The 278,242-nt window shown below is 43.0% G+C and overlaps 4 protein-coding genes, 1 long non-coding RNA gene and 1 pseudogene across 9 annotated transcripts; 4 read left to right on the forward strand and 2 right to left on the reverse strand.

Moving 5' to 3' along the window:
• The first annotated feature begins 51,510 nt into the window (after window positions 1-51,510).
• Slc10a1 (solute carrier family 10 member 1) lies at window positions 51,511-66,281 on the forward strand. The gene is made up of 5 exons (XM_027929418.3): window positions 51,511-51,866; window positions 60,743-60,953; window positions 62,717-62,895; window positions 64,201-64,397; window positions 66,178-66,281. The coding sequence occupies exons 1-5, from the start codon at window positions 51,511-51,513 to the stop codon at window positions 66,279-66,281; spliced, it is 1,047 nt and encodes a 348-aa protein (XP_027785219.1).
• Window positions 66,282-68,690: 2,409 nt separating this feature from the next.
• Srsf5 (serine and arginine rich splicing factor 5) lies at window positions 68,691-73,708 on the reverse strand. Of its 4 annotated transcripts, none has more exons than XM_027929421.3 (8): window positions 73,602-73,708; window positions 72,543-72,687; window positions 72,144-72,214; window positions 71,924-72,022; window positions 71,570-71,639; window positions 70,274-70,347; window positions 69,621-69,731; window positions 68,691-69,513 (listed from the first exon to the last, which is right to left on the reverse strand). In XM_027929421.3, exons 2-8 carry the CDS (start codon window positions 72,666-72,668, stop codon window positions 69,252-69,254), a joined length of 813 nt encoding a protein of 270 aa, XP_027785222.1. In that variant the 5' UTR covers window positions 72,669-72,687; window positions 73,602-73,708; the 3' UTR covers window positions 68,691-69,251. The 4 variants fall into 4 exon arrangements, with proteins under 4 accessions (XP_027785222.1, XP_027785223.1, XP_027785220.1 ...); XM_027929422.3 differs by having other exon boundaries at window positions 68,691-69,510; window positions 73,598-73,708; XM_027929419.3 differs by having other exon boundaries at window positions 73,598-73,707.
• A 116-nt stretch (window positions 73,709-73,824) lies between these two features.
• Window positions 73,825-157,968, forward strand: LOC139704696 (uncharacterized). Its single transcript, XR_011706618.1, has 3 exons — window positions 73,825-76,557; window positions 157,352-157,474; window positions 157,912-157,968. It is a non-coding gene; the product is annotated as an uncharacterized lncRNA (long non-coding RNA).
• Susd6 (sushi domain containing 6) lies at window positions 116,461-221,753 on the reverse strand. 2 transcript variants are annotated; one of them, XM_071607926.1, is made up of 7 exons: window positions 221,521-221,753; window positions 182,927-182,996; window positions 171,256-171,457; window positions 127,461-127,658; window positions 126,287-126,425; window positions 122,478-122,905; window positions 116,461-120,556 (listed from the first exon to the last, which is right to left on the reverse strand). In XM_071607926.1, the coding sequence occupies exons 3-7, from the start codon at window positions 171,374-171,376 to the stop codon at window positions 120,531-120,533; spliced, it is 912 nt and encodes a 303-aa protein (XP_071464027.1). In that variant the 5' UTR covers window positions 171,377-171,457; window positions 182,927-182,996; window positions 221,521-221,753; the 3' UTR covers window positions 116,461-120,530. The 2 variants fall into 2 exon arrangements, with proteins under 2 accessions (XP_071464027.1, XP_027785253.1); XM_027929452.3 differs by lacking the exon at window positions 182,927-182,996.
• LOC114088093 (cyclic GMP-AMP synthase-like) lies at window positions 173,626-221,882 on the forward strand (annotated as a pseudogene).
• Window positions 221,883-260,061: 38,179 nt separating this feature from the next.
• On the forward strand, window positions 260,062-262,179 carry Ccdc177 (coiled-coil domain containing 177). The gene has a single exon (XM_027929455.3). The coding sequence runs from the start codon at window positions 260,062-260,064 to the stop codon at window positions 262,177-262,179; it is 2,118 nt and encodes a 705-aa protein (XP_027785256.2).
• Window positions 262,180-278,242: the final 16,063 nt, after the last annotated feature.

A 278,242-nucleotide genomic window follows, 5' to 3' on the forward strand; every position in this document is an offset into this window, starting at 1 on the left:
ATCGGATTAATAGAAGCAGGGAGTGGAGGGAGCCCAGAGCCTTTCCTCCCAGGACCCCCTCCCCGCCAACTCCCACCCACCCCCTCTCCTCCAGCTCCTTTTCCATGGCCAGCTCTCTCCCCAGACTCCCGCGCTTGGCCGCTCTCCTCTCTCTCTTCAAGCTGTTCTTCCATCCAGTCTCCCCTTTACCGTCCTTCCGTCTCATGCCCAGCCGCCTCCTCTTCTCTGTTCCCAGCACATCCTAAGCTCCAGTAAAATTTTCTTTTTTCCCTAATTGAAGGAAAATCACCCTGATTACTTAAAACCCCAATGAATGGAATATTTCTAAAGAAATTGTTTTACTTTGTTCTAGAATATAAAATACCTACTAAGAGAGGCACAGGATAACAGCACGGAAAGTCTTTAATTGATGCAAATTAGGTAGAATTCATCTATTGGTTATTAGCAAGCAAGTGTTGCCATTCAAAACTCATATTTTTGGCAGGGGGGGAGGAGGAGTACTGTGGATTTAACCCAGAGGCAATTTACCAGTGAGTTACATCTCCACCCCTTTTTATTTTTTCTTTTGAGACAGGGTCTCATTTAAGTTGCGGAGGACCTCTCTAAATTGCTGAGACTGGTCTTGAACTTGCCATTCTCCCGTCTCAGCCTCCCAAGTCACTAGGATTAAAGGTGTGTGCAAAGGGTCACATTCTTTTATTGGGGGGGAGGCTACCGGTTGAACTCGGGGACACTCGACCACTGAGCCACATCTCCAGCCCTATTTTGTATTTTATTTAGAGACAGGGTTTCACTGAGTTGCTTAGCTTCTCGCTGTTGCTGAGGCTGGCTTTGAACTCCCAATCCTCCTGCCTCTGCCTCCTGAGCCGCTAGGATTACAAGCACGTGCCACCACTGCCCAGCTAAGTGCCGCATTCTTAACATGTCTAACATTTCCCAGATGTGATCTGGGTACACCTAGCACCCCCTGCCCATTTTTTCCTAACAGATACAGATAAAATATAGAGGAAAAAAAGACAACTATGACAACAAGAAAATTCTAAACTGTTTCCATGATCCACATTAAATGCTCTGGAGTCGGGAGGTGCTGTATCTTCAATAACAACAAAATCCCAGACCACTGAAAGTTCCAGACGTAGTATATACAGAACGAATAGAAAATTTTAAAAGCGGGCTGCAGATGTGACTCCAGGGTAGACTATTTGCCTAGCATGCACGAGCTCCTGTGTTTGATTCCCAGAACTACAAAAGAAAGAAAAGGAAGGGAGGGAAAAGAAAAAAATTAAACGAACGTGAAAAATTATATGTTATTAATCGTGATGGCTTCAATCACTCAATGATATATCAAGGCAAAATATTTGCTTAGGGAAAGACTCAGTGAATGATGGGTGCTGTAAGTTTGTATTTCAAGTAGACTTCGTGATCATTTCCATTTGTTTTAGTCACTGGGTCTCGCCAGATCATTGTTTTGTCCTTACACTGTCTGATGTTTGGACCAGTTGGGGCAATAAGAGATACTCTGTGATAAATCGCTAATAGTCACCTTTTGTTTTGTTTTTAGGTAAACTTCAGATAGAAACTGAAGCTCTCCTATTCTTTTCCCACCATCTAAGGACTGAGGCTACCCTTCAGAGACCACTGCTTACTGTCAATGAAGCTCTCTCAATGTATCCATGGATAAGACTCTTTCATGGCTCTCATTCCACTTGCTCCTGGTCCACACTCCCCACCTATGCACTGAGACAAAGCCAAAGAAAGGCCTTGTATCCAGGTCTACAAACTGAATGTCCGTGCATCTGGGTGAGCAGCACTTGCTCTGGGGTACAGCTGGGCCCCTGAGCACAGTTTCACACAGTGAGCCAGGGTGTATGGGGATCTTGCTCCAAAGGCTCATTCTCCTCTGCTCACTTGTCTGCACAACCCCACTCTTAATAGGTCCTTCCCTTTTCTCTAATGTGACCCCTTCCTTTTCTTTCCCTACCCAGGAACCTTGTCTAACCCTGTTCTCCTGCTGGGAGAAATGAGGAGGAAAGTGCCTTTTGATGTGCATAAGAGAGTTCATGCAGGTGGAACCATACTATATTCTCCATCTAGGACCTTTTTACCAATTATGATTCTAGGGAGAGCAAGTCACAAAACTACTCCATGGCAAAGCCAGAATTTGAAGTTGAAGTCTAGATCATTCCAAAGCCTACCCTCCAAAAATTTCCAACTCTCCAAAAGCAGGGAATGACTGTGTTTGTGTGTGTGTTGTGTTTCCATGCCCGCACATAAACATCCACACATACAATACCATGTAAATGAACACAGGGCACCTGGGCGGATAAATAGCTGCAACATAAGGCTAACTTGTCCCAGAAAAGTGAAAGGTCCACACATGGACTGCCAAGTCGAAAGCCAGGAGCAGCTTGTCCCCTTTGCCCACACCTACGACCAGCTCTTGGTGGTGGTGAGAGACTGAGGGAGTGTCCGCTCACCACATCCAAGTAAAACTCAGAAATGAGACTCAGGTTTGTCTGCTCCTGACTCATCTATTTGGCCTCTGAAGGTATGGCATTGACTCTGGCCTTGGACAGTAACCTGTTCTGGTTTGAAGAGGAATTCGATTCCATGTCAAGGTGATAATGACCCACATACCATTCGAGGATCTTCTGTCCAAGCTCAAGAGAATAAAGTCAGTGGGGAATCTGTGGTCCTTCTGTGTCTACACAATGTTGTGAGTGGCAACCAAGTGCAAGTTTCAAAAAGAAGAGAGCAGGGGCTGGGGTTATAGCTCAGCAGTAGAGCGCTTGCCTAGTGTGGGTGAGGCACGGGGTTCAATTCTCAGCACCACATATAAATAAACAAAACAAAGGTCCATAAACAACTTGTGCTAAGAACTGTCAAAAAAACACTTTTCAAACATTATTTCAATTCACCTAATAGGCCTAGAATGCCATAATTATTACCTTCAGATGAGGAAACTGAGACTCAGAGCATTTGGTAATTACCACAAGTTCACACTGCTATCGAAGAGTGGAGCCATGATTGAAATCCAGATCTATATGACTCCAAAGGCTATGACCTTGACCACTAGTCTCAGGACCCCAGGTTAGGAACCAAGTAGAGAAGGGCCACCCTTGTACAATGCATTTTTCATGGAGTCAGTTGACATATTTAGGGCCAGGTGTGCTCTTCCTCTTGGTGACTGTAAAGTACAGCCACTCCTTCCTCCATCCACTCATTCAATAAATATTGAACATCCTCTATGTGTCAGGTGCTGCTCTATGTGCTATGGATACAGCAGTGAACAAAACAAACAAGTTCCTGTCCTCATAAAACTCAGAACGTCATAAGGGAAGACAGCAAACAAACCAATTTATATGTATGTCAGGGGTGAAAACAATAAAGGAAGTGAGTGATGGAAAGGGGAGGTTACTCTTTTGGATGTAGTGCTCAAGGAGTCCACTCTGATAAGGTGACATTTGAGCAGGACTGGGCTGTCGGGAGTCACTCCAAATGCACACACCTTTAAGTCCTGATGCCCCACAGGGATCTGAAAGATCACTGTAGTCTGGCGCAGTAGTGCCAAGACTCATGACTGGGGCTTTTCCCTCACTCGGATGACAAGATGTGGCCCTTGGAGTAGGCAGCACCCAGAGGGGTTGAGCTACACTCACCTGTTTCTTTGTAATCCTACCCCTTTGCCCTTTTGGGGATGGAATGTTCCATGGAACCTCCCCTTGTGTGTGTTCCCTATATAAGAAAAGAATTCTGGTGGCTCTCTTTCTTTCCAAGGACCCTTAAGGTCACAGAGCCGTCTCCAGATTATTGAAAAGTAATTCTGTGTGGTTGCGTGTTTTCTTTGTCATTTTCTTGAGTTACTGGAATAGTCAGATCTTGTGAACCCAGCATTAGATCCCCAGCAAGGAGAGCTGGTGATACTGGGCCATGCAGAAACCTGGGAGAAGAGCATTCCAGGCCAAGGGAAGAGCAAATACCTAGCCCTAAGGGCGAAAGCATACCTGGAGACCAGTTTTGCCCAGGCTTTCGGGTTTTCAAGGCTGCTTCCCCCTTTGCTAATTTGCAGGACTACATTCTTATTTTGTAGCGAGGAAACTGAAGTCCTGGATTCAGATTCCTGTTATTCTCCCCACTGGTTTCACAGAGAAAACCAATGCAAGTAACTTTGTGTTGACTTCCATAGGCGTATGAAAGCTGTGGTCTGGGGCTGGGACGTAGCTCAGTGGCAGAGGACTTGCCTAGCATGCCTACAGCCCTGGGTTCAATCCCCAGTGCCACAAAAAGAGAAAGAAAGAAGAAGAAAAAAAAAGTTTTCATCCAATGCCTAAATCTGAACAGCATACCATGCAGAAATACTAGAGACTGGATGGATGTCACATCTTCCTCCTTAAAAGCCCAGAGCACCTGGAAGCCACAATTTCAGGTTTTCAACCTACCTATCCACCCATCTGATATTACCTGGGCACCCCCATGTGCAAAGTCCACGAGGTGCATGCTGGGCATTTGAGGATACAGTGATGAGTAAAATGAGCATGGCCCCTCCTCCCAGGATACCACTCAGCAGGCACAGTTGTGGGTGGGGGTAGCTTCCAAGGCATCCTGGGCACATCACATGCTCTCTCATGCTCCATCCAGGACCCTGGGGAATTCCTCCAGTTCCAGCTCTGACAGAGGAGAAATTAAGTCCTGAGTCTCTAGTCCTCAGCCAACTTTGAGCTGCCAACTGGGGCTCAGTCTCTGTTACCTCATTCACCCTCCACCCTGCTTCGTGAAGTTCTCCTGGTGGACAGGACCCTGGATTTCAAGCTGAGCTCTCCAGTTCTTGCCCGCTGACTGCGGTAGAATGAACAAGGTAACTAACATCCAGTTGCTTCAGAAGGAATGAAACTCACGAGACTCCACAGGGTAGGCCAAGCCTTTAGAAGAATCCAAGACGTGTTCGGTGATCCAGGCAAAGGTCTACCCAGTTACCATTTGATCCAAACAATATGTCTGACACTAAGCCCACCCCCGACCCTGCCTTCAGAGGAAATTAAACTCCATCAAGTGTTGCCAGAAACCCTTCTTTCGAGTTCTCCTATAGTGGGATATTACATCAAAACCCAGGGGATCCAGGGATCCAGGGACAACCAACAGAGGAGACATGAGTCTGGTTAGGGGTGGGCAGAGCTTATTCAGAAGGGAGCCCATCAGCCTAGCACATGCCCCATTCAGGAAAACTAAGCAGGGTGGTTGGAAATCAGACATGGAGGGATGGCAGAGGGGAAGAGTGTTAGATTGCAGCTGAAATCCACCTCTCCTAACCTTAAGGGCTTCTCCTTCAGTGTCAACAAATATGCAACCAATTAATGTAATTGCAGAGTTATTTATGGTGCCCAGAACAGTGCAGCAGCTGGATCCTAAAAGATAAGGTTGAAGCAGAGGGGGGAAAAAAAAAAACCCTTTCTCAGTTTTTGCTGTGTGGTTTTGATGGCTGAGTTTTTGGAGTCCCCCCACCCCTCCCTTCTTTCAGATGTTGCAGTCGACTTGTGGTGTCCATGTGTCTGGTGGTCATGGCCCCTTCCAATCAGCTTGCAGGTGTTCCTGCCTGGGGGGTGGGGAAGGAGGGGGAAGCTAAGGGGAAAAGCTAAAGGTCTTCCGATTTCAAACTGTGACCTGACAATCGAAGACTTTTTCAAGGCTCCCCCTCTGACTGCACCCCGGTCTTAATCCTCCTCCATTGACCCCTCCATAACACCCACCACCAAAAACTGCCCAGAGACCCTTTTCCTCCTAGCTCTGCTATGTGATTGTTTGGAGTGGCAGCTGTGTTGCCGTTCGGCGCCCCGTACGAGACAGGTTTTAATTAGAGTTATTGAGGGGTTTGAATTGGCACAATTAGGGCCATCATTAATGGGGTCTCCATGTGTTCCTTTGAACAGTTTGGCCCTATTTTTTGTCCCAGGGCAGGAGGGGGTTGCAGCTAATGAAGTTGGAGAGTGAAAATTATCTCAGCAAAAGGAGAGCAAATGGAAACCACCCAGGGGAGGGGGAGACACTCAGTGGAAAGAAAAGAAAGCGGTTACATATGGTGGAGACACACACACATCCTCACATGCCTTATTTTCATGTCTCCCTTTTATAAAATGGGAAGTCATAGCCACCAAATATGTATTATTGACTTAATAGGAAAACAGGAAAGTTATGTACATTATACCAAACTAAGTTAAGGGTGTTTCTGGTGGTGTACTATGCACATGTTTTTCTGCTTACCCCAAAAGCTTATAGGCATATTAGAAGAAGAGATACAGAGATAAACTTCAATTATCAGAAGACCTACCCTAGTGCTTGGTGACCTTTCCTAGTCAGCTATGGGGCTGTGGTCTGGCCTATGCCATTGCTCCTGCACCAAGATGCTTCAAAGTCTTATTAAAAATGTTTGAATGAGGCTGGGGTTGTAGCTCAATGGTAGAGTGCTTGCCTAACAAGTGTGGGGCACTGGGCTGGATCCTTACTGCCACATAAAAACAAATAAGCAAAATAAGGGTATTGTGTCCATCTACAGTTAAAAAAATAAAAAAAAGTTTTGGATCCTGAAAGGCATGGTGGTCCATGCCTATAATCCCAGTGACTCGGGAGGCTGAGGCAGGAAGATCGCAAGTTCGAAATCAGCTTGAGCAAATGAGAAAGACCCGGTCTCAAAATAAAAAAATAAAAAGTCTGGGGATGTAGCTCAGTGGTAGAGCACCCCTGGGTTCAATCCCTAAGACCAAGATCCCTGCAAAGCCCTATCACACCCAAGTTTAGCAGGAGATTTGGGTGAAAATGGAGTTGATGAGCTTTGTCATTTTTAAAACTAAGAAGTGTTGATAAAAGAAGCTTTGAAAGGTTCATATCCTATACTTGCTTACAGTTCTCATTAATCAGTTTTACTTGAGTACACATGAGATTCAATGTGGGCCTTCCTATAAATGTAAGCAGGTTGTTAGACGGGAACATGGAATATCCCCACACACTTGTATAAAGACTACTGACTTTGTGCACCAAAAAATATATCGGAGAGACAAAAACAAAAAGTCCTAACCCATCATTATCAGAAATGTTGATGGGCCTTTACTATCCCAATTTCCCACTTCTTTCTGTCCTCTTTTGAACTTTAGCCCGTATCCTGTATATTCTCTCGAGAGGGCTCGATCCCCAAGTCTCTGAGTTGCCCACATAGGCGCATGTTTAATGAAGCCCAGCCAGGAGGGTGCCGGAGACAAGTCTGCAGTCTGGGAGGCCCTGGTGCTGCCAACATGCCCATGGATCTGACCCTCTTCCAGAGATGCCTTTAGTTGATGACATTTCCAGTAACAAGTCAATTCAGCCAAATGGGTTGTAGGAAAGCCAGAACTGGAAGACAGATACAAGGGAGTCCACTTCTAAATCAACTCTAAGTGAGAAAGAGGCAATTGAATTGAAACAGGTCTTAGTTCACTGTGGACCCAGAGCCTGGGGCTGGCTTTTGGGTGGCCTGGGTAAGCTTTGGGAAGTGGGAAATGGAACTCTTTGGTAGGCTAAAGCCACAGCAGGCCACAGAAGGATGAGGAGCTGGATGGAGGTGGGGTCACACACAAGTTGCAGCCAAAAATGAAAACTGAGTTAACTCCTCTTCCCATCATGGAGGGCCAGCAGGGGACAGGCTGTGTACAACAAAGTCCTCTTCCTACTTACTTCAGTGTCAGGCTTTCTTCACACTACCATCACCCATGCTTTCAACCCAATGGAACCCAAAAATGTAGATAGATACCCAATTCAAAATGCCTCAACACAACTCTGGATTTTGGTATTCAGACAGTTTGGTCTTGTCCCATTCAGCCAACTGCTCTCCTACTATAGCCCCACAAATCACAGGACTGAACTTTAAGAATCCCACATGGATAGACAACTGTTTTCCCCAAAAGACAACAGCAGAACCCAAAATAATGGGCATACCGGCACACGCAGCATGCCTGGGCGGTTTTCAAACAATGGTTTTCAACAGGGGACATATTTCCTCCAAGAGGACATCTGACAATGTCAGGGACACATGTCTGGTGATTACACATGCAGGACAGAGGCAGGTCAGGGGTGCTCTCAAACTTCCTTCCTGGCTCAGGACTGTCCCCCACCACCAGGAATGATCAGGGCTAAAATGTCAGTTGTCCAAGGTCAAGACATCCTGATTTAAAGTCACACATACCTGGGTTCAAATTCCAGCTCTCTACCACTTCCTAGCTATGCAATCAATATCACCAAGCCAGTAACTTCTCCAAGCCTCGTTTTCCACATCTGTGAAACCGAGGGTGGGGGGTGGGGACCTTACTTAAAGCTGCCTCAATACAAGGGCTTATGAAATATTCTTTGCTTTTCTTTTTTGTTTAACTTGAAGAATGTTCCAGCCACCTTTATTAGAATCACTAAAAGAATATGGCATTTGGGTCATCAGGAATGAAGTGTCCCAGTCCTGAAATTGCCTTTTACACAGCGGATGTCGCTTGCCTCCTTCACTGGTGCATTTCTTACTCAGAAATTAGAGGGCTGGGGCTCTTTGGGAGAAGCCTCTGGAACACCTTATCTCCTATCCCGAGCCAAAGCAACTGAGGACAGCCTTCTGCAGGGCCCTGCGGCCAGCTGCACTGCGGTCGCCGGCTGCCTTCCCGCTCCCGCCCCCGCCGACCGGGGCGGCCTCATTTCCGGTGGCAGTGGACTTGGGGAGTCCGACTTTCCTTTGGAACCGCGCAGCGCCGCGGCCCAACGTCAATTAGCTGAGCCCTGGAAAGCGAGTGTGCTCTGCGCTCTCCGGGGGAAGGCAGGGCGCCCCCGGCCCGGCCTGGGGTGGCTGCCCCGTTCCCCCTATTGTGCCTCCAACAAGAGCGTTTTATTGAAAAGAGCTGAGTGCATCTAATGCAGTTATCCGTGTCCGCCCCATCGGGCCGTGGGCTGGGGGCGAGGCGCGCAGCTGCCGCCGCCTCACACGCTCGCAACAAAGGAGCGCGCCGTGGAGAATTTGCTCCCCTTTGAACGGCTCATCTGGTTTCCATTTTTGAAAGGTTCCCCAATCTTCGCTTCCACCCAGCCCCCACCGCACCTTGGCTCCTTCCCTTCCCCCCACCCTCGCTTTGGTCCAGCTGTGCCCTGGGGGGAGGGCGCTCACGGACCTCGCCTCCGCGGTCACCCGCTCTCACCCCCTCGTGTGTGTGCAGGGCCAGGCATCCGGCCACCCCCGACCCTGAGCAGGGCCACACGTCGTAGCCAGGGCCCGGGATCAGCTGGATAACACATCTGGCTTCCCAGCCATCCCCATCCACCTTCCTAGACCTCAGCCTCAGTTTCCCCATGTTTAAAACGCCACCGTGGGATGCCACTTTGATGCCTTAACTGGTCTGTGAGTTCAAGAATTGATTTGTAAAACATGTGGCAAGTGCATAACAGAATAATTAAGAAAACTTAAAATTGTCTTTAATGTCCCCGAGTATTTTCTCCTAATCTCTTCTTATGTATAAAAAGTCATACACAACATTATCATTGTTTATTGGGATCACATTGTGTTTATAGTTCTATCTCCTGCTTTTATTTATATCTGGAGGCATTTTCTTATGCTAATAGTCTTTGAAAATGTGGTATTTTTAAACAGCTGCAAAATACACCATCTTGGGCTTATACCATAATTGATTTAACTTGTTCCCCCATTTTTGGACTTTGAGGTTGTTTTCCTGTTTGCTTGGGTGGTGGTGGTTGTTTTCCCTCCACTATTATAAGTACAAGGCAATTTTTTAAATAGAATCCTCAAGTGGCTTCCAAGTTGACAGCTGGGTCTGAACCCCTGCCCCCCTTATAAATCAAAGGCATAAAGCAGGCGCTTCTACTTCTTCCTAGGGCTGCCACGGAGGTGAAAGGTCATCTTTGGCCTCCCCCTCCCCTGCCTGACACCTCCAGGCACCTGCAAGCTGGAAATTCACAAGTGAATCAAGGCCCCTGTGAATTATGGCCTTGGGCAAATTGTATAAACCTCAGAGTCCTCAGCTACACAAAGAAGATACAATCACACTGGCCTCAGAGGATTGTTGAGAAAACTAAATGAAATAGTTTGAAGTCCTGAGGGTGTGACTAGGACACTAATGTCTGGCTATCCCATTTGTTAACTGTAGATGGTGGACAAATTTCCTAGTCCCTCTGTGCCTCAGTTTCTCTGCCTATAACCTGGGGATTTGTGAGGATTAAATGAAGTAAAATGTAAAAAAAGTACATAAAACTGCCCAGTACATACTAAGGGCTCAGTAAATGTAGCTGTCATTTTGTGTGCCTGTCTGACCAGCTTGTAAAGAATAAGGTGAAGCAGGCGGTGGCACTAACCTATAATCTCAGCGACTTGGGAGGCTGAGGCAGGAGGATCAAAAGTTCAAAACTAGCCTCAGCAACTTGGGAGACATTGATTCAAAATTTAAAAAAAGGGCTGAGGATGTCACTCAGTAGTAGAGTGTCCTGGGTTAAATCCCCAATACCAAAAAAAAAAAAAAAAGTCTGGGCATGTGGCTCCCTGTTACCAAAAATTTTTAAAAAGGATTAAAAACTTGTTTTCTTTTTCATCTTCCAGGACTAACCCCTTCCAAGCCATTATCAGCACAGGGTCCTCCCTTCAACCTCAGCCCCTCAGAAAATAGACACTGGCTGAGATGCTGAGCTCCAATAAAGAGCCCAGGCCCCAGAGAGATCCTCATAGATTGCTTCACACCCCGTATACTCTCCAGCCTCTGCTTCTGGAATTTGGCATTCCCACCTACTCAAGAAGGGGACAGGGTTGGGGGTGAGGAAGCCTTGCTGTGATCCCCTTTCTCTTGCCTTCTCGGGACTTCCTGTACATCTGTCCAGATAAGAGTGCCGTCAGTAGCAGCCACCATTGACGGAGTATGCCACTAGCTGTCAGACCCTGCAAAGTGTAATAATGGCATCTGTGAATTATCAACTCATTGCACAACCAAGTACAAAAACTGAGTCAAATGGTTAAGCAACTTGCCGGAATTGGTAGAGCAGAGAATTGACCTCATGAGAGTTTGACCACAAAGTCCTGCTCTTCCTGGACAGCATGGGACTCAGGTTCCCCTATTCATGAAGCTGAAGTTGCAGAGTCATTTTCCCTGGAGTGTATGCCCTAAGAAACCTAAAAAGGGGAGGGTATTTGAGTTAGGATTTCTAGATTTAGTAAATAAAAATATAAATTCCTCTGAATTTCAGATAAACAATTAATAATGTTCAGTATAAGTATACTCCCATGCAGTATTTGAGACATACTAAAAATTCTTCATTACTTATATGAAATTCTAGGTTAACTGAGTGTAATATATTTTATCTGGCAACCCTAATTTGGGAGCTCTGTTACACTCTCCAGAAGTCAGTTCAACAGATCAGGGCATAGACTAGGCCTCCAGATCACAACACAATAATGTGATATCTCCTAATCTCCTTCAATCCCAGCACCTCTTCTATAGCCCAGAAATTAAGTGACCTGCTAAGATCAGAAGGTTTGAAGTTGAACCACACACACCTATAATGTCCCCAGCCTCCTGCTACTTATTGTAGAGCGCAACAAAGTGGTCACCACAGCCTGGGGGAGGATGTGTGCTTTCCAGTGTAAAATTGTCATTTAGCTGTATTGACATAAGAAAAATGTGGACAACTTGAAATTTGCAACAAATAATGCCATCTAAAGACTTTTCTTCCTTTAAGGATCTTTTGGTTACAAGTAACAACCTTGATCTAAACTGACTTAGACTAGAAAGGATTCGATAGCTCATGTCAACTGGAAAATCCAGATGATCACTAGAAGGGGGTATGTCAAAAGGACATAGGAGCCAACTGAAAGACCTCCTGGTGCTCAAAACTGGAACAATTTGAGCAACAAAATAAAGTAGTATTGGAAAATAACCCCAAGTATTAAAAAAAAAAAATCCAGGAGTTTATACTTACATAAACAACTGAATGAATCAGTATAGAAAAAAAAAACAACCTATCACTCAGAAGCATAGCAAATAATTTAAGGGAAAAAAATATGATTCCCACTGACTAAGAACAGGATGTACATGCTGATTTTCTTCCAAAAAGTACAGTAAGGAAGGGGCCATAAAGGAGTCACATTACATAGGAGAAACTTCATGAACCTTACCTTAGCCGGGTGCTCAAGGTCAATGTCAACAGGGATAGGTCATTCTGATAGCATTTTCCCTAGACAGTATGGTGTGATATTATGAGATGAGAGTAACACCTTATTTCGTGGTCTTCCTCCATATAGACCATCTAATTATGAGGGGAAAAAATATAAATCCCAATTGAAGGGTATTCTACAAAATCCCAGTACTCATTAAAACTGCCAATGTTGCCAAAAACAAGGAAAGTTTGAGAAACTGTCACAACCAAAAGGAACCCAAAGAAACATGATGACTAAATGTAATGTGTGTCCTGGATGGGATCTTGGAACAGAAAAAGGGCATTAGGGGAAAAACTAAGAAAAATCATGAATAAAATATGGACTTTGTTTAATAATAGTATACTAATATCACTTCATTAATTGACAAATTCATTAATTGACTTCATTAAGTCACAAATGTATCATACTAATGTAAGATGTTAATAAGAGAAACTGGATGTAGAATATATGAGAACACTCTGTTAACATTTTCAGCGTTTCTGTAAACCTAAAACTATTCTAAAATAAAAAGGGTATTTTTATGGGCTGGGTTTGTGACTCAGTGGTAGAGCGCTTGCCTAGCACATGTGAAACACTAGGTTCGATCCTCAGCATCACATAAAGGTAAATAAATAAAATGAAGGTATTGTGTCTACAACTAAAAAAATTTTTAAGGGTATTTTAAAATAAAAAACAGGAACTTCAGGTGTGGTTGGACTTAGAGCTCAAATACTGTCTTCATCTTTATTTTTCATTTATTTATTTATTTATTTATTTTTGTACTAGAGACTGAACCCAGAGGCGCTTAATCACTGAGCCACATCCCAGCCATTTTTATTTTTTTATTTAGAGACAGGGTCTCACTAAATTGCTTAGGGCCTTGCTAAGTTGCTAAGCTGGCTTTGAACTTGTGGTCCTCCTGCCTCAGCCTCCCGAGCCTCTGGGATTACAGGCATGCGCCACCGCACCCAGCTATCTTCATCTTTTAACTCTGCCTTTCTCCATGAGGTCTTGGGCTCCATATAATAAGAATAGAGGGAAGAAACAACCACTTCTCTCTCAGAACCCCAGAAATGCTCTTTGTGCCTCGTTGCTTCTGGTTGAGCCACATGCCCAATTTCTGGGGACAGAGGAACAAGCAGCCATGATTGACTTACACCTGTCACTTGCTTTAGCTCTGAATCAGGGGATGACTTGGGGAGAGAGAAGGACACGTCAAAAAATTGGGGGCAATTACTTGAAGCAGGTGAATGATATTTTAGTGGTCAAAATAATCAATGTCCTGTACCCCTTCAACATTTTTGGTGCTTATGTGTCTATGAGATATAAGGATGGTTCTTTATTATTTCTACTAGCCAAAATAATTAGCTACTCTATATCTGTCCATCAGTTTTTTGTTAACTGATTTAAGAAATGCCAATGTTGAGGACACATGGTCCAAGTACAAGCATCTCAGATGGAAGAGTAGGAACAATGAGTTGTCAGAATGTGTTAGTCAGCTTTCCATGACTATAACAAAACACTTGAGAAAACATGGAGAGGAAAGATTTATTTTAGCTCATAGCTTCGGAGGTTTCAGTCCATGGTTTGTTTGTCCCTGTTCATTGCTTTTGGGCCTGTGGTGAGGCAGTTCATTGCATTGGAAGCAAGAGTAGAGGAAGCTGCTTACCTCGTGATGGATGGGAAGTAAACAGTGGAAAGGGCAGAATCCCAAAATGCCCTTCCTTTGAGGGTATGCCCCATGGATCTAAGGCCTCCTGCTGGGCTTTACCTGAGTTTTTTTGTTTTGTTTTGTTTTGTTTTTCGTGGTGCTAGGGATTGAACCCAGGGCTTTCCTTTTGCATGTGAGGCAAGCACTCTACCAACTGAGCCCTTTTATTTTTTAATACTGTTTTAGTTGTAGATGGACACAACACCTCTATTTTATTTGTTTATTTTTATGTGGTGCCAGGGAACAAACCCAGTGCCTTACCCGTCCTAGGCAAGCACTCTATCCCAGAGTTACAGGCCAAGGACCAAGCCTTTAACACATGGGCCTTTCCTTTGGGGGGATATTCAAGATCCAAATCATAGCATAGACCATCCTTATCTCTTTGAAGGATTTCATCCTTAAGGATCAGGAAACGGATCCAACATCCTGTACAGGACTAACAGAACAGAAAACCCAGAGGGCTTCCCAAGAAGAACCCTAAGACTGAAGCAGGGAAGATTGGGAAACCCCCAGTTGTCCTGTAATATGGACCTGTGCTAGCTACTAAGCAAGTACATGCCTGAACTCATCTGATCTTCACATAGTGCCGTGCTCTTCATGTTATTGGCCCCATTCTGCAGGTGATAAACTGAGGCCTAGAAAGCTTAAGGACATCTGCCCAACGGCACACACTGGCAAGTGGTTGAGTTGGGATCTGACCCCAGGCTCTGGACCCAGAATCACTATACTAGAAAGTATAATTAAAAAATAAAATAGGGGGGCTGGGGTTGTGGCTCAGAGGCTTGCATAGCATGTGTGAGGCACTGGGTTCGATCCGCAACACCACATAAAAATAAAATAAAGATGTTGTGTCCATCTATAACTAAAAAGTAAATATTAAAAAATAAAAATTTTTAAAAATAGGAAAATGACCCCAAAAAACAGAGTATTCAATATCCAGTTACCATTGACCGTCCTTTGATAGGAAAGTTATTTAAGTTTTTAACCTCACGTTAAGTGCCAGGACCTTGTGGGGGGTGGGGGGATATATTAATCACTCTTTAAAAATTTAAGATAAAAGACCAGGGGAGGGACTGATAGGCTACCTGAAGAAAACACAAATTCAAGGTAGTGAGTCCAGTTGACATCTGAGTGTTTTGCATGAGATATTTTAGAGCCAACTTGAGCTTTTCCTCTTCTGAGTCTGTTGCCATTTGTACTACCAGGTAGTCCTGCCTTCTCCCTAGCCCAGGGCTGGGCCCTGGCGGGTGTTCAGAATGAGCGTGGCCTCACCTAGCAGGAGCACACCCTGCCCTTGGCTGAAAGTAGACATGGGGACCCGGCATTGCAACCCTTTTAGGAAATCCTATCTGTCTCTTCTTGGCCCTCAGTTTACCATAACGACCTTGAGTTCTTAGTAATCTTCAGAAAGAAAATCATTCCAAATTCCACTTGCTATCTTCTCCCGGGGGGCTGCTCCTCATTCTGACTTTCCTGTCAGGAACAGGAACAGGAACAGCTGCCACTATCTAGTCCTTGGAACTTGAGGCTTCCATGCCCCATGGCCATCCGGCCCTGAGACCTGAGAACTCATCTCCCCAGCACAAGCCAGCCCGGGTCAGACTCCCCTCACTCCTCATCTCATTTGTTACATCTCCTCAAGTTCCTCCACCCCGGAGCCATTGTACAGTGGCCAGAGTTGTCTTTCTGAAATCCAATGACAATCAGCTGCCCAAAGCGGACACACACACACACAGTGCACCATAAAGCCTGGACCCTGGGATTCCTGAGGGCCAATTTGTTCTAGAGTCATGGGAAGAAGAAGAGAAATGAAGGCATTGCCTTTGCCCCCAGAGAGTTACAACAAAACTTCTAGAAGACAAGAGAAGCATAGGGAGCTGCACATGAGGTAGACCCAGGGCTTTTCATAAATGCCCTGTTGACCAGAGCTCAGTTAACAGCATCCACAGTAATAATAATGATCTATGTCACATCATATCATTTCATATTATACTACATTATATTCCAGAGTCTAGTGGGGCTTGTTTTAAGTGGATTATTCCAGGAGCCAGCTGTGGCCAGGCTGGGAACTCACCCAATCCTACACATCCTGGACCTCTGTCTCTACATTTGCTAATCAGAAACTGCTTTGGAAAGGAGCTTTGAGATGTTCAGGTGGAACGTTCCAATATCCAGATATTTCTGAATTTGTCTCTCAACGTCCCTCCAATTCTACCACTATCCTGCCCTGACATCTCATCCACCCCAATTAGGCCTCTGTGCCGGTTCAGGAGAGCATGCTGGCCCAGGGGCCTCCCTGGGCCTAGCCTTCCCCAAGCACATCTGGGAGAAGAGGAGAAGACAAGGCTTCTGGGAGCTGCCTGCAGTTTCCCTGACAGCTGGCCTGCTTTGCCTATGTGGATGGAAGGCCCACACTCTGCCCTGTGCTGCAAGGGCCCTGACAACCCAGTGTCATTAAAAATCCAGCCTTGTGTTTTAGAGAGCCATTGGCTTGGCAGGGGGTTAAGCCAGATGTGGGCAGCTCACCACACACACACACACACACACACACACACACCAGTTCACTCCCCAACCTGCTACCCTGCCAGTCCCTCCTCCTCTCCCAGGCTGCCCTCCTGGTCACTTGCTCTAGCCAAGCTCCGACACCCTTGACAGTTCCCCAACTGCTGCCTCTAATCCTGTTCTGGAGTGGAGGAGCCCTCCCTGGCTCACTTGTGTGAAAACAGCCCCGGGGTTGGCCCCAGCGGCTCACACCTGCACACTCCATTCTTCCCCACTGTTTACACATTGTCATCCGCAATTAATGCTTTCCCAGGAACTGCAGCGGGCTGATTGCCCCACCGCCACACAGGGACCCCATTCTGAGCCCTTGTGTCTGTTAAATTGAGCATGGGGCCCTGTGATTAAATTAAGGTTTGTGGCTCTGGCCCTCTGCTCGCCCTCCATCCCACTGAGCCTGGCTTCTGCCCCCTCCTCCCCCACCCTCGCCCTCCATCCCACTGAGCCTGGCTTCTGCCCCCTCCTCCCCCACCCTCCCCTCCCTCCCCTCCCGCTCCTTCCTTCCGCTTTCCCGTCCCATTCATCACTAGGCCCCTTTGCAGCCCTGGTGGGAGGAGGTGGGCAAGGGGGAAATGGCCTGGCCTCTGGACAGGGAGGAAAAGTAGGCATCCTCCATTTGAAGTGGAGGATGAAAGGGGATGTGTGACCCCGTGGTGAGAGGGCTCCAGAGGGAGGGGCCAGTGCTGGCCCGAGAAATAAGAGGCTGTACAGGGCCTTGCTAACTGGATCACCAGTCCCTCAAGGCACTAGGGCACAGCAGTTAGGAGTACAGACCCCAAGGAAAGACAGACCTGGGCCTGATTCTAACTCTGCCCCCAAACCCTGACTTTTTTTTTTTGGGGGGGGGGCACTAGGGGCACCTCACCACTGAGCCACACCCCAGCCCTCTTTCTTTTTTTGAGGCAGGGTCTTGCTTCCTTGCTGAGGGCCTTGCTAAGTTGCTGAGGCTGACCTCGAGCTTGTGATGCTCCTGCTTCAGCCTCCCGAACTGCTGGAATCACAGGTGTGTGACCTAGGAACATGCATTTTAACAGGCATCGCGGGTGGTTCCAGTAACAGGCCTGAAGAACCCATTTGAGAAGCACAGCCAGGAAGGTGTTGGATGGCCACCCTAGGATTTTCACAAGGGAAGAAGTTACAAGATTTACATTCTAGAAAGAAAATCAAAGAAGCTTGGATGAAAGGAGTGGGAGAAGCTGGAAAGCACCAGAACAATTAGGAACCCAATGGTGCTGTTCAGATGCCACAGGGTGAGAAGCAGAACTAAAGAAGTGGTAGGGATGGGGAGGAGGAGAAGCGTTTGAGACAGCAGCTGGACTCACCAAACCCATATGCAAGTGGGAAAAAATGGGGAGTTGAAGCTGAGGGTGAGTGTTCTGTCTCCCTGAGAGGCAGCCGGTGATTCCATTTCTGACCTGTTGATCTGAGCTTCCTGTGCAGCTTCTGGTGAGTAGATGGAAATGTTCATTTGGGGCTCAGAAGAGAGGCCTGAGTGGAGAGGTCCCCTGGGGAATCCTTAATATAGAGGTCAGCGTCTTCACCTCTGCTTCCCAGAGCTTCCTCGGAGCTTTGATAAACAGAGATACCTGGATAGCATATATGGAGGGTATGATCTAGGAATGGACCTGGGTCCAGCCTGTTCTTAAAGCCCCACAGGTGATTCCAGTGCCCAGCCAGGGATGGGACCACCCCTTGGTTTAAACCTGGAAGCCCTGATGGAAATGAGCCAAGACAAAACAGTGGGAGAGGGAAAAGCAGAGTCCAGAGAGGAACCTTCATCCCTGAAGCCCAGGGAGGGAGGAAAATGCCAAGAGGGGAGGAGAGAACATAAGGGGAAATGGTGTCCTGAGAGAGATCAAATAGGACAATGGTGACAAAGAGACCATGGGATTTGGTGATTTTTTGAGGGAAGAATTTTGGTATAAAGTGACAGAAACACGATTATGGGCAAAAAAGGAAAGGAGGCATTGCCAAATGTGTGAGAAAAGAAGGGAAAATCTAACAACCTGGTCACGTCAAAGGTTTGGACTTGTGCTTGTGTTTAGGATGAGAAACTTACGTGGTTCATCGGTGGAGAAAAAGCAGCAGTGATGAAGAGGAATTTGAGGACATGCAAAACCAGACAACTGATGGAACAGAGTTCTAGAGAAGATCAGAGGAGAGAGAAACCTTTCCCAGGGTGATTGGAGCTCATGAGGAGATTGGCCTGAAGGAAAGGCAGGAAAAAAGAAGCTCTCAGAGATGAGAGAGAAAGACAGGAAGGGAGAAAACGAGGAAAGGGAGGTGGGTACAAGTGCTAAGTGTGGAATTGGAGGGAGAGAAATTTAGGGACTGAGTTCCTCCTAGTCTCTAATTTCTTGGTGAAGTGGGAGGCCTTGGCTCTTGCTGAGAGCATGGGAAGTCAGTGAGCATAAGGCGGTGGCGCAGATCAGCTGTCCAGAGAAGGATGTTTGCCAAGCCATACTGAGAGCTCAACAGGCCTCTCAGTACCTGGCAACCTCTGGGCAGGAAAAAAGTCAAGGTGATCCAAGATTGTGAACTGGTGGGCAAGTGCACGGCGTGGTCAAGGATGGCAGAGTGGAGGGCGCTGGCGAGAAGGAAACGAAAATGCTTGGCTACGGGATCCAGGCAGGAAGAGAAACAGGAAATGGTACCCTGAGAGAGTGGGGAGACCCAGAAAACTAGGTCATCATCTGGGTAAAAAGAGAGGGAGAGTCCACCTAGCATCCAGCTCTTGGTTTCTAATACCATTCTCCAGCAGAAGGAACCAGGGATCTTTGGGAAATGGCTGATTCTAAGACTCAGGCAGGAAATAGAAATGATGAGGCTGAAGCATCTTATGGTGCTACAAGGTTAAGGAGAGCTGTTCACACAGACACAGACACACAATGGTGCAGTATATCAAAGGAACACAGGAACCAACTAAATGAGCTCCCAATGTCCCAACCTGGAACAATTTGATCAACAAAATAAAGTAGTACTGGATTAACCCAGAAGAAAATAAATATCCAGGACTCTATCTTGATAAGTGATGAGATAAATAAGAAAGAAGAGACAGATCTCCCATGCAAGAGAATATCAAATAATTTATATAAATATTCTGTCCTCAGGAAAGTGGAGCATGTCAAGTGCAGTGGAGCATGTCAGGTGCAATGGCACAGTCTGTAATCCCAGCTGCTCAGGAGGCGGAGGCAGGAGGATCACAAGTTAGAGGCCAGCTTCAGCAACTTAGTAAGGTCCCAAACAACTTAGTGAAACCCTGATTCAAAGTAAAAACTAAAAGAGCTGGGGATGAGACTCCGTGGTTAAGGGCTCCTGGGTTCAAAAAAAAAAAAAAAAAGGTAGAACATAACTTTCACTCCTTAGATGTAGGCTATACAGTGTGACTCCTTCCAAAGAGGACTGTATGGAAAGGAGGAGGCTAAAAAGTTAGTTAAGAAACCTGACAAATGCTACACTTGCCAGGTGATCAATCAACTTCAACATCAACAGTGATAAGTCATGTTAACAATATCTACCCTAGGGCTGGGGCTCTGGTTCAGTAGTGGAGCGCTCGCCTAGCACAAGTGAGGCTCTGGGTTTGATCCTCAGCACTGCATAAGAATAAATAAATAAAACATAGATGTTGTGTGTCCCTCTACAATTAAAAATTATTTAAAAACAAAACCCAATATTTACCCTTGATTAAATGTGATGAGAATGGCCCTTTACATCGTAAACCACAGCCTCTATCAAATGATGAGAAAAAGATCAGACCGGGGCTGGGCTTGTGGCTCAGTGGTGGAGCACTTGCTTAGCACATGTCAGGCACTGGGTTTGATCCTCAGCACCACATAAAAATACATAAATAAAACAAAAGTATTGTGTCCTTTACAACTAAAAATATATTTTTTAAAAAAAAATCAGACAAATCCCAATTGAGGAACATTCTACAAAACACCTGAATAGTACTCCTCTAAACTCAAGGTCATCAAAATCAAGGAAAGTCTGAGGAACTGTCAAAGCCAAGAAGCTTAAGAAGACACAATGACTAACTGGAATATAAAATCTGGCTGGCATCCTGGAACAGAAAAGAGCATTAGGTGACAACTAAGAAACCCCAATAAAGTTAAGTATAATGTATCAATATTGGTTCATTAGTAATTTTAAATTAAGCTAAATTTGGCCTGAGGCTGCCTGAGAACACTTGATCCTACATAACAATCTGCAGCCTGAGTAAGCAAACAGAAAGCCTGACTGAAGAATATATTTTTTGTAACAACTAGCTGGGTGGCAGCCAGTCAGAGCAGCAGAGCTTCAGTCAATCAGGGGCTGCCCAACTAATAAGACCAAGTCTAAATTAGGCAAACGTGGGCTGCAACCAATCAAGCCTCACCTGCATCTTCTGTTGAAAATGAGCCTGCCCACATTTCAGGGCAGAATTCTCTGAACCCTTTCTGGTTCTGAGTGCTGCCATCAAGAATGATTCTTTGTTCAAATAACCTCTGTTGGATTTAATTTCCTCTAAGTTTTTCTTCTAACAATTATACCAAATGTACATACCAATGTATTTTGTGAACAGTAGAGAAACCTGGATACCAAATAGACAGGAACTCGATGCACTATCTTTGCAATTTTCCTATAAATCGGTCTTAACAAGTAAAATTTATTATTAAAAGGTAGGGATGAGAGACTGGATACAGGAAGATGATGGATAGTTTTTGCTCTCCCTAACCTTCCTTAAACATAGATGGAACAACAGAGGTGGCCAAAGCAAGGGCCCAGAGACAATATTACAATAGTAGGTGACAAAGTATCCCCATAAGCCAATAAGTACATGTGCATGGGAACACAGCTTCAGTAGCACAAGACTTACCGGGCACGGGTTTCAGCAGGAACAAAAGGAAGGAGCACTCCAGAATTCACTGGAAAATTCAGCAAGGCAATCGAAGAAGAATAGTTGAAACTGAACAGGGGCTTCTGCAGCCTCCAATTCATGGGTACGATTGAGGGGAGCACCATGCAGTGCTGGAGTAGCCTGGGCTCTATAAACTCTCAGAACTGACAAGCCTAAGCTCCTTCCCAGAAAAAGCCCTGAAGAGAAAATGCTGGAAATTGTATCCAAATAGAGCAAGAGTCGATAACAGGAGCAAAGGATAGAAAAGTGGGGGAATGGAGCAGAGAAAACAAGTCCCAGAAAATACAGACCATACATATTTTTTGTCACTCTGTAAAAAGAACAGAAGAGGGAGCTCTAGAGCTTAGAAGCTCTCCACTCAGCCCCCTCTCCAAAATTCCTCAGTTCACTTGGGGGAGGAATGGGAATATATAGAGAGATATATATAGAGAGAGATATCTATGTTTATATATATATCAACAAAAAGTGATAGTTTGAATATCCAAGCAAAAAGGCCAAATATCACTTTTTTTTTTTTTTTTTGTTAAATACCAGGGATTAAACCCAGGGGCACTTAACCACTGAGCCACATCCCCAGCCCATTTTATGATTTCTTTTGAGACAGGGTCTCATTAAGTGGCTGAGGCTGGCTTTGAATTCATGGATCCTTCTGCTTCAGCCTCCCAAGCTGCTGGAATTAAAGAAGTGAGCCACCACACCTGGCTCCCCGTGTTTCTTTTAAATTGAATCTTGGATGTTATTTGAAGTCAGATTCATTCCACAGATTTTTGTTTCTCCTGGTTGTTTTTGTTTTGCAAAGACTATCTTATACCTGTTTATTTCTTTTGTGTGTGTGATATTGTCAGCCATTAGTGATCATTGCTTAATATATTCATTCATCCATTTCTTTGTTGTTTGCTAGAAAAATGTTATAAAGAAAACTATCTGGAACCAACAAATTAGCCACTGCACCAGGCCCAAATCCCTTTTAAGGGAAAGAAAATGAGATTGTCACCAGACTTTTTGACAGCAATGTTGTTTTATGCCAAAACACAACAGAATAATATATTTAAGATAATCAAGAAAAGAACTATGAGCTATGGATTTTATATCCAGCCAAACTGACCTTCAAGTAGAAAGGCCACCAACAAACCAGACAAGCACTCTACCACTGAAAAACTTTTTTTTTTAAAGAGAGAGAGAGAGAGAATTTTAATATTTATTTTTTAGTTTTCGGCAGACACAACATCTTTGTTTGTATGTGGTGCTGAGGATCGAACCTGGGCCGCAAGCATGCCAGACGAGCGCGCTACCGCTTGAGCCACATCCCCAGCCCAACCACTGAAAAACTTAAATACAAGAATTTAGGATTATGTTTGGTGTAATTGTTTCCAAAAGAATCCACTAGAAAATTAGTTTCAAAATAACTGGAAAGTTACATAAGCACTGGCAGTAGATATTAAAAATATCTGTAAACTTATGACCAAATGATGTTTGTGAGGTAGGATAGCTTTTGATGACCATATGCTCTGGCAATGTAAATAATACAATTATCACACAAGAGGAAAAATGGAGTGTAGATAAAAAGAATAAGCTTGCTGATTGCCTTCTAAGTAGATCTGAGTGTAAGAGAGTATTACTTTTTTTTAATATTTATTTTTTAGTTTTTGGCGTACACAACATCTTTGTTTGTATGTGGTGCTGAGGATCGAATCCGGGCCGCACGCATGCCAGGCGAGCACGCTACCGCTTGAGCCACATCCCCAGCCCAAGAGTATTACTTCTAATGCAGGTGGAAAAGGAAAAGACAAGGAAGAGAAGTTACTACCTAATTTAAATATTAATCATATTATGACACCAAAAATAACCGGCCACTTCCAAAAAGAGAGAGAATCAGGGACTAGGGGAATTATATGAAAGTATGAATATAAAGATAACTTTTAGGACAAAAAAGCTTCCTAAATAAAAAAAAGATGTATATAAGAGAATGAAAAAGTCTACATAGTAAAAGTTATGTAATCATATAATAGAGATAAATTACATATATCATAATAAAGCAGAGCTGAGCCAAACAGACTTACCATGTCAGTAGTATAAATATTCATAACTTACCTATTAAAAGATTTTTAGATTGTCTAACAAAGCAATATAAAAACGTGCAATAGACACAAAAAATAAGAGATTCATATATTTGTTGACCAATTGTATATCTTCTTCTAAAAAGTGTCTGTTCACTTCCTTAGCCCATTTATTATTTTAGTTATTTATTTTTTTGAGTCCTTTATTATATCATGGAGATCAGTGCTCTACCTATGTGCATGTAGTAAAGATGTTATCCCACTCTCTGGGAACTCTCTTCACATTACTGATTGTTTCCTTTGCTAAGAAGAAGCTTTTTATTTTTTTTTTTTAAATATTTATTTATTTATTTATTTTTAGTTTTCGGCAGACACAACATCTTTGTTTGTATGTGGTGCTGAGGATCAAACCCGGGCCACACGCATGCCAGGCAAGCGTGCTACCACTTGAGCCACATCACCAGCCCCAAGAAGAAGCTTTTTAGTTTGAAACCATGCAATTTATTAATTCTTGATTCTATTTCTTGAACTTTAGGAATCTGGTTAAGGAATTCAGGACCTAATCCAACATGATGAAGACCTGGGCCTACTTCTTCTTCTGTTTGGTGCAAGGTCTCTAATCTAATTCCTGGGTCCTTGATCCACTTTGAGTTGAGTTTTGTGCATGGTGAAAAGAGTAATTTAATTTCATTTTGCTGCATATGGATTTCTAGTTTTCTCAGCACCATTTGTTGAAAAGGCTATCTTTTCTCCAATGCATGTTTATGGTGCCTTTGTCTAGTGTGAGACAACTGTATTTATGTGGGTTTGTCTTTGTGTCTCCTATTCTGTACCATTGGTCTACATGTCTATTTGGCTGCTGATCAACAAATATATGAAAAAATGTTAAACTGCAAATCAAAACTACTCTAAGATTTCATCTCCAGTCAGAATGTCAATTATCAAGAATACAAGCAATAACAAGTGTTGGCAATAATGTGGAGAAAAAGGTACACTCATATACTGCTGATGACACTGCAGATTGGTGCAACCACTATGGAAAGCAGTATGGAAATTCCTTAGAAAACTTGGAATGGAACCACCATTTGACCCAGCTATCCCACTCCTTGGTCTATACCCAAAGGACTTAAAATCAGCATACTATAGCAACACAGCCACATCAATGTTCATAGCAGCTCAATTCACAATAGCTAAACTCTGGAACCAACCTAGATACCCTTCAACACATGAATGGATAAAAAAAAAACTGTGGTACATATACACAATGGAATATTATTCAGCATTAAAAAAGAATAAAATTATGGCATTTGTGGGTAAATGAATGGAGCTGGAGAATATCATACTAAGTGAAGGAAGCCAGTCCCCAAAAAACAAAGGCCAAATGTTCTCTCTGATAAGTGGATGCTGATCCATAATGGGTGGGGGGAGAATGGAGAAATTTTGATTGGGCAAAGGGGAGGGAGTGAAGAGGAGAGGGTACAGGGGGAAGGGTAGAAAAGATGGGGGTATGAGATGAGCATCATTACCTTAGGCACATGTATGACTGCACATGTGGTATGACTCTACATCATGTACAACCAGAGAAATGAAAAGTTGTGCTCCATTTGTGTACAATGAATCAAAATGCATTCTGCTGTCATAGATAACTAATTAGAACAAATTTAAAAAAATGAAAAGAAAAAAAACAGATTCAGATCTCTGAATCTTTGTCTTGGATGGTTAAGAATTTTTAAATGAAAAACTATTAATAATACCACTATCACAGAATGGGGAAAATGGAGAATATATATAAAAGAATAAGCAAAGTGAAAAGAAAAATGATAAACTGAGAAAAACATTTCAAATTGATATCATGATGGGTTAAAAAATTTCTAAAATGTAAAGATCTTTTAAAAATAAAAAATGCCAACAGCAAGATAGAAAAATAGGCTAGAAGTATAAACAAAATATAAAAAGAAAAGCAAATGGCTCCTCACCACTTGAAAACATGTACAGCCCTGCTCAAAATGAGAAATGTAAGTTGACAGCACACAGGGATAACACTTCTCACCTGTCATTGTGGGAAGAAGCCAAAGTGTAACATCTACATCCGTTATTTATTTGCTGTGTAACAAATAACCCCTAGATTCAGTGGCTTACAGCAACAATTATTGATTTGTCAGGGTTCTGCAGGCTGATGGCTCTTCTCTACTGTATGTGGCCTCAGGTATGACTGTTCCCCTGGGAGCTAAAGAATCCACTTTTAAGATGGCTCACTCACATGGCTAGCAAGTGATGCTTGCTGAGGAAGCAGGTCAGAGACCTTGATTACGCTCTACGTGGACCTTTCCATGGGTTGCGTGGGTTTCCTCTGAGCATGGTAACCGGGTTCCAAGGACAGCTTCCCAAGAGAACAAGGCAGAAGTTCATGGCATTTTTATGACTCAGTCTCAGAAGTCATGTAGCATCACTTCCACCCTGCTCTCTTGGTCAAGGAAATTAAAAGGCCTACCCAGTTTCAAGAGAAAGAGAGACTTCACATCTTCATGAAAAAGTGGGTTCTAGAAAAGAATTTATAGGATGGGGGATATTGTTTCAGCCACCTTTGAAAATTCTATTCTGCCACACAACCTATTCTGTTGGTGAAGCTGTGGGGAAATGAGCATTGTCATCAAATACTAGTGGAAAATAAAAATGGTGCAGTCCCTATGGAGGGAAAGAGGGCAATATTTAATAAAAAGCCACTTAACCATTTAACTCATCAATAATCCACCCAGAAATTTATCTCAAAGATGGGCTGGCAAAAATATGAAAAGACATGCACAAATCGTTTGTTTGCAACACTGCTTATAATGACAAAAAATGAGAGGAAGGAACATGCATCAATAAGGGACTGCTTGTATAAACCATGTGATATCCACATGGTAAATACTTTACAGCTATAAAAAGGGATCAAAATATCTATATAAGATGTAGTGATCTCTAGAATGTGGTGTAAATGGAGAAAAAAGAGGATTGAGGAATGCTTACTATGCTTTCAGAAAAGAGTAGGATGTAAATATATATATTTACTTTTTTTTTTTTTTTTAGTTTCCGGCGGACACAACATCTTTGTATGTGGTGCTGAGGATCGAACCGGGGCTGCAGGCATGCCAGGCGAGCGCGCTACAGCTTGAGCCACATCCCCAGCCCTATTTACATGTTTTTAATGGAAGGATAAATCATAACACCTTTTAAAATTATTACCCATTTTCAGCAAAGGAAACAATTAAGGAGTAAAAACAAGACTGTGAAAAGACAGTCTAAAGAATAGGAGAAAATCTTACCAGCTACTCTTCTAACAGGGGATTAACATCCGAATATATAAAGAACTCAAAAAACTTAACACCAAAAAAATAATATCTCAATTGATAAATGAGCAAATAAATAAAACAGATATTTCTCAAAAGAAGAATTACAAATGGCCAATAACTATATGAAAAAAATGTTCAGCATCCTTAGCAATCAGGGAACTACAAATCAAAACTATACTGAGATTTTATCTCACTCCAGTTAAAATGGTAATCATAAGAAATAAAAGTAATAAATGCTGGCAAGAATATGAGGGAAAATGTACACTTACACATTGTTGATGGGAGTGCAAATTGGTACAGCCACTATGAAAATCAGCATGGAGTTTCCTCAAAAGACCAGGAATGGAACCACTGTATGACCCAGATATTCCACTCCTTGGTATTTGTTCAAAAAACCTAAAATCATCACACTACAGGGATATATGCATATCAATGTTCATAGCAGGGCAAATCACAATAGCCAAGTTATGAAACCAGTCTGGTTGTCCACCAACATATGAAAGGATAAAGAAAATGTGATAAATATACACAATGGAGTTTTATTCAGCTAGAAAGAACAGCAAAATAGCTGGGTGCGGTGGTGTACGCCTGTAATCCCAGCAGTTTGGGAAGTTGAGGCAGCAGGATCACAAGTTCAAAACCAGCTTCAGCAACGGCGAGGAGCTAAGCAACTCAGTAAGACCCTGTCTCTAAATGAAATACAAGATAGGGTTGGGGATGTGGCTTAGTGGTTGAGTGCCCCTGAGTTCAATCCCTAGTACCAAAAAAAAAAAAAAAAAAAAAGATAATCTTGCAAAACCAAAAATAGCCAGGAGAAACAAAAATCTCTGGAATGGATCTGACTTCAAGCTAACATCCAAGACCCCATTTAAAAGAAACATGGGAATAGAGGAACAAGTTAAACAACAACACATGATGGTGGAATGTGATGGACATCATTATCCAAAGTACATGTATGAAGACATAAATTGTGAACATACTTTATATACAGAGATATGAAAAATTATGTTCCATATGTGTAATAAGAATTGTGATGATGGGGCTGGGGATGTGGCTCAAGTGGTAGTGCGCTCACCTGGCATGCATGTGGCCCAGGTTTGATCCTCAGCACCACATACAAACAAAGATGTTGTGTCTGCCGATAACTGAAAAATAAATATTAAAAAAAAAAAACTATCTCTCTCTCTCCCCCTCTCTCTCTCTCTCTCTCTAAAAAAAAAAAAGAATTGCGATGCATTCCACTGTCATGTATTTAAAAAATAAAAGCAAATTAAAAAAAACACAGATATGAAATCATCGAATAGTAGGAAACTTACAGAGAAAAGAACTAGTTTCTCCAACAACAATATAAGATTATAGAGAAAAATAGAGATGGATATGGTACCTACAGATTAATAGAAAATAAAAACCATATCAACCAATTGCAATGTATGGGCTTCTGTAATCTGTTTCAAACAAACCAGAACATTTTTTTTTAACCAAGGATTGAATCCAGGGCGCTTAACCACCAAGCCACATCCCCAGCCCTTTTTTATATTTTAGTTGAGACATATTTTAGCTGAGTTGCTTAGGGCCTCGTTGAGTTGCTGAGCCTGGCTTTGAACTTTTGATCCTCCTGCCTCATCCTCCTGAGCTGCTGGGATTATTATAGGCATGTACCATCGTGCCTGGCCAAACCTGAAAAAATTATAAGACAATCAGGGAAGTGTGTGCACTGATAATTAAGGTGTAGTTAAGTTATTTAGATGTGAAAGTGGTACTGGGTTATTTTTGTTAGTCCTTAACTTTTAGAGATCCATAAGAGAATATTTATACATGAAATAATATAATGACTTAAGTTTACTTGAAAATAAGGGGAAAGGGAAAGTAGATGAGGTGGAGATGAAACAAAGTTGGTTATCAATGGCTGTTGAAGTTGAGTGGGGGTTCATCAATTTTAATGAACTTTTTTCTGTTTTTGTATATGTCTCAAATTTTTTCACTTTTTGAAATTTAAACAGAAAGAGACAAAGTGAGAGCAGGGGCAGAGTGTTGATCTGCCAACATCTCTGACAAGCACACTCCTACAAAATGGAATAATTATTAACCAGTTTCATTTAAAAATCATGATCAAAGGTATAGGCCAGGCCCTACCTATAACATATGAAAAGTTGCCATATATGCCTGAGATCTGTTTGTATATATCTAATCCTGGGTTCAAGTTCCACATTTTTGTGACTACTTTGCCCATATGGCAGCTTCCTGGTGCTTGATTCAGCTTTAAACCTTGGTGAGATTCTATTTTCTATGACAAAATGTTGCTCTCCATATTCATATTTACTCACGACTTTGGCAAATTGTTGAATACTTAATTTAGTTACCACATTCAGCCTTTCAGAAATTTCAACTTAAATTCACACAGGGCATGCAGCATGGCAACCAAATCAACATCAACACACACACACACACACACACACAAGCACACATGCATGCACGCACACACATGAAACAACCCTGGACCTGGTGACAGACAAATAGAAAATGAGAAAAAAAAAAAAAAAAGCAGATTTACAATAGCAGCAAAAAGACTAGGCAGGGGCCAGGGTTGTGGCTCAGTGGCAGAGCGCTTGCCTAGCACGTTTGAGGCACTGGGTTCGATCCCCAGCACATAAAAATAAACAAATAAAATAGAGGTATTGTGTCCATCTACAACTGGAAAAATATTAAGAAAAAAAAAAAAGACTGGGCAGATTTTCATGCGTTTCTTGTATCATTAAATATAATTTTTTTAAAAGAGAGAGTGGGAGAGAGAGAATTTTTAATATTTATTTTTTAGTTCTCGGCGGACACAACATCTTTGTTTGTACGTGGTGCTGAGGGTCGAACCCGGGCCGCACGCATGCCAGGCGAGCGCACTACCGCTTGAGCCACATCCCCAGCCCTAAATATAATTTTTTAATGTGGGAAATTGAAGAATAAATTTTAGTTTATATGAATAATATGCAGATCTTATGCAAATGTTGGTCCCTGAGTGTTGACCATGGCAAACCAAACGATATTCCAGGCCTGCTTGCCCCCACCACCACGCCTCTGCCTCCTCCAAGCCCCCAGGCTAATCTTGGCCAGCCCTGGCAGCACGTAGCTCTGCTCCAGCCGTCCGGAAGCACCAATTATCCTTGGCAGCAAGACCCAAGCTTGTGACAGGCCAAAGGAGGGCTCAGGGTCATTTTGGTGTGAATTGTTTGAACTGTTTATTCCAAGTAAGCTGAGGGTAGGGTAGTGATGTGTCTAAGATTTGCAGAAACCCTAGAGTCATTTCATTCCCCTGCCTCAGACTAAAACATACATCCAGGGCTTTTTTTTTTTTTTTAAGCCCCCAGGATTATTAGGAGTTCATCCCAAAGGGAAAAGGGGCAAGTATCCCAGGAAGCAGGTGGGGCAAACCCTCAGCTTTCTCTTGGAAATGGGAAGGGCTAATTATAATCTGAGTGAGGCTCCATATTGGAAAATCCCTCATTTATGGGGTTTCCCAGTATTTATTTATTTATTTATTGTGGTACCAGGACTTGAACCCACAGGCACTTAACCACTGAGCCACATCCCTAACCCTTTTTAATTGCTTTTATTTTGAGACAGGTACTTGAGTTGCTTAGGCCTTGCTAAGTTGCTGAGGCTGTCTTTGAACTTCCCATCCTCCTGCCTTAGCCTCCCGAGCTGGGATTACAGGCATGCAAACCTGTTTGCAAAATAAAAAACAATCAGAAGAAACAAAAATCTCTGGAATGGATCTGACTTCAAGCTAACATCCAAGATTCGATTTAAAAGAAACATAGAAATAGAGGAACAGGTTAAATAACAACACATATATGAAATCAGCAAAAAGCAGGAAACTTACAGGGCAAAAAACTTGTTTCTCCAACAACAATACAAGATTATGAGAGAAAAGTAGAGATGGGCATGGGACAATGTAGGAGACAAGGAAATCTATAGCTTGCCGCATCATAGCATCATCACAACCACCTCCAATGCCACATGACACAATGACATGCATGGGTTACATAGCCCCATTTCCAAAGCATCACTTCAGAAAAATACAATGATTTGTGTAGAATAATAGCTTCGTGAGCATGGAGTTTTATTTTAGGGTGATTAAATGTTTTAGAACTAGACAGAGATGGTGGTTGTACAACATTGTGCCTGAACTAAATTCACAATGAACTGTTCATTTTAAAGTGGTTAATTTTGTGCTATAAGAATTTCACCTAAAAAAAAAAAAAAGTGGTTCACTTCAATGCCTGAGTAGAAAATTAATACCTCAAATCAATTACCTTGGCATACCATAGCAATTTCCAATTAGGAGAGGAAATGGGTTAGGGGATCCTTTTTGAAGCAGCAACAAAACTATGAAATATCTACAATTAACTTAACAAGAAATGTGTGCGATCTGTGCATTAAAACAATTTTAAACCATGACAATTTAGGGGCAGGGCAGAATAACTTGAATATATGTGGAAATATCTGCCATATTCCTAGGTTGGAATCATACATATTATGCAGGTGATAATTCTACCCAGAGTATTCTATAAATTAAATGCTGCATAATCAAATTCTCAATTTTTTTGGAACTTGACAAATATACTCTAAATGCATTTAAAAACATGGAAAATACAGAATATAATCTCTGCATCTTGCCATAATTAGTTTTTTTAAATTTATTTATTTTTTTAGTTTTCGGCGGACACAACATCTTTGTTTGTATGTGGTGCTGAGGATCGAACCCGGGCCGCACGCATGCCAGGCGAGCACGCTACCGCTTGAGCCACATCCCCAGCCCCTCTTGCCATAATTCTAAACAGCACAGACAACTTCTTTCAACAGTCTCAATGTACTGTCTTACATGTGGACACATTTTTGGAAAAGCATACTCTGTAATCAGTCAATTCCAACTCTGAAGGTTCAGGTCACGTGCATGACCTTGACTATGTGATTTACCCTCCCTAAGTCTACATTCTCTTTTACAAAATGGGGAGAATATTAATACCTCATAAATGTGAGGATTAAATCCAATCATCATATATGAGTGCTTTTGAATAATATTTGGTGCACAGTGAATCCCAACAACATTTATACAAATATATGATAGCATATGTGTACTTGTAAAATACGCTGTGAGCTTTTTTTTTTAACTTTATATTCCATGATGTAGATCTTTACAAGTCAAAGCATGTGTTTTTATTATCTAATGCTTAACCTGACACCAACACATAACTATGTGCTCAGAATACGGTTATCATATGAATAAATGAAGAAATTAATCTGGCTTGTCTTTTTACATTTGCCACTGGTTGCAATTGTTGCCTTGGTTTCCAGCATATGGGTGTACTATAAGTTAATAACCAGTCCTCCATTGACATACATGTGTTATTGATAATGTTCAAAAAATTGAAAGCAAAATTATACATATCCCTTAATGGAGATGCAGATAGACTTTGAACTTAAAGTAATTCCAAATGAGTTAAACATTTCCACATCTGTATAGCTTGTGAGTAAGTATACCTGAAGGTCATTTCAATGTGAATTCCTTGAGTTTTTCCATTTGGGGGAGGATGAAATTCGTCGTTTTGAGCACTCCTCCACCAGGAGGCTGCTGGGGGGAAGATCCCTCAGCTGGAGAGAGCCTGGCAGAGTGCCACTTCTCAGGAACCTTTACTAGTTTGACTCCTTTCTACTTTTCCAGGAGAAAAATGACAACTGTTCTTTGTGGGAAATGACCCCCAAGTAAGAAATAAATGCAGTGAAATTTTCTATTCAGGAATGTGGTTCAGGAGAAAGCGTGAGACCCAAAGAGCCTTTCTGTGTTGGAAATATGATGATTCTGAGGTCTTCACACTGATGTGTCAAAAACAAATTACCAACCCGAGTGGTGGCATGTGCCTGTAATCCTAATAGATCAGGAAGCTGAGGCAGGAGGATCACAAGTTCAAAGCCAGCCTCAGCAATTCAGTGAGATCCTGTCTCTAAATAAAATACAAAATATGGCTGGGGATAGGGCTCAGTGGTTGAGTCCACCTGAGTTCAATCCCCAGTACTCCCACCCCCCCAAAATAGTATTACCCAACATTGGTGGCATATGCCGGTAATCCCAACAATTTAGGAGGCTGAGACTAGAGGATTGCACATTCAAAGCCAGTCTCAGCAATTTAGCAACACCCTCAGCAACTTAGCAAGACCCTGTCTCAAAAAAGCAAAAGGACTGGGAATGTAGCTCAGTGGTAAAGCCCCTTTGGGTTCAATCTCCAGTACAAAAAAAAAAATTGTCCCCTACAACCCATTTCCCACCAACTACTCCAGCAGCAGGGTTTTAGAGCAGGCCCACCCTAATATTACAGGCTGAGTCAAGATACAAGTGAGGCCCCTAGTCCATATCACATCTCCCTTCTCCTCCCACCTCCGTCAACATCCTCCATCAGAGGGTTCTTCCAGGCATATCTGAATGCAGACAACCAGTTCACCTCTCTGGCTCAATGCCCTCCCACCTCACTCAACAGACTCCCTGGCCACCTCTCCGGGGTAGAAATGCACATACCAGCAGTCAGGAGAACAGGCAACAGGCCTGTGTAGGCCCTAGGAGGTAGAATAGTGAGGTGCTGTAGGTAGGCAAGTCTCCTTGGCTCCATAGACTCTCTGTAAGAACCTGTCTTCCTGCTCCAAGATGACCCCAGTCTACATTAGGCAGAAGTCCAGCCAGAGCTCCTCTACATCAGGAGTTCTTACCTGGTGATGGTTTTGCAGCCCAGAGAACATTTGCCAATGAATGAAGATATTTCTGCTTGTCACAACAGGGGAGGAGAGGATGTTATTGGTATCTAGTGGATGGAGGCCACTACTGAATGTCCTACAGCCCACACCACCCCCTTCATAAAAGAATTTTCCAGTATCAAAGGTTAACAGTGTCTCAGATGAGGCACACTATTACGTGCATGAGCAGGGAGGCCAAGGGTCTGGAGGTTCAGACCCTGACTCTGCCATAACCTTGTTCTGAAACCAATTATTTTATTTCTCACTTGTAAAATGGAGTTAACATTATCATTAATATAGGTCATTGTGAAAAATAAAAGTGGCCTCATGTGTAAATGTCTGACACACAGTAGGTGCTCAAAAAATATAGATGTTCCTTAAGTGGAGAAAAAAAAAAGTTGGTGTTCCTATATGTCTCCTTATGCACCAATTAGAAGTCTTGGTGTTTGAAAGAGAAGATCTGGACCAGGTAAGCTATAGAATCTTGTATTATTTCAGAATTACTGTGGATAAAAGATGAAGAGAAAAATATAAATGCACAGGAATATTGTCCTAGAAAAAAATCAATGAGAAAAATAAGTGATTAAAGAAATTCTTCTGGAAAGTTTTTCCCTATTCCACAAAGGATTCTCCATGTCAAAGCATCATCCCTACCCCTTGTCTTTTATCTACACACCCCACTCAACCCTGCAGGAAAATCCTGCTGTCCTGAGTTTAGGACAATCTATTAGAGGTTACATACTGCCATCTGGTGGCCAAATTGGTAAAGGCATCTTTGTCCATTGGTTGGAGTGTTCACAGAATATGAACAAAGCAATCTTTTTAAGCAGTATTCTTTTTTTTTTTGTCTTTTTTAATTTTTTATTTTTATTTTAATTTATTATGTATGACAGCAGAATGAGTTACAATTCATATTACACATATAGAGCACAAATTTTCATTTCTCTGGTTGTACACAAAGAAGAGTCACCATTCATGTCTTTATACATGTACTTAGGGTAATGATGTCCCTCTCATTCCACTGTCCTTCCTACCCCCATTCCCCCTCCCTTCCCCTCTCTCCACTTTGCTCTATCTAGAGTTGGTTTAATTTAAGCAGTATTCCAGGAACTACAGGGAATATGAAGATGGACTACCCACATTCCTTCCCAGAATAAGACAGAGACATTATAACTTCTGTGAAGCTGACACTAACTCAGGTCCCCTTCAAACCTGTTAAATATATGTTCAGATGGGATAGGGATTCTCTATTTCATAAAATAAAAAAAAAACTAACCCTTCTTGCTCAAACAAGAAACTCATGTAAAGTTCCATGAGTTCCATAGTGGACTCATGTAAAGCTTTAATCATCCACACTCAACCAAGGAGGCTCATTTACAACTCATAGCTATAAAGCAATGTCCAAACGTGCTCAAAAATTCTTTTTCTGACTTTGTCAGCAAAATGTTCCCAACTGTCCTTCACTCTTCTGTTTTCTTTTGCAATTCTCCTACTCAGGCAACTCTTTGGGAGGCAATTCTCTCTTTGTTTTTTGTACCAGAGATTGAACCAAAGGGGCTTAACCACTGAACACATCTCCAGCCCTTTTTATATTTTATTTAGAGCCAGGGTCTTGCTGAGGCGCTGAGGCTGGCTTTGAACTTGCCATCCTCCTGCCTCAGCCTCCCAAGCCACTGGAATTATAGGTATGCACCACCACACTTGGCTGAGAGGCAATTTTAAGGATTTAAAATATAGATAACAAAGCATCCTTTACTGAAAACACCACGCTATGGTTTTTCGGTTTTAGAATTTCTGCTGACTTTCCATGACTGTCAGGACTGTGGTGTAACCTGGTGTCACCCTGAACAAACTGCAACTCCAGATCACTGAAACACCAGATCCAGCTGGGCACTGCCAAGGACTTTTTATTGTTATTATTATTCCTAATCCAAAATGATACATCAGTTTACTTTTTATCGGATATGAACAGAGTTATATATGGAAACCTGAGTTAACCGACACAAGATTTCTGATTCTTTCCTGTGCTTTTAAAATTTTATTATATTCACCGCTAGAGGTATAGCTCAATGATAGAGCTCTTACCTTGCATGTGTGAAGCCCTGAGTTTGATCTCTAGCTCTGCAAAGAAAAATTGTTTATATTGATTACAAAATATTTTCTACATAACGTTTACATATGCATATATAGTTTGAAGAACAGTGAAATACATACCAAAGTATATATAGCATGTATCAAAAAAGAGAAACAGAAATTACTTCTATATTTTTTTAAATTGAACCCAGGGGCACTCAACCACTGAACTACATCCCCAGCCCTATTTTTTTTTTTTTTTTTTTTTTTTGTATTTTATTTAGAGACAGGGTCTCACTGAGTGCTTAGTGCCTCGCTGCTGCTGAGGCTGGCTTTGAACTCACGATCCTCCTGCGTCAGCCTTCCAAACCACTGGGATTACAGGGTGTGGCACCGTGCCAGGCCAGTCATTTTTATTTTGAGACAGGACCTCACTAATTTGCTGAGGCTAGCCTTGAACTTGTGATCCTCCTGCCCAGGCTCCTGAGGGGCTGGGATTATAGGCATGCACCACCTCTACTTGTCCTTAACAAAAAGCACTGGGGGAGGGGGTGTTGAAAGAAGAGGAGATTCCCACAAATTAACAGGAGGCTGGAGGATTCGCCTGGGGCTAGGCAGGAGCCTGAGAGGCTCAGACCCTGGCCCTGAGGGCAGTAACCCATCTTACTTTGCCTGTGCATCCTTCACTCATAATAAAACACTTTTCTAAACCTGGGTCCTGTATCCACACCTGACAGGGGCATGAATGTTCAGAAGCCTAAACACTGAAAGCTGTCACTGCAGCTGGGGGCCGGACTGGTACACCCAGACCCACCTCTGCCCCCACCTTCCAGAAGCTATTCTCCAATAGAGAAGCCAAGACAGGCCACAAAGAACTGAACAGAATATGGAAAATACCCTGATAGGCTTCCAGATGTTTCTTGACCACCTTCACTGTGTACACAAAAATGTGACAAACATTCAAGGAAAGAGAAAATCCTCCTGTCCACAAAGTGTTGAGCTCCTGCAGGCTTCCAAAACAGGTCGAATCATGGAAGGTCTTGCTAAAGAGTTTGGATTTTTAATCCTGTGCGCAAGAAGGGCTGCCAAATGTTTTGTGTGTGTGTGTTCTTTTTTTTTTTTTTTTTTTTTTTTTTTGCTTCTGGGACTAAAAGGACCCAATTGTAGAGGAGGATAAGACTCATGGTTTCAGAGATCTTAGTCCATAGAAGGCTAGCTCCATGATAGAGCTCTTACCTTGCATGTGTGAAGCCCTGGGTTTGATCCCTAGCTCCATTCCTCAGGGCTTGAAGTAAGGTAGAACATCATGGCATAATGGTGTGGCAGAGGGACAAGGCTCACAAGGGGATCAGAAAGCAGAGACTCCACTCTCCAGATACAAAATATATGCCCCATAGCCACACCCTCAATGCCTCGCCTCCTCCAGCCACCCTCCTGGGCTTCTGCCTCTGCTCCTCATTCTTTCCCAGCCTCCTTCTCCCTTTTCCCTAGCTCTAAAAGCTGAAGCGCCACCGAAGAGTGACTCAGACCTCCCCTGGAGCTGTCACCTCCATCCCCCGCAACACGAATAACCTCGAATTGCCCGCTTCTCTCCCTCCGCATTTCTGAACCGTAATCAGGAGTTTCCTTTCTCCAGACTCGCTCCTTCCCCAGCAGCCCTATTTTGTATAAACCAATGAACAACTTGCATAGCTCTGAGCGCTTCTCCCCTGCACTCCTCCGCGACTTTCACAGACAAAGCAGAGTCCCGCCATTTCTGGGCACTCTTGCTGTTAACACTCAGGTCCCGCAGTGTCCAACCGAAACCCAACCAGGGCCACGGTTTTAAGATCAGATCTTCCACCAGATTTGAGACGTAAAATGAAGGTGAGATTAATTTTGGTAATACATTTTAACTTACCTAACATAGTCAGAATAGTATCATTTCAACATGTAATCAATATTTGAATAGGTTTCAACTTGTAATCAATTTTGGGGGGGAGAAGGGGAGTCCTGGGAGTTGAGCCCAGGGTGCTTAACCACCGAGCCACACCCTAGTGTCTCACTAAACTGCATAGGGCCTCGATAAATTGCTGAGGCTGGTCTCTAACTTGTGATCCTCCTGTCTCAGCCTCTCAAGAGGCTGGGATTATAGGCATGAGCCACCATGCCTGGCATGAAATCAATATTTTAAAAACCATCCATGTGATATTTTATTTTCTGAAATCTGTACTAAGTCGTTGACACTTACAGCGTCTCTCAGTTCAGACCAGCCACATTTCAAGTGCTCACAGCCAGCGGGCAGCTTTAGATTGCACAGCTAGAAACAGGCAAACTGCTTCTCAGTCTGGATTATCGTGATCATCTGCAGAATTCCGCTCTTGCTCTCCCGAAGGCATTTTCCCACACAGCAGCTAGAGTGAAGCTGCCAGATCATGTCACTTCCCTTTTCAAAACTTTCAGTGGTTTCCCACCAACTCTGAGAATAAAAATTAGGGTCCTCTCCCTGGACTACACGACTACTATGCCTAGTCGCCAGACCCCTCTCCTTCCTCACCACCTATTACTCTGTCCCTCCCTTGGCTGCTTCACTGCCTGGTCCCACCCCTTGTTGCTGCCAGCCTGCCAAATGAGCCCCCAGCCCAGAACCTCCACCCCAGAGCTATTCCCTCCACCCAGAACATTCTTCCCACAATCTCAGCCTGTGCACCACCCTTCTCCTCATCCTGACCCAGCAGCAGTCCCTTCAGATCCTGGCAGGTGCATGCTGTGAGGGCTGCAGGGAGCTCAGGGAGGACTGGCTATCTTGGGCCCTCTCAGCCCAGATGTGCCATCCTCCCCTCCCTACACAACTGGAGAGGACACTAGGATCTCAGCTAATTTCCTCAGGCTGTGCCTGGGAAGGAGCACAGTCCTTATCAGAGTCCCCAGATGTACTCAAGTATCTGCCCCCAGTCTGAGTGGCATAATGGGGACTGGGTGCAGGAACTTTTCAACTTCTCCTCTGATTTCCCCAGCCCAGATCTGCTGAGATCATAGTCTTGAAAGCCTTCAAGAACCCAGCTGGGGCTGGGGATGTGGCTCAAGCGGTAGCGCACTCGTCTGGCATGCGTGCGGCCCGGGTTCGATCCTCAGCACCACATACCAACAAAGATGTTGTGTCTGCCGATAACTAAAAAAATAAATAAATATTTAAAAAAAATAAAATAAATTTAAAAAAAAAAGAATCCAGCTTGAACATGATGGCACATACCTGTAATCCCAGCCATTCTGGAGGCTGAGGCAGGAGGATTGCAAATTCCATGCCCGCCTCAGCAACTTAATGAGATTCTATCCCAAATTTTTAATTTTTTTTTAAAAAGGGCTGGGGAGATAGCACAATGGTAGAGCACTCCTGGATTCAACTCCCAGTACAAAGAAAAGGAGGGAAGGAAGGAAGGAAGGAAGTTAGTTTTCTGTTTTGCATTTCCATTTAAACACTGAGTATACAGCCAGTCATGGCAGCATGCACCTGTGATCCCAGCAATTTGGATGACTGAGGCAAAAGGATCTCAAGTTCAAGGCCAGCCTTGGCAACTAAGCAAGACCCTGTCTCAAAGTACAAAATACAAAAGGAACGAAGCTCAATCATAAAGCAACCCTGGGTTCAATTCCCAGGACTAGAGGGCAGGGTGGAACTGAGTACCCTCATGCATCTTTCCCTTGGATTTCTGGATCCTTTTTTTTTCTCCTTGTGGTGCTAGGGGTTGAACCCGGGTCCTTGTACATGCAAGGCAAGCACTCTACCAATTAAGCTATGTCCCCAGCCCCCATTCTGGATCCTATTCTAAAGGCATGAGATAGTTTACCAGCCAGGCACAAGAGGAGCCACAGGATGTAGGACACTGTGGCCTTGGGAATGGGAGAGGTAGAATTCAGCATTATTATCCCACCACTTCTTGAAAAGTATTTCTATTTAGAAGTATTTATCATGCCTCATAATAAAATGAAAGAGGAATGCTAAAAATGATCCAGAATACCATGGGACCACACTGCTGTGTGTTACAGAGTCGTTTCTTGTTGCACAGCCTGTGACCTCTCAGTGAGGTAGATGTACAGATGCAGAAGGGCAGGCCCTGAGCCTTCTGGTCCCCTGCAGCTCTACCTGCTCCAGTCTCCTGACTCCTAGATTCAAGCCAATCGGCATCTGCAGATAAACACAGGGACAGCAGGAGGGCCTGCACCGGAGGCTGACCCAGGGACACATGTGTTCATACATCTAGGTGAGATTATCGTTGATCCCCACCTTGCCTGTACATTTGTTTATTGCAGCTTTATATGTTCAAAATCTCTTCTACTTCTTTGATTAAATTCTAATTGCCATTTTGGGGGTCTTGGAAGCACCGCCACAGAATCCTGGGGCTCCTGGCTACCCAGTTAAAAACGACCGGCTGAAAATATCAACAGTACTTATCTCCAGGTGGTGAGATCTTTGTTTTCTTTGTCGCGCTTATCTTTATTTTCTAAATAAAATGAGCCAGTGCAACTTGTCTTACTTTGTTTGAGCGGAAAGAAATCAATGTTGGAAGGACTTTTGACCCTGTGGTCCTATTGCTCTCTGCCCTCTTGTGTACTTTGTTCTCTTGCCACTGAGTGTTTGCCTGATTTTGTAAAGGGGGTCAGAAAGGCTTCAGAGAGTAAAGCTCACACACCGTTTTCCAGGTTGAGTGGTGTGGGAACATAGAGAGTGTGGCAATAATCACAGCTTGAGTGACTCCAAGAGGATAATTGAAAGAACTTCCTCAGTAAATGAAACGCAACACTGATAGTTGTTTTATGGGGACAGAATGAGTTTTAAAAGGGCAAAAGGGGGCTGTTCAGTGGTAGAGCTTATGCATGAGGCCCTGGGTTCCATCCCCAGCACAAACAAATAGTATTAAAAAGGAATGAACAGAGACAACACTCAGGAAGCCCTGTGCACCACAAAGAGGTCACCAACACAGCAAGTAGCATCAACCAGCACTGAAGGGCTGTCTTCCCACTTCCGGTTCCAGCTCATAATCACCAAGTCAGGCATTCCTAAAGCCCTTTAACCACCACCATCCCTCCCCAGCAACCAACTAAGATCTCTGAGCTGGGCCAAGTTCTCTATTATCAGAATCACTGGCCCACCACCTGAACAGGCTGTGGCCCCAGCCATGCAGGCCTAAATTCAGACATTTACAAATGTGTTTTGTGGAACAGAGAATTCAGAAGCATCTTAGGAGTGTCCAGCCATGAATAGTATGAGGACAGGGTAGCTGGTCTCTGAAAGCCCCTCTGCTACCATCTTTCACCACATGGGATCCAACCTCTGAGAGTTATAAAATGTTCCTTGCCTGTTATCTTCACTGATTTAGTAGCTTGTGTACACATTTCCCAACCACATGTGAGAACACTGGACAGGTACCATTTTGCTTTAAAATTTCAACAGACATATAACAGTGAAAGCTTAGGATTGTGACAACCCCTCTTCTCATCCCCACTCTCTCTCTCTTTCAATCTCTCTGGTACTAGGAACTGAACCCATGAACGCTCTACCGCTGAACTACACCCCAGCCTTTTTTTTTTTTTTTGAGACAGGGTCTCCCTAATTTGCCCAGGCTGGCCTTGAACTTGTGATCTTCCTACCTCAGCCTCTCAAATCATTGGGATTACAGGCGTGTACCACTATGCCTGGATCATGCCCTTTCTCTAACCCACCTCTCCCTCAACTAGTGTGACCCTAGAATCTCAGGTTAGAAAAAAAAAAAAAAAAAAACTCGGTAGTAGTCTCCTTGTTTAGCTTCCCACTTGATGCTTGAATCATTTGAAAACTGGTCATCTCCGCTAGGACCTGTCCCACCCACCCCAGCCCCAGTAGCAGGCACTCCCAAGGTACTTCTTTTTTAGACAGTTATATGTTAAAAGTTTTCCTTTATGTAGAACCAAATACATAGCTTCCCAACTCTGCAATTCCTAAATCCAAAACGTCCTAAAATCTGAAAGTTTTTTAAGTCTTTTGATAGTAAATCCAATTCTGAACTGATTGGAGGCTATTTATCATTGTCATTTACCTCATCATGATTTATTGCAGAAATATCAATATGTTTGACTATGGATCCAATTGAAATGTTACATAGTCTATATGTACGATATCATCTTTCCAAACATTGAAAAATTGCAGTGCTTTGGAAAAGAGATTATGGACCTGAACCTGCTTCTCTAAATATGATGTTTAGGTATTCAATTTATTTTTTCCAACTGATCTATCTTTGATTAGAGAGGGAAATTAAATTCTTCTACTCCTTGTTTGCTCACCTGTTTTTTCTGTAATTTTAGATTCATAAATATTGTGCTTTGGAATTTGATATATAGATATCATAACTAGAATCCTTATTGTGATTCCCATTATAAAGTGCTTTTCTTCATCTCCACCATATGTGATATTAAAATTATGACCAGCGCTGGAGGTGGAGGTCAGAGGTAAAGAGCATGCTTTGCATACGCAAGGCCCAAGCTTCAATCTCTAGCACCTCAAAAGAAAAAAGGAACAACAAAAACAACAACAATAAAAACAATATGACCTGCGGCCTCTTTCTTTCTTTCTTTTTTTTCTCAACTTTTCTGAAAACACTTTGTCTTAAGCAGCCACTTGTCTGAGCACAGGATAAAGGTGGGTGCTGCCTAGAGATTCAATCTGATTATCTTTTTTTTTTCTCTTAAGAGGTGAATTAATCTTGCTTCAACATCTAGTGATATGTCAAATATATCAGCCTTAGTTCTGTCATATTAACATTGTTATACTTTCTGTTTTTGCAATTTTAAAAAGCTATCACTAGCCGGGTACAGTGGCAAATATCTATAATCGGTGATTCAGAGGGCTGAGGCAGAAGGATCACAAGTTTGAGGCCAGCCTCAGCAATTTAGCCAAGCCCTAAGCAATTTGAGACCCTGTCTCAAAATAAAAAAATAAGAGCTGAGGATGTAGTTCAGCAGTAAGGTACCCCTGGGTTCAATCTCTAGTACCAAATAAATAAAAAGCTATCACTATATAATCCATTTTCTTTGTTTCTATAAATAATTCTCAACTTTTGGCAAGTTTTTCTTTTTCTTCTAGCTATTACTTTTTATTTTATTTTGGGAGGTACCAGGGATTGAACCCAGGGACACTGTACCACTAATAGCCCCCATCCCCCGCCTGTCCTGGATATACATTCTTTGTGCAACACTTTTTTTCCTTGAAGATCTTTTAAAGTATCACACCATCTTCTGGCATTGAAAGTCACTGTACAAAACTGAGACCAGCCTGATTTTCTTCCCTCTAAATGACTTGATCATTATCTTTGAAGTGTAATGACTTTACTAGAATGTAAGTATCTCTAAGGTGACCCTCCTGATAATTTCCCCTGATATATGGTATAATTAATTTCCCCTGATATATGGTATAATGTCTTTGTTATTCTAGAAAATTATATCTTTATTCCAGCTGTTCATGTTTCTATCAAATTTTGATTTTCTGCTTTGGAGGCTTCAATTTTTTGGTGTGGAAGGGTACTGGGGATTGACCTCAGGAGCACTCAACCACTGAGTCACATCCCCACCCCTGTTTTGTATTGTACTTATGGACAGGGTCTCACTGATTGCTTAGTGCCTCGCTTTTGCTGAGGCCGGGTTTTGAATTCGCCATCCTCCTGCCTCAGCCTCTCAAGCTGCTGGGATTATAGGCTTGTGCCACTGCACCCATCTTGGCGGCTTCAATTTTGTAGGTGCTGAATCTTCTGCTCCTTCGTTAACTTCTCCCATTCTACTTTGCCTTTCTCATTTTCCCCCCAAGTCCATTACTAAATGTTTTTTAAAATTGTTATTTGTACTCCTTCTGTTTCCTCTTTATTTCCCTGATACTTTGTTCTTCCCAATTCTGCAGCCCCTGCTTCATCTCCTCCCATCATCCCAAAAGCTAGTCCGTTTGCTGTTTCTCTTCAACTTTTCTTCTTTTTTTAATATTTTTTTAGTTGTAGGTGGACCCAATATCTTTATTTTATTTTTATGTGGTGCTGAGAACCGAACCCAGTGCCTCACGCATGCTAGGCGAGCGCGCTACCACTTGAGCCATATCCCCAGCCCTCAAATTTTCATTAAAAAAAAAAAATGCAAATCTACAGAATCATTGGAAGAACACTAGAGAATCCACATATCTTTCACACAGGTTCAGCAATTACCATTTTGCCATATCTTTGCTGCCTCAATATACACAAACAATGCACATGTGCATTTTTCCAAACCATTTTAAAATGAGTTGCCAACATCATGACACTTCATGAAAATTTTAGCCTAAAATAAGAACATTCTCCTGTATTACCACCATCTTAGTCCATTTCAGTTGCTATAACAAGTTACCATAGAAGGGGTGGCTTATAAACAACAGAAACTTACTTCTCACAGTTCCAGATAATGGGAAGTCCAAGACCAAGGCACTGGCAGATTTGATGTCTGACAAGGGCCACATTCTGGTTCGTAGATGTCACCTTCTTGTTATATCTTCCATGGTGGGTGGGACAAGGTAGCTCTATGAGGTCTTTGTTATAAGGCCTCAAATTCCATGAGGCCCAGCATGATCCAAGATCCCACCTCCCATTACACTGGTGATTAGGTTTCAACAAATGAATTTTGAGGGAAAACAAAAACATTTAGATCATAGTAAACACAACACTAATTTAATTGTAATTCCATAATATCATCTAATATAAAATACATATTCAGATTTCCCCAATTACCCCAAAAATGTTTTTTATAATTTTTTTCAATTCATCTTCAATTATATATCCATATGGTTGTATCTTTATTCTCTTTTAATCTTGAATAGACCCCCAACATTTATTACATTTAGAGGTTTTTAAAATATTTTTTAGTTGTTGATAGATCTTTATTTTATTTATTTATGCATGGTGCTGAGAATTGAATGCAGGGCCTCACACATGCCAGGCAAGTGCATTACTACTGAGCCTCAGCCCCAGCCCCACATTTAGTTTTTTTTTTTAGTACATGCCAGCTATTGTAAAATGACTTGTCATCTAGATTTATCTGGTTGCTTCTTTATATTTCATTTGTTTTGTTTTCCTACTATTTACATTTCCAATAAATGACCAGCTATTTCTAAAGACTTGGTTAGATTCAGCTTAAGAATTATGACTCTGATGATATTATGTACATCCCATCAGGAGGCAAGTAAAATTCAGCTGTCTTGCTGTTAGTAATTTCAAGTTGAATCACTCAGTTAAGCTGTGTAACTGCTGGTTTCTCTGATGTAAAGGTATATACCTTCCCTCTTTATTTTTTTTTATTTATTTTTTTTTTAAAGAGAGAGTGAATTTTAATATTTGTTTATTTTTTTAGTTATCGGCGGGCACAACATCTTTGTTTGTATGTGGTGCTGAGGATCGAACCCGGGCCGCACGCATGCCAGGCGAGCGCGCTACCGCTTGAGCCACATCCCCAGCCCTACCTTCCCTCTTTAACTACTAATTAAATAATAACCTATGTGGTAATCCTGTGTCACCATATCAACATCCTATTCACCAATTACATTTCACCAGAGGATTTTAGTATCTATTGATGATCCTGACCTTAAATCAATGATCATATTAGGGGTTACAAAATGTGATTTACATTTTACATCTTCCTTCATAAAAACAAGCACTTTTTAAAAATATTTTTTAGTTGTACATGGACACACAATATCTTTATTTATTTTTATATAGTGCTGAGGATCGAACCCAGTGCCTCATACATGCAAGGCAAGCACACTACCACTGAGCCACAGCCCCAGCCTGAAACAAGCACTATTTTAAAAAATATTTTTAGTTGTAGATGGACACAACACCTTTATTATCTTATTTCTTTATTTTTATGTGGTGCTGAGGATCAAACCCAGTGCCTCACATGTTAGGCAAGTGCTCTACCACTGAGCTACAACCCCAGCCCCTGAATTCACTTTTTATTTATTTGGGGTTGGTACCAGGGATTGAACTCAGTTGCACTTGACTACTGAGCCACATCCCCCGACCTACTTTTTTTTTTTTTTTTTTTACTTAGAGACAGGGTCTCACTGAGTTGCTTAGCACCTTGCTTTTGCTGAAGCTAGCTTTTTTTTTAGTTGTAGTTGGACACAATATCTTTTTCTTTCTTTCTTTCTTTCTTTATTTATTTTTATGTGGAGCTGAGGATCAAACCCAGAGCCTGGCACGTGCTAGGCAAGCACTCTACCGCTGAGCCACAGCCCCAGTCCCTGAGGCTGGCTTTGAGCTCGAGATCCTCCTGCCTCAGCCTCCTGGGTTGCTGGGATTACAGGTGTGCACCACCATTCCTAGCTCCCTGCATTCACTTTTTAAAGTTCAATTGCATAATGCTTGGAGAGTTGTCACATAGTCATATAATAAGATTTTTTAGTGAGTTCAGTTGTTGGAAGTCTTTGCCACCCTTTTCTTCTTTCTCCCTTTGAATGGATTCAATTTGATGTTATGCATCACTCATCATTGGATGGGCAAGTAATTTGCAAGCAGCTTTGCCAGATAGCCTTCCCGGGGAAGCAGTGTTTCCCCGATTACCATCCACCACAGACAGACTGCTTTACACAACACTGCTCACCTGGGATACTTTGTGGAGACCCACATGAGGAACTAATGATAGCACAAATTCTTGCCTACTCTTCCCATTCAGAGGTGGAGTCTATTCCTCCTGTCCTTCAAATCTGGGATGCCCTTACTAACTTGGTTGGCAAACAGAATGTGCTGAAAATATGACAACGTGGAGCTTCCACACTAGGTCATAAGATACCTTGCAGTTTCAGCCCAGGCCACTTGAAACAATTGCTCTGGGGGACATCAGCTACCATATAAGAAGTCTGACTACCCTGAAACCACTGAGGAAACCCAAGCTGACCATGTGGAGAGGACACAGAGGGATGCCTGACAACCCAGCCACCAGACTGTAAGTGAAGCAGCTTCAGATGACTCATCCTCAGCCACCATCTAACAGTAACCACATGAGAAACTCCAAAGGCCACCAGCTGAAGCCTGTCACATCCCAGAACTGTGAAAGATAGCAATAAATTGATGTTTCAAGTCACCAAATTTGGCAATGGTTTGCTACACTGTAATGAATAATGGAAATGCCCATTTCTGTTGGTGGCATGACCCTAACTGGGCTCTGCCATCAGCCTTGCTCAGGCCAGCTCCCATAACTGTGGTTACAAAAGAGGGAGATCACTTTTGCATTGGAGGTGACATCCTCCACCTTGTGGAGGTGTATATATTCCTGGAAATTTCCAACATCTGCCCCTGGGATACCTCTCATTCTGTTCCACCCCTCCTCACCCTGCCCCTTTCTCTTTTGCAATCTCTGCCTGGTGACAGGCACTTTGGCAGCTTTTCATATATCCCAGAGTCTGAAAATTATATTTTCCTCTCATTTCACACACAAAAACAATCTTGCCTGGCCCCCACATTTTTCTTGTTGCTTTTGAATCATTTCCAGGAAAAGAAGAAGGAAATGCTAATTCCCACAGCTACTATATTTATTTATTTAGGTACTAGAGATTGAACCCAGGGGTGTTTAACCACAAATCCACATCCCTAGCTTTTTTTTAAAATATATTTTATTTAGACACAGGGTCTTCCTGAGTTGCTTAGGACCTCACTAAGTTGCTGAGGTTGGCTTTGAACCCTCCATCCCCCTGATGCAGCCTTCCAAGTTACTAGGATTACAAGCAAGCAGCACCATGCTCCACCATGCCCAGCTCTACAATTACTTCAGTACCACAAAGTCACTGCCACATGTTTTAGAATGTTTGTAAATGGGCCATCACCAATCACCTTGTGATAGACATTTAGGTTGTTCCCAGTATTTCTCTATTGCAAGCAATGCCAGAGTGAGATCCCTCTGCATAAATCATTCTGAAGCACTCAGATACTTCTGCAGGATGATTTTCTACAAGTAGAATTTGGGGGTCATGGGAAATGGCCAATTAAAGATTTTTTTCAGTGTCCCTGGCTTTAAGTTTATTCAGCACAAAATAATCTCCTCCAACTTTACTGAAGTGGATGACCATGTCTACAACCAAATCCACCTCTGAACAGGAATTCAGCTGCTACCCTAGGCCCAGCTTCAGCTTTCTTTCTTTTTGGAGGGATACCAGGGATTGAATTCAGGGGCACTCATGTTACTGAGTCACATCCCAGACCTATCTGGTATTTTATTTAGAGACAGGGTCTCACTAAGTTGCTTAGTACCTCAATTTTTGCTGTGGCTGGATTTGAACTCACGATCCTCCTGTCTCAACCTCCAGACCCAGTGGGATTACAGGTGTGCACTACCACGCCAGTTGAAGCTTCAGGTTTCTTGTCTGCACCAGAGGACACAGCACTCTGTGGGAATCTCTGCTGAATTCCCCTTTTATGGGTTCTTGCAGGTCACTCACCCTCCAGACATTTGGCTAATCCCTGCCAGGATACAGGTAGGATCTCAGGGGCAGTGGAGATCATCATGGACATACATGATGCCTCTCTGGTAAAGTACCAGTAGAAAGGTCTCCAGCAAACTGTTCCTTAAGTAGCCTTGAGACCGGATAGACTGTGTGGTCTTCATGAATGAAGGCTAGGCACATTCCTGTCTGATAGCTCCAGGTGCATCAGAACATGGACATCCTTTTTGGCTACCATCACCCGCTCCTTAAAAGGGGGTTCAGAAATGGTGGCTCAGTTCTTCTTGGGCATCAACATCATGGTGGCTGCAAGATATGGGGAAGTGTTTCCATTTGGCCAAAGCTGAAGCTCAAGCCACTATAGTAAATTCACTCGGCTACTACTACCCCATGAAATTGTTTGGTGACATGTTGCTTAAAAGAAGCAGTTGAGGCTTAAATGGAACAAATATGTAATCAGAGAGACTTTTCCATTCAAATTCTCAGATCTCAAAAAGCAAGGTAACTGCCTGGCATAGGGGGCATACATTTGTAATCTTAGTGACTTGGGAGGATAAGGCAGGAGGATCACATGTTCAAATCCAGCCTTAGCAACTTAGCAAGGCACTGAGCAACTTAGCGAGACCCTGTCTCAAGATAAAAATAAAAAAAGAACTGGGGGACTGGGGTTGTGGCTCAGTGATAGAGCACTTGCCTAGCATGTGCGAGGCCCTGGGTTTAATCTTCAATACAACATAAAAATAAATAAATAATGTGCCCAACTACAACTAAAAAATATTAAAAGAGAGAGAGAGAGAGAGAGAGAGAGAGAAAGAGAGAGAGAGAAAGTGAGAGAGAGAGAATGAGAACCGGGGATGTGTCTCAGTGGTTAAGTGCCCCTGGGTTCCACCCCTGCTATCAAAAAAAAAAAAAAAACCCTAGGTAACTAGGAAGATAAGATGAGGTGGAAGTGGGGCATGGAGCCAGGGTATGAATACCAGGTCTACCATCCAGTTGTATGAATTGGGGCAATTAAATAATGTCTCTGTACAGGGTGTGGTGGCACATACCTGTAATTGCAGCAGCTCAGGAGGCTGAGGCAGGAGGATTGTGGGTTCAAATCCACCCTCAGCAACTTAGCAAGGCACTCAACAACACAGTGAGAACCTATCTCTAAATAAAATACAAAATAGGGCTGGAGGAGCTAAGGTTGTGGCTCAGTGGTAGAGCGCTTGCCTAGTCTGTGTAAGGCCCTGGGTTTGATCCTCAGCACCACATAAAGATAAATAAATAAAGTAAAGGTATTGTATCTATCTACAACTGCAAAAAAGAAAAAAAAATTTTTTTAAAAAGGCTGGGGTTGTAGCCCAGTGGTTAAGTGCCCCTGAGTTCAATCCCTCATACCAAAAATTAAAAATTAAAACAATTTTTAAAATGTAATATCTCTGAGCCTTTTCCTTCCTCCTCATCTATAAAATAAGACTAGTCGTAGTAACTGTTTCACAACATTTTTCTGAGGACTAAATAAGAAATGAAGTCACAGAGCCTGTGTATGTATAAATAATACACAAGAGATCCCCTTATCCCCTAAATTTTTATGAAATCAGAGTAGGTACAGAAAAGAATGGATGTCATCAGCTCTTTAGAAGAGATTTTTCCGTTCTCTACAAAGGCACATTGCTAGGAACAGAATTGGTAGGAGAGGAATAGAAAGAGGGGTAACCAGGGAAAGATGGTGTTTCCCAAAGGGCAAAGGTCACAGCAAGACATAGGAAAATTTTGTGATTCTGAGAAAAGGCGAAGAGGAACTGTTGGTGGATACTAGATAGCTTAGAATCCAGTTTATGGATATATTATGGGATCCCTGCTCTATTTATATGAACAATATGATCAGTAGACATATCCCAAGGTTGATGGATCATTCCTTGTCCCCTTGGGCATCAGACAGATATGTGAAAATTGTCTTTCTTCGGCCTCAGGGCCCCATGTAGGTTGAACAGAATGTCTGTGTAAATGCTAAGCCCTGCACTGGGCTGTCAAAGCCTGTACAACTGCATATGGCAGCCCCATGTGGCCCCACCCTCATGAATGTCTGCTTTGCATGTGTATCCTCTGTCCCCAGGTGGCTTCATGTGGACCATAAGGTCCCCAAGGGTTTTTATAATGGATTACAAGGTTTTTACCCTCCCACAGTTCCAGCACTCAACTGATATTCTCCCCAGGCAGCTCTGAGGGGACAGGCAGTTCTCCTCTCCAGGAGAAGAAAGCAGGCTACTTTGGGTTCCCCCCACCTGCCTTCCAGGCACCACACATTCCTCTGCCTTCCTTCCCCTTGAGATCAGTTCAACTCTAGCACCAGGAAATCATTAATATGAGCGTCTCTAAGAGGGAAAGGGGCTTCAAGCGCATGACACCCTTGGTCTCAGTATACATTCTGAGCACTGCACAGCTTCAAGCAGCCTCCTCGTGGACGTGATGCAGTAGATATGAAACCTGTCTCACCCCTTCAGCAAGGATGGAAGGAAGATGTGAGGCTCAGGACATTGGTGCCTGCCTCTCTCTGCCGCTGTGTGCTGAGACACACAGACCCAGTGCAAAAGCAAAGCCTCAGGAAATCAGAAAGAAAAGGCTGTGTACTCTTGCTTTTTTTCTCAGCAAGTTTCCCAAGCAATGGGGCTCCTCAGACACAGACTAGTCTCTGAAGCCAGGGAGCTTTCCCTTTGGGGAAAGAGCCTCCAAGCTTCCAAGAGCCAGCACCATCCGAAGCAAGTTCTTTCCTCCAGAAGTAAGCATTGCTTCGCAGGGGATGCCAACGTGCCCCTTGAGACCCACAAGTCCAGGTTTGGGGATAAGACACAGGCAAGAAGGACACAATATTCTTGTCTGCCAAGAGGAGGGTCATGGTTACATCCTGTCCTGGAGGCCAGTAATACCACCACCTGCCCCTACCCTGTCCTACAGCCCCTTAGGCTATACCATCTCCATCCAGGAACCAAAGGCAACACAACAAATGGCAACCTGCTGGGCATGGGGAGGGTACCTTCCTCAACCGATTAAGCTGGAACCAGGAGCACAGGGAAGGCAAAGGGCTAGGCTTGGGTGGGCGCTGGTCCAGGACTGGTCCCCAGGGACAGGATAGTAGCAAGCCATGCTCAGTGGAGGGCAAAGGAGAGGAAAAAAGCCCTCGATCCAGCAGCGGCCAAGTGGTAAGGGAGGTGTGTGAGTGGCACCCAGAAAGCTGCAGAGATCAGAGCACTCGGACAGTAGGGAAAGCCAGGCAGAAAAGGCTGGGCTCTCTTCCCTTTAAGGCCACTACCAGGAATCTGATCCACTAGTTGCATCATCTTTCTATTTGCCCAGAGCTATATTTTGTTCAGAAACTCTGTCCTGAGAGGGGATTAAAGAAGGCATCCAGCAAGGACTGAACAAGGAAGGGAGGCATCAGTGGAACAAGGGTAGTCTTCCGCTGCCTCCCAGAAGGATGGAGGTGTACAACGTGTCTGTTCCCTTCAACTTCTCCCTGCCACCTAACTTCGGCAAGCGCCCCACGGACCTGGCACTGAGCATCATCCTGGTGTTCATGCTGCTCATCATTATGCTCTCTCTGGGCTGCACCATGGAGTTCAGCAAGATCAAGGCTCACTTGTTGAAGCCTAAGGGGCTGGCCATTGCCATGGTGGCCCAGTATGGCATTATGCCCCTTACTGCTTTTGTGCTGGGGAAGGTCTTCCAGTTGAACAACATTGAGGCACTGGCAATCCTGATTTGTGGCTGCTCACCTGGAGGGAACCTGTCCAACATCTTCAGTCTGGCTGTGAAGGGGGACATGAACCTCAGGTAGGACTAGGGCTAAAGTGGGAGCATCATGGAACGGGGCCACTGTAGGAATGTCACAATCAAGGGGAAGAGCTGGGTAAAGCCAGGAAGGGAAGAAGTGGGGGCTGTGGATGTTGGGGGGAGGGTCATGGTATTTATTGCCAAGAGCTTATGCAGGGTTCGGGGAAGGGACTGGGGACCACCTTGGTTTAAGCACCAGGCCAAAGGGGCCAGCTGGTCGAGGATTATTCTGAGACCTCTGCACTCCCAGAGGTATCTCAAGTGGGACACAAGGATTGTCTTAAAGGAGCACTGATTTCTACCAAAGAGCCTCTGTAGAACTGTACCAACCTAACTGGGTGTGAGGGGGTGTTGTCGACTCTGAAACAGAAGATCTGAAAGGAGGTGTGATGGGTTCCAAATATTGCCAGGGATTTCAAGGTGACTTGGAACCAAATAAGCACCTCAAATTCCTGTAGAGCAGACAAGAATTCCAAAGGTGTTTCCAAGTGTCTGAGCATCTGAGATATCTTCTTTTAAAGATCCATCAACCCAGAAGCCAAGCATGGGGAGACACACCTGTAATGTCAGAACTCCAGAGGCTGAGTCAGGAGGATCAAGTTCAAGGCCAGCTTCAGACCCTGTCTCAAATAAAAACAAATAGAAGGACTGGGGATGTAGCTCAGTGGGAGAGCACCTCTGGGTTCAATCCCCAGTACCAACACAAGAAAGAAAGAAAGGAGGGAGGGAGGGAGGGAAGGAAGAGGGGAGGGAGGAAGGAAAGAAGGAAGGAAGGAAAGAATGGAATCCCTCATCTCCCTATCAGATGCATCGACACTTCCAGGCAAAGGCACAACCAGGTATGGTAGAATGTGACTTCCCCAAGCCTGCCCAGGTTATGGCAGGCCCCACCTCAGCCTCACTGGTAGGGGAAGACAAGCAGCATTTGTGGCCCAAAGCAGACTGAACAGAAGTCAGCAGGAGCCCTCTCTTAGAAGGCACAAGGGGGCTGGGAGTACCTGTCCTTCCAAACAGGTGAGACTCTAGCCTTATGCACCTTCCAGAGGAGGCTATCTCAGACCACAAAACTGTGCTGGGTCAACAAAGCTCATCAGCAGAAGCTCTCTCTCTTTTATCTAAGTCTGAGTCTCAAGCCAATTTCCTCTGATTCAGTCTTCAGTGGAGACATTATCCAATGCCAGACAAAGTCCACCTGCTTGTGTCTGTGAGCACCCTCCCCTCAGCTGAACTTTACTAAGAAAACTAACCAAGTTGGACTGGGGTATAGCTCAGTGGTAGAGTTCTTGCTGAGTGTATGCAAAGCCCTGGGTTCAGTCCTCACTACCAAAAACAAAAAAAAACTAACCAAGTAAAAAAATTCCCTCCAGGTAGTGCAAAGTGACACTGTGACAGTTGGATTTTTGAATTTTTATTGTTGCTGCTGTGCTGGAAATCAAACCCAGGGCTGTTCACGTGGTAGGCAAGTACCCTACCAACTGAACTATGTCCCCTCGGTCTATGGGACAGATTTTTAAATTATTATTTATTTAATTTTAGCAGTGCTGGGGCTTTGGGTATGCTAGGCAAGTGCTCTACCACTGATCTACACCCCCAGCCCTCTTTGGGACAGATTTTTAAATGAAAAAGCCTAGAGCAAGAGTTGGGGTTTACCAAGACCTGCACTCTGAGAAGCCCCAGGCTCTCTACCACAAGATTCAACCTTCCCTGAGGTAGTGGATAGGGAGAGAGAGACTAGGAATTCAGCTTGTACAGGATCCCTTGGGAATATATTTTGATGTTCAACAACCTCACTATGAGAAAATTTCTTCCCTCTGCCTAATGCAAACCTTCCTGCAGCAAAACAAGCTGATGGGTCTTTGATCTGGCCTATGAACAAAACTTGCTGCAGCATCTGTGTTCCAAGAAACCCAGACTATTATACCTTAAGTACTTTAAAAAGAATGCAAAAATCAGATGTCAGGGAAAGCTGCTCAGAGGGATTGATGTGTCTGTGGGAGAAGCAAAGCAGAGGTGACAGTGTGAAGGACAATGGACAAGTTTTTAAAAATGTAAGTGACCAGATGTCCCAGCCTCATCAACCATGCTAATGAGGCCTTCCACCAATACCTGCACTTCTGTGGTTTGAGACCTCTACCACGACAAGCCTCTAGTGACTCAAGAACATGACCCCATCTGCTTTCCTGCTCAGCCTCCTTGCCCAGGCACCTGAGACTGTCACTTCTCCCTAGACCCCAGGAGAGATAACACTCCTCTGGGACTGCCACCTTCTGTCATAAAGTCCCTTGTCCATAAACAAACCTCACATGCTCATTAAACCATGCCTTAGACCCCACTGGTGGAGCATGAATATTGCCATCTGCCATTACTTGCTGCCAGACTTCAAATTTCAATTTGAGTTCATCCAGGACATATTGTTACATGTATTATAATGACAATGATATTAAGAATAAAATAAAAATCTGCACTAGACACTGGATAAGTACATGATATGCTCAATGCCTGGGTAGGGCTGCTCTAATAACCACATATAAAGATGAGGAAACTTGAGTCTTAGATCTGGCCTATGGACAAAACATTTATTGAAAGTCTGGGTGGCTCCAAGGCCTGTGTTTTGACTCAAATATCTTCAAGGCCAGCATGTTCATAAACAAGATGGTTCATGGCCTGCCAGCCTCAAAGGCACAGGCCCTCTGCTCAGATGTAAGCCTGTGGGAGCTGAACCTACTGCTGTCACAGCTTCCTGCTTTTCAAGAGAAGGTAGAATCTCCATTTTTATGTGGAATCTTCAAATTTTTAAACATCAGCAACTTATTCAAATTTGTCTGAAACTAAACAATATATGTCTAAGAACCAAATGTAGCTCCAAAGCCCAATTTGAGAGCACTCACTCAGCCCAACATTACTGTGTCCCACTTAGAGTCAGTTTACACATGAGGAATCCGAAGTCTGGAAAACTGCCATAGGTTTCCCCCAAATTGTGAAAAGTTGCATATAGAACCAGTCCAGGTTTCTCTCCTGGTTATTCTGCCTCCAGCTGGGGTGAGTCTGAAGCAGCCTGCTGTCACAAGAGACTTAGGCCATCAGGTGAATTCCTCGATACAGATTCTTCCTGGAGGTCACACAGGCAAGAGAAAATGCCCTCCAAGTTGAAGTGACATTGGTTTGTGCAGAACAGAGAAGAGAATGTCAGCAGGAACAGGTCTCTTTTGTTTGCCCTTGCTGTCCCTCAAGCTCAACTGCTTCCCTCATCCCACAGGGCCCACAGTGGAAACTAGAGCAAATGGCGGTGGGACAGCAGGCTTGGGCACAAGCCAAGGATTCCCACATAATGTAAAAGACTAAACAGGACAAGATGGAAGCCACTGGGGTTCCTGAAAGTTTCCCTCTTCACCATAGGACTGGTGGGTCCCCTCACATCTCCCTCAGCTTCTGCCTCTGAGCTCTCCATAGATAGGTGCTCAAAACCAGATTCTCAAACATGGTGTACAGATATCCAAAGCAGGGACTATGCAGTGCTCTGAGAGCGGAAGGAGAAAGGAAAAAGATAAACCAAATGTACCTTTTCTCCAAGAGGCAGACAGGCCACAGTGTTATCATTGTGGAAACTAGAATCTGGAAGTTCTCTCCCAACCGTGTCCCTCAAGATAAATTGAGGATCACAACAGTTACAGAAATCAGCAGGTTAGGAGATGGATGTCTCTGACTAGCCCCCAGTCACTGTGCACATGGATGAAGTATCCCAGGGTCTGGGAACATGACTCCCACATACCATGAAATAAGAGAAGAGGATGCCATGAGATAAGGTACAGCATGTCCCAGAGCAAACTTCAAAATCTGACACACCAAGCCAAAGTAAGCATGACTTCTCTACTCTAGGACAGCAAAGCAAACACACAAGTTGCAAGTTGTTTTTTTACAAAAATCAAAAGCCAGCACTGAAGTCCCCACATGTCCCTCCCCCATCTCATTCCCTTGTTCTCCAAAGGAAACACCTGCTGGGATTTGGTGTTCTGCATTTCCTGGGATCTTTATCACATGTTAGATATCCATAAATAAAACATACTGCTCTATTTGCATGTTTTAAATTTTATATTAACTGTCATCATTTGACAACTTGTTTTGAGAAACAGGCATGTATGTAAAATAACTACTGCATTTAAATTTGCTTGAGTTGATCCATTCTGTAGTCAGACATGTCTGCAGATTTCATCCACTGCTTTGGTGGACAGTCTTGTGGATGGTCCCTTGCTCCCAGGTGAGAGGATATGTAATAAAAGCTAGACTGCTGCTGGGCTGAGGACTCACAATTCTACAGCAAATGTAATTGCTTCACTTTGTACTTCATTAGGATCCCTGTTTGTTCCTATCTTTATGTTTGGAATTATCAGACGTTTTAAGTATTGCCAACTGAGGAGTATGAAATCGATCACAGTGATTTTAAATTTGATTTCATGGGAGACCTGGCAGCTTTCCATGTATTTACTGGCCGTTTGTGTACCTCTTCTGGAAATGTTATGGGCTTTGCTTGTTTATCTATAGGATTGTTTTAGTGTATTTTTAAACTATCAAAGTCATTTATATATGGTGAAAGTCTATTCACTGTTTGAGGCTTGATGTCTTAAAAAGATTGCTTACTCTAACTTAGTCAAATTTGCCATTTTTATTTTTTCTTGATCATTTAAATTTCTGAGTTTAAGGAACTGCCTATGCTATCTGCAAAGTGACAAAGTTTCTCTAAATTTCTTTGAAAAGTTTTCAATTTTTGCTTTTCATGTAGAGATCTTCAATCAACCTAGAATTTATTTTTATGTGTGATGTGATCTATCTTTTCACATGAATAAATTCCCAGCACCACTGAATTTTTTCCCAGTAATGATATAATGCCACCTCTCTTATTACATATCATAAGTTTGTATTTGGAATCTCTTATTGGTTAATATGGCTAGCCTTGCCTCACTACCACATTTTCCTAATTACAATCAAATTGTCTTGATATCTCAAATGTTTTCCGCCTATTCTTTTTTAAAAAATTTTTTAGATGTAGATGGACACAATACATTTTTACTGTATTTTTATGTGGTGCTGAAGATCAAACCCAGTCCCTCCCAAGTGCTTGCCTAGTATTCTACCACGGAGCTACGACCCCAGCAGCTCCATACATTATTCTTAAAAATGCTTGCTACTCTGAGCTTTTTACCCCCCCAACCCCTTACTGGGGATTGAATCCAGGGACATTTTACCACTGAGCCATATCCCTAACCCTTTTTATTTTTTGAGACAGGGCCTCGTGGCCTTGAACTTGTGAGCCTCAGCCTCCTAAATTGCTGGGATTAGGTGTGTACCACTGCACCCAGCTGCCTTTTATGTTTTCACCTGAATTTTATAATCAGCTTTCAAGTTTACTAAAAAATTTCTTGAGTTGGGCATGGTGGCTCAATCCTGTAATCCCAGCAACTAGCGAGGCTGAGGCAGTAGGATTGAAAGTTTAAGGCCAAACCCAATAACTTATATCCTGTCTGCCTCAAATTAAAAAGTAAACCTAGAAAAAGGACTGGGAATATAGCTCAGTGGTAGAGTGGCTGAGTTCAATCCTCAGTACCAACCCCTCAAAAATAAAATTGGGTGAATTTTGATTTGCATTATCTTTACACAGAAATTTAGAATCCATTTTTATATTGAATCTTTTTTAAAATGTTTTTTTTAGTTATAGATGAACACACAGTATCTTTATTTATTTTTATGTGGTGCTGAGAATTGAACCCAGTGCCTCACACATAGGAGGCAAGCACTTTACCACTGAGTTACAGCCTCAGCCCCTTATATTGAATCTTCCCCAACAACAAATATGGTGTAGCTTTTCTTTGCCTTAGGTCTTTTTCATATCTATGAAGTTTTATTTCTTCTATAAAGATCTTATATCTCAAAAAAATAGATCTTGGGGCTGGGGATGTGGCTCAAGCGGTAGCGCGCTCGCCTGGCATGCGTGCGGCCCAGGTTCGATCCTCAGCACCACATACAAATGGGGATGTTGTGTCCGCCGAAAACTAAAAAATAAATATTAAAAATTCTCTCTCTCTCTCTCCCTCCCTCTCTCACTCTATCTTTAAAAAAAAAAAAGATGTTGTGTCCACTGAAAACTAAAAAATAAATATTAAAATTAAAAAAAAATAGATCTTGCATCTCTTTTAGATCTAAGTATTTCATTTTTGTGAATATAATTAATGGCATTTTTTTTTTTGTACTTGGAGGAATTTTATTAGTAATAGTATTTGTTCACTGAGAAGGTCAGGGATGAAAAAGTCCCCCAAAGCAAGTTTTAGTTCCACACTAAACATGTAAGTAATGTCTTCTTTGGTTTCTTTCAGCTTTAACATTTGGTAGATCTAATTTGAAATAAGTTCCAGAACAGGGAAGAAGCTGAGGCAAGAGAGAGAAAAGAATGGGTGAACAGTTGAAAAGTGTAGTTGAAAAATGGGGAGACTGAGAGAGTATACTATAATGAAGCCCATCTCAGACAAAAAGCAACCAGTAGGATTTTCAGGGTCTCGGCTGGAGCAATGCCCACCTCAGTCATCTCCCAGGTAAATATTCCCCCAGTGTCCAGGACCTGTGGCCCATCTACTCCCACACGCCTGCCTCGCCCTAAAGGCTTTCTGAGGTCTTCAGTCTGTCACTTGGATCAACATAAAACTAACCAAGCCCTGACTTTCATAGTCATTAAACAACAAATATTCCCTGAGGCAGGAATTGTTCTAGGGGATACATCTATAAACAACAGACCAAGGCCCAGCCCTTGTGAGCTTACATAATAGAGGAGAGAGACCAGAAAATAAACAATAAGCATAGTAAACAAGTAAAATAGAAGTCAAAGAGTGCTATGGGGAAAGAACAAATAGAGTTAGGTAAAAGGGATCAGAAGTGTGGGTGTGGGTGGTGGAAATTTTAAAAAGCTTGGTTAGGGGTGGGGGAGCTTCATTGAGAGTGTCTGGGCAAAGCCTTGCCAGGAGTAAGAGAGTTGGCCTTAGGTTGTAGGGGGTGAAAATTTTCAGACAAAGGAAAATAAAGGTTTAATGGTCTTAAACAAGAGGTTGAAGGTCTTGTTTGAGAAGCCCAAAGAGGCCAGGGAGCCTGGAGCAGGAGGAGTGAATAGAAGGTGCCATTGGGAAGTAAGTGGGGTGTGGGGTGCACACCAGGTAGGGCCTTGCTGGCCATTGTAAGCCTTTGGCCTTTAGCTGGGACCTCTTCAGCAGAATACCTGGGGCCATGACCTGGCCATGTGAGGCCACAGCAGAATGAGTGACAGCTAGACTTCTCAGAAATAGACATCTTATAGGGGAAGGGCAGTAATAAAATGAATCTTAGCTCTAGACTATAAAGAAATAGAGGAGAAGATGAATAAGGGCAGCAATGTAAAGAGGACTAAGTGAAAACCATTAGCCTTGATGCTGTTTGTAGATACCAAAGAATAAAGAAAAGGGAGACTTTTCTTCTTAGAAAAGCAATAGTTAATATTTTAGCAGTACTTGACAATTATTACCATTTTTAGTGGATTGTTCAGTGACCACTATTGGTCAGGCTAATGTTGATTATAGCACATAAACATTCAAGTAGGCTGGCTCTTTTGTTGCTCATGTAGGATATCAGTTTTATCTTTAAAAAGTAGCTGGGACATTACAGTGATACTCCTTTTGAGAGGGGTAACCAGCTGAACAATTCCTTCCTAGGATGGGAGTGCGGTCTGTCCTATCACATGGGGAAAAAGCCAGCACATTTTAGAATTTTGATGAGATTAGCTTGGTGATAGGAGAGTACAGGTAATGTGAACTCCATTTGATTAATGGCATTTTTAAAAAATTACCTATTTGTTATTAGTATCTTGGGTCCCATTTTTTAACGTTATGAATGTATTTAGAACCTGTGGATTCTCTTGTTACAATGGAAATTTTTCTCTATGAATAATCCTGTTATTGACAAAATATTAATAAAAGTTTTGTTTCTTCTTTCCCCATCCCTATTTATTCTATTTGTTTTGCTGTGCCAGAGAGGGTCTATATATAGTATAATTTAAAAAATGATAATACTGTTGCTTTTTTCCTTTTTGTGATATTAAGTCCTTATTTCACCATCAAGTTTAATGTTTATATAGAATTGGGAATTTCCCTTGTTGCTAGTATAATAAATTTTTTTAAAACACTGAATTTTGTTGTTAGCTCTGCATCTATGAAATTCTTTTTAATCTGAGTGATGGGGGCCTCTTCTCTTGCTCCACTAGTATAGACCTTCAAATTATTGTTTCTGATTTGCTTCTATTTCTTATAGCCTTCTAATCATATATATATATATACTAAGTGCTTTTTTTTTTTTTGCCTCTACTCCCATGCCACCTATTCCCAAAGACCACTGTCTTACTTTCCCCAACAGGTAAAGTGCACTTGTTGATCCATATTTTCTGTTGGACAAAGCTACTCTTATCCAGCTATTCCCTAGCTCTAAGCCTATAGCAACTGTACCAGATTGCTACTCCATGATCCTATATGCTAGTCAGGGTGATGGAAATCAGCTATATTCAAAATGGGTTGTGCATATGGTGGATGCTCAAAGCAAGAATTCCTATTATAGATAGGATTGGTATGACCCCTTTCTCAGTGAAGCACATAGGACTATGTAGTTTCATGGGTCTGGATTCAAATTCTGTCACTATTTGAGTTGAGGCAAGTCACAATTTTTTTCCTAGTCATCAGGTTCCCTAAAAGCCAAAAAGAGATAGTATGCTTACTGCTTAAGGAAATGAACTGTAAAGCACTTAGCATAGTGCCGAGCACATAGCCAACATTCTACAAGCCTGTTAACAGATTCTTTTCATCTCTTCCACCCAGCATCGTGATGACCACCTGCTCCACCTTCTTTGCCCTGGGAATGATGCCTCTCCTCTTGTATATCTACTCCAAAGGGATCTATGATGGCAGCCTGGAGGATAAGGTGCCCTATAAGGGCATTATGATATCATTGGTCATGGTTCTCATCCCTTGCACCATAGGAATCATCCTCAAATCTAAACGGCCAAAATATGTACCTTACATTATGAAGGTAAGAATGTGGGACAACATGGGAAGGAAACACCACCACACAAAGCTACTTATGGAGTAAAGCAGTTTATTTCGGGTCACAGTTCTATCGGCTCAAGTCCAAGATCAGGTAGCCCCTGTCCTCCAGTGAGGGTGGCTTGTCATGGCATGAGTAATGTTGGAGCAAGTGCTTACATTTTGTGACAGGAAGAATGTGGGTGTGGAAAAGAGAACACACATAAACATGGACCAGGTTTCCAGTCCCCTTCAAGAGTATATTCACAATGACCTAAGGATCTCCCATAATGCCCTACTTCCTATATGTCCACAGCACTTCCCATTTGTACCATCCTAGGGACCGAGCTTTTCACGCATGGACTTGAGAGAGACTCATGCAAACAAGGAGTTTCCTTATAAAAAGCAGGGTAAGGGGGTGGAACCAGGTGTAGTGGCACACACCTGTTATCCCAGTGGCTTGGGAGGCTGAGGCAAGAAGATTGCAAGTTCAAGGCCAGCCTGAGCAACTTAGCAAGACTATCTCAAAAAATTAAAAAGGGTGGGGATGCCGCTCAGTCATTAAGTACCCGTGGGTTCAATCCCTGGTACACAAAAAAGGGGTGGGGAAAAAAAAAAAGCTTGGTACTCTTATTTCATGGGATCGTAAGGTACCCAAGAATACTTTTAAGTTAGAAGACCAAAAAAAAAAAAAAAAAAGTATAACGTATAACCATTATTTTAATAATATTTACATTATGCTCCTCTTACTACTAGATGCTAGTTTATGCTGCATATTCTGAAGACAGTCTTCATAATTTGATATTTGTACAAAGTAACACAAGAGAAATAAGATTCAACAAATGGGGGCTGGGGTTGTGGCTCAGATATAGTGCTTGCCTAGCATGCGTGAGGCACTGGGTTTGATCCTCAACACCACATTAAAAATAAAATATATTGTGTTCACCTACAACTGAAAAAATGTTAAAAAAAAAAATTCAGGCTAAGGTTGTGGCTCGGCGGTAGAGCACTCACCTAGCACGTGTGAGACCCTGGGTTCAATCCTCGGCACCACATAAAAATAAATAAAATAAGGGTATTGTTTCAAACTACAACTAAAAATTAAAATATTAAAAAAAAACTCAACAACTGCATAAGAACAGGTACTGGAAGAATGTAAGGAGATATTATTTTTCAGAGCTGGAGTGCTCATAGGGGCATCTTGGAGAAGAGGGGCTTTAGCCAGACCATAAAGAAGAGTAGGATTTAGCTAAGATTGGGAGAACTCTGAGTAAGAGTTCAGAAGGCACTAAGGCCAACTTGACTGACTTAAGAAGCCAAAGGGAGTCTGGGGAAAGGTGGTGGTGTATGTACTCCCAGCATTTCAGGAATACGATAGATGAAGAGTGAAATGAGTAAAACCTCAGAGAATTTATAGCAGTACTATGGTCACAGATCACATATCACTTGCCCTCAGAGGAATCTTGGAAGTAACAGCTGTGGGCCCTCCACCCACTTTATAGGAGACCTGAAAAGTACTTAAAACTATAGCCATTCATTGAAAACCTGCCATCCAGAGCTGGGTCAAAAAAAGATTTGTAGCTGAGTTTTAGAGTTATTAGTCAAGTCTCTGTTTTCCAAGTATCCAAACTATTGTTAAGTCTAAAAATAAACAGATCTTTCATATTCCCTTTCCACTTCAAATATCAATATTCTAGTAAAAAATGCTTTTTCATTCCTAATCCCCAACCTTATCTCCCACAATGACTTTTTTTCTCGTCCTCTGTCCAGGGAGGGATGATAATCACTCTCTTATTCAGCGTGGCAGTCACAGCCCTCTCCATCATCAACACAGGGAAGAGCATCATGTATGCCATGACACCACACCTGCTGACAGTCTCCTCCCTGATGCCTTTTATTGGCTTCCTGCTAGGCTACATTCTCTCTGCTCTCTTCTGTCTCAAAGCAAGGTAGGTATTAGAGCCCCTGGGTTCAATCCCTGGTACAAAGAAAGGATCTGGGAAAAGAATTTTCCTAGCTGTATGTTCAAAGGCACCAAAGGAACAGAGCCCTGGACTGAGAAACAAGTATCAAACAGGAGAATTACTGAATGGGTTAGAGGCCTAAGTTAAACCCAGACACCAAATGCATCTATCATCCAAACAGCAACACCTAATGGCTGAGTGCCCCTCTCTCCAGAGTCTAGATTCCACCTCTTACTGACTTCCCTAGACAGTAATGGCCTGGGGTAACTGGGAACAAGGACACCCAATTCAACATATTACAGTGACTTTCCCTCATTTTAGCCCTGGGAACAAATGCTTATGAAGGAATGTAATCATTACTAGCGCACATACCCCAACATACACACAAAAAAATTATAAATAGAATTTAAAAAATACCCAGGATCTGGGGTTGTGGCTCATCAGTAGAGCGCTCACCTAGCACATGCAAGGGCCTGGGTTTGATTCTCAGCACCACATAAACAAAATAAAGGTATTGTGTCCAACTACAACTAAAAAGTAAATATTAAAAAATAATTATCCATTTAAAAAGCTGTACTAACAAATCACTATAGATGTAACACAAACCAAAAGGCCATCAATAACCAGTGACATAAATTTTCTCAATGCAGATCACAGTAAATGGCCACATACTAAAATGTCATCACAGTAGCCTCCCTCATTTAAAAAAAAAATGTGCTTTTATTTTATGACTATTTTAAAACACTTGGAATTCAATAAATTTGAATGTGTATTCATTATATGTAAACATCCATTCTCTAACCTGTAAAATGGAAAGCAAAACTGGAAAAATATCTTCCTGAGTTAGAGTATTTGTTTTAAAGATGCTAAGCCACAAACTTGGGAACCAGGCAAAACTCAGGGCATTTCAGACAAACTCTTCCATGACCTGTTGAAAATGTAATTGACCTATAGATTTGACCTAACAAGCCAGTGAATGATACCAACTCAAAACTTCCTCTCATCCCTCACCAGCAAGACGATTTCTCCAAACTTAAATTTGGCAATCCTGCAAAAGCAGACTTCAATGTGTACTTAAAAACTTAAATGAATCTTCTAGGCACCATCCTCCACAGGTTGGGTCACACACATCAATTTGATTTTTCTTAAACCAATATGCACCCTACATATCTGATTTCCATCAGATTGCAAAGGGTCCCAGTTATCTGGGAATGGGGGAGAACAACCGAAGTCATGCCCTCATGTCCCTTATGAGTGTATACAGTTGTTTTGTCGTCTTCTCCTTCATAGGTGCAGACGCACCATCAGCATGGAGACAGGATTCCAAAACATTCAACTCTGTTCCACCATCCTCAACGTTACCTTTCCCCCTGAAGTCATTGGGCCACTTTTCTTCTTTCCTCTCCTCTACATGATTTTCCAGCTTGGTGAAGGGCTTCTCTTCATTATTGTCTTCCGGTGCTACAAAAAATTCAACCCTCCCAAGGGTGAGTATCAACCCCCATCAAGCTCTGCTCCTATATAGGAACAGAGACTTCAACACATTTCTAGCAGCAACTTTTAGGAGCCAACGTAGCTTCCATTAACTGCATGCTCTGCCTGCCTTCTAGCTGGAAAAACCAAACTGGATGTGCAACATGGGCTGCTTTATCTAAGCAGGGAGACCATTTCTCAGTATGAGAAAATAGGACAGAACTGCTTTGGACAGAGATAGTTGTAAGATATAATTTGGTAAAAGGTCTATTTCAAGAATTTAAGAAGTTTCAGTATTTTTTTTGGATTGAGTTTTCAAGGTCCTGGGACCAGAACCCTTTGTACCACTGGTACCCCCATGTGGGAAAAACACATTAAAGCAATGCAGCCCTTATATCCAGAACCCATCAACTCTGGTTACACAGTAAGTGCAAGCCTGTTAAACAGTAACCATCACAATAAACTTAATACGATTTATACTTTAACCTGATCACTACTGGATAACATGGCACCTGTTCAGAGCACTACCTCCAAAAAAATAAAATCCCAGAATCTCTTCCTGGAGTGCATTTTAATCCCAAATGCCACCCCACTCCCATGCTAGGGACTACCCAGGTTCTAATTACAAACTTCTAAAATTGAGCTAGAATCCTGGCCTACAAATATCTTTAAAGCAGAAAACTCAGCCTTGCTTTATAACACATCTCATTTATTTTACCCTAAACATCACTATATTTTTTTCCAATAACTTACCCAATTCATTCTCCTGCCTCATTTCTCTCAAAAATTTTTCTTGCCGTGGGGTTTGGTACCTGAGGAGAGTACTCAACTTTCCCTGGTAAAATTCATATTATATACTAGCAAATGCAGATTCTCTCCCTTTGCAATTAGCTTAAGATATAATCTTTGTTTTCAAACAGCCAAAAAAGGGGGGGGGGGGGCTGACCATACCACAGAACCATTTATCAGCACTGGTTCAAAACTACTGTGGAGTTGTAGAAAAACAATCTTAAGTTTGACAACTCAAGATTTTTGCCCAATAAGATAACCACCTTGCCAAAAAATGTATGGGAGAGCCAGGCGTGGTGGTACACGCCTGTAATCTCAGCAGCTTCAGGCTGAGGCAAGAGGATTGAGTTCAAAGCCAGAGAGGCAAGACACAATTGAGACCCTGTCAAATACAAAATAGGTCTGGGTATGTGGCTCAGCGGTCAAGTGCCCCAGAATTCAATCCCAAGTACCAAAAAAAAAAAAAAAAAAAACAACTATATGAATGAACTTAAGACTTAATATTCAAGAAACTTCCTCACAGTATTCCTTGGAAGATGACCCCAGTGGTACTTTCTCTTTGGAGCTAATGGTCTCAAGCAGCTCTTCTCAGAGTAAATAATCTGTCACAAAAAGGCTTGTTATTGAACCCTATACCCTTAATAGTAATGAGACAAAAGACCTCGTCAGATTTCCCTAAAGCTCTTCTTCCCTGCCCTGTTACCTCCAGAATGCAAACCATTCTTGCTGACATAATAAACCCACCTCCCCTGTTATTTTATGTTCAAAGTTGCTAGAGGTGAAGAAATGAAATCTTGATATTCCATTACTAGAGTAAGTACTTACCACCATTAGGAAGACTGAGGGAAAAGCTAATCTTTCCTCAGAGTTTGAATCATGAGAGGTCATATTAAAGAGATTATAAACATATAAACTCTAGCAGTACTAAGTATTATTTTCCAAAATGAACGTTTATTATTAATATTGTACTCCCAACCATCCCTTAAACCCTTTTTGATTTTACAGAGAAAACAAAAATGATCTATACAGCTGCCACAAAAGATGCAATTTCGAGAGCTCAGGAAAATGGCGTCCACAAAGGGGAAGAGTGCTCCCCTTGCACAGCCTAGCCCTTCCGACAGCAGCCTGGATTCTGGGCAGATGGCAACTGAGAAAGCCAGTGTGCTCAACTACAGGGCAGCAAAAACAAAACAAACACCAGGCTTGTCTTTCTCTACCACTTCCAAACCACCTCAATTCTTACAAAGAGAAGATTCACCTCAGCAGAATCAAGGGTTGGTCTGCAGGACAAAGGAAGACTCGCCTATCCCCTGCTTGTACTGGTTAAAAAAATAAGACTTATTCAGTGACTATAAACTCTATGAAGGCAAAAAATAATCTGCCTTTTGCCCTAGACCTCTGAAGAGTGCCTAATTAGCATATAAAACTCCATTTCTGGGCTAATCAATAATGGCATGTTTTACCCATTAATCAAATACTCAAATCTCCAAGTTCTTTGACCCAAAAGGAAATAAATGCTCAAGAACACTGCAGAATTAGCACATTACAAAAGTTCTAATAAAAGATCATATTTCCTTTCTCTTTGATATTATTTGGATTATATTTCGTGAGAATGGTTGTGACACCAAGCATGGAAAAGTGGACATAAAATGCAAAACAAAGCAAACTCAAAATAGCATTCACACTCACAATGAAATGTGGATATTTGAAGGGTATCTGAAGACCACCAGTAGTGAGAAGCTGTAACAAGGTGAAGTCAAAAAACAGAGAACTTCATTAACAATCTATTCCATCAGCTCATAACACATCAGTGGAATAAAGTAACCCCCTACATTGGAGGTACACTGTGAACTACTGTCAGAATGGTTTCCCAATTGGAAGAAAAATTTGAAATACTCAAAATTTTTTCTAAAGAAACTTAAGCTTTTGGGGTATTAAATGAAAACAAGCATTAAGATTAATAACCAATAGGCTGGAGCTCAGCGGCTCACCTATATCTAGCTGATTACATCTCCTAGGACACACAGCTACCCAGAACAAAGAAATGAAACAAGAAGTTATGTTTAGCTTTTAAGAAAGATTAAGGTTGAACTTAAAATGTATTATCCTCAAATTACTCTTAGAGAATTAGATCAGAAATATAAACACAAAAAACTAAGGTAATATCATGCCTCACATAAAAGCCGATTCTGAAACTGTTTTTAGCATTACATTCACTCTGCTTATGACTTCTCAAGTCATAAATCTTAAAATTCAAATTCCCTTTTTGGAACATAAATAACCCAGTTACCTGCAATTTTAAAATCAGATTTTATTCCCTCTCAAACACTTGTAAAGATTAAAAGTAGCAAGCCTCTACTTTCTAATTCTCTGTGTGGGAGGGGACACATGTAATATCCAATTACATTTAACCATAATGCCTAAGTACATCTGAAGAATCCAAGGGAGGAACTGATATTACTTCAGGCTGCAATTGTATACAGAAATCAAAATTTTAGCTTCCACTCCAGTTCCCTCAAATGTTTTCCCAGACTCAGCCTACTAAAAGAATTAACATTATTTTCATATCTCAATGTTCCAGTCTTAAAACCCAGAAGAGAAGGGTACCAAACTTTTCACACCTATTCCCCAAAGTAGATTCCTACTTCCTGACTTCCAACATCTGGGGATACCAAAGTCTGATTTTTTTCTCTGCTACTTCTAATTCCACCTTCCTGAAAGAAAAGGGCAGGAAATAACAGGAAATTCTGAAGTCCCTGAAACCAGACTTCCTAGATTTTAATTTCACCACCACTTACTTGGATAAGTTGACAAAGTTCCTTAATTTCCTGATAGAGTGGTATTATAATCTTAAGATTCAGTGAATACATTGGTAAGCACTAACTACTGTAGTTAAGTAGATGTTTTTCTGTGTTCCCAAATGTGTCTAGCCTAGCACCCAAAAACCTTAAAACTAAATCTTTGACAATACTAGAATAAAGCTCATTTCCTATACTTAGGAGTCTGAAGGTTCAGGTAAAGTGCCCAACATTTTAAAATAGATGTGATGTTGGCCTTTAAGCAGTTTTCACTATTGATTCCCCCTACACATGTACAGCAATGTTTCAGAACTAAAAATAACAGGATGTTCATGTTGACTGATAAGCTTTCTATCATCTCTGACCATCCCTATGCACTAAAACCTTTAAGGCAGGCATGGGATTTTATAATTTGCTTCCCAAATGCATTATCCTCGTAAAACTGTTAGCATAAGAAACAAATGCAAATAGTCAAGCAACAAAGGAAAAGTATGAAGGAATAGACACAAGATTAACTGTCAAATCACTTTTTAGCCATTATTTAAATAGTTCATTGACTTCGACTTTTTAAACTAGCCTGGAAATGTTTAAAAATATTATTAAAAAACCCCATACTAAACTACTCCAGGATTCTAAATGTGTTATGTCTTAAAACATATTACACATAGAAAAGAGTGGAAAAATCAATATAGGACTTCTTCAGACAAACAAGACAAAAAGTGTTTTATAATATTTTATTATCAATAACAAACAGCTGCTTTAATGTGTCTGTGTCCTGCAGCTGTTAATGGGGTGGATGGGAGGACACCCTTGACCCTAACAAGGAAAACTCAAATTAAGCCTTTATATACAAGCAAATTTAGAGCTCTTTTAAGTGTCCAAAGCTATTAATTAGTTTAATTGAGGCATTAAACTAATTCTGAATTAACATATTTGAATAACCCAAGAACTAAAATGTTCAATTTTTCTAGTACAAAAAAATTAAATTTGCTTTAGTTATAAAAGAGCTCTGTCAATATACACAAACTATATACTTCAGACATTCACAAAAATGTGAGCAGAAGGCTTATCAAAAGACATTTAATACAATTAGTTTTCAACAACCCCTTGGTGGTCCACATCTACAAAGATATCCAGCCCAGCCCAACCCCCCTCCAAATCCCACCCCCACAGAAAAGCACATACTTACCAGAATTTTTAGCAAGTATGGTTTGGGAATTTGTTTTTTTTTTTTGTTTGTTTGTTTTAAAAAAAAGGCCCCCAGGGCAAGTTATTTACAGTTTAATTGCCACTGTCAACTGATCTGGACCTGGACCTGGACCGGGACCTCTGGCGATCCACAGATGCTGGAGACTTAGATCTACTTGAAGAACCACGTTTCTGGCTCTTCTCAGGCACAGGAGACCTACTAACTGAACGGGACTTGCTCCTGCTCCGGCTCCTGCTTCTTGACCGGCTGTAAGACTTGCGACTACGGGAACGAGATCGGCTCCGTGACCTAGAGGAACTCCTGGTCCTTGATCGAGACCTGCTTCTTGACCTACTATGAAAAGTGCGAGAAAGGGGAAAGAAAGTGGGGAATGAGCCTTCATGACACACCCTAACAAACCCATTAAGTAAAACTTTATGACTTAAAAATATTAAAGATACCTGTGCCTTTTGCTGCCTTCAATTAATTTGATTTTTCTCCCATTTATTTCCTTTCCAGAAAGTTTTTCAATAGCATTCTTTAAATCACCATAAGAGGCAAATTCAACCACCCTAAAATGAAGAAAAAAAATCTTAAAAAAGACACATATCCCCCACAGCCGCATGCACTATATATAGCAATCTAGGTAAGTAGTAGTTGCTCTGTTACACTTTGCTCTTCCTATGTTAGGTCTTTTTTTTTTTAAATATTTACTTTTTAGTTGTAGTTGGACACAATATCTTTATTCCAGGGTATTGCATGTGCTTGGCGTGCACTCTACTGCTAAGCCACAATCCCAGCCCCTAGGTCTAATTTCTGACAGACAATAGCGTAGCAAAACTTTGGCATTGCTGACATTCTGAGCCAGAAAATTCTTTGCTATAGCATGTTTCGCAGCATGCCTGGCCTCTACAGTTTAGAGGTCTTTAGCACCCTCAACCAGTTGTGACAACCAAACCTGTCTCCAGAAATTATCCCCTGGGAAGCAAAACTGCCCCAGATGGAGAACCATCAGAATAGAGCATGAACAAATTATATAAGTTCTCAAACATGTTCACAGTAAAAATTTTCAGGATATTTCAAAAGACTTTCAAAATCTCTAGTACATACTCACCCTTCATTTAATTTAGGTCGATGTGCATCCGCAAAGGTTACTTCCCCAGCTTGTCTCATGAAATCTTTGAGATCCTTAACATAAGACAATTGTGTCAAGCAAAGAAAAGGAAAAGTGACACACAAACAACCACATGGTATAAAAACAAGACTACTGAAAGAGAAGTTGTTAGATAAAGTACAAACATGGCATATACCACACTTGTATTCTATCAGAATTCAAAAATTATGTCAGGGCACGAAATAAACAAATAGCATATTGCTTGTAAGCAAAATGCTAGAGGAAATTCAGATTTTTAACATTAAAGTAGTATTAGTCTATATTGAGCTCAGTACAAAAGGAAAAAAAAACAAACAAGAAACAAAAACAAAAACAAAAAAGAAACAGTACATATTTTTAAAGTAAAGACTAAGTAGAAGTTTTATATTTAACAGAACATTTACAAGACACCAGTTATTTTGTGCCCCATATGTCATTAAAAAAGTTTACTTTACCTTTATTAATATTTCCCTAGGCTAGTCAAGCAGCAAACCATTAATCGGTCGGAGAAACCTTCATGACATATGCCCGACTGGCTCTTCGCCACCCACTTGAAGGATACTACCCAATCGATGGAAGCCTTTAATCGCACAGCCCTCCCTATTAGCAGACTACTGGCGATGCAGACATGTTCTACTCTTGTGCAGTTACCAAGGACCACTTTACTGCGATCAGGATTCCAACGACCACCTAATTTCGTATCTTTCAACTCTTTTCGACCAGGACCTCTTATTCGGAAGCGTTACAGGAAGACAGCTCTCAACTTAGGGATCAGATCACGTTATCAACGCTCTGGGATCGCTGCAACCTGGCACTTCAATAAGTGCACCGATTACGTCTAGACCGGCAAACACAGATCTAGAGGTGGCCAACTGATCACTGTAGGAGCTGACTGGCAAAGTCAACCAGGCCCAACCAAGAGTGACCAAGACAACGATTAGGATAACCCACAGGCACTCCTCGTCATAAGGCCAACGACACAGATAGGCTGGCAAATAAAGGGTTTAATATTTGGTTAAAATTGATTTTAAAAAACAAGAAAAAATATCCTCAAAACATTTACATTTGATCACATATTAAAATTTGAAATATCCCCCAGTTACATTTAATTAAAATTTAAAATTACAAATTAAATCCATTAATTTAATTAAAGATAAAACTACTTTTAATAAAACATTAATAAAAATTAACTACCCATTAACTTTATTTTTTAAAAAAAGCCACATTAAAATAACTCAAAACTGTATTTCAACAAACCTGCCAGCTGACTCTTGAGGATAAATTCTCAACTATAAGTCGATTTTCTGTTCTTACAGGTGGAGCATTTCTGAGGAAAAAAAATGAGTATTCACAACAGAAGAAATGCAATGTTGATGTGCAGTGACAAATGCATTTCTTGTGTTCAACTGAGGACAAGTTCAAACAATCAGACATGACAAACTATTCAAATGACTATAAAGTGTTATTCTATGATTCATTACTCATCAATCTGAAGTAGCACTTTAACACAGACTGAAAAGAAGTCCCAGAGCATTTATGGCTAATGTTTCCCCAAAGGTAAATACTGCCCCTATACTAACTGTTCAAAGCAGCCATTCAACCACCACATACCGTCTATCATTTCGAGGTCTGCGACTACTAAAACGGTCAGAGTAGCGTCCTCTACCTCTTCCACCTCGGGATCGTGCCCTAGCATGTTCAATAGTAACCCTAGAGAAAAGAAAGAAAGAAAAAAAACCCCTCCATTTATGTATACTCAAGTTCAAAGAATATTCCAGCTGACCTAGTCTGCTCTATTTTCCAGGGCCAATTATAAAACTAAGATTCTCACCTTTCACTGCAAAGTTCTTTCCCATCAAGTTCATACACAGCATCATCTGCATCCCTGGGATCCTCAAATTCCTAAAATTTAAGCATAAGAGAAACAGGGCTTTAAATGTGCATTCTACAACATATTTAAAGCATCAAAGATACTAAGACAGGATGGGAAGTGTAATCTTAACATAACAATACAAATAAACCTAACCAAGGGGTGACTGGGAGTGGCTTTCAGCCAGACAGCAATTAGGATGTTTTAATTCTTAAAATAAATAAGCAAATCGCTGCCTCATGGCTATATAACATTTCCGAAAACAGGCATTCTACCTGGGTTCATTATGAGTGAAAACAGTACTAATAAAAACCTTCACCTACTATTTAACAGATAATTCACCTAGTTCTAAATACTTACCACAAAACCAAAACCTCTTTTCAGATCAATATCTCTGATCCGTCCATAACCCTTGAAGAATCTTTCTACATCTTTCTCCCTGGCCGCTGGGTTTAGCCTCCCGATGAACACTCGACAGCCACTCATGATGTCCGGCTAGTATTTCCTGTTAAGAAAATAATTCAATCGAAATAATACCAATTAGTGGCTAAGAGATCAAACATATGACTCAAATAAGAATGTTTACCTATGGATGTTATAAACAAGATTGCCAACAGTGCCTCTAATTAGGCCAGGTCCCTCGTAGACAAAAATTAAATCTCGCCTGCCAACACGATTTCCCCCCTCCCTGATCCCAGACCGCAGCAACCGCAACGCCCACTGCCACTTCTTGAACTGCGCAGCCGCACAATCTCCCAGCTCCTGGGCCCCCTCCCATCTGCCGCAGTTAGGAAAGGCCGAGAAGTGCGGGCGGAGCCGACCCCGCCCTCCGCAAGGCCAGCCCAATGGTGACCGGCCGCGCAAGCGTAGCCACCACCCAGAAGCGTCACAGCGGGGGGTGGAAGCCGGAATCTCGCCACGCCACAGCTGAGCCTGCGCAGACGGCAGCAGGCGGGCACTAGGCAGCACAAAATGGCGGCCGCACAGTAAGCGGCAGGGGAGAGGCGCGTGAGCCAAATTCCCTTCTCGCTCCCCCTCGTCTGGTACCGCTGTGCCGGAGTCCCTGGGCCAACTCACGGGAAGGCCTAATGGTACCCAGGGAAAAGGCAGACCCTGCTAGAAGGCCTAACGGCACCCTGACCCACTACAGGAAGGATCGGGGTAATGAAGACATAAACAGTAGCAGGGAGGGGCGCGCAATCCCTCAGTAAAACGGAGTAGAACCATGACCGCCCTTCCACCTTCAGTACCCCTCCAACAATACCAAAAGGAGACGTGCCCCAGCGCCCACCTCAATCAACTGCGCTCATTAGACGCCGTCCTCCGCAAAGAGAGCAGCCCCAGCCACTCGCGACCTGAGCGGCCATGAAGAAGCCTCGATCCGAGAAGCCTTGCCCTCAAAGTGAGCCACTCACCTACCGGACAGGATCTTTGGCAGCTGAGACCCAGAGAGGTCCGTAGTCTGCGACGGAGTCGTCTGCCTCCCCGCAGACCTGGACTTAACTCGTCTACGTCTCTCGACAACTGACGCACTTAGCAGCTCTGGCGTTCCACAAAATGGAAGGCGCGTCCCTGCGTCACTTCCGGGGCCGCCCCTGGGATTTGGAGAGTGCAGCCCGTTGGATCCAGGGACGGAAGTTTCCGCGGGGCAGGAAGTTTCCGCGGGGCGGGAGCTTCCTTACAGTGACCCAGAGAGCGACCCTCAATCCGCGGTGGGTGGGGTTTGGGGCGGGAACTAACTCGGGCGCGGCCGGAGCCGGGAAACGTTCGCTGCTGTGGGGATGTATAGTTCTGTTTGTCGTCCCGAATAAAAAGATCCTGACGAATTGACAGCCCTTTTGAAAAACTTAAAGTTTTTCTTACGTACCCTGAAGGTACCTGGGTAAAAGAAATCTAGGTTTTTGCAAAAACACCTGCACTTCTCAGTCCCTTTGCTGAGCAAGGGTGCACCTGGATGGCATGTAAATGCCGCGGACAGGTGGTTTAGTTGTACTGAGAAGTCTAAAATATTTTTCTAAATGGAATGGAAGGTTTTTCTTGATGAAACATTGAAATTGGAACTGCAGCAAGAATAACGAAAGACAAATTTCTACCTTCCCACCACTCTGGAACTGAGCTGCCTGACCAGAAGAGGTTTCAAACTGCTTTTAAACCCAAGGGCTATTTGGTTAATCCTCCCAGTTCGGGTTTCTGTAATATAACACATCAAAGTCGACAGTTCTTCCGAAACAGAATATTGAGGTTTCTTGGTGTGAAAAAGCCCTCCACATCCTTAACTCCAGCGTTTCCCCAATAAGGTTGGTAGGTAAGCCTAGACACTTGGGCATAAAGAGAACAATGGTGAAAAGGTTACATTTAGGTGGAACTTAATGAATCCCACTTTTGAAAAGTGCCCAGAATCTAGGATTGTATACTTGCAGCTACAGTTACTTTGCCATAAATAAAAGTAGTTCAGGAAAGAGGAGAGCAACTAATCCTTACTCTCACCCAAGGGGCCCTTAGGTACTAGGATAGTTTGTATGGATGAGCTCCATTCACAGTTATATATACAAATAAAAAGAGCCTCAGTGAGTACACAGCAAAGTTGTAGTTACTTATCTATAGTGTAAAGAAGTTAAGGATCTATTTAAAATAAGTGTTTATTAAATTAAAAGAAAAAAATTAACCTTTAGATGTTAGCCTAATAAACATTAACATTTTATAATACACAAATTGTTCTCAAACCAATTTGATTACATTTGTCTGGTTTCTGCATATTTAAAGAAATGAGGAAAACAGTTTTTTATTAATTTCTATATTTTATGTTGACTGTGGAAACAATTACTTATGATTTTACTGACTACCTGTTACTTTTGCTTCAATAAGAGAAGGTAATCTGGAAGAGGTTTTCTGGGGATGAAAACATGAAAGATGGTGCTGTACACTATGAAAAAAAGTTGCTACTTTCAGTTCATGATGGTGTGATTTTCTTTAGGACTTTTTTTCCCCCCAGTGCTGGAGATTGAACCAGTTCCTTAGGCATGCTAGGGAAGTGCTCTACCGCTGAGCTACATCCCCAGCCCTAAGGACTAAATCTTTTTATAAACTCTTTTTCTTGATTTATTAACTCTTAAAAAGTTTGTGAGTTCTACAAAAAGTAATGTTTCCTTAGTGGTATTAATATTATGATCAATATTAACAATAGAATACTGTCTTCTGCAGTGTTTGTTTTTTTCCATGAAGACTTTCAAGTCTTCCTATCAGATTGTTTCTTACCAGTTTCTCCAATAAACACAATCATCTTCCATGAACAGAATTACTTATCTGTTTATATGATCTTAGAGTATTCTGTTTATACCCCTATAATTTTCTTATCACTGACTTATATTAAAATATGTGTTCTTCCTTGTCCCAGAAATGCCTAGTACAGGAACAACTCAATATTTATAGGTCTGTATTTACATGACCATTTTTTCCAGGTTGCCCTGTTCCTCTGTTAACGTTTCAACAAGATGGCTTGGCAGCCTTTTCCAAAAACATCCAACTAAATAGCAAATCTTTAGCTCAGGAAAAAAGATGCAGAGATATTACAGATTAAAATAAACACAAAGTTTATTGTCCATGTCTGTTGGGGACTTTCAGCATTGCTGATAAGTTTCATTCCTCACAATCTTGATTTAATTCATCTAATTCAAGAGTCCACAATTATAGCTTGTGGCCTTCAGCCTCTTAAAAGATCTGAGAATGATTTTTACACCGTTTAATGTGGGCAGGGTGGGGGGGGGGTGTTGAAACAAGAATAATATTGGGCAATACATGAAAGATATATGAAACTTTGAGGATGGCCTTAGGCCTGAGCCTAAGCAACTCCATTTTAAAAACTCCAGACTCATTAGGCCCACCTAACAGAGCCTTCCAGTATGGCCTCAGACAAGGTATTTCTCCTCACCCTGAGTGAAGCCTCTGGCAGGCTGTCCTTGCCTGATAAGAGGGAAAGGTGAGAAGATCAGGGTGGAGACCACCAGACCAGATATTTCTGACACCAGGGTAAATGATGTCATGGAGAAATCCAGTGGTAACTGATAAGGATTGAAAGGGGTGTCAAAAGCCCCCAAATTTAGTATAAATAATAGAGCAAATGAACAGGGGTTCAGCTAGCCGAAACAAGGATGCACTCAAGCTGGAGAGCCTGATGAGGACCTGGACTGATATCCCATCACTTGTCATCGTTTTCCTAATTCTCTGTGTGATCCTCACCACTCTCAAACTCTACCGCTGCCTTGTCTGGACGCTGGTGAGAGCTGCAACTCCTCCCTAAGACCCTCTCCTCAACCGGTTGTCCACTCCACGTCAGAAAAAGCCTGCCTTGGTTCCGGACCTGATCACCGCGGTCTGAGTAAGTGTGCATCTGCTGGACTTAAAGCCTAAGGCTTGAGACTTTTGAACTTATCCTGCAGAGGAAATGTCTGTCACTAGCCTGCGTGATTAAGTGTGTTTGCAGTGCTTAGAGTTAATCTTGAATTGTTTGCTGTGAATGATTATGTCTATTGCAGTGCCTAGCATTAAGAATTGTCGTTATCTTGATTAAGAACCTATGGAGTGAAAATATATTGAGCAATTTGAGTGAATAAAGCATCAAAAGGGGCAAAAAAGCATGGACATCCTTTATTTCTCCCCCTTGACTGCATACGTGACAATTTTGACCCCTCTCGACAGAAACTTAAAAGTCAGTAACTATAAAGTTTGCTCAGAACACAGCCACTTTTGTCCATTTTCTTGTTGTCTACATCTGTTGTTGCATTACAGTGTCAGAGCTGGATAGTTGTGACAGAGACCAAGCCTAAAATATTTACTCTCTGGCCCTTTAACAAAAAAGGATTTGCTGAAGGGGAACATGGCTCAGTGCTTGTCTGGCATGCATAAGCCCTGGTGTTTTATTCCCAACACCACAAAAAAAGAAAAGAAAAAGAAAACCAAAAAAAGCTTATGCCAACCCCCTGAACTGATTCCTAGGCTTTACACTGCTTTATGAGTGCTCCACCCAAATCTCTAGGTCAGATAATAAAATTATAAGCAGGAAAACAGGTTTTGATACTTATTTTTATACCAATTACGAAAAGAAAAATACTCATTATAGGAAGGATAATTAAGAGAGGAAAACACTCCCAAGTCTATCTCACCAAATCAACCTCTGACTATACTTTGCTATATTTTCTTCTCATATTTTTTTCTGAGACTTAATATATGTTTTTTTTCAATATAAAATAACACATCATCAGTTTTTAAAAACATACATGTGCCGCTTTAAAAAGTCATCCCTAGGGGCTGGGGTTGTGGCTCAGCGGTAGAGCGTTTGCCTAGCACATGAGAGGCACTGGGTTCGATCCTCAGCACCACATTAAAAAAATAAATAAAACAAAGGTATTGTGTCCAACTACAACTAAAAATATATACTTTTTTAAAATGTCATCCTTATTCTTAACTCCTAAGCAGTAACTACTTAGCATTTTTAAAATTTTCCTTTAGTGTTTTTCTACAAGCACAATTGTGTTTTTAATATATGAATCGTCCTCCTATATGTAATTTGACATTATGAGGCCTAGTTTATAAAAATTGTGCACATTTTCCATGTCTCTCTGTTTTAATATATTTATGACTATAGGTATTATAGTCAAGGGTCTATTGCTTTTCTACTTAACCTCACAGTACTACATGCCTGGAAAAATATTCATTCTGACCAGCTATTCTGTTTTTCTGAAAATCTAGATATCATCAGATGCTTAAAGTTTTTACTACCCCAAAAACCAACAGTAAGAAAAAGTGTTGTTTTCTTATTCCAGCCATGATTCTAAAGATTTTTCAAGAGAATAAATATCCTGAAATAATTTCTCTTAGAATTTTATGGGTTTTAAAAATGTTCTGTTTTCAACTCAGATTCACCCCTACATATCTGACTTCTTTCTCTTCTTACATACTGGGTTTTTTTTTTCTGTTATTTTAAATATGTGCACGATATTTAAAACATTGGTGAACCCACTATAATCATGCAACACGTGTTTCATTTCAGTTAACTACAGATCACATATATGAGGGTGGTCTCATGAGATTAAAATGGAACTGAAAAATTGCTATTGCCTAGTAAGATAGTAGCCAGTGTAACATTGTACCACCTTGCATTTCTCAGTTTTTGAGGTGATGCTGTTTTATTTATTTATTTTTGCATTTTCTTCTTCTTTTTTTTTAGATATATATGAAAAGTAGAATGTATATTGTACATACATGGAGTATAAATTAATCTAATTAGTATCCCATTCTTGTGGTTTTACCTGATGTGGAGTTTCACTGGTGGTGTATTCATATATGAACACAGGAAAGTTATGTCTGATTCATTCTGCTGCCTTTCCTATTCCCATCTCCTCTCCCTTCCCTTCATTTGGGTGATGCTATTTTAAATGAACTTACTGAAGTGCCAGTCATATAAAAGCATAACACATACACTTAGGCATAGTACAGAATACTTGATAATAAATAACTATGTTACTGATTTAGGGGTTTACTATACTATACGTTTTATCCTTAGAGTGTATTTCTACTTATAAAAAAGAACAAAAATTTGTGGTAAAACTGAATGCCATGTAACTGGCTCGTACATCCAGTACTCCATCTGGATTTGTGTAAGTTCACCCCATGATATTCACACAAAGTCAAAAATCACTAAACAATGCAGTTCTCAAACAACTAGTCCATCATTAAGTGACAAATGACCGTGCTTGTGCTTCGAATGCCTAAGATAGGTGTTTCCCAGCACCAGCTGTACATTAAAATCACCTGTGCCATGTTTATAACATCCTGATTTAAATGGCCTGGGGTGGGCCCCTATTTTTTAGGGGTCTGGGGGAATCTAATACTGAGCTGAGAGTGCAAACTGCCAATCTAGATCCGTGAACGCATTCTCTTGTTCTGCCTAAAGTCCCTACACCATCCTATTCCCAGCTTCCCACCTTCTCACTCCACTTTGGCTGGAGCCCTAATTGGGACCATCATGGGGAACCATGCTGGAATCTAAGTATATCCTCCTCAACATCCCTCCGGATATGGATAGCTGCCATCTACTGAGCCATTTCTAAGTGCCAGGGGCTCCTAAGGACATTAGAAACACTATCTCTGTCCATCTCCCACTGATTTTTCCATGGAGTTGTTCTTATATTTCTGAAAGGAAGAAACTGAGGGGTAGTGAGTCTTTTCTGCCCAAATCATCGTGCTTTCGGACTTACTCTTTAAAGCCCTATTTCACAGTAGTTGCATCTGGGCCTTCACATGATACCCTTCCATGACTAGAGTAGCCCTGGGAATCCCAGAACAGGAACCAAACCCACTGAATTTGCAGAGTCCTGACCACCAAAGACAGAGAAGTTTGGAAGGAAGTAGCAATTAAGACAGGCAGAGCATCTCTGCATAGAAATTGAACTGAATAGGGGGTCGTTACAGAAAAAAAAATGTGTTAAAGAGGCTAACCTTATGGATCCTGAGACTATTTTCTTAGGCAGGAATAGAAAGTAATTTCCATTAATTCAGAAATTGTTGACAAAACTTGGGAGTTCTTTATAGATCCATAGCCTAGTGTCTATTTGATGTCTGTGCTATGAACACCCAATCTTAATTGTAGCTTAATCCCCTCCTTCTCTTCCACTTTCACCCCTACTCAATTATTCTCAAACTCAATGGTTCTTTAAAATAATCACTTGGATACTTACTCCAAATGCAGATTCCCGGTGCCATTTTCCCAAAGGACCTGATTCAGAAATCAATGGCTCACAACTCTGCACGTTTACCTGGTACCTAATGAGATGGTACCCAACAACGGTTTACGAACAGTAATCCAACCTGTGGTGTCTAGTAAGCTCCTCCCTTTCCTTTTATCTCAGAAGCTATTCTGTGCTTTCTTTCCTCTTCTCAGGACTAGGACTGTGACTCAGTGGTATCAGACTTACCTAGTATGCTCAAGGCCATGAGGTCAGTCCTTAAAATCCAGAGAAAAAAGACACCTCTCCTCTTCTCAATCTACCATTCTTCATCATTAGCAGGTATACTGTGTAAAAAGTTACCCCCAAATTTAGCAGATTAAAACAACACACTGCTCTTCCTGCAAGTCAGGCATTCAGGAGTGGCTTGGCAGGGTTAGAGCCAAAAAAATAGATAAATAAATAAAGCTGTAGTCAAACTGTTGGCTCCTGCTGCAATCTGAACAGATGTCTCAATTGGGGGAATCCTAGTTAACATAGGTAGTATTGGCAAAGCCTCAGTTCCTTGCTGGTTGATGATTGGAAATTAGTTTCATTCCATGTGGCCTTCCCCCATAGGCTACCTGAGTGTCCTTGCAATATAGCAATTGGCTGCCCCCAGAGGGAGTGATGGGAGAGAGAGTGTACCCAAGATAGAAGTTACATTCTTACATCCTAATTTCAGAAAATATGCTAATGCACTAATAATTGAGTGTATTCCTTTAGTATAATAGCATACTAGGCCTACCATAACAAAGTACCAAAACCTGGGTAGCTCGAAACAACAGAAGTTTATTATCTCACTGTTCTGGAGGCTGAGAGTCCAAACTCAAGGTGTCGGGAGAGTCATCGTCCCTCTCACATCTCTTTCCTTGCTTCTTCCCTGCTTCTGGCATTTGCTAACAATTCTCAGTGTTCCTGGCTTATAAATTCATCATACCAGTCAACAGACATCTCTTCCTATGTGTTTTCATGTCATCTTTCTTCTTTGCATTTCTGACTATGTGTCCAAAGTTCTCCATTTTTTAAAAAAAAATTGTTTTAGTTGTAAATGAGCATACAGTATCTTTATTTATTTTTATGTGGTGCTGGGATCAAATCCAGTGCCTCACCCATGTGAGGCAAGCGCTTTACCACTGAGCTATAGCCCCAGCCCCCAGAGTTCTCTTTTTTAAGAATACCAGTCAGAGAGCAGATTATGCTAAGTGAAGCTAGCCAATCCCTAAAAAACAAATGCCAAATGTCTTCTTTGATATAAGGAGAGTAACTAAGAACAGAGTAGGGACGAAGAGCATGAGAAGAAGATTAACATTAAACAGAGATGAGAGGTGGGAGGGAAAGGGAGAGAAAAGGGAAATTGCATGGAAATGGAAGGAGACCCTCAGGGTTATACAAAAGAACATACAAGAGGAAATGAGGGGAAAGGGAAAAATAATACAAGGGGGAGAAATGAAGGTCAGTAGAGGGGGTAGAGAGAGAAGAGGGGAGGGGAGGGGAGGGGAGGGGGGATAGTAGAGGATAGGAAAGGTAGCAGAACACGACAGTCACTAGTATGGCAATATGTAAATCAATGGATGTGTAATTGATGTGATTCTGCAATCTGTATATGGGCTAAAAATGGGAGTTCATAACCCACTTGAAGCAAAGTGTGAAAGATGATATATCAAGAACTATGTAATGTTTTGAACAACCAACAATAAAAAAAAATAAAAAAATAAAAGTTGTAAAACATTTGGTAAAAAAAAGAATACCAGTCAGGCAGGCATGGTGACACACACACCCATCATCCCAGCTACTTGGGAGGTTGGGCCAGGAAGACTGCAAATTGGAGGCTACCCAGGCAACTTAGGGAGACCCTATGTTGAATTTTTTGTTGTTGTTGTTGTTGTTCTGGGGATTGAACTCGGGGCACTCGACCACTGAGCCACATCCTCAGTCCTATTTTGTATTTCATTTGGAGACAGAGTCTCACTGAGCTGCTTAGTGCCTCGATGTTGTTGAGGTTGGCTTTGAACTCATGATCCTTCTCTCAGCCTCTCAAGCCACTGGGATTACAGTTGTGCCCCATGGCGCCCAGCTGCTATGTCAAATTTTTAAAATAACTTTAAAATTTTTAAATGGGCTGGAGGTAGCTCATCAGTAGAGCACTTGCCTGGTAGTTTGAGGCCCTGTGTTCAATCCCTAGTACCACAAAGTAAATAAATAGATCTTCCTTCACCCTATGTCACTTTTCAAGTTGCCTCACCTCACCTTTCCTAAGCCAACACATTTCTTAACAGAGTAGTTAGTCTTTATACTTCTAGATGCACTTTCTCAAGCCTCATTCACCTGGAACCAAACTTCCTCCCCACCTCCTGCTGAAACTGCCCTCAAAGTTCACCTTCAACCCAGTTGCAAGATCTAGTAGCATCTTTACAATCCTAATCCTATTTAATAAAAACTTCCATTCATTTTACTATGCATGCCTTCCTATACTCCTGGCACGGTACTCAGAGCTCTGGATTTATTTGCCTATTTAACCTTTATACATCTCACTAACATCAGTTAATAGTCCTCTTTTAAAAAGAAAAAAAAAAAAGTGTTGCAACCAAAGCTCAAAGTTACACAGCTGGAAAGTGGTAGAGCCTCAAATTGAACCTAGGGAGTCTTTTCCAACTCTGGGTTTCTAAAAGAATTTCTTCTCAGAGTTAAAGGAGTTACTAAAAGGGGATATCAAAAACCTCATAGCTTTTTGTAAGTCAGGAGAGAAAATTTCACATCGTGAGTAAATTTAGGTACGGTTTTGTCTTTGGGTTACAGAACTGCGACCCAGAATGTACAAATTCAGTACAAGCCATTTCTAGGAAGGACCAAAGCATCTAGGCTGTGTTACAAATGACATCCACATTCCCCTCATCTCAGCGGGGAAGCACCTGAGCTTGTCAGCTAAGCATGCAGGAGCTGGGCTCAGATGTGTGTTGGAATTTCAGGTCCAACACTAACTATTGAAAGCTCTGACAATGTCTACTAAGGAAGAAATCTATGACTTCAGGCATGTTGCTAGATCTTTCTAAATCTCAGTTTACACATGTAAAAAAAAAAAAAAAAAAGGCCAAAATAGATCAATAATAGTACTCTATTCATGTAGTTGTTGTGAGGGTGAAGCAAGGTGACGAGTGCCTCATGTTTGATCCAGAGCACATGCGACACATTTCAACTCTAATGAATAATACAAGCAGTTCTGTCTAAATCAGAAAGGTCATAAGTCACAGTGGAGGCTAAGCTAGTGTAACAAAGAGACACAGATAGTGGCTTAAAAAAAAAAAAACATGAAAATTTCTTTCTCATGCCTCTGTAGGTAAAATACAAAGGAATGAAACATTCCAAAAACCCAAACCACTCAAGGGATTTATTTCTTAAATGTAGGACTGGGGAGAGAACTGGACAAGAGCCATACCCACCCAAGAACCACCCTCAGTGCCTCCTCCACCCCACAATCTGTCAGGAACTGGGAATTGACTAACTGCTGGGCGGTTTCCATCTTTTATATCAAGAGGGAAGCCTCAAAGGCATAAACTCTGTAATTCACTGAAGAGCCATCATAGAAACCTGATAAATCAGTCTCAATCTCAGAAATAATTCCATCCCTGATACAATCATTAAGGGTTGAGACACATAGAACCAACCCAGTGAAGAACAACGGACATCCTATCTGTTCAATAAATCAGAGTACCCACAAATGGGCCAAATTTAGTCCAGAAGAAATTGGCTTAATCTTAGACAAAGTGTGTAGAAAGAAAGGCAAATTCCTACCATATGTTTTTTTCCTGGTTGCTGTACCTCAAATAATTTCCTGTTTTAAAAATATTAATGCAAATGGCCCTTGTCTTGGGTTAAAGAGAATTGTACTCAGACATCCCACTGGTGAAGCAATTAGCCCACACTAATGAGATCCATGGAGAACTGACTGAATTCACGGTGAGATGTCATTAGGAATACAGAGCCACAGAAGCTGGAAGTCCAAGATCAAGGAGCTGGCACCCAGTAAATGTTGATTTCTATTTCCAAGATGGTGCCTTGAATGCTGTGTCCTCTGGAGGAGAAGAACACTGGATCCTCACACATGACAAAAGACAGAAGGGCAAGAAGGACATGCCCTTCTGTCAAGCCCTTTTATAATCAGCATCAATCCGTTCATGAGGACAGAGCCCTCGTGATCCAAACAGCTCTATAAAGCACCCACCTCTCAACATTGTTGCATCAGCGATTAAATTTCTAGGCTATGAATTCTGAGGGACACAATGAAACCATAGCAGCTAGTGACCAAGACATCATTAACACATAAAACTGATACAGCTTCTGGGTTTATGTATGGGACACTATCAGCCAAGCTGCTCCCAGATTCTGAACATCAGGAACAATGCTGTCTTAAATGGCTAATTTTGGAGTGATTGTTATATAACAAAAGGTAACTAATATAGATGACGAGGCAAAAACAAGAATGGTACATTAAGTCAGCCCTGGTGTGATGGTTAATTTGAAGTATAACTTGCCTGGGTTGGGGGATGCCTAGAGATCTGATAAAGCACTACTCCTGAGTATGTGTGTGGGGGTATTTCCTGAGAAGATTGGTGACTGGATCAGCTCAACATGGGCAGGCACCATCCGATCAGCATGGGCCTGGAAAGAACAGGAAAGTGAAGTAAGGGGGGAAATTCTCTCTCCTCTGGCTCTTCCTTCAAGAGCAAGGTTGATTTTTCCTGCTACTGCCCTTGGACATCAGACTCCAGGTTCTATGGCATTTGGATTCTGGGACTCACACAAGTGCCTTCTATAGGCTCCCTGGCCTTCAGCTCATACTTGGGGATGCACTGTTGGCCTCCCTACCTCTGAGGCTTCTGGCTTTTGGGGCTGAGCCATGCTACTGACTTATCTGACTCTCCAGCTTACAGAAAACCTATCTCTGTGTAGTGTGAGCCAATTTCCTAATGAATTCTCTCTTAATTCTGTTTCTCTGGTGGGCCCTGACCAATACACATGGGATTGATGGGGCAATAATAAAGGACAGGGACAAATTGGAGAAATGTTAAAACAACTTAGTGATCAATTTGCCTTGGTGGGTAATGGAGAAATAAGAATCAAATTTCACTTCCAGGTTATAGTCTGGATGTACAGGTTGGGTGCAATAGAGACTATGGGGAATAGAGAACAGAAAATGAGGGAGGAAATGCCCAGAATCCACTCAGCTTCATTGAGTTGGAAGTATCTGGGACATCCTGAGGGTAGATGTTGCAGGATGCATCAGGCAATGTCCCCGGATGCATAAATCCAAAGCATAGGAGAGAGATAGGAGCTAGAGCAATTTTTTAAATCAAGTTGAGAGAAATTCCCACATGGGTGATGATTGAGACCATAAACAGATGAAATTGCCCAGGCTTTATTGAGACAAAGATGTGGAAGAGTATGCTGTGAACAGATTAAGAATATGTCTGCCTCAGAATGACGCTTTTGATGACCAGTGGAGACAGGGCCTGAGCCCAGAAAGGCCAGAGTGCAGACATTATGTGGGTGAGAGTTCAGGGGAGACTAGCTGACCAGAGGCTCACAATCAGGACTAAGACCAAAGGTTACAGGAGTGCCATTTGCTTTCTTAGAATTCAGCCAGAACCCTGGCTCCATCATTTTGTGTTTTCTTTTTGTATGGTAATTTGCTTATATCAGTGTGGCTCACTCTATGGATTAATCCCCCCAAAACACAGTCTTGCTTCATTGCATTTTACATTTGATCATACACACACACACACACACACACACACACACACACACTTCTACTTACTATTAAGGGCATGTTACATGTATTTTTAATATTTTGTTCAGGAAGCCATTCGCCAACCTTGGCCTGACAATTGAGCTGTGGTCACTACATCTTAAATGTATCTGGCCTTCCTAAATTCCTGAAGCACTTCATGCTTATACAGTTGCCACAGGCTGCTTTGAAATATTACTATTTGTGGGAGGTTATAAATTCTTTAATGTCAGACTCTGTTACACAAGTTTATGCATCTCTCTTAGAAGCACAGTTTCCTGCCCACAGTAAGTTGTAGGCAGTTGCACAAACCAGCTTGTAGGAGACATCATTTGAGTTGACTGAGCAGTACCCACTTCCTGTTCCTAGAGAAGTCCCCAGAGCTGCTCTGGCACTAGCATTGCCTGAAACCAGGTTATTCAAACCTCCCAGATCTCTTGAGATTGCCCCAGCACTTTCTACTAACTTCATCTTTTTGCTTGAGCTAGCTCAAGTTGTCTTCTGTAACTTGAAAGGAAAACTTTAAAGCACAACATGATCCAGTGTCAGCAATAAAAGATGGCTCTATCAGTAAGGACTCAGAAATGTCTCATGAAATCTAAGGGCAAGAATGTGCTCAAGCCTGAGAACGAGTCTGAAACCGGAAGTCAAAACTGTGGAAAACTCAGAAATATACAGTTTCTATCTCTCTGAGTTCTTTCTTTCTTTCTTTTTTAAATCTCATTTTCTTACTCACTGCAGTTTGACTTTCCTTGTCTCTCAATTCATATGAGAAAAGATGGTCACAACACATTACCCAGTTTTTATAACCCCTTCATACAAAAGCAAATCTCAGAACGAGAATGGAAATTTTAGTCCCAAGTTCATATTCCCTGGTGAGGAAAATCTGATTGGTCCTGTTTGGGCCAGGTGTCCACACTGGTGCAATCAGAGGGGATGAGGTCACATGGTACAAACATGGCTGCCAAAAAAGCTCAGCTCTTGGATGAGGATGATGGGTTAAGAGAGTAATGGCCAATTAAGCTGGCATCCTAGATCTTGGATAAACAAGGAGCTTAGCTTCAAAATGGCTTACTTCCAACTAGTCCCTAGAATCCAGCTTCCAACCACCTACCAACCTTCCACCAGAGCAGAGCAACCCAACTTATTCAGCACAGGGTCTGCTTTAGCAAAGACATATGAAACCATCTTATCCTTTTGAATCTTTCCTAATTTTCTTCACTATGTCTAGCACAGGAACATATTCTAATAATTACGTACTGTACCTTGTGACATTCAGGAATAATGAGGTCTGCTGTGTGCCAGGTACTGCACAGAAAATTCTTTGACTCATCTTATTTGAGCCTCTCAACAGCCCTAAGATGGCCATTGTTAACTTTAGTTTATGGAAGAGGAAATTTATTCTGAGAGGTTTATTTCCCAAGTTTGGTAACTATTAGTGATGGTGTGGGATTCAAACCCAGGTCTGTCTAAACTGAAAGTGCATTTGCTCTTTGGAATAACTTTCCAAAGTTCAACAGCAAGTAAGCATTTAATCCTAAGCAGCTTACCTCATAGAGCTCAAATTTTTACTACCATGACAAAAAAAAAAAAAAAAAAAAAATCTTAGCTATGGGAAGAAGAAAAGCTTAGGAAATTTCCAGAGAGATTGAAGAAGAAAAATTTATCACATAAGAGGAAAGATGAAAAAAAAAAAAAAAAAGATGGGGAGGAAATGAGATCAGGTAGAGTGGTAGAGGGTGAGACCCTTTGTAACTTAGTGAGAGCTTGTCTCAAAATAAAAAAGGGCTGGGGTTGTAACTCAGTGGTAGAGAGACCCTGGGTTCAATCCCCAGTACCAGAAAACAACAACAAACCAGCAGATCACTTGGCAGTTCTATGGGTGGTGGGTCTTGAGACACCCTAACCGGGTGGGCAGCCTCCACAGCCCCTCCAGGAGGCCAGGGTTATCTTCATATAGATCTGCAAGCTGCAGCAGCTGCTGTGCTCAGCTGACTAGGTGTGAATGTCTAGGGTACGTGAACCCCTGAGGGATACCTGGAATTCCAGCTTAAGGCACCTGCCTGCCTTCTAGATTCTGCACTGTGAAATGACCTCTTTCTTAGTGAACACTTTCTGATTATGAACACTCTTGTGATCTAGGCATCTTCCTTCCAGCAGCCCTTTTCCCACTAGACAAGGATTTGAAGTGAGTGAGGGGTTGCCTTTCTTTTGTCAAGCAAGAGAGGAAAACTTCTGAGGCTCCAAACAAAGGGAACAACTGGAAATGTTGGGTGGATATGGAGAAAGACAGTGGGCCTCATGATGAGACAGCAAATCCTTCTGGAGAATCAAGTGCTTTCCTGGCTGTCTTGTCCACAGCCCAGTAGGGCCAGAGCAGTGGGGTAGGCAATGGAAAGTCAAAGAAAGTGCCTGGACATAGCACAGGAGACATATGATTTATTGGGAGAAGCTTACAAAGAACCAGTGACTGTTCCAAAAGGAGTTCAGGGTTGACAAGCTGAACAGACATCACCTCTGTCCCTCAATGTGCTTCACCAAGCAGTCTCTCCTCTGCTTCACAGTATATTGTCCAGTGGGGGCCAGGTGGGAGAGCGACACTTAGTCTCTCCACAATGCCTTGAGTTCTGGATCCATCCCCAGTCAGAGAGGCGTTTTATGTGTTAGGTTGTAGAAGCAGTGACATCACCAGCATAGCTTGCTTAGTTAACTTGTATGAGTGACATCCCAAGGAGTAATAGTCCTGGTGTTCATGCAAGAAAGTAGCTTTCTACAGATGACACTATCTTGCCCTAGTTCCAACTGTGCCTAAAAGTAAGCCGGTGTCCTTCAAGATAATATGTATCTGGACGTTCCAGCCCAGGCTGGCTCTCATTGTTCCTTTAAGTTGGCTAGGTTTTGGGAACAGAATGGGGACATTCAGGACATGGTGTTTTTTTTACTATCTCCTGTTTCTTTAGGGATGATACACAAATCTTTAACTACATGGAAGGAGGATATAACCAAGTTGCCAGCTAATACAGCATAAAGTATAATTTTTGATCATTCATAAAAAGATTTTTGACATATAACTCAGAAGGAATTTTAAAATTGAATGGCATTGCTTTAACAAAAGTTCTCAGACTTACATATGTCTACTTGCAATAAATATTAGTCATTTACAGCTATATAAAAAAAAGTTCTGTCTACACCATGAAGAGATGTATTTCTTATAAAAATTACTTTTGAAATGGAAAACCATCAAAATTTATAATAGGCTTCTGTTGATTTGATCATGGACAGTTAAAATTTTCAGTATACATTTGTATGCATAATTTAATGCATATATTTTAAAAGGGTGTTTTAAGATATTTTTGAATATTAAAACATATTAATTGGGATAAAATTCTGGAGGGCTGGGATGTAGCTCAGTGAGTGGTAGAGTGCTTGCTTAGCATGTGTAAAGTCCTGGGTTTGATCCCCAGCATTGTTTTTAAAAAGTGACATGACAGTTTTATTTTGAAATATCAATACTCAAAAGCATTAGAGCTAGGCACAGTGGAGCTGTAATCCTGGCAACTTGGGAGGCTGAGGCAGGAGATCACAAGTTTCAGGAAGGCCTCAGCAATTTAGGGAGGCCCTAAGCAACTTAGTAAGACCCTTTCTCAAAAATCAAAAGGGCTGAGGATGTGGCTCAGTGGTTAAGCAGCCCTGGGTTCAATCCCTGGTATGAAAAAAAAAAAAGAGAGAAAGAGAGAGATTATATCCTCTTATAAGTGTGTGTTTGTTTTTGAGATGAGGGTCTCACTGTGTTACCCCGGCTGGCCTTTAACTCCTGGGATCAAGTGATCCTCCTGCCTCAGTCTCCCAAGTAGCAAGGACTACAGATGTCACTGTGACCAGCTACTCAATTGATGACTAAAAGTTTTAGATGTCAACCTACAATGTGGGAAAAGCTATGTAGCTTTTCAAAGTTATTTTAAAGGGTAGGTAAGCAATAATATTAGACCACAGGCCTGAGCCACAGATCCCAACTCACTAACCCAGGAAAGTGGGTTCAAAAGGGTGAGTGAGTATTACGGGAATTCTCCCACCCCAGGGAGAGTTCAGAGCCCTGGCCTCGTACTAAATCCTGATGATGGTCCCTCAGATGATGTTCAGTAAGCAGATGACTTTTATCACAGGGCTATTCAGAGCCCTATCTAGGTACATTTCTCCCTCCTTCCAATGGGTCACGAACCCTATGCTAGGACCTTCTAAGTCAATAGTTCTCAAACCCAGAGAACCTCCACCGAGGGAAGTGGCTAACAGTGGGACTTCAGAGCCTCCCTTAATAGCCTTGGAAACCATTTCTCTGAGACTTTGAGAAAGACTGTTGCAAAAACCCAAGTCAGAGTGGAACTCCAGTCTGCTATGAACTTTGCCTTCTTTTCTAATAAGTGCATTTGAGCAATTTTCTGATAAACATTAATGAGCTAAATAACCTTTTTTCTTCTTCTTCTTTCAGTACTGGTATTTGGCAAGTGCTCTTCCATCTGATCTAGATCCCCAGCCTTAATAAGAATCCTTTCTGGGGAAGCTTACCCGACTAATTGTGTTCTTGGAAGGAGCCTAAGGACCTTTAATCAGTCCTAGGAGGTTTCTGATAATCTTTAACTAAACATTCTTCTTCTGGTGCTTTTTTTTTTTTTTTTTTTTTTTTTTTGTCCTAACAATGATTATCTAAGCTAGCATTGTCCAATAGAAATAAAAATGCAAGCCAAAAAAAATGTGATCTGCATCTATAATTTTAAATTTTCTAGTGGTCACTTTTTTAAAAGGTAAAATGAACAGGTGAAATTAATTTTTAAAATATGTATTCTTTAATTCAATATATTATCATTTCAACATGCAGTCAATATAAAAGTCATTAAGGTGATATTCTACATTTTTACCAATTAAATCTTCAAAATCCAGTGTGTATTTTACTCTTTCCTTTAAAATGTCCCTGCCCGGGGAGAAGTCTTTGTGTTAGTTTTCTTCTTCATTTTGAGAAAGACTCCAGTCTTGCAGGATGTTTGAAACAAAACTAACATGGCTGGACACAGTGGTGCATGTCTGTAATCCCAGCAACTCCAGAGCTGAAGCAGGAGGATTGCAAGTTCAAGGTCAGCCTCAGCAATTTAGTGAGGCCCTGTCTGAAGATGAAAAAATTTAAAAGGGGGCTGGGAATGTAGCTCAGGGGTAGAGTACCCCTGAGTTCAATCTCCAGCATTGCAAAAACAAAACAAAACAAAACTTTGACATGTATGTGTAATTCATATGTCTGAAAAGTTCCTTTAACTCCTGGTGGGGAAGTTCTAGAAATCTGCATTTTTTAAACAACTGCTCTAGGTGATTCTCATGCATACTTCAGGTTTTGAAACACTCTTCTAACTAGTCCATGTCACACTTAGATCCAAGCTGGCACCCAGTCCTTTCCACCTGTCTAAACAGAAACCTGTCTGTTGCCAAACTCTTTCACACCCAGAAGGCAATGTTAGATAGACATCACAGTTAAATATGTTGCTTTTCCTGGGGTCTTGACCTCAACAAAGCCATATTGTACTCCTGACTCTAGGACCTGCTACATGTTCCAAACATAAAGGCTTTACACATATTTCTTCACATATTCCTTCCGTGTAGAAGAGGCTCAGTCAATGATGGGTGCTATTTTTAGGTATTATTAGGTGCTATTTTTAGGTGCTATTTTTGACTTCAGTCTTCATCTTAAACATGGGGATAACAATGTTGGACTTCATGAAGTTGTAATAAGATTCTTTAGGTAACATAAAGTCCCCTAGAGGTATTTCATCTTTTGTGGGACTCCTATGCATACACATGTAACTAAATACTGTATTTTTTGGGCTGGGGTTGTGGCTCAGTGGTAGAGCACTCACCTAGCATGTGCAAGGCCCTGGGTTTGATCCTCAGCACCACATAAAAATAAATAAATGAAATAAAGGTATTGCATTCAACTACAACTAAAAAAAAAAATATTTAAATACAATGTTTTTTTCTGTAAAAAAAAAGGTCCATTGGAGCATACCCTATGGTTTAAATATGGTTTGTCCCCTTGGAAACTCATTGAAATTTAACCCTCATAATAAGATATTAAGAAGTAAGACCAGATGGAACCTTGAAGAGATGATTAGGGCTCTGCTCTCATGGATATAGTAATATATTCATGCAATTAATAGATTAGGGGGTTATCTCAAGGTTGGGTCTGTCATACGAGCCAATTTGGCTCGGTCTCTCCCGCACTCCCTGTCTCTTGCCACTTTGTGTCCTGTGCCATCTCAAGACTGTCAGCAAGCAAACAAAACATCAGCTGTAGCCCCTTCACCTTGGGCCAGAACCATGAATCAAATAAACTTCTTTTCTTTGTAATTAACTCAATCTCTGGCATTATGTTGTTAGCAACAGAAAATAGATTTGAAAGTTAGTCAAAAAAGTTAGGGCTATGAACTTGGTCATGAGGGAGTAACACATACCATGGCAAACCATGGGCATGTTATCATAAGAGAGAAAGGGGGGATTTTTACTTGGTGTGGGGCTTATGGAAGTGATTCCAGATGAAACAAAGGGAACGGGAGCAGCTCTGGATTGAGGGTCTTCTGGAAGAAAGGAGAGTTTAGCAAGTGGGTTTCTCAGGAATTTCTGCTCTGAAGACAGAAAGTATAGGAGTGTCATTGGTAAGGAGGAAATAATTCAAAAGGAAAGAGGTTGTGCTGTGGCCTTGACTAAGCCTCTAAGAAGCATTGTTTGTGGTTCTGTTAAAAACATCAGGACTGACTGTCAACATGAATTCAGGACCATCTTTTCCTTCCATCTACAAAATTAGGCTCAATGTGGACTGCTGTATCCCAAAGTCCCTTTTCTGAAGCTCTGCAACTCAGTTGGAACTCGAAGTTGCTATGTGTTATAGTGACCTTTATCACTCAGAACCTTCTGGAAAGAATGGGCTGTTCCATTCTCGATGAAAAAATTCAAGTAGCAAAGTTTCTCACAGTCTGATTTTAGAGAACAAGATTTTGCAGCACTGTGTGGTTGATGCAATTAATTATTGTTGTAACAATGATTAAGAGACATATATAAGCTCTTGGTGTCATAACAAGAGGACAATAAACGGCAGCTGCTCTTACTAGTGATATTGTTAGCATGCATTCTATTTATCTGGGTTTCCTGTAAAACTATCTCTTTCCTTCTGCTTCATGGTTTGTGGCTAAAGAGTGGGACAGTTTTTGGTTTCAATCTTGGCCCACGTTGGATTGGTCTCTAAGTAGCATCACAGAAGATACTATTCTGGGACTCTAAGCAAATGTCTCTTTTTTATCAGTGATCATTGCCTAAGAAAGTTTATTTATTTTATTTTAATTTTTTTTGATAACAGGGATTGAACATATCGGTGCTCAACCACAGAGCTCTTTTTTATTTTTAAAAAGGATCTCACTAAGTTGCTGAGGCTGACTTTGAACTTGCGATCCTCCTGTCTTGGCCTCCCAAACTGCTGGGATCACAGGCATGATTTGCCGTCCTTATTTAAGAATTCTTTTCTTACTCTTCTACTTCCGGACTTTGTTTTGTTTTCCATATTCAAGCTGCTTGAAGCATCAATAAAGAAGGGAACCTTGTTTTATCAGGAGCCAAACATTCGTTTCAAACCCACTGTACTGCATTGGGGCCTTTTATCCAAGTGCCTATTTTGCATAAGCCTGCAGCAGACAGATACACGTGTGTGCACACACCCCCATGCCAAAGGACTGCCCAGGTTCTGTTGGGTGTTTTGTTTCTGCCGTGCAGTGCCCACACCTGTATCATCCATATTCACCCTCTTTCACACCTGAGGAAACAAAGGGGTTATCAGCGTCCTCCTCAAATCTGTCTAGAGAAGACAGGTTCTTTGTCAGACAGGTTCTGCAAGCTCAGGGACCTTCCTTCCTTGACTTTAGTGACCCAGTTGCTCTTCATGCTTTCAAATGCAATGATAACTGGGACTGATAAGATAAACATTTAGTGTGAATGCTTAAGTTGCTTTCATTTTTCCACATGCACCTCACTAGAAAAAAAAAAAAAAAGAAAGAAAAGCAGATCATGCAGATAAACAAGAAAATTTTTTTTAAAATTACCATAAGCCGACCCCACTAACATCACTGTTAATGTTTTGGCATCTTTCCAGGCTGTCTTCCTATGCTAATTCTATCAAAATGAAAATTAGGATCACCCAGCTGGCAGTATTGTAAGTTTTTTTTCACTTACAAAGAATATCCCAAGGACACCTAACTTGGTCAAATATGTTTTCCAGCATGACTTATTAAGTGGGCATATTGCATTTATGAATCCAATTTGCAGCATTACTGAAATTCTGGTGGTTTTTTGTCAGTGATATTTCAACACCAGAAACGAGTGGGTGAATGGTGGGTGGCAGAATGTTTTGAAGAAGGTGACAGCTGTGTACCTCCAACTACCACTGAGCTACCTCCCCAGCCCAAGACAAGCTCTTTTTTGAGCCACCATAATAATACATTTCGATTAGCTAGTGGGGAGAATTTTGAATGTTCCTAACACAAAGAAGTGATAAACGTTTGAGCTGATGGATATGCCAATTATCTTGACACGCCATAATGCATTGTATACATGCATTAAAATGTCACACCATTGTCCATAAATATGGACAATTATTGTCTGCCAATTAAATTTTTTAAAATTATCTTATTCCTCTTCTCTCTCCCTCTCCCTGTCTCTCTCCTTCTCCTCCTCCTCCCCCTCCTCCTCCTTCTTCTTTTCTCTCTCTCTCTCTCTTTCTTTCTTTCTCTCTCTCATGCTGAAGATTGAACCCAGGGCCTCTGAGCTACATCCACTGATCCTTGATTTTTATTTATTTATTTATTTATTTTTATTGGGTCATTATACTTATACATAATATTGGGATTCATTCTGCCATGTGCATGTGCATAATTTGATCAATCTTATTTCTCATTACCATCTCTTTCCCTCTCCTTCATTTTCAAACAAAATAACATAAGGCACCAGAACAAGTCACAGATACGAGGTGCACAGCAGAATTTCACTGGACACATTTCTCTTGTGTGTTTAACCTGCTATTCTAATGTCTAAAGCTGCATTTTACCAAGATTGGAATTATGGTACATTAACCACAGATACTTTATAAAAGGTCTTTTTTTTCATAAAACAGGAAGATCTTTTTTGTCACTAAATATAACTTCCCTGTTTTAAAAAAGTTATATAAAACTGATAGAATAGTGGTGACGGGCAGCACAGCAATAAGTACTGAAGGTTCATTAAAGTATTCTCTAATTTATTTATACCTCTGAAATTCCTATCATAATTTTTAAAATAGGATATTTGAAGATATCATCTTTACTGTTCTGAGAGCATACCACAAGGTCACAGAGATTAGAGTTAAATTGCCAGCAGTGGTGGTACACACCTATAATCCCATCCACTGGGGAGGCTGAGAAAGGATTACAGTTTGAGGCCAGCCTCAGCAATTTAGCAAGGCCCTAAGCATCATAACAAGAACCTGACTAAAATAAAAAATAAAAAGGGCTGGGGATGTGGCTCTGTGTTTAAGCACCCATGGGTTCAATCCCAGTACCAAATAAATAAATAAGAGTTGATGGAGGCAGTTGCCAGCCTGGGGTGGACCAATCAATCCCTGAGGTTTGCACAAGCAGCTTGCACAAATGACCTCCAGACCATTGACTAGACCCACTGAGTTCAGCAGATCAACTGGTCCAGAGTTTTCCACACCAATGGGTAGGTCCCAACCCATTGGTGGTCCTTGAGATCAGTTTAGTGGGTCTTGCCTTTATTTTTAATAAAATAGAAGAGAGGAGAGAGGAGAGTGGAGTGGGAGGGGAAGGAAGGGGAAGCTCAGCCCACTTGGCTACCCTCAGGCTCTTGGCTGCCCAGACTTGTCTGTCCAGAAGGGAGAGGTTCACCTGATCTGTCACCTCCCTCAAGCCTCACCAGTTCCCCCACATGTAGGACTCTGAACTCCAAGCTGAATGGAGAAGGGGTTCTCCTTTCATCTCCAGCCCCAGGTGTCAGGGTAACCTGAGATAACTGGTTACCTTGGCTGTGACATCTGGGGGAGGGCCACAGAGAGAAGCCAGGAGGCACCTCCTCCACCACCCACCCCCACCCCAGCACCAACAAAGCCACTCTTGTCCCCCAGAATCCCACATGTGGCCTCAACCCTGCAGTGCTATTCAGAGAAAAGTCTCTGGTTCACATTTCCAAAAGGGGAGACAAGCTCCTTGATCTACTCTGGCTTTCTTCATATAATGTAAGGCATCCATGTTTGAATGAAGGCCAATGGATCATTCCAATGAATGAATGCAAATCATCTAGCTTAGCCTGCAACGGGGATTCCCGGTTGACAGAGGAAAAGGCCAGGCTGCCCAGCACAGCTGACTGCCCTTCAGAGCAGGTGGGTTCTTAACACCATCCTCTACACAACAAAAAATTACTCGCGATAATCATTATGGAAATGAAACAAATAATAAAAATGGCCAGAAAAGAAACATCATGAACTTTTTCTTGCATTGAAATCTGTATCTATATCATAAGCAAAATATTACATTACTGAAAGATATGATGGGCTAAAGACTTTTGGGGGGATTGAATTCGGGGATGCTTAACCACACACACAAGCACATGCACACATACACATACACACAAAAAAACCCTCTTTTGTTGTGTGTTTTATTTAGAGACAGGGTCTCATTGAGTTGCTTAGGATGTTGCTAAGTTGCTGAGGCTGGCTTTGGACTTATGATCCTCCTGCCTCATCCTCCCAAGCCCCTGAAACTCCAAACGTGTGCCACTGCACTAGGCTGGGTTAAATACTTTAAATTTCTTCAAAATTTTACAGAAGGGAAGGTATAGACAAAGAAACATTCCCCCCCCCCAAAAAAAAAAAATACCACCAGGGTCAGGGTGTGATGAGCATACGGAGCAATGGAATTAAAGTGACCCATGTTCTGTGACTTCACCTTTCCCATCCCTGGGCCCTTGTAGCAGATTTGGAAACTCCTTTTAAACATGAATGAATCATTCCAACCCCTATGAAATTGCTCTTGATTTCACCCACATGCAGCTGAGTGTATCTGGGTGTGGTGGGTGGTTAACTTCCTTATCATGAACCACAGCTGTTCAGATGTAAGTAATAAAAACTGGTGGATTTAAAACTTACCTGTATTTTATTAAAACTTCACAAGAAACTGCAGCAACGGTTTAGAACTTAGACCACAGAGCTCTTTCAGAGAGGCATACTTGACCAGTCAGAATTGTCAGCACGTCTTAAGGCTATATGGCAGGGTTGAGTCACTGTTATTGAATTCCTTGCACACAGTGCACTGTCTTATCACCTGTGGAGACCCCCAAGTCACACTGGGTCCTGTTGGGATCAGCAAGGTTTGGGAGCTCTAAGACTGGTAGCTGCTTTGGCTTCGGCAGCCCTGCCTAGGGCTCTGCCCTGACCAGTCCACCTGCGGTCAGTGCCTCCTGCCCAGAACACTGCTGTGGTCCATTTCTCCTGGGACTTCACACCCTGTGCTCTGCCAGCCGCCTCTCCAGCTTCCTCTTCCGTTCTCCACAGCTTTTTCTTCTTACTGTACACTCTGCGGTGGAGAAGCCTGGCCCAGCTCACCACCAGCATGGCGACCTTCCCCCAACCCTTCCTGCTCTCTGTTTCTTCCCCTTTCTGCTCAGCTCCATGAGGAATTTTCAAACCACTCTCAGATTCTTTCTTCCTTACATCTGTTTACGAAACCAGAATCATGAATCCTAGTCCACAGGGTTGTTGAGAGGAATAAAAGGACTACCATGTGTCTGGGTGCTCAACAAGTAGTTGGTTACCACCTGGAAAACAGTTATTGAGTTCTTACTGAATACCAAGCACCTCTCAGCCCTTGGTATTCCCCTGCCTACCTTCCTTGAGCCCCCTAATCCCAAGGGTAGATTGGGGTCATTTGGGATGCATGCTTCTCCCAATTTGGAGGGCTTTCTAGGCATCTACAGGGGTGGAGGGGCAGAGGAAGGTTGCCAGGGTAACTTTGGCAGGTGGCCATGGCTCCTTCCCTGGTGGACAGTTGAATCAGCACCTCAAAGGAGACCACCAGCATAGAAGAGGAGATGCTTAAACAGCAGATACAAGGCCAGTTTTATCATCTAATGGTCAAGGACATCGGTAAATGTTTTTGAATCAATTGCTGATTTTGAGCCAATGCATACTGATTTATCGAGCATCTACCATGTACAAGTCAGATATTTCCCTACATACATTCTGTCACCTCTTCTCTCATCTATCACAGAGCATGATGGGCAGATCCAGACTTTAATGGGTACACTATGTCTCACACCTGTGCACAGAAAAGGACTCGGGGACCACCTCTGACCTTCAGGAAGGTAAAGATGCCTGTAAAGACCCAGCACATGGCTCAATAGAAGCTGTAGGTCCAAATCTCCTGGAGAACTCCATGTCCTCATCCAACTTGGCTTCTTTCTTTCTTTTTCTTTTTCTTTTCTTTTCTCTTCTTCTTCTTCTTCTTTTTTTTTTAGTTGTAGTTTTGGACACAATACCTTTATTTGTTTATATGTGGTGCTGAGGATCAAACCCAGTGCCTCACACATGCTAGGCAAGCACTCTACCACTAAGCCACAACCCCAGCCCTACCCTTATCCAAATTGTAGCCTTGAAAATTTTCAAATACACTGAAGAATCGAAAGAATAGTACAATGAAAACATCTGTGTTCCCTCCACTAACAATTACTAAAACTTTGGTACATTCACTTTATTAAGTGTGTGTATGTGTGTTGTGAGTGTGTGTATTTGGCTAAACAATTTAAAAGTAAGATGTATAGTCATACTTAATCCCTAACATTTAGGCCTATATTTCCCAAATATGAAGACAGTCTCCTACATAACTACAGCACCATTAGCACATGTAAGAACATCAACAACTATTCCTTAATATCACCTCATACCGTATTCATATTAAAATTTTCCAAATTGTTGTTAAATTTCCCTGATTGTCCACAAAATGTCTTCTACAAATGTCCCCCTCCCTCACCAGGAACCAATCAAGTTTCACACATTACATTTGTTTATGTCTCTTTGGGGACCCCTGAAAGCTGCTTTCTTCCCTTGAGGAGATCTAAGGGCTTCCAGTCCCCCTCCCCTACACGCTTCAATGTGCCTTCTGTATTTGTTTTGACTGTTGTGTATTTCTAAAATTCTAAACATATTGATATATAAATGAATGCCAAAATCCTTTTCCAAAAGCAAATAAAAAGAATCTTGGAGCATTCTAAGATTTTGTACTATCTCTCCAGGAGTTCTGGTTGTTAAACTAAGTTCTAGTATTAGCCAATAGGGACCTTGGCAAGTCCTTGGTGATGACACTCATCTAAATACTGGACAGGTGGAGAGACAGAAATAAAGCATTTGCTGTTTCACCACTCTGGATTATCTTTGCAATAGAAGGCAAATCAAATGATTTGCCCAGATTCACATTCTGTTATGAAATTTTGGTCCTAGTACACAGATTTTTTGGACATGGACCCCTCATCTTTATCTGTCATTGAATCCCCCACTCCGCCCTGTTTTCTTCTCCCCTGCGACCCAGAGGTATGTTTACCACTGACTTACATCCCCAACTGTTAATTACCAATGCTGACCATGAAATGGCAACCCTCTTGCTTCAGTCTTCCTAGTAGTATCTGGGATCACAGGCCATGTACCCTTGTGCTCAACCCTATTGTGTTTTGTGTGTGTGTGTGTGTGTGTGCGCGTGTGTGTGTTACTGGGATTGAACCCAGGAGTGCTTTACCAACAAGCTACGTCCTCATTCCTTTTTTTTTAAATAAACAAATTTATTTTTATTTTTGTGGTGCTGGGGATTGAACCCAAGGCCTTGTGCATACAAGGCAAGCACTCTACCAACTGAGCTATATCCCCAGCCCCCCATTCCTTTTTATTTTTCATTTTGAAGCAGGGTCTCGCTAAATTGCTGAGGCTAGCTTCAAACTTGAGATCTACTTACTTGCCATCTTCCTATCTCAGCCTCCTGAGTCGCTGGGATTACAGGTCTGAGCCACCGCCAGCCATTCTGGCTATTTCTTAATGGGAATCTTTTCTTGCCCAGGTAGGGTGGGCTGCACTCCAGATAGTGAGCTCAGTGCGCCACCTGGTGGAATGATAGTGTTATACTCAGTCCTATCTCCTCCATGGGAGGTGGCTGGCATCTGAGGTCCTGAGGTCACAGGTGTAAGAAAGCTCTTCAAAGTTTCTCTTACTTGCTCTTTTACACACACACACACACACACACAGGATTGAACACAGGGTCTTGCACATGTTGGGCAAGTGCTCTATCACTGAGCCATATTCTCATCCCTTTTTACTTTATTTTGAGGCAGGATCTTGCTAAGTTATCAAGGCTGGCCTCGAACTTGTAATCCTCCTGCCTTAGAATCCCAAGTAGCTGTGATCACAGACGTGAGCCATCACTTCCAGCTCCTCAAATGTTCTGAAACAATTGCTATCCTTCATTGCCAGATCCATTTTCCACATCCAACTACTCCTTTATGAACCTCTACCTATTTCTAAGCTTCACCAGTGTTTTTACTTTAATTTGAAAGAGGGCCATGTGCCTGAGCAACACACCACCCAAAGGAAACCAATAAAAATTAAAATAGACTTTCACAGAGCAAGCATCCTAGCATGTGATTATGATAGGGCAGGAGAATATCTTGATATAGGGCAGGAAACAACTGATCAAATTTTCAGGGGAAATAGATAAGTCAACAATTGTGCTGAGGAATATAACCACACTCCTCTATTATCAAGCAGAGACATTAACTGATAAGCTCTATATTCTACAAACCATTTCTGATAACTAAAAAGAGGGAGCTACCTGTTTCATTTTAGAAAGTTAGTATTACTCTGATAGTGCATGAGGACAAGAAAACTACAGTCCATTTTTGCTTATGAACATGAATGCATAAGTAAAATACAGCTGTGTATTTTAGAACATGCATACATGAGTTGTCTTATAGTCAAGCAGGTTTCAGCAAGAATCTAAGAGATGGTTTAATATCAATAAACTCTATCAATATGCAAAATAACATATTAAAGAAAAACATGTCATTTTAATTTTATTTATTTATTTTTGGTACTAGGGATTGAGCCCGGGGCACTTTACAACTGAGCTTCATCCCCAGTCCATTCTATTTTTTGAGACTGGATCTCACTAAGTTGCTTAGGGCCTTGCTAAATTGCTGAGGCTGGCCGCACACTTGTGATCCTCCTGTCTCAGCCTCCTAAGCCTCTGGGATTACAGGTTATGTGCCAGCTAACATGTTGTCTTAATAGATACAGAAAAATCACTTGATAAAATTTAAAGCTGATTCATAATTCATTACAGTTACCAAACTATGTATTAAAAGAAACCTCTTTCACTATGTTGATGACCATGGCCAAAGACAGAAGAGCATGACTACAGGCACACAGATGGGGTTCCTAGGTACTTGTTGCTGGGGAGATTGCACACCTCAGTAAGAGGACGCTACAATAGACTGGTCTTAGAAGTAGGACTGGTGTTATGTGTCTGGGGTTGTTATATCGTCTTATCCTGGACTAGTGGTATCAGCAAGTGGGAATAGTTCTATGAGTGGATGCTTTAATGATTGTCTTTCTACACTATCCAACATTTCTCATAAGTTTATAGGTTTGCTGAGTTGTTCTGCCAGTTTTGACGAAGTCTGGATGGGTCCCCACCTCCTCCCAGCATCTTCAGGCAGCTGGGGCTGAGACCTGGCTCATCTGAGTTGGACTTTGCTGAGCAATTGGGCTTGATTGATTGATTGATTGATATGTAATGTTGAGGATTGAACCCAATGCCTCACACGTGCTAGGCAAGTGCCCTGCCACTGAGCTACAGCCCCAGTCCTGGGCTCTCCCAAGCACACTAATTGGGTGCATTCTCATGACAGTGGCAGGGATTATTGTTTCCTGGTTCATTTTATTTTATTATTTTTTTTAGGTACTGGGTATTTAACTCAGGAGTGCTTAATCACTGAGCCACATCCATAGCACTTTTATTTTTTTTAATTTTGATATGGGGTCTTGCTAAGTTGCTTAAGGCCTCACTAAGTTATCTAGGCTGGCTTTGAACTTGAGATCCTCCTGCCTCAGCCTCCCGAGTCTCTGCGATTGCAGAGTGTGTGCCACCATGCCCAACTTCCTAGTTTATTTTAAAGGGTATTATGGGGGCTGGGGATGTGACTCAGTGGTAGAGTGTTTGCCTGGTATGCTTGAGGCCCTGAGTTCAATCTCCAGTACCATACACACACACACACACACACACACACACACACACACACACACACACCAAAACAAAGGATATTATAAAGGATATAGATGAAGCAATGCATGGGGCAAGACATTTGGGAAGGAGTGCAGAGCTTCCATGCTCTCTCTGGGTGTGCCACTCTCTAGGAATCTCTATGTGTTTAGATATATGAAAGCTCTGGGTATCTAAATAACTTTTACCTAGGAGGTGGGGCCCTGTTCCATAGATCTCAGCCTGTTGCATCATCTCCACCCCTGGTAATTAAGATACTTAGAGCATGCATCAAAACCTCTAGGGTACCCTTAGACCCACATGACATCTTAAGCCATGAAAAGGGTCCTGAAGTACCTCCACCATAGAGCTGTAGGCTCCAGATGCACACTATTTGGCCCTCACTCTTCTTTTCAACCCTACCCTACCTAACTCCCTCGTGTTATCCAACATCACAGCCTCTGCCAGCACTGTTATCCCTTCCAGGGTCCTCTCCCTCTTGCCCATTCTTTCTGCCTGGAAAATCCCCATTGATTTAAGACCCAGCTCAAATCCCACTTGCTCTGGAAAGCTCTTACCAACTGTTCTGCATGCCTTGCCCTGTGTCATCTTCTCCTCATTCCTGTGGACCTCATTCTGCTCTTCCTCCATTTTTTTCTTATTGGGTCAATGACATTCTGAGAGTCTCTGGGGCCCTTACAGGCTCTGAAGAGCCAAGAGTAGAAGAGGAAGCCACGGATCAGTGATGATGCTATTAAAGAACCACATATGTGTACAGAGCAGACCCAGGTGCCCCACCCCCAGCCCAGCCTGGCACTTTGCAGATGCTTAGGGAACATCTGTTGAAACAACTGAATCTGGTGGGTTGAACTGTGTCCCACCAAACATACATTCGAGTACTACCTCATCCCCAGCACCTGTGAAAGTGGCCTTTCTGGAAATAGGGTCTTTGCAGATGTAAACAAGTTGAGAGGAGGTCATGCTGGATTGGGTGGGCCCTAATCAAGTGAGCTGATACCCTTATAGGAAGAAGAAAATTTGAGCTAAGAGACACAGGGAAGAAGTCCATGTGAAGATAAAAGATCTGAGTGGCACAGCTACAAGCCAACCAACTACAAGGATTGCCAGCAGCGACCTGAAGCTAGGAAGAGGCAAGGAAAAGTTCTCCCTGGAGGCTTCAGAAGCATCGTGGTGCTATGGACACCTTGTTTTGGACTTTTTGCTGCCAAAACTGAGAGACAACAGATTTCTGTTGCATTAGACAACTTAGTGGTAATTTGTTACAGAAGTCCTAGAAAACCAATAGAGCCTAAATAGGAGTCTGTTTCTCCTAGACCCCTAGATCACATCCCACCACCTGCAAGCCGCAGCTACCCAAAACTCTGAGGCTGGGTCTCAACTTCCCTCCTGTTCTCTGATATCCCACTAGACCTAAATCTCCTCTGACCAGCAGGGAGCCACCCCCTCGACCGACACTAGATGGCGCCAGAGGGCTGAGCCATGATGGGGCAGCCGGATCCCAAATCCAAGTTGAAGATCAGACATCCGACTTCTTTGTCCAGCCAGAGGGAGGAAACCGGGTCCACGCCACTCCCCGACCCGGATCCGCCTTTGTAGCCTCAGCTTTTGAGCTGCTGTTCAGGGCGTTTTCCTTTGGGCCCTCTGCTGCAGGACCCTGCTCGCTGCCCAGGCTGCGGAGAAGGAGCAGGCATGGCCGGAGGGCGCTGAGCCCGAAACCTATGGAGGCTAAAAAGTTTGCCTCGAGGCTTTGGGCTGATTCCAGACTGGGCTTCCTAAATGGAGGACCATTGCCTCGCAGGAAATGGCAGTGGGGAAGGACAGGGGGAGCATCTACTCCTTTTCCTGGCCTTGGTATTTTCCACTCCCAACTTGACAGCTTCTTTTGGATGTGTCATGGTCACCTCCAACTGCTCATGTCCAGGTCTGAACTCTCAATTCCTCCTCTCATCCCTTTCCCCCATCTCCATATCAGAGAATCCACCCCAGAGCCAGCGAGTTTTTTGTTTTTTTGTTGTTGTTTTTTTTTTTTTTTTTTGGTTCTGAGCATTGAACCCAGGGTTCTTTACCACTAAACCACATCCCCAGCCCTTTTTATTTTTTATTTTGAGACAGGATTTCACCAAATTGCTGAGGCTGACCTGGAACTTGAAGTCCTTCTGCCTCAATTGCTGGGATTACAGCATGCGCCATCATGGGGGCTGCAAGTCATTTTTGATATTTTATTTTCTTTCTTTCCCCTACATCCAAGTTCTGGAACCCTACCTCAAAAAATGTCTGGGCTTAGTCCACTTCTGCCCATCTCCCTGCCATCCTTGGGTACAGGCCATTGCCATTGCTCACCAGGACAAACCCCTTAGTGCCTCCTCCAGTGTGGTCTGCAGACTTACGGCACTGGCAGCACCCGGGAGCTTGTTAGAAATGCTGTCTCCACCCCACCCCAGACCTACTGAATTAGGACCTGCATATTAGGAAATTCCCTGAGTAATTTGTGTGACATGAGTGTCCTCAGGGCGTGGTAACTAAAATTCTCTGCACCTACTCTTGCCTTCCTCCATCCAGGGTCAACATAGTAAAAAGAACCTTTGGAAGACTGGGATGATCTCCCTCCCCTGCAGAGAGTCTTCCATGGCTCCCCACGGCTCTTGGGCGATATCCCATTAGATATCGCCCCACTTAGGCGATATCCCACCAACAGTCTATGGTGACCTACCAGATGCCTCCTGCCTCTCCAGCACCAGCTCACTCCACTCTTCTCCTATTGGCTACAAACCCTTCCTATTTCGGGGTGTCTGAGGCCTGTTTCTATATTTGGAACCCTCTCTGCCTAGTTAATACCTATGCATTTTTCCCCCTTTAGGTCATCCAACCAATTCTTTTTTTTCTTTTTCTTTTTCTTTAGACATGACAATAGAATGTATTTTGGCAAATCATCCATACATAGAGTATAACTTATCCTATTTAGGATCCCACTCTTGTAGTTGTACACTGTACATGATGCAGAGTTAGTTATTCTGGTCTTATATTCAAATACAAGGCTAGGAAAGTTATGTCCTTTTTTTTGGGGGGGGGCGGTGTAGGGGTACTGGGGATTGTCCTATGAATTTTTAAAAAAATATTTATTTATTTTTAATTGTAGTTGGACACAATACCTTTATTTCACTTATTTATTTTTATGTAGTGCTGAGGATCGAATCCAGGGTCTCGCACGTGCGAGGTCAGTGTTCTACCACTGAGCCACAACCCCAGCCCTGTCCTATGCATTTTTAAATCCCAACCATCACATCACAAGGACGTTCATCCCGATTGGGCTGACCAGCCCAGTTTCCTTCTGTGGTCCCCCTTCCTGGCAGAGTTTGGCACATAATATAGGTACTTGATACTCATTTGCTAATCACAATTTGATAATTACCAGGTGTCAGAGCAGAAGTGCGAGGGCGTAAGCACTGTGTTGTGACTTTTGCCATCTCAGAAATGTAAATACCTCCTAGACCTGGGTCAGACCTGGCAGAGACCTTGAGGGGTAGGATGCTGTGCTTTTAAGATCTGGTTGTGGGGAGAGATGGAGATAGAAGGGTTCTATGTCTCTGGTTCTACCTTTACAGCTGGGCCTTACCTGGTCCTTCAAGTATCCTACATCCTCCTGGGCAAGGTCCACCACTTCTTTTTGTGGGGAGGGCAGGGTAGTGCTTTGGGGGATTGAACCCAGGATTCTTTACTACTAAAGCTACATTACCAGCCCTTTTTATTTTTATTACTATTTTTTTTTTTTTTTTTGAGACAGGATCTCACTAAATTGCTGAGGCTGGCCTGGAACTTGGTGATCCTCCTGCCTCAGCCTCCCCAGATGCTGGGATTGTGTGCCTGGGCTGTTTATTGATCTTAAGCACATGCCTCCAGGGAGCTGTGTCTCCTCCCAGAAGACAGATGACTATCTTGTCACAAGAGATCAAATACATTTTCAAAATTCTTTGAGACTGTTTCTTCTGTTTCTAGATAGCCTGTGTTTATAAAACGAATAAAAGCATGCCCAGCAACACGTTCCTTTTCAGTTCCCTTTGTGTAAAAAATGAGAGCATTCTACACACCCTGTTTGGCATCTGATTTTTTTCATACAACAATGTATTTGGCAGATTGGTCCCGAACTATTTTATTATTTTTTTCCCCTGTGTATCCATTTTATGTTTGTATGTATTATATGTATTTTACAAGCCCGTGATGATGATTATTTAGGTTATTTTCAAATTTTTGCTTCATTAAATAATTGCAGTAATGTTTTGAGCAACTAATAAAAAATAAAAAATAATAATTGCAGTGAATAATTTATAACATATGAGCAAAGATATCTGTAGGAAAAAGTCTCACAGGTAGAATGCTAGGATTTGATTATATGTCCCTACAGAATTCTTATGTTGGAACGTAAATCCCAAGGTAATGGTATTAGAAGGGGGGGACCTTTGAGAGGTGATGAGGTCATTAATCCCTCATAAGTGTGATTAGTGCCTTTATAAAAGGTCCCCAGGGAACAAGTTAGGTCCTGTTAGCCCTTGCATCTCTTCTGTCACGTGAGGAAACAGTGTTTAACTCTGTTACAACTTCTACTACATGAGGATGCCACAAGGGAGCAAAGACTAGGACTTCACCAGATACTATTGTGTCAGGGCCTTGATCTTGGACTTCTCAGCTTCCAGATGATAAGAAGTAAATTTCTGTTGTTTATAAATTACCCAGTCTAGCCAGTTGTAGTGGCGCATGCCTGTAATCCCAGCAGTTCAGCAGGCTGAGGCAGGAGGATCTCAAGCTCAAAGCCAGCCTCAGCAACTTAGGGAGGCCCTAAGCAACTTAGTAAGACCCTGTCTCAAAATAAAAAAATAAAAAGGGCTGGGGATGTGGCTCAGTGATTAAGTGCCCCTGGGTTCAATCCCCGATACCAAGGGAGAAAAAAACAAAATTACCCCAGTCTGAGAGATTGTGTTATAGCATCAGGAAAAAACTAAGAATTTTCAGGTCAAGCGTAAGTCATTATATTTTTTAATCAAAGTAACTAATTTTATTTAGAAACAATCACAAACTTGCAGGAAGCTTCCTGAACCATTTGAGTGTGTGGCCTAATCCCCTCCAAATACTTTCATGTGTGTTTCTGACAAACAAGGACATTATCCTACATCATCACAAAATAGCCTATCAAATCAAGAAATTAACAGTGATGATTACTACATCTAATCCTCACAACCGGTTCAAGTTTTGGCCCAATAAGCTACACCTTTTCTGGCAAAGGATCCAATTCAGAATCATGAGTTTCATTTCTCTTTAATTCCTGTCTCTTTAATCTCTTTCTGTCTAGAGCAGTTCCTCAGTCTTCCCTTGGTTTTCATGACCTTGACATTTAAAAGATCACCTACTCTGGATTTCTCTGTTTTTTCTCCCAAGATTAAATTTAGGAATAGCATGAAAGAGGCATTGGGTTCTCTAAGTGTATCCTATCAAGTGGTAGATGATTTTGATATTTCTTCTTGATTAAAGTGATATCTGCTGGGCTTTTCCAATGTGAAGTTTATTAATATGGACGCACGGTCTCCTTTTTTATTCAACAGATTTTACCACTGTTATCATTATTTCAATGATCAACTCCTCTCTTATTTGGCCAGGAGAAGCACCTTGGAGCTGGATTCCTTTGGGTACATGTGCATCATTCTTGAGGCACTTTCTTGCTTCTGATACAAGACCTTCAGGGCTCATAGGGTTTCTGTTTCAGCTCTGGAATTAACGACTTCTCCAAGGTGCTCTGGTTTCTTTCAGTGGAAAATAGTCTTTAATCGCAATGATGTGAATGTTCAGTATACTCACTGCTCTGGCAGGGCATCGCTCCCACCCACCCAAAGAGCTGCTAAGGGCATCTGTGTGTGCATGTGCGTGTGTGGGTGCACGCCTGCCCACGTTACTTCTGTAGCTATTCTATGTCACTTTATGTAATTGAAAACTATCAGTCCATGCCCATACCTCCGATCCCAACCTGGCATCGCAGGGTTCGTTCTGTTTAGTTTGGATGAGTTTGCCTTGGAGATCTTTCTCCCTTTCTGAATTTGAAACTCTGCCTCTGTCCCCTCATAATGTCTTTAAGAATGAATTGAATGTCTTTTTTTTTTAATTTTTTATTGTTGGCTGTTCAAAACATTACATAGTTCTTGATATATCATATTTCACACTTTGATTCAAGTGGGTTATGAGCTCCCATTTTTACCCCATATACAGATTGCAGAATTACATCAGTTACACATCCATTGATTTACATATTGCCATACTAGTGTCTGTTGTGTTCTGCTGCCTTTCCTATCCTCTACTATCCCCCCTCCCCTCCCCTCCCCTCTTCTCTCTCTGCCCCCTCTACTGGCATTCATTTGTCCCCCTTGTATTATTTTTCCCTTTCCCCTCACTTCCTCTTGTATGTACTTTTGTATAACTCTGAGGGTCTCCTTCCATTTCCATGCAATTTCCCTTCTCTCTCCCTTTCCCTCCCACCTCTCATCCCTGTTTAATGTTAATCTTCTTCTCATGCTCTTTGACCCTACTCTGTTCTTAGTTACTCTCCTTATATCAAAGAAGACATTTGGCATTTGTTTTTTAGGGATTGGCTAGCTTCACTTAGCATAATCTGCTCTAATGCCATCCATTTCCCTGTAAATTCTATGATGTTGTCATTTTTTAATGCAGAGTAATACTCCATTGTGTATAAATGCCACATTTTTTTTATCCATTCATCTATTGAAGGGCATCTAGGTTGGTTCCACAGTCTTGCTATTGTGAATTGTGCTGCTATGAACATCGATGTAGCAGTGTCCCTGTAGCATGCTCTGAATTGAATGTCTTTAAGAATTCACGAAGAGAAGAAAAGAGGATGATGAGCTACATTGTAATTTGGAATGATATTGCCAAATTGCTCTCCACAGAGAATGTTCCAATTTAAACTTGTGCTAGATATTTTTTTCTTTTCTTTTTATTTGATACCAGGGATTGAACCCAGGGGTGCTTAACTCCTGAGCCATCTCCCCAACCCATTTTATATTTTATTTAGAGATAGGGACTAGCCAAGTTGCTCAGGGCCTCCCTAAGTTGCTGAGGCTGGCTTTGGACTCCTGCTCCTCCTGCTTCAACCTCCGGAGCCGCTGAGATTATAGGCATGCACCACCATGCCTAGCCTATTAGTCTCCAAAAGCTTTGAGGACCAAGATTGAGTCTTATTGATCACTGTATCCTGAGAACCTAGTATGAGGCTTTGTGTAATGTCAGGTAAATAAATAGTTTGTTGAATGACTCAATAAATGGATGAATGAACAATGAAGCAGAAGTGGGGAGTGGCTATCCTACAGAGAGGCTATAGCACCCCAAGTGCTACAAAATCTTTACAGCTCAGCTGCTCAAAAGCTTCAAGAGACAATCCCCTGAAAGGAGGCAGCCCCAGGACTGGTGTGTTTGTGTTGAGCCAAAGACTTTCCTTCCTACACCCAGATCTTTTCAGATGTTCAGCCCTAGCCAGCAGCCAGCAGACTTTATCTGCAAACAGGCTGACTTTGCTAGAGCCCGTGCTATTGCTTCTCCAGGTCAACTCCTCCATGGGGCTGTCCACCTTGTCAAACCTTCTGTCAGACTGGCCAAGCTGAGATCCAGACTTAGAAAGTCAAAGCTGCCCCAACAGGTTGCCCAGGAGGTCTATGCTGTGAAATTTTCTAGGGACACTGGGGTTTCGGGAAATCTGAAATGTCAGGCAGCTGTTCAAGTCTGCAGTGTGTGATGGGATACTCCCTTGTGCCATTATTGTTCCTATGTCACCGGGCAACCTTAGAGGAGGGACCCAGGTCCAGCTCAGGAATGTGTCATGTCTTGCCCCAAGTCCCCAGTCAGGTGAAATTTCCTGTTTGGCAGAGAAGAGTCTAGCAAGTACCCCCAGTTCTAGATCTTGAGGTGAGGTGGGAAGACCTGGGAAAACAGATCATCCTCCAGGACAACCCCCACCTTTCGCAGTGAGGCCCCGAGAGCAGATAGGAACTGCCAGTATTTCATGGCTCCCCCGACCTTTCCAGGGCCTCAGAGTCCATCTGACTGCTGAGGCAGAGCTGAGCATTCAGACTGAGATGTTGTAAATGAGTTGATGTCCTGGATTTAGGAATCCCTGAGAGGAATTCTTGGACAAGATAATAGGTGGGACAGGGTCAGGTGCTGGAAGATACTTCTAGGGAGCAAGGCTGGCCACAGAAGAGGTGAACTGGTGAGCAATGTGGGTCAAGAGATTAGGGTGGCACACCTGAATTGAAATCCCAGCTCAGTCGATTTTCCACCACATCTCTGGTCTTGAGCCGTTCCTGAACCTGAGTTTTACTTTCTTTACTTGTAAAATAAGGGAAATGGTGGTGGGGGTTTTAACTGGGGATCTTTACCACTGATCTATATCTCCTCCCTCCTTCTTATTTTTTGAAACAGGGTCTCACTGAGTTGCCCAGGCTAACCTGGGACTCCAATCCTCCTGCGTCACTGAGGTTAAAGGCATGCGCAAGCTGATGTCTGTCTTGCAAGAGTGACTGAGTTGATTGACTAAGATCATATCTTTGAGGTACCATACCCAGTCCTGAGACCCTCACAGGTGCTCAGCAAACATCAGGAAAGGGCAGAGAAAGGGAGGTTGTGTGACAGACGCTCTAGGCTGGCTGACACCCCATACCACTCTTCCCCAGACCAGTATCTCTATTGAGGTTCAACTGCATTGGCCCCAGTCATCTCTCTTCCTGAAGACAGACCCTGAGACCCTCTCCATGGAGACTGGGCTTCTTGGCTACATGGGTGGGGTTGAGGGCAGGTTCCTTTCCCTAACTCTGGGTCATTGCTGGGAAGGTAGACCAGCCAGCTCCAGTGTGGGGCCCCCCTGGCACTGCCTCTGGCCAGCAGGAACAGAAAAATCCTCCACTTCCAACACAACACAGGGGATAGAGGCTGCTTGTCACCCAGTGTCGTGTCATCGCGCCCCCCCCCTCCCTTTTCCCTAATCCAGGCTGCATATGAGCCTTAGCCTAAGGTCCAGAGATCTGGCCTTGAGGAGAAGAGTCAGAAATTAAAATGAAAGTGTTGTCACAGATCTTAGAGGCTGGAATGCATTCACTCCCTAGGTGGGGACTCTTCCTTCTTGCCTCCTGCTTTGGGTTCCTGTCTGAAGAAACCTGGAAGGGAGAGAAGAGCTCCCTAGGCCAGAGACAGTTTGATTTTTTGCCAAGAGGGCCTTTTGGAACTTGGCCTGAGGAGGTTCATCCTCTGTGGTCCTCCAGCCACTCTGGCATGGTGTCCCCTGGAGCAATGAGCAGTGGCTGCTCAGGTTGCAGCAGGAAGTTGGGTTAGAGATGACCATGGAGTTGCACTCAAAAGCCAAACAGAAGAGTAGCCTTGCTGAAGGTGGTGGGACACATACTGGATTGGGACATGTACTGGACCTGGACAGGGAGCCTAGAATTTCAGCCCAGCTCTGCTGCCAACTGGCAGCGTGGCCTGGGACAGCATGTAGCCATCCACATCAGTATCCAGTGTTTGTAAAACTGGACATTTTACCAATGACTACTGGGGGCTTGTGATTTCTTTTCTTTCCTGCTTCTAACACTGAAGTGAGACTCATGGAAAGTTTCAGAAGAAGAAAGAGCAATCATTTGAGCGGTTTTGGTACCTCCTGCCTCAGTTGGGTGTTGTGGCTTCAGCCAGTCAGGTGTTCTTGGTTGTTAGACTGTGAGACAATCGTGTTGGCCCCAATTCCCATGGTTTCAGAGCTGTGTGACCTCATGATACAAAGTTTCACTTTAGGATTTCGAGCCTGGTTTCTTCCCTTACAAAGTTAGGGTTAGCCAAGGGATGGGGTGTGGATGTGGTAGAGCACCATCTGTTTGGCATGCGCAAGGCTCCGGGTTTGATCCCCAGCACCATAACAAAAACAAGGTTAGAATTAATTATCCTGCAGCCCAAGAGCCTAGAAGTGTGCCTGGTGCATAGGAATGCTCAGTACAAGCTATGCTGCCAGTTGCCCTTTGGCTTCCCAGATGCGTCCCTACCATCCCCCTGAGTTCCTGCGCTCCTCGGCTCCCTTCCCACTGATGGGCCTGCGGTGCCTACCACTGCCATGGCTTCTCCCAGGCAAGCATAATGCTTCCCTTGACTCAGCCCTGTCTTCTCCCCGAAATCTGTAGGGTTTTGGAAGCCATTACCATTTCCTCTTTCTTGCTCCAAGATATTTGCCCTTTCCAGAAATGTCATCCAAAGTGCCATGTTTGTGAGCCCAGATCAGATGCCCTCCTGATGGCATGGAAGCTTTTATGGCTTCTGCCCAGATTGCATCTCCCTGTTGTCATCCCCTTCCATCCCAAACACCCCCACTCTACTCACACACTTAAGCTTTGGTGCCCATGTCTCCTCATTGTGTAAATCCAAACCCATCTTGGCTAATTTTCCCAAGAAAAATTCTCAAGACAGTATCAGATGCTGTCCGGACACCCCAGTCAAAGATGTGCTTGCCCTTAATCAAGCAGGAATAGAACCCCATTGGGAAAACTTGGTTAGTAATAATTCCATCTCAAGTCCTGGGGTAGCAGCCTGCTTTCTCTTGGCAGCTTGCAGGGTTTTTTTTAGTTATTGATGGACCCTTATTTTAGTTATCTTTATATGGTGCTGAGGATCGAACCCAGGGTTCCACATCTGCTAGGCAAATGCTCCACCACTGAGCTACAATCCTTGCAGTTTTTTTTTTTTTTTTTTTTAACATACAAAGGTACTTAGAATTGAGATCGGAAATCACTGTGAATCATTGTTTTGACTTTTTGTCATCTCAAATTTGGACTTTTTTTTTTTTTTACACTTTCCAAGATGCCTTTATTGCAAAGATTGAGCAAACATACTTTAAATACTCAGTTTCAGGAATAACAAAAAAAAAGGAGTGAGTTAAAACAATACCATTCTCTTTAAACTGTTATTTTTAAAATCTCAATTCCAGTATTCCAATGGTGGTGAGCTTGTAGGAAAAGAAACACTCTGACAATGAGAATATAATTTGGAGTAACTGTTAGGGTGGGCAGTTTGTGGTATATTAAAGGTCATTAAAATGTATATCTCTGGATCCAGCAGTTTCATTTTCAGGACTGTATCCTAAGGAAAAAATAATTTTTGACAACTTTAAAATCCCAATTACAAATATACATAGTCACTAAAATAATACTGATGATTGTTTTGTGAATACAATAGATTGTAACGTTTTAAAAAAATCCACAGAAAATATTACCAAAGAGTTTTGTTGTTGGTGGTGGTACTGGGGATTGAACCCAGGGGCATTCTATCGTTGAGCCACACCCCCGGCTCTTTTTGTTTTGAGACAGGGTCTCACTAAGTTGCTGAGGCTGGTCTGGAACTTATGATCCTCCTGCCTTGGTCTCCTGAGTCACTGGGATTACAGATGTGCACCACCTTACCCAGCTAAAGTGATCTCTCACAAGAGGCAAATATATAATACATTACTAGTACCATAGTGGTACTATGAGTGGTTTTAATATTTTTCCTAGATTATCTGAAATGAATATGTGTTACTTTTGTGTATTTATTTTTCGGTTGTCTAAGACCTATGAGACTGTGCTTTTGTTGTCTGGGGTCTCCACTTTTTCAGGTTCTGCAATAGGGCAGGAGATTCCTCTTTTCTCCACCCAAGCTCTTCACACCTGAGTCAACCACTTCAGACAGCCCTTTGCCCTCGCTGATCTGCAGGTTTTATTACTTTTGCCCCGCCTTATCTGTCATCAAGAAAAAAGGCAAAGACTGACCCTGCGTTGACAATCTCTCTTCCCCAGGCTCTCGGCTCCTTTCTGTATGGGGCCAGCATTCCTTACCTGAAGGGACACCTGTCTGTACTTGTTTCCAGGGACAGAGGAGACACATCCATCATGAAGAGTTTTTCCCTTTTAATTTTTTTTTTTCTTGTGGAGGAAGTTTTCTTATCATTTTATGCATGTCTTAAAGCCTCCTCCCCAACACCACCATTCTTTAAGAGTTAATTTTCTTGGTGAAAAGTGTGCCATTTCCCTGTCCTGAAATTAGTTTTTCCTCTCCCTGAAGCTCACTGGTTGGAGAGACTCTGAAAGGCAGAAGGGAGGTGGTAACACCCAGGAGGCCCTTGAGAGAGGCAGGCAGTGCCTGATGAGGGAGGAATGGTAGCCCGGCAGACCTACCTGGGTTTTCATGGTTGCAGCTTGAAAAAGCCATTTTGCCTCTCCACTCCCGAGTTTCAGTATATTTGACAAGGGGATACAGGCAATAAAGGCACCTGCCTCTGGAGTCACTGTGTGGCCGTCATGAGCTTACACACACAAAGTGCACAGAAGCTTGCCTGGTAGACAGGAAGTTCTTAAGAAGTATCAGCTATTGTCACCATTAGTTTTATTTTTATTTTTTGAAAGCAGGAATTGAACCTAGGGGCGCTTAATCACTGAGCTGCATCCCCAGTCCTTTTTTATATTTTATTTAGAGACAGGGTCTCACTAAGTTCCTGAGGCTGGCTTTGAATTTGCGAAGCTCCTGCCTCAGCCTTCAGAGTTGCTGGGATTATAGGTGTGCACCACTGTACCCAGCCAATTGCCATTAATTTAAAAAAATCTGTTCATTTATTTTTTAATAGTTTTTTAAAAATATTTATTTTTTAGGTGTAGATGGACACAACACAATGCCTTTTTTAATATGGTGCTGAGGATCGAACCTGGGTCCTGCTGGTGCTAGGCAAGTGCTCTACCGCTGAGCCACAATCCCAGCCCCCACCCCCACCCCCGCGAACAATTTTTTTAAAAATTGTACACAGACACAATATCTTTATATATTTATTTATTTTTATGTGGTACTGAGGATCGAACCCAGGGCCTTACATGTGCTAGGCAAACATTCTACCACTGAGCCCCAGCCCCATCACCATTAGTTTTAAGTTGATGAAGTGCTTAGTGAACAGCAGACCTCTCCTCTCCACTCTCCGCAGTGATGTTGTGCTGTTTTTCTTCTACATCCAGTTTGGTCAACAAATTTGTTGATTCTAGGGGCTGGGGTTGTGGCTCAGTGGTAGAGCGCTCGCCTAGCACATGCAAGGCCCTGAGTTCAATCCTTAGCACCCACATAAAAATAAACAAAATAAAGGTATAAAAAATTGTTGATTCTATCTATCTTCTTAATAAATATCTCCTCGATTACCATCTTCTCTCCATGCTTATTCCCCCCAAATCCATTCTTCACCACCAGAGGAAAGCACTTCCCTCTGGTGAAAAGTGTGCCATTTCCCTGTGCTGAAATTAGTTTTTCATCTCCCTGAAGCTCACTGGTTGGAAGAGACTCTGAAAGGCAAGGCTCCCCAAACTGCAGATCTTGCTAAGCTACTTTGTCACTGAAAACTGCTAAGATGCTGCCTCCTATTGCTCTTAGTGCAAACTCCCTCCCTGCCCAGTTGGTAAGGGCCCTCATCCTAGTCCCTGCCTCCCTCCTCAGCTTGTGTGTGTGTGTGTGTGTGTGTGTGTGTGTGAGAGAGAGAGAGAGAGAGAGAGAGAGAGAATGTGTGTGTATGTGTGTAGGTATGGGGGAAGGTACCAGGGATTGAACCCAGGGACACTCCCGTTGACCTTCATCCCCAGCCCTTTTTAATTTTTTTAAATTTTGAACCAGGTTCTCACTAAGTTCCCTAGACCAGCAGCAAACTTGTGATCCTCCTGACTCAGCATATTGAGTTGCTGAGATCACAGATATTCACTACTGTGCTCAGTTCCCACAGCCCTTTCTGAGCCATTGTCTCCCCAGCCTTGCAGTGCAGCTACACAGGGATCCTTCTGGTTTCTTGAACAGAATGTGCTGTCTACTCCATTTGCACCTGTGCACAGGTAGTGTCCTGCTGTTTAACCTCACTTACTGGCCCTTTGCATGTCAGCCTAAATGCCATCCCATCCCAGAGGAGTTCTCTGGCTGCCCATCACGCCCTGGGCATTCCTGATCACATCACTCACTGTGCTTCTGTGGCAGTCTGCCCTCCCAGCACATCTGGCAGTCCACAGAGGCCCAAAACATATAATGTCTAGTCTTCTGCTGAATTCCAGCTTGAACACAGAGGTTGGCATCCTGAGAGCGCTTGAACAAGGAATGAGGCCATGACGCTGGTGGTGCTGCACACCACCTCCCCATTGCATCCGTCTTGCCAGGTACCCTGCCCCAGAGTCAGTGCTTCAGCCCTTCGTGAGCTCTTACTTATATCTGTTCTTTTCACTCTAGGGTTTCTGCAAAAATCCTCTGGAAGGATCACATCTCCCACAACTGCCTCCATAAGAATTTTTTATTATTATTTAGAAATGCAGTTATATACATAGAACAATTAAAATTAAATTAAACTTTGTACAAATATTAAAATACTATCTTCACACCCACTGCAATGTACAGGATACCAAAAAAATATATATATAAAATAAAATAAAGCAAACCCAAACTGATTGAGTGACATCCTGCACAGAGTCGATTATGCATGTGTTGTTTTAAACCATTACAAGAGTACCATTCTGCAAAGGATCCCAGAGTGGCGCAACAATCTTAAGAAGCCAGGGCAGGTGTGGGCACTGCCATACAACCCAAAACCATCTCGCCTCCCTGCTTGGCAATCCAAGTGCTTTGCCCTGCAGCCCCTCTGGCAACTCTGCTGCTTGGCAGAGGGCTCAACACTGGGGTTTTTGTTCAAAATTCTACTAGGGTTCCAAATGGAAGTTAAAGAGTCACTCTCCAGCAAAGCCGGGCCTGCCACCTTTCCCTCTAGCAAACCAGCTACCATACCACTCAGTCCAAACATCTGTTGAGAAAAACATTCTGCAAGCCCCGCAGGAGGCCTAGCAGGCCCCACAGGCTCACAAGAAGGTCTTAGCCTTGCTGTCCTTGGCATGTGAACCTGGAATTCAGCTGTGAAGCCTGTATGTCACTTCCCTTCCAGCCCCTTTTTGCTCTTTGAGAAGGGGGGAGAAAAAAAAAATCTAGAAATGTTTGCAGCATATTCCATTCTCTATGAAAGGATGTTCCCCAGAAATGGAAGCAACATTGTTATGTAGGAAGCAAGTGGTTTGAGCACTCGGTGGGTATTGGGAGGAAAAGGGCAAGTGCCATCTATCCCCATGCCACCACTCATGAAGCAGGAATCATATACCTTTGTCTTTCTTGCCATCTGGTTTCTCCACAGAACTTTAAAGCTGGGGCTGGGAGGAGGAGGGCAAGTTGAATGGGGAAGACAATCTTAGTTTAAGTTCTGTTTGCATACGGAGTGCTTGCAGAATGTACATTGAAATGCGTTATAAAACCAAACTCACAGAGTGGCCAGGACTCGGCCCATTTCACAGTTCACATCCAGTGAAACAGGAACACAGCACACGAAATACAGAAATGGCAAAAGACAGAGCCTACCTGCTAAACTAAGGCATGGAAGGGACGGAAATTTTAAATGATTTTCACCATGTTCTGGCTCTTGAAAGTTGCTAAAATGTGACTGCAAGTCACCAGGATATAAAACCTGCACTGAGTCAGTCAAGTGTGCAAACAAAACAAAACAAAAATAAGTCCTTTGGTGCTGACCATTTCTCCTGCACAAGTCTGCAGGACTCCCCTAGAGATGAGCTCGGGAAAGCAGGGCTGTGGCTGTTTCTTTCTTCCCATCTGCTCCAGGCTCTCGGCAGCCTCTTTCCTAACAGCCTGCCACGTGACACTGGCCCTGTTTCTAGCCAGGCCCCACCTCAAGGCAGCTGTGGAGTCCCCAACCCCCTTAACAAGGGACAAAGCCCAGAAGCCCCAGGAACAGTAGCACATGGCTGATGGTTAAGATTTGCTTTGGGGGAAAGAGAAATCTAACTGTAGAAAGAAACTGATCCAGACATCAGCAGCAAGACAGGCTGAGCCGCAATGCCTGCACAAGCCCAGGAGCCTCAGGAGAGAGACTCCTCAGACCTGAGGAGGGGGTGGGCCCACTTGTTCAGGCTTCTTACTTTCCTACCAGGCAGACAAGCCTGGGCTTGTGATCCCCAGAGCGGTGTCAAAGCATGGCGAGAGGGAAGGCGGCATTAGGAGAAGGAAGGCTGTTCATTTTACTAAGGGCCACGCCAGTCACTTAGGTGGCTGAATAAACCCCAAACAAAAAGTGCAATCTCTCAAGGGGCAAAAACCCAGAGTAACCAGATAGAAAAGGGTAGGATCTTCTATTTAAAAAATATTCTAGAATAGAATCCAGGTTTTGGAAGAGTGGAAAATAAAAGCTAAAGGCTCCACAGTGAGACTTCAGCCCCCTCCTACTCACTTCCCCCTGCTCTGTCCTGGAAGAAGACAAGGACGGCACTGTGGACGCAAGGGAGCCGGGGTCTGTAATGCAGCTGAGGGCCTCAGGACCCCTGGGAAAGGGGGGCATGCCAGCAACTCCTGGGAGGTGTGTCTCATCTCCCTCAGGCTTCAGCCTTCTAGTTCTAGCACCTTCTCCACCTCATTCCCAGCTGACTACACTTGCCTGGACTCTAGGCAGCAGCTGGTGCTCCTGGGTAGGGGACATGTGGGAGTGGCCAGCAGGCACTGCCCTAACCCTGAGAGGAAGGAAGACGAGGGGTGGCAGGAGGCCGGGAGTGACCACGACCAGGGAGTAAAGTGCGTTGTGAAAGTGGAGGCAGAGGGGTGGTGGGCTGGGAGGCAGCTGTGCCTCTGTTCAAGGACACCCACACCTGGAGCTAACCCTGTTAAGTCAGGTACTGAAAATGCACTGGACCTTTTAATATTTTCACTACCCCAGAGGTCAGGGGAGGAGCAGAGGTACAGCACAGGGTCAGCTTGAAAGTTTCCCAGCCCCAGTGCTTCAGAGGGGGGAAAAAAAAAAAAAAAAAAAAAAGCAAAAGCAAACATTCCTTAATGCCACATCTATCTTCTGAAGATGGTAGCAGCCAGTTGGAGCTCATCCGCCCAGCCTTGTTAGCATTCAATATGGGGGGGGAAGGGGGACCCTGGAAGCAGTGGCTGGAACACTCCCCCACCGCCCCATTTTCAAGGGCCTACACCCAGGCTTCAGTCTAAAGGGGCCCTGGGAGCCAAGCAACTGGGCACTTGCTGGCCTACCTTAGCCAGTTAGGCCAGGGGATGCTGCGAACCATTTCTCAGCCCTTCCCTAGGGTATAGAGAAGACAAGGTGTGGCTTGTCAATCAGGATTTGTGTAGGGGTGCAGGAAAGGGCAGAAGTAGGAAAAGCAGTGGTGCAGCAGGAACAGGCCACTTCCTGGGCACAGTTACTAAGGCACGTGACCGTGGTGAGGAGGATCCTCAGGATTGGGCTGGAGCTGCCTGCAGCCACCGGGGACTTGGTCTGTGCCTCCTGGCCTCCCCTCCATCACCACAAACTCATAAAGGGGCAACTTGCCCAGACTGCCAGTGACCAGATGAGCATTTGATGGCATCTCAGCAACTCTCCTGCCCTAGACATGATGTGCCTCAGGCCCCTGTGGGCATCCAGGAAGCCAGAGCTGCCTGAGATAAAGCCCAGGAGGCAGCATGCAACTTCCCCTTATCCAGGGAGGCAGAAAAGCAGTGGCCCAAGCAGTTGATCTGGAAGCAGGAAGTGAGAACTTGCATATTAGGAAGATGATCATTATCAGTCACCTTCCTTCTCTCCCTCAAGATCTTCTGGATGTTTCTGGAAACTCTCAACTTGACAGAGTGAGGAGGCTGCACCTGAGCTGGACAACTGGGTGCCGGGACAGCTTTGGCATAATTTTCCAAATCTTCCATTTTCAGTCAAGGAAATGTGCCACCAGTGTCAGCTCAAGGCAAGCCCAGGCACCCACACTCCTGCCCCAGCGAGAGCCACTCCTACCTTGAGAGCTCACTCTTGGATCTGCTCCTGCAAGGGGCACCAATGCTAGCCCCAGGCCCAGGCCCTGTGTGCAAGGGCAGCAGCCATTAAGGCCTGTAGACAGCAACATGCCTGCATGATAGGAAACTGAAGGGGTGAGGGAAGGCACAAGTAAACACGGTGGCACTCAGGCCCACAAGGACTGTGGGGGCTGCCACCAGAGAGCTGGCTGGAAGGGACCCAAAAGCTTAGGAAAAGGGAGAGTTCGATCCAGCACATTCAAATATGTCCCCGACAGATGGGAAGGCTGAGCCGGGCAAAAAGCCAGCTCCTCCAGCTGTCCAGGCAGATGGCGAGAATCTTCCTTGAGTTTCCAGCGAGGTGGCCTACAGGCCTTCAGAGACACACAGATACACAGGTGGCAGCTCAGGTGTCCAGGTGGGGTGGCTGGAGAGTACAGGGTGCTCAGACCCAGTGGGAGAGGGAAGAAGGGCAGAGAGGACCCTTGCAGAAAAGGAGAAAGGCTGCTGGTAGCCCTCATGCTTCTTTTAACAGTGGGATATCTGCAGGAAGACAAGGAGGGGAAGGACAGTGGTTATCCCAAGGGAGTTTCTCCACAGCACTCGTGACCCCATCTCCATGCTCCCATATAGCCCCTGGTTTAAAGACATGTCCTACTCAGACACTTTAAGATAGTCAAAAATCCCCAGCTTCTTTTATAAGCCTTTCTGGCTCATCCCTCCTACTGCCCAATAAACTGAACATTCAGCCTGGTATTCAAATCCCTTCTGGGTCCAACAATTTGAACCTACTCTCTGCCTTTGCTCTGCTGCTCTAGTCATTTCCATTTCTCTCCTAAACCCTCCCTCCACAAAGCTTTGCTTAATTCTCATCTCCTCCTAAAGCCACCTGCCAACTGTGACCTTGGACAGTCACCCCTCTCTGGGTTTTGGTCTTCTCATATTATCAGTGGGAGGCAGTGTCAGGCCAGTGCCTGAGGTTCCGGACATCCTCTGACACCATCAGTCCTAGACAGCTCAGGCCTGGCCTGCCACAAACTCACTAACCTTCATGTTGTGTTTACTGATCCCCTCATTTCGATGAGAATCCTAAAATTCCTAGTTCCATTATTTTCCTAGTACAGGTCCCCACCATATTTTCCAACTGACTAACACTCCATCAACAGAGTGTGTTTTGTATTTCTTTGTTTTGCTTCAGAAATCTCATCCAGTACCAAGAGTAAGATGGGCTCTCAAAAATGCTTCCTCAATACTAAACAAAGAAAGGCTGCAAAGAAGGGCAGAGAGCAGGGCACCTCTTTGGCTCCTTAGAGTAAGGGATGCAATTTGCTCTTAGACACATCCCCTAAGACATGTGGTTGACTGTCCAGGGAGTCAATGTCCCTCTATCCAAACCTGGGTCAACTATTTGAGTCCCTTGCCATCTCTCTAGCCAACCAAGAAAAAAGAATGCAAGCTATTGATAGTTGGGAAACTGCAAACATGATATCAAAAACTTTTAACTTTTAGACACTCTACCCAGGATACCGAGGAGGTATGAAGTTTCCTCTCAGGCTCTCTGAGGAAGGCTTTATGAGTTCAGAGGGTATTGCCATTGAAAGGGAAACTTCTAGGCTTAGTCTGCATCCTGAACTATATTGGGATTTCCCTCAAAGTTATTTTATAAAGTGAAAGTCTCAAGCCCAAGGTTAAACTCTCTAGGCTCCAGCAAATGCAGAAATGTAAAGAAGCAGTAGTTTCACTTCCTAGATGGTTTGCTACAAAGGAGCTAGAGTTACCCGGGAGTTACCTGGGAGGCCGCATGGCATAGTAGTGTTAGAAACACAAGTTCTGGAGCCAAAGCCATCTGGTTTCAAATCCCAACTGTCATTTACCAATGGGCAAGTGACTTACCCTCCTTGTGCCTATTTACCCATCTGTAAACTTGGGATAATAATAAATATTTACTTCTCAGAATCACTGTAGGTTTAACTGAGATAGAACAAGGAAACTAAGAAGCACAGAACCAGGCATACTCTTTTTTTTTTTTTTTTTGTGGGATTCTTTTGTTTTTGTCTTTTCTTTTGCAAGCACTTTGCTGCTTACATCCCAGCCCAAATACTCAGAATTAAGCTACTGTCTGCAATGGCCAAGTCTCCCTGTCATTCCTGACCTCTTGGGAACTTAAAAATTACAACAATAGGATAGCCCCCCACCCTGAACATCCACCTTTTCATTTAGCCCATCAACAACATCAGAGACTCTAGTCTATCAGCATTCACAGACAACAGTGACATGTCTCCAATCAGAAAGCTCAAAGTCCTCCCTGGTGTTCTGAGGATGAAATCCTATTTTGTAGGCTAAGGCCCTAGGTATTTTCTTTCCTTGCTGAAAATACACCAATGATTAGAGGCCTACAGTCCTTCCTCACTCCTAGCAAGGACTCTAAATAGCTAATAGTTCCCATTTAGCATACACTACCTACCATCTGTGTACTCCTCCGATGTGAGGGATAAAAGGCTTTGTATGTCACTATTCTCGGAATCTGCCGCTTCTTTGTGTGCCAGTCGGCTGCTCCCTGAGCCTGCTGCCCAAGAAGAGGTGGTTGCCTGATGCACCATCACAGTCTCTGAGCCCTGGGAGCCCCAGGCTTCACATAGTCCAGACTGGCCTGGGGTCTCATCCTCTCCACCTGCAGAGGAGCAGGCCCCTTGGCCCAGCGGCTGTGGATCCCTCGGCACATTCCTCCCACTAGGCCCAGACCCTTCTGACAGCACAATTTGCACTCTGGGGTCAGCGGGTGGCATGCAATGACCGGAACTGCCGTACACAGCTTCCTCATATGAAGGTAGTGCGACCTGGACTCCATCCACCATAATGGAGACCTGGTCCCCAGATACTCCCTGGTCACGCCTGGATTGAAGGAGAAAAAAAGAGAGAGAGAGAGAGAGAGAGAGAGAGAGAATCAGAACAAACACCCAGATAAGTAAATAAATACCACAATACCAACAAAAACCTCAAATTTTGAGCATTTACTATGTACCAGACATAGCATTATATGCTTTAGACATTTGGCAGGGGTGAGGTGTGGCTCAGTGGTAGAGCAGTTGCCTAGCATGTGTGAGGCCCTAGGCCCATCTCCACTACTGCCAAAAAACAAAAACACTCAAAAAAACCCCACTTTACCACACTGGATCCTCACTTAAGCTCTTAGGTAGTGGTCCACCAAGAATGCGGAAGAGGGCTGGGGATGTGGCTTAGTCATAAGCGCTTGCTCAGTGAGCACAGAGTGCTGAGTTCAACCCCCAGTACTGGGGGAAGGTGGGGTGGCACAGATGAGGCTCAGAAGTTAAGTATCTTGCCCAACAGTCAGAGAGAGACCTGAGACTTGAATCTAGTTTCACCCACTTTCAGAGATTGTGTTCTTAACCTGTGGGTACACAGGCACCCAGACTTTTGTGCAAAAGCCAAGAGCCTAGAGACCTAGGAATAGAGCCAGCACAGCTAGGGTAAGAAAATAACAGAGTGATGGTAGCACATGTTGTAAAATACTAAAAAAAAAAAAGCTGTCAGAAAGAGGAATGGGAAGGGGGGAAGGATGGGGTGGGGGGAGAAAGGAGGAGAAAAAGAAAGAGAAGCACTATAGTCTTGAAATGAAAAACCAGCCTGGAAATCAGAAGAACAATCTTCTGACTCAATCACTCCCCACTCCTATTCTTTTTTTTTTTTTTTTTTTTAACTTTACAAACTTCACAAAACTTACCGGCTTGCTCCAAAAATGCACATCCCTCCCTTGGTGGGAAGAGAGCTCTGCCATACTCTAGACAAGTCATGCCTGCCCCAGCTGCTCCTGTTCTTCACCACCACAATAACCACTATCCCGACTTGCTTGGAAATCACTCCTTTGTTTTCTATTTTAATAGTTTTATTTGTCTAAATATGAACCTTTTATTATGAATCTTTCAGCACTAGTTATGCACATTTTTGCTCTTATATGAATGGGATACAGGGTGAATTTATGTGTTAGGTATGTCTCTGATTTCTTTAACTCAATTTATTCAGACACTTTTGCCATACACATACACATACGTTGTTTTGGAACCATCTGAAAGTAAGGCACATTATGTAGCATGTACCTCCTCAGCACCATTTCTCCTATGCAACTGCTGCAACAGCATATGCCAGAAATTTAACATCAGTGTAACGCTGTAATAAAGATTCCCCAGACTAGCCAAAAATACATCCATTTCAGCTGCAGTCCCTTTTGTTTTCATTCAGGACCCAATTAAGGATCATGCACTCCATTTAGCAGCCCTGTTCCTTTCATCTCCATTAATTTAGAATAGTCCATTACAGTTTTTCTTTTATGGAATTGATATCTTTTGAAGAATACAGGCCAGCTGTCTTGTGGGATGTCCCATAATCTGGATGTGTCTAACCATTTCTTCAAGATTGGATTCAGGCCAGTTTTTGCCAAGTTTTGCCACACAGGTGAGGCTCTGTCTCCTCAGCTCATCACACTACAATCTGCTGATCGACCAAACTAGTGTTGCTTCACTGTTGTTAGTAGCTCTCAAGTTTCTTACGTGAAATTGCAGATAAAATCCATGCTAATTCAAATAATGCACACCCTTAGGATTGAGAGAAGTGGCATCCTTAACAGTACTCAGAGGTTTTGGAAGGAAGAGAAACTTTGATGGCAAGGTGGATAGAAAACAGCGTGCATACTGGTGTGTGCTTGTCATTTGCTATTCTAAATAAATTTTTGTGGTTTAAAAAGAAATATGTATATAGTAAAAAGTTTAAATGGGGTCCATAATGAAAATCAAATCTCCTTTCTACTCAGGTCAGGAAAAAAAGAAGGGTGGTTATTTTAATAAGCTTAGTAGTTAAATATAGAGAAAAGAAAATTCCTTGACCTAAATGAAATGCATGCTAGATCAGTGTGACTTCAAGTGGAAATAGCTGATTCATTCAAGAAACAGTTCCCTTAAAATCCCCTATTCTATCTGGGTGTGGTGGCACATGCCTGTAATCCAGCAGCTTGGGAGGCTGAGACAGGAGGATCATGAGTTCGAATCGAGGTGCTAAACAACTCAGTGAGACCCTGTCTCTAAATAAAATACAAAATAGGGCTGGGGATGTGGTTCAGTGGTTGAGTGCCCCTGAGTTCAATCCCCAGTACAAAAAACAAACAAACAAAAAAAACAACTTTTAAAAATAACTGCTACCCCTCCCTCCAAAGCAAAATAAAAAGAAGAAAGAAAAAATCACATGCAGGACACAGAAACTAAATTTAACCAGATTGTTATCTGCAAGTTCCAAACCTAGAGTATTTCATAGACTGTGGTTTAGCTTGGCTCTTCTTGTCAGTGAATATGACAGTGACTGATGCAGTACTGAATGAACATAAAAGATGTATTCAAGAGGCAGTGAGGCACCTACAGGGGGTGACGAGCAACCTGGAGAGCTGCGACAGCCCACGGGGGAAAGTCTGCCATCAGGGATACATACATCAGGGCCCCACCACTGGCTGCCCCCAACCCCAACCACCTCCCCCATTCAGTCTGGCACGGATTATAGATAATGTACTATACTAGAAAAAGGAAAATGATGGAGGCAGACAAGAAACCTACTTGCTTGGTCTCTTATATAGTGCAATGCAGTGGTTCTCAAACTACAATAAAACCACTGAGAAGCTTTCTGTACATCAGGGTCCCATGCTAAACCAAATAAATCAGAATGTTTAGCAAGAGAGGTTTAGATACACCCGGGAGTAAAAGCCAAGAGTACAGAAAGTAGTAGCTGGCAAACATGGGTGTGCATCACTATCATCTGGAAGCCTTGGAAACCCCATCCCTGGGCCTTAGCGCCAGAGTGTCTCATTCAGTTAGTCTGGAGTGGGGCCTGGAAATATGCATTCCTAACAACCCCATGATGATACTTCTGGAACCACACTCTGAGAGCTACTGAGGACAGGGAAATAACATGGCTTTGGAGCAGAACAGATTTAGGACCAACATCAGCTTTGCTCTCATCTAAAGGTATGACCTTGAACGAACAACTCAATCTCTCTGAGCCTCAGTTTCTTCCCTCAACTGCAATGTTCCTAGAGGACTGAGATAATATATGCAAAGCATCAAGCACAATGCCAGGCAAACCGGGGCCCTCCCCATCCATTTTCCTAGGACACACAGACCTGGTAAACCACAGCCTCCCAAGGCCAGTTAAGGCTAGCACCCATGGTGATGCTTGCTGCCTGCCCCAAAGCAGCACCAGAGGTGCTGGGCTCACCTGCTGTGATGGAAAGACTTCAGCTTTGGCTGCAGCAGCACAAACAGCACCACGAGGAGGAGAATGAGCGCCACGGAGCTGGCAGTGGAAGCCACTATAGACAGTGTGGGAACCCCGAGTGATGTGTGGGTTTCTTTGTCTATGAAAACAAGCCATTGTCAGAATCATTTTGTAGCCAGACACATAAAACATGAGCCCCAAAGCTGATACAGTCAAATGTCACCTGCAGAAAGTCATACAGAGTCATCCAGTGGCTGCACCTTTTCAAAAGGACAATGTGGATGGCCTATGTACGTATGGTGCTCCTGGAAAGGAAACATTTCCTTCTGTTTCCTGAATAATAAATTTCCCTCACTTCCAGCCTTTTCAATACATCTGATGCTAAGTTCACTTAACCCTGGAGATCTTACTTTTATAAACCACTCTGATCTTGCCTTCAGTAGTAGGTTGATGAACACCAACCATTAAAATGGGCATTATGTTCCAACTTATTGAGTCACCCATGTTCCCCTCCATGGCAGGGTAATTTAGAACTGAGCTGCAACAAGCCTCTACCATGAGGTCCCACAGCTCTGGCTCTAAATATCAGGCTGGTGCCCCCTCTTCTCTGGGTTGTCATGGGCCCCATGTGTTCTGGTCTAGAAGCCCATGTATAAAACACAAAGATGGCCATATGACACTCACTTCTCTTCAGGTGGCTGAATTTTCCTGTCATGCAAGAGAGAAGGAGGCAGGAGAAGAGAGGGGGCATCCATCTAGCTGGACTATAGCTCCATAACAAAAACAGTCCATTTCCATTCAAGGAAAAATGAGAGCCACTGGAGAAGGTGTTAGCATTGCGCTCACTGTGCTAGCAGAACATGGTCAAAGGTCACCAGCACTTGGCTAGGCAAACAAGAGATCCTAAACATCAAAGGAGCTTTACATAGCAGGGTAGATGCCTCGGTAAAGATAGGGAGCCCACTGGTGACTCAGTGGAATCTAATGGACATGCACCAGCAACCCCAATGTTTTCCACAAAGACATGAAATCCCAAAGGAAGGGAAGCTGCAGGGCATCAAGCAGAGCTGTGCTGCAGCACAGCCAAAGGCTCTCTGAAGGCAGAAGGTGCCACTTCCCAGGAGCTGAAAGAAAACAGAGGCCCAGAATACCCCCTTCTCCTCTGCAGACTGACCCTCGTTGAGGTGGCAGCTAATCTCCATGGCCGGCTTCCACTCGCCATTCTTACACGTCAGGTATTTGTAGTCACCCTTCAACATGTAGCCTTCTGCACAGAGGTACTCGATGACACTGCCTGCTGTCAAGGGGTCTCTGCAGGGCCGGGGGTGGCATATGTAGCCACCATTCTCTGGCTCCGGGGGCAGGGGACACACTGCAAAGACAGAGAGAGCAGTGAAGCTTTCAGGGGGTGTCTCCACTTGATGACACAGCTCTGAGGGCCTCAACAGGAACCCTGGAATTTAGGTCGCCACTGACAGGGAAGTCTGTCTGTTCGCAACATTTCCCTCTCCCTCCCCACTGTCTTCAGGGAACTGTATCCATAACTCCACAGGAGATACTGCTTTTTTTTTTTTGTACTAGGTATTTAACCCAGATGGTGCTTTACCACTGAGTTACATCCCCAGTCCTTGTAATTCTTTATTTTGAGACAAGGTCTCAGAAAGTTTCTGTGGCTGACTTCAAACCTACCAGCCTCTTTAGTGGCTGGGATTACAGGTCTGAACCACCTTGTCTGGCTCCAATCCTTTTTTATTTTTTATCTCACTATATTGCCCAGGCTAGCCTTAAAACTGAGGCCCTCCTGCCTCATTCTCCCAAGATGCTGCGATTACAGGCACGTGCCACCACTCTCAGTTTGAAACATGGTTCTGACTCAGAGTGAGAGGAGATTCAATACTGTTAGCCCACGGGGGCAACGTTAGCCTTGTTTCTGACATCAATGTCAGAAAGAACTTGGAGGAATAAGAAGAATGCTTTGGCTTCTGAGGGAATTTCTGATTAATTTCTTGGGAGGCTTCCCAAGCCCTGTGCATCTTCCATGCTCTGGTATCACTTGTCTCTATCCCATAGTTATGTCCCATATTTTTCTGTCCACACAACAATCTAGTTTTAAAAGCTCCTTCACCTCCTGTCTTATTTGTTTAGCCTCACAACTGTAGTAGATATCATTTCTCTGCTTTGAAGATAAGAACAATAAGGCCCACAAAAATGAAGTGACTTTTAGCCAAACTCAAGGCAGGGTGAAGGCAGACTTGGGAGCAGAGTCAGGTCCTCTGATTCTGAACCTGAGTTCTTTCCACCAGCAGATCCTACTCTTGACCCAGGAGCAGAGTAGCGTGTAAGGGGGGTATGTGTCAAGGTCACCTTCCTTTCACCCCTTCAAACTTGTCAGTTAAGGAGATGGCAAGTGGAGCCTACCTGTGGTGGTACCCTGGCCTAGATAAGCTGTAGAAATAACTTAAGAGGACCTAGAAGGTCTGAGTAGCCTGCAGGAAGAAGAGGGTGATCTCTCATTCTCCTGGGGACAGACTGCAAAACTGAAGCTCCACACAGTACATTGGACGCTAGGGCCAACAAAATGAGAGGGGCCCAATGAGGACACTAAGAGATCAATGTTTGGAAGGGTGGGCTGTGGGAAGGCAGGATGGCCAGGCACCCATGAACTTCAACTTTCTAAATATCTTAAAATGCAAGATTGACTGAGCTTCTTCCAAAGGAAATTCAATTTTACTGACCATAACCCACCCCAATCCTGAATATTATAGACATCTATCTGTATGAAAACTGGAATGGTCATTCTCTTTTTTTACTTCCTCTAACAGGCCCAGAGTGGCTGGGAGTCACATGGCAGTGTCTGACTATCCAAGATAAGGTGCAAGCTTGCTCCCATCCCCAAACTCCTTATAGCCTCTCCCAGTACCACCTTTCTCTAGTCCAGAATGTTATTAGCAGGCTGACTGCCAAATGGGTTGGAGGTAGATTCCAGGTACAAAGAGAGGTGACAGTTTTCTGCTTCAAGCTACAAATCATTGGTCTGTACTGCTTTTGTTTTTTGGTACTAGGGATTGAACCCAAGGGCACTTAAACACATCCCCAGCCCTTTTTTATATTTTATTTACAGACAGGGTCTCCCTAAATTTTTGAGACTGGCTTTGAACCTGCAATCTTCCTGCCTCAGCCTCCCAAGCCACTGGACAGGTGTGTGCCACTGCAACTGGCTAAAGCTACACATAATTGAAGATGAGGAGCGAAGGCCATTTTCTCTTTTCTTTCATTTACTCATTCTTGGTAGTGCAGAGGAATTGAACCCAGGACCTTGTACATGTTAGGCATACACTCTACTACTAAATTGTCCACCCAGACCTACTATTTTCAAAAAGCTGTTAACAAACAGAGCTAGCACAGATGCCAAAGGATCCAGAGTCTGGCAGTTTCTCTGAAATTAAGAGATGAGCCCAAATAAGCTACTCAGCTCCCTTAAAAAAAACACACCTCTGATCTCCCCATGGTATACCTGGCCCAGAGTCCTGACAGGAGAGCCAAGTTGTTCAGAGAGCTAGCAGTCATGAACTGCTTTACCCCTTCACTTTCCCTCTTTTGATAAGGGCAGCAAGGCTGTCACAGACCTCCCAGACTTACTCCCTGGCTCTCCTCAGATTGTGTCTAATTAGCTCATTTCCTGAGAGCAGCAAAGACTCAAAGACAGGGCCAGTATGCTGGGAAAGCGCGGTTCTCACCGGGAAGGGCCGCTTCTGTTCTGCTATGTGTTTCTGCCTATAAAACCCACAGAATCTTGAGTAAGACCCTGGAGGTCATCTAGCCCTCATTTTAATAAGTGAAAAAATGTGAGGTCTACAATGAAGCAACTTGCAATTCAATTTAGTTTTAATTCAGCTAATATTTATTGATTATTGTATAGGGATCAGTATGCTGTAGTTCTGAATAAGGATAAAAAGCACTTCTGGCACTAGTAGCCAAATAGGGATATAACAGATATGCACACACATACATTTAAAAAATCATTTTCTTCATGGTTTCCGGGTTTCTCCTTGGTTTAGGGACACTTTCCCTACTCGGAGGTTATAAAACATACCCTCCAATGTTTTCTCGTAATGTTTTACAGATTGAGTTTTTGTTATTTAAATAATACTTTTACCAAAAACAATTCCTGGGGAAAATCCATACACGTATGTAAATATATACTATATTAATATAAAATATTTAATATATCTAAATATATATTTATATATTTCATGGGAAGTATGTATAATATATATGTGTGTATATACATACATAGTATAAAATTCAAAAGAAAGGCTATATAGCCAAAAGCAAGCCCCTCGTCTGTGCCCTAGCTGTTCAGCTCTTCTCCCTAAAAGGCATCACACCGACTTTACTGCATCCTTCCAAAGATATTCTGCATACAGATTTATTCTGACACAAGTCAAAGAATGTGATTCATGTGCCAGAGAGGAAAAGCTGAGAGCAGAAGAGATTGCATCCCATGTGGGGAAACTCACAGTGGCTCTGGGAGGAAGTGGCACCTCAGACAGGCTTTCATTTCATCAGGAAGAGAGGTGGCAGTTTGAAGTGGGAAAATGTGTGTTAAACCCTACATGAGGTGGACCAGAGGCAGCAGAGTCTCTTTACAGTATAGAAACCTTATATACTAAATAAATTCAGTACGCAAACTCTTTTATGTTTATCCATGAAGGTCCCACAAAGAAAATATGCATGTCAGGGCCAGTGTCATAAGATGTTTGCTATCCCAGGTTCAAGGAAGAAGAAAAAAATTAGAAAGGTCAGAAATAAACAAGGACAAGGGCATTTTAAGACACCACAAGCACACATGGTTCTTTTGCCCAAAGAGCAGAGTGGGAGAGTCTAGCTGGAGTGGACCCCTTCAGTGATACCTGGGATTAACAGAAAAGGGAAAAACATCAAGGAAGAGCAAAACCCACACAGCAAATAAATCAGCGGCTTCAAAAGCCACCACTATCCTGGGTCGGAGGCTAACAATCTGTATATTGGGTTCTCTCTGATGCTCAAGTCCACAGAAGGAATTCAAGTTCCTTGACCCCAATAGGACAATGAACTCATCTGATATGGCAATGCCCATAATTTTTAAAAGAGAGGGAGAAAGCCAGGTATTAGAGAAAAGAAAAGGGAAAAGAAAAACAACAACAAAAACTTCTCTTCCTAGCTTCCTCTTTGCATTTCACTGTTCCCACAGGCACTTGGGCCCCCTGGGTGCACAGGGAGAGGGGAGACAATCCCTCAGGGTGCCTGGCACACAACAGACATTCAGGGAGAGTCCATCCAGTCAACTGTGAAGATGCAGATGGGAGAGAAGCAAGATAACCTGGCCAGACTTCCACCTAAGAATCACCTCAGCCTAACACCCTTCTCACAGGCCTCATCTGCCCTTCTGTGTTGTGCTTTTGTTGTTTCAGGGCCCAGTCTTCCAGGAGGAAGAGGCCAAACAAAACAAAGTTTTATAACATTCCATAACAAGCATAGTAAAACAAGCTCCAGGAAAGGCCGTGGGGTCAAAGTGTTAAGTTTAACAAAGGAACAAATACTCCGGTCCCTTCAAAACAAGATGTGGGGAGTATGCACTCCCAGAGCCTCTGAAAAATCTGATGTCTAGTGCACTTTCAGAAGACTCAACAAAAGAGGTTTCTGGCTGCTAGACATCATCAAGAAAACACTAGAGTCCTAAACAGGAACTGAGGACTTCAGAAAATGTATTGGGTCAAGTGTTCACTCACAGGTCTGAGATGCGTAGTTTTAGACAAAAGCATGGGTGTATTAGCATTTAGGACACAGGGGAACACAGAGAAATAGGTGTTTAATGAAGATACTGAAAGAAAGGAGGGCCAGAGAAAAGCTTTCCTAAGAATTCATGGAAGGAGTTCTTCCAAACCCTAACTCCCCAAACTGCAGATTTGTAAATGTCCCTGCTGGGTTTTAAATCCATCAAACAAGAAAGAGTGGGTCTTGGGCTGGGGCTCAGGGGTAGGGCGCCCAGTGTGCATGTGAGGCCCTGGGTCCAATCCTCAGCACCATATAAAAATAAATAAAGATATTGTGTCCATCTTCAATTAAAAAAAAAAGAAAGAAAGAAGAGAAAAGAAAGATGGGTCTTCTCCACCCAAACCCTAGGAAGGCTGTACAGGTTAAGTGTGGCAGAACCACATACCCACCAAGAGCTTAAGATCTAAAGAGGACACACACACACACACACACACACACACACACACACACACTACTGCCAACTCTAAGGTAAATCAATGATTTGACATAAGTGCTTGAGTGTGAGCTTCTCTATTAGCACAGGGTGTCCTTCCAGGCAAACAATCTTACTATCTGGCAACTGGGAGGGATGACAGCCCAGGGTAAAGAAGACAGACAGACAGGGGCTGGGGATGTGGCTCAAGCGGTAGCGCACTCGCCTGGCATGCGTGCGGCCCGGGTTCGATCCTCAGCACCACATACAAAGATGTTGTGACCGCCGATAACTAAAAAATAAATATTAAAAAAAAGAAGAAAAAGACAGACAGATAGGAGCCAAACTAAGGTGGGTGGGGGAGAAAGGAACGGAGGAAAATCACATCCTAGCATAGCACAGTCCATAGAAATATAACGTGGGTCACAGAGGTTGTTTTAAATTTCCCAGTAGCCATATTAAAAAGGTGAAAGGAAATAAGTAAAATCTATTTTAGTAATATATTCTCTTTAAACTAATATAGGGTCATGTTCTGATAAACCCATTGTAAATTGAAAACATCACTCAAAAAAATAAAAAAATAGAACTACCATATGATCCAGCAATCCCCCAATTATGTCCAAATGAAATTAAACCAGTATGTTGAGGAGACATTTCCACTCCCATGTTTGCTATAGCACTATTTACAACTGCCAAGAAAAGGAAACAACCCAAGAGTCCATCAGCTAATCAATGAATAAAAAAAAAAAATGTGGAATATATATACAACCAAATACTCTTTAGCCATAAAAATGATGAAATCCTGTCATTTGGAACAACATGGATGGAACTGGAAGCATTATATTAAATGAAATAAGCCAGGCACAGAAAGAAAAATACCATATGAGCTCACTCATATGTGCAATCTTGAAGAGCTGATCTCATAGAAATTGAAAGCAGGGCAGAACAGTGGCTACCAGGGGCTGGTAAGAGAGGGGGAAAAAGAGGAAAGGCTGGTTATAGCTAATCCTTCGCAAGCTATCCTTTTATAAAATTACTTGCCCTTCGCCCTCTGCTGTTATTTTAGAGAAGCTTCACTTAAATGATTAAGATGTTAACTGCTAAATAACCTTTCTTGAGATTTCTATAAAATAGAACATCTGGTGACCTTCAGATTACATCAGAATAGTATGTAAGTCCCTCCTTACTCTTTAGTTCTATACATCAGCTAACATAGAGAATGCAAATTGCTGTGAAGTTTAACTTGCAGAAAAGTAATGTTTCCCTAAGGAACTACAGGGACTAGACTAGGCTCAGGAGGTCAAGATCCACTGCAATGTTCACAACAGAGAAAGTGGTGGGGAGATATATGCCTGCCCAGTATGCAGCCTTCATGCTCAGCGACACCTGAACCTCCTCTTTTCCTCTCTATAATACCCTTTTCATATACCTGAGGTCCCCAAGGTTTTGTTTTTTGCCTGGGGTCTGGGATAAAGAGAGGTGATTGCTTCTCCCCATCTTCTAGGGTGCTAGTCTTTAAATAAACCTGATTTTTCTTCCCACCAACTCTTGTCTAAGTATTAGATTTCAAAAGGTGAGCCAGACCAGGGTCCAGTAATAAATGAGTACTAACTTACAGTCAGATAGTATGAATAAGTTCTGATGTTCTTTTCTTTAAAGGGATATTTAGGTCCTGGTGCATGCTTGCGTGCGCTTGTGCGCGCTCGCTCTCGCGCTCTCTCTCTCTCTCTCTCTTTCCATTCCAACCACCATAAGGTAAACAGCTATGCTCACCACATGCCATGAAGTTCTTGCAAAGGCCCAAAGCAATAGGGCCAAGTGACCATGGACTGAGTGAGACCTCATGGGTCAGAGTAAGTCTTCTCTTTTTAAGTTGAATTTCTCAGGTATTTTGTCACAGTGACAGAAAGTTGCCTAATACAGGGCTAGTAAGGCCAGTGTAGTGGTCAGCAGAGTTTTAATGAAGGAGTTCCTGGCTAGAACTCAGCAAATGGGTCTGGGGATCTGAAAACAGCAGAAAGAATCTAGAACTACACTATGAGGCATAAAATTTGCAGTTAAAAAGCAGATGTGGAACTATAGTGCATCCATAAAAAAGGGGAAGTGGGGGAAGGCAGATATGGAAAAACGACAGTATCTGGCACTGAGGGCCCCAAGCTTAGGGTTGTTTAGAAAAGCCCTATTTATGTGTTTGCTCTCAGATCCTTTCTTGGTATATTAAGCTCCAATTTCTGTTTCACTCTCAATGGGTTATTAGGAGCAGAGAGCCAGAGAAAAGGCAAGGAGATTAAAGAGAACAAAGGTGCTCAAATGTGCAATTTATGAGACAAGGAAAATGGTGGTTACTGTAAACAGAATGTACCATCCAGGCCAAGCACTCTTAAAAAATTTTTCCCTGCATGAAGCAGGCACTCCAGCCTCTCCATTCTACAGCTGAGGACAAGGAACCTTGGCTGAGTTGAGATGAACATGTAAAAGGTAGTGGTGGATGCAGCAGCCACAATGGCTCTGAGACTGCAATCTTGGCCATGAAGTTAGGCTGGGCCTGCTGAGGAGGACAGGACACCAGGAAAACCTCCTGGGGTTCTTTGGTTCGCCCTCCATGCCTGCCCCCATGCACTCAGCCTGTGCTTTAGCAACACTTAGCTACTTTGCAAGTGAGCTGACTCCGCTGTGAGCTGCCTTGTTCAAATGGGAGGTGATTCTGCTCCTCCAAGTGGGGTGTGGGGGGGTGGCGTCTCCCAGGCAAGTCAGAATTAGAACATTCCAGACAAATACAAAGGGGGAGAAAGAGTGACCATCTGATTTAGTCAAAAGGTTTCTTCTGAGGCCTCCTTTAGAAAGGTCAGTAGTCAGGCTGGGGATGTGGCTCAAGCGGTAGCGCTCTCACCTAGCATGCGTGCGGTCTGGGTTCGATCCTCAGTACCACATACAAAGATGTTGTGTCCGCTGAAAACTAAAAAATAAATATTAAAAAAAAAATTCTCTCTCTCTGTGTGTCTCTCTGTCTAAAAAGAAAAAGAAAGAAAAAGAACCCAAGGACTATTTGTCAAAAAAAAAAAAAGAAAGATCAGTAGTCTCTCCTTATTGACCTGATATGTGCAACTCCTTAAAGCTTTATAAAAGCCCTGTAAGAAACCTGCTCTTACATTGTTATATAGATGAGCAAATGAAGTAAGAGAGGTTAAGATACTTGCTCATGGTTACCCAACAAATAAGTGGCACAGAAAAGATTTGAACCTAAGAAGGCTGGCTTCCCACTCCATGGCACTAGGCACATCAGAGGGTCTTGGAATCTGGCTTTTCCTCAAATATCCAAAACCTGCCAAGGGAAGCTTAGCATGGAGATTTCAGGGACAAGGACAATCTGGGTAATGGCTATGGTCACTTGTCTCCTTGGGCTTCAGTCTCAATATATGAAGTCCATGAACCAGACCACATCTGAGGTCTCTTCTGACGTTTGCATTTCCGTCTGAAGTTGTCTGTGTGGCTGGCCTCACCATCTCTCTGAGGCTTATCTGTAAATGCATTGTAGTCATGTGGTTTCAAACTGAGCACAGGGCATGAGGGGCCAGAGACACCTCTCTTCATGCAGAAGTTCCGTCACTGGGGCAGACTCTTGCCAAAGGCTTGCAGTGGGAGCAGGAAAGCAGGCGGGAGTCCAGGGCTGCTTCTGTCCACAGCTTTCCCAGCCTTCTGCCTTCCTACAGTCCAACAGTCCAAAGTCTAAAACAGGTTGCAGTGAAAAGGAAGTGAGATGACTTCTCATGCCATTTGCAACCTGCCCCTTGTATGAGACAAACCTTCATAGCAATCAGACAGGAAGCCCATTGTCCAGCCAGGATCCCATTTTTCAGAACTTCTCACACACCCCAGGGCGGAGGCAGGAAGTAGGGAAGCATAGCCTATGTATCTCAAAACTTTCTGGGTGTCAATGTTTATAGTAGCACAATTCACAATAGTCAAACTGTGGAACCAACCTAGATGCCCTTCAATAGGTGAATGGATAAAGAAACTGTGATATATATACATAATGGAATATTGCTCAACAATAAGAGAATAAAATTATAGCATTTGCAGGTAAATGGATGAAGTTAGAAAATATTATACTAAGCGAAGTTAGCCAATCCCCAAAAACCAAAGGCCAAATGTTTTCTCTGATAAGTGGATGCTAATCCATAATGGGGGGACATGGGATGAGTGGAGGAACTTTGGATTGGGCAAGAGGTGGGAGGGGAGGGGAGGGGAGGGGAGGGGGCATGGGGATAGGAAAGATGGTAGAATGAGACGGACTTTATTACCCTAGGTATGATTGCACGAATGGTGTGACCCTACTTTGTGTACAACCAGAGAAGTGAAAAATTGTGCTCCACTAGTGTACAATGAATTGAAGAGCATTCTACTGCCATGTATAACTGATTAGAATGAATGAATAAATAAATAAACAAACTAGGAGTGTGAAATAAGGCATTACATTAAGACTTTAGAATGTGGGCATTTTCTTATATATTAAAGTAATATACTGCATTTGAATTCTTTTCCTCTGTTGCTATTAAGCATGCAGGCAAAAAGGATAGTGGGGAACACAGCAAAGAGCACCCACACTATAAATGCCATCTAATAGAAAGCCTTTATGCATCTCTGCATCATTATTTGCCCCAAATGCCTAATTTTTCCTAAATGTTCTAAATACAGGAAGGTAAGGCATTTAACATCTGGCCACTATGAAATTTGTCGGTTGCCACATGAATTAGATACCGCAAACACTACATGTTTGATAGGTTCATTTTTTTCTATAATTGGGAGGCAGCATTCAAGGATGCTCAAGACCTTGGACCCTGGATTCATTTTCTCATCCTTTGAATCTCAGATGCACTCTTTTCTGGCTGTGTAAGTCTAAGGCAATTTAGTGGCTTTATGCCTCAATTTCTTCATTCACAAAATGGAGTTAACAAATCATTGAACTTTGGCAATAAAATGAGATAATATATGCAAAACAATTAAAGCAGTCTAGCATATAGTTAGGATTATATGGTGACTGCAGTTAATATCTTTTCATTGTCTGTTTCAGAAAAAAAAATGTCATTTTACCAATTTGAAATAAAAAAACTACAAAAAATTAAAATCAGTGGCAGAAATTTAATAAAATAAACAAAAAATGCTGTGTGTGGGGGGGACTTTCTGGGTGTGGCATTGGTGCTGGGGTGGAGAACACAGGGAGAAACCGCCAAGGCTTAGGCTATCTAAGTACTTAGCCCTGTATCTCCTCTCAGTCCCCACTGTCATTTTCCTAAGAGAGGCCCAACCTAGATCCTGCTCTAGGACATCAGCAACTGACAGGTAGGTCTGGCCCAAAGCCCAACCATCTTATTTTAGGAGTGGGTTCCCTACTCCCTCTACCTCATGGAGGAGGAACCATTTTCTTTATTGCCCCTAACATAGAGGATTAATGAGCAGCACAGGGTAGAGCCTTCCAGCATGGCCCAAGTATTGGGGTGCCAGGTTGTGTGCTGCTCTCATGGTTATCCACTGTGCAGTCTCAGGAGGTCTTCTATTCCTCAGTTTCCTCATTTGTATGTAAAACGAGGACACAAAAGGTATCTACCTTGTGAGGTTGCTATGCAAATTAACCATAATTTTACAGGTCAAGTACCTAGAAATGGTCTGTCACACACTAAGTGTTCAATAAACAGTAACTTTATTATTCTTCCTCTGTGTTTCCATAACATCTTCATTCCTCTCTATAAACTACCACCATATTAATGTCTCTGCAATTTCTCATGGGTTGCCCTTCTGCCATCTTCCCACTCCCCTACCACCCACCTACCAACCCATCCAAGCTGTATTAGGGGGGCAGGACCTTGTTCTGCTCATTTTTGTATCTCCAGTGCTTGGTACAGAATGTGGAAGATAGTAGATCCTTAATAGAAAAGTGCTGTGACTTGCAAAAATTTGCCTACTTGAAAATTCTGTCTTGTTTTTAACTACAACAGGACACAATAGTTTCTGATTTGAGATGAGTCAATAACAGCCTGTAGCAAAGAGAATCCCTCTCCAGGGTTTTTATCTTGTTTTCTCTAAATTGGTATTTAACCATGAAATTATACTTCCTGTAGTCAGATGCACAGATGCAAGTCTGCAATTTCAGTCATTTGGGAGGCCGAGGCAGGAGGATCCTAAGGTTAAGACTAGCTTCAGCAACTTAGTGAAATCCTGTCTCAAAATGAAAAATAAAAAGGGTGGGAATGTAGCTCAGTGGTAAAATGCCCCTGGGTTCAATCCAAGAAAGAAAGAATGAAAGCAAGAAGAAAGCAAGCAGGGAGGGAAGAGGGGAGGGGAAGAAAATACAGTCCCTAACAGGATCGGGTTGCACAGGGTTAGACAGATGAATCTTGGTTGGCCCCAGGAGCCAGTTCTTCAGCCTATCAACCATCCTGTCTTCTCTGAGCCTTACTCTTCATTTTTTTTTCTCTCTTTTTTTTTTTATTGGTTGTTCAAAACATTACAAAGCTCTTACTCTTCAACAGCAATACCCAGATCCATGGGTACTGCTCTCTAGCATGGAGTTAGAAATTAAAAATAATAAAACTACATCACTGTATCATGCCTAGCATGTACAGGTACTGAGTTTTTTTTTTTTAAGAGAGAGAGGAGAGAGAGGGGGAGAGAGAGAAGAGAGAGAGAGAGAGAGAGAGAGAGAGAGAGAGAGAGAATTTTTTAAAAAATTATTTATTTATTTTTTTTAGTCATACATGACAGTAGAATGCATTTGATATATAATACATACATGGAATGTACATATATCAATCGTATTGTTTATTCTATTCTGCTGCCCTTCCTATCCTCCCTACTCCTCCCCTCCTCTCCCATCCTTTCTCTCTATCCAATCCAATGTGACACACTTTTTTTTCTTTTTCTCATTACATATTTTTAATATTTGTTTTTCAGTTTTTGGTGGACACAACATCTTTATTTTATGTGGTGCTGAGGATTGAACCCAGCGCCCCGCGCATGCCAGGCGAGCGCGTTACTGCTTGAGCCACATCCCCAGCCCAGTACTGATGAGTTTTTACATTTATTTTCACATAGCAAACTATTCTCTTGTCTCTTATTTTTGGAATGGTGTAGGGAAAAGCTTTTGGCAAAACAAAGGAAAAGGACTGTTTCAGAAATAACTGGGTATTTGGAAAGGAAGTAGGCAGAATGCAGAGCAAGATGAGCACTTAGGAAGATCTTTATTTCCTCTCCCCTTACTCAAGCTCATCAGTAAGCAGCCCCTTCCCGTTTCCCTTCTTGGCTGTACAGTCCAGGCTGCTCTTGGCTGACAAATGGCCTCCATATGGCATGTCACCCTTTCACCTCTCCTTGTTTTTGCAGCTCAGGGACCCTAGGGGAACAGGCTGCCAGCTGTGACTGATTCCCCACTCCCCTTCCACTATCATGACTGGCTAAAAGAAGGGGCAGGCAGGAAGATGCCCTCCTTTATCCTGCTGCTCCAGGTCCAGGCCTGGGCCACTCAGTGTTAAAGTCCCAATATTGTGACCTAAAAAACAGAGCCTACAGCTGTCCCCTACCTCTACCCACCAGGAAGGTGGGGTGACCACAGAACTAGGGAGCTAGGCTATTCTATGTGTGTTAACAAATATTATATGCTTCTCTTAAGGGTACAAGAAGGGTGAGGAGAAGGCAGAGGAAGTTCATTTTTTTCTCATCAGAAATGGCTACCTGGTTTCCTCTCCTTCACCCTATCATCTACACCAAGTGCTCGGCTGTGTGCTCTGTTCTTTCTGAATGCCCCACCTGAAGGAAGACCCCAGTCATCTGTTTAGGCACCAACCAACCTCAGAGGGTAACTACAAACTGATGACTATTAACTGAAGGTTCAGAGTTTAAATGAGGATTAGGTTTCTAGGTACAAAGGTCAAAGTTGTGGTTTAATTTCCAATTCTATCATCTAATAGTAATTCCTCGTGCCAAGCATACACAGCAGGTCTTTAAGAAGGGAACCTTTAAATTTTCAAATGGGTGGAAGTGAGGAAGAGAATTAATATTTATCATCAGGTACTATACTGACACCTCAAAATCATTACTCATGAGTTCTCCCACACTACAAAGAAAGTGGTATAAGACTCAATTTGTTCAGATGAGAAAACCAAACTAAGGTTCTGAAAACTTTAGTGATGGTCTAAGGTTTCATGGCTACTTAGTAACAGAGTCTGGATTTGAATTTGGGCTTACCTTTCTCCCTGCCACAGGGGAGCTCCTTGATTAAAGAAGCTACTAGGGCATTTATCCCAAGACCTGCAAATTACGTGGCAGGGTTCACTGACAAAAGCTCCCCCTGTCTGGAGAAGAATATGGACTAAGGAGTTTACCTGTGCACACACACCTTGGTTCATGTCTAAGTGAACTACATTTTCCCAGAGAAGTGGAGGGAAAAGGCCCATTTCTTTTATTAATCTCTGCTCACTATAAAAAAAATGGAGATATTTAAAGATCACAGATACCAAGGATACAATTAGAAGACATGGAATAATTTTCAGCTGAGAACATAATTTTTCTAAGATGAATATGTGAAAAGAAGGCTGACAATACAGAACTGGGATGTGACCTAGAATCAGAGGGTCAGCCATCCAGCCAGACACAGGATCACTGAAACCTTTCTGCCAAAGACCCAAATAAACAGCCCATGCCAGGTATCATCAGTGAGCCAGGCACTGTTTGCTTCACTCAGGTGCTCAAGAGGCCACTGCTACTCACAGAGACCTGGACATCTGCAAAGAATGAAACATTAGCTAGTTATGGCTGGATCACAGATCTGCTGGGGCAGTGACCTAAACCCTGCGAAACACCATGTTTCTGAAAAGCACTCACCAGTAGTTGAGGCATAGAAGTCCAACTGGTCTTTTTTGAAGAAAGAGATGAGACTGGGTTTAGGGCAGAGCATGCAGTGAGCATTGTACATTCTATGGGGTGTATGTTGGGCCTGGCCGTACCATAAGACAGAGACAATGACTAAAAGGGACAATAAAAGATTGTGGGTACTTTGATGGTTTGGAGATGGTGGTTGAAGCTGCCAGGGCTACAGACCTTGTCTTTTTCACTGGGATTACAAGGTGTGCGCCACTACACCTGGCACTGCTTAATTTCTTGTCCTCCAAAAACTGGATATAACTTTTACCCAGAAGACAGTAAAGTAAATTATACAGAGTCTATCCTTGTGGTGACTTCAGTGTCTCTGAGGGTACAGTTAAGGAGCCCCAACCAAGTTACAATGATCTAACTACATAATTACATAACATCTGCTCTGTTAATCTTCTAGATTTCATGTAAGGAGTACATTTATTCATCTATTCTTTTGACAAGATTTTACTAAATACCAAAGCACGTTGGCAGACAATAGAAGGAGGCAGGTGGAATGATGAAAAACGTCCCTGGTTCTATTCTCTAAGAGCCTCCTGTCTAGTAAGTGACCATAACAGGAATCAATATGGGCCACTAGAGGTTCTTGAAGAAAGATTAATATAATGGGGAAGAGACCAGAGAAGAGGGAAGATACGGTATCAGAACTCCAACTTAGGGGAAGTAGGACTATAACCACAGGATGAAGGAGTACGGGAAGAACCAACTAGTAAGAGATAAAGGCAAAAAGAAAGCAGAGAAGCAAGAAGAGATGGTTTGTGGTGGGAAGTAGCACATGTTTCCAGGGTTAGCAGGAAATAGATGGCGATTTAGAAAATCAAGCTGGTGCCAAGAAAGGCCCTGGGCACAAGGCTAAATAATGTGAAATCTTGGGTTTCTTCTCCATGTGTTGGGACTTTAAAAAAAAAAAAAAATCTTTATTTTACTTATTTATTTTTATGTGGTGCTGAGGATTGAACACAGGGCCTCGCATGTGCTCTACCACTGAGCCACAATCCCAGCCCCAATGTGTTGGGATTTTTAAGTCCTAAAATCCAAAGCCATGTTATTCACAATAAAATGAAATTCTGCTCTATAGCACTAATTTACTGGAATCCAGCCATAGAAATCTGCCTGCCTACCTTGGAAACTAGTATTTTTCAATGGAGCCGGATGTGCTGGTGGGGTGGAGTGGGGAAAGGGAAACAGGGAAATCATGTGAGTCTTCAGTACTGATTCATCTTGCTTCTCACGTTCTACTAGGTGAGAGGAGAAGAAGAAAACAGGAGGAGCTGGTGCAAAGTAAAGGAACACAAAGAGGTCTTGTGATCTTTTCTTTCTCAGGATTCTCTCACATGGCAGCAGATGGTCTATCCCTGGAGAACTGGATCCCAGAAACCAGCTGCTCCAAGGTCCTGGTTCTAACAGCTGGGGTCACAGGTCCTCTATGCACAAGTTGAATGCCAGAAATCAATGGGTTGCATTGTGCCTGCATGCAGAGCTCACATCCAGGCTCATGCTCTATGCCTGCCTGAAATAGAGGACTGGGAAAAATTATACTGTACACTTTGAAAGACTACATTTGCAAATTAGTGGAAAGAGTATTATAAAATCCAATCGTTTATAAATTACCTTGACTTTGCTAAGAAAGTACTGAGATGCTAATTATTCGGGAGATAAAGGAGACGCCCATTAGGAGGAGAGCTGGAGACAAGAAGGGCAGGACATAATCAGAGAGAAAGTCACTAACTACCTCTGCAATGCACAGAGGAGTCTGGCTCCAACCAAAAAGCAGGCTAAATGTTTCATGTATTAGAAGAGGGATAAGAATCCATAAAATGATGTGTATGTACACAGAGGAGTATAATTGTATGATTACATAATTAGGCACATTAAAGTATTTATACTGCTGAGACTAAAAGCCCCTACTCAAAGGCATTCCACCAAAGTTGAAAGGGGAAAAAGAAAATAGAAAATAAAGCATCTAATTGCAATCTTCCACAAAGCCAGACATCCCCAGCTGGTGCCACAGCTGAATTCTCTTAATTAACATGTTGTAACAGCAATATGAAAGATTCTGTATGCTTATCAACTCCATGCAGTGGCCAGCCAGGCATGAAAGAGGCCTGCTATAATTACAGATTTTTTTTCTTTTCTATTATAACGGTATCCCGGTGTGGGATGTCAGTTCGTTTTTCCTAAAATCTGTGTTGTTTAAAGCACATACATAATAATTCTGTACCTAAAAGTAAGGGACTACGACTAGAGAATATGAAAAAGTTCATAGTCTTAACAGCTGGTTTACTTTTTGGTGGTGATTTTCTTTTAACTCCCCAAACTTGAGGCTTTACCAGTTAGAGAAGGCTAGCGATGTTTGAGCAGGCAGGCTTTTTATTTCGGGGGTTGGGTATTAGGAATTGAACCCAGGAGCACTTTAACATTGAGCTAGATTGCCAGTCTTTTTTATTTTTTATTTTGAGACAGGGTCTCAATTAAGCTACAGAGCTGGCCCTGAACCTCTGATCTTCTTGCCTCAGCCTGGGATTATAGGCATGTGCCACTGTGCCCATCTCAGGCCAGCCTTTTAAATAAAGTTCATCTCACAGCTTAAAACCACTTAGACATATAAAGGTATCTAGGTGGAATAAAGATAACAGAAGCAATGGAGGGGGACATCAATACATGGAGATCCTAGGTCAACATGTAATGTATTCCAGAGAAGAGACTCAGAGTTATGGAATAGTCTTTTGAATTTATAAAGAGGGTTTATTTTTACACACCTTTTAGCCACAACAGAGCATGTTCCAGGAAGACTCTTCACTACCCTGAAAAGATCCCTCAAAGTCAAACAGTAGATTTATACACTATACGAAGCTTGTATACGAAGAAAAAAACCCAAAACACAAAATGTCTAAAATATCCTGCCCCCCCCCACCCATATGTGTGTGTGTGTGTGTGTTTACTGGGGACTGAAACCAGGGGTACTTTACCACTTAGCCACACCTCCATCCCTTTAAAAATATTGTTTTGAAACAGGGTCTTGCTAAGTTGCTGAGGCTGGCCTTGAACTTGCGACCTTCCTGCTTCGGCCTCCTTAAGTCACTGAGATTACAGGTGTGCGCCACTAGGCCCAGCTTACATCCTGTCACTTAAAACACTGTAATCTAAGCATGTCTGACATTTTTCTTTTTTAAAATATTTATTTTTTAGTTGTAGTTGGACCCAATATCCTTTATCTATCTATCTATCTATTTATTTTTATGTGGTGCTGAGGATCGAACCTAGGGCCTCACCCGTGCAAGGTGGGCGCTCTATGGCTGAGCCACAACCCCAGTCCCTGTCTGACATTTTTCTTTCATTGTGTTTTTCTTCTTCATAGCTGAGTAGGGCTAGTAAACTGGTCAATGAGTATCCTATATACATCCCCATGCTCAACAAATTCCAAAATCTCTCAATTATGTCATCTTTAAAAGACCTACCCTTCTTATAACTACTATCAGAAATTTCATTTTTCTGTTTCAACTCAGCCTTTCAAAATAAAGGTCCCATGATCCAAGTCCCTGATGTGACACAAATGGAGCAGATAGCATTGCTCAGAGTGTACCACTGGCTGGGTGGCAGCCACACCTCACAACCACTTAAGAGTTTTTTTTCCTCAGCTGCCATACAAAAGTCCAAATTCGTTATACAAAGTTGACTGGGTGTCAATTTACAATGCACCACAGTACAGGTTGTTCCTAAGACAAATGTTTAGAAGTAGACTGTTCCATGCTGCCTTAGAATTGCCTCAAGGTTACTAAATTTAGGGTCCTTGGCCCCTCACTTCCCTATACCCAAAGGCCCAGAATCATTTTGGTGACCCTACAGGAAATATATTCTTACAGAGGCCCACATGCAAATGAGGAACATGTCCAAGACAAATTATTGGTGGCATTCATACACACACCCATGTTTCACAGAAGCCAGGCCTGTATCCAAAGCCCAGAAGTTTTCAGCACTGCACTGAGGGAAGTCAAGCTAGTTGGTACCTGCATGAGCCTCTTACTCAGGGTGACAGTTCATCCCTATTTCCTTAGCCCCTATACCCTGTTGATGGAAATGATCTATCAAACCTGCAATCAGGGCCCTAAAAACTCTTTGCAGATGCCTCCAGCCAGATCATGCAGTGGAATAACATCAATAGCAGAACAGTTCCTTCCCAACCAGAATCAACTTGGCCTATAGTAAACAGAATCAAGGTGCCTCCCATACTACTCTAGGGCCAATCCATTTGTACTTGCAGTCAATCTCCTGCAAAGCCAAAGGAAGCCATCTACCAAAGGCACGGATGCTACAGAGCAATGGATTCTGAACTCTGGACCAGAGGCTTTCTCCCTCAACACTTCCCAAGAATCTTCAATCTTCGTGGCTCAGAAAGAGAAAACTAAAAAGTTCCACTGGGAATTCTGCACAATGCAGACAAAGCCACTAAAAGTCAAGCATGTTTTAGGGGGACACCCTGTTACTAGATGGTAACAAATACCTTGGAATGGTCTACCAGCAATCTAAACAGCAACTTTTAAGACAAGGGGAAGAAAGCCCTGGTCTTCATTAAAGGCAGTAATAAGGTGAATGTTAACGCTATTCCTTAGCACCTATCTCTTCTACTATGAGAGCCCCAAACTCCTTAGCAAAGAATATAATAGCTAGCAGCAGAGCCTTGGCCTGTTCTGCACCCCAGCCTGGCAACAAGCTGGGCTGATCCCCAAAGAGGATCCACTCACTTCCCAGGGCTACAGGCCATGCTTGGGTCTGTGCCAGGCACCTGGGGTGGGTCTGTTGGGAGTGGCAACCCTGCCCAGGCACAAGAGCCAGAACTGAAACTGTCATTCACTTTCTGTGGGCAGTGCCTCCGGCTGGCATTATTTACTTTCACCACTTCTATGGGAAATTAATAGATCTTGGGGTAAGAATAATATGTTTATACTTATTTGTTTTCACTGATAAACTCTCTCAATAAAAATTTATTTTCCCAATATCCATTTTTTACCAAGAGCAACTGTGAGATACTCTGTTAAAGAAGGATACTTTTGACTGATTCTCTTTTATTTTACTCACAATGCAAAATTACCCAAATTTCTTATTTAAAATTTCAAGGTGGTACATGGCACAAGGGGAAAGTAATGCCCCTGAACACTGGCAAGGGTTTGAGGAAACAGCACTCTTACTGCTCACTAGATTGGAGGTGACTGATATCACTAGCATGTACGTAGGCAGCAATCCCTGGCAAATCTCATTCTACAATGACATAATTATGCTGGACCCCACTGGACCCACCAGGAGATGTCACTTCCACTTGGAACCAGACCTGGTCACAGCTTTTGTGAGGGTGGTGCCCAACAGCTTATCCTACTCAGCCAGCACAACCTCTGGCCTCAGAGGAAGCTAGGTCCCTGCCAGAGAAGTTGACACAGCCACTGTGAGACCATGCTCACCCAAAACAAAAGACAAAAGCAGCAGCCTTCCACAAGGCTACACCTTTCCAGTGCCTAACTGCATGCCTTCCTTCCAAGATATGGACAGAGCTGGGGCTCCCTCCTGCTGCCCACCCGGAGGCATATTCCAATTTACCTTCCTAGTCTCATCATCCCTGAGAATACATCTTCCTCAAGATGCTTTCTTTTCAGAATCTTGTAAAGGCTGTCAGTTTCCTTATTGATCTCAGTGTTTCTGCTGGATATGTCTCTCTGCACTTTGGCTTTTTCCATTTCTTCAACATCCAGTTCCACAAATCTACCACCACTGGCCTTCGCTCAGTCTTCCGGCTCTTCTCAGCTCTTCTTTTCCTCCTCTCCCTCAATATCCTCCCCTTCTTCTTCCACCAAGTCAAATACAACCCAAATACAAGGATGGACACAGTGCCCTCTTTGATAGGAATTTCCTTTATCTCAGAACTAAAGCAATCTAGTGCAACACTACGCTCACTGTTTCTAAATGTGAGTGGGTCTTACCTCTCCAGAGTGCCACCACAAATTCCTCAAAAAGGCAGAGCACCCACTTTCACCATTCTGGGCACATTTAAGACGCTGGACAAATACCTGATGCAGACTGTATCCAAATGGGCTAAATTTTTCATAGCATGGAGAATCCAAATGCTTAAAAAGACCTTAGCTCTTGTTTCTCAGGAGTCCTTTCTCCGTGCTCTCCACTCATGATCCAGTTCTGGCAAACTCTGAGACTTCTGCCTACAGAGCCCACATTCCAGCTTGCATCAAAGGACTGAACAAAGGATTTCACAACACCCCACCCCTGCTGCAGGCTCTAGAGCTCTTGAAGGACACCCTGTTTAAACAAGAGGTACAGTATATTTTTGGGAAATGATGAAGCAACTTCCCATAAGAGGAAAGAAAAAAATCCCCCAAGTACAAAAAAGTCTTCTTGGAAAACAAACAGAACAGCCCTGCCAGGGTACAGAGAAAGGAATTCCTATCCAGGCCCTTCATCCCTGGCAAAGATTGTTGTGAGGAGAGATGAGGCTGCAGGGGAATGGAGGCGGCTCCATAGGACAGATGTGGAACTCTAGATGTCAGAGTTCCAGCTCCATCAAATGCTGCATTTGATACTGTCCAAGGTGCCCCCGGGAGTTGAGCTCCCTGCTTCATTTTTCATGACAGATGTGATCTAAAAAGTTGGGTGCAAATGCAATCATTTTAGATACACCAGAGCACTTGTTATTTAAAAACAACTGCATAGGGCTGGGGATGTAGCTCAGTGGTAGACTGCTTACCTAGCATGCATGAGGCCCCAGGCTCAACCCCTAGCACCACAAAATAAGTAAGTTGATAAATAAATAAACACAATTGTAGTGACTCCATTGGAAAATGGTAAAATCCTTTTGTAATAACCACTCTCATTAAAAAAGGGGGGAGGGGTAATTATATTTCATATATTGGGTTTGATTATAAGGTTTGTTTTCTCACATATATCTTCCCTGCATGCCCTCCCTACAGGCAAGATACGCTGAGGCAGTTTATTAGGATGTTTACATCCACAAAAAAGAAATTCCCTTTTCTTGTAACTACTAAAGAAATAGGTTGCAAAATGACAGGGGTCAATCCTTTAAATAGAATTTATGGGGAAATAACTTGTACGAGAAGGAGTGGAAATGTACCAGCTTTCTGAGTTTCAGAATAGGAAACAAATGCTAACTAGGGCAGAAGGAGAAAATTCATAGCATTCCACTCAAAATGCAAGGCATATCTATTCCTCATATTTCACTTTTAAAACCACTACTAACTGAATATTATAGCAACACTGGCAGTACTCTTCAAGCAGAAAGCAAGAAAAACACCACCCATAAAGGAGATTTTTTTCTCAGGTCCATGTCCACAGGAAGATCTATGTTTCAATAACAGTCAACACAGAATTTAACCCAGCAACACAGCATTCATAAAGATTCAGACCACACTTCTTAGGCATATACCCTTCTCCATCAAGACTGTTTTGAGCGGACTAAACGGTGGAGTGTAACAGATCAAATCCTTGCCTTTCCCTGATCACAGTGACATTGAGTGGTAACTTTTCCCTCCTTTCATTATCTTATTTTCCCCACCTATATTATGGTTACCATTCTCAAGAACTAAGAAAAGATGCTCAAAAAAGCTAATTCTTTCTTTGAAATGAAGGTTACAGTTTTCCACAAACTCCCCTGAAGGGCCCTCCCCTTCTCTAGCCCACCTTCTTACTGAAGCCACTTAGCCTGTGACCACTCAAACAGGAGCCTTCTTTCTCCATTTTCATGTGAATTTCTGCTATAAAGCTCTTTCAAAAAATTTAAGTTAACTGGCCTAATCTGCATGCTTAACAGATTTCCAGGGCTTATAAAGTTTTGCTTTTTTAGGCTGCTAAAGTGGAGACATGAGGCGGGGTGGGGTAACAGGAGAAAAACGAGCACCATCTAGAGTTCTTTCCCCAAGCAGGATCTTTCTACGGGCAACACTGAAGTCTATACAACTCATCCACCACTTTTTAAATATGCCAGATGCCTTTTTATTATTTTTCTAAATGAGCAATAAGTGAATTGGTGGTGGGGAAGGGAAAAGACTAGGTGTTTTCCTCAGTCTGTTCAGTGCATTCTCTCCCCGCAGGCAAGATGTGCTGGGAGACAATTTATTACCATGTGTATATCAGCTCCTTGACCACTAAAAAAGAAATCCCCTTCTCTTTTAGCCACTAAAGAATTGGGCTGCATATGACAGGGGCCAGTCCTTTAAATAGAATTTATGGGGAAGGAACTTGCGGGAATGGGTAGAGATGTGTCAGCTTTCTTCCTCTAACAAAGCTACAAGTGAAACAAAGACAGAAATTAACTCTGAGGCTTCATTTTAATTGGAAAGGCTGAGTCAGTGAAGAGACTAAGGGAATCGTCCTTTCAGAATTCACACTTGTTGAGTTCAGTGGGATATGAGGGACAAAAAGGAGCTCCCCAGCAGACAACTGGGGAGCAACAATGGAGTTGAAGGGAACAGCACGAGCAAAGCACAGGGGGCACATACCATGGTAGAGGAAGGGAACAATAAGTGCCTGGGTAGAAAACTGAAAGTACAGCTAAGATCATGTTCCTACACAGTACAGACCTTACCACAAGTCTCACAGTAAGAACTGACTATGTTTTCTTTTGTTTGTATCATGACAAGTCTGAGATGTTGAATTGTTCTGGCAGCACCACAGAAGGCAGTTTTGTGGAGAGGGATGGAGAAGATACTGGCGACAAGAAAACCAATGAGAGATGACGAGCTCTTGGATATCAGCAATGTTATTTTTCTTTGGAGGGGGCCATCAATTTATATCTTTGTCTGCAATTAACAGTTGATGTCTGCCTGCCCACCCACACACTTGAGCACAGACACCACCAACAGTAAGAGTACTAATGCCTCTCCAGTAACTAGGGTGTGAAGTGGCAACTGGGGACCTTGGAGAAGGGATTTGATTATGCAATCCCTGTCGATGGTAGGTTCTAGACCTCTGGACAGCAAGTTGCAAAATCAGTGAACCCAAGGACCAAATTGTGGGCATACAACATCTCAAGGAGAGACTGCTATATTCCATAAAATGCTTGGAGACTCTCACAAACAAAGATGGTCTGGAGAACATGGTTAACTCTGTGCCTACCCTACTACCATTCCCCACCAAAAAGAAAATTTATATTATAAGGATAGGCTCTAGAGTGTTTTTTGAGAAAGCATAAAATTTTAAAATTATTCCTGGGCTGGGGGTGTAACTCAGAGGGTAGAGACCTTGCCTAGCTTGCAGGCTCCGGGATCAATCCTCAGTAACACACATACACAAACTATTCCTAGTGGCTGAAGGGCCTGAGAAATGGCAGGTGCCAACCATAAAAAATGCATTCTAACATTTCTCAAGAAAAATATAAAAGCCAGAGGCAGTGGCACACATCTGTAATTCGGGAGGATGAGGCAGTAGGATTTAAGTTCAAAGCCAGCCTCAGCAACTTAGTAAGTCCCTGTCTCAAAATAAAAAAATAAAAAAGGTCTGGGATGTGGTGGTTAAGTGCCTCTGGGTTTAATCCCTGGTACCAAAAAAAAAAAAAAAAGAAGAAGAAGAAGAAGAAAGAAAAGATAAAAACCAGTCTTTATGAATTTGGGATAGGAATGTTTTAAAGGAGACAAAAAAATATTAATAAAATTAACAATGCAAAACAGCAGTGGTGAAAAACACTTTGTTCTCAGGATTTTTTTTTTTTTTTAATCTTTACTTATTTTTATGTGGTACTGAGGATTGAATCCAGTGCCTCACACATGTGAGGCGGTAGACACTGAACTACAGCCCCAGCCTTTCAGGGTTCTTTAAACTATTAAAAATTATAAATTCGCAGCACTGTGAAAAAATATTTATGTGTATCTTTTTTATAGATGCCAACTGGGCACAGTGACACACCCTAGTAATCCCAATGACTCAGAATGCTAAGACAGGAAGATTGCAAGTTCGAGGCCAGTCTGAGCAATTTAGCAACACTGTTGCAAAATAAAAAGTGAAAAAGGCTGGGGATGTACCTCAGTGGTAAAGCACCCCTGGATCAAATCCCTAGTACCAAGAAGAAAAAGAAAAAGAAAAATATCCCAGTTGTGGTAGTATGTGCTATAGTCCCAGCTACTTGGGAGATTGAGGCAGGAGAAATGCTTGAGCCAGGACCTCGAAGTCAGCCTATACAATTCAGCGAGACTGTCTCTTTAAATTCATTAACATTAGAGAGATCATGACATCATACAGCCTCTGTAAATTAAATAAAACAAATCATAAAAGAAAAAGTGAAAAAATGGGCAAACAGTATCTTAATGTCAATAAGAAAATTGTTTGAACCCTGTTAATGCCTTGAAAGGATCTTAGGGACCACTGAGAACCACTGTCATAAAAAAAGTTAGTCTACAAATTGGGAAGAGATAACCAATGAAATACAAAATTAAAGCTCCATGGAGATTTCATTTCCTGTCCATCAGACAGGAAAAAATCCATATCTAATAATACCAGCTGCCAACAAAAAGCATGTGGAGAAATAAGAATTTCTTAAACATCAGTAGTAGTGTAAGTTGGTACAACTACTTTGGGGAGCTATTTGGCATAAATGCAAAAAAGTTGAAATTGTGCATTTCCAACAACCCAGCAACTCTGTTGCTAAGGATATATGCCACAGGAGTTCCGTACACATGATTATGACACATGTACAGGCTGTTCTTTGCAGCATTTCTGGTAACGGTGAAAAACTGGAGTCACCTATATAGCCACCAATGAGAATGATTATATCATAATATATAATTGTAAGTTATAATTTATAACTAGGAACTATAATTAAATATATGTATGTATGTATGTGTGTGTGTGTGTGTGTGTGCGCACATAGGTTTTTTGGGTTTTTTTTGAGGTACCAGGGATTGAACTCAGGAGTGCTTAGCCTTTGAGCCACATCCCAGCCCTTTCTTATATTTAATTTTGAGACAGGTCTTGCTAACATTGCTCAGGTAAGTTACTGAGGCTGGCTTTGAACTTGCAATCCTCCTGCCTCAGCCTCCCATGCTACTAGGATTACAGGTATATGCCACCGCACCTAGCTTAAATATAGTTTCAATATTATAATTATATAATAAATAATCAATGGAATGCTGCACTCTTTGTTAAATAAACATTTAACATGGCCAAATCTCAAAAACAATGTTGAGTGAAAAGGATCTATGGAAGGTCACTACATTTTAAAACATGTATATTTTAAGTATGCAAAAATATAGAAACACAATTGGAAGGATGCATATCAACTTAGGATATTGGTTATTTGTGAAGGAAAAGATCTGAAACAAATATGGCAAAATATTAAATCTGGGTGGCAAATATTCAGGTATGATTATATGGGTCTGTTGACTTTTTGGGGGGGGTACCAGGGATTAAACCCAGGGCACTTAACTACTGAGCTACATTCCCAGCCCTTTTTATATTTTATTTAGAGAGAGGGTCTTGCTGAGTTGCTTAGGGCCTTGCTAAGTTGCTAAGGCTGGCTTTGAACTCGAAATCTTCCTGTCTCAGCCTCCCAAGCCACTGGGAGTACAGGTGTGTGCCACTACATCCAGCTTGTTGTCTTTTTTTTCTTTGAGACAGGGTCTTGGCTCTTTTGCTGCAGCTAGCCCCAATATTCTAGACTCAAATTATCCTCAGCTTCCCTAGTGCTGGGACTACAGGCATTGCCACTGTGCCAAACTCTAATCTGTATATTTTAAAAATGTTTTTCATAAAAAAAAACTGAAATTGAAGTGACATTTAAAGTGATTATTACTTAAACTATGCTACACATTTAAGTGTTCTTTTCATCTATGTTATTTTACAATGCCCCCCAAACTAAGGCAAATCGTTTCTTAACAACGTAATTTGTTACACTGGAGTTGTGGCTCAGTGGTAGAGTGCTTGCCTAGCATGGGCGAGGCCCTGGATTTGATCCTCAGCACCACATAAAAATAAATAAATTAATTAAAGATATTGTGTCCAACTACAACTAAAAAAAAAAAAACATATTTGGTAACTTGGTAATCATTTTCTAATCTTGACAACCACCCTAGATCCTACTTGGTCTCAAAATACAGACAGAAAAACTGAAATTCATCAAGGCTGCTAAATGTTATAGATAGACCTGTTTTTACCCACTCACTTGCCCCCTCTCCAAACACACTCATCTGAAAGCTAAGCCAACAAACAGTATCTGTAAAAAACACTTTTTTAAACTGCTGGAATAACATAAGTAATTTTGAGCAGGCCACAACTTTGTCCAAAGGCACTCAGCTTCAATGGCTTCACCACCAACCTTCAAGTCAAGTTGGCAGTCAGACTGACCTGGCTTGTCAGTCAACTTAACATATATCCTTTATTACCCACTCCTGCTTTCCTCCTTGGTTTCACCATAAACCCAATCAGGACTCAGAAGCAGGACTTCTGTGGTAAACTCGAATCCTAATCCCTAATGCTTCCTGTAACATGAAAGGCACCAGAATGCCCTTGGATTACAGTGTGTCTCAGCATGGACCACCTTCACCATCTGCCACGTAACTATGGGAACAGTTGATTGAACAAACAGTTTCTGCCTTTGAAAGGAACAAATGAAATCTGTACACCTGGTTTCTTCTACTTAGAACTGAGGTGCTAGGAGGCTTTCATAATATTAAAAAACTTTGAAAGAATGCAGATTGCTGGTGTACCCCAGATCTACTGAATGGTTCTTCATGGGCATAAGGTATGAGAATCAGATTTTAAAAGCACAGTAAAGCAAGTGTGGTAGAGCACACCTGTACAATCCCAGCAATGGGAAGGCTGAGGTAGGAGGATCACAAGTTGGAGGCCAGCCTCAACAACTTAGCAAGGCCCTAAATTAGTGAGACACTGTCTCAAAAAAAGTGTGGGGGGTGGGTACGGGCTGGGGATATGGTTCAATAGTTAAGCACCCCTGGGTTCAATTGCCAGTACCTAAAAAAATAAATAAATAAAGGCAAGATGGAGAGGCATCACCCTAAAGAGAATGGTCTTATAAGTGTGATAAAAGAACCAAACCTCAGTACCTTTTCTGTACCCAATTAAATACTAACCAAAACTTTCCTTCCTAGTTCTCCCTTGTTTGTTTTTTTCAGATCAGGCCCAAATTTTAAGTCTCAGCTCTTCTGGAAGCCTTCCCTAGATAGAAGTCATTCAGTACCTACCAACTTACAGGGTACTAAAATGTACAGTCTTTGAACCCCCCATTCTTTAGACTGTAAATCCTTCCTTTTTGGCAAAGGGCCTAGTGCATACATAATGGAGTTCTTAACACTTAAGTGGCTGAAACAATTCTATAGACAATGGCATGGGAAGTCAGTGTTAAAAACAAACCAAACCAACTGAACAACATAGTACCAAAAGTATTTGATTTGCAACAGAAGGACCTAGGTTCCTGTTCTAGTTTTGTCAACTGTCAATGTCAATTACATCCTGTCAATTGTCACTGGTTAGCAATCACAACCATTATTATCTGTTATTTCTCAGGCTTCAAGAGATGGTTCATATTATTTATTCCTTTTTAGAGTCAAGAAAGGAAAAAAACACAAGAAAACAAGAGTTGCAACCATGAATCACAGAAAGACAGCCCAGGGACAACAAGGCCCAGGTCTCTGTGTAGTTACTGCTCTACTGGAAGCTCACCTGCTTAGGCCTTTGCATTCCTACCCAGGCCCAGAGGAGGTACTAGGGGCATACTTAGTACCAGCGTACTAAGTGACAGGGAAACCCTGGATGATCTATAATACTGGGTGAGAAATACAGGGGGTGAAGCTGGCACAATGGCACACATTTGCAATCTCAGCTACTTGGGAAGTTGAGGCAGGAAGATCAAAAGTTCATGCAATTTAGCAAAACCTTGACTCAAAATAAAAAATAATAAAGGGCTGAGTTTGTAACTCAGTGGTAGAGCAACCCTAGTTTCATCCCTAATACCTCCCTCCCCACCAAAAAAGGGTGATGCAAAGCTTGCACATATACTACACGGAACAAGAAAGAGTTTTCACACCCCTGTCACCACTTCTCAAGCATACCAAGAACCAAGCAATAGTACAGGAAGGAGCAAGGCAAGTAAGACTGAGAACCCAGGTGGGCATGAACTTAAGCACAGGAACAGTCTCAGCTACTGGAAATACTGCCGAAGCCAGACATTAAAATCGGCTTCAAACCATTCTGCAGTAAATGAAGCAGCAGAGTGCAATATCCAGCTCTCTCAGATTAAAGCACAGTGGTGGGGGAAGTAAAGAACAGTTAGGATTTCAAATTACTGCTAACAGGAGGGTGTTCATGAGGAAGGAAATTAATGGAATCATCAAAAGGCCCATGCTTTTACTTAAAATGAATTAAAACAATCTCAGTCTTTCCCTGTTTCAACAAAGATCTCAAACTAGTCACTGCTTGAGCTGCCTCAAAGCTGCCCAGGCTGGATCAGAGAGGCTAAGTGACAATTAATGATGACTGGGAGATTTTCCTTTTGCCCCCTCAGACACAGGCAAGAAAGACAAGGCCAGACAATGGTTCTGAGGCAGAGCCTGCTAATTCCCTCCAAGCGAGGAGTCCTTTAGCTTGCCAGTACAAACACTGTCAGGTTCTAGCAGGAAATAAACGCAGAAAATGGGATCAAACTTGACTTGCAGAACAGGAAACTCTCCCAGAACAAAACATTCTGTAACTCACAGCTACCCTGGATGAAGTGGGCAGGAAAGAGAAGGGAAAGAAGACTGAGGGACCCTTTACACCGGTGGCTTACACAGGGGTCTTTGGTTATCAAAGATTGCATGCCTCAATCCCTAACACACTCCACACACTTGGCCAGCTCTGCCAGAATGCTGAAGAATTAAGATGAGTGCAGAGGAAGGAGAAGCGGGTAAGGATGAACAGGAGGAGGCAGCAGAAAACAACTGGACCAAGTTACAAAGGGAGAAAGTAGTGCAGGAAGAAAAGGAGGTACTTGGATACAAGCCCCTATTCTGTCATGGCATACCAAGAGCCAAACTATGCCAGGCAGCAGAGACTGTGAAACAGGTCCTGGGCATCCTGAACAGCCTGTGTAGCCTTGCAGTAAGTGATGATCATCTTGAATAAAGGGGCAGGGATGTGACAGAGGCAGGTATTAGGAAAGCAGCACAAGTAGTTTCACAATTGGCAAGCCAGTCTTTGGATAGAATTCTGATTTGGTACTGCTTACCAACAGTTCTCACAGAAAAAATTAAAAAATTAGAAGCAAGTCACAGGCAACCTGACCCTGTGAGGGGAAAAACCGTCCTAGTATTACAGGGCCCAGAGGATCATCACTCCTGAGCAAAGTGAGGAACTTACTGGAGGTAGTGCTGGGGCTGATGCCTAGGATCCCACCTCAGGCTCTTGCTGTTCTTCATACCACAGAGACAAAGCTGAGAAAAGGCTCCCTAAAATACAGTCTTTTAGAGCTCACTGCTGCCAAAGAGGTAAGTAGAGGGAGGAAATGCCCAAGGTGACCTAGCTAGCCCAGGAGCTGATCATGTCTGGCTCTTTTCTCTAGGATAGTCTGCAAAGACTAAATCACCCTGAAAAGGTAAGAGATTGATCTTCCAGATTCCTGCTTAATCATTTAGCCTTTTTCCAGTTTTAAAATTAGGTTGGTCCACTTGCAGCTTCCTATTCTGAACCACCTCTCTCTTCACTGAGTTTAAGATTCCACCACTCTGTCCCACCTTATCAAAATTTATTCTGAAAAAGGTCAGACAGGTTTGTGTAAATCATGAATTCTGTAAATTGGTGGTTATTAAAGTGTGGTCTCCAGACTGCAACAGCTGTTGCTGCATTTCTATTGACTTCTCTACTGAGTTTTTAGTAGAAGAACACAGTAGAAATGTAAATATTCAAACCTCATTCAGATCTCTAGAATTTTAAGCCTGGGAGCTCGCATAGCTGCCACTGGAGGAAGAAACAGCTTCCTGACTCAGCACATCCTCCGCCTACTTCCAGGCTTCAAGACCTGGTTCAAGAAAGCACTCAAGGTAACAATGGAACTGCTCTTTAAACCTTGACTAGAGGCTAAAAAACATGGGCTTAGGGGAAAGTCCTGACGACCCCAAAGGACCTCACCTGGTTATGTGAGCAAAACAGGACTCTCCACTAACTCTAGGCTAGTTAGACTAACCTCCAGAAGAATCACAGGTAAGCTGATGGGCTTAGGAAGTTTGGCATGAGGTTCCTCTCCCTAAATCCCATCCTGTCAAGCTGGGCTATGTACTTGTTCTACAGCAAAATTAGCTTGGACCAGACCCTCAGGGAGGTTACTGCACACATTCCCATGGGATTTCACCACTGAATCTGCTCCGGGTCCCCTGACATGTCCAGTTTAACAGAGCAGAATTAAGAAATATGCCAGGGCCCTATTTGCTCCTCTATTCTTTTTCCCATAACAACTTTTCTTGGCCTTCTGCTTTTCCAGCCCATGGCAGGTCTCATTCCCAATAGGATCTCTGTAGTTTCTCAGAGGAGAATGAACATCAGTCTTCCAGGTGGGTCACTAAAACCCCTGATTATGACACCCTTGTCTGACATGACCAATTATTCATGAAGAAAATTTTCTTTTTATGATCCCTCCCTTTCTCCTCTTGTCTTCTTTATTCCCAGAAATAAGGAAATCATCACATTTAGAAATCTAAACTCCAGATATAGACTTCATATATTTGGGATGCAAACTCAAGATCTGGGGCTGTGCTGGAAAATTTAGTCTAATCTTGTATACAAAGGGGACAACTGAATGCCAGCATCCCACTCAAGAATGGATGGTGGATTAATCAGTTAATGTTAACTAAGTGCTTTGAGTAACTCAGAAAAGAGATGTTGATATTAAAAAAATTACAATAATCCCTTCCATTGGAATATACTTTCACTGATTGTTCAATCAACACTTTTATATATATTGTCTCACTTAATCCCATTATTCACAATCTTTGCCATTCCTGCAAAGCCAAGGCCTGCCATTACTGACATCCAATTCTCTGAATGCCATAAAGTGGCTAGTCAAACTGCAAAGCCTCTAAACTGCCTAACAACAAGATACAGAGAACAACAGAGCAAAGAATGGATTCCTTTGCGAAAGCCACTCTAAAGAAATCTGAGACCCATCTCTGTTGGAACTCACAACTGTTCTTTGCACCACCACCCCCAAACACATCAAATCACAGACAGTTCTCACTCCAGTTTCTCCAATCACCCCACCTTCTCCAATTACCCCAGCAGATCCATGAACCCTGGAATCTGGCCACACAGCCCCGACACCAGCTGCTCCTCCACTCTTCTCCCTTCCCCAATCAATTAAGAACCTCCCACGCCCTCCAGCCTCCCCATGGAATTCCTGACGCCAACTAATAACCACAGGGGACCCTGCAGAGTGGGTCAGGGAAATAAGAAGCCCTTGTCAAACATGTCTCCCACAGATTGGCTGGGCAAAATATGTGGGCTCTGGCTGCCTGTCCAGCCTCTCCCCTCAAACACACTGGAAGGACCACCTCACCAGCCTGTCATTTCCTGTCCTATGGGCAAATAGGAGGCTGACTGCTATTGGCATCCCCATCTTCTCCCACAACTTGTACTTAAAATTAACATCCTCCCCTAACACCTTTGACTTCCCTGTTTAGATGCATTTAACCCCTTGATTCATTAACTAGTGTTTGTTTTGCTTTCATCTTTTGATCCTTGGATACTCCAGCAGAGCTTGTTCTTCCTCCTCCTCCTCAACTCTGACAATTTAGCTGTGAGGAGGACCTGCCTCCCATTAGCAGAATCCCACCTTTATAGATGCTTCCCCAAACTGTGCCTCTGGTGATGTTCAGCCTAAATCCCTGAGTTCCCAGGCTAAGGCTAGACTTCATTTTTCTTTTTTGGAAACACCAGCTTCTGAACACACTCCCCCAAAGTGGAGGAGACCACACATTCATTCACAGAGCAAGGGGAAATCAGTTAGAGGATACAGTATACTAGATTCCCAAAGTTTCAACGCAAGTGTATGGCAAGTTCCAAGGGAAGGAGAGAGGTCACTAAACTAACTCTCCTCTCTCTGCTCTAAGCCCCACACAAGAATAGTGATGAGTATTGCAACACTTGACCTTCACCACAACCCTGTGTGGTACATATGTTACCATCCCACTGTTACAGATATGAAGATTGAGGACATATAGTTTGGGGGACTAGCTTAAAATTACACAACACACTCATGGCAGAACTAGGACTCAGACCAGGCCATCTGGCCCAAGAGACTGCATTCTTAATCTTCCTGTGCCATCTTGTGGCCCCTGACCACTAACTCCTTCTAACTCCTACCTGCTTTCAAATCTTGGTATAGACTTCTCTCCTTTGAAAAAGCCTTTCATTACCATCCCAATCTGAGTCAAGAGCCCTCTTACCTTTATTCCAGAACAGGAAAATGACTTCCCTGACCATAGCAGGTAGCACATGGAACCGCCATAGTTCTAGCAACAGCACAAATTCAGCACTCAGCAGGAGCTCACCAAGCACTTGTGCTGCACGATGAGCTCTGCCTTCCTTCCAAAGCAGACAAAACATGGCTCCCGCCTGTCACTGCCTTTCTCTCACAGGCCGATGAAGGTGGGATGTGCGGGCAAATATATATGTGATAATTTCTGTCCATAGCCAGTCTAGTACTTTGTCCCCAGAAAGCCCTCCCTGTCATTACATACCTTCTACTGCCCTCTCTACTCACCTTATGTCATCACACACTTGCTGAAAGACTTAATGCTAATTATGAAAACACCAAACCCAATTGTCTCACAGTGACCCTGGCAACTCTGGGTCATTAGAGTTTGCAGTAAGTTTATAAGGTTTGTATTTCATGGTTTGCAGGACAAAGGACTCAGGATTCCCAACACTGCAATTCCCCAAAGTCTTAGCAAGTTGCCCAATCCCCTCAAATCAAAAAGAGTCAAGATTCTAGGCATTAGAATTCTGCCAGGAAAACCTCTAGGACATCCTCCCAAGAGAAAGGATCAGGACTAGGACTTCCTGTTAATTCCATTCAAAAAAGTACAACAGAAGCCTACTCTCCTTTCTTCAATCCTGTTAACCACAGTGTTAAAGACAGGGGTGAATCTCACAGAGGAGTTGATTCAGAAATAGGCTGAAGGATACAAAGAAGTATGAAAGAAGTGGGAGGAAGTAGGGTTCTAGTTATAGGAAGAACATGGTAAGAACAGGCTTGAAGTTGCTAATGTTCAAGGAAAGGGGAATGAGTCCCCTTAGTCTTGACCATTAGGAACACAGGGAGAGGGTACTGTAGTTACAAAAGCAGTGGGTGAGGAAGTGAAGCCAAACCTATTCCAGCTGCTTCCCCAGTCCCTCTCCAACATGAGGATATGGTCAGAGCCAGCACGGCTTTAACCTATCCTCCACCTGACCTTCACTGCACTGGCAATAAAGGCCCTTCTTCTCTCATCACCAAACAGGGCCCATGCTGGGTCCTAAGATCCTCACCCAGGCTCTGTGATAAAGTTATCACGCTCTGTGCTAAATTCTGTCAGCCTGCCTAGGTCCTCTCCTTTTCCCTAGAAAAGCCCCATCTCCTTCATCCCTGTAGTATGAAGACATTTCATATGCTTCTTAATTCTGAGAAGGGTGGGAACAGGATTTCATCAGGAGCCATAAATCAACAAGCAGACCCAGGCTGGTCCTGCTTCTCCTCACACAGAGGATGAGACATATTTCTGCATACTCCTTCTATGGTGTAACCCCACCTATGGTACACTTTCCTCAGGACATGCCTGCCTGGTTCACCTGGGATGATTACTGGCCTGGCAGCAAAGGAGCTACTTTGTTTTGGCCTTCAGTGAGCTTATGGGCAAACCTATACAGAACCAAAAGTAAAAAGCAAGAACCAAGAACAAAGACTAAGAGTAGGGTGTAGAGAAGACCTTGAAGCTCAGAGACCAAAAGGATCTCCTGTGGGATGGGGGTGTAATAAAGCAGAGAGCCACACAGCCCACTGGAGTCTCCAGCTAATTTCAAATGCTACATATCAGCACATCTGAACGACTGCATATAGTCATCAAGGAGCTTTAGGGGGAATGCACTGGCTCAAGACATTACTGCATCTTTTGCAATTGCCCTCCAAAGTAGTAAGATCAACTGGGAAGAAGACAGAACCAAGGCTTTTCTCCTGCTAGCCCACAAATCTCTCTGGGCCTAGTCCCACACTCAGGAAACACAGACAGGCTCTCTCATGCCCACCAGTCCAATCTGCAACAATCTCAATGTTTCTCTTGTGCCTTCCACAATTCCAGAGTCAACAAGGCCAAACTGACAGAACTCAAAGCCAGTGACAATAAACATACAGGTCTGGACCTCTCTGGAGGAGACATGTCCACTATAGGCGAAGAACTGATATGGCCCTTTGTATTTCATAGAATGTCACTTGTTACTCAGCATAACAAAGGCTGCAGAAGAATTATTTTCTAATCCTGACTGCACTTAGCTATATCTTCCTGAAACCCATTTTGCACTCCCAACCCTATGAGAGTTGCAATGACAAAAATATTTTCATGAATTTAAAAAGGAAAAAAAAAAGGGGGGGCTTTGCAAAGAAGAAATCTTGAAGAGAATCTGTTTATTGTCCCAAATTTTTGAATGCTTAAACAACTGTACTTTCAAAGATTTGGCTACTAGCAAAGCTAACAAGTCAAACAAAAGGAAGATTTCCATTTCTGGAGATACCAATGAATCAAGGTAGAAAAGGGCTCTTAAAAGAAGAAATATTACTATAGCTAAGTAGCAAGAGGCAACCAGGGAAGCCAAGGATGCAGTGGCACACACCTGTAACCCTAGCAGCTCAGGAGGCTGAGTCAGGAAGACCGAGTTCAAAGCCAGCACCAGCAATTTAACAAGGCCCTAAGCAACTTAGTGAGATCCTTTTTCTAAATAAAAAATAAAAAAGGGCTGGGATGTGGCTCAGTAGTTAAGTGCACCTGGGTTCAATCCCCAGTACCAAAAAAGGGGTGCAGCCAAATGGAGGCAGCATAAGAGATTTCTTTTTAAATTCCAATGTTGTATTCTACCAGATGTGTTTTCAAGTCTTTAAAAATGAAATCCTCCAATTACATCACTTTGCTAATGAAATAAATGTCCTTAAAAAAAAAAAAAAAAAAACAGGCTCCTGGCATTCTCAAATTTATTATCTAAGGTTTCAAAAAGTGACTCCCACCAGCTCTGTGGTACAAGCCTGTAATCTCAGCTACTCAGGAGGCTCAGGCAGGAGGATAGCAAGTTTGAGGTCAGCATGGGCCACTTAGACCCTGTTTCAAAATAATAAAGGGCTGCAAGTATAGCTCAGTGGTAGAGCACTTGCCTAGTATGCACAAGGTCCTGAGTTCAATCCCTAGTTCTTCAAAAAAGAAAGAAGATTTCCAAAGTTCCTAACCAACAGCAGCCCTGAAATGCTAAAAAAATCTCTCAAAAGAGAATGGCTTACTGTGAGACCACTTAGTGGACATCAAAGCATCAATATCTCAAAGGCACATTACCCACTCTTTTGTACTTGTGGTCATGTGTAGAATGTCTACATGTAGAATTTGAGAATTTAGAAAATCCAGGAAGCCACAGAAATACCAATCTAACTCTACTCAGTACTGTACTGAAGACTAAATCAGATAATCCAAGAGATACAGAAGGAACAAGGAGCATCTTCTAATCCTGCATTTGTCTGAATCAATTAACTGTGGCATCATCAAAGCAAGAAGTATAGCATAGTATCATCTGATGCTAGACAGAATCTGATCTTCCAATATGAAATTACTTCTCTGTGCACCAGGCAATGTTCCAAGAATCTTATTTAATCCTAAAAAAAAAAAACCCTTATCAAGTTGGCACTATTACATTCCCATTTGAGGAAACAGTGTGTGGTCAGGAAAGCTAACCAAATTAACAGAAGTAGCAAGAAATAGAGGCAATACTCAAACCCAGACAGCCTGGCTCTGGAGTCCATGCCTTTTTTTTTTTTTTTTTGGTACTAGGGATTGAACCCACGGGCATTCTACCACTGAACTAAATCTCCAGCCCTTTTTATTTTTCATTGTGAGACAGGGTCTCCCTAAGTTGCCAAGGCTGATCTCAAATTTGAAATACTTCTGCCTCAGCCTCCCAAATCATTGGGATTACAGGCATGTGCCAGTATGCACAACTGGAGCCCGTGCTTTTAATCACACTATGCTGCCTCTTTAAAAAAAAAAAAATCAAGGCAGGGAGGTAAAGCATAATAAGAGCTATATTGAGCTACATTTAGTAATCTCAGTGGTTCCACAGAAGCTGTAGGTGACATTTGCTTATTTGAAAGTGTATATGAATTGGATCCTATTCTACTAGGCAAGAGACAGCTATGTGAAGAAAAATTCTAGGGACAATCCTATAAAAAAAGTTAAATAATTTCACCCTCATCTTCCAATTAGTTCAGATTTCCATATGTTAAACTGGCTTAGGGTAAGGTCAATGAGGTCGACAACCAGAGCACCCCTCATTCACACTGACTCCCCAAAAAGATTGTCTTTCAAAGGTGCCAAAAACATATCTTGGAGAAAAGACATGCTTCTTAACAAATGATGCTGGAAAACTGGATAGCTAGATACAGAAAAATGAAGTTAGAACTTTCTTTCTCTCCCTGCACAAAACTCAAATCAAAATGGATCAAAGACTCAGGAATTAGACCAGAAACTTTATAACTATTAGATAAAACATAGGGTCAACACTCTATCATGTAAGTTCTGGCACTGAACTTAACAAGATCCCCAAGTGCAAGAAATAAAACCAAGAATCAATAAGTGGGATGCCATCAAACTTCAGCACAGAAAAGGAAATAAGAACTAAAAAACTTAGCACACATGTGTGCACACACACACAAAATAATAATAATCCAATCAATAAATGGGAAAGACAACTAAACAAACTTCTCAAAAGAAGGAACACAAATGGCTAACAAATATATGAAAAAATGTTCAACATCTCTAGCAATCAGGGAATGCAGATCAAAACTTAAGCGTTCATCTCACTCCAATGAAAATGGCAGTGACCAAGAATATGTACAGTAATAAATGCTGAAAAGATTGTTGGGAAAAATGTACATTTGTATATTGTTGGTGGGACTGCAGACTAGTATGACCACTCTGGAAAGCAGTATGAAGATTCCTCAAAAAACTAGGGAACCACCATATTACCCAGCTATCCCATTCCTTGGTATTTTCCCCAAAGATCTAAAATCAGCATATTACAACAACACAGCTACATCAATTTTTATAATAACACAATTCACAATAGCTAAATTATGGAAATCAACCCAGATGCCCATCAATAGACGAATGGAGAAAACTGTGGTATACATATACAATGGATTCCTACTCAGCCATTAAAAAGAATGAAATTATGGCATTTGCTGGTAAATGGATGTAAATAGAGAATGGCACGTTAAATGAAATAAGCCAAACTCAAGAAACTTAAAGATAGAATGTTTTTTTTCTCATAGGCAGAAGGCTAAAGTAAAAAAAGGAAAGGGGGAAACGAATAGAATAATCATCAAATATAAATTAATACATGAGCAAAAAGAAGTCAAGCAGAGTAGAGAAAGAGGAATGGGGGAGGGGAGGGAGGATGAGAAGGAAAATGGGGGAATCGTGAGCTGAAACTGATTTTCATGCATGTATGAGTTTGTTAGGATGAATCCAATGAAGCTCTAACAACAAAAAGAAAAAGAAAAGGTTGTTTTTAAATGCTGCTGTCTCTCTGGGCCCCAAAGCTAAACATAAGACTGGCCAAGGTCACTTCTAATCTGGCCATAGTCCTGGCAACCAGCCATACCAGTGCAGGGCCACCTGGAATGGGAGAGCTGTTTAGGCTCACACTTCTGAGTGACACTGCAGAATGGAATCTTCTAGTGGTAAGAGTTAATGCAAAGAGTTCATCTGGAAACCTACCTAGAGTACCAACCCTAATTTTTTATTAGCAGCACCCAGTGAATCTCTTTTGCTGGAAGAGTTAGACAGGTAAGAATAATATCCAAGTTGGCAGGTTAGACTAGGGTAATGAAACACCACTTCTCCAAATTTGTGTTTGATGAGGGGTTTAACCCCAATGAGACCCAAGTAAGTGTGGAGTTTCATAGATTCTGAGGCTCTTTTGTTAGAAAGTTACTGTCAAGGGCAGTACCATGTACTTGTAATGTACTGCAATTAGTCTGCTGAAGGTAACTTCTCAATGTTTTTCGTGACATCAGGGTTCAACAAGCCCTATAATGACACATCCAGCCTCCTACCACAATCCCCAAGTCTTTTTATAGTCACAGGTTAATTATCCCATGAAGAGATTACATCACTTTGGTCAGCCGGGTTTGCAGCTGACAGGAAGATGCTCTGCAGATGTTTTGGGAACTACATCCTCATTTAGCAAACACTTTGCTATAGTCCCTATTGTTCCTTTCTAAGAATAGAAGTGCCTTGGCAAACCTTGTGCCCGAAGTGGAACCAAACAACCAAGGGCTATTGTGGATGAGAACAGAAATAACTAGAGAAAGAAACATGGTAACCCAGGGATGACTCCTATATATTTTTTTAACCGTGAGGAAAGAATGCAGGGTTTTTGTTGTTGTTGTTGTTCTTGTTGTTTGTTTGTTTTGTTTTTTGGTTATTTGGGGGTTTTTTTGTTTTGTTTTTGGCAGTACTATGGATTGAACCCAGGGGTGCTCTACCACTAAGCCCTTTCTGTTTTTAACTTTGAGACAGGGTTTCACTAAGTTGCTGACAATCTCACTAAATTGTCCAGGCTGGCCTTGACTTATGGATCCTCCTGCCTCAGTTTCCCAAGTAGCTGGAATTATAGACATGAGCTATCACATCCAGCTCAGACAGGGTCTTTTTCCTCTGTCAGAATAATCCTCTGAAGGCAGGGCTGAGCACTTCAATCAGGAAACAGATGCCTGCCATTCGGCACATATAGTATGGTTCCAGCAAAGATAATGAGCAGCAGAGTAAGATACAGGTCATAAACCCCAGCCAGCCCTACCACTTACAATGATATTCCAAGTAAACAATCTAACATCTCTGCCTCAGTTTCTCTTTTGTAAAATGTCTCATGACCACCTAGCCTATGTGTTCTAAGAGCTTACATCAGGGCAATAGTACAGAACCTAACACCTAAGTGATGGCTACACATGTGAGTTTCTCATCTGTCTTGCCCCCACAGTTCAGTGTATATCACCTGACTCCAGGTCCCTTCACAGATGGTGAGGAGAGCCATGATGTCCACCAGTATTTCTCTGCCATGGTAATGCTGAGGGTGAAAACCACATCATCTCACAAAGAACCTGGTTCTCATGATTTTCCATCTTCAAATAAAACTAAGTGACTGGCCTTTTCATTTTGTTGTGCAGAAATGAATACTGATGCTTTCCCTTGATATTTAACATGGCCCAATGTGTCATGGCTACATTTTAATGGGGGAGAAAAATCAGAAACAAAGAAAATATTGAGTTTTTTCAGTAAATATGTTTGGGAAAGAGAGAATGCAAAGCAAAAGCTTTTTATGTGAGTCAGCGGGCCTGCTGGATTGAGATCATCAAGCTATGCAAACATGAGCTTTATGGAAGGCAAAGGGGATTCCTGAAATAATCAACTTTCCTCACTGGTCAAATTTGACACCTGCTCCTAAATTCCTTACCCTCAACCCAAATAGTGACTCTGCATATTCAGTTGTGCGTTTTTTTGGTTTTTTTTTTTGTATCGGGGGAGTGAATCCTGGGGTGCTCAACACTGAGCCACATTCCTAGCCCTTTTCTGTATTTTATTTAGAGACAGGGTCTCACTGAGTTACTAAAGGCCTCACTAAGTTGCTGAGACTGGCTTTGAACTTGCAATCCTCTTGCCTCAGCCTCCTGAGTAATCCTGGGATTACAGGCGTATGCCACCATGCCTGGCTCAGTTGTGTTTTTATGACAGGAAAGGACGTCATCTGCATGAAGGCTCCTGAACTATGTGACTCAACAATAGGTCACATACCAACTCTGTTGTTGTTATTTGGGAATTACATTGCATGTTTTACATGCCAAATACCCTCCAATCATTTTTATTAAACTGTGCAACAACATTCTTAAGGATGGATCATTGTTTCTATTTTGTAAGAAGCATGAAAAGGTCAAGTGATTCACCTAAGGTTATAGCAGGTAAAGGAGCTGTGAGACATGGGAGAGGCTGCTACACAGCTAGGATCCTAGTCCCTCCCCAGTCCAAGAAAGGCAAGTTGTGTAGCATGTGCATACATCTATTTTTAATTCTTGTTTCTTCCCACTGCATGGTGTGACTGGATGTGAAAAATAAGATATATTTCCTTTGCCACTAAAAAGGAATCTTCAAGAATTTTCCCCATTTAAAGGAAAGACCAACAGAAAAACTGGACCTCTGGTCAATGCCTCTAACACCTTCTCTGCTACAACTCTCAATCCTAAATTGTAGATAAGACAAAATAGTATGGAAACTGGTCCTGCAATATGAGCTGTTTCTACCCCAGAACTCTCAAAATGCCCTTAACACATAATTCTTTTCTATTCAACCTGAGATTAATACCATGACTGGAGCATGACTGTGCTATTTATGATCAGAGACTTGTGGGCAAGTTGCCACCATGAGGAGGTCCATTAACCTATGGTCCTTTGGAATTCTCAAAATGAGCATGGATATGAGCACATTTAGGGTCTACCAAAGCTCACTAGGGAAGAAGGCTAAGTATTTTACAAGCACCCCATGTAAAATGTTTCTGGAGTTGTGCACACTAATGCAGCTACTCAGGAGGCTGAGGCAGGAGGATCACAAATTCAAGACCAGCCCGGCCAACTTGGCAAGACCCTGTCTCAAAAATAAAATTGAAAATATAAAAAGGGCTGGGGACATAGCTCAGTGGTAGAAAACTATTGGGTTCAATCCCCAGTACTAAGGGGGAAAAAAAATGTTTCCCAGAATGGGCATTCAAGAGTAGCTAAAGGAACAGGTAAGAAACACAGGAAGGGGAAGAAGGGGCATTTCCTGAATGCAACTGCTTTTCCTTGGCTTTCCAGTATCTGAGAGTCTTGCTTTCCTGGCAAACTTGCTTGGCATGCTGCTTGTGGCAGACCCAGTCATACAGCTGTGCTCTGAGTTTTAGGCCAAGGGTGGGCACCTCCCTCCCCCAGAAGTCATTCCAGAGACAGAGGAAAACATTGGCAGCAACTTCAAGCACTAGATCTAAGTAATAGTGAAACCTCTCTCCCTACCTATACCTTGCTTTGAGGAGCAGAAAAAACTTGGGGCTTGGGTGTCAGGGCAGGGGGGTATTCTTTTCAATAGGGAAGGGGTAAGAAAACAACAGAGCCTATTTTCCCATCCTGGTCTGAGCCCACACTACAAACACACATTTTTCCACACTGGAGAATAATAATCCCTTTATCCAGCCAGTCTGGAACCTGATAATTGATTGCAGACCTTGGGTGGAAAGTGGGAAGGTGTGGGTAGATGGAAAATGGGGTGGGAAATGGAAGAAGTGAAGCATGGAGCCAATAAAAAGGAGGGTAGGGGTAGGTGGGATGGCTTAATAAAGCTAAAGAAGCTCAAGACTTCTGACATTCTGCCACTAATACTGCTCCCTAACATTCCAGGGCAGTTTTCCCAGAGGAGCTCTGGAAGAGGAGGATTGCAGTAGTGTGCCAGGCACTAAGTCAGGTTCTGTCATGGCCCTACCGAGAGCTATAAGAATCTAGGCAAGTGCATAACCTCTGAAGCACAACTTGGCCCTGTCAAGTCCTTCCTGCTCCGAAAGTCATTCCATTCATGCACATATCTATTGAGCATCATTTGTTCTGAGATGGTTAGGGATGGGGAGTACCTCTTTTATTAAAAACCAAATATTTTAAAGCCTGAATATTTAACGTTTTGTAGGCCACATGGTCTTTGTCACACCTAGTCTACTTTGCCACTGTAGCACAAAAGCAGACACAGACAATGTATTCATGAATGAGCATTACTATGTTCCAAACTGTATTTACAAACACTAAAATTTGAATTTCATCTAATTTTACATGTCATGAAATACTATTATTCTTATTTTTTCCCACCAGTAAAAGCAGATGCAGGGCAAGCTTTGGCTGTGGTCCGTAGTTATTAACTTTTCTTCTCCAGAGATATAGAAGTGAGTACAAGACACTTTGTGGTTCTATAATTACCATGATTAGAGGATTCCTCTAGCTTTGGAGTAACCCAATAAATGTAGGCCCTGCTTCGTTTTATTACACACTAGTATAGTCTGGTCTTATGTCCCTTTGAAACCGCGATGCCCATACTATGGGGTCCCAACCATCATGGCCCTGGGGGTTGTGCCAGGGTTCCTCATGGATAGAGACTAAAGGTTTGGATTTGGTGTCAGAATGGCGTGGAAGGAGAGGCAGCAGAAAAGGAAATGTATACATGTGTGGTGTATACATGGGAAGGCTACAATAAAACAACAACAACAAAAATATTTCTTCAAATAATTCAGAAGAAAAAAAATAAGATTTAGATGAGCTTACCCCATTATCTGTTATGTGTTGGGTAAATGGATGACAGAAGTTAATAGAAAGGTAAGAAAAGACAGCAGTACACTATAGGGACTCTATACAACGTGTAACTGCCCTGCCACCCATTCCAGAACCTAATCTACAAGATCCCTAGTGTTTTCCTGGGGAAACTCTGATGAACCAGTCATATAAGTCTTTCTAAGGAAGTCTGTTAGGGGCACCATTACTACTGAGCTCAGTGATAACATTAGGACTCACAGATACAGAGGAAGGTTCTGGAACATCCCCCAGAAGCCTTCTGGACACACTGGAAAATGTCCTCTCTGAAAAGGATGCCAAGTCTGGAGGACCACACAAAGAGAAGCTAGAAGGGTCTTTTGACCATCCTCAAAGGCAACAAGGACCTTTTAAAAACTCAAAAGAGCTCACTGCTATATTTCTAACCTCTGTTAGGGACTCTCTAGCTCACCATCTTCAAACAGAAAGTCCTTAGAATCATGAATATAGACTGTGGGAGCTAGAAGAGACCTTCATGTAACAGATGGAGAAATTGAGTCACAGAATGGTTAAGTGGCTTGCCCAAGATTACAATGTTTGCAGTCAGTTACCAGGTCCTACTCTGACTAAATCACAATACCTCAACTATGCACTCACTCCAAGAAAAAGGAAAGAAAGACAACAAACCAAAAGAGTGAACCATCACTATGTGCTTATTATGTTATCCTAGCAATCTTTACAACTACACTGTGAAGTAGTAACTATTATTGTCCCATTACAGCTGAGGAGGTTTGTAGCTCACAGCAGCAAAGCAACTTGCTCAGCATCACAGAGCAAGCTAGAAATGAGCTCTGAAGATTGGCAGTCTGATATGAAAGCCTGCCTCCTTGCCTGGACATCAGACCCTGGGTCCTACACCTCTATCCTGCCTGATGATAACAACAGCTGGGCAGAGGGGAGGTAATGTTATCACCAGCAGTTTCTCCACACCACCTCCTGCTGCTGGTTCACTAGTCCCGAAGAAGGACTGGTTCCTTGCTATACACCATAGCACAAAAGCCCACAACTCCCAAGAAAAGTAAAGAAAAAAAAGAAAAAGAAAAAAGAAAAGCCCCGAACTCCCTACTCTCCCTGAAACTGCCTGCCAAGAGAGTACCCCAGGTTCCATAAGAAACAATGGTATGAAGTCTTTTCCCTCCCACACACAGAAGGCAGGTCGGAACTTACCAGAGGCAAAACCGTCTCCAAGCAGGGTGCTAAAGATCACCAGTGGAAGGAACACTCCATGTCCCACGAAGGCCACGGCAAATGCTGAGGTGCTCTTTGGTGCTATCCTGCCATGGCACATCTTTTATCCGTCCAAGTGTTTTTAAAAGAAAAAATTTAAAATTCCAGAAGAATTCTAATGCCAGTCAGGGAGTAAATTCACCTATAGCAAATAAACAAAAAACAAGGACTTGGATAAAGTGAAAATTTCTGCCATTAAGTTAGAAGCAAGCACATACAAATCACATACAAATAATCACATACAATCTAAAAGAATCCTAACCACTGAATCCCTGCTGCCTGAAGAGAACAGTATAAAAGAAGCTTTTCCATGCCTGGAAACACTAAGGCCTGTACACTAACTGTTGTCAACATCCCATTCTGGAGCCAGATTCTTGTGATAGGGCTAGGAGACAGCTCCAGCTCACCTGGACATCCCTCAGGCACAGTGTGGCTTCCAGACTGCCAGGCCCTGCCCCACCACAAGCCTCTGAGACTCCAGCAGAAAGGCAGCTGTTGACACAGAGAGGCTACACCTGTTAGGCTCTGTCTTTGCCACCTGGACTCAGAACAAGTTCAACTAATCAAAAGGGAAAAGACAGGGGGAGCGCACGCGCACATCTTCTTAAAGAGAAAAATATACCACCTAGAGAAGGAATGCAGCAGTAGTAGCCAAGGCCCCACCTGTCTGCTAACCTGCCAGAGGCAGGAGGAACCCCTGAGGATCTGACTCAACAGCCATGAATCTCAAAAATGGCTAATTAATCAAGACTCACCTAATACACTTATGACCAGAGAGACCACAGTCTGTTGGCTGTCCTTGAAAGTGATACGGGGTGGAAAATAGGCTATAGTTGCTAATTAGCCTTGCTACCTACTTTGGTTCAGAGAGACTCCAAAAGAGGAGAAACCAATATCTTTAAAAAATAAAAACAGAGTAAAGACTTTTAATGGTTATTTCCTACATTCCTTCAAGGAAGAAGCTGGGTTGATGATATATTACAATGTGGGCCCACTATATTTTAGTTAACTTATATTCAATTTCATTTGCCAGCTACTCATATATTCTAGTTTTAATAGGTACTCCAAATAATAAGATTATACTTCCTTTAAAAAAAAAATTCACACATTTCCTTCTCTAGTAATAAGGCTGTATGTGCATATAAATAAGAGAGCCTGTCATTCACAGCCCTAATAAAGGACACATCTGAGATGCTGTCTGAGCTATGAAGCAGACCTGATCTTAATTCCACACCCAAAGCCTTGACTCAGATCTATGCTCCTTGTAGGGAAGGCAACTATAAACAGTAACATGAGTTCTCTCAGTTCAGGGGAGAACAGTTATCAGCATATTCAAAATAAGCATTAGCCAGGGATTAAGAACAGAGCTGGCCAGGCATGGTGGCACACACCTGTGATCTCATTAGTGAGGGAGGCCAAGACAGAAGGTTCATGAGTTTAAATCCAGTCTCAGCAACTTAGTAAGGCCCTAGGCAACTTAGTGAGACCCTGTTTCAAAATACAATACAAAAAAGGACTCAATGGTTAAGTGCCCCTGGGTTCAATCCCTGGTAACAAAACAAAAATAAAAACAAAAAAAACCTGAGCTAGCCACTGGTCCTCCTTCCATTCCTGCTGAAAACTTAACCACAACATCTTCATCTCTTGCTTTTACCCAGACTCCAACTTGATGAGCCTTTAAAGTTATAGACAGGTGGTTAGTGAAGTGATCTGTGGTACAGTCTGTGAGTGACTCAAATAATACACAAAACTATGCATGTGTAAATGTGTGGAATGTGTGTACATTTATGTAGTTTAGAATGGCAGAACCAGAAGGCTTCGATTCAAATCTGTTTCCTCTACTGTGACCTTGTACCCAAGTCACAGAACCTCAGTTATTCTCAGTTTCCATATCTGGGAATGGGGACTGAAATCATACTGAATTCATAGGGTTGATGTAAGAATTAGGTTCAAAGTGCTTGGTAAAGTGCCTATCCTGTTCTAAGTCCTCAGTAACCCCTGGCTGCTGTTTTATTACATCACCAACAAGATGGGAGTGGCAAGGAAGTTTGAGCTCATCAAGCCCACCTTCTTATTGACAGATGTCCAAACCAAAGTCCAAAGATGTTAAAGATGTGCCTAGGGCTCCAACTGGCTAGTGACAGGTTGGCAATGTGCCCCACCGTGTTGCCTTTTCAGATGCAGTCACACTAGGTAATCCTATGAGACAGTCATCATCTCCTCAAGGTAACAATCTGTGGATCATCAAGAATGCTATCTTTCCGTGCCATGTCACGTCACAGCACATATTTAAGGGTTGAGTGGATGATCATGTACAAGGTGGTGGTTGAGTGTTCGGTGCACAAGTGCAGGCAATCAGTAAAGACTACTCAGAGGAGGGGATACTGAGTCTACATGTGTAGGATGTGTCTAGTAGGAAAAAAAAGGAGAAAAGAGGAGGTGGGATCAAAAACAAGTGGATCAGGTGAGCACGTGGCTCCATGTGACCTCCAGGTGTGGGTTTCCCCTAAGTGCTAGTTCCCAGGCCACAGACGCTGTGTTTGCGCCACATTTTAAAGTTTCATTTCTATCTGTCATCACAAGTTCCTCCTCCTGTGGCCTTTTCCCCAGTCAACTCTTCTTTCTAGCAACAGCACTAGCCATGGACCCCCTATTCGGATAAGGCCACTCAGAGAACTTCGAAAGGGGGAGCTGCCACCCCCAAGGTTTCAGAGAAAGGTACAAGGGTCACCCTGACAGAGCCCTACCAGTGTCCTCTACTCCCCAGGCCGCCCAGCCCAACGTGGCAAAGAGCAGCTCAGTCCGGGAGTCGCAGTGCTTACAGACCAAGAGCACTGCAGGAACGTGCGCCAAGAGCCGGTTCTAAAAAGGCATCTCTGCGTGAAAGGTGCACCACCCCCAGGCTTTAGTAGAGCCAAGCTGAGAAGCTGAGAGTGTTCTGGCTGAGACACTGGAGTCTCCTGCAGCCCGGGGTCCGCCCTCTCCCAGGGCAGGGTCTTGCAGCTAGGGAGGCGCAATCTCCTTCCCCAACAGAGACCCCCCGCCTGAACCCACGGAAGTGTCTTGTTCCTGCACACCAGTCTGAGCCCCAAGTATGGGCAGGAGGGAGGAGGTGCTGTGCAGCTGGAAGCCCCAGGTTGTGCTGGAGAAGTTGAGGCTCAGGCACAAGGAAATCTCAGCAGCAGTCATGTCAGAACAAGGTCAGAGCCCACCTACTTCAGAGATTGCAAAAAACTGAGTTCAAAAGTGTCATCCTGCTGGGGACCGGGAGCTACTACAAGCAGGTGAAGATTTCTGTACCTAATGAATTTGATGTCATGTTTAAACTGAAAGCTCCCAGAATTCAGCTAGAAAAATATTGTAACAGTGGTGCTCACTGCTTTGTGAAGTTCAAAAGAAATCCCAAAGGAAATTCTCTGAAGCAGTTTTAGAAGAGGAAATATTATCAGCTTCTAAGATGCTGTCAAAGTTTAGGAAAATCATTAAAGAAGAAATTTTTTAAAAAACATTGAAGATATAGATGTCTCTGTGGAGAGGAAAAGACAATGGAGCCCTGCTATAACACTTCTTATTAAGAATCTGAAGAAATATCTGTGGATATAATTCTCACTTTGGAATCAAAAAGTAACTAGCCCGCTAGCACCCAAAAAGGTCTGCCCATCAATAACTGGCTTGGAACAAGAGTTAGGAGCAAATTAAGAGCCATTTTACCTGATACCCACGCATGTAAAAAAAGAAAATGGTTTTCAAGAAGAGACATGGCAGCTATCCTTCTCGCATATTGAAAAGGATATTTTGAAAAACCATGCGCAAACTAAAATATGTTATGAAACTAATGGAATGAAATGTTGCAGGAAAGATTGTTTAAAACTAATGAAATTCCTTTTGGGACAGCTGAAAAAAAAAAAAAAAAAAGCCTGAACACTGAAAAGAACTGGATAAATTCTGTTCTTCTCATGTGCAAACTGCCTTCCTACATGTATATACCCAGAACCCACAGGGCAGTCAGTGGCACCTCAAAGACCTAGTACTCTGCTTTGATAACTGTGTGACATTCTTTTTTGAGTGTCTCAGGACAGAACAACTTGAGCATTATTTTATTCCTGTATTTAATCTATTCTCTCCAAATCATATTGACAAAAGAAGTAAAGAATTTCTGTTAAAGCAAATCAAATATGAAAGAAATGATGGATTTCCAATTTTTAATGAATTTTGAACTATTATTTTAAGAAAAAAATCAAGAATTAAAGTGACTGGAGTAATTAGGGATCATCACAACAATGATTGACCACAATGAATGTAAATAAATATTCAGTTCTCAGTTTGTCATAACCCTAATATAAAGGATTATGGATAAAGTGTGAAGGATTGACAATCCTAAAAAAGAGATTAGTTTAAAAAATGGGTAAAGTCTAAAAACTTTACCAAGCCAGGCACTGTGGTTCATACCTATAATTCCAGTTACTTGGGTGACTGAGGCAGGAGGAGCCCAGGAGTTCAGTGCCAGCCTGGGCAACCTGGGAGATCCTGTCTCAAATTTTAAAAAAATAAATAATAAAATTAAATTAAGAAATAAAAACTTTACCAGATTAGAAAGTGGGAAAAGGATAAAATACATATCCTCCACAATTAAATTCATTAAGCACTTACTGAATACCAGTTCTCACCTAGCACAGGTATGTGGAAGGTTGTGAGAGACAACAGTAGAAATGATCACTGCTTCCATAAAAGTGGTAAGCTTAAAAATATATTTGGGGGGGCTGAGACTGTGGCTCAGCAGTAATGCACTTGCCTGGCATATGTGAGCCACTAGGTTCGATTCTCAGCACCTCATATAAATAAATAAAATAAAGGTCTATCAACAACTAAAAAAAATATTAATATATGTATGTATTTGGGGCAGCGGTGCATACCTATAATCCTAGCAGCTCAGGACCCTGAGGCAGGAGGATTAAGAGTTCAAAGCTAGCCTCAGCAACAGCAAGGCACTAAGCAACTCAGTGAGACCCTGTCTCCGAATAAAATTTTAAAAAGGGCTGGGGATGTGGATGTGGTTCAGTGATTAAGTGCCCCTGAGTTCAATCCCGAGTAACAAAAAAAAAAAAAAAGAAAGAAAGAAAGAAAGAAAAGAGTGTGTGTGTGTGTGTGTGTGTGTGTGTGTGTGCGTATGACTTTGGGGATGTGGTTCTTACCTAGTGTGCAGGAGGCCCTGAGTTCAATCTCTATCACCACACATAAAAACGTGTGTGTGCATGTGTGTGTGTGTGTGTATACACACATAGAATATTTGGAAGCAATGACTGGTCCTATATGCTAGGATAAAAAAGAAGGAAATGAAAATATAAGTTTTATATTATCTCTACATATCTCAGGAAATACATAATCATATAGGAAAATATAGGATATTTTACTACATGTAGCTAAATATAAAACAACTTATTTACTTTTATTTATTTTTATTTTCAGTAATACTTTTCTATTGCTTCTGGAGGGTAATACATATGATACCAAACTCAGAGAAGAGGTGTGAGGAAAAACATGACTCTCCTCTATATTCAGGCAGCACTCAACCTGGAGGCACTGATGTTCATTAACTTTTTCTGTTGGTGCATTTTGCACATTATCTTGTGGACTGCTTTACCTTTTTCTCATTGTTTTGTAGTTCTTTATGTATTTTGGGTACTTATCCTTTGTTGCCTATGTAACATAACTTCTACCATGTGGGCTGCCTTCATCTTTTTTCATGTCTTCTAGTAAACGAGGTTTTAAATTAAAAAAAAAAAAAATACTGTGAGAGCCAACATTCCTGGCAGAAGGCAGGAGAAGGACAGAGCTCAGCTGAGAAGTCTTAAGGCTACCCTCTGCCCCCCCCCCCCCCCCCCCCCCCCCCCCCCGCCCAAACACAACCAGATGGTGCTAACAAGGATGATAAGCAGGGAAGTTACAAGATCAAATTCATTTAAGGTCACTCTGGCAGTGATTTTAGAGAACTGGTGGTAGTGGGGGGAAAAGAGGTCGGTGCCCAAATGATAGTCTTAAATTTCTATTTTGTAATCAATGTGGACCTCTTTGGAGGACAACTTAATAACATCTGTCAAAAAATGCACACATTCTCTATCAATTCTTCTAGAATCTGTTCTTAGAAATCACATGTGTGCCCAGGCATATGGGGCGGCGGGGGTGTGTGTGATGACACACAGCTATATTCCTAGCTACTTCAGGAGGCAGAGACAGAAGGATAGTAAGTTTGAAGCTGGCCTGAACAACTTAGAGACCATGTCTCAAAATAAATAAGGGGGGGGGGGGGGGGGGAGGATGATGTAGCCCAGTGGTTGAGAGCTTCCTTAGCATGCCTGAGGCCCTGAGTTTTGATCCCTAGCACCACAGAAAATAAAGAGTGGGTATTCATTATCCCTAGAAAAATACTAAGGTTCAAACTTTGTTCAAAAAGAAGGAAGAAACCATTTCACTTCAGTATTCTTTTGGTACATTAGTGACCACATCCTCTAATTTTAAAAAGTTATCACTGAAAAGGAAACTTAAGTCTCATTTTCAAAGCTAGCACTCTTTGCAGGAATATAACATCTAAATTATAAATGTGCAAAAAGGAGGGCCTAGTGAAGCCAGATTTAAAGTTAGGTAGTCAGCGTAGTTAGGTAGTAGTTAGGTAAATCGGGTCTAATATCGAGTAAGATCTAAAATGGAGGCCATGTTGAGAATGAATTCCAGGAAACGCAGGACAACTCATGGAATGTTAATGAAGTCCAGGAAAAAGCCCAAGGCCAGAGCCCATCCCAGTAAACATGAAGATAGCCCATCCCAAAGAAGTGTTAATGAACAGCCCCCAGCAAACTTGAGGGTGCTGACTCAGAAGTCCTTCCTGACCAGATTACTTCTTTGGCCCACTTGTGTCCCACCCCTAGGCCCTTCCCACCTACATTCCATCACTGAAAGAAACTATAAAATGGAGAGACAACCGCACTTCCTCGGATTCCACCTCTTGGGACCCCTTCTTCCTCCAGGAGAAGTCTTTTCTGCTGTCCTTTAATAAACTTCTACTTTCCACTCTGACCTTGCCTCGGCGTGCTTCTCTGGTGTTATACTTCAACTTTGGGGAAGCAAGGACTCGTCACTGGTCAAAAGCAGCTGCTACCAGCCAGCTGGCTGGTCTTAAAGGCTCTCTAGCCTTTCAGCCACAGAATTCTCCAAGGCTTCTTCACTTCTCTTTATGTAACCCATGGCTTCCTGGAGCAGCTGGCTTTCCCTTCCAAAACACAGGTGAGGCGAAGACAAGGAAAACCTGCATTCACCCTTACAGGTTTCTTTCTTGGGAATGAGTGCTGCTGACCCAACAGCAGGTGGTAGCAGAAGCTAGCCTTTCCCACTGGTGAACTAGAACAGCAAAACCTGGGTGACTGACTGAGCCCTGTAGTCCACACTGCCCTTGAGCCATGGATCTGACCTTTAGGAAGCCACTTATCTCATCTCTACCTCTGTTCCCTTGTTTGAAAGTGAGGATACTGTTTGTTTTGACTATCATACTAGACTCTAGTGAGGCTCAGAAGAGACAAAAGACAGGGCTGAGGATATAGGTCAGTGCTTGCCTTGCATGCGTAAGGCCCTAGTTCAATCCCCAGGACCAGGAAAAAAAAAAAAAGAAGGGACAAAAGGCAAGGAAATGCTCTGTAAATTAGGAAGACCCAGAGCATCTATCTATAGTCTTAGCCAGAAGCCAGGAGAGGAGAGGGCTATCTGAGAAATGATGCCAAACATGGCAGGCTTCTGGTGCTAAGGAGAACCTGCAACTCAAGCCCAAAGTTCACATGGTTTACTGCTTGCTGTTGTCACAGATGCTTCCAGGTTAACCCAACAACCTAAGATTAAAGGTACCCTAGAGTCACATTCAAAACTGGCTCTTAGCTTAGGGAGGTGGCAGCAGTATAGTGCCAGCCAAGAAACAACCATGGCACCCTGTTCCCTAAGCAGCCAGGGCCCAGATGTTCTCAGCCCTTGTGCCTGGCTGCCTTGGAGTCTATCCCTGCAGAGAATACCACAGTAGTGCTGGAGGTACAGGTGAGCTCTCCTCTGTGGAGACAAGTGGAGTCTGATTTAGTCAAGCTTGGCTCCCACATGCTGAGCAGGTAAAACCAGCCTCAGTTCCCATTTATTTATTTTAGTACTGGGAATTGAACCCAGTGGTGCTTAACCACTGAACCACATCCCCAGCCCTTTTTACTTTTCATTTTGAGACAGGGTCTTGCTAAGTTGCGGAGGCTGGCTTTGAACTTGAAATCTTCCTGCATCCACCTCCTGAGCTGCTGGATTAGAGGCATGTATCCCCACACCAAGCAGATGGTAGCAGAAGCTAGCCTTTCTACATTTAATTATTAGGACAAATCTTCCTAACCCATGGCTCATCTATCCATTAATGGGAGAGGGAACTAGGAAGACAAAAGCAACTAAAATCCTTTTCATGCCTCAGACTAATCCAGAAACTGGGTGGTGGTTAGTCATGGTGAGAGTCTAGAAGAAGAGAGCTTATTCCTTTCATCAACCATCTTTATCAACCCCCATGCTACCACGTGATGGGAGAAAACAAAGATCAGTTCATGAAATATGAAAAGTTTAACCAGCTAATTACATCTCTCAGAGTATAAGGACAAGAAGTCCAAAGTTCCCCAGAAGGGAATGACAAGAGAAGTAACTAGCAAGACCAAAGTGTAACCAGGCCCTCCCTTACCTCTCCATTTCTTCCCTTTAATGTCTTTTCTCTCTTCTCTCACTTTCCCTAAAATTATCAGGCTACATGTTTAAAGGGGGGGAAAAATCTAAATATCTCTTACCCTCCCCCCACAAAAATTAAAGACCAAAGTTAGGTTTGTAGATGCCTTCTTTTCCTTCCCCTCTGGATCTATGGTTCCTTCCAAACTTGGGGTTGGGGGCGCTGGGGATTGAACTTAGAGGCCCTCTTCCACTAAGTTACATCTCCAACCTTATTTCTAAGGGTGGCATCAAATTTGTGATCTTCCTGCTTCAGCTTCCCAAGTCACTGAGATTATAGGTGCATGCCACTGCAACCAACTTCCTTCCAATCTTACTATCCTATTTCCATTGTGCCATTAACACCTCAGTGTTTAAACAGCCATAAATTCTTCTACTGGAATTTGAGATCCTTTGACAGAACATAACCTTACCTCTTTCCTTTCAATCTCCGGCTTAGTCCCAAAGGCATAAAATTTGTTGAAATTTTACACCCTCCAAATCATTAAAAAAAAAAAACCACCCTCAATTACCCTCAGCTTTCCTCGAAAGCCCCCTAAACCACTGTAGGGTGCCAGACACTTTCTTGAATTGTTAAGTTTTTTTCCCCAGTGCTGGGGATTGAACCCAGTGCCTCACACACACTAGGAAAGCGCTCCACCACTGAGCTACATTCTTGGCTTGATATTCCTTGCATTCTTGTCTTCCCCAGATTCATTCACGGCACCCTCTGGGCATCATCACACTTTCCCTCCACATTATTCCCCAAGAACTCCAGGCAGACCCCACTACCATGCCCTCCCTAAGTTGACTCTTCCACCAACACCTCTTTTTTAGAGCCTAACAACAGGATGACTGCAACAGAGTAGGAGGCAGAACCAGGTCCCAGCTCTACAACTAAGCAGTAGCTTGGCCTCAGGCAAGTCAGCCAGTCTTCTTAGTTCTCAGGGGTGGACCTGGATGATCCTCAAAGGCCCTTTCCATTCTAAGGAATATGGAATGTCTTCTAGGGAATAGGAGGGGCCCAAAAGTATTTCCTCTAATAAGTCAACAAAAATTCTGACTAGAAGGAAGAAATGTTAAAAATATTCTCATTGTTTGGTAAGAGTGTCCCTTTCCCTTTTCATCTTGTAAGACCAATCCCTAGCATCTATCTCTCTCTGCAATGCAGCAAACCCAGGAAGAGTCCACTTTCCCACTTAGAGTTTAATCAATCCATCAGCACATTTGTATGGGCTATCCGTACACAGTGTCCTAAAGTGCTTTCCAAAAATAACAAATGCTAACAAAAAATCCAGCCTACACACACACACACACACAAGGATCACAGCAGAGCTGTAAGAGCCTAGGGAGAAAGAAAACAAGAGGCAAAAGAAGGACAGAAGAGAGGCTCAGTATGAGAAAGGAACGAGAGGAGACTGAGCACTTGTGAGCAGAATTTAGCCTGCCATCCATTTCAGACCTGAAAGCAGGAAACCACTTCCGTCAGCCCAACTTCACATGGACTAATAGGCTGACTATCTATATCAAACACTTCATTTTCGATGTCTCTGCTTCCTCATCTGAAAAAGGAAACAGTTCAACTAAATAGCTCAAGGAGGCTGGGATCATGGAAAGAGTCTGAAAGACCAGTCCAGAATCTCTGGTCTGATGAATACTATTAACTGGGTAGTTTAAGCAAGTTAATTTCAGTTCCCATCTATAAACTGGATAAATGGTACCCATCTCATTGGATTTTGTGAGATGAAAAAGAGACAGATATGAGATGGTGGATGGTGTCTGAAAATATGGGCACTCAAGTAGTTCCAGATTCTTTTCCAACAAATTCCAAAATATTTTTAAAGCTTGTAACACTATCCCTCTTCCACCAAAAATTAAACACAGTTTGTGACTCTACTACAGTGTCTGAGAGTCACAGGGAATATATCTACACACACAACTTCCTCCCTCATTAAATAAATAGGTGATAATATCCCTATGCTCTGGGTAAATGGAATCTAAGGGATCTGTAAGTTTTTCCTCCTCCTGCTTTCCTTATGAAAAAGGATTCCCTGATCTTTTGTTTTCCAAATAAAAGGTCAACCTCCAGTCCATCTCTTCTTGGAAAACCTGTCCCTTTAGCCCATAGCCGAGGAGGCTCTTCTGAACCCATACATCAACACCCAGGCCATGAACAGGACAACCAAGCATACACTCCCTGAAGCCCACTCAGAGCTATTGAGCTTTTGGTCGCCATACACTCACAGGTAAAAACGCCTGCAGAGACCAAGGCCCATGCTCTAGAATGCTCAATAAACACTTGCTGCATGGAGGGAAAAAAGATAAACCCAGAAGACATATCTATATAAAAAACACAAGATGACAAAGCAGCAGCAGATAATAAAACAAGAGGAAAAAGGGTATAAATCCTCAAATTTGGCTAGGTAGCACAACAGATGTGTGGCACAAGTGACTATAATCAATTTCTAAACCCTAGAGATAGATCTTATGTGTGATCACACCCTACTGCTTGGTTCCCAACAGAGCCAAGATCAACAGGCTCCAGTACTGACTTTGCAAATAAAGACCATGAAGCTAGCTTGCTCAAACTGACTTCTTAGTGCTCTGTGTTTCCAGTAACTACACTGCAATTCAGCAAATATTTACTGACTGTCTTCTGTGCAAAGTTTGGGTGATCTCAGAGATGAAGTGGAACATAGTTCTTATTCTCAAAGAATTCATAGTGTACTGGAGAGGAATTACATATTTATCTATATAGTACTCAAATTGTTACTAGAGCCCAAAAGAAAGTCTTTTAAAAAGAGAGTGCTATGGGGGGCTGGGGATGTGGCTCAAGCAGTAGCGCACTTGCCTGGCATGCGTGTGGCCCAGGTTCGATCCTCAGCACCACATACAAACAAAGATGTTGTGTCCGCCGAAAACTAAAAAAAAATAAAATAAATATTAAAAAATTCTCTCTCTCTCTTTAAAAAAAAAAAAAGAGAGAGAGAGAGTGCGCTATGGGAACACAAAGGGGATAGGAACAAAGACTTCAGAGGGCAATAGGGGAGAGAGGAAATGGAAAACTTTTGACTGGACCCGGACCTCAACTCCCGCTTTAGAGTGGGCTATCAGACAGTGTTTTGGATGTAGAGAGCTACCTGAAAGATAAAGAAACAGAAGAACAATTCACAAAAAACATTTGGGGTACAGGAACTAATCATTCTGTCTGCCTAGAACCAACCACTGACTGTTGCTGTCTGGTAATTAGAAATGAGAATCTGGGGCTGGGGTTGTAGTTCAGTGGTTGGGCGATTGCCTCGCATGCATGAGGCACTGGGTTTGATCCTCAGCACCACATTAAAAAATAAATAAATAAAATAAAGATATTGTGTACATCTACGATTAAAAAAAAAAAAAAAGAAAGAAAGAAGAATCAGCCAGATGTGGTAGTGCATGCCAGTAATCCCAGAGAATTAGGAGGCTGAGGCAGGAGGATCACAAGTTTGAGGCCAACCTGGGCAATCTAGCAAAACCCTGTCTCAAAATTAAAAAATAAGCCAGGTGTGGTGGCACATGCCTGTAATCCCAGTGGCTTAGGAGGCTGAGACAGGAGGATCACAAGTTTCAAAACCATCCTCAGCAACTTAGAAATTCCCTAAGTAATTTAGCAAGACCCGTCTCTAAATAAAATATAAAAATGGACTGGGGATATAGCTCAGTGGTTAAGCATCCCTGGGTTCAATCCCTAGTACCAAAATAAAATATAGAAAGGGCTGGGAATGTAGCTCAGTGGTAGAGCATCTCTGGGTTCAATCCCCAATACCACCATCCCCCTACACACACCCAAAATCAAACAAACAAGACAGAGAAAAGAAAGATCTATCTATATACTTTCACTCAGTGTATATTTAGGAGCTAGATTTTGGTGTTCAAAGTACTTATAGTTGTGTAGGAAATACCTCCTCCAGGTCAAAAATAGCATACCCAAGGGAACTGTCTGCTGCAGTTATGTTTACCTTTTACCATCTTTGTGGATGGCTTTCATAAAGCCACCAAGTGGGATGGTATAAACAGGTCTGTGTCACTTCCTGGTTCTCAGGCCTTCTGCTACATTCCCAGTCAGTCTGGGAAGGCTGCCTATTTAAAAATAAACTTTAAAATCTCACCAAAAACCCCAACTCTAAACCACCCTTCCCCTCTATTTCATTCAATTTCACTGAAATTAAAAGGAGCAGAGCAAAAAATGAGACAAAATGACCACAGAGAATGAACCCTCAGGTCAAAACAAAAAAAGTTATGTGCCCAACTAAGTTCAAGGACAAGAGACTTGAAACCTACTTGTGTTTTACTTCTAACCAGAAAAATTGACCTTGAGCAGGCAAGATGCTTCATCTCTGCAAAATAGCTACTTGTGCATATGTGTATGTATGTATACATATATATATTTTTTGGCAGGGGTTACTAGTGATTGAGCCCAGGGCTGCTCTACCACTGAGTCACATCCCGTGCCCTTTTAATTTTTTATTTTGAAACAGGGTCTAAGTTGCTGAGGCTGGCCTCAAACTAGTGATCCTCCTGCCTCAGTCTTCGGAAGTCACCACAACTGGCTACTCCTCCCAATGTAGTTATCCAACCTTTCTGGATCTTAGCTTTCTTGTTTGTAAAACAGTACCAATAAAACCTATTTCAGGGCTTTTCTATGTATTTTAAAGGGAAATGTACACAAAACACTTAGCATAATGCCTGGTACACTGTGAGTCATCACAAATAGTAGTTACCATTACAGTCATCACATCCATCATTATTATTGTCATTGTACTGAAAACATAGGGTGAGAGCCAAATGTAATGATACATACCTGTAATTCCAACTACTAAGGGGGCTGAGACAGGAGGATCATAAACTTGAAGCCAGCCTCAGCTATGTGGTAAAAAATAAATAAAAAGTTTCAGAAGTATAGCCCAGTGGTAGAGTGCCTCTGAGTTTAATTCAAATATTCTAAGTAAAAAAGAATGATAGAAGAAAAAAGTGGTGGTGGGGGGGGGCCGCTGGGAGCATAGCTCAGTGGTAGAATGCTTACCTAGAGTATGTAAGACCCCCGGGTAACATGTTCCGGCTCAAAAAAGAAAACACAGGGTTGAGACAGATAATCTCTACCTGAAGAGCTCCTCTGGCTCCAAATCCTATGATTCTTGAAGTCGTTTTTTTTTTGTTTTTTTTTTTAAGGGACAAGAAAAGGGAGATAAACTAGCATGACATTTAAACATATATCCTCAGCCTTTATGTTAGAATTATTGGGATAAGATTAGGAAATCTATTAGTAGCTAAAATGGAAAAGACTTGCCTGTTTCTTGCATTAAACCCACAGTATATGGCAAGTTCACCCACAATGAACTGTTTGTGCTCCCACAAACACCAAGGACAATAACCCGCGGAGCCACCACAATCTGACCTTAGCCACCTCACGTTTAAAGGATTTTCTGAGCAGCTCCTTAGGGCAGCCCTAAAACACAACCCACCCATTTCTAATGACTAATCCTCTACCAACTCTTTTGGTTTAAAAAGAGTCTTCTTGAAGCTGCTGGGTACAGTGGCACACACAGGTAATCCCAGCAATTTGTGAGGCTGAGGCAGAAGGACTGCAAGTTGAAAGCCAGCCTCAGCAACTTATAAAGGCCCTAAGCAACTTAGCAAGACCCTGTCTCACAACAAAAAATAAAAAGGGCTGAGGATGTGTTCAGTTGTAAAGTACCTTGGGTTCAATCCCCAGTACAAAAAAAAAAAAAAAAAATCTTATCCTTAATGTAACTTTTTTTTTTAAACTTTATTTATTTGTTGTTCTTTCTTTCTTTCTTTTGTAGTGCTGGAGATTGAACCCAGGGCCTTGTGCATACAAGGCAAGCACTTTACCTACTGAGCTATATCCCCAGCCCCTTAATGTAACATTAATGTGGTCAAAGATCAAATGCCCTTCTCAAAAGTTACAGTATAACCAGGAGCATTCAGTTTTACCAAGGGCAAAGTTCTAAACTGTAATTAAATTCAGGGAAAAAAATAAATGTTTTGTTTCATTCATTCAATTTTTCATTAATGCAGTGCCCTTGATGTGCCATGTTATAGAAAATGTCAAAAACTAATAGGATGGGGGTTGGGGAGATAGCTCAGTGGCAGAGTGCCTGCCTTTAATCAATCACAAGGCCCTGGGTTTGATCACCAGTACCCCCCACAAAAAAAGGCCACACACACACACATACACCCCCCCCCAAAAAAAAGAATGGGGTGAATGAAACAATAAAGGATAGTTTTAGTCTATTCTCTATTGCCAAACTGAATATCACAAATTGAGTAATTTATAAAGGATAAAGGTTTAAGAGGGGTGTGATAGAGCACACATGTAATCCCAGTAACTTGGAAGGAGGATAGCTAAGTTCAAAGCCAATCTCCATCTATTTAGCAAGACTCTATCTCAAAATTTAAAAAATAAATAAATAAAAAGGTCAGGGGATGAAGCAGATCAATGGTAAAGTGCGCTTGGGTTCAATCCCCAGTACAAAAAAAGAAAGCTCCTGGTTCTGAAGGCTGGGAAGTTCAAGGTCAGGGGGCCACATCTGGTGAGTCCTTGCTGGTGAGGACTCTATATAGTCCCAAGGCAGCCCATTAACACACATCCTAGCTTACTCATGTCCCTCTTCTTCTTAGAAAACCACCAGTGCAATCACAGGCTCAATGATTTCATCTAATCCTGATTATCTCCCAAGGTTCCCCTCCAAAGACCATTAACATATGACTCTGAGAATTAAAATTCTAACACATAAATTCTAGGGGACACACTCAAACCACAGCACAGCAGATACTGAAGTTTCTGGTTCAAGTGACTGACTAGATGGTAGAAGCTACCACAGAAGAAAAAGAATGCAGGTGGACAAGCAGATGTGGGCAGGGAATATAATGAACTTGGTTCAGATTATTCATGAGCATGCTGAGTTGGAGGTACTTGAAGGATAATCAGTAGAAAGTTCTAGTAGACAAATTAGGAATGAGTATAAAACCCTAAGAGCACTCAGCTTGAGGGACAGCTCAGGTTGAAACCAAATAAAATAGTTGAGCTCACATAGGAAAGAGGTGAGAAGAAAAGAGAGTCAAGAAAAGAATTCTGGGGAGAACAATAATTTGTAAGAGGAATACAGAGGAAGGAAAACCCATGAGAGACACTCCAGAACATACAGAGAAACCAGGAGCTTGTGCATCACAGATGCTAAGGGACGGGCAGAAACTCAAAGGAGGATATGGGGATGAGTGGCGAATACAGTAAAGGTTCAGTAAGATAAAAACTTTAAAAGGCCTGTTGGATTTGGCCACTAGGAGATCATTGGTGACCCCATCAAGAGCAGTTAGGTTCATTAGAGTGGTGAGGGCAGATCATATTGATTTGAACATGAATTCAAAATGAGAAAGTAGACATAATAAGAACAAAACTGTTCAGGAGGAGGGGTTAGAAACAAAGGGAGAAAACATACTGGATAGTTGCTACAGTGGATTTTAGTCTTACAATTGTGTCTTCTCAGTTAACCTAATGATTTTAGTTAAGGCTTCCTGAACTATCTAGACAGGTCAGAGAAAACCCATAGATTAACATGAACTAAGGTTTTCACACATTCTGGGTAGCAAAAGCTAGTGAGAGGCTAAATGCTTTCTTGGTGCTTATCAGAGAGCTGAATGCTTCCTTGGTGTTCAAAAACAAAAACAAAAACAAAAAAAAGGCCTCTCTATCCAACATTGCAAAATCTTCTGCAGGATTCACTAGTGGGATAAAAAAGAGTCACTCTAGTGGCAGAGTCAAAGCAGTGACTCTAGTGACTAGTGACTCCATTAGTGTTTCTCAGATCTTAAGGTTCTCCAAAAATATGGTTCTAGTTTCTGCCATTTCCCTTCTTCCTACTCAAACGTCATCTGAGTATTTTCTCCGAAGGTTTAAATTAACGAGTCTAGAAGCATGTTCTCCACCTCCATCTACTGAAGCTTAACAACCCCAATGAGATGTACACTCACCCAAACAAGAATCTTATCTTCTGGCTCCAAATGTTCTCCATCTTGTATGAGTTCCAGTAAGTCTCCTAATTTATAACCAAATCATGATTCTTCCTGTCCTCTTTCTTACAAATTACCCAATCTTGTTATAGAATGTTAAGGGTAAACTGTGAAGCCCAGGCAAAAACCAGAGTAAGAATTTGTCAATTATTCCTTCCCTTTGATTAGTCCCATATCCCGACCCCTTCCTATGTCCTATATAACTCCTAATTGTACAACAAAGTGGCTCTACCAAATCCTACATGTTCTAGTTCTAACACCAATCATACTTTCAGTTCCCTCCTCAGTTCCTGAGGCCCTAGTTCAGGAACCAAAGAATGAAACTAATTCACATCAAAGGGTATTCCCTTAAATCTTCAGAGATGCCAAAAGTAATCCCCAATATGTCAAAATTCAGGCAGTAGCACCAAAAGAACTTCATAAAGTCCAGGGATTATTCTAAAGATGTTAAGAGGGGTTGTGGTAGATGCAGAGCCAATGAGGAAGAAACATCATAAATTCGTGAAAGAATGTTGATATTTCTCTCCAGATAGGGCTTCTGGACTAATTTCTATCAGAGTCTCTTGTATCAGGAACACAGTAAGGCCAGGTAAGTAAGGCCCACCATACAGACATAATGCTCTCTTCTCTGCCCCTCACAGGGCTGTCTGGGCCTGACTCATGGAAAGGCAGTCAGCCAAGCACTTGCTGTTTGCTCATCAATTAGGACCAAAAAAGAGTTCAGTTGGCTCCCCAAGTTTAACGGGACCTCAATCAGGAAGAAGGCTCCAAGTGTATATATGTCACATGCTTCCCAGGATAACATCTGGAAACACAAGCCAAGTCTCATGCTAAGAAAATACAGCATCAGAATACAGGTAAAGTAACAGATTATACTACATATAGCAAGATATTGGGCCATGCCATTTTTTTCAGACATAGCAGATATTCAATGACTGTTGGACAACCTGACATGATCTGAACTTGGGTGAACTCTCAATAAATCTGTCTGAATGAGTCCATGTTTCAACAAATGAACACAAGAGAAAAATAACATTCAAGGTCTGAAGTGAAAGTCTAAGGGACTTCTATCTCCAGTCATGATAAAATAACAGGGACTAAATTTACTTTCCTTTCTTGAACAATAGAAAACCAGGTAAAACATAGGAAATGATGATTTTCAGACATCTGACAACAGGCAACACAAGGCAGTGAAAAGGGAAAGGTAGTACCCCAGCTAACAACCCCAAGTTCCCATGCTACAGAGGGAAGAGACCTGAAGAGTTCAGTAACCTCAGTGTGTTGAGAATTTGGAGAGGTCAAAGTGGCTAGAATTTGCAGGCACAGTAACCGAGAGGAGGAAGCTATAAAGAGAAAAGCTTCAGAGATTGGCAGAGGGATCCCTTTAAGCTTTTGGCCTACTATTGACTTGGATATGCCCATGAGGAAATAACCACCAAAGGAATTAGGTGCATAATTCCCAGAATTTGCTCAGAGAGAGATATATTTCATGTTGCCACCAGCCAGAGTGGAAAAATTTCCTAAGACAAAGAGAATTGGTTAGAATACTCAAGAAGAGTTTTGGCTTAAAAGTGGGACCATTTTATCTCTTGACCAAAGGCTGTCCTGAACCAGCCACAACAAAGCATAAAAATAAGTCTTGAAAAAAATCTGATTCCAAGTAACTGAACTCCTGAGAACAAAGCTCCAAAGTACATACTTACAGGAAAACAAAAAGTTTTAGCACATAAGCAAGGTAAAACTTACTCTGTATGGACTCCAATTTAAAAAAAAAAAAAAAAAAATTAACAAGCATGCAAAGAAACAAAACATGATCTAAAATTAGGAGGATAATCAAATAATAAGAATAGGCCAAGAAATTATACAGATGTTAGAACTAGTAGACAAGGATATTAAAATTTCTATTATAAAATATACTCAACCTGTTCAAGAGAGAAATGGAAGACAAAGAAAATTCAAACTGAACTTCTTCAGAGAAACATACAAATTTCTTAAATGAAAAGTATATAGGATCAAGTTGACTGAAAATTAGACAATGCAGAAGAAAAAATTAGTGAACATGAATATATAGCATTGGAAACTGTCCAAAAAGGTATACATAGAGGAAAAAAGAAAACTGAGAATCAAAAGAAAGAAAGAAAAAAGAACGGCATGAACCTTGGGACAATATCAAGCAACTAATCTGACTGGAGTGGGGAGTAAAGGAAAGGTAGCAAGGCTCAGAAATAGTATTTTGAGGGAAAATGGCCAAATATTTTTAAAATTTGATTAAAACTATCAAGCCACAGATCTCTAAGAAGCTCATCAAACCCCAAGAAACACAAAAGACAGACACAAGGCACATCATAATCAAAATGTTGAAACCAGTAATGAACAAAAACCTTAAAAGTGTGATGGGAGGGGAGAGAGAGACAAGGCACACAGAGGAATGAAGAGCTACAGCAGACTTAAAATCAGAAATCACGCAAGACAAGAGACAATGGAGGCTCCATTCCATCCCTAATGCTTTCTGTGGGCCAAAATATTTTTAAGGAGGCCTAGTGCTGACTCAGTGGCTTTAAAATATCTTAAAGTCCTAATTGGTGCAACCAATCTGGAAAACAGTTTGAAGATTCCTTAGAAAACTTACAATGGAACCACCATTTGACCCAGCTATCCCCCTCCTCAGTTTATACCCAAAGGACTTAAAAACAGCACACTACAGTGACGCAACCATATCAATGTTTATAGCAGCACAATGCACAATAGCTAAATTATGGAACCAATCAAGATGCCCTTCAACAGATGAATGGATACACACACACACACACACACAATATTACTCAGCATTAAAAGAGAATAAACTCATGGCATTTGCAGGTAAATGGATGGAGTTGGAGAATATCATGCTAAGTGAAGTTAGCCAATCCCAAAAAACCAAAAGCCAAATGTTTTCTCTGATAAGTGGATGCTGATCCATAATGGATGTGAGGGGGAGCATGGGAGGAATGGAGGAACTTTGGATAGGGCAAAGGGGACAGAGGGGAAGGGAGAGGGCATGGGGGTAGGAAAGATGGTGGAATGAAATGGTCATCTTACCCTAGGTACATGTATGAAGACATGAATGGTGTAAGTCTACTTTGTGGACAACCAGAGAAATGAAAAATTGTGCTCCATTTGTGTACTATAAATTGAAATCCATTCTGCTGTCATGTATAACAAATTAGAATAAATAAATAAATAAATATACATATATATATTTGCAAGTCCAGTATCTGCTGAAGAATAAAAAGGGATAAAAACTTTTTAGGCTCACATGAAAGGAATTTACCTATTTCCTCACAATAGTGCAGACCTCACCGTCCTTTGCAGTCTTATGGTGATAATAAAGAGACAGGAAAGGTCCATCGAAATATTTACCTCACCATAGAATAAAGTCAACTTAGAAATAAAAAATAAGAACGAAACTAAGAGTGGTAGCACACACCTATAATTACAGCTACTTAGGAGGCTGAGGCAGGAGGATCCCAAGTTCAAGACCAGCCTTAGCACACTGTCTCAAAACTAAAATTTTTAAGATGTAGTTCAGTTATAGAGCACTTCTCAGCATATGCAAGGCCCTGGTTTCAATGACCAGTACACACACGCGTGCATGCGCGCGCACGCACACACACACACACAAACTTATAAGGAATGAGGTAGCCTACCCACGTCAGGTATAAGTAGGTCTCCTTCCCTTCAAGTACAGACATCTGTTAGTCAATGTTTCTGGTCTCTACAAGTTCAGACAAAAGCTTTCTGTCAAAATGGAAGAATGCTCCTTGACAGTGACAGACAAGAATAATTCAGATGTGAATGAGAAATATTCAATTCTTAGCTATGTAATCCAGCCCAGGGTTGCAAAATCTCTGCCTCAGTAAATGCCCAAGTTCAGAGTTCAGCTTGGAGCTCTACATCCTAGAGGGGCCATGAAAGGTGGCGATTCATTTTTTTTTTTAATGAATTTTTGTGTGGATTCTTCACACAGCAGCATATTTTGGTTGTCACAATGTGATGGGGGCTGGGGTAGTATCTAATGGGTAAGGCCAGGGATGCTTCTAAACATTCTCCTGCGCACAGGACAGTCCCCCGGTGTCCCCTCCACACACCACCACCACCATCACCACCAAACAAAGAATTACTAGTCCCAACAGATCATCAGTGTTGCAGCTGAGAACCCTGACCTAAGTGAATAAATACTGAGCTGCAGGATGTCGGGGCTCTATCTTGGTGATGCACAAAGAGTGCAACTCCCTCACACTACTGGAAAGCCTTCTATCCTACTACCAGGTCCACAAGCCAACATTTTGATCCTTCGCCTCAAACTCAAGCTTACAGTCTCTCAGAAAGAGGAGCTTGGGAATGAAGACATCTGGCCCCAGCTCTGCCACTGAGACTGTGGACATGTCACATAACATTTCTGGGATCATTTCCCAAGGACCATTTTCCTCCTAACTGGAGGAGTTAGAAAAGATGATGTAAGAATACTTCCACCTGTAAAATTCTAAAATTTAACTACTAGGAATGGTCTTATCTACTTATAATGAACCACAGTGATGGGGCAAGGATCCAGTCTTGTGCATTAGCACATCCATCCTCTGGAGGACAGAGATTCTTATATCATGGAAATCAAACTGAATCAAAAGAACTGCAGAGAAGACAGGAACTCCGGTAAGAGGAACCCAGGAAAAGGCTCTGCAGACAATAATCAGCCCAGGCCTTCAGGTTTAAAATGTGAAAGTCAGAACTAGTCTTTCCCCTTCATTCCTCATGTCAAGCTCTTTGATCAAGTATTAAGAGGTGGAAGAGTAAGGACAGGGCCTTGCTAGTCACACTGTAGTTCATCAAAGACAGCATTGGCATCACCTGGCAGCTTATTAGAAACCTCAACCTCACCTTGATCCCAGGTCCACTGAATCAGAATCTGCATTTCAGTAAGATTACCCAGGTGATTCATATGCACCTTAAAGTCTGGGAAGCCCTACTTTAGGGTATGCTGACTTTCTAGTTCCTGCTTTGTCACTTTGTTATTTAGTTAAAAAAAAGATGGCTTCTATTTCTATCTACATTCTCCCCTAATCCTACCTCTCTGAGGAAGCGTGTGTGTGTGTGTGCATACACACACACACACACACACACACGATGAGCTGGGGGGAGGAACCACAAGCCGCACACTGAGAATCTCCGAACTTTCCCCCTGCATCTTTCCTATATTTACACAAGGCTAGAGAAGCACAAGCTAAATTACACCTTTTCTAAGTGAGTCAATCAGCCCACCCCTGCCATTCAAAGATTCCCCAGGAGGGACAGAAAACAGGGTGGTGAACCCAAAGGTACCAACTCTGCCAGCAAGAGACTCATCATTTTTATCTGAACAAAGATCAATAGGGGTCCAAAAAGTTTCATATCTATAAAGTTTTTTTCTTCCCCCTGCTGCTGCTGTCTTATTACATAAAGATTCTCAGGGACAAGAGCAAAAGGGCAAAGAACACACTCTGAGCAAATAAAAACACAGCAAGGGTTCTCCTGGGGTGGGGGGTGGACAGAATCTGGAAGAAAACCTAGACTTGGAGGAAGTGAGCATAACAGAGTACTGGAATAGGAGGCAGAACGTAGAGAGAAAGGGGTGGACCCTGCCATGGAGGAGGGCCCTGGAAGAGGTGAGGTTGCAGCATAATCCACACTCCCTCCCCTGCTAAGGTCACTCACCACCAGCAACAGATGGCCCAGCCCCAGGCAGCTGGCTGGGGACAGCAGTCTGCACAAGTCAGCAGGCCCCTCCCCCAGGGCTGAAGACAGAAAGGAGCAGGATAAAGTCAAGGCCCACTGAGTGCCCTGGGGATGGGGGTGGCAACTTCGCCCAGTGCTTTGTCCAGCACAACTTTAAAAACAATGCTCAGCATTATCCAAGGTTCTCCCAAACACCCCCCCACAACTCAGAAAGAGAGACTGAGTGGAGTGAGAAAGCTGGGGTTGAGGGAGGATCCAGCAGAGTCCCCACAATGGGAACTGGTATGTGCTGGCCCAGGAGGGGTCGCACATTCACTTAACATTTACTGTGTATATACCACATTGCAGGCACAGTACCAGTTACTAGGGAATCTGGTGACAGCAGACAATCGGCCCTCCGGAAGCTCATGCTAAGGTCAAAATGAGCAAGGAAACAGATGGTAATGTCATCAGAGGAATTCCTGGAGAGGGGGACCTGACTCAGAACAAGTGAGATGCTTGGCATATGCGACAGAAAAGAATTTCAGCATGTGCCAATCCAAGACACAAACACACTTATTTAAGAAAGCAGATACACATTCAAGGGAGAATATGGGCCATCTCCAGAGGGAAAGACCGCAATCCCTTGGTCTGGGGTATTAATATTTACAGAGGGACAATAACCAGGAGCTGGACTTATACAAGTAGAGTTACACAATTTAGTGCCAGTTTATGTGTGTTGCTCTTGGATCATGTTACTTTCTGTGGCAGGGACAGGCAAGAACATCGGTCAAGGCAAGGGCCAAAGACTTTGGTTAAGGCCATAGGCTGGGTTGCTCACTAACTGCTTGTTTTGTATTTTAAAGGTTCACGGATGTTTCCTGCTTTCCACCAGTTCTGGGTTCTTGTTTTTGAGATTCAGTATATCTTTTTTTTTTTTTTTAATTTATTCTTTAGTTTTCAGTGGACACAACATCTTTGTTTGTATGTGGTGCTGAGGATCGAACCTTGGCCCCATGCATGCCAGGCGAGCACACTACCGCTTGAGCCACATCCCCAGCCCCGAGTCAGTATATCTTTATTTTTCCATATCCCCAAATTCTCATCTCGGTTATACTATAAGGAAGTGCTGAGCACGGGGCAATGTGTCAGCACTCACACCAATAGGGGGGCATGCAGCAGTCTAAATTAACTCTGGTTTTAGGAAAGTGTTAGCCAGGTAAAGAAGAGGTAGGTAAAGAAAGGGACTGGAAGTCAGCACAATGGCACATACCTGTAATCCCAGCAACTCAGGCTGAGGCAGGAAGATTCCAAGTTGAAGGCCAGCCTCAGCAACTCAGCAAGGGCCTAAGCATCTTAGCAAGACCCTGTCTCAAATAAAAAAATAAAAAGTCTGGGGATGTAGCTCAGTAGTTAAGTGCTACTGAGTTCAATCCCCAGTACAAAAAAAAAAAAGGAAGGAAGGAAGGAAGGGAGGGAGAGAAAAATGAAGGAATGGATGGAGGGATAGATGGATTGGGAATGGGATGGGGGGGGGAACATTGCAAGAATAAACAACATATGCCAAAGCTGGGAGGCAAAAAATAAAAATTAAAAATTAAAAAAAAAGGAAAATGTTCCAGCCTTGGCTGCCTCTGGTCACCTTCACCAGTAGCAGACACCTGGTTTGCCATGGGATCCTAATCATTTCTGCCTAAAGGAACTATAGGGTCATCTTGTAAAGTCCAACTTATCCATTTTAAGAAAAGGAAACTGGGCTGGGGATGTGGCTCAAGCAGTAGTGCACTCGCCTGGCATGCGTGCGGCCCGGGTTCGATCCTTAGCACCACATACAAACAAAGATGTTGTGTCCGCCCAAAACTAAAAAAAAATGAATATTAAAAAAAAAATGGGCTGGGGATGTGGCTCAAGTGGTAGCGCGCTCGCCTGGCATGCATGTGGCCTGGGTTCGATCCTCAGAACCACATACAAATAAAAAGATGTTGTGTCCGCCGAAAACTAAAAAATAAATATTTAAAAAAATTCTCTCTCTCTCTTTAAAAAAAAAAAGGAAACTGTGCCCTAGTGAGGAGAGGGATAACATTGCCCCAGGATACAGGGCTTGTGAATGGCTAAATCAGAACCCAGTTCTCCTAACTGTATCTATCTATCTATCTATTTATTTATTTATAATTAGTTCCAAAGTTCCTATGGCTATCCCCCAAACAGAATTTGACCACTGCCAGAGCCTTCTGGGATACACAGGAGGCACCAGTACTGCTACGTCTGTTCTGAGCATCCAAGTAATGGTTCCCATCCAGTCCTCTGTTAGAAGAGAAGGTCAGCAGCACAGGCCTCCAGTAACATCAGTGTGGCAGAAGTGGCTCATGAGAAAATGAGTGGCTACCCAACTCTCTGGAAGGAAGGCAGAAGGCACACACAACAGTACCTGAGGTAGGCTCTGTGTGTGCACATATATACAGTATTAGCAGAAATGGGCCTCCCCTCAGAAATGAGGGATGATTATTCTGAGAGCTGAGGGAAACTATCTGCCAGTACAGAAGAGAAGGCAAGACTGGGGTGTGCCAAACCAGGAAGGCATAATTAAGACTCCCCCACCTTCTTCCCAGGAGCCCACCCCCTCCTCTGGCTGGTCACACTAACTTAACTATGAAAAGCAGTCACTTCAGGGAAGCTGCCAGCCTTCCTCTTGGCCTACTCTTTGGGGTGGGCCAGCAGCCAGGGGTCCAAGCCCCTGGAGCATGAGGACCCAGCTGCCCTATTGTCACCTCAATCCCCACAGCCCTCAGCCTACTGACATGCTGGATCAGGCCATGCGTAGCGTGGAAGAGAACATTCATTAGCTTTGGGTATAACTGCCTATACGATTTAAATAGAAGATGCAATTATTCAACTGCCAAAGTAGAATTTCTCCTTTGCTCATAAAAATGCAAAGATCCATGTCAACACCCAGCTAGCTGGTTAAAACTGTACAGAAAGAAGCTAAGGGGTACTAGAGTTAAAACCACTTACAAACCCATTACTGCCTGGTGAGCCTCAGCTTCAAGACCTTGAAGCAAGGGTGTGATGAGAACATCCTAGTGCTCAGAAATCTTTGTTGTCCAAAACATCCTCAGATGCTGTCTCTGCACACTCCTGTGCAATCACCAAAGACAGGCCTTTGCTCATGCCTGAGTGCTTGCCTAGCATGCACTATACCCTGGATGATGGACTCCCAGCACTGAAAAAAGAAAAAAAAAAGACATTTTGCAAAGGCTGGTCCTGGCCTTAAGGTCAACATCAGCCAGTGATATTTAGGGCAAGAAAGTGGCCTCCCAGCTGAGTTCAGTGGCATACGCCTATAATCCCAGCAGCTTGGGAGGCTGAGGCAGGAGGATCAAGAGTTCAAAGCCAGCCTCAGCAAAAGCGAGGTGCTAAGCAACTCAGTGAGACCCCGTCTCTAAATAAAATACAAAATAGGGCTGGGGATGTGGCTCAGTGGTCGAGTGCCCCTGAGTTCAATCCCTGGCACCAAAAATAAATAAATAAATAAAGTGGCTTACCAAAAGGACTGACTTTCTCAGGGGCTAAAAAGCCATGTTTTGTCTGGTACAACAAAGGGGTCAAAGGTGTACCCTGTGTCCCAAACTCCTTCACATCTTCCAAAAGAAGCAAAAAAATCTGGGTGGAGGAGTGAGAGAGCAAGAGAGAATGAATATGTGTGTATATGTGTGTGTGTGTGTGTGATGACTTACAACCACACTTCCTCCTCTTCAAAAATCCTTTCTGAACTCACCCTCCTAAAAGGCAAATACAGTTCTGATTTTCAGAGAACTTCTTGTTTTCTCTCTCTGCTTTTTAGAACAGATGAATGCTCCCCTGGGGAAAAAAGCAGATGTAAACACAGGAGAGGGTGGGAAAAGAAGCCTGCTATGAGTTCCAGAGGAACCATTGTACTATTGTAAAGGCTTTCTCAAAAGAAGCAACACCCTATTTCAAATGGAAAACACACAACTTTATTAAAGTACTTCTTTAAAGTGCAACACTTGGGCACTCTCCACCCTCAGGGCTGCATTATCTCCTATATGACACTAAGACCCTCACATAAAAAATGAGCTGGCAAATTTCTTTTGGGTTCCTTAGAAAGCATTTATTCACAGTTCAAACAATGTACCTGTTACTGAGTGTCTATCATTGCCATCATCATCAAACGACTGAACTTCATTAAACTGCTACATACATTCAGATAAATCTAAATCAATATCTTTTTAGTCAGATTAAGACCACAAAACTTACTAGTTGAGAACAGAATGAGAAGAGTGTATAAACCTGAGACAGGTGGCCCTCTGCACTCATTACTTTCCAAAAGCAACAGCAATTTTTAAGAGCTCAGGATTCTAGGGACTCCACCGATTTCTTCTATCCCTCCCTCCGTCACAATAGGGCTGCTACCTAAAACCCATTTGCCAAAAAAAAAAAAAAAGATCCTAAGATGGATCTTAGAGAAAGTTTGTGAGAAGAAAATTTAATCTGATAGCTGGTTTTATTTTTATACAAGTTAGAATTAAATAGGTTTTGCCTTTGCAACAATACTTGTCATCTAGAATTCCAGTAAATTTAGATGTGCCCACTGGTTTAAACTGATATCAAGGAATTAGGCTGGCTGAAACTGGTCCCAGCCCTCAGAGATTACCAACATGTTCCACAGTTCTAGGTGGATGTGAGAAATGAATGGAAGGATGGGGGGAAAGTCAGCAAACTTAACTCTGCCCCAAGTCAAAAGTGGAGAGCGCTACTTTTAATTTCGTGCAAGATTCTATTATTGAAAGAAAAAAATGCAACATAAGCAAAATGACAAAGGTAAAGAAAAATGTTTACAATTGCAGAATATAATTAAATCTTCAAACTTCCCACAGAAATCAATACAAATGCCAGTAATACAAATAAATCAAATCCTCGGCCCAACAAATCCACTACCTCCTACCTCTAACTGTCCATTCCCTTCAATTATGAAAGTTTCCCTGTGCCCAGCTTTCACACCACCTTTTGAGGTGATGCATCACACAAAAAACCTGGATCAAACAGAGGATTGATGCCCAACACCATTCCCCAAGAACTCTAGTCAAATTCTAGGACAATCTCAAGGTGGGATGACCTTTTGGGGCACAAGTCTGATCCCACCTACCCTATTTTTTCTCAGGTCTTGGTTCCCAAGGTCCTAAAATAACCAACACACCCAAGTACACATGAATATCTATTTCAGTATTCTATGTAAGTGCAACAAATGCTGAATTGTGAGATATGAATAATTAGAAAATAAGGAAAGACAAGCAGCAGCTACTTGTGAGTTCTGGACAAAATAATAAAGAAATAAAGAACAGCAAAACTGATTAAACCAAGATAATGAAAGAGGGTCTTAAAAAAAAAAAAAAAAGGAAGGAAGGGAAATGGGACCTGAAAGCTTTGAAAGCCGAAAAAGAGGGAGAAAATATTAGGAAAGAACATTTCAAGATGGGCACCGCAGTGTACAAGTATAATCCTTAGCAAGAATGAGACAGGAGGATTAAGCATTTGATGCCAGCCTCAGCAACCCAATGAGACCCTGTTTGAAAATAAAAAGGGCCAGGGATATGGCTCACTGGTAAAGCACCCCTGGGTTCAATTCCCAGAAATAAATAAACAAACAAACAAACAAACATTCTTTCTGGGGCAGAAACATTGAAGTAAGTACACCAGATTGTGGGGTGGTAGGAAAGGGAGAGGTTTGCAGAAAATAAATTCCATTCTAAAATTCTTCAGGGCAAGAAACAATTCTTACTGGTTTTCCTAGTTTCTGCCACCTAGCAGACTCTGGTTATTACACAAAGTTTTTAGTATTCAGTTGACTTTTTAAGGTAAGGCCAGTTTGCACAGCTATGAAAAACAGGCAGAGAAATTCAGCCTTCAGTCAGTAGTTTTCAGGGACCAATAATGTTCATGGGCAGGAAACCTAACCTAATCCAATTCCGCAGTATTTACTAAGGCCTTCAAAGAGGACCTCACCAGGGAAAGGAACAGCATCGCCACCTCCCACATACTGAGGGCTTTATTGTCTTACATAGTCCCCCAGAGGTAAATACTAACTGGTAAGAGAGACTAAAGCAATTGGAAGGCCATGTCGGATGGCAAGGTTCAGTCAGAACCAATTAACAAGAACCTGCAGAAGGTAGCAGGGGCTGGTAACAGACCAGACTTGAGGGGCTCAGAAGGAGTGCAAGACCGAGCAGGAAGACTCAGATTTTCATTCCCAGATGGTACCATAGATTCAGGCAATGCTTTGGCTCACTGACCACCAAATGTTAAGGTCAGTTAGCTCGGTCATTCTGCCTATTTCTGGGAATGACAGAAACACATTCCATCTTTCCCATCTGCCTGTGGTTTTTTAATGCTAGCCGTGATTTCCTGTAATTCCCAGTTGTCAGGGGGTGAAGGAGGTCGATGGAAAGATAAGGAACGAAGGCACTGACAATTCCTGTCCATCACACTCTTATAAACACATCTCAAGAGTCCTGCACTACCGTTTTACTGGCAGCTCTTACTCTGGGAAGAGGAGAAAAGGGGAAGGAAGCATTACATTTTGAAAACCATGAGGGAAGTGTTCTCTTTACGCAATGAGTTTCCCATCCTAGTCACAGCCTCCCCAGCTGCGATTAGTGAAGGAGAAGGGAGGAGACTCAGTACCCACTTTGAAAGCCGGAACCAATCCCTACAGAAAAGAGAAGCCCCAGATCCCTTACCCCTTGCTGCCTGGTTGTGTGAAAAATCAGCACAAAATCAGGTCAGTGTCAACATGCACGAGGACAAAACACTTCCAAGTACACAGCATCACTGCAAACAGGGAGATGGATTTCCATGGGGAAAGAAGAGGACACACGGGGGCATAAATGTTCTAAAGTACCTGGCTCAAATAGGGCTGTGGTGGCAAAAAGCTATAAGCCCTTGGAGGGTCAGCCTGGCTCTTACTAATGAAGTCCACCCCACCCACCAGGAAGCCCAACACCCTGTCAGCCACTTTGCCATCCCTGACCATCCTAGACCAGAGAGAGAAGCAGTGTAAAAGCAGGGTGAACAGGGACCATCTATGAAACAGCTATGATTAACCTGCATTTCCTAATATTTTTCAAGAGAGATTTCTAAAAAAAAAAAAAAAAAAAAAAAATCAATTCCCAGAGAAAACAAGTTTAAGATGTGCTTCTTTACAAAAGAAAAGTGTAATCTGGCCCTTTCCTAACTATATTATACAGGCATAAGGGGAAATAAATGAAGAACAAATTGTTGGTTATAAAAACTTGATGGATTCTCTGACATTTTCTAAACAAGTACTTCCTCCCACCTGTGACAGAGTTTGGCAACCACATAATAGTCATGCTATATTCTTCCACACAGGAACCTCAGAAAATTAAAACTAGGAGGTTTCCTGAGAATATCTGCTATGGCAAGCATTTCTCATGTTAGGCTTCCCTAGGGATAAGGCTAAAATTTCAAACTGAGCAGTCTGACCCCAAAGTATGCAATCTTGGTAGAAGTTCAAATTTATTCTATGTCATATAATGTAATTCATTTTAAATGTTACTATCATTCTGGATGTATTGTGAACTAGGAGGCACCGTCACAAAAAACAAAACAGGAAGTTTTGAAAATTGTTCACACTGACATTTAAAGCTATCCACCCTCCTCCAAATCTACTTCAGAACTCAGGCAGAGGAAATTTTGTTGAACACAAGCAGCCTGGGTCCCACCCTCAAGGGGACAGATATTTGAAGGTATAAGATGGGCCAGATGATTCCAAAGCACACTTAGAGAGAAGTTGCTCTAGGGCATTCTAGTAGACTTCTGAGATAGCTCTAAGATTTGGGAATATAGGTCACTACATGATGGGTAACTCCCCTGAACTGCTAACAAGCTGGATAATCACTTTGCAGTCAAAGGTGCTGCATGTTAAAGCCACTGACAGAATGGAGTGAAATGAAAAAAAAGAATTCAAAGATATTAACCTCAAGAGCTGTCTTTATAAGGCATAAGTCTGAGATTACTTTTCCCATGATATGCATATTTGTTTGTTCTCTGTCTTTCACATCTGAAATACCTAGCTAGAGGCCTCCTCAAAAATATAAGCTTGATTTCTCTGGAAAATAGCTGCTCAAAATGGATACACTGCATGTTGATGGTCAAATTCAGATATTCTTTTTTAAAAATTTTTATTTTTTAGTTGTAGTTGAACACAATACCTTTATTTTGTGATGCTGAGGATCAAACCCAGCACCTTGCAGCTGCTAAGCAAGAGCTCTCTACTTCGGAGCTACAATCCCAGCTCCAAATTCAGATACTCTTTTTTTTTTAAAAGAGAGAGAGAGAGAGAGAGAGAGAGTTTTTTTAATATTTATTTTTTAGTTTTCAGCGGACACAACATCTTTATTTTTTTTATTTTTATGTGGTGCTGAGAATCGAGCCAGCTACCACTTGAGCCACATCCCCAGCCCCAAATTCAGATATTCTTAAGAAAATTTTCAATAGAAAAGGGCTGAGAGGAGACAATTTTTAATTTTGTTTTTGAAATGTGCTTTTTAAGAGTCTAAACACGAAAGCATGTTGCTGGAGTCTCTGTCCTCATTTGTAAAATGATTAAAGATGGCAGGCACTCCAAGGTAGTGCCGCTCAGCACTTTAGTTAGCATCAGGAAATGTCCGTCCTTCTAAGTAAGCTCACCAATTTTGTCCTTCCTCCTTGACTTAATTTATCTATTTCAATTTTATTACTCTCCAAGAAAGATGGCTCCAAGCTCTGAAACAGTTTCAGTAATTGAATTAAGTTGTGCAGAAATGCTGTCAGTTTACTGGACACCAGCCTGACCTTCCTCTGCTCCTTTCCAGTTCCTGAGTGTAAGCGGGGGCTGCTGCTTCCCCTCAGGGTGGGCCTACCTCAATTCTTTTGACTTCCACATGGTTATTACAGGGGCTGCAGCATGTGGTAAAGAGTTCAGACGAACTGGCTCTGCTACTTACCAGTCATGCTAGGCAAACTTTTAAAATCCTCTTTTAACTGTCAAATGGGTACAAATAAATGACCTACTTCAAAGCTGCTGTGAAGATTAAATAAACTAATATATGTAAAGCACTAAGAACAGTGCCTGGCCCACAAAAAGCATTCAATACACGTTCATATTTATTATCCACCTACCTTAGATTGAGACTTTTGTATGAATCTGGGGCTCTATATTTTCTAAAGCAGTCTCAGTTCCTTATGACTACATTCAATTCTCAAAATAACCATGTAAATTAGATAAGACTGAAAGTTTATGGACATTTCCCTCTGCAAGGAAAAGGAAGTAGCTGGGCTGTAGAGGCTGATCACATAACAGTCTCCCTCTTTGCTACAGACCTGTCTCGGTCTTCTCTGTATACAACCAACATATACACACACACTACCAGGTACTCCATAATTCCACTGACTGACTGCAGGGTTGGTCAAACTGTAAACAAACCAGAATCATCATTCCTGGGCATTCCTGGCCAACCTGAACAGAGACAAGAGGGCTACCTTTCCCAGGCCTTAACTCTAACTCATCCCTGAGAGGAAAGGAAGCAGCCAGAGGTCACTTAGAGAGAAATGTCAGAACTGTCCTGGCATGACCTCTGGGGCAACAGGGAATCAGGATAATTTAACAGGGCATTCCCCAGACCTTCCCATTGGGCCAAATGGGGATCCATAAAGAGGCATTTCAAAAGCAGACAATGCTGCCTTGGTAACTGAAATGGTAGTTGCCTTTCAGCAGAGCACAAGCCAATCTATAAATACCAGGGATTAAAAGGTTTCCTGTGGGGGCTCAACTGCCACCTGCCTAAATACAGAAGCTATCTAGTCGTGAGCCTCAAGCAAACCCCGGGGTGCCCCTGAGGGAAGAACTGCCACCATCCAATGCTGTACCCCCTCAAAGAGACGCCTCACACCTTACCTCTCTTTTTCCATTTAGCTTGTTTTTGCTGATCTTTCCTTTCCATACCCTTCAGCAGGACAATTCAATCCACACACCCCTATACTAGCTCCCCACCCCCTGCACCACCCACCTTTATCCAGGCATTTGTTTTCCTGTCTCCCTCACCACCTCGTCCCCCATATCAAATTTCTAATCTACAAAAACTTTATCTGCCATGAAAGAAACACAAGCTTTGGAATTACTCCAACCTTGTCCATGCTTCAACAAAGTAAATTGCAGCCCTTAATATTGCAGAGCCTGGTGTCCTGATCTATCAAAGTAAAGACCACTACCTAGGGAAAGCACCTAGCACAGTGCTTGGCACTCAATACTTCCTACGTTGTCCCACTCCCAGGGGATTTTTCTTCTTCCTTTTCTGGTCTACTCAGATACAGTCACTCTTTCTAGATATCATACATGCTAAATCCAAAAGTCTTAACCAAATGATGGCCACTTTAGTCACTGTAGCTAGCACCTGGTCCCATCAGCAATCTTCAACTAATACTAAAGAGAAGACTCGACACTTTGTACCTCTCTCCAACAAATTACCCATTTGGAGAGGAAAAAGTAATCACAAAGGATGGGAAAACAGAGTTAAGAGTTACTACATCTCTGTAAGGTAAGGGCAACCCCTCCACAACATGACCAAAATCCCAAAAGCAAGAGTTCCATAATTCTACATTTACATGTAAAAAATTAAAATTAATTCTTAAAGAACATCTGCCAATTTTACTGGAAATACCATCTGGTTCATTTCTGATAAGACACAGGCACGACTTTACATAGGCTAGGGACTGCCTACAATATGGTTCCCAAAAGGTGACATCCTTAATGACAGCTCTAAGGCAGTGTGCCATGCTTCTCTCCCTGGTGTCCTGAAGCTGCTCCTGCAAACCCATGATTAGCTCTAAGATAAATACAGAACTCGATTCTTTTATAAAATCACTTCTTCCAAAATTTTCAGTCATCACCCTTAAAACCAGAATTAGGTCAAGCAAAACTATCTTCAAAACCCAGATGAATACTAGGGAAACATGCTATAGGTATTGAACAACTTGTCTTTTTGAGGAGCTTTCACTAGAGGTGGGTGGTTTCTCTCCTGAAGATTTTTATTTTACAATTAGCTAAGAGAAAGAAGGTCCCTTCCAGGAAGTTTTTAAGATCCAAGCCAACAGAAGTGAGAACAGACTCATCTAAAGAAGTACAGTCACCCGGTTAGCACTGCGTATAAAAGGGTGGGTGACTCAAGGGTAGACCCCTATACATTTTAGATCCTGCTGGGAAATAATGAACTATGAACCCAATACCCACAACGAGAAGATAATCCAAAGAAAAATGGACCACAGGGTTGGCTAACCACTGCTATTAGCAAATTTGGCAAAGGGTGTACTTGAAACACAGATGAACAATACAAAAAAAAAAAAAAAAAGAAATCAAAAGCAAGAATCTATAAAAATTTGCACTCTCCTTCGTAGAGCTCACAGCACAGACTGGCAAAACTTTTGGCATTATATTGTCTGTATTTTCCCTAACTGGTAAGTATTTCAGGACCCCTGTGAAGGAGGAAGGAAACAGGGCAAATGTGAAAATGCCTCATATGAAAAGAACAGAAAGGGCAAGGGTGAGAAGTGTACTGTAAAAACCCACGATGGGAAGCTGGGGCTTAATTGGCTCTGACTCCAGGGCTGTATTTGGGGATGAAAATCTCTTCTCTGGAAACAATACTGGGTAAAAACCACTCAAAGATTTTTCTTCTCCAAATGTGAACATACAGAACTCCACAATGAAGTTCAGAACATATTTTCTACCAAGAATGGCTTTAGCTCCACCATTCAGTCCCTAAATACAGGCAGATGGTCACTGTAGTGGGTCAGCCATCATGGCAGCACCAAAGTGGATGGAGAGGGAGGCCTTCGCCTAGAAAAGCTGTACTTGTCTTCTGCAGGCCTGCAAGGATAAAGGAAGGAAAGAATGTGATGTGGGTGTCACAGGAACAGGGACAGCCTCACAGAGAAGACCAGAATTGAATGTCCCGAATGTGACAATTCAGAGAACTGAATCACAACAAGAGCTGTGGCAGGGAGTCTGTCACCTACCAACCAGAAGGATGTGGAAGAAAAAGGAGAGGAAACAAGCCCCTCCCTTTAGTCACTCAGGATGTGGTCCATCTGCCCTGGAAAGCAGGGTAAGGATGTGGTCCAAGGCCGGCCTCCACCCCACCAAACTGACCCTTGTTAACCCCTCTGTGCAGATCAGCAGTGCTCTGCTGCATTCCAAGTCTGCAACTCTGGCCAGACTCCTACATGCACACCTTTGGGACTTCTGGGTTTGCCACCCTCCACTCTGACAAAGCATGCACTGACTGGGTATCAAGCACCACTTCTGCTATAACCCAACATCAGACCTCTAAAGTGTCACCTAATTATGTTATGCCTCACTTTCAGTAACTTTAAAGACTCCCACCACATTTCAAGCATAGTCATGAAGGTAACAACACTAAAATTTACTGAGCACTTACTGTATGCCAAATCCTAGGTAAAAAATTCAAATGATACAAAAAGGAAGTTTAAGCAGTTATAGTTCCCCTTATCTTCACAACAAAGAATTCCCTACCCAGATAATCATTAATATTTTGGTAGCTACCCTTCTAGAAATAGGTAGTGTTAACACCCCATTTCTATTTTACAAATGATAAAACTGAGACTCAAAGAGGTTAAATTTGCTCAAGGTTATATAACTGGTAAGCAGCAGAGATGAGGCTGAAAGCAGGATCACTCTAATTTCAAAGCCCACTACCAGCTACTGGCTCCAACTAAGTACCCACTTCTGTCCATTTTCACTGGACATAGGAATGGGTAAACTGCAAGGCCCAGCCAGCCTTATTCCTCCACTCTCCCAACTAAATGGGAAAAACAGACCATCCAAGCACATCCCTGCCCGAGAGCACATTAGCACTGCTTTACAGTCCTTCAGCTCCAAGCTGCCAGCGGGTGAGGCAGTCCCTCCATTGCTAACTTCTTCAGTGTCTACATAAGCTCTTCTTGGGGATCTGAAAAAAAAGAGCAGTACAATAAAAAAGAGGAACCTGGCCTATAGGAGCTACTGGGCTCCTGATGCCAAAAGCAAAAGCAAGGAAGTATCTTTGGAAGCCTATAGACTCTGATGCAAAGACAGTTTCCATCTGGAAATAGCATGGAGGCATTTCAAGAGTGGGCCCTAGATTCACCTTGATGCTTAAGTCAGAACACACCTGCAGAAGAACAATTAGGACAAAGATTCCAACAATGCCTGATTCAAAATAAGCTTCCAAAGCTGCTCAAAATTCCCATGGCACAATCCTTGGGCACCAAGGAACTCAGAATTCCTGCTGTTCTACTTCCATCTGGATCCTCTAATAATCTGTCAGCTACACATGTTTCTGGATAAAAAGGTTTTGTCCCTATGGTCTTTCCCTCCTCCTCCAAAAGAATAAAAATAAAGACCTCTTATGCTGTACAGGAACACATTTCCTCAGTTAGGATAAGAAGACCGCCATTTAAAATTTATACATGTATGCTGGAATGGTAGCTCACACCTGTAATCCCAGAAACTTGTGAGGCTGAGAGAAGGATCCCAAGTTTGAGGCTAGCCTCAGCAACTTACCAAGAGCCTGTCTCAAAATAAAAAATAAAAAAAGACCTGGGGCTACAGCTCAGTGGTAAAGCACTCCTGGGTTCAATGCTCAGTGCCAAAAAAAAAAAAAAAATCAGTAGACATTCAGTTTTGTCCCATAAGTACACAAAAGCATACTGATTTTTGTTAAGATGGTGGTGGGGGAATAGGAAAGGAACTACTGTTATTATATTGCTGTTTCTCAGCAAGTGAGTTTATCATGTGTGCAATCCCTAGAGGTTCCCCATTTCCCAGTATGAGCTACAAATGTTTGATTTAGTGTTTGAGTCCCAGATGACTCAGCATCCCTACTATACAAGTACAGTAGCTGCTAAATACCTACTGTTTGCCAACTTTGGATCTTCTTTTTCCCATTTGAAATATGGGACTAAAATTATCCTCTTATTATCCACAGGGATAACAATGGATAAAAAAAAATCTGCAGGTGCTCAAATCCTTTATATAAAAAGGTGTAGTATTTGCACATGATCTACACTTACCCTCCCATATATATTAAATCATCTTTAGATTACTTATAAGGCCTAATATAATGTAAATGCTATAAAATAGTTTTTACACTAAACTGCTTAGGGAATAATGACCCCCCAAAAAAGTCTGTACACGTTGGTTAGTGCAGACACAACCTTTTCCCAAAAAAGTTTTCAATTCAAGGTTGCTTGAATCTGCAGACTCAGAACCCACAGTTGCAGAAGATCACCTGTTATTTGTGAGATGTCTTAAGTGAAAGCATCTTGTAATATGAAGAAATCTTTGCTGATATTAATACAGAAATCCAGCCTGCATATTAAACACAGAAGAAACTTAAATCATCCTCAAGGGGTTTGAAGTTTACGAAGAGAAAAGACTAACCAAAACTTTGGAGAACAAATCAAAAATGTATAATTAAGTATTAAACTGTCTACTGCAAAGAATCACAGTGGGGAGATAACTATATGGTAGAGGTCATTCAATAAATACTTGTTCAATTAAAAAATGAGGTTCGAATGCATTGCTGGAAAAATTTTTCACCTTGTCACCTTAACATAACACTATCAATATCTCGTCTATTGATGGATGGTGACACTAACACCAAAGGCTCTTCATTCTACTACTGCTCACGTGAATTCTTAGAAATACATATCAGCATTTGTACAGAACAGCTCCTGTTTCAAAGATGTGCTTTTAAAAAAGCATACACAGGCCATCAAAGGGGATGATGACCCACACAATTATATTCTATAATTCCATAAATAACAGAAGTGCCACCAAAAGAGTTCAATGCTGAAGAACAAAGAGAGAAAGGAGCCATCCCATATTAATATTCACTGCCTGTAAGTGGATTCATGCTGGACATAAAATATATTTTACTTCTCCAAACTGCAGGGGCAAATGTGTAACTTAGTTTTAGGGAGTGACTGATACCTCCTGAAGCTTTTACAAAAACTAAAATATTTTAGAAATAAAGATCTGTACATGAAAATTAGCAGAAATGCCTCTCTGGTGTATTCTCACCATGACACTTAAGAGGCACTGCAGTTTGTCTATGATCTGGTTAAAACATTCTGGACGATTTCTAACATCTCCTCTTTCCTTCACTTCCCAACACCATGGTTCCTAAACAGTCTTCTTTTCCTGCCACCAGAGTGAACTTGGCAAATTCCAACAGCTTTTTACCTCCTTGTTTGTATTTGTTTTTCACTCAAACCAAGTCTTCCTTCAAATATTTTCCTTTTTAAAATTTTATCAACAATACCACTGTTTCATTCCTTGCCATCAAGACTCAGCACCTCAGTGTCAACTTGCCCTCCCAGACTTTACACCTGGTTGATCACTTATTAATCAACCTATTAATTGAAAAATGGGTACAAAGAAGTGAACAAGACAGTCACTGACTTTAGGGAACTTCCAATGTCAGCCTGAAACCTGGGCCTACCACAGACATAGCTACCCAGAAAGGTAAAATACAGGGGGACCTATGTCTATTAGGAGCTTAGGCCCTTAACTGCCCCCAAGGAGTTATAAAGTCATAGAAATAAAGAAACAGGAAAAGAGATTTCACAAATAAATATTCATATCTAAAACTGAAGGTTGGGGGAGATAACAGAAGGAGAAAGGATTCCCTTAAGAATTCAAGCTATTCATCCTGTCTACTTTCCAATTTTTACTGTTGGGTTCTCACCTGCTTTTTCTCCCTTAATTCAAAATAAAAAGAAAAAAAATATATTCAGGGCCTCCAAGCACTCGTGGATTAAAATCTGATTGGTTAAGCAAAGCTGAACAGCAGGAATCCTCAGGACAGACCAAACTCCTAGACTGGCTCACTCCAGAGAATGGAAAGTTGTTTGCTAAGGGGATAGTTCTTCAATCATCCTTGTCCCTTCCAGGGTGACCGCAGGCTTAGTGTTCAGAAGTCATGCACAATCCAGAGCAGTCAGGCTAAGAGTCTACTATACATAGCAGGTGTGCACCACCACACCAGCAGAATCCTCTAGCACGTCTCAAATTAGCCCCTGGTATTCCCCAGACCACAAACTCCATGCAGGCAAGTACTGTGCCCATTTTGTTCTTTGTCACACCTGTATACCTAGTGCCCAGAACAGGCATTCACTAAAGACATGCCAAACAAATGACTAGATTTACTTCCTTTTGGTTTCTGCAGCAACCATCTACTCACCTCCCACCAGCCCAGCATCAGAGCCCAACCAGATAATCAACTCACAAATTATCATGACTTGAGGGTGCATATAAAAGGGAAAAAAAGATGGCCAGATGAACTCTTATGAAACCCACAGCCCGTTTTTCTTGCTGTCATCCTGGGTAACAAGCAAAATCCCCACAGGACTGAAAGAAGGAGGGAGATGGCCTTCCCACGGCAGAGTTTCTATCTGGAGGCGGGATGGAAAATTAAGAATTGATAAAGAAGTGGACCAGCCAACATTCCATTCACTGATTCTCTAGTAAAGTCTCAAGCATGCGAAATGAAACAGCAGCACCCACTGAACACAAAACTGTGCTCACTGGCTTTCCAGGATAAGGAAGGCCAGCATATATGACCTGTTTCCTTCCTAAGTAGTTAGAAACATACAGTTAGAGATGTGCATTCACACTGCATTTGAGTGAGTGGCTGATTCCACATAAAATAAGCCTGAGGAAGTAAGAATTGCAACTGAGAGGGTTTTGTTCTATTCAAGGGGTTAGGTGGGGCTGGGTGGGGTGAAGTGGAGGCAAGAGTGGGGATGGAGGATAGAATCAGCTCTCCCAGATGGCTTCCTGTTGTTTCTCAGACAATCCTCAACAATACTACTATGCCTAGGATGTTCATTTGAACTTGCCTCTGTCCCACCTGGGCCAGAGGGACCCAAAGGGAAAAATGGCAGAGAACATATCTCACTGGCCTGAAGTCAGGTGGTACTTTGAATTGCAAAGAAGCACAGCATAGAGATAAAATAGTTAAGAGGCCCTGCCTAGGTACAACTGCACCCATTTTAAGAATAGTTCTCAGTAATCCACACATGGTGGCACACAACTGTAATCTGAGCAACTCGAGAAACTGAGGCAGAAAGATCCCAAGTCTCAGGCCAGCCTCAGCAATTTAGTTCCAGTTAGGTCAAGGGCAAAAGAAGACACACTGTGTCTCAAAATAAAAATTAAAAAAAGACCCAGGCATGGTGGCCTATGCCTATAATCCCAGCAGCTCAGGAGGCTGAGCAGGAGGACTGAGAGTTCAAAGACAGCCTCAGCAAGGCCCTGACTCAACAAAAAATAAAAAGGGATGGGGATGTGGCTCAGTTATTAAGAGCCCCTGGATTCAATCCCTGGTTCCAAAAAAAAAAAAAAGAGTTAAGGATGTGGCTCAGTAGTAAAGCACTTGCCTGGCACATTCTAAAGTTTCAAGTACTGAGTTTAATTCCCCAGTACCAACCAAAAAGAGCTAGAATAGTTCTCCCTGAGACAAACTGACCTTAAAGACTCGTTCCCTTTGTATCTCAACTGTTCAACTCAAAACCACAATCACAGAAAAGACACAAATTTTGTTCAAAACAATATGAACCACAAACTCTGTTAGGTTCACAGTTCTCTTTCATGGGACAGCAGAGAAAGAGAAACAAGATGATCACACTAGGGTAGAAAAAGCACTAGGAATGTGGAACCTGGCTTTTCCATTGGTCCTTTCAACACTCAGACAAGTCAGCTTTGAGCATTCATAGCCCATTTTTCTTTCTTTCTTTCTTCTTTTTTTTTTTTAATGAGAAGGTAGAATAAAACAATCTGCTGAGTCTCATTCTGCCAACTCTTAACATCTCATGGGTCTACAGTGTTTCTTTTTACATAATTGGTTTGTTGTGCAAGAATTTTGGTAGCAACTAGATACCTATAGTCAAGAATTTGAATCTTCAGATAAGAGTGTCACGTCACCTCACTTAGCCTTTTGAAACTCCTAGGACTTGGGAACAGAAGTTATATTAACAGGCAGGGTCTGCTCCAAATCCCAAAATTTGGGGCAGTGTGAATTTGGCAGTAAAATTATGACTACATTCACACACACTTACACATGCAGGGGAGCTTTCTGGAAGGACTAATACTTGGGCTTGGTAACAGATACAGAAACCCAGAAAAAATAATTCAAGTTCTTTGTTTTTGACTATCTTGTTGGACAAAGGGCATGTGCCCTATTCCAAATGTCTCTCCAGAGTAGAACCATTTTGACGCCCTGAAAAAATAATTAGGTGACCTACATGTGTACATTTTCAAGAGCTTTTAGTAGAAATCTTGAGGCAGGCAAAGGAAGACCTGCTTTCGATCATGAACACTAGTTCCAATTAGGACAAGGGCAAAAGAAGACACACTGCTGCATTATTCTAGTTAGATGTTTGGTATGATATAAAATCACTCAGGGGTAGATCCTGTAGAGGAAATGACACACTCAGCAGTACCATCTGCTCCTCTTGGTATCTAGCCTGATCTGTATTTTTTAACCTCAGGTGTAACCAAGGTCCACCTGTGAGAGCCTGTGAAAGCTGTGCTAAAGAGCATTTTCGCTGCAGTTAAGGTCTCTCTCTCCTCCCTACATTGCTGGTTGGCTTCCCAGACTAGCAGAAGCAGGTGCATAGAACCCTGGCATGAAATTTTTCACAAAGGAAGGAAAAGCTTCTAAGAACTATAAATTCACTTGATAAGAAAGACTCCTATTGGGGATGGTAAAGTTCCCTGTAAAACACAATGACATGATATAGAAGTGAGGCTTAAGAATGAGGATCCTTTTTCTTTTTTTTAAAGCAGTAGTATATGTACACAAAATTTAGGCACTGTTAGATCTGTCAATTCTCACTGATGTGTAAAGTTCTGCATCAAAGATTTGAAAACAATGTCACTGGAGAATTCAATCCCCCTCAATCAGTTTGCTCAGACTACTACAATTTAAAATGCAAAATAATCATCTGATAGGAAAAGACATACACAGACTGAAGGTGAAAGGTTGGGAAAAATCATATCACTCATAAGGACCCCGGAAGCAAGCAGGGATGTCCATACTTGTATCAAATAAAATAGACTTCAAGCCAAAGTTAATCAAAAGGGATAAACAAGGACATTACATACTGCTCAAGGGAACCATACACCAACAAGACTTGACGATCATTAATATATATGCCCCAAACAATGGTGCAGCTACATTCATCAAACAAACTCTTCTCAAGTTCAAGAGTCAAATAGACCACAACACAATAATCATGGGAGATTTTAACACACCTCTCTCACCACTGGACAGATCTTCCAAACAAAAGTTGAATAAAAAAACCATAGAGCTCAATAATACAATTAATAATTTAGACTTAATTGATATATACAGAATATATCACCCAACATCAAGTGGATACACTTTCTTCTCAGCAGCACATGGATCCTTCTCAAAAATAGACCATATATTATGTCACAGGGCAAATCTTAGCAATTACAAAGGAGTAGAGATACTACCATGCATTTTATCTGATCATAATGGAATAAAATTGGAAATCAATAATAAAATGAGAAAGGAAAAATCCTACATCACATGGAGATTAAACAATATGCTACTGAATGAACAAAGGTTTACAGAAGATATCAAAGAGGAAATTAAAAAATTCTTAGAGGTAAATGAAAACTCAGACACAACATACGGAAATCTCTGGGTCACTATGAAAGCAGTACTAAGAGGAAAATTCATTTCATGGAGTTCATTCCTTAAAAGAAGGAAAAGCCAACAAATAAATGACCTCACACAACACCCTGAAGCCTTAGAAAAAGAAGAACAAATCAGCAGCAAATACAGTAGAAGGCAAGAAATAATTAAAATTAGAGCTGAAATCAATGAAATCGAAACAAAAGAAACAATTGAAAAAATTGACAAAACTAAAAGTTGGTTCTTTGAAAAAATAAATAAGATTGATAGACCACTAGCCACGCTAACAAAGAGAAGAAGAGAGAGAACGCAAACTAATAGCTTACGGGATGAAAAAGGCAACATCACAACAGACAATTCAGAAATACAGAAGATAATTAGAAATTATTTTGAAACCCTATACTCTAATAAAATAGAAGATAGTGACGGCATCGATAAATTCCTTAAGACATATGAACCACCCAGATTGAGTCAGGATGATATAAACAACCTAAACAGACCAATATCAAGTGAGGAAATAGAAGAAGCCATCAAAAGACTACCAACCAAGAAAAGCCCAGGACCAGATGGATATACAGCAGAGTTTTACAAGAACTTTAAAGAAGAACTAATACCAATACTCTACAATCTATTTCAGGAGATAGAAAAAGAGGGAGAACTTCCAAATTCATTCTATGAGGCCAATATCACCCTGATTCCCAAACCAGATAAAGACACTTCAAAGAAAGAAAACTACAGACCAATATCCCTAATGAATTTAGATGCAAAAATCCTCAATAAAATTCTGGCAAATCGGATACAAAAACATATCAAAAAGATCGTGCACCATGATCAAGTAGGATTCATCCCTGGGATGCAAGGCTGGTTCAATATACGGAAATCAATAAACGTTATTCACCACATCAATAGACTTAAAGAACCATATGATCATCTCGATAGACGCAGAAAAAGCATTCGACAAAGTACAGCATCCCTTTATGTTCAAAACACTAGAAAAACTAGGGATAACAGGAACTTACCTCAACATTGTAAAAGCTATATATGCTAAGCCTCAGGCTAGCATCATTCTAAATGGAGAAAAACTGAAGGCATTCCCTCTAAAATCTGGAATGCCCTCTCTCACCACTTCTATTCAATACAGTTCTCTAAATACTGGCCAGAGCAATTAGACAGACAAAGAAATTAAAGGCATTAAGATAGGAAAAGAAGAACTATCATTATTTGCGGATGATATGATCCTATACCTAGAAGACCCAAAAGGGTCTACAAAGAAACTACTAGAGCTAATAAATGAATTCAGCAAAGTGGCAAGATATAAAATCAACATGCATAAATCAAAGGCATTCCTGTATATCAGCGACAAATCTTCTGAACTGGAAATGAGGAAAACCACCCCATTCACAATATCCTCAAAAAAAATAAAATACTTGGGAATCAACCTAACAAAAGAGGTGAAAGATTTATACAATGAAAACTACAGAACCCTAAAGAGAGAAATAGAAGAAGATCTTAGAAGATGGAAAAATATATCCTGTTCATGGATAGGCAGAACTAACATCATCAAAATGGCGATATTACCAAAAGTTCTCTATAGGTTCAATGCAATGCCAATCAAAATCCCAACGGCATTTCTTGTAGAAATAGATAAAGCAATCATGAAATTCATATGGAAAAATAAAAGACCCAGAATAGCAAAAGCAATTCTAAGCAGGAAGTGTGTGAATCAGGAGGTATAGGGATACCAGATTTCAAACTATACTACAGAGCAATAGTAACAAAAACAGCATGGTACTGGTACCAAAACAGGCAGGTGGAGCAATGGTACAGAATAGAGGACACAGAAACCAATCCACAAAATTACAACTATCTTATATTTGATAAAGGGGCTAAAAGCATGCAATGGAGGAAGGATAGCATCTTCAACAAATGGTGCTGGGAAAACTGGAAATCCATATGCAACAAAATGAAACTGAATCCCTTTCTCTCGCCATGCACAAAAGTTAACTCAAAATGGATCAAGGAGCTTGATATCAAATCAGAGACTCTGCGTCTGATAGAAGAAAAAGTTGGCTCCGATCTACATATTGTGGGGTCGGGCTCCAAATTCCTTAATAGGACACCCATAGCACAAGAGTTAAAAACAAGAATCAACAAATGGGACTTACTCAGACTAAAAAGTTTTTTCTCAGCAAGAGAAACAATAAGAGAGGTAAATAGGGAGCCTACATCCTGGGAACAAATCTTTACTCCTCACACTTCAGATAGAGCCCTAATATCCAGAGTATACAAAGAACTCAAAAAATTAAGCAATAAGAAAACAAATAACCCAATCAACAAATGGTCCAAGGACCTGAACAGACACTTCTCAGAGGAGGATATACAATCAATCAACAAGTACATGAAAAAATGCTCACCATCTCTAGCAGTCAGAGAAATGCAAATCAAAACCACCCTAAGATACCATCTCACTCCAGTAAGATTGGCAGCCATTATGAAGTCAAACAACAAGTGCTGGCGAGGATGTGGGGAAAAGGGTACACTTGAACATTGCTGGTGGGACTGCAAATTGGTGCAGCCAATTTGGAAAGTAGTATGGAGATTCCTGGGAAAGCTGGGAATGGAACCACCATTTGACCCAGCTATTGCCCTTCTCGGACTATTCCCTGAAGACCTTAAAAGAGCGTACTATAGGGATACTGCTACATCGATGTTCATAGCAGCACAATTCACAATAGCTAGACTGTGGAACCAACTTAGATGCCCTTCAATAGATGAATGGATTAAAAAAATGTGGCATTTATACACAATGGAGTATTACTCAGCACTAAAAAATGACAAAATCATGGAATTTGCAGGGAAATGGATGGCATTAGAGCAGATTATGCTAAGTGAAGCTAGCCAATCCCTAAAAAACAAATGTCAAATGTCTTTTTTGATATAAGGAGAGCAACTAAAAACAGAGCAGGGAGGAAGAGCATGAGAAAAAGATTAACATTAAACAGGGACGAGAAGTGGGAGGGAAAGGGAGAGAGAAGGGAAATTGCATGGAAATGGAAGGAGACCCTCATTGTTATACAAAGAACAACGCAAAGAAGGATAAACAGCCCAGTCCCAGAAGCCAGTTCCATTTTTACTGGCCTTGTTAGAAGCTGAATCCTTCTAGCTGGGGCGGGGGGGAATTAAGCAGCTCCACACTCTGATCTTAAACTTCTATGGGAGAAGACAAGTCACTGCTGGCAACTAAGTTATATTTGGAAAGATTAGATAGATGTTTCTCCTCCTTAAGAAAGAGTACTTAAGATGAGGCCGGGAAAGAGTCCCTATTCATGTCTCTTCTCTGAGATTTTGTTTCCAATCTCCAATTGCAAGAGAAAAGAATCCTAAATCATTTAATTTTTCACTGTAGAAGATTCTCTTTTGAGTAATAAAGAATTGTCAGTCACCACCTATGCAGTCTGCAAACCTACTGACAATCTACTACTGTCATCAGGAATCCCAGGCTAACTTACCCAAATCAAGAAATGGGGCTCTATTAAAAAAAAAAAAAATTTAAATGAAATACTGCCATGCGTGGGAGCGTACACATTAGGGGACACACTCTCAGGTAATTTTAAGGATCTACTAACAACGGCCACAGTAACAGGGAACTACATCTGTTTCTGCTTGAGAAAATGCTTCAGTAATATCCTGTTTCGGGAGTATTGCATGAATTCTTGGCATGCAGCCTTCAGATATTAAGGGTGGCTGTTTTCCTTTTTTAAGATGTAAGATTCAGGGAGGGAGAATACATCACAAGAACACCAGACTCTAGTTCTCAGTTCAGATCTCGCTGCAGTTGCACTTCCTGCTTACTATACCCAGTATCTTCAGAGATACTGCTCACCCCAACCTTCACAGTAGCACAGCTGGCCTTTCACAGATGCAGTGACCTAGCCCAGTGCTGCTGCTGAGGTCTACAGCACAGAGACTTCCACACCCAAGTGAGAACCAGGATGAGAGCGCTGCTGGTTTCTAGGCCAAAAAAATAAATAAATAAAATGAAAGGGAAAGAAAAAGGGAACCTTACACACAATCATGAGCACAAGAAGGAAGAATATATAGGGCCTACCAGAACCTCTACCTTCTCACATAAAAGGTTTATACACAACAATACTCCTGAATTTACAATCATCCAAGGGAACAATGATTACACTGAATTTGAGCCAGGGTCCAGTGAGCAGACCTTGATGCTTGAAGGAGGCTTGCCTGATTGCTTCCTGGATCTCAGATCCAAAGCTATTAACAGCCTCAAATACCCATCACAAAGTCCCCAACCCCAACCTCAACCTCAAGCTACAGCGTTTACTCCCATCAACAGAGAAACAGCCCTCCCACATTACAGACAATATTTCTCACTGCTCTAGTTTCTAAGTATCCCATGATGTGGTAACATAATTTAAGAACATGAATTTTTAAAAGATTAGTCCACTAAATGAAACTTCACTACAGTGAGGTGTATAGGTATTCTAGTTTAAATGTGTCTTCTAAAAATTCAAGTGTTGGAATCTTAAACCTCAAATTTATATGTTAATGCTATTTGAAGGTGGGACAGGAAGGTGTAGGTAGCTGAAGGTAATTAGGTGCCGATGAGGTCATGAGGGTGGGGCTTCCATGATGGCATTAGTGGCTTAAGAAAAGGAAGAGACCCAAGCTATCAAGATTGCTGTTTCACTATGTGATAACCTAGGATGCTGCAGAATGCCAGCATCAAGCTCTTGAACTTCCCAGTCTCCAAAACTATGAGTCAAATAAACTTGTATTCTTAATAAATTACCTGATTCTCCAGGTATTTTGTTACAGCAACCAACATAAAAGGGACTATAGAATTTGAAGAGAAACTGGGGGGAGGGGTGTTCTTCTCATCACACATGCATTTATCTAAGTGCTTCCCTTAACCCAAATGTCCTAATCCTCAATACTCATGTCTGCAAGAGAGCAATGTTTGCTTTAACAGTTTAAAAAAAAAAAAAAAAAAAAGCCACAGAATTCGTTTCTCTATTTGTTCCTTCTCATCATTCTCCTACTGCTTGAGAGAATGCTCCCCAAACAAGAATTCCCTAGAGTCTAAGCAGACAGAGAAGGGAAAATGAATCCTGTTTGTCAGCTTCAGCCTGGAGATTGCATGTCAGCTCAGGAGTTCAGTAAAATGCTCTATGTATGGCAGTTATGCAACCTGGCCCAGTGGATCTGCAAATGGCCCAGCCACTGTCTCTCATGAATTGTCCCTTGGTAAATGGGAAACTAGAAGGGAAAGACAAGAGCCTGTGCTCTCTGGCTTTTCCTCTCTACCAGCAAGTGTTTTATTCTCCCAGTTCCCCTGTTGCTGCAATGAGGAATATTATGTTCCTCCTTTTTGTTTGTTTTGTAAAGCTGCTGTATTTCTCTGAGTCCACAGAGGATACCAGCAGTAACCTGGTTGTCAGGAGAGCTAAGAATATGGATCAAGAACACAAGGAAAGTTCTGAAACAAAAGGCAAGTTTTTATCTGTGGGATGGACAAGCTTGCAGAAGTGAAACAATGCTTAGTAACAATAAACTTGAAAGAAGTCTTACTTTTAGAAGCCAGGTGAATTATTACCTTAGGAGAATAAATGTATGTGTATATGCAGAGGAGGAGGGGAGCAGCAGGAACTGCTGCCCCAGCAACAGCCAAGGAGGAAATCCCCTGCCAGGAGATGCACCATTACATAAGAGCACAAGTTCAATCACAGCACCATGGACACCTGCCAGGAAACCAAGCAAAGTGCTGAGGTCTCCTCACCTGCTAGCCTGCATGTAGCACCTTATTCTACCTATTTTCCTCTTCTTTCAGTGGGATAAATTCTGGGTTTTGAGAAGGCTGGCCTCTGCAATTAAGTAAAACTCTGCCATTGGATAGTGGCTTTGTTCTCAGGTTTAAACACTGATCCCCTGGAGACCTGAGACTTTTTAGTAGCAGGTGAGGATATGTTTCATATACCATGTTTTTTTTTTTTTACAGTATCCAAGAACTCACTCTATAGACCAGAATCCCATCTATATGCTTCATATTGATACTGTCTTCTATTTAACTTATTGGGCAAATGTTTCTTAAGCAGCAAAGGGCCATTAGGAAAGCAAACAACATAAACCAAAATAAGTTGACTTAGTGAGCTCCCTGAGGACATGACTGGGTTCTGTCTTATTCACTGCAGTATCCCAACACCTAGTATAGAATGTGTCTGGCAAACATTCTGTATCACATACATACTTGTGAAAATGAATAAGTGTTGTGCAAATATACCATATGTGTATCTTGGAGTGTTAAGGATATACATAATCTCAGAAACGGGTTAAAGTAATTGTGCAAGAAAGTTCTAGAAAGACTCCAAAATCTCTTAGTGACCTTGGGCAAGTTATTTAACTTGTCTAGCTTTGGTCTCAATCGAAAAAAATGGGGAGACAATAGTCACCTCGAAAATTTGTTATTAAATGAGAATGAAAAGTGAAACTCTCAGCAAAAAACTTGGCACACAGTAAGTCAAAAAATTTTCCACATTATTGCTATTATTGTTGCTTTATTAAAATACTCCTTAACTGAGGGGGAGAAATATCCAACTATAAGAAAAATCTTCATTTCTTGTTGAATATGCATCTAACAAAAAAATGCAAAGCTCAGAACACTCAGAACTCAGTGCCAAGGGCATGTCTCTACTAGCCTCCACTAGATGGTGACAATTTGGGTGTGGAATTCCCAAGACAGAAAAAGTTCATACATATTTTTTAACCCAAAGGGATTCAAACAGTAAAGAAGTGCACTAATCACTGAAAAGGATGGAAAGACAAACTCCCCACTCTGTAGATCTAAAAAGGAAGTAAATACCTTCAATGTGGTTAAATTGAACTGGGTAATCTTCCCCACCTCTGTAGAGAGCACAAACAACCCGTTAGCAAGAGCAACAAAGCCCTGCACGCTGCCTGCCATCCAGAAAAAAATTCTGTGGCAACAGCAACATTAGGCCTCTTTGCTGAGAGATGAATTTCCCTTGAACCAGCCAAATACTTGGTTTTGATGCCTCTTTTCTCCTGAGTCTTACAGTTCCCATTACCATCTGCCCTCCCAATCGCGTTACAGGTAACTTTTTCCACTTTGGCAACTGCACAGTCACCATCGTGCGGGAGAGTCAGACTCACACTAATATTTGAAGTCTCTAAAAACCAATCTCTAAAAAAGGAAGTCTATATGTATGTCCACAAAAAAAAAAAAAAAAAAAAAAACAGACAGGAAGTGGCTTTGATGAGTTTCAGCCCAGATAATAAGAAAAGTTTTTTAGATTAAAGAGCGGATGAGAGGCACAGGGGCTCCAGAAGGCTCACGCATACGCACAGGCGACTCCACGATTTCCTCAGGAAATCCACCTCCGCTAAGTCTGCCCTGCCCAGCGCAGGACCTGCAGCTTTACTCGGAGGGAGGGAAAGAGTAACAGTAATAAAAAGAGGGCCTCCGCCTACCCCTCTGTACCGACCCGATAAGAGCGCTGGCCCTCTTGGCTCTGCCCGGAGTGCGGGCACCAAGTGCCCGACCTCCAGTCAGCCGTCCGGTCCCCTCTCAGCCCGGTACACCTCACACCACCACCCCGCAGTCCCGCCGGACCCGGCCGGGCCGGGCCAAGCCGGCGCGGGGCTACCGCCGGTGCCGCTCACAACCGGGTGACAGCAGGCCGTCGCGGGGAGCAGACGGTCAGGGCTCCCACCAGCGTCCATCCGGGCGGTGCGCGCCCACCCGCGCCCCTGACAGCCGGCCAGGCGCGCCAGCGACACAATGCCGGCCCCGGCCCCGGTGACAACTCACCCGGGAGCGGCGCGGAGACCTCCGGGAGGGGGACACTCGCAGCTTCCGCGCCGCGGGATCCACTCCGTCGCTGCGCGAGCCTGCAACCCTTTCGGGTCTCGGCGAGGCCCCGCGTGCCCTTGTCTAGTTTGCGCTGGCCGGCGCTGCGGGAGGAGGAGGCAGGCGAGAGGGAGGGAGGCAACGAGGCGGTCGCCGGCTTCGGAGAATGGAACGCGGCGGCGGCGGCGGCGGCGCCAGCGTCACTGACCCAGCTGTACCGCGCGGGCGGGGGAGGCCCCGCGGAGGGAGGAGGGAAAGGGGCGGGGAGGGGGCGGAGCCAGGCGCGCACGCAACAAGCGCCGGCGTCGCGCCGCCGCGACTGACCCGCGAAGAGGCTTCGCACGCACGCGTCGCCAGCCGGGTCTGACGCCCCACGGGAGGCGAGACGGCGATGGGGGTGCCTTAAAGGGACAGGCCCTCTGAGTGAGCTGGTGTGGATCAGCTGTAGTAACTATTCGGACTGCACAGAGTTTGCAGTGCGCTCTCCAGTTGTTGTACTGTTATTATTATTTAGGTGTTATTTTAGATTATTGAATTACTATCGTTTGCAAAGAAGTGAGCTGCTCTCGGTTTACAAGACTTTTACACACGTTGCCTTGTTAGCTCGCCTGACCAATCTCTGAAGCAGGTTATTATCCCCCTATTAAAGCAGTACTCCTTAAACTCTGGTGAGCAGCCTACTAACCTCAAAATTGCCTCGAGGGGTGGGTGGGTGTGGAAATACAGATGGGGCCCCACCTCCAGTTATTCTGATTCAATAAATCTGGGGTCAGCCTCAGGCTTCTCTTTTAATGAGCAAGTGATCTCTCAAGCATATTAAAAGCACAGGATGGATCTCAAGGTTAAGGAAACTGAAATTTAGAGCAAAGACTGGCAGAGCCACGGCTAGAACCCCACCACGCTCCTAGCTATTTTTCCCCTCCCGAACCTTGCCTCCTAGGGCTACTCCATCAAATCCTAAGTGAGCAGTTGGTGCACTGTATGGCTACGTCATGTGGTGGCGACTTCTCACTACAGATGCTTCTTGGGCTTATGTGTTTACAAGGCTCCTGGCACCTTGAGGTCAGGGAGTATGACAAACTTATCTTTTGCCTGAGGCCCTTGAACCTTGCCTCTCAGAGGTGCTCCATAAATGTTGAAGTGGAGGCTGGGATTGTGGCTCAGTTGCAGAGCGCTTGCCTTGCATATATGAGGCACTGGGTTGGATCCTCCGCACCACATAAAAATAAATAAATAAAAAGTATTGTGTCCATCTACAACTAAAAAAAATCTTTTTTTAAATGTTGAGGTGGCACTCCACCTTGAAAAGCAGTGGCAGAGGCCGCATTAAACTCCACACACTTATGCCTTTACAGCAGCTTGGATCAGGCAGGCCTATCCTCCCAGATGTGTTTGTTTTTTCCTCTTCCCCTTGTAGTGCTGAGGATGCAAACCAAAGTTCCACGCATGCTCTGAAAGTACTCTACCACTAAGCTACACCCCCAGGCCCGAAATTTTTATTTTTTTCTTTTGCCAGATGCCCTTTGGCAAGAATACAACACCTCAAGGCCTCTGGAGAAAGGCTTTCAGGCTGTGAATCAACAGGGCTGTGAATCTTTGAAGAAGCTCAAACAAAGCAAGCACGGTGCCCTCTCCCCAGCACACACACACACATTCCCAAGAGAGCCCTCACCTGGGCCCCACAGCAACCTGAAGCAAGTTGCTACCTTTCTCTTAGGACGGTCCTTGCTCTGCCTTCTTTCTTCCTCCTCTTCCTTGGGCAAGATGAACACCCTCCTTTCCTGCTCATTTCCTCCCTCTAGTGGAGCTACACTGCCCAGACCATCAGGGGGTTGAAAAGCAAATATCAGAATTAAGCTCAGCAAAACCTGTGCCCAGGCTTGGAACAGCTCAGGGCCAGGGCCCATGCAAGGTTCAGGAAAGGGATAAGGACAAAGGAAACAAGGGGAAAGGGTGGAAGAATAAGTGAAGAAGACAAATGGAGAGGAGAAAAAAAAAAAAAAAAAGGAAGAGAAAAAAGTAGGCATCAACATGCAGGTCAGATTATCTAAGAAAACAGCTAATTCCCTGACTCTGCACCACAGTCAGTTTGACCACTAACAGGTGACCTCATGCAAAACCTGCAAAATGGCTTCTGAGACCCTACACAGCTGTTAATCACTACTTAAAATCCTCCCCTGAAACCCAGGCCCACAGGATGAAACCAAACTCCCCAGCAGGAGGAAGGAGGATCACAGGTTCAAGGCCAGCTTGAGCAACTTAGTGAGACCCTGTCTTAGGAAAAATAGAGGGAGGGCAGGGTGTCAGGGTGTAGCTCAATGGGAGAGTGCCCCCAGTACCACAAACTCCCCAGCTAGGACCAAGAGTCCAGTGCTACCCAAAATCTGGCCCAAATTCTCCCTTCTTTCCATATACCCAGACTCCAGCCTCCCCACACCACTTACTGGTCTCTAACAAGCCACTGTTGTCACATCTCAGAGCCTGTGCCCAGCTGTTCCCCTCTACTTGGAATGCTCTCCCCACTTACCAAAAGGAGTGGTACTTTGGTTGAGCCTCACACTTCAGTGTGCATTTCCTTCTGTTCTCCCTTGTCAGCAAAAGGGTGAGTTTCTACTCCCTCAGTATACACTGGCACACCAGCCTCTTCCCTGCCCTTTGCCCCTCCTGCCTGAGGTTCCACTTACCCCCTTATAAACCAAAGCCAAAGTCCCTTCTGCTTATGGGGCCTTGCTCTTCTCATCTGCAAAATGGGGATGGTACTTCCTGAGCCAGAATAGATATAACTTTTATCCCATTGAAGAGATATCCCAAGGTGAATGTTAAGAATAATTTGATTTAGATATTCTGAAGTGAGAGGTAACTGTTGTTTTGCCTCTTTTTACAGTGCTAGGGTTAGAACCCTGGCCTCACGCATGTTAGGCAAGTGCTCTACCACCTAGCTAAGAAGCACTCCACCACTGAGCTACATTTCCAGCCCTGATTTTTTTTTAATTAAAAAAAAATGGTCTAAAATCTTTAAAACTATTTTTAAAGCACAACAATTTTACTGAAATATAACTAACATGCCACCAGACCACAGTTTAAATGTACAATTATTCATTTACAGTGTACAATTTGCCAGCACAATTTGGCACACAACTATAATCCCAGCAGTTCAGGAGACTGAGGCATAAAGTTCACAAGTTCAAGGCCAGCCTTGTGAACTTAACAAGACCTATCTCCAAATAAAGATAGAAAGGGCTGGAGATGGAGCTCAGTGATATAAAGCACTTGCCTAGCATGTGTGAGGTCCTGGGTTCAATTACCCTTCCCCAAAGAAAAATGTACAATTCAATGGTTTATAGTATATTTCCAGTGTTGTACAACCATTGCAAAAAGAAACTGTAGGAGGTTCTTCCTTCTTCTTCTCTACCTTCCACTTCCTACCATTCCAATCAATAATCTACTTTCTATCTCTATAGATTTACCTATTCTGAGACTTTGTATAAATTGAACCATACAATATGTAGCTACATAATTTATTTTTGGCAGGGGGTACTAGGGATTGAACCCAGGGGGGTTTAAACACCAAGCCACATCCCCAGCCCATTTATTTATTTATTTATTTATTTAGAGACAGGGTAATGCCTGATTATTTAGGATCTCAATAAATTGCTGAGGCTGACTTTGAACTTGTGATCCTCCTGCCTCAACCTCCCCATCACTGGGATTCCAGGCATGCACCACCAAACCCTGCTTGATTTTTTGTTTGTTTTGTTTTGTTTTCTGTTACTTATACCTAGTAATGAATTTTAAGACCAGAGCTAATATTTTTAAGAATTTTTTTAGTTGTCATTGCATATAATACCTTTATTTTATTTATTCATTTTTAATGTGGTGCTAAGGAACAAACCCAGTGCCTCACACATGCTAGGCGATCACTCTACCACTGAGCCACAACCCCATCCCCAAAACTAATTTTTTTTATTTTTACTTATTTGTTAGGGTCTGTAAACAAGTCAGGATGGCGCCTGACTTGGCCCCGGGGCCATCTGGGGCTCCCTGAAGTTTGATCATTTCCAATGTCAATAACTACAATGGTTCTCCCACACCTGGAGGCTGATGAGTAATGAGCACTATTAAGGCTTATTTCAAATGTAAAAAAACCTTGAAATAATGTACTAAATTGTTCAGAAGGTTGTTTTCTTAGTGGAATGCTACAGGATTTTCTTTAGCCAGCATTGCCGGAGTTCCTACCTTCGTCCCAGTGCTGATAAAGACGAGGGTGGAAGAATTTCTGGTGTTGCTGAGAACCAGACGAGACTTCAGATCAAGCTAGCTGCTAACTTACCTGGACTGTGAGTTAATCTATTGAGACACTGCTTTACCTGAACTGAGACAACAAACTGTAATCTACAACAAATTGTAACTTGGTATCTTTGCTAACAGTGTCATTGCTGGTATAATTTTTCCAAAGTCTTCTTACTTGGAGCCATCAATTGGCTTGGTATTGTGGCATTTTGTATCCTCACCTTCTGCTTGTAGCAGATTATTTATGGTGTTTGTGTAAAAACCATTATGGTCGTTATTTAAATTAAACAAAAGGGGGAAATGTTAGGGTCTGTAAACAAGTCAGGATGGCGCCTGGCATTTTGCCAGAAGGAGTGGTTTGTGAAGTAACGCCATCGAGTCATTAAGTGTGGAGATTCCTTATTGGTTGACTGCTGTATCTAATTTATGTTAATTAAGATAAGCTGTGTTAAATGTATATATACCCCTCCTGTCCTACAATAAACGGCTCCCACTCCTGCTGTATCAATGTACACAAGTTGTTCGTCACCGCCCCCCCACCCCCCAACCCCCCCACCCCCCACCCCCCCCACCCCCCACCCCCCCCACCGGTTAGTTTGCTGCAGCTGGACTGCGGCACTTATTTATTTAGACTTTGCTTTACTGTGAAAGGATTTAAGATGCCTGAACTTTGATACATTTTTTTTTTCTTTGACAGTACTGGGGATTGCCCTGGGCCTATGAGGAGTGGACAGGAGTGCTAGGTAAGCCCTCTACCACTGAGCTACACCCACAGCCCCCAATACAAATCTGAAGGCTCACAATCTAAGCACAGGAGAACACCAGAGGAGTTAGCCTAGCCCTGGCTGGGAGCAAGTAGAGGAATCAACCATCCCAGTTTGACTGGGATGAGAGGGTCCTAGGGATGTGGGACTTCTAGTGGCAAAACTAAAAGAGTCTCAGCAAACTAGGATGAGTTGGTCCCTCCTGTAGGAAGTCAGGAGGCAGGGTGTGCTTCTTCATCCCCTGAGAATCTAATAAGGATCATGCATGCTTTACCACCTACAAGCAGGACGGAGGAGTTTGATTCCTTGAGAAATGAGGGAGAGAAAAGAATAAATATGTGGTACCTCTGTTGCTATGCTTATTACATATAATAATCTATAGAGTACCTACTGTGTGCCAAGTACTTGGTAGGAACTTAATCTCTGTAACCTCTGTTTTGGCAAAAATCCTCCATGTTAAGTATCATCAACACCAATTTACATGGGAGGCTCAGAGAGATGTTTGTGCCTTATCAAAAACCACATAGCTGGTATGTTGCAAAACCAGAATTGATTCTTGTTTGTCTGTACCAAAGGTCACACTTACTCAAATAAACCACATAGCCCCTCCTATTTCCAACAAAAATCGCAAAAATAACCCAAATTTTCCTTATGTTTCTCTTGATCTCCCTGAAAGTGTTTTTTTCGCCTATCTGCTTGTTTTATCCCCAAAATGAGGAGACATTATGACCCTCAATTTTACCTATAAGGAAGTCAAGGCACTGAGCAGGTAACTGGCTTGTGTGATCTCACCAGGAATTAGCATGAGTTTCTCTTTCAGTTCAAGATTTCTTGGGCAGCCCTCAAAGTAAACTCACTTGACCCCAGGGAGGTAGAAGTATTCAGTCCACCCTTACCATAGCAAGTCAGAGTCCAACATGGGTGGGCCGGGCGGGGCTTAGTCAGCCTGAGTTCAGGGGCAGCTCCCTCTCCAGAAGAGGAAGATCCTAAGCTCAGGCAGTTACCGGAATCTTCGAGCCAGCATCATCAACAAGGTACCAATCCTTAGAGCTGGTCAAGAACCTGTGAGACCCTGTGATTTGGGAGGCTGAGGCAGGAGGACTGCAAGTTCAAAGTCAGCCTCAGCAACATAGGTAGCAACTTAGGGAGACCCTATCTCCCCACCCCTGCAAAAAAAAGTTGGGTGGGTTCAATCCCTAGTTTAAAAAAAAAAAAAAAAAAGGAACCTGGGGGCCAGCCAAACGGATTACCTTTGCACAAGGGCTGGGCTCTGGAAAATGTGCACTGGAGGCCGCACAGTCTAAAGGTGTGGGTGAGAGGGCAACCCAGCTCCTTCTGCTCTTCTGAAGCACTCCAACATCTTTGGCAACAGGTTCATCCCACACACAGTCCAGGTAAGCTGGGTAAGCGTGTTGGCCCCATTTTTTATATGAGGAAAAGCCAAGATGGAAAGGGAACAGCCATCTGCTGTGTCCCCAGGTGGTGACCCAGTAGGAGAAGAACGCCAGATGCTCTGGCTACACGCACACATGCACACACACCTGGGGGCCAGTCAAACGGATTACCTTTGCACAAGGGCTGGGCAGGGACTCTGGGAGACAGCCTGGGTGTAAGGATGAAGGGACTATGGGCAGCTAATGATCTGAGACCTTTCTTGACCCAGTCAGAAACCCACCCCACAGCTCCAGAGCATATGACACCGCAGTCCCTTGGTGACTGTCTTCTTCAGAGTTGCCCTGATGGCTCATTTTCCTGTGATTTAATGGTGAGAAGAAGGCTGCATGATTGGTACTGCTAGCTCTGAGCAGCTGGTGAATGGAGGAATGGGGTGGCCTCCTCCTTCAGACTATCAGAGGAAACTGGGGCCACCATGCCTCACAAGGGCTCTTGGCTCCAGGACCTGTTGGCTGGCCCAGGAGGGTCAGGTCCCTTTTTGGCTGGTCAGAGTATTTTGAAGGTGTGATGATAAGACCTAAGTGTAGCTTTATTCTCAGCCATGTTAATCAGCACCCCAACAAAGAGATGCCAATATATTAAGTACATATTGTCTGCCAGGCACTGTGCTAATGACTTTATATACATGATCTCATGTAATTCTTGCAATAATCTATGAAATAGGTCATGCAGGTGCAGTGGTGCATGCTTGTAATCCCAGCAACTCAGAAGGCTGAGGCAGAAAGATCACAAGTTCAAAGCCAGCCTCTACAACATAGTGAGACCCTAAGTTGACTCTGAGGTTGACTCCAAATAAAAAATTTAAAAAATGGGCGGAGGGCAGAGGGGCTCAGTGGTAAGTGCCCCTGGGTTCAATCTCTAATATCAAAAAACAAATAAGCGGGGCTAAAGATGTGGCTCAAGCGGTAGCGCACTCGCCTGGCATGCGTGCGGCCCAGGTTCGATCCTCAGCACCACATACAAACAAAGATGTTGTGTCCGCCGAATACTAAAAAATAAATATTTAAAAAAAATTCTCTCTCTCTCTTTCTTAAAAAAAAAAAAACAAAAAACAAATAAGCAAACAAAAAAACAAACGATGATTGTTTTTGATACCATTACCTCCATCTTGCCATCTTGTAGATAGGGAAATTGAGGTACAAAGGTTAAAAATAAGATTGAGGCCACAGTTACTGCGGAGCAGGGCCATTCCTGACTATGATTTGCACTGAAAAAAAAAAAAATGTGATTTTTTTGTTTTGTTTTGTATTCCTGGGAATTGAACCTAGGACTTTATGCATGCTACACAAATGCTCTACTATTGAGTTACACCCCAACCTACAAATGTGATTTAAAAAAAAAAAAAACACAGAAGGTTACCTGTAGTAGTATTTTGGAAGCTGCTTCTACCATCTCTCAAGAACCAGTTGTTGGAGCCAGGCACAGTAGTGAAAATTCAAAGCCAGCCTCAGCAAAAGTGAGGTGCTGGGGATGTGGCTCAGTGGTTGAGTGCCCATGAGTTTAATCCCCAGTGCACAAAAATGGAAAAAAAAAAGAACCAATAGTTGGGCTAGAGTTATATTTCAGGAGCAGGCGCTGGGTTGAATCCCCAACACCACCAAAAATTTTTTTAAAAGAACCAATTGTAAAACTTCCAAGATCTTTGTGAGCTGTTTGTTAAACACAGCCTTCATTAAAAAATTAAATTGTTGTCAGGTGATGGCTCATCCCTATAATTCCAGCTGTTTGGGAGACTGAGGCAGGAGGATCTCAAGTTTGAGGCCAGCCTCAGCAACTTAGTTAAGACCCTGTCTACAAATTTGAAAATAAAATTATTTAAAAAATTGTACACAAATAAAATTATTTCAAAAATTGTATACAAATAAAATTAAGTAAATTTTAATTTTAAAATAATAAATACTCAAAATGTATCACTTCCTAATTATTTTACTACATTTTGTGTGTGTGTGTGTGTGTGTGTGTGTGTGTTTCTGGGGATAGAAGCCATGGCCTTGCACATGCCATACAAGTACTCTACCACTGAGCCACATCTCCATCCCTTATTTTTTATTTTGAGACAGGGTCTCATTAAGTTACCAAGGCTGGCCTTGAATTCGCCTTAGCCTCCAGAACAGCTGGAATTATAAGTATGCACCACCACCTGGTTCCCCAACCCTTTTTATTTATTTATTTATTTTTAAATTTTGAGACAGGGTCTTACTGAATTGTGTAGACTGACCTTGAATTTGTGATCCTCCTACTTCATCCTCCCATGTGTCTGGGTTTAAAAATGGCTATGTTGTGGTATTATATATGTTACATCTATTTTTAAGTTTTTAAGTTATCTACATCTATTTTTTGTTTTGTTTTCTACTGGGGATTGAACCCAGGAGTGCTTAACCACTGAGCCAGTCCTTTTTTCTTTTTTATATTGGGACAATGTCTCACTAAATTGCTTAGGGTCTTGTTGAGTTGCTGACCTTGAACTTGGAATCCTCCTGCCTCAGCCAAGGATTACAGGCTTGTGCCACCACACCCAGCTCTACATCTATTTTATCTGTATGCTAGGAATACTGTAGATAGTAATATTATGGTACTGAGCATCTCTTCCCAACTCCACATTCAGTAACATCAGGTTGACAGCCTAGAAGTATTTACACCACAGAAACTACCAAATGCTATAAATCAGCCTCCACCCTAGAACAAGTTGTTAAACATTTACAACTGAAATATGAAACATTTACAACTGGAAACTGAAAGCTTCCCAGGGTGCATCTGCAGAAACCCATGCGCAGGAATAGTAGAAGAGGTGAACCCTGAACCAGTGGCCCTGGGCTAGCTGAACTCATCAGCAAGGTCATGATGAGTAACAGTAGGGGGCTGGTGGATTACCTCTCCCCACCCCTGCCAAGGCATCCATACCCCTGAGTCTGTCCATGCAACAGGAAAGGTAAGTCCACAGACTCCAGAGGAAATGTCTTGATGTTTTTATATGTGAAAACTAGAGATGAAAAAGGAAAAGAAGGGGGTGGGGAGGGTTCTCATGAAAAGCAAAAGATCAGTAGAATAGAAGAAAGGGACCAGCGGTTGGGAGGAAGAAAGGAACCAAGGAAGTGCTAGGGAGTGATATTGGCCAAATTATATTGATCTATGGTGTACATGTACTAATATGTAACAACAAATCCCACAATTCTGTATAACTATATTGCACCAATAAGATAAATGTAGAGAAAAAAATAGCTAAAAGAATAGATTTAAAATTTTCAGCATAAAAAATGTATATGTGAGGTGACACGACAGATTCATTGATTGGTCTAACTTAATAATTTTATATGTTTTATTGTAAAAACATATAAAAAACAGTGTTTTATACCACAAATATATGTAATCTTAATTTTCAATTAAAAATATTTTTTCTAATTATTTATTAATTGCTTTCTCTACCTAGTTTATTTATAAAGACTCCAATCAAGGATCATATTGCAAAAAATAAAATTTCTGAAAGGACAGAAATGAGGATTTAGTGATCAATGGGTCGAGTATCAGTTTGGGAAGATTAAAAGTTTTGGAGGTGAAAGATACTGATAGTTGCATAATAATGTGAAAAACTTAAATCCACTGAACTGTACACTTAAAATAGTTAAAATGTTAAATTTTATATTATACACATTTTACCACAGTAAAGGGAAAACACACACATGCACACACAAAGAAAAAAATAAATGTTTGATATTGGTACCATTGAAATGCAGTATAAAGACTTTTTTTTTTTTTTTTTTTTTTTGGCAGTGCTAGGGATTGAATCCAAAGGCACTAAACCAGTGAGCTACATCCCCAGCCTTTTTTGGTTTTACTTATTTATTTATTCATTCATTCATTCATTCATTCACTCACTCACTCATTCATTCATTCATTTAAAGTTTTGAGATAGGGTCTCACTAAATTGCCAAGGTTGGCCTCAAACTTTGGATCCTCCTGCCTCAGCCCCGAGTCTCTGGCCCCGCCAGATTGCAGGCCAGTCCCACAGAGCCCGGCTTTTGTTATATTCTCATTTCCCCCAATAGAGTTGTATCCTGATACCAGGGGACATGAAGGTGCACCAGCCCGGGAGGAAGCCTGCCCGGAAGAAGCAGCGGCTAGTCCCAGTGCCTTGTGAATGCCTGACCTCTAGTGGTGAGCGTGAGAATGCAGGCCACTGCTCTCAGGCCCATGGCAAGATTGTCTTCAACCTCTTCCTCCAGAGGGCACAGCCACAGTGCGCCCAGTCACGGAGTGTAGGACCACAGGGACAACTCTTATGGGATAGACAAATGGGCCATGGACAGAAGCACTTCCTTCAAATCATAGGGTCCCAACCATTGCCTCGGAACCTGTCTGTGCTCCCTTTGGAAGCAAATATTTGATGACATCCCTCTTACTACCATGAAATGAAGATCATAGATAAAATAAAAACTGCTTACACAATTTTTATAAATCAACAAATGAATGCATATGCTTACCAAAAGAGTGAGAATGTACAAGAATGGTCATAGCATTGTTATTCATAACAGCTAAAACCTGGAGATACCCCCAAATGTCCATTATGGTATTGTGGATAAATAGATTGTGGTATATCCATACAATGAAGTAGTATGCAGCAGGTAAGAATGAACAAACTTCCAATTTGCACAACAATATGAATGAACTTCATAAATAGAATTCTGAAAGAAGCCAGACACACACACACAAAAATATGTACTACATGTTTCCATTGAAAGCCAAGAAATATATATGAGGCTAAAGTAAAAGCAGACAGTTTTATTTGGGTGCAGATTAGATTTGCAAATCGGGAACACAGGCAAGTGCGCCACAAAGGATAAATAGGCCTGAGCTTCTGTAACAAAAATGGGCATTCTTTGGGGAAGATAAGCAGGACTGAGCTATGTTCAGTTTGGAAACCAGGGTTTAAGTCCTTGAAATGTCCCAATCAAGAAGCAAACTGGCAAATCTAATATTTAACAGGTTTTAAGCATTTGGTTCCAGAAACTTGTTCCCTCTGGGAGATTCAGATTCTGACAATAGGTTTATGTGGCAATTTGTCCCTATCAAAAAAATCTTTACAGCTTAGAAAAGAATATTTTTCTCTCTCTTTGACCATTCTGAACCATTTTGATTTTTATATTGTCATCATTTATCTCAAGGTAAAAGGTAGGCAAAGTTAAGGTGTTAGAAGTCAGGACAGTAGCTACCTCCAGAAGGATCTGTGGCTGGGAAATGGACTTCCAGGGATCCTCCTATTTCAGCCTCCTGCATAGCCAAGATTATAGGTGTGTGCCCCCACACTCCATGTGTTTTGCTTCTTGATCTGAGTGCTAGTTATGAGGTACGTTTGTTTGGGGAAAAGTTTGAAGAGCTGTAAATTTATGATTTGTGTACTTTTTAAAAGTATGTAATTATTCATTCAACAAAAACTGCATTGGGCAATGTCATTGCAGGTTTGGTAAAATTCTGAAAGAGTGAGTTCTCTGTAAAGTGCTAAAAGTGTAGCACACTTTCTGCAGTTTACATGTGTTAGATAAAAATTACAGGAAGAGGGGGCTGGGATTGTGGCTCAGAGGTAGAGCGCTCACCTAGCATGTGTGAGGCATTGGGTTCGATCCTCAGCACTGCATAAAAGTAAAATAAAGATATTGTGTCCACCTACAACTAAAAATAAATATTTAAAAAAAATTACAGGGGGAGGGATCAGGTTCCATGAAGCACACCTCTAATCCCAGTGATTGGGGAGGCTGAGACAGGAGAATTGCAAGTTTGAGGCCAGTCTTAACAACTTAGATCTTGCCTCAAAATAAAAAAATAAAAGGGGCTGGGGATGTAGCTCAGTGCTAAAGTTCCCCTGGGTTCAATCCCTGGTTCCAAAAAAAGAAAAGAAAAGAAAATTACAGGGAGCTGCTGTTTTAGACTAAGCTCCTACACTGGGTCCCAATAGACCAGACTAAAAAAATGGAGTCACTCAAGCTAATGCTTTATATCTTTGGGCTTTAATCCTCAGCGGGTGGTGGTGGGGGATCAATTGGCATGACAATTAAGTTCCTTCTGCTTTAATCCTCAGACAGACCCACACAAAAGTAACCTGATGTTACCCCATCAGTTATTTTTCTCTTCTTCTGTCTCCCTGCCCCTGCCTTACCAGAAAAGCAACTTTGAAATGATGGGTTCACTTTTTGTTTTGTTTCTGCTTTCTTTAGCTCTTTCCTTCTCAAAACTCAACTTTCTCTGTTCTAAAATAGAACCCTTATTCTATTTGATGAAGGGTTGCCTGTTTCTAGACTTGAAAATAAAGCCAATTAATTTTTTACACCGAATCGTTTATGATTTTTTTTTCTTCCTTTGATGTGTGGTAGTTGTATTTTGGATCTTAAGAGGGTTCGGAGGGATGATTCTACATAAACATCCAGTGTGGGTATGCAGAAATCTGAAACGCAGGATGGTTCTTTTCTGGGTAGGGCTCACCTGTCTCCTGCAGGCCTAGTCCTCCTTCCGTTTGTGAAAGGGGGATTGCAGGGGTGCCTGCTGGGTAAGGCTGTCATGAAAATTAAATGAGCTCATTCATTAAAATGCTCAGATCAGTGCCTAGCACACTGTGAACACAAAATAAGTGCGGAATACTCTTTGTATCTCCCTGGACCCCACCCTCTAAATGCCAAGAGTGCCCACATCATCAACAATCAAAAACATTCCCACAGATGTCCAAACAACCTGTAGGGGTGACACTAAGGTCTGTCTGGTTACCCCTGGATGACCAGAGCTGACTGTCAGTAGCAGAACCCTGCAAACCTTCATGCACAAGAACAGCTGAGGATTGCTTTTGTTCCCTATCCTGCTCTCAAGTTGCTAAGCGGGGAGACAAAGGTGTCCACAGATTAAAAACAATGCCACAGAAAAGTATTTACACAGCCCAGGGACAGCAGAATGGCTCTCCCAGGCCCCAGCCTCCCGCAGAGGGCTTTGATCTGCTTTGTGGCTTGTTGTAATTTTTTTTTTATTTGTTTGCCAGTCTTTGAAAAATCAGATGATTTTATATAGTAAAAACCTAGATTTTTCTGCTTCTCTGGAAAAACCCAAAGCTTGTCAACAGCGGGCCTGAATCTGTATGGTCAGGAGTCCTGCGTTTGCCACAGCCCCTACTTGACCTTAGGCTACTTTTCCTAACAGCTTGGAGCCCTGTTACAGGTCTGTCTGCTGATAGCTACGGAATCTGAGAAAACCGGCAGCTTTGGGAGGAACAGATAAGTGGGGCTTAATAAGGTGGGAAAAGTGTTTAAAGGCCCATACCATTCAAGATGAGGCTTGCCTGAGGACCAATTCCTCACACAGGCCTGCTGCAGCAGGAGGAGGCCTGGGAACAGCAGGGAGACAGACCAGAGCCTGAAAGTTCCCAGCTCTGCCCAGGGTGGTGGCATACACATGAAAAACCCAGTGACTCTGGAGGCTGAGGCAGGAGGATCACAAGTTCAAAGCCAGCCTCAGCAATTTAGTGAGGCTCTCAGTAAATTAGAGATACCCTGTCTCAAAAAAAAAAAAAAAAAAAAAAAAACAGAAAGAAAGAAAAGGAAAAAAAGGTATTGGGAAATGTAGCTCAGTGGTAAAGTGCCCCTGGGTTCAATCTCCAGTACCAAGAAAAAAAAAAAAAAAAAAAGAAGAAGAAGAAGAAAAAAGAAAAAAGTTCCCAACTCTGACACCAGCCTGCTCTGCTCTGCATGCTTGCTTGACGTCAGTACGAGTTCAACATCCGGGCACCAGGGCTGAGGTGCTGTGGCACACAGTTCACAGGTCCTTATACCCAGGGCCTGCCTACCCTATGCCTGGGAGGGCCTGAGGAGAAGACTAAGAAACATAAGAAAGTAGCAGGAACCACGTGGTCCTCAGGGTTCCTGTAGGGCTGGCCTACCATTGTCTCTCTGAAAAAGCGGAAGAGGTCTCCTCCAAATGTCTGAAATTTATTATTATTATTATTATGTACCAGGGTTTGAATCCGGGGCACTTTACCACTAAGCTACATCCCCACCCCTTTTTAAAAATATTTTATTTAGAGACAGGGCCTTGATGAGTTGCTTAGGGCCTCCCTAAGTTGCTGAGGCTGGCTTTAAACTTGCTATCCTCCTGCCTCAGCCTCCCGAGTCACTGGGATTACTAGTGTGCACCAGGTGCATGGCCGAAATTTATCGTTAGAGATTTGCATCCCCTAGCCTGCTGCTTCTCAAAGTTTCTAGTGCACAGGAATCACTTGGGGATCTTGTTAAAATGTAGGTTCTGATGGAGTAGGTCTAGGCTGGAGCCTGAAGGTTGTTTCTTAAACAGTCTACCAGGCATGCCACCATCGGGTGGGGCAGGTGTATAACAAGACCCTAGAGCAAAGTTTCTCAATTGGGGCCTGATGACATTTTGGACTGGCTGAGTCCTAGTGGGAGCAATTCTGTGCATGGTAGTATATTTAGCTGTATCCAGGGCCTCTATCTGCCAGATGCCCTACTTGTGGGGGGAAAAAAAAAAAGCCAGTAGACAGGCAAAATCCGCCATTTAAAGGATTTTAGAGGAACTCTGAAATATAGATGTCTATGAGTTTTCCTGGCACTTTGAGAGTGGAGGGTTAACCACATAATTTGTAGGGACTGGTACAAAATAAAACTGTGGTGCCCTTGTTCAAAGAGCAGGAAATGGTGCCACTAAGTTAGAATGTAAAGAGTTTTTGCCTTTAAAAATATTTTTCCTGGGCTGGGGCTGTAGCTCAGCGGTAGACCGCCTGCCTAGCATGCATGAGGCACTGGGTTGGATCCTTAGCACCACATAAAAATAAACAAATAAAATAAAGGCATTCTGTCCATCTACAACTACAAAAAAAAATTTTAAAAATATATTTTTCCTAGCCAGGTACGGTGGCGCATGCCTGTAATCCCACCGACTCAGGAGGTTGAGACAGGAGAATCGCAAGTTTAAAGTTGGCCTGAGCAACTTATGAGGCCCTAAGCAACTCAGTGAGACCATGTCTCAAATTAAAACATAGAAAGGGTTGGGGATGTGGTTCAATGGTTAAGTCCCCCTGGGTTCAATCCCTGGTATCAAAACAAAAACAAAACAAAAAAAACCCTACTTATAAAATGTGATAGGGATAATAGTTTTACATGAGTAACAATGTAAAGTCACAGATTGCATGAAAGTACTTTTGATTTCTTAGGAAAATATTCTTTTCCATTGAATGCATTGACCTTTAAACTTACTTTCTCTTTCTAAATCTACGAATATTTGTTGTAATTTTGCAGCACTTTTCAAAACCAAAGATTCTAAACTCTTTGAAGAGTTTTAATAATTTCCTGATATGCTGAATTGCAATGTTTACATATACACTTGTTTTGTAATAACTCACTAATAACATTTACTGCCTCAGGAACAGCAATTCCTTTCCTGCAACTTAGACCTGAGTTATTTATACAGCCAGAGACAGAGAAGCAGACTTCCTATTGGGGTCCCAGAGCTGCCCCCTGTGTAGCCTCCCTCCTGTGGTTGCTGCTGATGTCTCAGTAGCAGGGCCCAATGTGGGCCCAGCAGTGCTTCAGACTGCAGTCAGGCACGCCTATGTGTGTGGGCTACCTGGCACTGTTTTCCTGGTGCCTGCCCCACCCTGCATGTATCCCATGTCTTATCTCCGCTGCATTGACCTGTCTCCAAGAAAATGGTTAAGAATTTCAAGATGACAAAAATAAAAGAATTTAAAAATGGAGATAGACAGCCGAGCTGGCAAGGCCCTTCTGAACTCAAGATCTTTTACAACTGCTCAGGGCAGATGCCCAGGAAGCTGGCTCAGTGCTAGGGAATAATAGGCAGCACGTGAGATGGGGCCTAGAGCAGATAGCATAAGTATTCCCTAGCCTCTTAGAGGTGACAGGAAGTGGCTGGGTTCAGTGTACATGCCTGTAATTCCAGCTACTCAGGAGGCAAAGGCAGGAGGATCACAAGTTCAAGGCCAGACTCAGCAACTTAGCAAGACACTGTCTCAAATTAAAAATGTTTTTTTTTTTTTTTTTTTAAAGAAAGAATGAGAGAGGAGAGAGAGAGAATTTTTTAATATTTATTTTTTAGTTTTCGGCGTACACAACATCTTTGTTTGTATGTGGTGCTGAGGATCGAACCCCGGGCCGCACGCATGCCAGGCAAGCGTGCTACTGCTTGAGCCACATCCCCAGCCCTAAAAATGTTTTAAAAAGAAAAGGACTAGAGACATAGCTTAGGTGTAACAAGTCCTAGGTTAGATCTCAGTACCACCAAAAATAAATAAATAAAATAAAAAGATCAAAGGCATGTAGAAAGGGGGATTAGAGGTCTCTAAAGGCCAAGTGTCACATCGGCAGTATCTCCTGCACAGTTCCACAGGGCTGCTGCTCTGCACCCTACTCTCCATTTGTATATATATATATATATTTTGTACTGGGGATTGAACCCACAGTCCTTTAACCACTGAGCCACATCCCTGGCCCTTTTTAATATTTTATTTAGAGACAGGGTTTTGCTGAATTGCTTAGGACCTCACTAAGTTGCTGAGACTGGCTTTGAACTTGAGATCCTCCTGCCTCAGCCCCCCTGCTGGGATTATAGGTGTGTACCACTGTGTGGCACCTCTGCATCTCTTTGTGACCAAAAGCCTGTCCACAGGGACTGATGGTTCCCACAGTTACTTAGGTAGTGCCAGCTACAGACCCCTACTGTCACCTGTAGCTCCCTGCACACTCTGTCCTTGATGTTCTCACACTGATGCTTTTCCTGAATTCACTCCAACTTCTTCCTCCTCTGGCTCTCCCAACCATCCCCAGTTGTGCCTGCCACAGCCCTGCGCAGATTGTTTGGGGACAGGCCCAGATCTTCTTTGGTGGTAAGAAATCCTTTCAGAGAAAAATTAATTTCAGGGGAACAGAAAGATGAAAACCCTTCTCCCAAAGGCCAAGAATAAATGGAAAAAACATGGTAAAGGGAAACTGGCCTCCAAAGGCAAAAATACCTTTTGAAGCCTTCAGTGAAATCCAAGCCCCTGGCCTCTCAACAGCTTGCAGGAATGTCTTTGCAGCTTCTGAAGTCACCACCCAAGAACAAGCAGGATCTAGAGCTGAGTTGAACAATGACAGCTGAGAGCATTTGCTCAGCTAATGAAACATCTCAGCCCTAGACATACATTGTCGGTGACGACTGTGGGGCCATGGCTTCTAATAAATGACATGTGTGCGGGCTGGGGATGTGGCTCAAGCGGTAGCGCGCTCGCCTGCCATGCGTGCAGCCCAGGTTCGAGCCTCAGCACCACATACAAACAAAGATGTTGTGTACCGCCGAAAACTAAAAAAAATTAAAATTCTCTAAAAAAAATAAATAAAAAATAAATGATATGTGTGTGCAAGATCTTGGTTAAAAGAACATTTTACATTCAGAGCAACCATGGGACACAGGAATTACTAGCTCTACTTTAGCGACAGGACCTGGGTGCTCAGAAAAGTCAAGTAAGTGGGTCAAGGTACTAGCTGGTAAGTGTCAGAGTGAGGATTCAAATCCATGTCTGCTTAGCTGCCAATCCAAAGCTCTTCTCCACACTGTGGCATAAGGAGTTCTCTTCCGAAAGAGACCTTTATTTAAGCAGGACAGTGAAGTCAACCAACTGTGTCCAACTTGTCCTTTTAAGTCTCCTGGCCTCTCTTTTTTAAAAATTTGTAGTGATGGGGATCCAGCCCAGGGCCACAAGCATGCTACGCAAGCACTCTACCCCTGAGCTAGAGTCCAGCCCCGGGCCTTTCATTTTCACTCATTTTTTTCCTTGCCCTGACTCAGTTACCCAGGGCTTGGAATTAGCCACTGTTCATTCCAGGTGTGCCTGTGGAGACAGATGTCTTCTGGTTGGCTTACCTCTCTGGTTCCTCCAATCACCTGTCCCAGGATGCAGTAAGAGCAGCTCTGCCTGAACAGCTGGGCTCTCTGTGCATTTCTGGGGCCTCCATTATTGCTGCCATTTCTCAAGTCCTGAAGTCTTTGCAAATTTCAGGCATTCAGTTGGATTTTTCTGAAAACAGGGAGGCTGGTGTAAAGCTGGGAGAGGGAGGACCATGCATAAAGCATTCTATGGGTGAGGCTTCAGGAAGTTGGCTCTGTGTCCTTTCTTCAACACTTGAAAGGACTCACTGTGATTCCCAGTCCCCTGGGGCACTCAGTGGGATCCCCTGGAAATCCCTGACAGCTCATCCTTCCTTAGCCATCCATCAGTGCAGTGTCTACAGGTCTTTGTTCAGTGATCTTGGAGCCACCCAAATCCCACTCTATGCCTGCTGCTTGCCCTGCTCTTTGAATGCCTTCGATCCCCAGCAACATCTGCTCCAGAGGCTTAATCCAGCATTTGCAAAATTTCCCTTCCAAAATCTCTGGCCTGGCACCACTCCCAGCCCCAGTGAGCAAAGAGCTGCAGCATTTATGTGGCTTTTCCAGCAATGGCTTTGTATGGTCTGAGGAACAGCTTTGATCTCCATGTTGCTGGGGAGGGCCAAGAATGGAGGAAGGAGGCATGCAGATGAGAAGAAAGGAAGGCCTGCACATGCTTGCTCCCGCTCCAGACCTTCCACCCAGCACCCGAAGGCTCTGTACAGCCTTGAGGTGATGACAGGCGTGATTTACACATTTAACATTCAACTTTGACACTAACCCTCAGGCAGAAATTGTGGTCAGTTCTAGCAGTATATTGTGGAATTTGGAGTTAAGGAGCGAGTGTCTTCAAGTGCACCTTTCTATCTTTTGGAGTTAGGAAGTATTTATGAATGCACCTTTCCATCTAGCTTATGGGGCATTTAAATATTTCGTGATGGTATTAATAAAGACACTGTTTCTACAGGACAGCAGTCTGAGCTCGTCATGGATTATTCTAAAGTTTTGCTCTATAATGTGCATCAGAAGAGGACAAGGCCTTTTTTGACAGTTAATGACATGGATGCTTAAAAAGAAGCAGCAATTTGGCTGGGATGTGGCTCAGTGGGAGAGCGCTTGCAGGGTACACTGGAGGATAAGGGGACCTTAGTTCCATCCTTAGCACTGCAAAAAAAGAAACAAAACACAGAAAACAAACAAAAACCCCAAAAGAAGTAATTTGACAAAGGTCATAGTAATTTTGCAGAGAAAACTACATTATTAATAATGCAATGGCTAAGCACAGAGGCACTGATCTGTAATCCCAGTGACTTGGGAGGCTGAGGGCGGGGAGGATCTTAAGATCAAGGCCAACCTTGGCAATTTAGTGAAACCCTTTCTCAAAATAAAAAATGAAAAGGGCTGGGGATGTGGCTCAGTGGTGGAGTGCCCCTGAGTTCAATCCCCAGTACCACAAAAACAAGTAAGCAAGCAAAGAGCACCTGACGAAGTCTCCCAGGCCCCATAGAACAATTTATCAAACTCAAGGACCCAAGTTCCCTCTGGGTTGCTCTGGCCTCAGAACCCAACCGCTGGACCTCCAGACCCTTTCCCCTACTCCCAGCCCTCAAAAACCTTTATACTCGTCTCCCAGTGGGCCCCTGAGGCCTTTCTAGAAACACTGAGTATTCACCTTGTGAAACTAGCCTAGAATCTCTTGGCTCCTGCTCTGTGTGCACCAGAGCATGCTGGCTGCTGACCACATTTCCCCTGAGGATCTTTGTGCAGTGGGGCAGAAAGTAGGTGAGAAATCAGGGTGGGGAGATCTCAAAGGCTTCCCAGAGTTCTGGTCTACCTCCTCCTGCCCGTCCCCCTTATTCTGTAGGCAAAGAACTCTTGGGCCCACATCTGCTCTTGGAAACAATCTAGGAGGCTCCCAGGCAGATTCAAGGCCTTGCCTGTAAAGGTTATGGCAAAAATAACCCTTGTTACCACTCTCCTGTAAAGTACAGGAACAAGACCTGCTACATAGTTGCAGAGTCCAGTAAAAAAATAAAACTATGGGGTCTTTGTTAAAAAATTATTAAGAATTTCAAGATGAAGCCAGGCATGGTGATGCACACTTATAATCCCAGCAACTCAGGAAGCTGAGGCAGGAGGATCACAAGTTTGAGGCCATCCTCAGGACCTTGGCAAGACCCTTAGCAACTTAGCGAGATCCTGTCTCAAAATAAAAAATGCACTCTACTCTCATGTATATCTAAAAAGAACAAATGAAAAATAATAATAATGACTGGGATGTAGTTCAGCGGTAGAGCACCCCTGGGTTCAATCCTCAGCACCAAAAAAAAAAAAAAGAGAGAGAGAGAGAAAGAAAGAAAGAAAAGAAAAGTTCAAGATGGAAAAACAGAACATTAAATTAAGCTCAGAGGTATATTAAACTCAGAGTCCCATGAAACTGCACAGGCCTGGGGCTCCTGAAGGCAACCCTGGCTGGGACAAAGACGATCTCTGTACCTCAGGAAGGCCTTCATAGGTGTCCTGTAACTCCTACATCACTTGGTGTGGCACTGCTTCCTTTCCATGCCACACCCCATAGGACTTGCAACAAGCAGCCTTTGGAAGGAATACCAGAGGCCCCAGGGGCCCCGGGAGCCCGTGGAGACTGTGTCATCTCCCAGCCAGTCACATGCATGCAGGTTGCTCTTCAGGTGATCTCTATTCTGCCTTGGGCTCTCAGCCCGGTGTTGGCCCAGCACTGAGGTAAGCCCTGTCCTTACCTCACTAAGCACTGTCCTTAGGGAGAGCGAGCCCCTCCCCACCCACCAAGGTTACCTCCGCTCTGCCTGGAGGACTCCTCCCACATTTCCAAGAACCAGTTTGGAGGATACAATTTAAAAACTTCCTCACCAGCTGGCCCAGGTCCTTTTCTGTCAGATCTTCTCAGCACGGTCTGAGGGCTATTCTCTTGCAACTGGTCCCCTCTCCAGGGACAACCACTGTTACCTAGTCATTTTACATCATGGCAGAAATAACATGGCTTTGAGCTGATCTGGATTTTAATTCTGGTTTCACTGATCAGCTGGGTTGTAAAAGGGTAGGTGTAAACCAGAGCACGGTTCTGTTAAACAGAATCATTGGTATGTTACACGCATGTCTAAAACAGTTAAATTGTCTTTCCTTAACAAGAAATACTATGCATGAGAATATCATGAAAAAGCTCTTTGCATAATAATAGGAAATGTCTCTAATATTTATTAGCTGAAAAGGAAAAGATGTGTGTTGAAACTATATCAATTTTTGATTTTTAAAAACGGGGTTGTGCCAGGCACTGTGTCGCACGCCTATAATCCCAGCAGCTTGGGAGCCTGAGGCAGGAAGATCGAAAGTTCAAAGCTAGCCTCAGCAATGGCGAGGTACAAACAAACTTAGCAAGACCCTGTCTCTAAATAAAATACAAAATAGGGCTGGGGATGGGGCTCAGCGCTCCATGCCCAGTTCCAGCCCCCCAAAAAAGTGTGGGTTGTATATACATATATCTGCTGTTTGCATTGATTATCTCTAAAAGCACCATCAAGACAATAATGTTGGGCTGGGTGTGGTGGCACAACCTGTAATCCCAGCAGTTTAGTAACTGAGGCAGGAGGATTACAAATTTAAAGCCAGCCTCAGCAATAGCAAGCCCTAAGCAACTTAGCGAGACTGTGTCTCAAACTAAAAAATAAAAAAGGATGGGATGTGGCTCAGTGGTTAAGTATCCTTGGGTTCAATCCCTGGTGTATATATATATATGTGTGTGTGTGTGTGTGTGTGTGTGTGTGTGTATTTATATTTATATTTTGGTACTGGAGATTAAACCAAAGAGTGCTTTACCACTGAGCTATATCCCCAGTCTTTTTTATTCTTTTACTTTGAGACAGGGTCTTGTTAAGTTGCTGAGGCTGGCCTCAAACTTGTGATCCTCCTGCCTCAGCCTCCCTAGTTATTAAGATTACAGGCATATGCCACTATTCCTGGATAAAAATCCTTTTAATGTAAAAAGTAAAATAAAAATCCATAGAGCATGGATTTTTATATCCTTTAAGCCAGTAATTCCATTCTTGTGGTTTTATCTGAATGCAGCATTTGGAAATATAGACCAAATGATTGGCATGGGATGATCACCAGTCATAAACAGTGAACCATTACATATAAGTGATGTCTCATATCACGGGAACATTTAAATAAACTATGTTAAAACTATATGATTGAATTACATAATTATATCCTATTAATATGAAATGCTTATGATATAATATTAGAAGAGAATGGTATTAAACCAGGTTTGGTAGCTCACATCTGTAATCCCAGCAACTCTGAAGGCTGAGGCAGGAGGATTGCAAGTTCAAACCTTAAAAAGATGATTTCGTGGAAATGTTATAAACAATAAATGGGATCATAGAAGAGGACACTTCACTGAATGGCCAGGGAGATGTCTTTTGAGGATTGCTCAGCAACTTAGCAAGACTCTGTCTCAAAATAAAAAATGAGAACTGGGAACGTGGCTCAGTGGCTAAGTGCCCCTGAGTTCAATCCCCAATGTCCCCTCTACCACCCTCCCTCCCACAATATATATATATATACACACACATATATATGATAGTATTTACTTATTTATCAAATATTACATAACTTAGGTTTGTGCAGGCTCTGTTTTTATGTTTACAATTACTATTAGTGCATTTACTCCCAGTAGACACCAACAGTATCCACAAGGGGACAGAGAGATGAGAGACAGGGTCCTTTCTCAGGTCATGCAGGTAACAACAGGTAGAATCAGGACTGAAGCCCAGGTCAGATGCTCTAGAGCCTACTTCTGACCATTCTCTTCCACTGCTTTTATAGATGTGAATGTATGTGCAGGTGTGCATGCACACACACACACCCCAACACAACTATATATATGCACAAAACGATTTTACGACATTTTTTAAAAAGCCTAGAAAAAGTATTGGAAGAAATTCTGCCAAGTTGTCAGGGATTATCTCTGAATAATGGAATTAAAAGACATTTCTCTTTCTTATACATGTTTTTCCTATTTTAGGAATTGTCTGCCCATATTTATCTTATCAAAAGAATAAAAATAAAGAAATATGATCCCCTCTAAGTCCTTCTGGAGGCAGCTGTCATGCTGCCCACCTCTCCGTCTGGAATAAGTGTTTTCTCGGGCCCTCCTGCTCTTCACATGGTGGCAATTCTTTAGGTGTAACTGTATAACTTGTCTGTTGGCAGTGCCCAGAGCAAGCACCTATATCCAGGTGAGGGCTGACTAGCAGGAAGAGCAGAGAGCCATCTCCTTCTCCATTACAGATGCTGCTTTGTCAGAGCAAGTTAAAGTCATGGTGCGTTGGCCTGATGAGCTCTAGTCTCTCGTGCATTCCCAGTTTAGGCAAATCCACAGAGTCCCTTGCTAAGTCCATTGTGGCTCTGAGTCTAAGCATGACTTAATATTGATCTCAATTTCTTAGGACTCCGCGTAGAGACCCAGGTCACTCAGAACCTCTTAAACTTTAAATCCCTTAGTCCTTTGTCTCTCAAAGATGCCAATGCTGATCTTGTCTAAGGGCTTCCCCAGATCTGCCCCAACAAGGCTCCTTGAGGCCATAGGATCAATTCCTGAGAGACATCTCCCTGGCCATTTAGTGAAGTGCCTTCTTGTGTTATCCCACTTTATTCTTTATAACATTTCCACAAAATCATCTTTTTAATTTTTTGACTTCATTCTTCTCATTTTCCTCACTTGGATGTAAGTTCCATGAGAGCAGGACCTTGTCTGTTCTGCCTCAGAGACTGCTGGCCCTGATGAATGGATGGATAAGTGGATAGATGGATGGGTGAGTAGGGGATGATAGTTAGATTGGTGGATGATGGATGGATTGATGGATGGATGGATGGATGGAAGGTGGGTAGATAAGGCAATGAGTGGGTGAATGAGTAGATGGGTGGGTGGGTGCATGGAGTTTGTCAGTGTAAGTGAATAGCTATAGGTGGTTTTCCAAGCCCTTCTCACTACTTACTAGCTATGTGACATTGGGCATGTTGCTTAACTCCTCTGTTTACTCTTCTGTTAATCAGAGACTATAATCTTTCCTACTTCTTAGGGTGATATCATAAGAATTAAATTTTTAAAAAGCTTATGGCAAAGTGAAGAGTGCCTGACATATGGATGCTAGGTAAAATTATTTTTATCTCTCTGCCCAGACTAGTGTCATCTCTGATCACCTTATCTTTAACAAAGTTGTGATAAAAACTCCTAAACAGCATAGCATTTGGGACAGCTCTGTCACTAGATGCAACACCATATGGCGACAGTCTGACTGGGCACATGCTCTCCCATACCATCCATAAAGGGGATCCGGGCTCTTGCCTGTGATTGCTCTGATCTGCCAGATGAGCAAAGAGGACAAAATAAAAGCAGCCTGGCTCTATTCTTGGCGGTCCCTTATTTTCCTTTTGAGAACCACAGACCATCTGCTGGCTGACCACACCCAGGGATGACAACAGGTTCATCCTTTGCCCTTGGCTGGGCTGGGTCTATTGCCCAGCAATAGAATACCTGTGTGTCCTCCCTGATCGGGGCCCTGACCTCTGGCCATGCCAAAGCAGGAAGAGCAGGCTCAGACTGTAGCCTGATATCTCTGGTGGGGAGAGGCTAAGGAGTGCCGTGATATGGGAAGAGAAGAAAAATCACAACACAGGGCAGAAGGTTGTGCTGAGAAGACTGTTGAGCCAGCAAAACATTAGCCAGAAAGCACCCGAGATTCTCAGTGTCTAGAATCTGTTCTTTGGAGATAGTTTGTCTCTACACACCTTGAGTAGAAGGCAAGTGTTTTAGTCAGCTGTTTCACTAAAAGACTTGGCCAGAACAACTGTAGAGGAGGAAAAGTTTATTTGGGGGCTCACAGTTTCAGAGGTCTCAATCCACAGACAGCAGGCCCCATTCCCTCAGGGCTTGAGGTGAGGCTGAACGTCATGGTGGAAGAGTGCGGCGAGGGAGGCCGCTCACATGATGATCAGTAAGGAGAGAGAGAGAGATCTCCACATGCCAAATACAAATGCCCACCTCCTCCAGTCACACCCCACCCGTCTTCAATTAATCCCATCAGGAGAGTAATTCATTGATTGGGTTAGACTCTCACAACCCGATCATTTCTCCTCTAAACCTTCTTTTTTTAAATTTAAAAATTTTTTTTTTAAATTTTTATTGTTGGTTGTTCATCTAAACCTTCTTGAATTGTCTCACATGAGTTCTTGAGGGACATCTCACATCCAAACCATAACAGCAAGTGCTCCTTGAAGGAACCACATTTCTCCACTGTCATTTTGAGCAACTTTCTTGGGTGAGAAGATTCATTCCTGCATCCATTTGAGAAGGAATGGTTCATCCCCAGAGGGGCTGGGCCTGAAGGTTTGGGAGGTGAGCCTCCATAGAACTCCGTGGCAGGGAGCTCTGGGTCTGGCACCCACATGAGCACCCTACAAGTTGATGGGCAAAGAGGAAAAGCAAGGAGTGGGATAATGCCAGGGTTTTGTTCTTCCTTCACACTTGCCTAGCTGACTCTCATTTGCCCTTATATCTCAGATTCAATGTCAATTCCTCAGGAAGCCCTCCAGTCTCCCTTTCATGGTCCACACTTTTATTCATAGCTCTTCCTGAAATTACAGTTAGGGCTGTTACAACATACATCTGTCTCTCCCTCCATTCCCATCCTCGAACAACACTGCACGCCCTGTCTGTTCACCACGGAGTCCCAGCCCTGACCCCGATGCCTGCAGCAGGCAGTGGGCATGAGATATACAGGAGTTAACAGCCCTAACTGTAGTACAGTACAGAAATGAATGGAAGAAGGACCATGAAAGGAGACTGGGAGGGCTAGGGCAGGGGCACTGCAGTTCCTTCTCACTTTGCCCTGATGATCTATCCTCTCTTGTTGCATACAGAGGGCTTGGACATGGAAAAAACTGACATTCCATTTCCTCTGCCTGGGCAGGGAAAGCTCATGTTTTCCAAAGATCCATGTTGGCATTGTTCCAGCTGCATACTGAATAATAGCCTTTCTTCCACAGAGATGAAGTCATGTGCCTAAAATCAATATAAAACTCCAGGAAAGGAAAGCACCCTCTATTGCACACCATCTATGTACCAAACATCAGGTGTCTGCACGACCAATCTGCAAATATAATTTCTATTTTTACAAATAATGTAAATGAGACTCGTAACTTGCCAAATTCATAGAAAAGGGAAAAAAGGAAGAAAGGAAGGAAGGAAGGAAGGAAGGGAGGGAGGGAGGGAGGGAGGGAGCCAGGCGGGCAGGCAGGAAGGAAGTCAAAATCTGACTACGTGTGTGTGTGTGTGTGTGTGTGTGTGTGTGTGTGTGTGTAGTCCTACACTGTTTCTAACATTCCAAGGTTTGGTGGGGGTGGGGTGGGGGTCATGGCAAGCTACCCTTTGTCCTCAGTGCTTCTGGGAGTGTCCATAGCTGTGTCCCTGCTTGTCTCTCAAAGACTGAGGCATAGGTGGAGAGAACCTCCCAAAATGGAGGACAGAAGAAGAGTAGGAATAGAGAAATGGGTAAACTTCCACTTGTTCCTCAAACCTTTAATGAGTATCCATGTCAGGCCCAGGGGCTGGAAATGAAATGTCATAAGATACAAGTCCTCTTCTCATGGAGGCCACTCTCTAATGAGTGAACCAGGAAAGAAAACAAAACAAAACAAAAAATTAAGTTTTTGGCAAGGCTGACATGGTGAATGAGTATTAGATCTGTTGAGGGGTAGCTGGGGATTGAACCCAGGGGTGTTTACCACTGAGCTATACCCCTAGTCCTTTTTTTTTTTTTTTTGAGATGGTCTCACTAAGTTGCTGAGACTTGTCTTGAACTTGCAATCCTTCTGCCTCAGTCTCCCAAGTTGCTGGTACCACCATGCCTGGCTTATTCCATTTTTAAAAATGTTTAAAGTTATCTATGATAAAATATTAAAACCTATGTATGGTACCTCCACCCAAGTGCTATGCACTGGACGTGGTAGAAGCACAGGAGAGATTTCCAGCCTGGACTGAAAAGCCAATCTAGAAAGGTTTCACTGAGGAGGCGACACCTGAGCTGAATTTGACAGAGGACGAGTTAGGTTAAGTAGCCTGGGACCGAAGTGCCTGCAAATGGCGCCTGGGGACACCGACGCATGAGGCAACATGGTCTCTTTAGAGAATCCTAAATTCAAGTCAATTCCTGTGTCTAGAAGGAGGAAGCCAGTCCTTTTCCGAGACGGCCCGCGGGTGCATTCCGCACTCCTCCTTCCCGGAGGAGATTTGGATTAGGAGTTTTGAGACCGTCCTTCGCCGCGGAGGACGGACTCCAGAACTACCAGTAGATGCGCGGAGGGGGGCGCCACCTGCCGGCGAGAGTGTAGAATGAGTACTGAGTTCCCTTTTCAAAATTTATCTTCAAGAAATCTTGCCTCTTAACTGAGTTTTATCCAAGAGCTGAGCATCAGGTAAACCCTGCGACCTGCAGGACGAAAGGAAAAACAAAAGGAAGTTTTTGCAAATGGAGCAGTGCAACTGAAACCGCAGTTTAGAGACAGGATCTATAAGCGCAAAGAAACCCAACCAGAAGAAAGCTTGGATTTGCTCACCATTTCACCCATATTTAGTAACAATATTAATAACCTTCCATTGTTGTGCCAGATCCATGGGTCCACAGTGTTATGTGCTGAACATGTTTCATATCATTTAATGCTCAGCAATAACCTTGTAAGGGAGATGTACCCTGCCCAGTTATACTGAACAAATGGCAGTTCAGAGAAATTAAGGAACTCTCTCTGAATCACACAGCCAGGAAATGGACAAGCTGGGGCTTGAACTCTGGTTTATAGACTCTAAAACTCGTGCTCTTAAGCATTAGGTTAGATACCTGGTGGATATGGCCATTCAGCAGGTTGGAAGTGAAGCTGATCATCTTTGCCCCCTTTCTCCTCCATTTGCCATCTCAACATGTGATGCTACCTGCCCTGGCACCCCCATTCAGTTGCCCAAGCCAGAAACCTAGGATTTTGATACCACGCTCACTCACTCATCAATTGTGTTGACTCTCTCTCTCTCATAAATATCTTTACTTTTTCCTATGTTCTCTTTCCTCACTGTCACAGCCTAAGACCATGGCCAGCTCGTACCTGGTTAGATTTCAGCAGTCCCCGTGCTTCCCAGAATTTGTGGGAATGATTTATAATAGACTCCCCCTACCCATTATAAACTCCATGATGATAGTTAGGGCTCCACCACTATAAGCCCAGGGATTGGCATACAGCAGGCACTCAAATAAATTTGAATGACTGAATAGGCAGGAATCATTATTTCCATCTTATTGATGTTCTGACTGAGTTGTGTCTCCTCAAAATTCATGGGTTGAAGCCTTAATGCTCAGAACCTCAGAATGTGACTGAAGACAGGACATTTAAAGGAAGGAGTCATTAAGGTAAACTGGGGTCATTAGGGTGGGCTCTACTCCAATAGGACTGGTGTCCTGATACGAAGAGATTAGGACACAAAAATAGAGGATTGGGCTCAGTAGTGCCCTGTTACTCCAGTGACTCAAGAGGCTGAGGTAGTAAGATTGAAAGTTAGAGGCCATCCTGGACAAATTAACAAGGCCTTGTCTCAAAATAAAAAAAATAAAAAGGGCTGGGGATGTAGGTCAGTGGTGGAGTGCCCTGGGTTGAATCCTCAGTACTGCAAAAACAAACAAACAGAAAACCATAGAGGGACGACCTTGTAAGGTGACAGTGGCCACCTGAAAGCCAAGGAGAAAGAAACCAAACATGTTGACATATCATCTTGGACTTCCAGCTTCCAGAACATGAGAAAATACATTTTGTTGTTAACTCACTCAGTCTGTGGCATTTTGTAATAGCAGCTCTAGAAAATGAATACAATCAAGAAAGGAAATCAGGGCCAGGTGCAGTGGCACATGCCTGTAAATCCAGCAGTTCAGGAGGCTGAAACAGGAGGATCATGAGTTCAAAGCCAGCCTCAGCAACAGCAAGGTGCTAAGCAACTCAGAGAGACCTTGTCTCTAAAAAAATGGTGCTGGAGATGTGGCTCAGTGGTCAAGTGCTCCTGAGTTCTATCCCTAGTACCAAAAAAAAAAAAAAAAAAAAATGGAAATCAGACTCAGAAAGGTTGAGGGACTTACCCTGTACAGCTAATTAATGTTTTAATCTTTTATGCTGCTTACCAATTCTTGTAACTGATCTAACTCTTATTATCTAGCTTCTTGATGTTTAGGGCTTGTTACTCCAATGGACATGCAGGTTAAGGGGTGGGCTTACCGTATTTTCAGACCTCCTTGCTAGGTACTTCCTCAATCCCACTGGACTGGGGATTGAGCCCAGGCTTGCTTTACCACAGAGCTACATCCCTAGTCCTTTTTAAGTTTTATTTTGACACAGGGCTTCACTAAGTTGTCCACACTGGCCTTAAATTTGTAATCCTCCTTCTGCCTCAGCCTCCCAAGTCACTGGGATTACAGTGATGTGGGAATTTTCTTAATAGTACTCAGTGGTGTGGTACGTTTTTTGGTACCAGGGAGTGAATCCAGGGGCACTTAACCACTGAGCCACATTTCCAGCTCTTTTTTATATTTTTAAGATAAACAAAACGCTAAGTCCTTAGGGCCTCGCTAATTTGCTGAGGCTGGTCTTGAACTTGCAATTCTCCTGCCTCAACCTCCTAAGTCACTGGGATTACAGGCACGCTCCACCAAGGCTAGTATGTGGTACTTTAAAAAAGAAAATTTATTCTTTTAGATAAGATGCACATGACAGTAGAGTGTATTTTGACATATTATACATACATGGAGTATAACTTCCCGTTCTTGTGTTTGCACACAATGTGGAATTACTCTGGGCAGGTATTCATAGTGAACATAGGAAAGTTATGTCCAGTTCATTCTTCTGTCTTTCCTATTCCTACTGCTTCCTTCCCTTCATTCCCCTTTGTCTAATTCAATGAACTTCTATTCCCCTGCCCCCCCACATAGTGTTTTAGCATCCTCATATGAGAGAGAACATTAGGCTTTTGGTTTTTTGGGATTGGCGCATTTCACTTAGCATGATAGTCTCCAATTCCATCCATTTACCAGCAAATGCATAATTTCATTCTTCTTTACGGCTAATATTCCATTGTGTATATATGCCACATTTATTGAAGGGCACCTAGGTTGGTTCCATAGCTGAGTTATTATGAACTGAGCTGCTACAAATGTTGATGTGGCTGTGTCACTATAGTATGCAGATTTGGAGTCCTTTAGGTATAAACCGAGGAGTGGGATAACTGGGTCAAATGGTGGTTCCATTCCAAGTTTTCTAAGGAATCTCTACTGCTTTACAAAATGGTTGCACGAATTAGCAGTCCCACCAGCAATGTATGAGTGTACCTTTTCCCCCACATCCTTGCCAACATTTATTGTTACTTGTATTCTTGATAATTGCCATTCTGATTGGAGTGAGATGGAATCTCAGTATAGTTTTAATTTTCATTTCTCTAATTGCTAGAGATGTTGAACTTTTTGTCATATATTTGTTGACCAGTCGTATTTCATTCTCTGTGAAGTGCCTGTTCAGTTCCTTTGCCCAATTATTGATTGGGTTATTTAGTTTTTAGTTTTTTGAGTTCTTTATATATCCTGGAGATTAATACTCTATCTGAGGTGCAGTTGGCAAAGATTTTCTCCCATTCTGTAGGCTCTCTCTTCATATTCTTGATTGTTTCCTTTGCCATGAGGAAGCTTTTTATTTTGTTTATTTATTTTGAGGAAGCTTTTATATCATTCTATTTATTGATTTTTTTTTTCCTTTTGAACCAGGGATTGAACTTGGAGGCACTTAACCACTGAGCCACACCCCCAGCCCTATTTTGTATTTTATTTTGAGACAGGGTCTCACTGAGTTGCTTAGGGCCTTGCTAAGTTGTTAAGCCTGGTTTTGAACTCGCAATCCCCCTATCTCAGCCTCCCAGGCCGCTAGTTACAGGCATGTGCCACCATGCCTGGGCCATTTATTGATCTTTGATTTTACTTCTTGTGCTTTAGGAGTCTTGTTGAAGAAGTCAGTTCCTAAGCCAACATGATGGATAGTTGGGTCTACATTTTCTTCTTGCAGGGACAGGGTCTCTGGTCTAATGCCTAAATCCTTGATCCACTTTGAGTTTTTTTGTGCATGGTGAGAGATAGGTGTTTCATTTCATTTTGTTACATATGGATTTCCCAGCACTATTTGTTAAAGAGGCTATTTTTTTTCTCCAACGTATGTTTGTGGTGCATTTGATACTATGACTACTATTTATGTGGGTTTGTCATTGTGTCTTCTACTCTGTATCATTGGTCTTCGTGTTTGTTTTGGTGCCAATACCATGCTCTACTGCTGAGCTATATCTTCAGCCCCCCCCCCCCCTTTTTTTTAAGTTGTAGATGGACACAACACCTTTATTTATTTATTTTTATGTGGTGCTGAGGATCAAACCCAGTGCCTCACACGTGCTAGGCAAGTGTTCCACCACTAAGCTACAACCACAGCCCCAGGCCCTTTTATTTTTTGAGACAGGGTCTCACTAAATTGCTGAGTCTGGCCTGGAACTTGTGATCCTTCTGCCTTAGTCTCCGGAATTGCTGGGATCACAGACCTCTGCTTGCTCTTGTGAGGCATTCAGCAGGAGGGCTACTATGTATCAAGCACTAATGGATCATGAGCAGACACAGACAGGACCTGTCCTCCTGCAGTTTACAAGTTCCTGCCAAAAACAGATTAAGATCTAACAGTGGGGGCCTTGTGGTGATGTAATTTCCACCCCCGTCCCATTTCCCTTCATTTTCTACTTTAATGAATGTGTATTACTTCATTAAAGTATGAGAAAAACACTTCGTTTTTAACAAACATTTCCCTTTACCTACTAACTTGTATCCTAGATTTTGTCTTAAAAGCTTTAGTCCCAAGAATCGGAAATGGCAACACTTTAAGTTGTATATTGGTCTGGATCCAATGGGGAGACAGAAACCACACAGTAATTTAAACAGAGGAAGATTATTTAAAGAGGTATTTAGCTATGAAAGGAGAGTAATATAAAGGCATCAAGAGAGTTCTAAAACTTCCTTAAGCCTGAGGCAGAGTGTTCAAGGGAGGACACTTGGAAGGGGAGATTCCTTCTCAAGATCAGGGTTCAGACCCCCTTGGAGAAAATGAGGTTGCAGTCTACTGGGTGGCAGAGAAGTCTGCTCGGGGCAGAGCTCCACAGGTGTTGGGCAAGCAGAAAACCATGTGCAAAGCTGCAGGTGACTCTAGTGTGTGGGAGTCAGAACACTACTACAGACACAATGCCGGTACACAGGGTCAACCTCAGGACAGCGCAGGAAGGTGGTCAACAGATGGGGTCACCAAAGGACTACTCTGGGCATGCAACTGCAGCAGAGTACCATGGGATATTCCCACACACCTGCAGCACTAAACATATAGCAGGAGCAAGAAAAGGCAAATCGCAGGGTGGGGGGGGGGGGGGGGGAACAAGCCCCTTTCCTCCTGCAGCCTCCTCGCAGCGCCCTCTACTGGCAAGCCTTCACATAGGCTCACTGGCCCCTCAGAAAATACTTAAAAGTACATTTCCCAGAGCAGGAACTACAAGCTGAATTTGGAGCTGGAAAGCAAGAAATGATTGCTGACACAAGCTATTATTGTTCATAAGAACAGGGGTTTGTAAACCTTTTCTATAAAAAACCCAATAGTAAGTAGTTTAAGCTTTGTGAGTCAAGGTCTCTGTCAAAACTATTCAAATTGGCCTTTGTGCAAAAGCAGTTCAGACAATGTGCAAACCAATACCCATGGCCGTGTTGCAATAAAACTTGATTTATATAAACAGGCAGTGGAATTGCCCTCACACCATACTTTTCTAACTCCTGGCATAGATTTTAAAATATTTTTTTAAGACAGGGTCTCACTATGTTGCTCAGGTTGGCCCCAAACTCTTGGACTCAAGTGATCCTCCAATCTCAGCCTCCCAAGTAGCTGGAACTTACAGACATGTACAACCATGATCAGCCGTGTTGTAGAATTTTATAGTTAAAAAACAAACCTGGGCTGGGGCTATAGCTCAATGGTAGAGCGCCCACCTCGCATGTGTGAGGCACTGGGTTCAATCCTCAGCACCACATAAAAATAAATAAAGATATTGTGTCCATCTACAACTAAAAAAATATTTTAAAAGTGGGGGGGGGGCTGGCATTGTGGCTCAGTGGTAGAGCGCTTGCCTCGCATGCATGAGGCCCTGGGTTCAATCCTTAGCACCAAAAAAATAAATAAATAAATAAATAAATGAAAATAAAGAAAGATATTGTATGTATTAAAATAAATAAATAAATAAAAATAAAAAACCTCCATTCAGCCAGGTTCAGTGGCACAGGTCTGTTATCCCAGTGATTTGGGAGGTTGAGGCAGGAGGATCATATTTTCCAGGCCAGCTTCAGTAACTTAGTGAGATTCTGTCTCAAAATAAAGAAAAAGGTCTTGGGATGTAGGTCAATGGTAAAGCGCATCTGGCTTCAGGCCCTAGTACTAAAAAATCCTCTCTTCTGACAATAGGATTATATTGGTAGAGAATGAGTACAGAACTGAGGCAGGTGGGAGGGCTGAGCAAAAGGAATTTAAATAGAAGTGATAATGTCTACACTGAATGCTTTTTTTGTCTAAATTAATGAGATACTTATTAAAGGGACTAAGAACATAACTGGTAAATTATTATTATAAGGATTTGTGCAAGTCAAAAACAATAGTCCATATTATGCCTTCCTTGCTTAAAGTCTAAAAGTTGAGACTTAGAGATGTTAAGAAAATTCCTCGAATCACACAGCCTGGTGAAGCCATAAATGACTCTGAAACCCACATTTCCACAAGGCAGGTATTATTTTCCACCACTATACTTCTAAGGAGCAGGTGGGTATTCCCAAACTGGGATGCTTTCTTTACTGGGTGTCATAATGAAATTGGATATAACACCCTTGCTCTTTTTTTTTTTTTTAAGACAGAGAGCGAGAATTTTTTTAATATTTATTTTTCAGTTTTTGGTGGACACAACATCTTTATTTTTTATTTTTTACGTGGTGCTGAGGATCGAACCCAGCACCCCACGCATGCCAGGCGAGCGCGTTACCGCTTGAGCCACATCCCCAGCCCCAACACCCTTACTCTTTGACAAGCTAGGACTTCCAACTTGTAGGAAGTCAGAACTTCACTCATGTGAAATCCATCCTCTGAAAAGCCCATAGGATGCAGGGATGAGAGACATGGGGTATCCAACCGTTCAGTGGCAACCCATGATTGTCAAGCGAGCTCTGCTGAAGTGGCCTGCTAGGGCTGTGTCCTGTTTCAAGGTTCCCTTCTCATGCCCTCTTCTATGACCTTCCCAAAGAATCATGCCATAATCAAGAGTAGAACATTTCAGGGGCTTCCCCCTGAGAACTTGGCAAACATTATAGATGTTTCCAAATTGGTTCTAACCAAGCCTGGAAGATAAGGTATCTAAATGGTAAGTATTTTATCACCGCTTAGTGTGTTGGTTTAGGTACTTTGTATATAGTCTTTCCAGTTCTGACAACAATCCTACAAAGCAGATGTAATTGTCCCTATTTAACAAATGTGAAAACTGAGGAGAAAGATAACATTTATACAGTTCTTTTATAGATTCCATTAATCTTTTTGTTGTTGTTGTTTCAGGGATTGAACCTAGGGGCACTTTACCACTGAGCTACATCTCTGGCCCTTTTTATATTTTATTTAGAACAGGATCTTGCTGAGTTGCTTAGGGCCTCACTAAGTTCCTGAAGCTGGCTTTGAACTCACAATCCTCCTGCCTCAGCCTCCTGAGATCCTGGGATTACGGGCATGTGCACTGCTCCTGGTGATTTGATTAATCTTTGAGGGAGGCAACTTAATAGGATTCCATGTAAAGAGGGGGAAATACAGGCTTGGAGAGGTCGACTTGACCACCCCATTCATCTCCACCTGAATCCACACCTCTCCAGATGCTCAGCTTTGTGTGGAAATGAAATATATGGGTTCAATTCAGGATCAGACAAAGCCAGGTCCGAATCCCAGCCCCACCTCTTACCAGCCATGTGAGCAATTGCTCCTTTTCTCCACGGACAGCAATCCTTTGAGTCATTCTACATGTCTTATAAGGCTTCTGTTCTGGGTTATTTTGTAAGGACATGTACAAATTGGGTTCACCTCTCCACAAGCCCCTGTGGGACCTGTGGAGCAAAACCATGAACTTCATGTGCCTACTGTGCCATGAGTAACAAGGTCCTTTGTTTCTGACCCAGGAATCTCGTGTCTTTTGTCAACATCTGTGACACAGACTGTGGCAGGCTCACTTGCTAGCATATAAGTGAGATAAAATTCCAAACCCTTCACAGTTCCTAACACTATCATCCAATGTCAAAAAGATCTGTAACTTTCACTTTGTCATCCCCCATGCACCTCAACTTCCTGCTCTGTGGTATCTGGTTTGGGCACTATACTAAGCTACTTTTGCCAGTTTCACCAAAGACTGACAATCGACAGTTTCCATAGGTATTTGACTCTAGTAGGAATCCTTCTGGACCTCTGAGGACTGAGCATAAGGGCACATTCTCCTGAAGTGCTCTGCTAGTAGCTTACACTAGACCACTTTCCTGCCTCTGCTTTTTGGCCTCCTTCATGGACTATTTTTCCCAGAACAGCACCATTACCTGCCAGCTTCTCTTCTGCCCTCCCTGGGAAATCTCAGACTATTGGTTTAGGATCTTGCCCCACAATCAAGTGGTAGAAAAAGAAACCTGTCCTTCCTTGGCCCCCACACCAGTTAAAACCTCCCTGTTGGATCCACTCTCTGGGGCATATGTAGCCACCTTTTTGTTCCAGGCAGTCGGCCTTGACCCTTTGCTGTCTTCACACCCCAGAGCCATGTCGTCCTTGAGTGTTGATTCTTTGACTCTGCTTCCAGAATCCATAGGCTTCCCCATAGGGCCCATTCCTCCACCATTGCTCTCTCTTTCTGGTCCCAATCCTCCCTGCCTTGGGTAAATGCAGTGTCTAGATAACTGGGCTTCCTGCCTCCTCCTGGTCCCCACCCTATTGTTGCTAGAGTCATGTTCTTCAAATATTAACCAAATAATGTTATTTCCTTGCTTAAAATTCTTCATTTTCTCCTTACAGCCTACTTTACTACGTCAAAGTTCTTTAACAACACAGTTCACCATGGTCTCTGATGCTCTTCCCCTCATACTCCCCTGACTCCCCTCCCTCAAGGATTTCTTCCATCCCTCTCTTCTGGTCAGTACCACTCAAAATGGAAAAGAGGTGGGGAGAAGGTATCTCAACATAACACTCATGAAATGATTCTAACTGCTTTTAATTTTATATCTGGAACTAGTAAGTCATAAAATGTTGCATTAACTAGACACATATGTTCTTCCTGCCTCGAATCTATATGAGTATGCTTAGTCTTTCTTTAAAAATAAAATTACAGTTTGGATCAGGTGCCACATGTCCACCCAATTATTCCTATCAAGTTCCTTTGCTTCTCAGGATCCCCTTGAAAAATAAGCTGAGTGATTCCCTCACTCTACTAAGCTAAGGTTCAGAAAGCCTAGTTTTCTTGGTGATATATCCATATAGATGTTTATTTAGTATTCATGTATACATAAATATTATATATACATATTGTATATAGATGTTGCATTTTTTATTTCTTCATCCTCTAAGCAAATAAACTATCCCTTATGTGTCCACCAGGAGGCGCCGGGGGCAGCGAAAAACCTGCGGTACCTTCACGGTTGTAGAGGTGGAGATGGATGCTGCAGCGATGGAACCCGGCTTCCTTTTTTAAGAATCAGTGAGAGTGAAGGGAACAGAGCTGCTTTATTTTAGGGAGAGTTTGTCGCACTCCCCCTCCTGCGTGTAGGTAGTGTCTGGGGTGTTTGCACCCTGCTTGCGGACCCCATGGAGAGGCGCAGGCGGCGGCAGCTGGGGCTCCTTTCGTGGCTGCAGCCCGCAGTAACCCGACCCCGCCAGTGCAGAGACTGAAGAGGCTCGGGAGAGAGCGGAGCTTCGAACAAAAGCCCTCAGCGCGGGGCCGGAGCCCGGGACGTGGGGTGAGTGAACCGATCTGGGAACCCAAAGCGGCAGGCACTGGCGCGGCTGGGCTCGCTGCGCTCAAGGAGCCCAGCCCGCGGAGATGCGGTGGGAGAACTGGTGGGCATCAGGGGGCGGGTGTTCTAGCCCAGACGAGTGGAGGAAACCTTTAGCACATTAGACTTGGAGGAGATTGGGTGCATGTGGGAGGCTGCAGGAGCGTTCGGCATCTCCTGTAAACACCCGTTGGGGGCTGGGGGTGGAGGGGGCGGGCAGAGCTCCTAGCAAGCCCTGCCCAAAAGACACGAGCAAGAAACCATCACCCTCCTGCAAGGGTCTTTGGGGATTTCTTTCAGTCCTTCCATCACCCGGGGGGCCCGCGCACGGATCTCCTTTGGCAGTGGAAATCAAATGTAAACTTCTTCCCGAGGCAAATGGGGTCCTTGCAGCAATGCACTTTGGGATGAACAGGCCTCTTCCTTTTTTTGTTCCTGCAAAGCTGCATCCCCGCAGCCCGCCTAAGCTACAAACAAATACACTAATCCGCCCGGGAATCCTCTCCGCCTCCCCCGATGGCTGCTGCCCGCACTAGTATCTTTTCATTTTAACTTGCAGTAGAATGGGGGTGCATCTAGAGGGCTAGATGCCCAGGGGGGCTAACCACAGGACTCGCATTCCGGGGCCGAGGGAGATTGAGGCTGCTCTGAGGACCAGTTCCCTCCCCCGCCCCCCAGCCTGGATTTTCAGGGCATCGGTTTTACGATTTACGTTCCACCAGGCCTCTGAGCCTAATCTGAAATCGGATTAAGTTAGGAGGGGTGAATATGGATGAGGAGGGGGAAACAGTTCTCAGCTGTATTCCTCTATGTCCCTCCTTGTCATTCGCAGAGACTTCAACAAAGGACGAGGCTCAGCCATGGTGGACCCAGTGCCTGAAGAGGAGAAGGAGGGAGCCGAGCCCGGAGGCTCGGAAGGGGACGGGGCCACCGCGTCTGTGCCCCCTGACGCCCAGGGCGCCCAGCAGCCCGCAGCTTCCTCTGCCTCGGCCTCCGCGGCGGTGCCGCACAAGGCAGAAGTCCCTGGCTCAGCAGAAGGAGGACGACGGGAGCAGTCCCCGATGCTGCACCTCGACCTCTTCAACTTCGACTGTCCCGAGGCTGAGGGCAGCCGCTACGTGCTGACCAGCCCCCGCTCGCTAGAGGCCTGCGCCCGCTGTGCTGTCAAGCCCGTGGAGCTGCTGCCACGGGCCTTGGCTGACCTAGTGCGCGAGGCCCCTGGCCGCTCCATGCGGGTGGCCACTGGCCTGTACGAGGCGTACGAGGCGGAGCGGCGCTCCAAATTACAGCAGTGCCGGGCCGAGCGCGAGCGAATCGTACGCGAAGAGAAGCGGCGCCTCTTCACGCCGTTGGGCCCCGCGGCTGCAGCCGCCGCCGCGGCCTCAGCATCAGCCCCAGCTCAGAGCGCGGGTAGCAGCAGCAGTTGCAGCAGCACCAGCCTCCCCGCGTCACCCGCACCGCGTGCCGCCCGCAAGGCCTCTCCCAGTCCTTCCTCTGCTCGGACCCAACCTCCTCCCGCAGGTTCTCGGACAGGAAGAAAGAGCCACTCGCTGGATTCGCTGTCCCGCCGGCGTGACGGTGCTCTCAGCTCCGAGTCCGGTGCATCGTCGTCCTCCTACAGCGGGGAGAGCCTTCGAGAACTTCGCTGGCCGCCCCGGGCCTCAGCCAGGAACAGCTGCCCGGCAGGGTCAGCGTCCTCTGTCTCCAACCCTTTGGGCCGTCCTTCGGCGCTTACCCTGGTTCCACTTACAGGCCGAAGCTTCAGCCTTGGCGACCTGAGCCACTCTCCGCAGACTGCTCAGCACGTGGAGCGCATCGTACGCCAAGTGCGCGCCGAGCGAGGCCTGCGCGGGGTGCCAGAACGGGACCGGAAGATCGCTGCGCTCATGCTGGCGCGGCACCAAGAGGAGCGCCTGTTGCTGGAGCAGCGCGCCGCAGCCCACGGCCAGTGGGAGCAGCAGCGCGTGCGTGCCGAGCAGCGGCGGGAGCGCGAGGAGCGCGAGAAGCAGCGCGCCCTAGAGCAAGGCCGCCGGGCCTGGGCTGCGCAGGTGGAGGAGCGACGCGGCCGCCGGGGCCGCGAGGAGCGTGAGGCAGCTCGACGGCGACAGCAGCAGTGCGAACGCAGCGAGGAACGACGGCGGGAGCTGGCCGAGCGCCAGGGCCTACTGCGGCGGGAGCGGGTGGAGCGCGCCGCTCGGGAGGACCGGCTGCGTAAGCTGCAGCAGGAACAGAACCTGAAGCAGCGGGAAGAGGGCCTGCAGGAAGGGCGCGAGCGGGCTGAACAGGTCCGCAGGGAGCGCGCCCAGCGAGCAGCCCGCGCCAAGCAGCGGCAGGAGGGCCAGCTGCAGCGCGAGAAGCGGGAGTTGAGTCGTGCAGAGCGAGCGCGACACGAGGCGTTGTTGCGGGGTCGAGCCCGGCAGCAGCATGAAGAGCGAGAGGGCCTGCGGAGCTCCCTGGAGGCCAGCTTGGGCCGCGCGCAGGAAAACTATGAGCAATTGGTGGAACAGCGCACCCGGGAGCTGAGGGAGAGGGCCCGGAAGGAGGAGTTGCAAAGCCGGCGAGCCAAGGAGGCCGCAGAACGCAAAGAGCGGGAACATCAGGCTCACCTGGAGGCCCTGGCTAGGGCCGGGGAACGACGGCTGCAGCACGCCGCGCAGGTGGCCGAAGAGGCAGTGCAGCAAAAGGCCCGGCGCGTGGGCCAGACCCGGTTGGAGAAAGAACGGGCCCAGCGCGCTAACAAGGAGAAGGTAGAGAGAGACGAAGACTGCCGCCGGAGGGAGCTGCTCCAAGCAATTGGGCGGAAGCTGGAGCGCAGCGAGCAGCTGACGCGGGAACGACGAAGTGCGCTGGAAAGTGCTCGCTCCACAGCCCGCGCCTCCTTCCACGTGCGTGAGAAGGTGCGAGAGGAAACCAACACACGCTCCTTCGACCGAATGGTGCGGGAGGCCCAACTACACGCCAGCCTCGACCGCAAATGATTGCTGCGCTGCGCTGGCCAGACTGGCACAGAGTCCCAGGGCGGAACTCCAGGGCCAGCACCATGAACTCCCTATGCTTCTGGCCAACGAAGCAATGAAAGGACAGACATGGAACTTTTCATTCTGCACTGTTTTTTTAAAAAAATTACTTCGTTTGGAGATGCCGTGGCACAGTCTTTGCCTACATCCACCCTTGCCAAACCTCTCTATGTCTTTTGGGTTGGAATAGAGTGTAGCTGCGTAGGAAGCTCTTCACCCCTCAAGAGCATGGATGGGGACACCCCTTCAATCGCAGTTGCCCAAGGCATCTTTCTAATACTGGTGTCTGAGAAGGCTTTCAGTTGCACCAGCTGAGGGGCATCAGGATTACCTCCGTCTTTCAAAATATGGCACATTGCACAAAGCTTGGAGGCCTGCCAGAAAAGCACAGCACTTCCAAGGTGTCAGGCCATGCACAAAGTGAACCAGAAAATCATTGGTGTTTTGTATGCTTGACTATCAATCCGTCACCAGAGCAAATTGTATTATTAGCTCTGATACTTTTTCAGTTGAGTCCCTTAGGTTTTCTAGTTAGACAATCATCCACAGATAATGATCAATTTGTCTCTTTCTCATTCTCCCAAGTGGCACAGGAAATGGATTGGTTTGGTGATGCTGTTAAGCTTTAATGGAAATCCTGGGCCCAGGAGGTGGTGGTTTCCTCAGGCAACACTGTCTACCCATGAAGCTCCTTGCAGGATGGTTTGGGGTGGGCAGTGGTGTTTGATGCTCACCTCCCAGTGTGAAGCCCATGCCTGGCAGACAGCAGCCATGCCTTAAGCAGAGCTACCTTATGTGCCTGCCCAGGCCGTTCTTGCCTAAATCTTCAGCCCTGGATGCAGTCTCAAGGGCCCCAGAGTTTGGAGTTAGGGATTCCCTCTGTGAAGGAATCAGCTCCACCACTCTGAAGACAATTATGGTATCCTTGGCTGCTGTCCTGTGGTGGCTGAAGAGCTAGACTTGTCTCTGTGTTGAAAGTTGTGCTCACTATTGTTGGTAGAGTCTCACCCCCTCCCTTCCCAGGAAAAAAGAGAGTCTCTCCCTTAAATTTCTGGTACCTTCTCAAGTATGACTGAAAGTATTTAATTTATCTCTTGGTGCCTCACCTTTCCTAACTGCCAGATGGGGCCATCAGAACTCCTCTTCTGGTACCTCATGGTCTCCTGGATCCAAAGCTCGGCTTCAGTATTATTTGTTGGACATCTTTGTGCCTTTCTTGACCTGGAGTTGGGAGGCAGGAGGACTGCTGTGAGCCTAGTTTGTTTCTGGGAATATGGATTCCTGGCATTGGAAGGGGCAGTACATCATGGACAGATGGTCTTTTAGCCTCTAGCAGGAAGTACTTGCAATACCAGGCCACACCCTGGTCCAAAAGGCTCAGTTATCACCAGGCAATTTTAACCCTCAGAGCGCTTTCCTTCCATGAAGCTGAAATTGCCCCTGCTATATCCATCCATTGACTCTGCCTTCATCAGGGAAGGTGGGAAGTAAAACATTACTTTTTACATTAACTCAAGGTCAGGAAATAAAGAAATTACCAAAAAAGAAGAAGGAATCAGGGTAGAGAACTATTACATTAGACATTTTCATGCATATTCTGCTGGGCAGAACTGACCCTAAAATGGCTGGTTACATATGCACTCACTCACACGTACTTTGCCAACCCACCACCCCACTCCATTACATGCTAACAAATACAAGAGTATCGTATTATGTGGAAGGAAACAGTGGTTAGGTGTTTCAATTGAGACGGTGATGCCAGGAAAGGAGCTGTGTGCCGAGGTTTAGTTCTTGAATGGATGAATTTTTCCCTTAAAATTTCTCCTTGTTGGTTACCAGGTTGTCAGTGAATTGTAATCATTGGTATTGTCTGTGAGTCAGATATTTAACTAAAAAGTTAATGTGATTCTGGTTCCTACCTTGTGGTTCTTGAGTTGCTAAAGGTTTTCTGAAACCTTCATAGAAAGTGTGGAACTTTGAAGTGGCCTCAAAACCACTTACTTTAGTGTATGTGCTTTCATATAAGGGGACAATCTGGTTTTGTTTTGTTTTTTTGACAAGTTACTAATGTACATGGGTGATCCTACCTGGTTCTGAGCCCAGTTTGTTTTCTGACTTACTGAGTGACTTCAGGTAGATCACCTTTCTTTCTATGTCTTGGTTCCCTCATCTGCAGAATGGGGATCATGATTCCTTCCCTCCCTTTCACACAAGCACTGTGAGGATGAATCAGAATCCACATGACCTTCACAGTTCTATCACTCTAGAACTGCAGGCACAATTGCTATAAACAGTAAGGGTCATGTGACCATAATATAATTAGAGTATAATGTGCAACTGTGACCTAATATAGAAGGAATGGCCTTGGAAGGCACATTGCAGATGATAGTGTCACATGTGGTGTGAAGGCTCAGGCCCAAATGTCACCATGAGAGATTTGTGCCGGACACGGTGGTGCACACCTGTAATCCCAGTGATTCAGAGGCTGAGGCAGGAGGATCGAATGTTTGAGACCAGCCTCAGCAACTTAGGCTCTAAGAAACTTAGTGAGACCCTGTCTCAAAAAGGGCTGGGGATGTGGCTCAGTGGTTAAGCACCCCTGGGTTCAATTATCAGTATTAAAAAGAGGGGGGGGGGAGATTTGCACTAAGAATCACCATTAAAGACAAAAAGCCCTTTTGAATTCTTAAAAAAAAATTCATATAGCTAAGTAAAATTCAAGCAAAATTAGAAGCCAAACCTAGTGGCAATATGGAACGGTCTCTCCAAATTCCAGACCATTCACTAAAATATAGACCCACCTCTGTTTTCTAGGGAAATGTTCATGGTACTTTCTAAAGAGGAACGGTTTTTAGAATCTGTTGGGCCTTTAATTTATATTCTTTTCTTTGAAATGATGCCAGAGAGAAAAGATTGTTTCGTATTCTAAAATATGGCAAGAGAACATGGGAGGGGCCATGGATGGTGGGTAGGAAACAGCCCCCTGATGTGTATTCTACGGGGCAGTACAGGATTCTCACAAGTCTCCAGAACTGGGCAGAAAGAGCCATGCTGGAAGTTTTCTTATTATCCAAGGGATTGCAGCCTGGAAGTGGCCACAGACCTTCACATTTACCTTGTTCAAAAAAGAGAGAATGTGAAGGAGTTGGGGGGTGGGGGGAGGAGTGGAAAGGGTTGGAAGAAGCTTTAGTTTGGTTGGTTACCAGGGAAACAGGACAAAACCATTTAAGATGAAATCATTGGTGAAATTAGTCCAATGTCCTTCACATGCAGTGACCAATGCCCATACCACAACTGGACAGGAAAATGGAAAATTCCTTGTAAGCACAGAGATCCTGGGCTTTCAACAGGGCAGCAAGGAGGATTTGCCAACAGCGAAGAAGAGTCTGTGGGGTGGTGAAGATAGGTGAATTTCTTAATCCCTTTTGTGTTGCTAAAACAAGATACCCAGGGCTGGGTAATTTGTAAATAAAGGGTTTATTTAGCTCACAGATGTGGAGGTACCAGCATCTGGCTTCTGGTGAGGACTTGGTGGAGAAGGACATTCCATGGTAGAGGCTCATGAGAGAGGTCACATGGCAAGACAAGAAGCAGGAAACTGGGGAGGAGCCAGATGTGGGTATTTTGGAAAGGTACATGAATGATTCTACCTGACCCTTAACCCAGTTTGTTTTCTGACTTATTATGTAATTTTGGGTAAAGCACTTTCTATGTCTTGGTTTTCCCTACCTACAGAATGGGGATCATGAGTCCTCCCCTCCCAGTCCATTCCTACAAGACCCAATGCATTCTGCAAGACCAGCGCTAGTTCATTCATGAGGGCGGAGTCCTGATGACTGATTACTTTCCTTTAGGCCCCACCTCTTAAGGGCTCCTTCACCTCAGCATCATCACACTGGGGACCAAGGTTCCAACACACAAACTTTTGGGGGCAAACCTTACTCAAGCTGTAGCAATGAGGATTCAGTTTGGCTGGGTGCCGTGGCACACACCTGTAATCCCAGTGGCTCAGGAGGCTGAGGCAGGAGGATGGCGAGTTCAACGCCAGCCTCAGCAAAAACCAGGCACTAAGCAACTCAGTGAGACCCTGTCTCTCAATAAAATACAAAATAGGGCTGGGGATGTGGCTCAGTGGTCGAGTGACCCCGAGTTCAATCCTTGGTACAAAAAAAAAGAAGAAGAATGCAGTTAGTGTCAGGTCATTCTGTAAAGTCTGCCTCTTAACTCCTCTCCTTTAAACACTGCCAGGCAAGTGTTCTACATCTCCAACTCCTTTCTTTCCTTTTTTTTTTTTTTTTTTCCTGTAGTGCTGGAGATTGAACCTATCACACATGCTAGGAAGATGCTCTACCATTGAGCTACACCCCATCCCTTTTTATTTTTTTATTTTTTGATACTGAGGTTTGAACTCAGGGGTGCTTAACCACTGAGCAACACTCCCAGCCCCCCCCCTTTTTTAAACATTTATTTTTTAGATGTAGATGGACACAACACAATGCCTTTATTTTTATGTGGTGCTGAGGATCCAACCCGGGTCCCGCTGGTGCTAGGGGAGCGCTCTACCGCTGAGCCACAAGCCCAGCCCCTCCAAGCCCTTTTTAAAAATTTTTATTTTGACAGGGTCTTCCTAAGATGCTTAGGGCCTAAATTGTTGAGATTGATCTTGGACTTGCGATCCTCCTGCCTTAGCTTCCTGAGTCTCTGGGATTACAGGCATGCACCACTACACCAAACTTTGTTTATTTTGTTTTAATTTATTTTGGTACCGGTACCCGGGCACTCAACCACTGAGCCACATCCCCAGCTCTATTTTGTATCTTATTGAGAGACAGGGTCTCACTGAGTTGCTTAGTGCCTTGCTTTCACTGAGGCTGGCTTTGAACTTGTGATCCTCCTGCCTCAGCCTCCCAAGCCACTGGGATTACAGGTGTGTGCCACAGTGCCCAGCTTTATTTTTTAATTTTGAGACAGGGTCTCATTTAGCTGTCAGCCTGGGCTTCAAACTTGCCATCCTCCTGCCTAAGCCTCCAGAGTAGGTAGGATTAACAGGTGTGCGCCACTGCACCTGGCCAAGGCACTGCTCTTGATGCTGGTGAATAGAAACTTTCTGATCATTGACCCTGGTGATCATTTGTGTTGCAATGCCATGGCAGATGTCTGTTTCCCCATTGGGTTTACCACCTTCCCACCTGGTGTCCTTCCCACCTGGTGGCTATCAGGCAGACCTGATGGTCCCTTGAGGCACTCACTTCAAGCCCTTTCAGTCTCCTGGGGACAAGCCATCTGCCAATCAACCATGTCTAATCACTGTTGCTCTCTTTTCCTTCAGAGGAGCCTTGGTTAATCAGGTCAAATTTGTAATGTCATGTACTTAAACAGCTTTGAATTACAGTAGAGGGGCGGGGGAGGGAAAGTAAGTATTATCTGTCATGCCTTTTAGGGAAGAAGCACAAATAATGATTGTGGACCTAGAAAACAGCCTCAGGCCAGGCAGAGTCCCAATTCACCAAACAGGGTATTGCTCAGTCAACTGCTGCTCTTACCAAGAGAAAAAAGTCAACATTTCAGAAGCATTTCCCATTGAAAAGTCCCAACAAATCAAAACATCCCACTTCTTAAGGCTTCTAAGTCATTGACGCTACACAGAGGTTGCTGTGTAGACCTGCTTGCACCCCGCCCCCTGCCGTGTGACTCCACCTCCACCCTGCCTGTCCTAGAGGAGCGCAGGGAAACTTGGTGTTTCTTGGCCCAGCCTGGAAAGGAGCTTTCAGGGACCCAGCAGCAGACAACCCTTGATTCTAGAAATGTTGTTTCAGCTTTTAATGTGGCACATTTGAATGTGAGTGTCTCCTGTGGCCTGAGTGTGACACCTAGTCACATTTTGGTTCTGTGTGTCTTTAGAGGAGAGCACCTCATTGACTCAGTCTGTGCTGTTTCATGGAGTTCTCTGGTGTCCTCTCTACATGTACCCCCTCTCTGCCCAACATCTCCCCAACAAGCCCCCCACTCTTCACTTCTATTCCTGATGCTGCTTTGGTTTCCAATAGGAATCCCAAATGGGGATGAAACAGAAGCTAGAATTAGTAGCAGGTATTAGAATATGGGATGGGGATGGTTTCCTTCTGAGGAACACAGAAAACATCATCCTTGGCAGGGTTAGTAGTTCTCCACATACGACACACAGTCATGTCCTTCATGAGCACCAAAACCTAGTCCCATTTAAATTAGCTGTCATTTTGAAGTGCTTATGTCTTACTTCCTCTCCACTGACACAGTATCAATAACACGTTTTTGCCTCAGATACTTGCACAGTTCACAGGACTATCAGAAAGACGATTCACATCTTCCATGTCTAAGCATGTATGTGCATGCCCACGTTCCTACCAACCCCAGCATCAGCATTTCATAGTCATCTCACTCTTCCAGGGAAGGGTAAGCTCTGGAAAAACTGAGCTGCTCTTTGGTGGGGGTCCATTGATTCCATGTACCTCCAGCAGGCTGAAGGCTTCCACTGGAAGGCTGCATTAGGCCCAAGTCTAATAAACATGGTGTCTGCATGTCCCAAATCCATCACTGAGCCTCACAAGTGATAAAGGATTTTCACGTTGCCGCTACACTTGACTTTCCCAGCATGTTCTCTCACTTAGTGTGAGAGATTGGCTGGGAAATGGGATTTAGGTACCCAAATGTTGACAATCGAGAACAGTAATTGTCCGTTGTGAGTGTGAAAACAGTAATTTTCGGTGTCACAGAATGACTGGCATTCATAAAGATCTGAAGATCCAGCTTATGTGGTCTTCACACCAAGGCAAGGAGATTGCCAAGGGAACAAGTGTCTTCATTTATTCTAGCAATTCTGTACTCTTGTACATGTCCCCTTGTCATCTATAAAATTAAGACATCTATAAAATTAAGGGAGTTGTTAAATCAGTGAATGGTTAGAAAACAGTGGCACAGTCTCTGGCAACTAGCACTCAATTCATGGATACCATTATCTGACTAGGAAAGGTGGTAAAGAAAGGAATGGGGTAGTACTGGTGGACACCAGGCTTAGATGGTAGCCCTTCTGGGGTTGTGTGTATCTTTCCCTATGTGGCAACATTCCAAGGAAGGTGTAACATCTCAAGGAATGTTTGGGACCCCAAACATTCCAAGGAAGGTGCTTTGGAATAATGGTTCCCCTGGGAGTTGTCTGGGATGGTGGGGGTGGGAAAAAGATTACCTTGTTTACTAAATTACCTTGTTTGGCAATAAAGTTAACACCTGATAATAATTTTGGACATTTTGTTTTGACTTCTTAAATGATGACAAAAGTAGCTTTCTGCTACAATGTTTTTTTTTTGTTGTTGTTGTTTTGTTTTTAATAATTTCCATATCTCTCTAAGGTAAAAGAGGTTGTGCTTCTGTCCTGATGATACTCAGATCCTGTGAGAGCACCCTTAGCAGTATCAAGTAGGAGAGAATCTGGGAGAACCACTGTTCTAAGGGGCTCTGGGGCTGCAGGATGTGGTGGCACCTAGCAGGAATTCTGGGATACACAGCCATCTCTGATATGGCCACATGGAATTAGAAAGTAGATCTGGGCCAAACCCAACCAGGGAGAGTGATAATGCACATCCCTGGTTGGGTTTGGCCCAGATCTACTTCCCAATGCACAGTGGGCCCACTGTAGGAGTAGATATTGGTGCAGGAAGAGAGAGGTGGATCCTGAGCAAATATCCCATCTCTTTTCCTGACTCCTGCCCTGCAGACATCTGCCTGGAGGTTAGTTTCAGGGCTGGGTTTGCAGAAGTCTCCTCATCCTGGATGTACATGGACACAGGGGTGCTCAACAGTAGGCTGGCCTGTGCTGGCTCCTGCTTGGCAGGGGGAAGTGAGGACAAAGAATGTGGGAAGTTGCTGAGTATATTCCTACCTTGTACCTTTCTTCTGCCCTTGGATACTCTGGAGGTAAACCCCAGAAGAACTCAGAGGCCTCCTGAGCCCTCAGAAAAATACTAGAGTAAGTGGAACGTGCCTACTAGGAGCATCTGCTTGTTCAAAAAGACTTGCAGGGTGAGCAAAATACACAGCAGAAGGGATCAATTTGCTAAGCCTGGGATTGAAGGGATGACAAGAGCTAATGTATACTGGGCCCTTGCACTGTTTGATAACTGTTTTAAGTCCTTAATTCTTATAAGGTCTCTATGAGGTAGGTACCATTATTCCCATTTGACAGATGATAAAATTGAGGCCCTGAGTTGAAAGCAATTGCCCAAGGTCACATAGCAAGTGCTGGGCAGAGCTGGCTTGGATCCAGTTAGTCTGACTAAATAGTACATGATTTTAACCAGTATGTTTTGTTGCTTCTTGGGAATCAATGGGAATGGGATTTTATAAAAGGGCCCTCCTGGAGTGTCCCGCCACCAGCCTTTTGAATCATGCCCATAAGGCCTATAGTGAGAGAACTCACCTCGTTTGGATCTGGTGGGTCCTGCTGGCACTGAGGGTAGATGGAAGTTTGTTCAGAGACAACAGACCTTATGCTCATTCTAAAGCTTAGCGCATCTTTGGATTGTGCTTGTTCTACAGCAGAGGTGCTCAAAGTATGGTACCCGGGCCAACAAGACTAGTATTGGATTTTCTGAGGGTGGAACCCTCAATCTTGGTTTTATCCAGTTTTTTCAGCTGATTCTGATTTCATTTAAGTTTGAAAACCACTGTTGTAGAACTGTGCTTTCTAATTCAGTAGTCATGAGCCACATGTGCCTAAATTTCATTAAATTTAAATAAAACTAAATATTCAATGACGCATGGTGTTTAGGAGTCACATGTGGGCTGGAGCCCACCATATTGGACAGCAAAAATCTAGAACATTCCCATCATCACAGAAAGTTCTATTACGTAGCACTGCTCTAGAATTTTCTACTTCAGAGTATGGGCCACAGACCAACAGCATTGGCATCACCTGGGAAGAATGGGGAAGGGGGCAGGGAGAATAGAACAGTAGATTGGACAAAGGGGAATGAAGGAAGGGAGCAGAGATAGAATTAGGAAAGACGGTGGAATGAATCTGGCATTTTCCTAGGTACATATATGAATATACCACAGTGAATCTCACCATCTTGTACATCCACAAGAATGGATCCTATTAGAATAAAATATATTTCATTCTTGTATAATTATATCAAAATAGATTCTATATCATGTATAACTAAAAAAGAATCAATAATAGGAAAAAAGAGATGAAGAACTGGGGCTCCACCCCAGACCTTCTCAATCGAAGTGTTTTTTTATAAGGCCCACAGCTGTTTTGAATTGCAAATTCAAATTTGAGAAGCACTGCTGCAGAAGGCAAGCCTAGTTCAAGTTCAGTTTGCCTACATGAGGTCCTCCTGCCTCACCCACCAGGGTCTCTGGGATTAGAGGCATGCACCCCCATGCCTGGCTCCTTCCTAGAAAATTTGTGTCATCTGGGGCTAGCCTTTAATTTTCTAAGCCACCAGATCATGATACTTTTTAGCTCAAAGAGAAGCTAGACATCATCCATCCACCTATCCATTTCAATGATATGAATAAGTCTCTTCCTGGCCATTGTGCTGGAAATTTCTACTCTAGACACCCAGGCATTCTGATCTTATTGGGCTGTTGCAAGTGCCCAGGACTTAGCTTCCAACTATCCCTAGCTATGTGATTTTCTGGAAGATTTCATCTTACAAATAATAATACTGGGGTTGTGGCTCAGTGGTAGAGTGCTTGCCTAGCATGTGTGAGGCACTGGGTTTGATCCTCAGCACCACATAAAAAATAAAATAGAGTTATTGTGTCTATATACAACTAAAAATAATAGTAGTAGTAGTAATAATAACAATGATGATAGTGATAATAATAACAATCCATTAGAGCAGTTTAATAAATGTCTGTCTTTCACTTGGGCTGCCAGAGACCTGTTTTATTTTCAGGGCTTTGCCTGCACTCAAGTGTTCCACTTATAATTGGCTACTCCTTCTTCATACAGAGGTAAAGGCTTATGCTCATTATCCTGTGAAGCCAGGGGTTTGGGTGAGACACCATTCACCTGCTTCCTTCCTATGAAGGGAAACCCACTGGGTTGGACTTCATCTTACCTGTTACCTACGTGACATTAACCAGGAAAGCGCTTCCTGCTTCTTGCTTGAAATTCACAACCAAAACAGATTAGGAGTGAAGTAGTTGAACTGTCTGATGCAGATCCAGCCAGAAGCTCTGGCCCTGGGTATCTAAGTCGGCCTGGGCTTCCATTTCCTGAAGTCACTAAAAAAAAAAAAGTAGAAACAGAAGAAAAGGGAGAGAGGGGAGGAAGTGAGCAAAGCTTCTCCAGGAAAACAAAGTGCTGATTTATGAAAGGTTTATTAGAATCGGCAGAGTAATCTTTAGGTTCAAGAAAGGGGAAGATGTAATGAGATTATAGAAATAAAGGAAATTAAAAGGGAGAAGGGCTGGGGGAGACGTGGCAGACAGAGAAATTCAGACCAGCATGTATCTTATTAGTCTGAAGATGGCCAAATAAGTCAAAGCCCTGACTGAAAAATAAGAGGACATAACTCCAACTTAAGGGACCTGACACAAGGTCCAGGGAAGAGAAAAGAGCGGGCAGGTGCCTTTCCTATTTGGGCAGTTGGTAAGTAGGTCCTGACTCAAGATGTAGCCCTAGTCCCTACTTATCAGATCTACATAGATAAGGGCAGGCAAAGGCTTTCAAAAGTTGCCAAAATGGGTGGGATATGGCCTAGCAGGCGTGAGGCCCTGGGTTTGGTCCCCAGCACCACAAAAGAAGGAGGAAAAATGTTGTCAAAACTTTTAGTAAAGAAAAAAAAAAAGTATGAGAAATAAAAAATTCATAGTTTTTTGTGTTTATGTTCAAACTAGTTACAAACTTTGAAATCTGTTATAAGGCACTCTTTTTCTTTTTTTCTTTCTTTTGGTACTGGGGATTGAACCCAGGGGCACTCAACTACTGAGCCACATCCCCAGCCCTTTTTAAAAATATTTTATTTAGAGACAGGGTCTCGCTAAGTTGCTTAGAGCCTCGTTAAATTGCTCAGGCTGGCTTTGAACTCACCACTCCCCCTATCTCAGCCTCCCGAGCTGCTGGGATTACAGAAATGAGCCAACATGCCCGGCTAGAAGGCACTTTTGAGATGCCGTTTCTCTATGTGTGCGTTAGAATGGATCTCATCTCTACCTCAAGTAACAGAAAGAGTATATAACCCTTCTCAAGGGAAAGGCAATGTGCTCTGTAACTTTGAGGGCAAAATTGGTAGCCTGAGCATCATTTGGAAAGTGGCAACTTGCCATTAGACAGAATACCAGAATTTAGAATCATTTAGAAAGCCATAGATTATATTTACGAGACAAGAGAAAATCTATGCCTTATTTTCTTTAATGTTCTTATCATCCAATCCTGATGAAAGATGTCAAGTCGCCCTGCAGCTTACAAAGAGGTTAACATTGTCAATATTCAACTGTTTTGACCTATAAAACCAGTCAGTGGAGTGGGAGGTGCCCTAAATGTCTGAGGCTCCTGCAAGAACTGAGGGTGGGAGAGTGGAGGGGGCCCCAGATGGCTGGGACATCCAGGGCCCATGAGAAGCTGGCATAGACAGGTTAAGGGCAGCCTGCCTGCTGGCCTGCAGGGGCAAGCACAGCTTTTCTGCCTGCGTGAAGCATAAATTTACATCAGTGCGTCTCCATGGCAGGGAGCCCACTTGATCTTCCACAAACTGGGCTGCACAGCAGTTCATTACTCTATAATCTGCAAACTTTTTTGCAGAGGCTGAGCCTGCTGTCTCACACAAGCTCCTGGGAGTCCAGCAAGAACCAAAGCCATCGCTCTCAGCTGCCTGCCCAGAATACCAAATAGCAGCGGGGCAGGCTCCCCGTCCCTGCACCGCGGCTGGCTTTCCTGGCACCAGCTCTGCCCTCCAAGAACCCATTCTTTCCATCCACTGTGGCTTTTCTACAAACCCACTTGTTTCCAGGTGGCAGAAATACGCCTGCAATCCAACAATATGTTTCTAAAAACCTTCTCCATGACAACGCTGAGCGGTGAGCTGCCTGCTGCTCTTAGCCAGCCAGAGAGAGGCTCTGGGGGCAGACAGGATGGAGAGGCTCAGGACAGCTGGGCCACCAAATTCGGCCTTAGTAGTCAGGCATTTTGGGGGACAACACATCCCAAATCCAGGGGAGTGGTTTGGAGACTGAGCAGACCAGGGAAGCTGTGGGCACACATCTGTAGATACCCCAAAGTGATCCTTTATAGACCTTTATTTTAGCACAGAAGCCAAATAGAGCAGGGAAGCTGGGACTTCCTTTCATCTTGAAAAATCTTTTGCAGTTAAAAAGAGGAGAGACATGATGGGAAACCATCAAAGAAGGGTTTAAATGGATGCCTTCAAGGGGAACAAAATTGACCAAATTATATTGTTTTATTGTGTGCATGTGTGAAAATGTAACAACAAATCCCACTATTACATATTATATTGCACCAATAATTAAAGAAAAAAAAACAGAGCAAGTGCCTTGCAATTGGACAAATTCTTTATAAATTGAAAATGCTGTCCAGATGGTATCTCAGATGTCACCTCCTCCCAATACACATCACCCCAGCCCCAGCTGACCTCACGGTGGCCAGATCCCTATTAAGAACTAGAATCCCTATTCTCTCTCCCTCTCTGATACTTAATGACAACATTAATCCTTAGGGCAGAATATTGGGTGCAGCAGAGGTGGCTGTTTGAGACCCAGCATCTACAGAGGCGTGTCTTGGAGACAGCTTGTTGTTGGGGTGGTGAGTCCTCCAGAAAAATCATAAGCAGGTGATCAGCCTGAAGGAGCAAGTTAGGGAAAAATTTGCAAGTTGGAGAAACAGGTGAAGACAGGAGTCAAATTAGGTGGCTCTGAGTCTCCTTCTCAACTCCACCCTACAATCTAGCTTCTTCATGGATCCCTCGAGTGGGGAGCCAGGGGCTCTTTCTGGCTATTTCTCCTGCCTCATTCACACTGTACCCCTCCTTGGCCTTCAACCTTCAACCCACTTATTTAAACAGAGCCATCTTCAATAGTTTGGTGATTCAGTGATTTGGTTTCAGGGAGTACTGAAGGCTGAGCTCTGAATGTGTCCTAACTCCTCTGAGAGGTCAGGGGACCTACAAGAGGTGATTAATGCCTTGCTTTCAGGAATGAGTTCCCATTCTCAGGACTGGATCTGTTACCTCAAGAGCAGCTTGTTATAGAGGAAGTTCTTTTTTTTTTTTTTTGGCATGTGCCTACTACTCACCCTTCTGCTTTTCACCACGAATTGAAGCATTGTGGAGCCCTCACCAGCACCATGTTCTTGGTTTTCCCAGCTTCCAAAAATGTGAACTAAGTAAAAATTTTCCCTTCATAAACTACTCAGTGGCAGGTATTCTATTAAAGCAACAGAAAACAGACTAAGACAGTCTACCTGTGATCTCAACTCATTGTGCTCAACTAGAGAGGGGGGGCTGGGGTATAGCTCAGTTGATAGAGTGCTTGCCTTGCATGCAGGCCCTGGGTTTGATCCAGCACCAAAAAAAAAAAAAAAAAAAAAATCAACTAGAGAGGAAATTTGAGACAACCCACTAAGGATAGGACAGGTCAATATAAAATGTGGTTGGTGTGTCCACAAATGTGTGAGGTACTGGCTCTAATACCCAAGACAGGTAAATGACTATAATCATCTGATTATAGCAGAGGATGTACCTGAGACAAATGTGGGGTCTGACCCTCCTCCCCCTGAAATGGCCGTTCTCTTCTCATATGCACCTGTCCCAATCTTCTTGGGTAAAAGGACTGAGAGCTCCTGAGCAGGGGCTAAAGACCTGCCTCCCTCCTCAGCTGAGAGTGACTAACTCCACCACATCCTCAGGAGAGTTGCCATGGTTTCCAGCATTCCCAGGTAGCGAGAGGATAGCCGTGTGTGTGTGGAGGTCAGTTCAGGAGAGGGGATGCTGCTGGGCACTGTTCCCCAGGCAGAAGCTGCTGGATGGCAAGACAGGCAGATGCTCTTCTCACCCTTCAGGATGAATGAGCACTGCTGTGTGCAGAAAGAACCTCAAAGAAAGGTCTGGCGAAAGAGAAGAATGCACTAATGAAAAGCAGTAGAATCTAACTGCTGCCAAGGCCAATGCTCTTGGGTAATGTCTTCAAGGAAAAGCTGGCTGGGGACCAGAGCTCAGGATTTCAGATTCAGCTGCCAAGGCCTTGGTCCTTGGAGGGCACACAGCTCCCTCCACACAGTGACCAGAGAAATCCACCAGGTCCACTCTATCCCGCATTTGTAAATAGACTTCTGCAGCTGGATACAAATTGGAAGCAAGTTACAAAAGAGTTTGCAGATGTGTTCATGGTGGCACACACCTGTAATCCCCATGAATTGGGAGGCTGAGACAGGAGGATCAAAAGTTCAAAGCCAGCCTGCGCTACTTAGTGAGACCCTGTCTAAAAGTTAAAAAAAGGTTAGGAGTATAACTCAAGGGTAGAGTGCCACTGAGCTCAATCCCTACTACTGAGTGAAAAAGGGTTTATACACCTTTTCCATTGGGGGGGGGGCAGTGTGGTACTGGGGATGGAGTCCAGGACCTCATGCATGAAGGGCAAGTGCTTTGCCTCTGAGCCATATCCCCAGCCCATCCAGTTAAATCTGATGTATGTATCATCTCCTCTTATTCCCAACTTTTATCAAAAGTCTCTGCTTTGCCTAGGTTTTCAAGGTGACATTGAGTAAGGGAAACTCCTGCAACATTTCACAGACCAAGTCAAACACTACCAAGTCTGCCCATTGGGGTGGAACTCTCCCTCTTGGGGGTCTGCCCTGACTGCACATGGCAGAGAGAGCCCCAGGTGTGTTGGGAGGAAGGAAGAGTGGGAATTGGTCTTTTGTTTGTTGCTTGATATTATTAGCATATGGAAGTGCTGAAAATCCTTGTAGGCAAGATCTATGACAGTGTGTAAGTGTGCGGCACTACCCCTGATCTATTCAACATTTGCGACACTTCTCCTTTATTCTAGATCCTGAGATAGGAAGGGCAGATGAGGTTGTGGTCCCTGCCTTCTGGTGCTCCTGTCCTCAAGAGGATTGCAGACAAGCAAAAAGTCTGTATTGGACACTGTGATGGGTACTCCAACATGAACACTCACAGGAAATGATAGTCAAGGGAGGGTCATAGTTTCCCAAGGGAGGTGACATCTGAGCTGAGGACCGAGAAGCAAGCAGAAAGCTGTGAGGAGGCTTGCTTCTCTTGCATAACAGTCCAGGTGGGCAGGTGGTCCAGGTAGGTAGGTAGTCCTGTGGTTGTTTGGGACCCGGCTTCCCTTTACCTTACTGTGCCATCTTTTAGGTGTTCTCATTTGCACGATCAAGGCTCACTCTCTGGCAATACTCCCACCTTCCAGGAAAAACAGATGTGCGAGGCCAACAATTTCTTCTTCAGAGGTGGCACATGTCTCTGTGGCCAGGACCTAGTCCTATGGCAACTCCTGGCTGCAAAGGAGCTGGAGAATAGAGTGTGTAGCTAAGTAGCCATGTTTCAAGCTAAAATTCAGGGAAGAAGGAGAGACAGACATTAATGGACAACTCGAAGTCTCTGTCATGGGAGGGTAAGAATGATCTACGGAAGAGCTTAGTCAAGAGCAAGAAGAGAAACAAGACAACGATCTTGGGGAAGGATGTGCTAAACACTACCAAGTAACTTACTGGCATCATTTAATTAAAGTCTCAAAATTCTACAAATAAAGTAAGTTACCATTCTCATTTTATAAGAGGAGAGCGAAGGTCACAAAGGTTAGGTGATTGAAGCTCACGCAGCTGTGATGGTGCAGCCAAGATATGAAACTAAGTTCACCTGGCTACACAAGGCCTCACTGGACAGCTACCTAGAAGGCAGGAGAGGCTGTGAGAGACTGGTGCCAACAGTGGGGCACTCCAGGGAGTGGATGAAGACTAGGATGCAGGGAGAGGATTGGCAAAAACTGGCAGGTGAAT

The sequence above is a fragment of the Marmota flaviventris genome, chromosome 2 (genome assembly GCF_047511675.1).
Source record: "Marmota flaviventris isolate mMarFla1 chromosome 2, mMarFla1.hap1, whole genome shotgun sequence".
Classification (NCBI taxonomy): Eukaryota; Metazoa; Chordata; class Mammalia; order Rodentia; family Sciuridae; genus Marmota; species Marmota flaviventris.

Excerpts from the sequence above, each read along its gene's own strand:
- Slc10a1 (XM_027929418.3), top strand. The coding sequence starts at position 51,511 with ATGGAGGTGTACAACGTGTCTGTTCCCTTCAACTTCTCCCTGCCACCT. Across the intron at positions 51,867-60,742 it reads AAGGGGGACATGAACCTCAG|CATCGTGATGACCACCTGCT; the intron begins GTAGGACTAGGG and ends TCTTCCACCCAG. Across the intron at positions 62,896-64,200 it reads CTCTTCTGTCTCAAAGCAAG|GTGCAGACGCACCATCAGCA; the intron begins GTAGGTATTAGA and ends TCTCCTTCATAG.
- Srsf5 (XM_027929421.3), bottom strand. The coding sequence starts at position 72,668 with ATGAGTGGCTGTCGAGTGTTCATCGGGAGGCTAAACCCAGCGGCCAGG. Across the intron at positions 71,640-71,923 it reads AGACCTCGAAATGATAGACG|AAATGCTCCACCTGTAAGAA; the intron begins GTATGTGGTGGT and ends TTTTTTCCTCAG. Across the intron at positions 69,732-70,273 it reads CGACCTAAATTAAATGAAGG|GGTGGTTGAATTTGCCTCTT; the intron begins GTGAGTATGTAC and ends TCTTCATTTTAG.
- Susd6 (XM_027929452.3), bottom strand. The coding sequence starts at position 171,376 with ATGTGCCATGGCAGGATAGCACCAAAGAGCACCTCAGCATTTGCCGTG. Across the intron at positions 127,659-171,255 it reads TGGAGACGGTTTTGCCTCTG|TGTGTCCCCTGCCCCCGGAG; the intron begins GTAAGTTCCGAC and ends CTGTCTTTGCAG. Across the intron at positions 122,906-126,286 it reads AAGTCTTTCCATCACAGCAG|GCGTGACCAGGGAGTATCTG; the intron begins GTGAGCCCAGCA and ends CCTTCAATCCAG.
- Ccdc177 (XM_027929455.3), top strand. The coding sequence starts at position 260,062 with ATGGTGGACCCAGTGCCTGAAGAGGAGAAGGAGGGAGCCGAGCCCGGA.